The sequence below is a fragment of the Tenrec ecaudatus genome, chromosome 18, assembly GCF_050624435.1.
Source record: "Tenrec ecaudatus isolate mTenEca1 chromosome 18, mTenEca1.hap1, whole genome shotgun sequence".
Classification (NCBI taxonomy): domain Eukaryota; kingdom Metazoa; phylum Chordata; class Mammalia; order Afrosoricida; family Tenrecidae; genus Tenrec; species Tenrec ecaudatus.
The window spans coordinates 33,868,904-34,157,261 of NC_134547.1; the positions used below are offsets into that span (position 1 = coordinate 33,868,904).

The following is a 288,358-nucleotide window of genomic DNA, read 5'->3' on the forward strand; positions in this document are numbered from 1 at the left end:
AAAGCCATATTGCATCAGATAAATCTGCTGCATTAGATAAATCTTCTGCATTAGACCTCTGTAGAGTATTGAAGAGCAAGGATGTTCCTTCATGGCCTAAGATGTGCCTGACTCAAGCCATGGTGTTCTCTATTGCATCATATCCGTGTAAAAGTTGGGCACTGAATAAGGAAAACAGTAGAGACAAATGTGTGCATAATAAGCAAATGTGGCGAAGAAAGCTGATGGTGCCCGGCTATCAAAAGATATAGTGTCTGGGGTCTTAAAGGCTTGAAGGTAAACAAGCGGCCATCTAGCTCAGGAGCAACAAAGCCCACATGGAAGAAGCACACCAGCCAGTGTGATCACAAGGTGTCAAAGGGATCAGGTATCAGGCATCATCAGAACAAAAAATCTTACCATAGTGAATGAGGCGGGGAGTGCGGAGTGGAGACTCAAAGCCTATTTGTAGGCCACTGGATATCCCCTTACAGAAAGGTCTCAGGGAGGAGAAGAGCCAGTTAGGGCGCAATGTTGCCATGATGAAAAATACAACTTTTCCTCTAGTTCCTAAATGCTTCCTCCCCTCCTTCCTGCTATCATGATCCGAATTCTACCTTACAAATCTGGCTAGACCAGAGGATGTACACTGGTACAGATAGGAACTGGAAACACAGGGAATCCAGGGCGGACGATCCCTTCAGGACCAGTGGTGTGAGTGACGATACTAGGATGGTAGAGGGAGGGTGGGTTGGAAAGGAGGAACCAATTACAAGGATCTATATGTGACCTCCTCCCTGGGGGATGGACAACAGGAAAGTGGGTGAAGGGAGACGTCGGACAGGGCAAGATATGACAAAATAATAATTTTTAAATGATCAAGGGTTCATGAGGGAGGCGGGAGTGGGGAGGGAGAGGGAAAATGAGGAGCTGATGCCAGGGGCTTAAGTGGAGAGCAGATGTTTTGAGAATGATGAGGGCAATGAATGTACAGATGTGCTTTACACAATTGATGTCTGTATGGATTATGATAAGAGTTGTATGAACCCCTAATAAAGTGATTGAAAAAAGAAAAGATATTGTTATAAATTGAAAAAATGTTTTGGAAATGTTGAGGGGAACATTGTATAAGTGTGCTTAATACAGTGGAATTATGGATTGTTATAAAATCTGTTAGAGCCCCCAATAAAATTATTATTAATTTAAAAATTTTTAAAGAATTGATGTATTTTAATTGTTCCGGAGAAGAATATTCAAATTACCATGGGCTGCTACAAGGACAAACAGATTTTTGTTAGAAGTAAGGCAAGAGTGCTCCTTAAAGTCAAGGATAGCAAGACTTCCTTTTTGATAGTTTGGATATATTGTCAGGAGAGACCTTGGAGAAGGATCTCATGTTGGTTAAAGTGGAAGGGTAGCAGAAGGGAGGGTGGTCCTCAACGAGATGGATTGACACAGTGGCTGTATCAGTGGTCTCAGACATAGAACAATTGTGAAGTTGGCGCAGGACTGTGCAGTGTTTTGTTCTGTTGGCATAGGGTTGCTATGGGTCAGAGCCAACTTGATGTCACCCAACAACAACAACTATGAATTCTCCCACCATTTTGTATAGTGTATGACTATATACATGGGATCGTATGGCATATACATTTGTGTGTGTGGCTTTTGTTATCCTCAGCATAATTTTTTTGAGATTTGTGTTGTATTATAAATAGTTTATTGTTTTTCAGTGGTGAATAACATTCTGTTGTATGAACATATTCTTTTATCTATCCTCATGTTGATGGACATCTGGCTTTTAATTAATTTTTTTAGCCATTATGAATAAAGTTGTTTTTAACATTGTATAGGACTTTTATTAACACCTATTTTTATTGATCTTTGATAACCACATAGGAATTAATTTCCTAGGTCATAAGTTAAATATATATTTCACATTAAAAAAGGAAACCAAAGCTTTAATACAGTTTTCTAAATACTAACCCCCCAATTAGACATACCCTCAATTAGACATGTGAGAGTCATCTTGATCAGAAGAACTCTTTCTTGTGCATTATATTTTTGCCAATTCTATTGCATATGTAGGAATCCATATGTTGCTATGGGCTAGGCATTGGGCTGGGAACCCCAAAGTTGGAGATCCAAACCAAATGCTATGTGGGAGACGGATGAAGCTGTCTGTTCCTATAAAGATTTATGGCCTCAATAACCCTATGGAGGGCAGCTATGAGTCAGAATCAATTCAATGGCACCAGATTTTTTTAAAAATATTGTTTTATTGGCATATAATTCACATGTCATACAATGAAATCATTCAATTATATTAACAAGAGTCAATACCACAATCAATCTCAGAACATTTTCTTCTCATATTCATTGTTGTTAGTTCCTCTTCCCCTCACCCCAACCTACTCATCATGCCCCCCAGGTAACTACTATTTTTTACTGTGCCCATAGATCCACCCATCCAGGATTTCATGCACAGAAAAACATGCCACAACAAACAAACAAAAACCAAGAAACAAAATACGACAAAAATCCCCAACAATAATGACAGAGAAAAACCTCAGTGAAAAAGAAAGCAGATTAAATCTTAAAAATTGAAATAATTTTAAAATATGTCAAAAGAAAGATCAAATGATAAGGTGTTACATTTTAATCTAACTACATCGTCCATAATTCAGTTTACAACGTTCTCTGTCTGATAGCAAAGCCATTCCCATCCCTGGACTGTGGTCAGAGGGTATTTACCAGACGCTTAAACCATGTGGGGACCTGCAAGTGATTTGGTCTTCTACCACCATCCATAGCCTTTTGCAAACAAGATGTTCCAAGTTTAAGCTCAGATATTGTTCTCTCCTTTGGATATAGATTTCACTATTTGCAACCCTGAGATCCCACAGGCTGGTATACTTCTTCCATGTGGACTCTAAGACCCAGGAGTTAGTCTTTCTGATAGCATGGCACCATCTGAGTTTTTCATCATACTTTGCGGTAACACCCATATCTTTAGTGATGTCTTCATGAGGAGAAGTATTGGGTAGGCCTTGTCATAAGAACAAATTGTTCTGAGATTAGCGTTAGAATTAAACATGAGCCCCCAATCCATTGATATATCTATGTTATATATGTCTCTTGTTCATTTTCTAGACATCATTATTTTATGCTTGAGATCATTATAAATCTCCTCCCTGGGGCATCAGGTAATTTTATTGAGAGTGCCATTAATTTACTCGCTGGTATAGAGTTCAAAACACTAGGTGGCACTGGATTTTGTTTTATTTGATTTTTTTTAATGGACAAGTAATGGTATTACATAGAGTGACTTTTAGAATGTTCATTTTGTTTTTTTTCCTTCGAAGAGCTATATTGAGATATAATTCACACATCATAAAATTACCCAATTTAAAATGTATTCTCCAATTATTATGTAGAACATGCATTTTAAAATATTTATATAACATTATTTACAAAATTTATTCTAAGAATTATAAATATATAAAGTTTCCATTTGAGCCAAACTGAAATCACTTGATTAATAGTAGTTTCCTAACTTTCAAGGATAACTTCTTCAAGCTTTGATAAAAGGTAAGAAATCTTAAGTTTTTGTTATGGTTCTATATGTTCGTCAATAGGTCATTTAAACTCTGAAAACCAATTCTGAAGGCAACTTTAGTATTATTTGCAGCATGGAGGAATGGTAAGCTGAAAGCTAGTGTATTGGAGAAGAAAATGAGTAAATCCCTTAGAAAATTAATAGTCTTATTGTTAATGAAAGACATAGTATGCTAGAAAAATCCAATAGAAAAAATATCTTTGGAGGTTCATGGATATTGGGCGTTCCATACTTCTGGAAGAACAAGAGGACAAGAAGGACCTTGTCATGTCTTCAGCAAAAAAGAGTTTTGGAACTGGGGAAGAGTTTTGAACAGGAAGAATAAGTCTAGAAGCAAAAGTTAGATCAAGAGAGAGGTGACTGCTCTAAGGTGATGGGTATCCTTTGGAGAAGAGCCAGGTGGTACAGGCTCACTCTGTCAGATGATATATTTGGAAAAGTTACTGATGAATTTAAAAATTATGGTTCATGTTATATCGCCATTCACTTCTTGGTAAACAGCCCTCGACTTATCTAGTTGTATATTTTTTTCTCATTTTTTTCATTTTCTTATCTATAAAAATTATTTTGCCTAGAGTTATAGCATTGGGTGTGGGTAAACTTGTCACCACTGTCTTTATATATTCTGTTCATGATTGCTTTCTATATAACTGACCTCTCTTGAACATAAATCTAGGCCCTCATATCTTTTTCAATGAATTTGAAAGTTAAAAAGAAAATAATGTATTATTTTTTTGAGGTGGGGGGGTCATAGCCACTTTATTCCAGAGCTACTCCATCGAGCCTTTCCTTCACTTGGGTTTTGGAAAGTTTGGTTATCATATGTCATGGTGATTTTCTTTTAGGGTCTATCTTGTTTGGGATTTCCTCAGTATCTTGAACTCCTTATCTTCTTATCTATTGTGATATTAGGGAAGTTTTCTTCTGACAACTCTTCAACAATTTTCCCGTGTGTTTTATTGTTTCTTCCTGCTTTGTAGATTACCAGTAAGCTATTCTTATTGATGATGTCTGACATAATTCTTAGGTTTTCTTGAAAAAAATTTATTTTTTCCTGATAGTTTTGCTAGCATGTTAATATCGAGTGATCTGTCTTCAATCTCATTAATTCATTTATTCAATACTTCTGTTTTATTCTTTCAAATGCATTGACTATTTCTGAGATCTTATTATTAATCATTTAGATTTATATTTGCAGTTCAGTCTGGTTTTTAATTTTGCTGGATCTTTCTTATAGTGTTTTCCTGAATTCCCCTAAAGTTTTTCCCCTGTGTTTTTCTTGCTTTCACCTACAGCTTTATTGATTTTTCTCTCATATGTTGAGGAGGTCTAAATACTATTCTTTTGAGTTCCTTATCAGTTAGCTCCAATGCTATTTATTTCTGAAGGAAGTCTTCTGACACTATATTTGGGTCATTTGCTCGAGTCACTCTGTTTTGCTTCTTTATGTGAACTGAAGTCATCTGTTGCCTCTGGGATAGTGTGTTGCATTTCTATTGCGTTGAGTTTTACATGTTGGGGGGAGTTTAGGTGCTCACCGCCTGTCTCCCTGTGGTTCTGTGAGAGAAGGTGATTGCTAGTACACTTCCTTGCTTACTGTTTGCACTGCGTAGTTGAGAGTGGGTTAGGTGGTGTTTGTTGCTCTTTACTGATGATAAGGTGATACATGAGTGCGTAATGACCCTTACTCAGTAAGTGCGGCTACAATAGGTTTGGGTGTTTCTGGGCTATATTTTCAAAGTTGCTATTTCCCATTAGGTGGGACAATGGGAAAAGAAAATAAAGAAAGAAACCAAACAAAACAAAGGGAGGTTGGCAAACAGAAAAAAATTTAATAACTAAATACACACACAAATGGAAAAGAAAGTCCTACCAGTTATTCATCTGGAGAAAGATGAGGCTGTGTATGCCTGTAAAGATTTACAACTTCAGAAATCCTGTATAGGATCACAATGAGTCAGAATGGACTTGATGGTGATGTGTTTGTATTTTTGAATGTGCTTGACATTGCTTGACTTTTTGATGTTAAAGAAACTTTACTTTCCTGAATTGCATACTGATTGTTCATATTTTATCTTTCTAATATGTTTCTGAATTTAGTTTTAAAAATTATGTTAATTATATTTGTATCTATGCTCCTGAAAGATACTAATCTGTCATTTTTTCCTCTTGAAATGTTCTTTTCTAGTTTTATTATCAGGGAAAGCTGGTGTCATATAATTAGTGGAGAACCATTCTCTTCTGCTCTCTGAAAGAGTTTTGGTTATAGATTGAACTATGTCTCTTTGCCCCCATTCCCCAAATATATGTTGCAAATCACAACCTTGATTCCATGACAACAGATTTCTTTTATACTTCTTGTCATAATCACATTTGGGCATGGGTTGTCTTTACTATGCTAATGAGGCAGGATTGTGTATAATGTATTGAGTCAATATCTTTTGAGCTATAAAAGCAATTACACAAAATATTGAGCAAGCACAGATGGAAGAAGATAGCTCCCGTGTCACATGAAGATCACCACCGAGTCCAGGACCAGAGAAGCCCCTTAGAATCAAGAGGGCAAAGACAGGAAGATTGCCCTAGACCTGGTGCCCTGAATTCAGACCACTGTCTCCCTAAACTGTAGGAAAATACATATCTGTTTGTTAACACCACTCACTTAAGGTATTTATATTATAACAGAACTAGATAACTAAGACAGTTTTGTAGAATTGGCATGGTTTATTTCATAAATATTATGTAGAATTTACTAAATATTAATTTAGGCAGAATTTACTAAATATTAGGTAGAATTTACTAATTTTTCCTTAAATGTTAGGTAGAATTTTATAGCAATGAAGCTAAGTGTACCTGCAATTTTCTTTAGAAAAAAATTAATTTCAGTGATGTTTCTTCTTATATGTACTTTGGTAGTTGTAGTATTTTGATAGTCGTGTCTCTCAGAAATTTTCCATCTTATATGTATTGTGCAATTAATTGACAGTGTTTTTGCAACCCCTCCCAATTGTGCAAAGCATACCTAAAGTCAAGAAACAACTCTAACTTGACAGAGAGGGGTGTTCAGAGTTCTTGGGGGCTACCAAGAAGGAGGGAACATCTCACTTGACCCTACGGCCCAGAAACCTTGAACAATACTTTCAGAAAGCTGCATTTGTCATAAAGTAAAGAAGCATTCTCTGAGTTTTGCATGGTTTGACAGAAGGGATAGAAGAGGTGGTTAGTTCTTCATCACTGAAGGCAATCAAATATAATTCATAGTACCCATTTTTTGTGGTGACTTAGGCTGGGGCATAAGATACCCTCAGTGGTCATTTCCAATCTTTGGATAAAGTAATATTGGGAGCCCAACAGCTGATGCAACAGCGGTACAGATCATGAAAAGGAGGAGTTAATAATTTTTTGAATATTTGCTATGTGTTGGGCACTTTGCATATGTATACATTGGTTTCATCTACAGAACAACTCTAAAGGTAGACAATCTTGTCCGGTTTACAGATCAGGAAATTAAAGCATGGGTATTGAAATCTGTTGTTTACTTTCTTCTATTCATCCTTTCCCCACAAATATTCATTCTACTTCTCTATGTATCTCAGGAGTCTGAGCCCCTTGAACTACACCATCCTTAACTTGGATTATGATTGGGCTCAGCAATGAAAACCACTGCCAGGGATTTGGAGGACAGACAGGGAGAGAGGTCACAGTATTTAGTCTGTTTCCTCCCTCTTCTGCACCACGTCACTAGTACTTCCAATGCTCACTGGGTTCTCCTTCCTTTGTCCCTTGGGCCCAACAAGAGGAATGCCTCCCCATAATTATGAGGTCCTTGCTGCCTCCACCTAGAGCTAACCGTGTTTCTCTGGTTACCTCAACCTTGTTCACATCCCTCATCTTGCTAAACAGTTACAGTTTTGGAGTCTATTCAGGTAAATCTTCTGAGCGGAAATCGGTTTCTTGTCAGATTTCCTGAGTGATCTGAAAAGCAACGTGTCTGGGAGTAGTTAACGAAATCTAATTATGGCTGAGCAACTCTGTCCCTATGGGCAAGTTTGGGTGAACAAGCACGTCCAAGGGAAGGTCAGGGCGGCTCTCCTGATTCCAGCCTGCAGAGAAGCTCCTGTCCTGCTGCAATGCGCCCTGCATCTGGTGAGGGACAAAGCAGGCTGGATGGCTAGATCAGAGGTCTGAGCCTCTGGTTCTTGTCCTCACTCTGATGGCACATTGCTGGGAAGACGTGTGCTCTTCCTTTTCCAGGGCGGTCAGCACTCAAATGTCAAGGTAGACTCTTCTCACATCTTGGGGTTTCAATGAGTATTTAAGGAGGAGGTGAGTTTTAAAACTACAAAATAGAGAGGGTATATAAAGTAGTTTTGTTTTAATTATTATCACACCCGAGTCTGCAGGCGGGGAGGTAACTTGTTCTGCCCATTTCAGGTCTGAGCATGCACTAGGATGAGAACAATGGGGGCGTCTTTTCTGTCTCCCTAACCCTCATGTTGCCTACTTCTCTCTCTGCCATGCTGGGCATCGATGGACACCAGGAAAAGCAACCTGGGGTGCTGCACACGGCCCTCATTTGAGGCTTGTTCAGGTCCTGCTGGGCTGAGAAAGATTTTTAGCTTTAAGAGCAGGAGGGATTGAATTTGCAGCAGCAACGAGCTCACCTTCACATTTTTCATGACTTCTGCAGAGTTGAAAACTTTTGCCAATGTTTGCATTTAATAGCGTTTGCTTTGGCGAAATTATCGAGGTTTCCAACTGTGATTTCAATGGTTCTTGGAAGAGTGGGGCATTTGTAAATTGCTGCTGGAAATTAATAGCAGACTATGAGAAAGAGAGTAAAAAAAAAAACCAAAATGAAACAAAACCAAACCAGGAGCCAGCGAGGACTTAAGAAAGAAAAAGGGGGAAAGGATGGGTGGATCGAGGGACTGTGGTGTGGATGGGTAGGTAGGTAGAGAGATCATATGTGTATGTCTAGTTCTTACTTTGATTTTTTTTCCTTTTCTTTTTTTACATTTTATTAGGGGCTCATACAACTCTTATCACAATCCACGCATATACATACATCAATTGTATAAAGCACATCCATACATTCTTTGCCCTAATCACTCTCAAAGCATTTGCTCTCCACTTAAGCCCTCTGCATCAGGTACTCTTTTTTACACCACCCCCCCCATGATCCCTTGATAGTCCACAGATTGTTATTTTGTCATATCTTGCCCTATCCAGAGTGTCCCTCCCCCCCCTTCTCTGCTGTCCATCTCCCAGGGAGGAGGTCACATGTGGATCCTTATAATCAGTAGCATAAAAACCTGATAAAATTAACTGTCTTATTTTCTATTGCAGTGATTACTTTATAAAGGAATGAAAGGGTCCCATCTCCCCATATACCTCTCACTTGCAAAATGCTTCTAGAAATGAGCCCCACCATCTTATTGAAGCTGAGAATTCTTGTAGCCCAGAGGTCAGCCAAAACTTTTGTACTTGAGTGTCTGTCTCAAACAGTTGACTTCCAACAAATTCTGACTCATGGAAACCCCAAGTGTGTCAGAGGAGAACCGTGCTCCATAGGAGTTTCAATGGCTGAATGTGCAGTATATGGCCAGGCCTTCCTTCTGATGCACACTTGGGTATATTCAAGCCTCCACCCTTTTAGACAGCAGCTAAGCTGGTCAGACATGGGCAGCATCCAGGGTCTCCAATGCCTAAGTTAGAGACGTTCAAATGCCTACAACTTCAGATCAAATCAACCCCTTCCCATACACTCAGGTTTCTGGTTGTTTTCAGAGGAGCCAGAAATCCATAACTGTATATAAAACCTCCCATTTGAAAGGCCATCAAAAGCACACATCATGCTGACAAACCCAGCCAACAATGCTGTACAGCTCCTCTGAGACTGCTATTTTGTGTGGCCAGATGCTGACTCTTTACGACCAGGGGTCCAAGTCCATGAATTCACTCCTGGGGTTGGGGGAGTGGCGGTTATTTCACATTTTAAAATTAATTTACAGTAATGTGTGTGTAGTATGCTAATACTGAGTGTGCAATTTGACAAATCTCGTATCTGTACACATCCCTGTGTGTAATCACCACCCAGCTCAGCTCAGTAGAACAGTTCAGCGCTCATGTGGAATAAGCATGAAAGAATTCTTAAAGGAGGAAAAGGCTTAAGGGGATGAGGGAGAGTGTGCTTCTCCGAGGGGAGGGAGGTGAGAGAAGCTCTAGAAATGTCTGTGGTTATCTAGAAGTGTTGTTGTCTCCTGTATATGCTGTGGGAGGGAATATTTATATGGCATTACTAGATTTTCCACAGCATCACTGGGAAAAAGCTAAGTATCCTAGGACAGACCTGGTATGGAAAGGCTGTGGCAATGAATGTGCAAGTCAACCCCGGAGGGAGAGGGGCAGAGCTGGGAAAGTGGTAGCTCCAGGGCCTGGAACTTCTCAGAGTGTGGCCTGTAGAAGCATCTGGCATGCCTGTGGACCCCGAAGGCCAGGAGAGGCCTCAAGGTGAAACAGGGGACCCATCTTCAGCCCATCACCCACAGTTCGTGAGCGGGCTGGATAGGTAGGTAGTGAATAAGCCAGATTTCGTTATTTAGAAAAATGCAGGTGTTTAAGTATTTCTATTTGTTGTGCTTCATATCAGAGAATAAAATCATGTGATTATATTCTATTTATGTTTTTAATCGGCAGAATCCATCGGCAAATTGGACATGGATGTCAGGTTTCATTTGTTGAAGTTCTGGTCCAGGCCTGGCGAAGGGTTGCAGAAATAAGGCAGAAGGTTTGCTGCCTCTCAGTACATGGGATTCAGGGCATTTGCTTCGGGATTGTATTGTTTCCCAAAGGCTTTAGTGGTCTTTGTGCAGTATGTATAGTCTAATATGCAAGCGGGGCGGGGTATTCAAGCCCATCAGGGAAAAGAGACTAAGAGTTGCAACCAAGGTTTTTTCTAGTCCTGGGGGGCTTGGTTGGCACCCCTCTGGGGTGATAAGAGATGCAAATGTCTTTTCCTTTGTGAAGTCAGAGGTGGCAGCAAAGGCTCAATTTTCACCTGGGAACTTGTTGCACTGTTTTAATGATGTGTTTGATCTGCCTTCTGAAGTTTCTCTGGCTATGCATTGGCCTCTGACAGCCACCAGATAAAAGGGGGCTTTGTTTCTGCAAGTATTCCTGGAGTCCACTGCAACTCTTGCTGCTCTGCTCTTCACTGCAGGGACGTGTCCTTTCCCTCAAGGTGACTGGGCAGAGTGTGTTTGGGGACCATTCATCCATGTGTTCACAGCCCTCTGTCCGTGCATTACCCGGGTCCCAGAGATGCACCCACAGCTCTGCTGATCTGGCAACTCACACAGGGACCCCCTTGCCCAGCTCCCAGGAGTCTCCTTTCTCTCCTTCTCCTCTGACATCTAGGGAACATAGATGCTACCCTGTTCACATGACGGTGGTGACTGAGATTATTCAACCTAGATCCACTAGGCACATACATTCTTCCGTCTGCAGTTTGACTCTTGGTCACTTTAAGCAAGTGTGGTGGGCACCTCAGAGAATGTGAATTTTATCAACCATGGTCATAATTGTTCTGTGCCCATTGGTACACGGGGCTGGTTTGTGCCTTTTGTGCCACATCCATACTCACTAACTCTGTGAGACAGGTCATTTTATTTCTTTAAACATATGAGGAAACAGAATGCTGTTGTTAGATGTTGTTGATGCATTGGTTCCGACTCATAATGACCCCTGGGTACAACCAAATGAAACACTGCCAAATCTTGTGCCATCCACACTTGTTCTTATGTCGGAGTCCATTGTTGCAGCCACTGTGTCCATCCATCTTGTCCAGGGGCTTCCTCTTTCTTGCTGCAGTTTCACATTACCAAGCACGGTGTCCTTTTCCGGGGACTCATCTCTCCTGACAACATGGCTAAAGTACATGAGAGGAGGTCTCACCATCCTTGCCTCTAAGGAGCATTCTAACTGTACCATTTCCCAGAGAGATTTGTTTGCTCCTTTGGCAGTCCATGGTTCTTTCAAGATTCTTCTCCAACATCATCATAAGGAAATAGATTTGACGATGCTACATAACTTGTCTAAGAACCTATCTGGTTCCAGAGTTGGTCTGGTTCCTATTCCCTAGGAGCCTGGTTGTGTAGTGGTTAAGCACTCAGCTGAGAGGTGGAAAGTGGGTCGTTCAATCCCACTAGCCACTCACTCTGCGGGAGGAAGAGGTAACTTGGAAACCCCGTGCATCAGCATTGACGGAGGGACCATGGGCACAAATGCACAGAAGGGAGGCCAGGATCAGCTACATAATTTGTGGGATCCACTGGAAAATTAAATGTGGGGATTTTTATTCAAGAGCGTAGTGATAACAAAGCATTGACGTGGTTACTGTGCCTGTTTAAGTGTGAGGCCCAAGTCCCATATACCCCTTCCAAGAGGTCTACCTAGTGACAGCACAGGCCTCCTACGTGAAGCTGGCCCTCGAGGAGAGGCAGACCAGGTGTAATATTAAAAAAAACACAAAAAACCAAGAACCTTCTGTGTGTCAGAGGAGAGCCATGCTCCACAGGCTAACTTTCCAGAATCATGGCTGACTTTCCAGCAGTAGATACCAGGTTTTGCTTCTGAGACAGCTCGAGGTGAGTTTAAACCACCAAACTTTGGGTTCCTGGCCAATATGTCCCCTGTGTGTGCCACTCAGGGGCTCCATGCGAAATGTGCATCCATTCCCACAAACAGGCAAACAGGAACGAGGAAGGGCATGAGCACACCTTTGAAGGGGAGCTGTCTCAGCTCGCCTAACGTCCACGTTGGCATTGAAAAACGCATGCCCTTCCGACCGGTCAGGTCTTCCTGCTTTCCATGAGAACACAAGAGAAATCTGGGCATTTTATGAGAAGCTGTTTAATGTTTGCATGCTATTTTGCCTGCCTTAAAAATATACATTCTCTAATTGACCCAAATTGACCCAATTAGGGTGCAAGGTAGTACCGATGAAGAACACAGCTTTCCCCCAGATCCTGGATGCTTCCTCCCCCCAACTACCATGGTCCGAATTCTACCTTGCAGGGCTGGATAGGGCAGAGGTTGTACACTGGTACATATGAGGGCTGGAGGCACAGGGAATCTAGGGTGGATGATACCTTCAGGACCAAGGGTGTGAGGGGCGATGCTGGGAGAGTGGAGGGTGAGTGGGTTGGAAAGGGGGAACTGATTACAAGGACCCACATGTGACCTCCTTCCTGGGAGAGGGACGGCAGGAAAGGGGGGGAAGGGAGATTCCGGATAGGGCAAGATATGACAAAATAATGATGTATAAATTACCAAGGGCACATGAGGGAGGGGGGAGTGGGGAGGAAGGGAAAAAAAAGAGGACCTGATGCAAAGGGCTTAAGTGGAGAGCAAATGCTTTGAGAATGATTGGGGCAGGGAATGTATGGATGTGCTTTATACAATTGATGTATGTATGTGTATGGATTGTGATAAGAGTTGTATGAGCCCCTAATAAAATGTTAAAAAAATATATATATATACATTCTCTTGTTCTTCCTTGATACAGGAAGTATGATTTCTTTGAGGCAAAAATGCTTGTTGTTATTGTTAGGCACCATCTAGGCAAGTCCAACTCGGAGCTGTCATCTTTGCGGAAGCCAGTTTTCTGGTCATTCTTCCCTGGAGACTCTGCGTGGGTCCAAAGGGCCAACCACTCAGTCAGCGGCCAGTGCTTAACTGTTTCACCAGTAGAACTCTGCTAAAACTGTACCTTCCAGGCTCCATGTGGTGGTACAGATGATCATGGGACCTGATCCTGGAAAGCCAGGAATAAGCAGAGGTCTGCTAGTGACTATAGGACAAGGTGTTTTTCTGAGGCAGGTGTCGCCCCTTGCCTCTAAATGTTTCTCTTCTGTCTTCTGGGCTGCAGCGCAATGGCCGAGAAGCACCTGTGGTGATGAGATGAGGCTGGCTTGAGGACGAAAACCCGAGTTGGGCAGTGGGACAGAAAATCAAGGAGCTGGGGACTGGGCAACATCTTGAAGTCACAATTCCATCTTGATTGACCTCCATGGAACTTCCATAGAAAAATAAACTCCCCCAACTCTCACTCACTCACTCACTCACTCACTCACTCACTCACTCACTCTCTTACTATCTCACTCACTCACTCTCTCACTCACACTTTCACTCACTGACTTACTCTCACTCTCTCACTCACTCACTCTCTCACTCATTCACTCACTCACTCACTCACTCTCTTACTATCTCACTCACTCTCACTCACACTCTCATTCACTCTCACTCACTGACTTACTCTCACTCTCTCAATCACTCACTCACTCTCACTCACTGACTCACTCTCTCACTAATTGACTCTCTCACTCATTCATTCACTCACTCTCTCACTCTCTTACTCACTCACTCACTTACTCATTCACTCACTCACTCACTCACTCTCTCATTCTCTCCTCACTAACTCACTCTCTCACTCACTAACTATCTTACTCACTCACTCTCTCACTCACAAAAAAAAGCAAAAGAAACCCCTAACTGCACAAGACTGGGCACCATGTTGTTCTGTTTTACATATGTAACGAATCAGAGTTGACTCAATAGTCACTAGCTGCAACAACAAGGGGCTGTTTTGTTTCCTAAGACTGCTGGACCAAAACACTATGTAAAAGGGGACTTTAGGGAACAGTATGGAGACTGGAAATCCAGAGTCTGGATTCCAAATCTCCATCTGCTGCAGGAGAAGGTTCTTCCTTTTATGTCTGGGCATTCCTTGGCTTGTAAGCATATCTGCACACGGTGCATTCCGCCTGGTTGTGCTTTTGTTCCCAGGTCTGTCCTTCTCTTTTATAAGATGTCCCTCAAAAAGGACCGAGATTAGCACCCACTTTATGAACTCACATCATTTACGAGGAAAAATCCTTCCCCCAAGAAGGTCATGTTCACTGGTGCAGAGGTCAGGACTTCAACATACCTTTTTGGTTGGCAGAATTTAATCCATAACAAGGTTAAACCATATCCGTTGGGTTTCTGATATCTGCAACAGTAATCCCAACAAGTAGAGTGTCTGGTGGAAAACATTTCAAAACCATAGTGAGAGGCTAAACACAGTGAACCCAGCCATGGGCTGCCTTTGTTCCATGGCTGTGCACCAGGGGCTCTGAGCGGGAATTAGGGAGACATGTCCCTCCCCTTTGAGCTTCTTGCTCTCCCCGACTTTCTTCTAGCCAGGCTGGCTCTAGAGAATCACATTTTATTCCCATAACTGCTCTGGTTGACACTACCCCTACATTTCCCCACCTCACCCCACCCCATTTGATCTCTTCTCCTAGTCACCCCACTCCATTTGATCTCTTCTCCTAAGACACATTCTTAGTTCCTGGCAGGTAGGCAGGCTCTTGTTATGATTCTAGTCAATGAGTGGTGCATGCCATGGGCTCTTCATAGGTCTTGTCTTTCCTGAAGCTCAAAGTGGGTGGGAGAATTCCATATGAGGAATTGTTTCCCTTGATGGAGAATTAAGGAGGTCTGGTATTGAGTTGGTGGATTCACATCCTTAGAACAGCCTGGATCATGGAATTACTGTGGGGAGGATAATGACCCCCAGAGAGTTACCTAGATTACTCACAGCAACTTTGAAGAGGTAACCAATAAATGTGTTTTTAGCCATTGACATTTTGGGATTATTAACTATCTCAAGTTTAGCCTGGCTTAACCTATCTCATTCACCTCTTTCTCCTGTTGTAAAATTTACGATATGGTGAATGAAGGGTTTAGGAGTTTAAGCTAGGATGTTTACTCTTGGGAGCTAATCTTCCATTTGAAGTGCTTTCACTGACTTCTGAGATGTGGGGCAGCATGGTGTGGAAATTCCTGACTTAAGAGTATGAATCAGAGCCAATTAGATAGCAACTAACAAGAGCCAAAATAATTCTTCAGGTATTTTTCATCATTAAGTATCTCTTCTAGGTTAAAGGCAAAACAAATATACAAACAAAAAACTGGCTCAGAGTTGAATGAGCTGGGGGCTAGTTTCCCACTTGTGACAGCACATAGGTCTTTGCCTCCAATTACTGTCTCATCTCTCCATAGTCACTGAAGTGACAGGGCCCTGCTTAAACAAGCTGATGCTAAAAAGGGAATGAATTGGCTCAGCCATCAGGAACCTCCAGGTGTCAGAAGTGGCATCACTGTCAACAGTGATGTCAACATTGTCAACAGTGATTGTCAACAGCAAGACAGGGTATCCTCCGCCTCGTCATGATCGCGGTTGAATCCCGGTGCTCAAAATGATGTTATAATCACTGCCTCGGTCTTCACTCCTCGTGGTCCAGCTCCGTTTCATTTGGGTGGCATCACTCTTAAGCAGGGTTTCTTGTTGATACAGCAGCTCCCAGGAGCTGTGAACTTTTATCTGATCAATTTGAGTCAGCAAGAAGAGAAATTACCTTTCTTAGGTGTTCCAGTAAAAGCCTTCACGCTAGATTGTATTGGCTTGCCTTCGGTCACTCGGGCCTCTCTGAGCAATGCCATGACAGTGGGGATGGATACTCCAATTTTCTAGCCTGGATTCAGTATCCATCATTATAGTTAGAGCTTGGAGGTGATCACCCAAACAAGGTGGGAAAGATTGCAGAAGGAATGGTTCCTCTGGGAAAATCAGACAATGGTCACTTCTATCTCCGTCATTAATTTTACCTGTCTTAGTTCACAGTGACGAAATGTGGCTGGAATCGAGTGAAGAAGAGGAGATAACTTCTGGAGCACCAAATGCAGTAGATGCACACCATTCTCCCGCCAAAGTGTAACCAGATGAAAGGATCAAGTGGAACTCTGAATGTGACTCATCTGCTCAAGACTCCTCTACGGTTCTCTAGCACCTATTAGAAAAAGTCGTGAACCATGACTCTTGGCCCAGGTGTCCAGAATCATCTCTGACCTGGGCTTCAGGATGGAAGGCTGCTCTGTGGTCTGCCCAAGAAGCCCCCACTTCTCTGATTCTGTGCCTGAAGCCCCTGTCATGGTTCTTGCTTCATAGCTCAGCTTCGCTTCCACTTCCTCTGCAAAAGAAAGCCCTTTTAACCCCCCTCTTGGGAGACTGCCTATTTCTTTCTCTTGGAATGGTGTGGTTAAGATCATAAGCTGAGAGTCAACTAGTTCTAGTTTGGAATCATGCCTCCATAGCCTTTTTTCTGTGTGGTTAGCCTGTAACCTTCTTTGAGCCCTGGTAAAATGAAATGGGTGAGGAGAGAATTAATTGATTTGCAGATTGATATAATATCTGTAAGAGTCCGCAGTAGCATGATTTTTTAAAAAGAAAGAAAATACCCAACTGCCAGAATTGTGGTCAGGATTTGAAATTACATGTAAGGAATTTATGAGCACAGTGTCTGGCACAGAGTAATTATTCAATAATGGTAGTTACTACTATTCATAAATTAAACAAATTTTATACTTGTTTTATCTCTTAGTTACACTGAGAGTCTCTTTGGGGGGCTAATTTTTCATCAATATCTCATAAGGGAAACTGTTGGCATTGTTTCCAGTGAAAGAATTCCAGAAGCTATGTATCCCATTCCTCTGAGGTTGAGTCCTGCGTCTATGCCAGGTTCTACCAGCTGGGTCTTCAAAGGCCATCCAAATCCTTGCTTACACAGCATTGATGACTTCACTACACACTTGCACATAAGGAGTCTTCCCAGCAGAGCAGTATCTCTCCAGACCCTCTGATCCCCACACTCAGACAGGCTTAGGTTGCTCTGAGCAACTAGCGCATGGAAAACCACGGGAGGCTATTGATGTTCTTAAGCCTTAGTGGGGTCTTTCTCTCCTTTAAATTTCCACCAAATTTCCCTGTGGCTCCTCTATCTCTCACCATATAAGGTCTTGATAAATTAAGGTGAATATAAGTTTGATGTGAAGGGGATTATAGGTACTTGGTAAATGTGTTAGGGTACTAGAGAAACAAATTCATAGATATATTCATGTGTATAAGAAAGAGGTTTATAGACAAGAGCAGTTGAATATTGATAAAAACATCCCAGCCCAGTCCAGATCAAGTCCATAAATCTGATATTAGCCCATATGTCCGATACCAATCTATAAAGTCCTCTTCAGACTCACGAAACACATGCATGGACACTGAATGCAGGAAGATCATATGCCGGTGGGTGCAAAGTCTTGTGGATCCAGTGGCGGTAGAAGCACCTCAGCACTGGCAGTTGTCTCCCAGTTCCCCTCCTCGAGTTAGTTCCCAGGACACTGGCCCCTCCCAGGTCCCCTCCTCCAGTTCCCAGGGCATGGGGTATATTAGTGTGGTGCCACGTGGTTTGTCAGTAGAACGTCTCTCAGGGAGTAAGCAGAGAATGAGAGTGTCTCCCACCTCCAAAGAGGAAATACACGAATTCCCAGAATCCTCAGGGGAAGGCCATGCCCATGCAGAGGCCTCATTGGCTATAACCGGATGGACAGACTAGACCCCACCCCTTCACTCTTAATTATCTCAAGTCTCAAATTGACACCAGATTATGTAACTGCCACAATAAAGGTAGAAAAAGGAAAAGGGCAGCAAAAAAGAAGGCCCCTGACATGATGGGTTGCCAGTGGCTGCAGCAATGGGCTTAAACTAGAGAACAATAGTGCAGCTGGTGCAGGACTGGGCAGTGTCTTGTTCTGTTGTCTATGGGTTGCTACGAGAAGGAATAGACTCAATGGCCGCTCACAGACACAACAAACAAATAGGTTGGATGGGTGACTAGGCCGCTCGCTTATGGCTGCACATGGAAGCTGTCCTCATTGGTGCCTGTAAAGCAGCCCTGGACCATTCAGTTCTGTGCTTGGGACGACTTTCTTAATGTCATTGAGCAATAGGTTCTTGGACAAGGGGATACCCAGGAGAAACTGCAATTTTTTCCAAAGCTATGTATTAATTTTTGACAAAGCAACCTTATCACCTTCCAAGGACTCTCCATTACACTTAATACATTTGTCAAATCTGCGATTCCATTCTTGGAAACTTTTGCCCAACTCATCTGTTTGCGTGGCTGACAGCACCTCCCTTGTTTTTCTTCACCTCGCCTCTTCTATGTCGACAAATCACTGTCCTTTCATTTTCCTCTTCATTTGTGCAAGCAAAAAGAAATTGCACAGAGCAAGGTCGGGTGAGTAAGGTGCATGGGGCCAGAGAGGCGTGATGTTTTTGCCCCAAACTGGCACACTGAGATATCTGTGAGCAGGTGCATTGTTGTAGAGGCAAAATCAATCCCCTGTCTGGCTCAAATCAGTTGCACAGGGTTATGCAATCTTTTAGAACCTCTAAGTAGAAAGCTTGATAAACAGTCTGACCTGGTGGAATGAACTCCAATGCACTATCACCCTCACATGAAACAAACAAATGAGCACCTTCATGATCTTGGATTTCACTAGACCAGCTTTGGGGGGTTAGGTAATGATGGCGTTTCCCACTGGCTTCATTGATGTTTGCTATCAAGGTTGTAAGAATAGCACCACATCTTGTCACCAGTCACCTTGGAAACAAGGTCTGGGTTTCTTTGGAGCTGTTCTTTCAAAGCACAGCAGGTTTCCACTGGACTCACTTTTTCCTGGTTAGTCAAAACCCAAGACAAAATTCCCAGCAAACCTTCTCATCCCCAAATCTTCTTTTAAAATTTGCTGAACCTATAGAACTACAGGCATGTATATATAAATATATTAATATTTAATGACAGGGTTATAGGTCTATGTGCATATATTTATATGTTAAGTATTAAGGTAGCAGATGGACATTGGGTCTCTACTCAAGTACTCCCTCAATGCAAGAACACTTTGTTCTAATAACCTGGCATTCCATGATGCTCATCTTTCTGACATGATCACTGAAGACAAAATGGGTGCATACGCAAATGTGGTGAAGAAATCTGATAGTGCCCCACTATTAGAAGATATAGCATCTGGGATCTTAAAGTCTTGAAGATAAACAAGTGGCCATCAAGCCGACATAGAAAAAGCACACCAGCCTATGTGATCATGAGGTGTCAACAGGATCAGGTATCAGGCGTCAGAAAACCCGAAACAAATAATCATGCCAATTTGAATGGGGGGGGGGTTGAGTGGAGACCCATAGCCCATCTGTAGACAATTGGACATCCCCTCACAGAAGGGTCACAATGAAGGGGCAAGTCAGCCACGGTGCAGTATTGCACTGACAAAACATACAATATTCCTCTACTTCTTTAATACTTCCTCCCCCCTACTATCACGACCCCAGTTCTGCCTTACAAATCTGGCTAGAATGGAGCATATGCACTGGTACTGGAAGGAGCTCTTGAAACACGGAATCCAGGACAGATAAACCCCTCAGGAACAGTAATAGGGGTAGCAATACTAGGAGGGTAAGGAAAAGGAGGAAATAGGGGAAACTGATTACAATGACTGATATATAACAACCCCTCCCCCAAGGGGGATGAACAACAGAAATGTGGGTAAAGGGAGGCAGTAAGATATGAAAAAAAATGTATCAAGGGTTCACGAGGGTGAGAAGGTGGGGGAGGGAGGGGAAAAAAGAGGAGCCGATACCAAGGGCTCAATTAGGTCTTCCAGCACAAGTGCATGGCTTTTGTCGACATTTTCATCTACCCAGGAAGTTGATGGATGTCCAGAACGAGGTTTATCATCAATTGAGATTTCACATTTTTTGAAACGAGAAAACCACCCATATACTTGAGTTTTGCTAGTAGCGCTCTCCTTGTAAGCTGTGTTCAACATCACAACAGTTTCTGTGGCTGTTTTCCCAAGCAGGAAACAAAATTTCACAATCGCATGCTGTTCTCTTAAAGCGCCTATCCCCAAAAAAGATTTAAATGAAACTGCTTTCACGAAAAAAATTTCACTGTGACCAGAGAGAACCTTCCCAGGCGACCCCACTGGGAAGTTGCTCAATGCTCGCCTAATGGGATAAAATGCATACTAGGAAAGCTCCGCCCAGTGGAGATTTTTTCCATTTTTTGGGGGGGGGGAGTACCCCCGCATATTAACTTTATAGGAATTGTTTCTCCCCGACAAGACAGAGGAGAACACATGCACCCACAGAGCGAGGGGAAGGGCAGGGAGGACGATTGATCATTATTGGGAGAGACAGAGGGGCGGGCTTCAGCGACTGTTAGCTATCCCCTCTGTCTTGTCGGTGTGTGAGTGTGGGCACTCAGGAGGATGCGCCGACCACTGCTTGAACCCTCTGTGAGGCTCCCTGCTCCACACCCCACATGTTTGAGGTTGGGTTCCAAACACAAATCCGGAGAATGACCCCCTCAGGAAAATCCCGTAGGGAAGTGGGGCTGGGAAGGAAGAGGTCAAGCAAGGATGAAGTTTCAAGAGGATAGCTTTTGGCTCAACCTTTCAGGGGACCTCTGGCTCCCAAGGGCAAAAGGTCCTGCCAGGCCTTGGCTGGGGAGAGGCACAAAGGCTTCCTTTTCCAGGTATCTGGGGAGTGCTTCTTCCTCCTTCGCAGCCTGAGGACATGACACAGCCTGGCCTGAGGTCAGTGAAGGGAAGGGAGACTGGAACTGGGACCAAGGGAACGCAGACAGAGAAGGACAGCATCTGTCCATGGCTTTCTTTAATCTTTAGAAAACGCCTTTCAGATAGGTTCTATTGTTACTCTATTTAATAACTCGTGACTCAGAGCTCTTTGAAGAATTGCCCTAGTCTGAGTTACTACACAGGAAGCTTGTGGTGCCATGTGTAGTGTATCTGCTAACCACAAGGTCAGCAGTTCAAAATCACCAGACTGCTCCTAGGGAGAAAAAAAGATCTCATAGTTTCATAAAGAGTTATATAGTCTGAGAAACTCAGTGCTACCCTGTCCTATAGGGTGGCTATGAATTCACTTGATGGCAGTGAGTTTGGTTTTTGGTTTAAGATACTGCACTTTCTTTTGGGGCTAGCTGAGCACCGGCTGGGGTCCACAGACAGCGTGCCTCGGTTGTTGAACTGCCCGAAAAGCAAAGTTTGAAAAACAGTCAGCTCTGTGTTCGTAACTTTACTCCATAGTGAAACCGAAAATCGGACTTGGAAAAACCTGGACAGGCTGAGAGTGGCATCTGGCCGTGGACACAGCGGGGCGATGTTTCAGTCTGCGTGCCACTGTAGCTCCGACCACGTAGAGTGGTTGTTTGTGTTCGTGTATTAAAACATTCGTCATTCAACAGAAAAGTGGCTGAAAGGAGACCTCGGCCAGTCAAAGATATGGCAAAATAATAATTTGTAAATTATCAAGGGTTCTTGAGGAAGGAGGGAGTGGGGAGGGAAGGGAAAATGAGGAGCTGATGCCAGGGGCTTGAGTGGAGAGTGGATGTTTTGTGAATGATGAGGGCAATGAATGTACAGATGTGCTTTACACAATGGATGGATGTATGGATTGTGATAAGAGTTGTATGAGCCCCTAATACAATGATGTAAAAATATTGCCATTGTGCTTATTTTTGGCCGTTTATTTCTGTAAAATATCATAACCTTGGCTCTAAAGAAAGTTAGTGTCACTAGCAGTAAAGCTGAGAGGAGGAGTCTGAGAACCACGATAGAGTTAAAGAAAGAAGACATTGTGACGTTTGAATCAGGTGGCCGCTTCTCTGATTCGTGGACTGACTACAATGTGGCTAACTGGCATTATGATCAACACTTTGTGTGTGTGTGGTGGGTGTGGTGGGTGAAGTAATTAAAGCGGCTCATGCAGAGAAGGGTGTGAATTCCTTAACTACAAACAAAGAACCCAGACCATCAGAGGGTGAAAGTGGCTGTTAATGTGGATGAATCTGAAACAACTCAATGGTGATGGGACATGCAAGACAGCACTTGGACAGAAGGCTAGCGGCCTCTATGGCGATTGAGTTAAATGAATTTATATCACTGGAAAAAGGAAGTTGTAAGTGCTATTTTAGGGCTTAGGACCAATGATTGGCTTTTCCATTATTTCTTATGGGAAAAGTATGTTAAGTTCTCAAACTTTTCTGTGTTCAAACACAAATTTAGAATGAATTGATTTCACCAACAGAGGCATCACTTTATAAAGGTCAACATCTTGCTTCAAGGTGGAATAAAGTAGCGCTATCCATCCTCCTGGTTCAATGTGGCAAATCAGACTGAGGCCAGGCAAGCACTAAATACCCTCATTCCCCAAGCCTTCCTTCCTGGCGTCTTTCCGCTTCCTCCCACTTCTTCAGATTTCACTGAGAGTTCTCCACTCTTATGACCTGCATAAGAACCCCCCTCTCAGGGTCAAGGGAAAGAAGCGTAACCCAGAAATCAAGCAGGGCTTCTAGTTTAGATGAAGTTCTCTCCTCAGTCCGATCCCGTGGAGCACTCTGGAGCAGAAGGGTGTGTTCTGCTTGGAGGCAAAGGAGCAGCTTTGCGGTCTCACACCAGCCATCTGGCCTCGGGCCACTGAAGGTGGGGAGTAGGGGGTGAGGGGTGGGCTCAAAGGGACACCTAAACTCCTCAGGTACTCCTGACACTTTTTATAAGTAAAATGATTGGAAACGTTCAAAGGAAAGTGACCTAAGACAGTTAGAGTTAAGAGCCTTTAGTATTAAACTCGGTAAAAAGAGATTTCATTGGCTTTTTTGAGTGGGTTACCAACAGAGACTGCCTCATGGTGGGGAGGGAGTGGACCAGGCTGTAGAAACTTTGAGATCGGAGGTCTTCTAAATTGGTACCAGCTGAACTCCTGGAAGCCATAAGGGTGCTCTAATTAGCTGATTAGAGGTTGCTGTTTATCAATTAGTTGCTACTTATATAACAAGGAGTACTAAGTACAGCACTTAGAAATCCTTGTAATGAAATATTTTTCCTTTACTGAGGTTTTGTTTACATAGATGCACATTAGTTTAAACTTTCTGACCTCATTTGCTTCTAAAAATTACAACACCATAATTTCCTTTCCCCAAATGCATTGACTCTTAATTAATCCTAACCACTCTTGAGTGTTTCTGATTTCTATTATCACTATTTAAGGTTGAGATGACTTTTAATGGATCTAAATCACATATTCAAATTAGTTTCTTTTCCTAAAGTTATAATGACTCAATATCTTATTTGATTTAGGCCCAAAGTGTTACCTGAAAGGTAATTTGATTGTTTTACAATTTAAATCATCTGTGTGGAATAAAATTCATTAACCTTATTTACATGTGTGCAAAATTTTGACACTCTTACCAATTAGCATTTAAAGAATTATGCAATATTTTACAACATAAAATGTTGTCTTGTGCTGCAGTTCTGTCATCTGCATTTCTGAACCTGCTTTGCTGCAGAAATGGGGTAGGTGTTGATTTTGAACTTTGTTTAAAACTTTGGTAATTCAGCTGTCCAACTAGACTAGGACTTGGCAAACTGGGGCTTGACAGCTATATTTAGCTCTTTTGGTACCTATGTGTGGCCCGAAGTAAAACTGAAAAAAAAATTAAAGGCTATTGTTCAGATAATGGTGATTTAATATCTTTGTAAAAATATATTTATGGCTCTCAGATATTTTTTTCAATTGCTGTGAGGGACAGGATTGACTCTTCCATCTCAAGACTGTCTACCTCTGGTCTAGACAGTCTAACAGGTATAACATTGTCTACTCCAGGGACTGAATTTTAGCATAATCCTGCTAGGTTGATGGGGAGAGCTGACTCCCCAGAGCTTCTGGTTGGGAACTTCTAATGAGTGTTTGAGACCATAGGTTGTAAGTGTCTAATCCTGGTCATAGACTCTTCTTCCAAAAGCTATTCTAGAAAAGCCTTCACCCTGAGTTCCATAGTGCCTTGCTGGACACAGTTGATGGAGAGCGTTTCTAAAGCAAGCTTTAAGGAATAGATGAGGCAGCTCACAGAGAAGTTGGTCCAAAGCACCCATAAGGCTTAATGTAGTGAATGCTTCTCAGGCTGTGATTTGAGTTCAGGCTTTGCCACTTACTACCTGTGCGATACTATGTCACCTGTCACCTCAATTATGGACACAGCCTCTTTGAAGCACGAAGTATAAAGCACTGCATCAATCCTTACTCAAGAAGCTTTCTGTGACTATCTACTACTACCTGACTAGACAAAATCTCTTACCAGGACCAATAAAGTCTTCCTTCTCTTGGCTTCTAGCCACTGTATCTTTCATTGAAATTTGAATTTAGCATTTTTCCTCATGCTCCCAAGCCTTTGCATGTGTTGCTCCTCTGCAGGAAATGCCTCTCACTTCCTTTTTGGCTAAGTCATCTCTTCATTATAATTCTGGATTCTCCTTGTGACCAGACTTCCTGGATGGGGGAAAACTCTCTGAGTGGGTTCCCATGGTGCTCCTACAGATAAGTTAGTTGCTGGTCCTCTTTCCTTTGTGTCCCTAACCACAACTGCGGTGTCTATTTTCTACGGTGGTTATCATTTCTCTGCTAATTGAAGGTTCTATGAAGGCAAGGGGCAGTTGGCATTTCTTTATTCTTCTTACTTATTACCTAGTTCAGTGTTTGGCTCCTTATTTAAAATCTACTAAATTAACAATGAATTACTAAGACTTTACAGATCTCTTAAGATCAAACTCACTGTCACTGAGTTCATTTTGTACATAGTAATCCCATGGACTAAGTAGAACTGCCTTTGTGTGTTTCTAAAATTCTAAATCTTTACAGGAATAGAAAGCCTTATAAGACAAGAAAATCTAAATATCATAATGTCCCAGCGAGGTAGATCTCGAGGGAAAATATTTAAGCTAGGCGCCTAGCACAATCCTGAGCCCTTGGGGGATATTTAGACTCGTAAGAAGGAAGCCAGCAGTGGTGAGGGTAGGACTGGAGCTTAATCAGTGGGCCAGTTGTACACAGCTGCTCTCAGCTGCAGAGAAAGAAAATCACACCACAGCTAACTGCCTCATAACACCATGTCTCACATTTTCTCTTTTAAATGTAGTGAGCAGTAAATCAAGGACCTCTGGTGGTGCTGTAGGGTAAGGGTTGGAGTGCAAACCACAAGGTCAGTGGTTCAAACCCACTAGTCACTCTCAGGAGAACGATTAGGCTACTTGCCCCTATTAAGACTTTCAGATTCTCAAAACCCATTGCCATTGTGTTGAATCCGACTGAGCAGAACTGCCCATGTCGGTTTTCAAGAGTATAACTGTTACAGGAGCAGAGAGCCTCATCTCTCTCTTATGGAGTATCTAGTGGATTCGAACAGCTGACCTTGTGGTTAAAAGCCCAACATGTAACCCACTATGCCACAAGGGCTTCATTGTTAAGACTTACAGCCTTGCAAACTGTGTTAGGCTGAGTTGACCAGAGAAACAAACCCAATGACACTCATACATGTGTAAGAAAGAGCTTTATATGAAGAAGGAATTCTAAATGTCCCAGCCCAGTCCAACTCAAGTCCATAAGTCTGATACTAGCCCGTCAGTCCCTCTTCAGACTCACACATCACATGCAATGATGCAGAATGCAGGAAGATCACTGGCTGGTGGGTGCAAAGTCTTGTGGCTCCAATGGCAGTGGATGCATGTCCGTGGCTCTGGCAGTGACCAGAGTCCTCCAGCAGGAAGGTGAAGCAGAGAGACCAGGGGAGGTCCCCAGGCTCCTCCGTTTGAGAAGGCCACACCCCAAGGAGGCACCATCAAGCTGTGTCCTGATTGATAGATTGACTACCCGCCCTTTACACTTGTATATATCTTCAAGTTGACATGGAAGTATGGAAAAGCACAGAAACTCTGAGTGTTAGAATTGACTAATTGGCAATGAGTTGGGGGCAGTGACTCACAGTAACTTTGAATTCTACACGTCTGTTTATTCAGCCAGGGCTCTGGTGCTGCGATAATTAAATGCTCAGCTGCTAATTGAAAAGTTGGCAGTTCAAACCCCCCAGCTGCTCTGTGGGATAAACATGAGGCAGTCTCTTTCTATAAGGATTCCAGACTTATAAAACCGATGAGGAGTTTTAGCCTTTCCTATCAGGTCACTGTGAGTCATAATTGATGCAGTGGTAACTGGGTATTTGGGGTTTTAGTTGATTGAAACATTATTCAAAATAGCCAACAGGCGAATCAGCAGCCCAAATGCCTGTCAACATGCTGTTGTTGTTTGGCGCCATCAAATTGGTTCTGATTCCTAGCCCGGTACAACAAAGTGAAACACTGCCAGGTCCCACACCATCCTCACAATCATTCTTATATTTGAGCCCTTTGTTGCAGCCACTGTGTCAGTCCATCTTATCGAGTATGTCCTATTTCTCTCGCTGCCTTTCAGCTTTATCAAGCATCATGTCCTTCTCCAGGAACTTCTCTCTCCCGATAAATGTTCAGAGCCCGAGAGAAAGTCCCACCATCCTTGCTTTTCAGGAGCATGTTGGTTGTACTTCTTCTAAGGCAGATTTGCTAGTTCTTTTGGTAGTCCACGGCACTTTCAAGATCCTTGGGTAGCACTATAATTCAAAACAATGAATTATTTTGTGGTCTTTTTTATTCAACGCCCTACTTTCTATCAGCATATGGGTGGATAAATAAAATGCACTAACTTTGTACAATGCAATACGATATGGGCATGCAGAGAAATGTGAGAGAAAGTCCTCGCCTGGAATGCCCTGAATAGATGATGCCTTCAATCAGCCCCCAAAGGAGTGTGGAGCTCAGTTCTACCAAAACCTGGGAAAAGAACCAGGACTTGAAAAATGAATTTCCTATGCATAATACAACATGTAACCTGGAAAATACTATGTCAAGTAAAATATGCCATACATAAGAGGGCAAATGCTCTATGATCCCACTTTAAGAAATATCTAGACTAGGCAAATGTACAGAAACAAGAGTGAACTAGTGGGGAGTTATTGCTTAAGAGGCACTGAGTTTCTATTTAGGGTGCAAGAAATGGTTAGAGGTAGATAAATATTGATGGTGCATTGCCTTGTGAATACAATTAATGTCACTAAATTTTATGCTTAAATTGGTTTGAAATCAAGTGCAATCCATTGCTTTTGACTTGATTTTGACTCTTAATGACATTATATGACAGAGTGGCACTGCCCTATGGGGTTTCCAAGCACCATCTTTACAGAAGCAGACTGGCACATCTTTCTCCACTGAGGACTGGCTGGTGAGTTTGAACCACTGTTGGTGTATCTTAACCACTATGCCACCAAGGATCCTTGGAATGGTTAAAATGACCAAAACATTTGTGGTATACATTTTACCATCACAGACATGATTTTTAAAAGAATAATTAATAATGGAAATGAAAATAGTTCCTTGATCATGGAAGCTTTGCTTTGAATGTCAAATGCCTCCCAAGTTCATAATCATTCATTTCTAAAGAGAACACCTGTTGAGACTGTATCACTTGCCAGGTTCTGGTCTGTAAGGCCCAGTCTTTCCCTGGGTCCCTGTGTCTCTGGGAGCTGGGTGGATAGACATCTTCTACTCAGGTGCATACGTGGTAAAGACTTTCTGCCACGATTTTTGTGACTTCTCAGTTTTATTGAACGTGAATTTTGCCCATGAAGGCCATGGAGAGAGAGAGTTAATCTGTGAGTAAATCTCCCAAGTTTCCATGGCCCAACTCACCATAGATCATAGGGCTAGAGCTATGCTTGGCTTATGCCTTCAGGGCACTCATGAGGCTTTTGGGGGGTAATTTCTATAGGAAAACTGAACTCCAAGGATTGTTGCCCATTCCAAGAAATATGCAGCACTGGGGTATACACCCTTTCCTTGCAGTGGGAAATAGCTGCCCAATTGGAGGCATGTGCTCCAGGTTCATGCAGAGAAGGGAACACTCGATCTTGGATCTGCCACGGGTTTGATGGCCTTGGTTAGGCACCTCCTCTTTTCAGCCCTTGACTCTCCTTCTGCAAGATTAACATGTTCAGATTAGGTTAGAGATTCTGCATCTCTTAGCCAAATAGCATTCTCCAATACCTTCTGACCCTGGCCATGTCTACAGTTATTCAGCCAATCCACTGCTAGATTGTACAGGGCTTTCACTTGCGGTCTTGAAGCAAGACGTCTTTATTTCTGCTAAGATGCAAACTATTATTTTTTAAAAAGCAAAACCAAAATCCCTTTTATGTCAGTACACCCAAGGCAGAGCTGGTTTATGGCCAGTAGCTGGGAGGTTGAGGAGCTTTGCCCACTGCAGTCCCACACAGTGCCCAGTATATGTGAATTCCTGCTGGCTCACTGGGAATGATATGCATAGCAACCCTTTCTGATTTTTATCTGCTGTTAAGTCTCTGCTCATGCCTCAAGGCCCTGCTCCTTTGAAGTTTACTATTCTGTGTGACTGAGCAGAAATTATGACCCTTGAATCTCCCTGGCATTTCCAGGTCTTCAATAGTCCTGAAAACATGTCTGCTTTGTGACTCAGTTGAGCAGTAACTTCAGCTTCTCCAAGCCTCACAGCCCTCGGGGTAGAGCAGGGTTGCTAAACAATCATAATTCTGACATCACAGGGCTGTGCACAGGACCTTAGCCCCCTGAAAACTCTCTTTCTGAGTGACTCAGAAAATATTGACAGTGTGCTTTAAAATGACCCGGAAACAGCCAGCCATGTTCGAAATGGGCTGTCATGTCCTGACCTCTCCAAATTGACCCAGAACCTCAGACATGATCTTATTTGGAATTAAGAGTCTTTGACCTACTAATTCTTAAATTCATATATGATCAGAGGACTAGAATGGCCCTACATTTTTTTAAAAAGGTGGTGATATGAAGACAGACGCAGAGATTAGAATTATGCTGCCACAAGCCAAGAAGCCACCTGAGGCCACCAGGAGCCGGAAGAGATGCAGAAGTATTCTCCTTGAAAGCCTTCAGAGGGAGCGTGGCTCTGCATGGCTCTGCAGCTGACCGTGGCTGTCAGTGTTCTGTTGTTCAAAGCTACCTGGTTTGCGGTGGTTTGTTGGGACAGCCCTGGAACACGAGTATCATATTCTTGTGCACCAGGCCCGCATTGATGCTCTCCTTCCACAAACCACGTTGAGGGTGAGAGCTCCTGAGGCCACTCTTGTTGCCCCCTTCCTTGTCAGCCACACTTTTCTGCTCTGCACCGAAGTTTTGGGTTTCAAGTAAAATTTCCCAAAGTGACATTGGCTGAATACTTGGGATTTCATATTCTGTTGCTCTGAGAAGGTTTGCTTTTATTTTTGTTTCTTCAACCATCATAATAAGGCGTTCTAGCATATTTTCGGCAGCCCAGTGGCCTCTGGCTGTCTGCATGGTTCACTTGGTCTTCCCCTCACAGTTGCATAACGATGACAGGCATTCTAACCATCGTGCCCTAATACAAGGAAGGCATAAGGGATTTTCCACTTGTCTCTCTTATTCTAATCAGAGAAGGAAGTATTTTCCACAAGCCCTTAGAACTTCCTAAAATCTCATTGGCCAGAATAAGGTTACAGGCACTTGCTATTCTTGCAAGGAAGACTTGGAAAGTGAGCCTATGAGATGGAAGTCCATTCTTGTGGAACATGGAGTAATTAAGAGGGAGGGAGTGGGGGGCTGGGTAGAAAACCGGTTGTTGGGTGGTGATGAGCATGCTCACCTTGGTTTTCCTCCCGGGACCAGGCTGTGGGCATCTCGGCGCTCAGCACTGCTGTGCCTCAAATCTATCCGAGAATGAGCTTTTCTTTTACTCTCCGAAGGGACCCCTGGTAGCAGAGTGAGTTACCAGTTGGGACTGCTAATTTCAAGGTCAGTCGATCGAAACTACAGCTGCTCCCTGGGAGAAAGATGAGGCTTTTTAGTCCTGTAAAGGTTCATAGTCTCAACAACCCATTGAGACTTTTCTCCTTTGTCCCATAGGGTCACTCTGAGTTGGACTTGACTTGATGGCAGTGAGTGAGTTGTTTGGCTGAAAAAAACATGGTACCCTAGACCAATGTTGTGGGATGAGTAATGACTCCAGAGATGTCTGTGGCCCAGACTCCAGAGCCTCTCACTATATTCCCTTACACAGCAAAAGGAATTTTCAGATGTCATCATATTTACGATCTTGGGATGGAGAGAGTATTCTGGATTTTCAAGGTGGAGAGGGAGCAACAGAGTCAGAGAAAATGATATTTAGATGGAAACAGAGGACATAGCCTGTGGCTCTGAGTCTCTAGATAGGCGGGCAGTAAAAGCTGGAAAAGGCCAGGGGCACAATGTCCTGAAGAAACAGCTCTGCCAACACCTCGCTTTTAGCTCTGTAAAACCCAAGGAGCCTTGGTGGGATTTTAAAGCACTTGGCAGCTAAGGATAAGGTCGGTGATTTGCACCATCTGAAGGTTCAAGAAAAGAAGCAAAAATGAAGGAAATCCTTAACGAGATGAATTGGCACTTATGAGCTCAAACAGCACTGACCATGACAATGGCACAGGCCTGGCAAGGTGTGGGTACCTTATACACAAGGACATTATGAGTTGGAGTCAACAATTAACAGCCAGACCCGTTTTGGACTTCTAACTCATAGAAAGATAAGATAACAAATGTGTGCTAAGTCCCCACATATGTGGCAAATTATTAGAGCCCCTTCATTGTCTTCTAGAGGCCTTTTCTCCCTAGAGCCTTCCCTGTGTCCTTGGGCCTCCCCCTGCACATCCCCACCCCCACCCCATTTCCATACGCAGAGCCTTGCTAAAAACCCACATGCTAATGGTCTCCTGGTATCCTCCTCAGTCAGTCTGAAGTCCTTCACGATCTTGCTGGGGATTTTGTTTGGCCAATGTCCCTCATCTGTTGGGAGTGTGAATCTCTGTCTCAAATAATCTCAGTAAAAGTTTCTCATCAATGCCCACTAGATCACCTTTGACCTGAGAACACTGGCACTCAGTCCCCATGATTAGTGACGGGTATAGTGATGGGTAAAGCAGCAAGGTTCGCAGGCCTTGGATCACCTCTGAGCAATGGTACCAAGGAGCAGGACGTTGCTTCCCAGTGAGACCGGGGGTGAACAGAACCAACTAGAAGATGAATGCTGGCATGGCAGCCATGCAGCTCCTGGCACGTCTCCAGCCCAGTGAACGGTGCTCTCATGCAGCAATGCTGGTGCTGAGTATGAGTATTCACATCGTGGTGAACGTCACAGCTCTGCAGGTGAGACCTGGCTCTGACTTGAGACGGTGTTTTCGGACAGAGGATAGGCATGTGCAACAGTGTATTGATGGAAAATAGCACTTGTGGTGACTCACTGTAAACACCCCTACCTTTTCAGCAGGTGAGGAAAACTAAAATAGTAGATCACTCTTTGATACCCCTACTTAAGACACCTGGTATATCCTACCATCTACCTTAGATACGTTTGTGGGCCTGCGGGATCAGGTCTTCCTGGTTGTAAGAGGCTGACACTGACTCTGAATGGCCTGCCTTCTAGTGTGTTCAGCAACACAGAATCATCGGAATCTGGGAAACTGCTGAGTCAGCAGCTGTACTTGCTCATACTTCATCTCCCACATCCTCATTCTCTGCCCCAGATCTCTTCTTTGAACTTGTTTGTCTCCTCTGTTTGCTCTGTTCCTCACACGAAGTGGTGGCCTATCCTGGGTCCTTTCTGTATCTTAGCTGCTTTGCTTCATGTTCCATTGCCAATCAACCCAACCTTCCTTGGCTCCATAAAGGCTGCAGAAGAGAGATGGGACTGAAACCATCACCAGTGGAGGAGGTGATGCTGCCCACCTTATGCTGCTTGTCCTCAGCTCATACACTGAGCAGGGCAGGGGGAGGGACCCATTATCTGAGAATAAGTTATGTGTATGGGTTTAAGCCCTAAAATATGTCCAATGCAAAACCTTTACCCCAAAGGTGAAAGGTCAAGGAAATGGGCCAGTTTCACTCCAAGGTGAAAGGTCAAGGAAATGGGCCAGTTTCCTCCTAGAGGATTAGAGATGATCTATCTTACTGTTAATCAGGCACATAAAAACAAACAAACATTGTACATGCATTCAATGGTGCATTAAAGATGTTTTTATAAGTTTTATTATTTTAAAGAAATCTTCATAGATTATATGGAGGAGATGAACCTTGAAAACATTATGCTGAGTGAAATAAGTCAGGCATAAAAGGAAAAATATTGTATGATCCTAATAACGTGAAATATATGGACTAGCCAACTGTCTAGAGACAAAAGTCTATAGGATGGCAGGGGATAAGAAAGAGGCATTGCCTGAGAGCTCTTAAATTTTTTGCAGGTGATGGAAATCTTTGGAAATAATAGTGGTGATGATTGCATAAGATGATGAAAATAATGACTGAATTATATGTGTAAAATGAGGAGCTGATATCAAGGGTTCAAGTAGAAAGAAAATGTTTTCAAAATGATGATGGCAACATATGCACAAATGTGCTTGACACAATGAATTAATGTATGGATTGTGATGGGAGGTGTAAGAGCCCCCAAGAAAAGTATTTAATAATTAAAAAAGTAAAAGGAAGCTGTTGAAATTAATTTTAATAATATATTTAATCCCCCCCCCAAAGAAAACAAAACAGATCCTCAGCTGTCAGGCCTCCTTGAGGATGTTATTGACTTGGAAACCCATACTATTCGGGGCACACATCTTTCTCAGTCTAGTTCACATCCAATTATGAACCCATGAGGGGTATAAACCCCAGCCCTCACTGACTAAAACACCTCTGCAGGGCTACTACAGGACCCAGACTCCCGGGGTGTTGCCTGGGGTCTTTGTTGGTCGTATATTACAATACAATTTTCCCTCTGCCCAAGATTCCACCTTGCCCTCTATTCCACATTCCTGCCTGGGAGCTGCTGCTCCGGGAACCCGCTCCCTGGTGGAATATCCTGAGCTTTAGCCAGTCTGGGTGCAATGAAGTTAAGTCTGTGCTCAGAGCAGTCCAGCTTCATCACAGCAGGGTTGCCTTTTGTCCTGTCCTCCTGTGACACTTCCAGGAAGCTCTGAAGCAGAGCAGAGAAAAGCCAGCGGGCTGGCTGCACAAGTCCCAGAGACAGGGACCTTGAGGAGAAACACATGGTTGTGCTGTAATGTCCCATAGCATAAATGTGCAAAGGAAAACGGCGGTCATGGTCAGTCGGCTTCACACAGAGCCCATGTGAGGGGGCTTTGCTCTCCCCCACAGGATAAAACCTGGGCCAATTTGTGGACCTTCAATATGTCTTGAGATCACAAGACAAGTAACTGCTCAAGAACATAGTGGTGAGTGTTGTTTTGTTGTTGATCACAAAGAACTAAACTTCCTGTTTGCCTACTCCCATGCACAAGAAAATCAAAGCAAAAACCCAAGGAGTTGATAAAAGCCCAGGGAAATTTCTCTACACTCATCTTGCATGATTTACAAAATTGAGGTAAGGGCCACCACAGATTTTTATTATTTGTATGTGGTACCAATAAACTAGTTTGGTCTGCCTGCAGTCACCTCCCAACCTCACAGCCATTCAGAGTTTTGCAGAGAAGCAACCTTCCTGAGCTCCATTCCTGTGTTATAAACAAAAATATTGAATGACTCCCAGCTGGCACCGGTCTTAAATGAGAACCCTCAGTTTTCCAGCTCTTCCCGAAGCTTCCCTCCTTTTCTCTTGTGTCTAGTTGACGCCATCAGGGAATGTTGCACTAGAAATGGAATCTTAACTGACCGGGTTTTTTTTCTTAAGGATTTTCATCTTAATAATTCCCCAAGCAGTAGAGATATGAGACCTTATGAGAATGGAAAAAGATGCACTGATAGGTCTGAGTCCTCACTGAGATTTGAAGACAAGACCCTTCAAATGCTGGGCTCTGGGTGGAAACTCCGCTCTGACTGCTGCTGGCCTTGAGACCAACCACACCGTTCTCTTTCTGACCTGGGTTTTTGTCTTGGGAGGAAGATGTTGGTCATAGAATGAATAATTCCAAGCTGCCCCCTGATTTGCAAGTCCTTTGTTCATATTTGGGCGCAGAGTAGCAAAGAGCTCTGTGTGTGAGGGAAACGCTGGTGTTAGGGTTCTCGTCAGTGCTTCTCGGTCCTTTTGGTGGGAAAAACTCTAAGGCCATGTGTCATATCGCCAGGCTAGATGAGCCAATTCTCAGACCCTGGAGGCTCCCTAGTCAGGGTGAGATTGACACATGTCCCAGATTCTCCCTGTCCCTAGAGAAAATGGAAGGGAAATTTTTCATTTGCGGGAAAAGAGGGCTCCCAAGTAGACTGTGGTGGTGATTACACAACCCTTCTTGATAGGACTGAACTACTGCATTGAGTGATACATTAATAATAGCTCAATAAGGTTAAAAAGAAAAGCCAAGTCATTATTTTGAAGTGTAGTGTACATCTATGTGAATCACAATTTGCACTCCCTTCCTGGGGTTCAGTGGGACTTACATCTGTTTAGAAGTCTAGAAGCAACCATAGATGTTGGAGTGTTTCCAGGGAACATTCACCAATGACTTGTAACCATCTGCCCCAGGCCATCCCCTAGGCACTGTCCCAAGGATATCTCAAGGACTCATGAAGGATGCTTGGGTTAATCTCATCACTTGAGCATTAGAGAGTTGGTTTTGTTAGCATATGGGATTCAATGGAATGTAGGGACTTAATGTCCCTAGATTATTATCTGCCAACATATCCCCTTTCCAAATTTCAGGATCCCATGTATGCCCTGGTAATGTCCCTCCCTTAAACATTAGGCACCTTTTGAGGCTGGGAACCCAGTTGGCATTGAAATCTACTTACTTTTGATAAAACTCATATAAGTGGGGGGGAAATCGATGTATTTGAATTGTGGTACTGACAGACTACTGGAAGAATCATGGACTGCTAAAAGAGAAAACACATATGTCTTAGAAGTATGACTAGAATGCTCCTTACAGGCAAGGATGGCTAGACTTTGCCTCATGTACCTTGGGTATGTTATCAGGAGAGGCCCATCCGTGGAGAAGGACATCATATCTGGTAGAGTGGGAGGGGGCAGAGAGAAGAGGAAGCCCCTCTATGACATCTTAACTCCAAAAATGACCTGAAGCATAACAATTGCGAGGAAGGCTCAGGACCAGGCAGTGTTTTATCTTATTGTACAAAGAGTCATTCTTCTTTAGAGCTGACTCGACAGCACCTAACAATAACAGTAACATGACAAAACTATGGTTTGGGTTTGCAGTGACATCCGATGTGTTACCAAAAGAAATAGGCTTTTGTTTCCAGGTACACCTGAAACTTTGAGGTTTGTTTTGAATGCAGTGCTGAATTATGACTCTGAAAGCCTGAACATGTCTTTCTTTTACCACTTTATTAATTGTAAGTGGGAGCAACCCTTTATAATCTACACCAAGAAAATGGTGGACACGGTTATAGAGGCTGGACAGTTCCAAGTCTGTGAGTCAGATGTCAGGCTGGAGGCTTTTCCTGAATCATACAGCTGCAAGGGCTGATAAAAACAAGATTCGCTGCTGAATCAAGTCTGAAGAATTGTAGGTAAAAATGACAAGCCAGACCAAGATTCAGAGCCAAAATCAACGTAGCTTTTCAAGACCATGTTCATGTATTAGACGCAGCTTATATTCCCTAAGAAACTTTCCTTCATTTGAATTGCTGATCATGGAAGATTTCATCGTACACACGATTCCATCATGGAGGATGACTGCATCTTAACTGCTATCCCACTGAGACTCCTGGCCCTGCCAGGTTGACACACAACCTTTATTATCGGTACTAAGGACGGTCCTATGAGAATTTCATTGGGAAACTTTATCCCGTTCAGCACTGGTCTTGTTTGCTCAGATTTCTTTTTGTTCCCGAAACACAAAGAACTTTATCAAGAAAGAAGTTTTGAGTCCATCAAGAAAGGCAGCACTGGTGCTTTGCTGTGTCAGAAATGGAAGAGGGCAGACGTCACTGGGAAGGTTAGGGAGTAGAGCACATAAGCTTTGGAAGGCTCTAGACCTAGATGAAGGACCTACCAAGAACCAATAGCGTCACTTTTGATAGCTTTAATTAATAAAGTGTTCCTTTGATCTTATAGCAATACTTTTTGACCCACCCTCATAAATACAGCTAGCAGGCTTGCCTTCCTTGAGGGAGGGACACAAATCACGGTCCTTTAAAGCTTACTCTGAGTTTTGGACACAAACGGAATCTGTAGGGAAATGTCAGGGCTACAGGATGGATGGGTGACAGTTTCTCCATGAAATTCCCTAATATCGCCCTTGCTACCCTCAAGAATGAGCCAATGCATTGTCCTGATGGGTAAAAAAACATTCCCAGCACAACTTTCCTGAACTTTTTCTCACCAATGCTGTTTTCAATTTTTTGGTAACTTTTCTATAATAAACCCCTATGATTAACTAACAAGTTTACTCCCTTGAGAATTGTATAATACTGTGACCATCACCTTGGGAGCTGACCTTTATACCTTAAGTTTAACTGGATCAACGGAACCTTTAGAAACCACTGGATTGATTGGAACTGTTTAAAAACAACAACAAGACATTTTTTAAATTGTGAACTGTGTGAACGTTTACAGAGCAGACTATCATCTTATATTTAATGATTCGTATACATACGGTTTCATCTCTTTAATTGCAATCCCCTTCATGTAAGTCACCCATCCTACCTCCTCTCTGTTTCCTAACCCCTTTCACAACTCTTCGGGACTTTGTCCTTGGGCAAAGGATGCCACCTTGATTATAAATGATTAATTATTCTAAGGTAGGCACACCCCACTAGCATTATTATTCTGCTTATAGACCTGTCTATTGTTTGGCTGACAACTGAGCCACTTCACTCTAGACCCAAAGAGTGACCAAGGGATATGACCTTGGGAGATCTACCAGTTTCTGTTTGACCAACAAACTTAGTCCCTTTCATGATTTTGGATTTTGTTTCCCATTTTTCTCCCATTCTATCCAAGATTTTCTGATAGAATCCCTTTCAGAGCAGTTGGCAGTGCTAACCAAGCACCAGCTAGTTCTTCTTGTCTCGGGGTTGTGGAGACTCCTCTTTGCATTGACCCTTTTATTTAAAGGCGTCCCAAGGAGGCGGAGATAAATACAGTGCTGAGAGAATTTGTCTGTGGCTCTATTGTACTGATCAAAGAGATATTTCAATACATTTTGTTTGGAAATAAGCCTATGTATGTATCAGCTGGATCTCATAATAGTCATCATTTTTTACTTGTCCTTTTGTTTTGGTTTTTCTCACATTAAATTTTTTTACTCCTACTTACAGGCACAGGAAGATAGACAGAGCATTTACCATTTCAGTGTGGATCCCAAGTGTAAACAGGTATGCACACATATCCACACACAGGACTTTCCAGAAGTGCTAGTATATTTTAATTTCTTTGTTTTCTATGAAATTTTTTGGAGGGCCCTTTATGTGTATGTCTGTGTGTGTATGTGTGTGTGCATGTGTGTGTGTGTACTGCTTCAGTGGTTTTTGCTTCTCTGGAGAACCTAGTTCAAGACAACAATTCCCTCTTTTCTAAGAACTTGAAAAGGGAGTTCTGTTTTTCTGGTGAGATCAGATTTATAAGCCTACTTTTCTCCTCACACTGCCATCTCCTCCCTCTGTGGCACACAGGAAGTGAAAACTATTATTTCCTGCACATTTCCAGGTCAATGAAAGCCAGATGGTGACAGCTCTCTTCTTGGGGTCACATATTTTCCCCAAATGATTTCTCCATTGTTTCTGGGAGCCATCAAATTGACCTCCCACCACTTGTTTTTCAGTTTGCCTTACTGAGGTGGCTTGTGTGTTGCTGTAATGCTCAGCTATGTCACTGGTATTACAAATGCTAGCAGGGTCACTCAGGTTTCAGCAGAGTTTCCAGACTTAGGACAGAAAAGAAAGAAGGAATTGGGTGCTCAATTTAGAAGAATTAGCCGCTGAAAACCTTATGCAAAGCTTGGAAACATTGTCAGATACTGAAGGCCTGCTGAATGGAAGTAGAACATTGTTGGAGACAGTGCCAGAGATGGGCCCTCAGGTTGGAGGGTGCTTTAAATGTGACTGAGGAGGAGCTGCTTCTCAGAGTGGAGTCGAACATGGTGACTTGAGTGGGGGGAAGTCTGTGGGAGTGGAGCTTTTGCTGACGAGGCACAATTCAACGTAAAGAGAAAGAGTTGCAAAAATCTATTAATGATTGAAACTTGGAATGTGTGACGTATGAATCTAGGAGAATTGGATGTTGGAAAAAATGAAATGGAATGCCTAAAGATCAATATTCTAGGCATTCATATGCTGAAGTAGACTAGACTTAGCTATTTTGAATCAGAAAATCACATAATTTATTATGCTGGGAATAACACAGTCAAGAGGAATGGCGTTTTATTCATTGTCAAAAATGACTTTTCAAAATCAATCTTGAAGCACAATTTTGTCCGTGGTGGAATTATATCCATCCCCCTTCAAGGCAATCAAACCAACACCAGCTATTATTCAAATTTATGCATCAAACTCAAAAGCTAGTGATGGACAATTGAAAAATACTACTAATGACTTCAATCAGAAATTGATCAAATGTGCAATCAAAATGCATTGATTGATAATTACTGGTGAATACAATGCAAAAGTTAGAGACAAACAATAGTTGGGAAAATATGGTTTGGTGATAGAAATGAAGCTGGAGATCTCATGATAGAATGTGGCAAGACCAATGATTTGTTCATAGCAAAAACTTCTCCTGATGGGATACACAGATATCAAATTGACTGCATCTCTGGGAAGAGATGCCCGAGAAGCTCAATATCCACAGCTAAAACAAGGCCAGGGCCTGATGGTGGAACAGACCATTAATTGCTCATATGTAAGTTCAGGTTGATGCCGAAGAAATCCAAACAAGTCTGTGAGAATCAAAGTATGGCCTTAAATCTATTGCATTTGACTTTTAAGAACAGATTTGGCACATTGAACACTAATGATGGAAGACCTGAGGAGCTGTGGGAGGACATCAAAAGCCTTCATAAAGAAAGCAAAGCGTTATTGAAAAGACAGGAAAGAAAGGCGAGATCAATATGGCTATCAGAACACTCTGAAACTTGCTCTTAAATGTAGATTAGGTAAATCAAATGGAAGAAATGATGATGTCAACAAGCTGAGACAACGTCCAATATTATATTATAGTGAAATATGCAAAGGGAAGAACACTCTCAGCATATCTTAAATGGAAAGAACTCCCAAAAAATCAAACCATGAGTTGCAATATTGAATTATCTATGGGCAAAATATTGCATAATGCAGGAAGCATTGTAGAACATGGAAAGAATGCACAGAGTCATTGTACCAAGAAGTAGTCAACATTCCACCATTTCAGGAGAAAGAGCCAGTGGTGTTGAAGGAAGAAGTTCAAGCTGCACTGAAAGTAGTAGTCAAAATCAAGGCTCCAGAAATTGATGGGCTACCAATTGAAGTGTTTCAAGAAGATGATGAAGCATGGGCAGTACTTATTCATCTATTTCAGGAAATTAGGAAGATAACTACTTGTCTACCTTACTGGAGAAGATCTATATTTGTGCCCATTTAAAGGACAGACAATCCAACAGAATGCTCAAACTATAGACCAGCATCATTGGTATCACATGCAAGTAAAATTATGTTGCAGATCATTCAAGAATGGTTGCAGTTGTACATTAACAGGAAACTGCCGAGATTCAGGCTGGATTCAGAAGAGGAAATAAACAAGGGATATCACTTCACTGCTGATGGAGGTGGATCTTAGCTCAAAGCAGAGAATATAAAAAAGATATTTACTTCTGTTTTCTTGACTAAAGCCAAGGCATTTAACTATGTGGGCCATAATGAAACATGGGTGACCTGGAGAATAATGGTAATTCCAGAATACGCAAATACTCCCATGTAGAATCTATACATTGATCAAGAGACAGTAGTGTGAGCAGAACAAGGGAATATTGCATGGTTTAAAATCAGGTCAGGTATGTGTCAGAGCTGTATCTTCTCATCATACTCATTCAATCTGTATGTTGAGCAAATAATTAGAGAAGCCGGATTATATGAAGAAGAATATGGCACCAGGTTTGGAGGAAGGATTATTAATAACTTGTGGTCTGCAGATGACACAACCTTGCTTGCTGGAATAGAGGAGAATGTCAAGCACTTGCTGATCAAGATCAAGGATTGCAGCCTTCCCTATGGATTACAACTCAATGTAAAAAAGACCAAAATCCTCACAACTGGACCAACAGGTAAGTAATATCATAATACATGGAGAAAAGAATAAAACTGTCAAGGATTTGATCTTGCTTAGATCCATAATCAATGCTCATGGAATCAGCAGTCAAGAGAACAAAAGAGGCACTGCATTGAGTAAACCTACTGCACGAGACCAGTTAGCAGTATCGTAAGGCATGGATGCTACCTTGAGGATTAAGGTACACCTGGCACAAGCCGTGGCATTCTCAATCGCCTCATATGCATGTGAAAGTTGAACATCGAGTAAGGAAGACTGAAGAAGACCTGATGAACCTGAACAGTGGAACTAACAATGAATATCGAAAGTTCCATGGCCAGCTGAAAGCACCAATTGATCTGTCTTGAAAGTACAACCAGAGTGCTGTTTATAGGCAAGGATAGCAAGATTTCATCTTAAACACTTGAGAGAGTTTCAGGTAAGCCCCTGGAGAAGAAATCAGAGTCCTTGGAGAATGACGTCACAGGTGGTAAAGTACAGGTTTGACACACAGGCTACAACAAGGCATAGAAACAATCATGAGGATGGTGCTGAAGTGGCAGGGCAGTGTTTCATTCTTTTGTGCTGGGGTTACTATGGGTCAGAACCGACTCGATGACACCCATCAACAAGGTGATCCTAAACATGATCCAAAGGGTTTTATGGCTGACTTTTCAGAAGTAAATCACCAGGACATTTTCCCTACTCTGTCTTAGTCTGGATGCTCTGTTGACACCTGTTTATCATCACAGCTAACAGACCAGTGGTGGCTGTGAATGAATCTATTGGCCAGGAATTAAACCCAGCTCTTCTGCAAGGCAGGCAAGAATTCTGTCCCTGGCCACCTTTACTATATCTCTACAGGCATCATTGATATCTTCTATAGATTGTCTTAAAGAAATTGCAAATACAATGCCAACAACAAAAAATGAAACTCCTGGACATTAGCTTCACAAAAATGAAACTCTGGTTACCCGCCTCTCAGTAAAATTAAGTCACTCTCTCTTCAGTTGCTTAAGCTCAGAATCGAGGGACCACCTAAGATTCTTCCTGTTTTTCAGCAGCCACATTCAAACTGGCAACAACTCTGCCCAATTCAAAGTGGGAGGAGGCCTCAAAAAGTCCCAGACAAAATTTCATTATCATTTAATCAATTGTTTTCATGAACTTTTGAAGCTTCCTTTGGCATCTGTCTACATTTGTCCATAGTAACTGTTCTGTTTTTCTTAGTCTGGATTCCCCAGAAGCAGATTCCACTACAGGTCTTAAAATGCAATTAGGTGGTCTTGGAGGTACATGACACACTAATGGAGGAGGGGAAAAGAACACAGGGAACAAAAGTGACACACACAAAAAAGAGGCATGATAATTATACAATCCGATCTGCGACAGTAGAGTAGATAGAACGTAATGCTGCAGGAAATCTCTGAGAACTGTTATAGAACACACCTTGGGCTTATTCCCCTAGAGGGGCCTGGCTATACTACCAGTGGAGTGTTGCCTCTGGGAGCTATTCATTTTTTACTCTTTCAGGCTGTCCTGCAGGGAGGCAGAGAAACTTCACGGGATTTTGAAGAAATACTTCCAGTAGACATGGATCTTGGTGATTTGAAGTCAGTTGGCTCACCAAGGTGATTGTGGTAGTTGGATGATATTATGTCAAACAGATACTTGTGACTAGGGGTGAAGTCACACCTGTCAATCAAATGGTAGCTTGATGACACCTTTGGGGGGTGTGTGGCTTTTGTATGACAGTGAGGGACTCCTAAGTAGGGTTGGGCCTGGTTAGTACTTGGATGGGAGAATGTGGAGCTCTGGGAACTGCCTCTGTCTCTGCCCCCTCACCTTCCTGCCTGCCCCAAGGGATAGCTCCATGTGGGTTGCCCAACCCTGAGAGCTGTCGGCACCCTGCCGTGTTTCCACCAACCTTGGATCCACACAACTCTGCACCCACTGGGCTATGATCTTCCTGATTTCTAGTTTACCTTTTGACATCACATACATGTGGCTGCATGAGTCTGAAGGGGGCCTTATGGACTAGCATTGGACTTATGGACTAACATTGGACTGATCTGGGATGCCTTCATGACACATAATTAATTCTTCATACGAAGATCTTCCATATATATATATATATATGTTATATATATAGTTGGATTTATTTCTCTAAACAATGTGGCCTAATTCAGTGAGGCTGTTGGATTATGTGTGTGTGTGTGTTGACGGGATTGGGGTGGGGGTGTTGGGTGGAGGTGGTATCTGCTCAGGCCCATCTCTCTTCAGATCTACTTGTGACCCACATTCAGTTCATCTTATAAGTGAATGAAAAAGTGCTCACAACAGGCAAGTCCATGGGAGAAGCTGCTCCTGAGGGTGAGTCCTGTTACTCATTATTTGACTCACCGATCACCACTCCTAGGTTCCCTCACTTGGACCGGCACTGCAGCTAGTCTAGATGTTCGTTGTAGGTGGTAACTTGGATCTGAGCATCTTGTCTTATGCTTTTGTCAAATCATGGTTCTGAAGTTATCCGTGTGCAGTTCCCAACCAGCAACAAATCACTAAGATTTGCCCCAGTAATGTCCCTAAGTTTCAGACACATTCCCCGTGCTTTCCATTATGAATCAGTCACTCCATGACTCACGATGTTGTCATTTACTGTGAAGTCAGCCCTAACTCACTATGATCATACACATACAATGGTATGAAACGCTGCCTGCTCCTGGGATCGAATGTGAATCCACTGTGGAGAGACAGCGGTTTATCACTGGCTTGTTTGGGGAGCAGATCTCCAAGGCTTCCTTTCTGGTCGTAGTCTGGAAGCTTTGCTGAAATCCATTGAGCATCATGGTAACACACTAGGTTTCACTAACAAACAGGTGGTGCCTATACATGAGGTAGGCAGCCTTGAACAGGAATTGAACCCAGGACTCTGGCATGGAAGGTGACAATCCTACCACTGAGTCACATTGTCCCACCATTGATGATAAACACAGCTAATTACCCTAGCAAGTGAGTCATTTCTTTTTTTCTTTGTAGGTCTATGGGTACACAACAAGGGAGCATTTATAGCTAAAGACAGTAGAATCCTTTCTGTGTCTTCTGGAAGATGGTCTGGAAGGTACTTCTAGAATGTCTCGTTCAGCAGAGCCTGAAGAGGTGGGGATGGGGAGCACAAATTCGTTCCTGAGGCAGGTGCCCTTCTATTCCTGGCTCCTGGACCAATGTATCTGTTTTGTTCACAGCACCACATATTGCACTTGGGTCCTAGCATGGGTCCCATCTTGAAGAACAGCACCTCAAAACCACAACACACCCGCCCTTGTCTAGTGGGCTCCTTGTCTCTTGAAGTGGCCATTCCAACATTCTTTTGGGCAGAGAACGCAGGTGCTTTGGTAGGTTGGCACTCTTGCACACCATGCTGTGTTGGTGAAATTGCCATTTATGGGGAGATAGGAGATGTGGAGAGGCACTCTGATTTGTAGAATTTTGAAATTTATAAAGCAAATCCTTTCACTATGGCCAATTTCAAGGTATTAATTGGGTTGCCAACTGTCTTTCAAAGTTCCTGAATATTTAACAACATCTCCTGATTCAGTAAGAGCCATTCCGACGTACTGATTGAAACCTTGGGTCCTTTGCCACTGCTGCACCTCTTTTATTATAAATTTGAAGATTTGGTGGGAGGCAATGTAATGTGGGACTCTCCTGACAAGAAATCAGACACTGTGAGACACTACAGCAGGAGAAGGCACATTCTTAACACCATCAACTGAACACCATCTGGCTAGTTGGGTCTGTGGCAGCCGTCCAGGAGCCCTGCCCAGAACTCCCTTCAAGAAACTGCCACAGGAATACAGTCAACTGACAATACTTTCTCATCCTGGGTGCCTCAGAATTTGTTTTTGGTTTGGGGCTGAGGCCACACATCCTAATATAAAGTACGATTCTTGACCAGTCTGGGGACAAGCTGACCATCATCTTTTTACCCAAGCTACCATGGGTGGAGTTATAATTTGTGGTAGTTGTATTAATTTCTTAGGCCACTATTGTTATTAGCCCAAACTTGATGGCTTCAACAATTCCATCTATTCTCTTACAGTTCTAGAAATCAGAAATCCAAAATTAATTTTATCGGGCCTAACTGTATTCTTTCTAGATTTCTCTAGGGGTGAATCTGCTCCCTTGCCTTTTCTAGTTTCTAGAGCTACATTCCGTTCATTCTTTGGCTCTTGGTCCTTCCTCCACCCTCAAAGCCAGCAGCAAAGCATCTTGCTTTAGTTGTCACATTGTTTTCTTCTTCTGTGATCAGATCTCCCTCTGTTTCCCTCTTCTAAGGATGCCTATGAACCCTTGTGATCGTTTGGGAAGATCTCCCCCTCTAAAGAATGCTGCGGTTAGATTTCATGGATCCAGTTCTGATGCATCTGCTCATATATGTACCATGGAATGAAAAACTGCCTGGTCCTGTTCCATCCTCACAATCTTTTCTATATTTGAGTTAAATATTGAAGCCACTGTCAACCCACCTTATTGAGGGTCTTTCTCTTTGTCATTGACCAAGCATGACGTCCTTCTCCAGGACTGGTCTCTCCTAATTACACATCCAAAGTCTATGAGATGGAGTCTCTCTAGCCTCACTCTTAGGAGCATCTGACTCTCTCAAGATCTGTTCATTCTTCAGGCAGTTCATGGCAATCTCAACACCATCGCTTGGGTTAAGCACACCTCAGTCCTGCCTGAAACTATCTTTCCTTGTGAACACTTTACAGAAGTCCTCTGCAGCACGTCTGCCCCATGCAGTGTGTTGTTTGATTTTCTGACTGCTGCGTCTATGGGCACTGGCTATGGATGGATCCAAGCAACATGAAGAGGGTCTTGTGCCAGGCACATCGCCTGACCTCCAGTTCAGTTCCCACGTGGGCTCAGGTAAACTCATTTAAGAAACACTACTCACTCACAGGGATCCATCCCATAGCTTCGCCACGAAACCCTATTTCCATTCACAGATTTAATTTAGATGAACATGGAAAACGTCATGGACTGACTTTCTGCAGGCTGAGTGAATACATTAAAAACTGACAAGACTGCTTAATTTGAAGGAGAGCTAAATGGGCACAGGGTGGGAATGAGGTGGGTTTCATCATCACGTGTAATCTAAGGAAGGTCACTGAGGCTCGGAGGTGAGTTCTGGAGGTGCTGCCCCACACTCTTAAGCATCAGGCTCCAGGAGTGCTGGTAGGCAGGGTCAGAGACTGAGAAGTCATGGAACTAGGAGAATATTCTCTCTGTGTAAGGTCCAAACAACATATAAACTTGTCTCTGAAGGTTCATTGTTCAGCCACCCCCTAACTTTACAACCACTGGCGTGTACATTAGGTTTTGAATCACACAATGGCAGAGCAAAGGGACTTGTGAAATTGTGGTAGTGAGGTTTTTAGCTCCCAGAAGTCACAGCACTGGAGACCCAGCTGATTGGTATGGGGACCTTCTCTCTGTAAAAGTTTGCAAGGTCCTCAGAAGTTTGCCTTCAGACGGGCAACCAGGGACTCCAGCCTTGAGTCTCCCTGGGCTCTTTGGATGACTTGCCAACACCTAAGGTCTTGGTTTTCGGTGTTATGAAGTTATATCTCCTCCCCTTTACAAAGGGGCTGCTTTAAAGTGAAGTAAGGCTTATAGGAGGACAGGCTTCACAAAGCCTCCCCAAACATTGTCATTCTGATCAGTGTAATTTTGAAATGCAGTTGGTTTTTCACTTTCATCCTGTAATCTTTCCCCCTCCCAGATTCAATTTAGATTACGAAGAAGAAGAAAGGCAGAGGATGTTTGCCCTCTGCTCGGTTAATGGTGCCCGTAGCTCAGCTGTCAGCCTGCCCCTCCTGTGCAGGTTCTCTCAGCATTTCCTGGTTGGAAGGAAGTAACAAAGGAGAGGGTCTCCCAGATGGATGGGACAGGAGGCTCCGGAAACCATCACACCCTCGAAGCTCAATTCTTCTTGCTCTATGGGTTGCTGAATGTTTCTGCCAAGACTCAAGGGCTCAGGATGTTAAAATGTCCTCAGGGACTCAGTCCCATCCCGAGAGGCTGTCCCATGGCAGGCCTGCCACATCAATTGCTGATCCCTCAATTGGGATGAGTTGACAGGGAAACTCTCAGGAGAACTCTGCTGCAGAAAGGAACAGGGGCAGATGGGAAGCCAGACAGCACTTCTTCCTCATCCTTCTGGGAGAGATTCTGGGTAAAATGGAACACTGTCCTACCACCTGGTCCAGCTGCTCAATGCTAAGCCCTCTGGGAGGTGTCTTGGGTCACTTGTAGTGCCCTTAATGCATGCTGGCTATTTCCAACTGGGTTGGGATAGGTGACCTGGATCCTCCTCCGCAGCCTTGATGTGGCTGCAACCCGGCCTGAGTCACTTTTGAGCACCCCCTTCCCCACAGCAAGAGTGGAGAATGGACTGTGTCATGGAGTCACCCACCTGCACTGAGCATGTGTGACTGGAGCTTGTCCCAGAGAGTCTTTTCTCCCAGACAGGCTTAGGTTCTCCCAACTCAATAGAGAGAAGGCTGTCATGTGGGCAGGGGCACAGGCAAGCCTTACTGCTTGGTTTGGGGGCCTCCTATTCAGGACAGGACATAGAGGAGTTGGACCCACGGACCAAATGGCAGATCTTTGTTATTCCCATAGAATTGTCTCCCCCAGAGTGCGGACTGGTGACAGGGGCCCCCTCTCCAGTGTGGCATTAGGGGAATGGAATTGTCTTCTATGTGAGATCTGCAACACTCTTGACTGCACATAGCTAAATTGTGAGCCTTTGTTGGCCTTGAGGTACCCAATACTTTCATGATCACAACTGGTCCAAAGGGCATGGGATTATTCATAACCTATTCCTTGTAGGATGAGGCTTTTCTTTCCCACCCTCGGCCCCTTCACTTGCTGTGGAAGGCTGGGCAAGGCCCTGTTAATCATCTGCTTTGACGGTCCTGCCTGCTCCATAGGCACAGGAATGAATATATTGCTCAGAAAACACATGAGGGATTGTTACAACACAGACTCGATGGGAGCATTATTTTCATTGTCAGGTTGCTTGATGGTTTCATAATTTTAATAAAGGAACTCGGTTTTATGCTCAAAGGAGCAATTAATAAAGAAGTCCACAGATGCACGGTGACGGCTGGAGAGCTCTCACACAAAGCAGGGGGCGCTTTCAATGGGTCTGAGCATGACAGCCCTCACTCTCACCTGACTCTCCAAGGGAGAGAGATGTTTGCTCATAGCCCAGCCTCACATCACTCCTCCCCTGCCACATGCCCGCCCGCCACTGCTGCTGGATCTCCTAAAGTAAAATGTGTGTGCCTCTACAGAGGGTGAAAACCCAAGAAATAAGGTTTTAACTACTTGGGCTAGTTAGGACGCTCTGAAACTCAAGTCTAAAAAGGAAAACAAAACAGAGTTGGGTAGGGAGATGTATAGATGCTCCTCCAGGAAGGTTCCATCCAGAGACATAATGAAATGTCATGACCCAACCTGTCCTTTCCAATCTCAGTTCAGCCCTCCGTGTACAAGTGCACTCTCAGGCTGTCCCGGCAGCTCCGACCAGCCGACCTTGAGCCCTGTCCTCCTCTAGCCCTTTCTCTGCTTTGCTTTTCTTCTTAACCCCATTCTTCCCCTCCTTTGCTTGATATCTGTTACCTCCGGGGGTTATTGCTGGACTTTCAGAGCCTGGAACACTGTCTGACACAGACAAGGCTGTCCAACATTTGCTGCAAAAATGAATGTTCCCTATGAAGTAAACAGTACCTAGGTTTTTTAGATAGAGAAGGTGCTCTCCAGAGGGGAAAAGTATATTTCCCTCAGTCACTCACCGTGAAAGTGGTGGAACTGAGATTTGAACCCACATTGTTTGACTTCAGACTCCTGACTGTGTAGGCTGCATGATGGAGGCCTGGTACTCATGACCCTCACGGCTGGGACTAGAAGGGTCTTTGTTCTAGCGATGAAGAATGATATGCAGAGAATGGATGGGGAGAAAGAGAGGGAGCCAAATGCCGAACTCATCGCCATGATTTATCTGAGTCATCCGAGTCCTGGAGGCCGACATAGAGTAGCTCCATGGAGCTTCCAAGACTGCAATCAAAACTTGTCACGAATCTCTCACTCGGGGTATTTCATATGCTTGAACCTGGGATTTTTCTATTCACAGTTGAGTGCTTAGCCACTGAGCCACCAGAGAGACGTAAAAGTCATTTACTTCCATCAAGCCATTTCTGACTCACAGCAGCCTGACGTATAGCCCATGACGCTCAAAGGGGGAGACATAGAGGGTGGTCTAGAGAGAGGTGGAGGGAGAGAGAGCCCGAGAGAGAATGAGAATTTAAGGGCAGGACATAATAAGAAAGAGAGAGAGCTTGAAAGAATAACGAGAGAGCGGGGCGCAGAGCACACCAGCACCACCACTGAGCTTGCTGCGCTGCTTGCTTCTCCATCGGGAGAGGGAAGGCGATACGGTGGTGGCTTGGTTTCCCCGCATCCCTACTGGGATTCACTCCTTTGGAAGGGCCACAGAAGGCACCATTGAAAACCATTAGTTAAATCCAGTTATTAAAAATGGTCCTTTTCTAAGAGTCTTGCCCAAACCTGAAAGCATTGCTTCATGTCCTTAAGCAGTGGAGTCCTGTGTCCCCAACCAGCCCACCCTCTAACGTTAACCCAGGGCCATCAGAGGGTGAGGGCTGGGGAGTTGGGCAGCTGAATTCAGAGATGCTCAATCTGCCTTCAGTCTGCTCTGCCCGACCCTGCTTGCTGGCAAGCCAAGGCTCAGTCTCACGCCGCCATCCATAACGCTGGCTCTTTCGGCAAATCGCTTAGCCTCGCTGTGCGCCCGTTTCTTCCTCGGCAGGGTTGCTGAAGAACAAATGCAATGATGTAGGGAGCTCGGAGCACTGGTCTTACAAGCAGAGCCCCCATGCACTTTGTGATTAAACGGAGCAGCTGTGCATTTCAGGCGCATGTCAGATGCGCAAGGCCTTCAACTTGTTCCTGCTGCTAGGGATATGGATCCTTTGCCGCCAGAGGTGACCCAATCCATCCTCTGCATTCATTAGCTCTCCTTCCCTGCCACAACATAGCCACAGAGTAGGCAATCTCATTATGTAGCCATTAGACACACATAAAAGTGGCTGCTGTAAAGCATATTAGTTAATTATAAAGTAATAGCAAACACACCAAAAGGAACATCTGCCTGATTCATTCTAATTGCTTAGATCATCTAAGTTTCCCATATTGGAATGCAGGCCTTAGGAGGGCCATAGCAATGGCAGCTTTCAAGTCCAGGGCCCCAACCCTGAACTGAGATGGTCGCTCGCGGGCCACCAGCAAGGCCCTGACTTCCAAAGTTCAGCTCTCACAGGGCTCCTCTGGGGCTCACGGATGGAGCCTTCTTTGGGCCTATTGGAGCCTCTATTTGAGCTGTTGAATAGGCAGCCGAGGGTAACAAGTGGAACCTGTGGAGGAAAAAGGGACCCAGAGGCAAGACAGTCTCTGCTGTGCCCGCAGAAAAAGCAGCAACCTGCTTCTGCCTGCTCCCCAGCCCCATTCACAACCCCCCAGGATTCATATTTGCTGTAGCACAAACATCTCAGACCCCTTAGAGGAAAACAAACAAACAAGAGGGCGGGGGTGTTGTTCATTGGTGCCTAGATTATGCTGCAGGAACCTTCTTGTATGAGATATGACACATCGTTTTCTTCTCTCTACCCTGGCTATGCCTTTAGCTGCAATGTGAAGGGACTGAGAGGCCAATGCACAGAGTCTGCTTCAAGGGACCCTTTGTCCCAACTGCCCTGCCCAGGATGCGGTGGGTCAGTGGGGAGTGTGGGGTCTGCTGAACTCTTCTCTCTGCATGTGACTTCCTTTCAGCCTCCCTATACTGGCCTGCGCTGACTCCCCTACTCTGGAAGGGCCCTGAGCCGGCTGCGATGGAGAGCAACAATGCGCCCTGTTCCTGGTGAAGTCTTTTCCATCTTTGCCCGCGTCCTATGCGTGCTGTCCGAGTGAATTAGAAGAGGAAGACTTTCCTGAAGGTGGCCCCAGTAGAGGGGTGCTACAAGGCAGGCCAGAAAAGTAAGTCCTGCCCAAGAGCTTTCAGGTTCAAGATCAAGGGTGTTATTTTCCAGGAAGGGTGATCCTTCCATTAAAATTGCCTCTGTGTCTTTTCTTTTTTTCTGTCTCCATGGCTTGCTTTGAAGAACAGAATAAGAGCATTTTAACTCCTGACAAATTAGCTGTGATTTGTATTTCCTCATTGATTTTTATTGCCAAATCAGAGATGTGTTCCCTAACCACCTATGCAGACCTAGAAAAATTCCACTTTGGCCTCTTTCTCTATCCAGCTCAGGTCCATGGTCATTGTTGTTGGCTCACAGTTTGTTCAGTGCAGCAGCCTTTGAGTAGGCACCCCCATCCCCCTCACTCTGGGCTCCCCAAGTGGCTTCTCTCCTGTCTTGCATTCACTGGGTTGGCTGTCGTTAGCTACCATGCAGGTTGCATAGCAGAACCAAACGCCTTCTCGTCCTGGGCTGTCTTCATGATTGTCTCGATGTCTCTGTCCATCATTCTAGGCATTGCACCAAGTCACCTCACTGAGACCCTTTGCTAATCATTCCTCTTTCCCACCCAGGATGCCCCTCCCCACTGACTCTCTTTCTTGACTATGTGACCAAAGCTTGTGAGCTGAAATACCACCATCTTTGTATTTCTTCTAAATCTACATTCATCCGGCACACCATGGTACATTCTCTATTGTGCACCAACACTGCAATTAGTATGCACCGATTCTACTGACTTCTTTCTTCATTTCCCAGCTTTTGAATGCACATGAGATCATTGAAAATGGCACTTTACTTGGGTAAAGTGCACTTTAGCCAACAGAGTAGATATGGGCAGTAAATATGCACTGGAGTAAACAAGAACGTCTTTGGGCCCACATCCACAGTGTGACTTTCCTTCCCCAGAAAGCCTACTTCCTTGAAAGTATCCAGTTTTAGAAGTGGGAGTCAAATGCCATTCTTCCTCAAACCATGCTTCATGCAGTGTGGTCTCGGTGTTGGCAATACCCATATCTCCTGGAAGCTTGTTAGAAAAGCAAAACTTCAGGCCCCTCCTGAGAATCTCTGAGGATATAACGTGCTTTTAACAAACTCTTCAACCATTCTTAGTGCAGAATAGTTTGAGGAAACCAATTTGGAAAATGATTCAATCGTTACAAACTGCATCAAAATAGCAAGCATCCCTGATGTGGCCACAGTAGCTGGAGTGCCTTTTCCCACACCTCCTCAGTAGCTTGGGGGCTCAGCTCTAGTCAAGGCCATCTGTTCCCTCTACTTCCCTCTTGCCCCAAACCCATGTGCCTACTCTCTGCTTGTCTGAGCTTGCCCTTCTAAGAAACCTTGTCCCCAAAATCCAAGGGAGAAGAGGTGTACGTGTTTGCTGGCGACTGCGTTTTGGATGCCGACGGAGAAGGAGCTGTGATTACAGAATGTATCAGTCAGATCTCAGTCCTATGGGTCAACACACGTTCCAGGAAACCCCATCAGAAAGCCTCATGTGTCAGCAGAGTTTGATGCCTGTAACAGACATGAGAATATGTCTGTCCCATCTCCCACTACAGGGAGAGTAGGGGCTGCGCTTTGAGCAGTAGCTGTACCAAAGCCACACTTCCCAGACCTGGGCGAGTCCCAGGAACTAAGACTGCTAGGTCCTGCTCAAAATTGGACCCTCTCTGATGGTCAACTTTGGCTGCAGGATTCTCTGATGACCTTGCAATACAGTCCCGGGGTACGCTGTGCTCTCGAGAGCTTCAAGAGGCCTTCTTCCCCATTTCCTTTCCCGGGGACACTTTCATGGCTGTCGGACCACTCTCCCAGCTTTTTCTGCCTTTCATTCGATTTTTTTTCTCACTAGTGTCTTCTCTCCCCCAAATTCTAGTAATCCCATTTTAGCATAGATCTTATTAAGGACATGCACCAACAATTTCAATGTTTGTGTGTGTGTTTGTGTGTGTGTAGTGTGTGTAGAGAAAGAGAGACAGGGAACAAGCTGAACCCCTGCATAGTGGGCAAGGAAATAGATGAACTGAGCTTAAGACACAGTCCTTCCTGGAGGTATAGATTGGGGGCCATTGGCATATTTAAAGCCTTGGAGGAGAATTCGCTCACCAGAAAGAGTGTGATAAGAACCAAAGAGGCTGGGGTGGAGCATCACCAGGTTTTAGGAATGGTCACTGGAGAATGAAGTTTTAAGGCTCCTGGATAGAAAGACAGAGTGAAGCCAGCAAAGCAGGCGATGATGTGACAGGAAACCCTGGAGCAGAGAAAGTCTGGCACAGAAGACCCAGCCCCGTGCTGCGGGGCATGGCTGAAAGAGCAGGGAGGTGTCTGAAGGCACGCTGGGAGAGACATTCTGGTGGTGTAGTGGAGAAGGCAGGCAGGATGTGATGAGATAGGAACCAGATAAGACTGGAATTCTTCAAGTTTGAAAGGGGTGTGCCTGTGAGGTGGAGTAAGGGCTCTCAGAGTGGAAGCACTTGAAACCCATTGAAGCCCCCCAAAAAGCCAGGGTGGGAGCAGGCAGGAGGAATGATCCTTGCTCAGGACAGGGTGCTCTGTCCTGAGATAACATCCAAGGGGGAAGAAGTGTACCTGCTCACAGGTGACTTTGAGGGTTGAAGGCAGAACGTTGAAGTGACTCCCATCTGGAGCCTCTACTCTGCTCCATGTTGCCTGTGGATTGGAAGTTGAGGTGACCCACTGAGTGTTATGGGGCAGTAAAAATTGCCTGGGAAGATGCAGGGAGGATGAATCAGTGGCCACAGAGAACAGTGCTCCGTCATCTCAGGGAGCTCAGACCTGAGGCTCAGCCAACATCACACGGCAGGTCTGGCTGAAGTAACGTTAGGGTGTGGCAGAGTGGATGTGACAGGAGACAGGGGTCAAGGAACGGGAATGCCTTAGTAAGAGATAGTTGGTGTGGCGGACCACAGACTCCGGGAAGGACGGGAAGGGAGAAAGTATCAGGGACTGCCGGGGGGATGAGTGGCGAGGGTGGGAGACGATAGTCTGAGAATGGCAAATCTGACGGAATGTTCCCGGGGAGGGGACCCCGCTGTTGCAGAGAGGGTCTGTTCACTGTAGCACAAAGACAGAGGTGTCAGGTGGGGATGGCGGGCCACCCTCTGGGAGGACATGGTCACCCCGTGAGTGCTCAGAGCCTTCAGGAAGCTCTTCCTCTTCGGCTTGGGTGTCTGTGGTGTTTCTGACATGAACAGGCTCAGCTCCCCAGGACGAGCACTAGCAGGGTTTTCATGAACTGTCGCCTCAGGTGGAGTGTGCAGTACTTATTTTCTTATGACTGTTTGTAGATATAATTATGTCCTCACTATTCAGGAATTTATGTTCAGAAAATAATTACTATTGGATTAACGACATTGACGATTGTTTAATTCTACAATCAACAGCGTTTGCACTTAAGCTGAGTTTCCTCCTTGTCGATCTGATGTGTCTATTACAATAAGCATTTCAACTCAATTAGCATCTCAGTAACAATCAAATTATCTTTAATATGATGTAATTACTTTTTTTTTATTAGGCTAAACTAGAGATCCGGAGCTGTGGAAGTCTAGTGTAGCTTTGAGAAGTGATTAAAACAAACCCACAGGTCTTTGTAAATTCTGGATACATTTTCCAAAAGGCCTGCTGGTCCCAAAGAAAAACACATGTGCTTAATTCACTTCCTGCAGAAACCCCCTGACCATAGTCACCCTGCACTGTCCACTCTTCCCTTGCCACCTCCAGCCCTTACCTCTCCAGTGCCAGCTGCTTGGCTTCATGACATCCGCAAGCCAATCATGAGCAGACCTCACCGCTAGGCTGAACCACGAGGCTTGTCAATTCAAAGGTACATTCCTATGACGATCACTTGCAATAGTGAGTAAAATGCAGCATTAGATTTAGGGGGTCCAAGTCTGATTCCCAGAACATTACTTAGGAGCAATAGGTAATTGAATCACGTGCCTCAGTTTTCCCATCCTTGAAATGGGGATAGAAATTGTATCTGCCCTTATAGGGGTATTGTGATTTATATAAAGAGCTTAATGCACTGACTGAGATCTAGCCAGTGGATTTTCCATTCTTACTTTCCTGGTTGCTACTCCTTGATTCAAACTCCTGGTGACCCCATGTGTGTCGGGATAGAAATGGGCTCCCTCCATTCTCCATGGCAGAGTCTCCAGAATCTCAGTGGCAGAGGAAATCACCAGGCCTCTCTCCTGAGCTGCCTCAGGGTGGACTTGAGCCTCCAATATTACAATTATTGTCTGTTAACTGTTCTCATGACCCAAGGACCCCAGTCAGTTTTTAATACATGCTAATGTTTACTCTGCATCAGGCATGATAGTCATGTTTTATACACAATCACTTAACGCCCCCTGCGATCCCAGGATCTTCTGAGTCAGAGATAGGCTGCTGCTTGGAACCTCTCTGAACCACCAACTGTACCTTCTCCTCCGTGATGTCTAGGCAGCACAAGTGTGGTCATGGGGCTGCCATTTTATCAAACTACCCATTGGCTTAGTTTGACTTTGGAAAGTTACTTTTCATTCAAGCAACACATGAATAACAAATCCAAACAGCACAGACAAGGAGGACATGGTGTTTTCCCTGCTTGGCTCCTCAAGTCCCTGTGTTTAAGAGCTCGGCCCCATCAGGGTCAAAGCAAAACAAAACTGAGATTATCTTCATGCGACTCTGGATTTCCTAGGCTGAGTTCCAGGCTAAGGAAGGCAAATGATGGCGACACAGATGCCTTCTGCCTCTGGGTGCCTGAGTGAAGCAGGTAGGGTGGGAGTGAGGACACCCGGGTTTTGAGCTAAGCCCTTCTCTGCACACTGCTCAGAACTGTCTCCTCCCTTCCCAGGTGGATTTTGTCTTCTCTTGCTTTGAGGCTGACCGCCATTTGCAAGAGTTATTGCCGCTCCTTTCCTTTTAGATTTGTGTGGTAGTTTTAGAATTGTCCATCTGAGAAGATTAAGAGTGAAGGGGTGGAGTCTAGTCTGTCAATTGGATCATAGCCAATGAGGCTTCGATGTGGGCATGGCCTTCTCCTGAGAATTCTGGGAAATCTGGTATTTCCTCCTTGGAGGTGGGAGACTCTCTGCTCACACCCTGGGAAACATAGCAGCTGACAAGACACATAGACCCACCCCGATGCAGAGACCCTTGCTAGCGCTGAGATGTTTCCAATGCCACTGGATCCGAAGACTTTCTGCCCACTGGCCTGTGATCTTCTACATTCGGCGTCATTGCATGTGTTTCATGAGTCTGAAGAGGACTTTATAGACTGGTATCAGACATATGGGCTAATATCGGACTTATGGACTTGATCTGGCCTAGGCTGGGATGTTTTCTCAATGTTCAATTGCTCTTGTATATAAATCTTTCTTATACACATATGAGTATCTCTATGAATTTGTTTCTCTAGTCTACCCTGACTAACATAATTTGCTTCAAGCTTCCTCCCCAAGAAAGGGCTAACCCTTCTGATAAGAGACTATCTACCCACATGCTCCACTTCCGGTGGGCACACAGTCGACTTTCCAGAAGGATGTGCCTGTTGGTTTGTTACCCCTTAGCTGTCCAGTCAGCTAACCATTGGGCATGTCATTATTCAAAGTTAAATTTAAATGAACTGAAAGTAAATAAGGTAAAAAAATCATCTTCTCGGTGGCACTGGCTACATTTCACGTGGTCAATCTACACATACACGTAGCTAGTGCTGCCATATTGGATATCATGGGTATGGCCCCTTCCCATCATCTTAGAAAGCTCTATGAGACAGAGGAGACCTACAGAGGCCTGGCCAAGGATGTCCCACATCTTTGTCATGGGTTAGTCAGTTTCCTATCCTAAAAGACTACTCCTTTTTTGCATTACAACCACTAAGAGTCTCTTTTGGGTCTATTATTTCAAGACATGAGAAATCTGTTGAGGTTCATGGAATTGTTTGATATTTTTCTTCATACTGACAATGGTTTACATCTTTTAATTATTTGAACCAATCAATGTCATGTCAAATCATTACATTTTACGTTTTGAGTAGATGTGGTTTATTATATGCAAATCATGGTTCAAATACACTCTTTCCTCCCATCCCCACTTCCAAAAGTAAGACAATCCTTCCATTGGCGTATAGCACTACCTAAGCTATTGCCCACTAGAATTGACCCTGAAAATTCCAAATCAGGTGGTGTGACTAACAGTAGTTCGTAACCTCTGGAAAGGGAAGGAGGGCATGTCCTCTGTTCTCTAATCAAAGCAAGGAGAGGGAAGCACTGCACCAACACCCCACACCCATCAGCACTGGCCAAACCTTGCCATTGGGGGACACAGTGCTGGGCACAGCAGAGACCTCAGGGCTGATCCAGGCCTGCGATCCAGAGCTTCCTTGTCAGAATTGGTGCTGGCATATTAATTCCAGGGGACAAGCTGTACAGTCCCTTGGAAGGCAGAACTGAATGTTGGGGAAGCTTCACAGAGAAAAGAATATGTAAGATGAGATTGAAGTATATTTCAAAAGGTAAGAGGGCATCAAGGCAAGAAGATAGCACAGAAACAGCAGTGTGGGAGTTGATGGGTGTGTGTGGAGAGAAATGGAAGGAAGAGTGGGTTACCAGTTTAAAAAAAACCCAAACTCAAACTCACTGCCAGTAAGTTCATTTGGGCTCACAGGAACCCCATAGGCCGAGGTACAAGTGCTCCTGTGAGTTTCCGTCACTCTAACTCTTTACAGGAGTAAAAAACCAGTCGTTCTCCCAGGTGGGTATATTTCTTGCCTTCCATGACACAGAACTGGGGGTTTGATTCCTGCCCAAGGAACCTCGTGTGCAGCCATGTCTGTAGAGGCTTTTGTGAATCTGTGATGCTAAACAGATTTCAGCAGCGCTTCAGACTAAGACAGAGTAGGAATAAATTCTGGCAATCTGCTGCCCCCCCCCCCCAAAAATAATCAGCCAATAAAAATCCTGTGGATTTTAATGGTCCAATCCCATAGTGTAGGAGTTCTCCGTGAGTCAGAAGCCAGCAGCTAACAACACCAACAACATATGTGTGGATTTATGTATGTGTGCAAGAGAGAAATTTAAACTAGAATATGTGTATGGGTATATGTGTGTCAAAGTGTATGCATATGTGCGAGCGAGTGAGTGTATGTGTGTCTGTGTATTCACTGTGTGTATTAGGTGAGTATTTCTGTGTGTATGTATTTGTATCAGTGTAAGGTCGTACGTGTGTGTGTATGTGCTAGGAAATAGGAGAAGTAGGAGAACAAAGTTACTTGGGTATCAAGCAAATTTCCCATAGGGGAGCCCCAATGTGAACTATAAGTTGTATAAATTCACCAACCAGAAAATAACTGTGGTATTTTCAGGAAGAGACATCACCAATTACCATAATGCCCCACATTTGTGAGGTATTTAGCACCTGTGCGAAGTGCTGGGTAAACTGTAAAGAAATCACCCCCCTGAACAGCCCTGCCAGGCAAATATCACTGCCGCATCCTTAGACTAGACAACTGGGGGTCCAGAGGGGAACGGGGCTGCCTAAGACCTCAAAGGCAGCCGTGAAGGGAGCGGGCCAGGTCTTTGACCCGAGCCTGCTGACTCCCAGCTCCTCCCAGCGCTTAGCCCAGACATTAGACGCTGACTCTACTCAGCAGCTGCACCGCTCAGTCTTGGCTCTCAAAGAACATGCCCCCCCCCCCGCCTAGTCTGAATTCCCAACAGTTTTCAGCATTTGGTGTACAAAAAATCCACTAGAAGAGTGGTTCTCAACCTTCCTCAGCCCCAACCATAAAATTATTTTCATTGCTACTTTATAACTGTCATTTTGCCACTGTTATGAATTGGGTGATCCCCGTGAAAGGGTCATTTGACCCCCCAAAGGGGTCGGGACCCACAAGTTGAGAACCAAATGAAATGGAAGGTAATTAAGTAACAGTTACCAGGCCCTTTCCTAAACAATTCTTTTTGTCAAATTAGGCTCTGGAATCTGGAAATCTGCATTTTAAATGGCCCTGAGGTGATGGCACTGAGCTAGTCCTTGAACTTGACTTGTAAGAACACCAGTCTCTACTGCCATCAGTTTGACTTTTGCCAAAAAATGTACTGGGTAGGACTCCCTGACTACTGTTTATAGAATAGATCTTATGATATATAAACTCAGTTAATATGACCCTTCTAGCTAAAATTCTTTTTTGATATAATTCTGTATTCTATATCTGTAAATAGCTATAATCCTATTTTGGAGGGAGTGCTCTGCTATACTGTTGGACAGGATTAAGGTGGAGTTAAATTCTGACTTTAGTAGATGGTGGGGACCAAGTCACACCCTCTGTTTCTTTGAGAGTACCTTTAAGAGTATTTAACTAGACGGTGTGATTTAAGACACCATCCTTTGGTTTCCTGGGGGTTTGGACTGATACCAGAGGGGAAAAACTACATCTCTATCAACGCCATTCCTCTGTGTCTAGAGTCATTTTAGACATGGGGCGAGTGCCCTGGATTATTGGAAGAGCACATTCTAGATCTCTGTCTGAAGTGGCAGAGGCCGAGATCAGAGCAGGGAGACCAGGGGTCAGAGCAAGAGTGTCATGCAAGCAAAGGCCAAGGCCCAGTGGCTGAGAGGTTGAGGAAAGGAGAGCGTCTTGGTTGCTGGTTGAGGAGAGTTGCCGCTGCGGACCAATAACTGTGTCCTTACTGTTTGCTGATCTAGTCTCACGGTAGGCAATTAAATTTGCTACAGACCAGATTTAGTTGTAAGTATTTTTTTGAGTGCCGTGTGGTCATTGCAATAGATGACCACAGGCACAGAGTGTCCCGGGAGGAATAGTTTGTGTCAGAATAGGCACAGAAGGAAGGAGTGTGGAGGTCAGTCTGACACCTGCCCTGGGGGCATAGAAGAGCCAGAGAAGGTCAGATACAACCCTGTGCCATTTACTGCTCCCTATGGCCACAGGAGTGCAACATCGGTCACTAAAATAAGCACCTGAGCAAACTGGAACAGATCATCAATTGCCCATATGCAAGTGCAGGTTGAAGCCGAGGAAAGTTCAAACAAGTCCACACGAACCAAACTACAACTTTGAATATAAACTCAACTAAAACTCACTGCCATTGAGTCAGTGCTGGGTGAGAGACCGCTCTGTGGGTCTGAGACAGAAATCCCAGTCTTTGTCCCTCAGAGCTACTGATGATCTTGAACTACTGACCACATAGGTCGCAGCCCAACTTGTAACCACTACCCCACCAGGACTCCATAACTTTTGAGTCTATCCCACCCAACTTTGGAGAACATCTCAAGAACAGCTTTGCTGCATCGAACCTTAATGACAGAGAGCCTGATGAGCTGTGGGAGGACATCAAGAGCATCTCACATGAAAAAGGAAACGGTCATTGAAAGTACAGGAAAGAATGAAAATATCAAAGTGGACAGAAATCAAGAAAAGACTCTGACATTTGCTCTTCATTGTAGAGTAGCTCAGGCCCATGGAAATAAGGATGAAGTCAAGGAAATGAACAAAAAATGTCAAAGGGAAGCTCAAGAAGACCAAGCATAATATGATAATGAAATGTGCCAAAAACATATAGAGAGTTAGGAAATCACAAAAGGAGAGCACACTCAGCACATTGTAAACTGAAGGAACGCAAGAGAAAATCCAAGCCTCGAGTTGCACTATTGAAAAGTTCTTGGGAAACAATGGATGGCACAAAAAGCATCGAAGGAAGATGGAAAGAGCACACACAGAATCACTGTACCCAAAACCAGCCAACATTCGACCATTTCAAGGGGTAGCATATGAGCAAGAACAAATGGTATTAAAGGAGAAGTCCAAGCCTCACTGAAAGCGTTAGCGAAAAAGCAGGGGTCCAAGAACTGATGGGATACCAAGTGAAACGTCTCCACACGCTGATGAAGCACTGAGAGCATGCACTTGTCGGGGCCAGAACATTTGGAAGACACCTACTAGGCCAACTGACTGGAAAAGTTCCATGTCTGTACCCATTCCAAATAAAGGTGACACAACAGAACACAAATCATACAACAATATCATTGATAGTGTATGTGAGTAAAAATGTGCTTAAGATCGTCTGCCAATGGTTGCAGCAGTGCAGTGCCAGGGAGCTGCCAGTGATTCAGGCCGGATTCAGAAGAGGATGTGGAACGAGGGATATCATTGCTGATGCCAGGTGGTTCTTACCTTAAAGCAGAGAACACCAGAAAGATGTTTGCTTTGTTTTAATGACTATGCACGGCAGTTGGCTGTGTGAATTATAGCAAACTATAGATACCCTTGAGAAGAGTGGGAAGGCCAGTCACTTCATTGCACTCATGCAGCACCTGCGCATGAAGTCCAGCGACAGTGTATGCGCAGATCGAAGCGATAGTGCATGGTTTCAGTTCAGGAGAGGTATGTGTCAGGCGTCCATCTTCTCACCACACTTGCTCAATCTGTATGCTGAGCAAGTAGTTAGAGAGATTGGACTACATGAAGCAGGATGCAGCATTGGGATTGGAAGAAGGCTTATTAATCACCTGTGACATGCGGATGATACCACCTTGCTTGATGAAAGTGAGAAAGACTTGAAGCATTCACTAATGAAGGTCAAGGATTTCAGCCTTCAATAGCGATAATGATTCAATGTAAAGAAGACCAAATATTCTCAAATTGGACTGGTAGGAAATACCATGATAAATGGAGAAAAGGTTGAAGTTGTCAAGATTTTTGTGTTGCTTGGATCCACAATCAAAGCTCATGGAAGTAGAGGTCAAGGGATCAAAGGACAAGTTGAATTAGGTATGTGTGTTGCCAACACCCCTTTAAGGTACTAGAAAGCAAGGATATGATTTTGAGAACTAATTTACACGTGACCCAAGCCAGGGAATTTTCCATTGCCTCATATAAATGTGAAAGTTGAACTATGGACTGCTGAAAGGACAAACCAATCCGTCTCGGAAGAAGTATGGCCAGAGTGCTCCTTAAAGGCAAGGATGGCAAGACTTTGACATACTTTGGCTGTGTTGTCAAGAGAGACTGGTCCCTGGAGAATGGCAGCATGTTTAGTAAAGTAGAGGGACGGCCTCAAATAAGAAAGCCCTCAAGGAGATGGAATGACTCAGTAGCTCAGACATAGGAATGACGATGAAGATGGCGCTGGGCTGTGCAGTTCTGTTGTGCATAAGGCTGCTCTGGGTGGAACCAACCTGATGGCACCTAACAACAATAACAACAACAACACTGGGTTAGTAATTGTGACACTCACTGTGATAGGATGTGCCTAGGTGGCGTGGTCTTGCTGACAGGACAGCAGAATTGTAGCTAAAGAGAAAAATGCAAGCAGCTTAAATGCAAGGGCACAACAAACGAGATGGAATAAATATCTCAGTGCGGATTCAGGCATTACTGTACAGTAAATAAGATGGGCTAGGGGTCCTAACTACTAGAGTCCTGACTCATCCTTCCTCAGCGTCTTGGTCCTAGGTTCTTTGGGTCCTCCAAACTTGGATTTTCCCGACTGGAAAGCAACCTAATGCGTGTACTGTGGCTCCACCAGAGCTGCTATGAAAATCCACCGTCAAGGAAATTAAATGCTCAGGTAGAATGAATGCTATCATTTGTTGCGATACAATGGGAGCAGTGAAGGGGGCTTGAATTTGAAGTGTGAAGTCCTGTTTACAAATTCATTCTGTCTTGTATCCACTGTGTGACCTTCAGCCACTTCTTTGAACTTGGGTCCCTTATTTGACTTCTTTAGAGCTTCTGGATCTTCATTAATGCAATGGGAAAAATGCTAACCATACTGAAATTAGTTAAGGCCTTGGATTTAGGAAACTGAAACCTATTGAGACTCACTGAAGTAAAAAAATACATTAGAATAAACAGATGTATTCCACTGCATGCACTGGAAAGTAACCACCTGAGGACTCTGCGATGATCTTGGGCCTAGATCAGGAGCTGGCACAGGGTTGTGAGCTGCTATCGATTCAGCGTCAACTCATAATAACCTTAAAAATGACAGAATGAAATGTTGCCTAGTCCTGTGATATCTTCATGATTGCTGGCATGCTTGAGTCCATTGTGGAAGCTTTTGTGTCGATCCAACGCATGTAAATGTTCTTTAATTTTCACTGACCAAAAAGGATGTTATTTTCCAGCAATTGGCCTTTCTGAATGACATCTACAGAGTAAGTGAACTATGTAATCTTTCTATCCTCGCTTCTAAGGAACATGCTGATGGCATTATCCTATGACTGATATGTCCGTTCTCCTGGCAGTCTGTAGAATGTTCAAAATTATTTGCCCACATTGTGCTTCAAATGCATCAGTCCTATTCTCTCTCCCCTTTTCCTCGTCTAGTTTTTGAAGGCATATAAGAGCACATGGTCGAGCCTGATAATATTGATTGAATAAATATTCCCCCAAGAAGAAAGTGGGGCCCATGAGACACGGGAGATGGGATTGAGAAAATAAGCAGAGAGCCTCTGTATCCAACTACTCCATCTCTTTCTCTTCAGCCTGTCTCATGGCTCATGACGTTTAAAGTACTCTATTTTTCCTATCCTCCGTTCTTTAAAGGCGAGCTTTTATGAGGTGTTTAACTGTTTCAGCAGGTTGTGGTCCTGTGGCTGGAGGAGAAGCTAGGTAGGCTGTAGGTGAAGAAGTGGTAGGTGGGTAGTCCCCAGAATACCATGCTCAAGGGGAGTCCTGACTATATGATGTTCACCTTATCTTCTGACATTAATATGTAATGCCATGGTAGATGTAATGCTGCTCATATTTTCTTTTCCTGATTCTCAGAGACATGGGAATGAGAACTGGGTTCAAAGCTTAGAGTTATATATACTTGTAAGAATTTTGCAGTAGGGCAGTGGGATCCAGGGACCTGAGTCATCTCTCTTGGGAATTGCTGAAAAATATGCCCTTCTGTGCTCCTTGACTCATAGAAAGTCATATTGAAAGGGTCTCCAAACCTGTGTTAGTCTGGGTAGACTAGAAAAACAAATTCCTGGACACACATAGGTGCATAGAAAGTTTTATATAAAATAGGAATTTAATATTGAGAAAACGTCCCAGCCCAGTCCAGATCACGTCTGATACTAGCCCATATGTCTGATACCAATCTATAAAGTCCTCGTCAGACTCATGAAACACATGCAATGAAGTCCAATGCAGGACAATCACAAGTCAGTGGGTAGAAAGTCTTTGGGTCCAGTGGTGGTGTAAGCATCTCAGTGGGTCTCTCTGTGGCTTCTCCAGCTTCCAAGGTCTGGTTGCATCCATGTGGCTTGTCTTCTGCAATGCCTCCCAGGGAGTAGCAAAGAGAGGTGTCTTCTGCCTCCAAGGAGGAAGTACCAGATTTCCCAGAATTCTCAGGAGAAGGCCCTGCCCACACAGAAGTCTCATTGGCTATCACCAAATTGACAGCCTAGACTCCACCCCTACACTCTTAATCCTTAAATTGACACCAGATTAGGTGACTGCCTAATAAAGTCCTCTTCAGGTGTTTATACAAACGCCTCTGGTCATTTAGGTGGGCAAGCTGAGGCCCCAGTGCTGGGGAGGACATTCCCAGGCTCTAGTTTACTCGCTGAGAAAGTTGAGATGAAAGCTCCCATTACTGGTTCGTGCCTGTTAAACAAATTCACATGCATTTTTCCTGCCGGACAATTTTAACGAGAGGTTCTGACTAAAAATAGTGACCCAGTTAGGGCAGTCGCAGCGAAACTCAATCGCGGGCTTTAGGCCTTTGGCAGCTGTGCTACCTTGACCTCCCTCTGAGGGTGCCATTATCATGAGCAGGGCTCCCGTCTGCCTGCGCGTGCCAAGATGATTGAAAACAAGAGGAGAGAGTGTTGAGGCATGCTTGCTTGATCAAAGGATTCAGAGGGTCTTCCTCCAGCCCGAGGTGTCTGTTCGGTGGTTAATTGCCAGTTTGTCAGTAGCTCTGAAGACTTCAGTTTCAGAGCCTCGGTCAGGAGTGGACTCACGACTGCCTGGAAACAAGTCATACGTGTGACGGCTGCTGCTCAGAGAGGAGCCTCCTGTGTGGAGGGGCCAGGCTGAGAATCCTGAGATAGGAAAGCTAGGGAATTCCACTGAAACAGCCTGGATCAGACTTTTTATGGACTGGGCATCTGGTAGCTTAACAAAAGCGGATGGACACACAGAGCGGAACCCTGAACTTTTCATTCAAGATGCAAGAGTGTCATCGGAATTATAAGTCACGTAACATTTTAGGAATTCCAGAAGGTGGCACTCAGAGTTCCCAATCCTTCCCTGAGTATGCCCGATCCACAGCTTTCCGTAAGCATCTCAGTCAGTGTTTACATCCAGGACCCCATGAAGGCTGGACTATGGGGCTTGGTTTACGCTACATATCCAGGTCTAGCAAATTGTCTATGTCTCAGCCACTTGCTTCGATATTAGGTGTTATCGAGCTGGATTCTGAAACTATGTAGAACTTCCCAGTAGGATTTTTCTAGATAGCAATCTCTATAGAAGCAGTGTCCCAAGTCTTTCTCCTATAGAGTTGTTAGGTGGGCTTGAACCATCAACTTTTCAGGTAACTGTTCAGCGCTAAACCATTTGTAACACTAGGACCCCTAAAGCAAAGTGCTTTCTCCCATTACAATTCCAACTGACATCCTTTTGACACATTCTCAGGTCTTGCCTAGAAAATGGGGCTGGGTGGGAGAAAGTTCAGCAAGAAATCCGAGAGAGCCCCGGTGCCCTCATTTGCCCTCCCAATGAGCAATCTGGGGATTCACTTTCTCCACACCTTTGAGTTAGTGAAGAAGCATTGGTTTAGTCCACATTAGCTTTGTTTAGACAACATTTCCTTCCAGAAAAGTGCATTTTCCATGGAGACCTGGGTTGATCATCTGGAAAAAGCTTTCCTCTATTTCCACCAGTGAAGCAGAAACAAAGATTCATTCCTGCAGGGAATAAATTATTCACCTGGAGGCCAAGACTCTGGAGGAAGCAATTTCAAAGGTTCACCCGCGTGTCTGACCTTTTAGCACACTCTCATTCTCTGCAGTGTTGGGAACCGGCAAGGCCTTTGATGAAGCCCAAACCAAGTTGATGATCCATCCACCGTTCAAAATGTTTACTGCTGGACTCAGTCTCTTAAATCTGGGGAGATGCCCTTGCACTTCAAAGAAAGGCTGGGGAAGAAGGGAAGGAATCACCGAATTAGATCCCAATCTGCTGCTTGACACTGTGGCTGCACATTGAGCGTACACAGCAACAATTGGCAGGAATGCCAGGTCCGGGCAGTATTTCACTCTGCCGGACAGGAGTTCAGCATAAGTCAGAAGTGACTCCATAGCAACTGCCACTCAAGAGCACAGGAATGTTGAACAATAGCCTTTCTGTCGCCACGGTTTAGCATCCTCTTCAGTAAAATAGACACACCTTGTTTTCTGGAGTTGCAGAAACATGGTGTGCGGGGGTGACATAGTTTAATCTTCTTTATAATGGTTCCTCTACTCTCAATGTGCCAGCCAGCCACTGAACTGGCTCTTCCTGTAAGGTGGCTGGTGTGGGAAGAGATGGGCCCATGTTTGGCAGAAGGAGAGAGCCGGGGCCAGGCTGGCTGGGGCAACAACTTCGAGCTGCCCGTTGGCTGGCTGCTGAGGCAGTTCTCCGAGGCCACAGCCTGAGTCCCAAAGGCTCATGGGTCCTAGCATGGCTGCACCCCCTGATACCTGAGCATCTCTGGGGCTCTGCGGTGTTGTCTGTAGGTGCACTGGTGATGTCGTGGATGATGTGCTGGGTGGCTACCTTGATGTTAGCGGTTTGAAACAACTAGCTTCTTCGGGGGAGAAAGATGGAGCTGTCTACTCCCACAAGGAGCTACCGTCTCGGAACCCCACAGAGGCCCGTCCACACTGTCCTGCTGGGCTGCCATGAATCAGAGTGCACTGCATGGCAGGGAGGATTTTGTTTGGGGTTTTTTTAGTGGCATCCTCCCCCCAAACCACGGTCAGGGGCGGAGTGTGAACTGTCCCCAGAAAGTACATATGTGCTTTGTCTCCTGCTCAGGCAAGCTGCACCCCTAGATCGCAAGATAGGCTTCCTCCTACAGCTCCCTTTAGCTTCTCACCCCCAGCTGTCCCTTATATTTTGAGTCTGCACATTCCCATTCTGAATCCACAAGCATCTCACCCCACCCACGCCAAGAATGGCTGGTGCACGAATGAGGATGTGTTTATGGATGCAATGATCTAGTGCCTTCCAAAGCGTATGGGCAAAGCATGGGTGAAAACGGAAAGGCGAGCTGGTGAAAATTGTTGGCAATGAATGACGGGAGCTTTTGGTGCTTTCTTTACTTTGGGTAAGGTCTGAACATTTTAAAATAAAAAGCAAAGTAAATCAATAGGACTGCAGAACTGAATGGCTGCCAGTCGAGGTGTACCTTATTGATATTAATACACTGCTTTTGCTCAAAGCACCGTGGGAAGGGCTAGAACTGTTTTTCTGGACTTCCTGATTCCTTAACCTAATCGTGCCGCTAAGTTTGTGTGCACAAAACCAGGAAAGGTGCCTGTCCAGGGACAGCCCTCTCCAGAGATGCATGAGCTCTCTGCGCTTCATCCTTCAACCTCCTGTGGTGTCCCAGGGCCTGAATAGAACGGAGCCCCTGCTGGGAGTCATCTTCTCTAAGCTGTAGCCCAGGAGCGTGATGGTGATGATGATGACATTACTAATGAGAACACCTGACATCTACTGAGGACGAGACTGGATTACGCCTTGGGCCACTAACTGCAAGGTCAGTGGTTTCAAACCACCAGCTGCTCCATGAGATTAAGAGGAGGCTTGCTATTCCCATAAAGTTTTACAGTCTTGGCAACCCACAGGGGCAGTTTGACTCTGTCCTACAGGGTCACTGTGAGCCAGACACCACTCAGTGGCATTGATTTTTTTTCTTGCCATTAAGTCAGCTTTGATTGACAGCCACTCCACGCAAGGCAGAACAATACACTTCCCCGTCCTGCTCCATCCCCAGGATAAATTGCAGAACACAGTAGAGTTTCCATTGGTGAAATTCAGAAGTAGATGGTAAGGTCTTTCTTAAAATGAATCCATTTTAAAATGGAAGCTCCACTGAAACTTGCTTATACCATATCAACACCCGAGCCTCCATTGAAAGGTGAGTGGTTTTATGTAAGGTGCTTTGAAAGGATATTAAACCTCGGCTTCCCGCAAGAAAGGCAAAAATCTACCATTGAATCATCTGTGTTCAAAACTCTGGGTATTGAATTACCATCAGGCCAGCAGGGTGGTCGTAAGCACTTGCCGGGGAGATGGCTGTGGCCTGGAGGGACAGGTTCATTTCCTTCCGCTTCTCTGCCCAGTCTGAGGCAGCTCCTGAGCTCTTGGCCTGTCTCCTCGGGAGGAGTTCTGTGTAGGAGGCATTAGCCTGAGGGACAGAGGCAGACTCTGAGGGCCCTGGGGTTCCACCAGAGCCGTGTCTCTGCTTCTGACAGAGCAATGCATACCTTACAAGCCACCCTGAGGCTACAAGGTGCTGGTGAAGGTCCCAGGCTTGGCTCCCTCCGCTCTGGTCCCTGGGGCGATGTGCACTGTCTGCATGTACCTGCCAGGGGCTGACGTTCAGTTACCTTCAGAGACGCTCTGACAGCGAGGGCTGGAATGTGTGCCAGGCGTGCCCTGGCTAAGTGTGCCATGTCTGACTGCCTCAAGCGAGGCTGCTAAGGTCCAACGTTACAGGGTATTACATCTGACCTGACATCCATTAGGAGCGAGTCATAAAAATCTCTGCTCTGTCAACAGCCCCAGCCACATCCTGATCGCCCTCCAATGCCACAGGCTGCTATTTTACAGTTGCCACAGGGCATTCTCTATTTACAAAACCAAGGCAGGAAAGATTAGGCTCCTCTGCCTCCTCTTGTTTGTTAGGTGGTCAGCCCCTCCCTGGAAGAGGGGTCAGTAAGTCCTGAGGGTGCAGCGTGGTGGTACAGAAAGATGGCTAGGGTGGAGCCAGTCCCACCAGCTTTAAGTTCTACTACTGGCACTTAATGGCTATGAGACCTTAGCCAGTCACTTGACCTCTCCCACCCATAAACGGGTAACTGACTTTCACACCCCACAGCAGTTTTGCTTTTGGAAGATAAATGACCTAATTTATGAGCGGTAATGTGCTAAGGCCTGTGTATTATTTTCCCGTTAGATGTGGGCAAATGCTCTTTATGTCAATGAACTGATAAACATGTGTCCTGTCCTCTGGGAATATAAAGTGCAGTGAGAGAAACAAGACATAAACATGTAATGGCTTCTATTAATTGCAAAGAATTTATATTTCAAGGTAGACTAGAACATCGACCCTGGAGTAATGGACCTCATGAGCCAAGGCTTAAATTACAGGGAAGCAAATGGTATAATTGGGTGGGAGTGAGGGGGCTGTTTCCTTAATTAAAATACAAAACAGCAATTCCGTGGTTAAAGCAGCTATTTGCTGAAAGATTGGTGGTTTGAACCTACCAGCCGCTCCATGGTAGAAAGATATGGTTGTCTGCTTCCCTAAGGATTCCCTTGGGAACCCTGTGGTGCAGTTTGATGCCGTCCTAAAGGATCCTGGGCGTCTTTTGTGTCTGTGTATACTTTGCCATGTAAACCAGTTGCTGTTAGGGACTCAGTGGGGAGCTTTCCATATTCAGGGGGCACACTCGGTAATCAATGCCAGGCAATAGATGTAGATGGAACTGACATGGCACACTTGGGGAACAGGACGCGGAGGACAGTCTAGACTGCTTTCTACATGGGATAGAGTCTTTAGCATGGATGGATGTGTGTCTAACACATCCTGGGGTCATCTGCCTGTGTGGCACATACATGTTTCTCGCATGTGCTAGAGTAGATGTGTCCACACGGAAGCTTGCACATGTAACAGGATGCTCTCTGAAGAGCTTGTTTTCTGAAACTTTTCGGTGTTCAGAAGCTTCGTACATGGAATAGAGCCTAAAACGCTTATCATGGTATAATCCCTTACCATGTCTGTCCCTAACTGCCTCCTGGCCTCAAATGTTACCTTTCACTCGGTTTCAGTTTCCTCCATTCTCCCAAGTGAAACCATTGATGTTGCCTTTCTTCCTGCCGGGGATGATGTCCCCAGGATGCTCAAGGCCCTTTACACCATGTCTTACTTCATGTCTCAGCTTCAATGACACTCCAGTGGGCTCCTAATTTTAACTAGCGTTCCCATCCTCTGTCTAACTTGTGTCACTGTCTTCAAACATTCAACACAGACAATATACAATTTGCTTTAAAGACAAACCTGTCTCTGTTACTCAATTCAGGTCTCTCATAACAGAACCAGAACTGTTGTTGCTTCTTTGGACATCTCCACACCATGGATTGGCCTGGCCCATCCGAAAACTTGCTAATTGAACAGTCGGTTCAATGGCATGTGTGGGGAACTATGAATAGATGGACCAGCATTTCTTTGGGGAGAGTCCTTATTGCCCATAATATTGAATCAAGTGAGTAGAGGCTAAGAGATAAAAGAAGAGACACTCTGAGGAGAAGTTGTAATAAGTGGAAGGAGCTCTTCGAAAGGACAGACATACTAGGAGCTCAATATTCTTGTCCCCAATTTGCTACTGTGTGCTCGTGAGCTTTGGCAAGACATTTCACTGTAAAATGTGGAGAAAGAGGTTAGGCGAAGAGAGGGGTCAGCAAACTATTTCTGCGAAGGTCCAGCTCATAAATAATTTAAGTTTCGAGGTCTCTTCAGTCTCTGTCACATGTACTCAGCTTTGCTGCTGAGGTATACCGGCAGCAGAACACCTGTCAAGGAATAGGAACAACTGTGTTTCATGAAACAAAGAGATAGCGAGCCACATTCGGTTCATGGGTCCTAGCTGCCAACCCCTTGATTAGAATAGCAATTTCCAGCTTGCCAACTCCCTGTCTAAAACAGCGATTTCCAAGCTTCTTTTCTATTAAAGAGGTTCAAATATATTTGGCGAATATGGAGCTCAATATTAGTTTAGAACTTCTCAGAACTTTTAATGGACATTGAGGCTTTCTGTGAGTTGTTAAACTATTTTAACAACATTCATTTATTTTCACGATGTCATTAGTTGGTTTTTCCCAAATAAGTTGGCCCCTGACCTTAGTTCCTAAGAGATCATCTCTAAAACCTTGGTATTTTCCCTAGTGATTAAAGACTCTATGTTATCTAAGAGGGACCAGACCTGAAGTGACTCTGGTTGAGACTGTTCACACCAAGAAGACCCACCATGTAGTAATAACAACCATTGAAAGTGCAAGGAAGCATAATTCTATTCTGACATACATGGGGTTGTCCAGTCAAACAGCAATTGGTTTTATACTATAGAAGGTAAGTAATATTTAAAATTGATAGTAATTTTATCTCTATTTTCTAAATATGGTATATATGAGGAAGTCCATCACCCTCAAATAAACAGATTTTTTTCTCCAAAGTGGTGTATTTATGTTTTACAAAACAACCTTATCACCTTAAAGTACTCTCCATTACACTTAATACATTTGTCAAATCTCAAAAATCCATTCTTCTAAACATTTTTCAAAGTCATCCAGTTGGATAGCTGATACCACCTTCCTCATTTTTTCTTCACCTAAGTTTTCAAATTGCTGTCCTTTCATGTCCCTCTGCATTCGTGGAAACAAAATGTTGCATGGAACGAGGTCAGGTGAGATGGCTATGTGAGCAGGCTCATTGTTGTGGTGGCAAAACCACTCCGCCATCTGCCACAAATCAGGTAGTTTTTAGATGCACACAGTTACGCTATCTTTTTAGAACCTCTAAACAGAAAGCATGATGAATAGTTTTACCTGGTGGAACTACCTCCAAATGCACTACAAGCCTACATTTTTATCCATTTGGGAAGTTGACAGACGTCCAAACGAGGTTTGTCATCAATTGACATTTCATATTTTTAGAGACGAGAAAACCACTCATGCACTTGAGGTTTTTCCCACAGTGCTGTCATTGTAAGATGTGTTCAACATCACAACCATTTCTGTGGCATTTTACTAGAGCAGGAAACAAAATTTCATAGCTGTACACTGTTCTCTTAAATCATCCATTACAGTAAACAAAGTTGAATGAAGCTGCTTCTATGAAAAATGCACTGTGACCAGAGAGAACCTCCCCAGGTGATGCCACTGGGTGCACTAACTCAGAGCTTGTTCCTTGATGCTCACCTAGCGGGAAAAATGAGTACTATGAAAGCTATGACCAGCGGAGCTTTTTTCCAGTTTTTTGGGGGGGATACCCCCTTATATACACATACATGCATGCACACACACATTTACTACAAACTAGAGAATTCAGATCAGGAAGAGAACGTTATAAGTTATCAAGATCTGATTTGTCATAGAAAATAACTGAAAGTGGCTTATTTTCCATTGTCTAAATATATAATTCTTTCAATTCTGAGAGAAAACCCAATCCAAAGTGGTATATAAATTCACATTCATGTAAAGGATAAATCCAGAAGTTGACCTACCTTCAAGTGCAGTTTGATCTTGAGAGCCAGACTGTCATTTGGATTCCAACTCTATTCTCTGAGATCATCTTCTCTGGGTGTCATATTGTCTCCACTCTGGCTTGTCTTATGGTGACAATGATTTCAGCAGTCATGACATCCTCTTAGCAGCTAGAACAATAGAAAGAGGGACAGTGTCCCAGAATTCCCAGAGGGAAAATTGGGCTTGCTCTCATCTACTGAGCTTGGATCACATGGTCACTCATGGACCAATCACTATGGCCTTGGGAATGAGATTAATGAGGTGAGAGCCAATTAAGGGCTCGGTAGTAGAGGTAAACTATGGGGACATCATAGTCCCCAGAATTCTCTTTGAACTTTAGAATTACAGTCTCTCATCCTTATCCCTATTTTCTGGAAAAAGAGGAAAGAGATGATGGGCAATAAGCAACAAATGGCCATTGTACATATTTTTCCAGTTCTTTCCAAAATATGTTTCCTACTATGAATGGCCTTCAGTCTTCATACTCCTTCTTGATTAGGAAGTACTCTACTTTTGCCCCATTCTGTGTAATCAGTGGGCTTTGAAGGAAGTCTCTCAGGATTCACCTCATAGAGAGGAAACATCACATGCCAACGACAAATTCTGCGGCCAGGGATGTTCTTTCCACTGACAAAACTGCTCAGGAGATGCCCTTGGCTGGAGGGCCTCAGGAAAGAACATGCTTTCTTTCCACTAATAGGCTGTCATATGCCTATCAACCTGCTTTCTTCCCCGGCACACATCCAAGTTTTACAGCTGATGTGCACATGGTTTGTCCAGGAACCAGCTGCTGCTGTCACCAGTGCTGTGCCTACAGTAAAACCGACTGGGGCACAAAGAGCGGCCACACCTTTCCCTCCCAAACCATATGGCCAGCTAAGAAGAACAAGCAAACGGCAGGCCAGTTATTCACAGCGATGGCTTTGTCTTCTCCCCGCTGAGGAGCCCCGAGCAGGAGACAGTCCTAACGGTATCTGAGTTTCTGATGCTATTGGAACTGTCACGACCCTGCAGGGTCTCGGTTCTCTTGGACTCTCGCTTGTGTGCCTTGCATCCGCAGAGGAACCACAGAGGAAGCCCTGTGTATGGAAAGCCCATGTGCCTTCAGTTTGCTTTGAGGAATTTCATCACAAGGTAAAGTCTGGTGGACAAAGCGGCACGAATCCTTTGATCTTGAAGGCACTGGAGGCCAGGACTCCAAAGCATGTCTTCTCTGTTCACTGCAGCTTCTGTCTCAATAGCGATACTTGACAATGCACGGCCTTCCTGGTTCTCAGAGGATCCTAGCCAAAAACAGAGGTGGGTCTTTAGGAAACTGCTTCCCTGGGGGTGGCATATAGCTTATGGTCGCTGGATGGCACATATGGTTTGTGCTTCACCTCTATTGGAAAGGTTGGCAGTTCAAATACACTTAGCATGGCTCAAAAGAAAGGCCTGACAATCTACTTCTGTAAAATTAGTCATTAAAAGGAAAATCCCTGTGGCACACAGTTCTGTGCGGAAATAGGTGGAGTCACCCTAAGGCAGAATTGAGTTGGTAGCATTGTTTTGTTGCTTTTGTTTGGTAAATGACTGAGAAGCCCAGATATGTGAGTGGAGGAGAGGCAAGCATGGACCAGAGAACAGAGGAACCAAGTGAAGCCTATTTGGCATATTAGTGATTTCCATAATCACTTTCTCAGCTGAGGTCCAGAGATAGGCAGGGAAGAGGCAAGATTGTGTCTTACACTGCGATGAGGATCTGACCTCAGTGTGGGAGACATTGGTCAAAGTTGCTTGTAAATTCTTTAGGTGAATACCTGCTGGGGACCACGATATACTTCTTAGTCTCTTCAGACAAGCCTATAATATTTCTTCTTGTGATTAGACTCTGCTATTCCATAGAGGCTCCGTATCAAACAAAAAGCTTGCATTTCAGTGCCACATTGTGTAAGGCATTCACACTACAAGAGAACACGGAACACAGATTTGTGTCTTCTACCATTTGCTCTCCAAATGGGATAAACTCCAAACTCACTGGCATTGAATCAATTCTAACTAATGGTAACCCTATGGAACAAAGCAGAGCTACCCCTGTGAGTTTTGAGACTGTAAATCTTATCAGAAGAAAGCCTCATCTTTCTCCCGTGGAGCAGCAGGTGGTTTTGAACTGCTGACCTTTCAGTTAGCAGTCCAGCTCAATACCCACTCTACCACCAGTGCTCTTTCTAAGCAGGACAGCAGGCATATTTGTTCACATTTACATTACTTTCCTTTCCTGCTCCCTTATTCTTATTTTTGAACAGTTATTTTGACAATTTAATAAAATTTTAAACTTGCTAAAGAGTTACTTAAGTACTATATAGAGTTCCTTTATATCCTTCACCCAATTTCCCCAACTGCTAACATTTTAGAAGACCATAGAACATTTATCAAAATGAAGGCATTAATTGTGCTACAATACTATTAACTAAAGTACAAGATTTATTTGAACTTCATAAGTTTTTCATATAATGATCTTTTTATGTTCTAGGATCTAAATCAAGCTCTCACGTTGCCTTTAATTAGTATTTCCCCTATTCACCTCCTATCTTAATCTGCATTCTCTAGTGGAGGAAAACCAGTGAAATGTACATGAGGGCTTCAAAAGTTTTTAAAAAAATAATCATCTTTTCATTCCCCCCAAACTTTATGAAGTCCCTTCATATATATAAAGAGATTTATTTAAAGGAAATAACTCACTCAGGTGTGGAGATTGATAAATTCTAACTCTGGTTTAGGTGGTAGACTAGAAACCTTTCCTGTCTTACAGGGTTACAGGATTGGTGGATTGAAAATCTACAGAGAAGACTAGATACCTTCTTCAGGTTTATGTCCTAGGAATTGGAGGTCAGGCAATGAGAAGTGTGTATAGCATCCATTTACGTGTGGGAGGAAGACCATCTTAGTATATATTGCATCTCCCTGCACTCAAAATATGTCTACTCTCTAGGGAGGAATTGAACTTTAAGGATGTCACTGGCCAGTTTGAGCCACTTGTTTTTCTCATTTAATAGGCCAACAAAATGTGATGCAGGCAGGGGAGAAAATGGAGAGTTGGATCCCCTGGTAGAAGCATTTCTTCCTTTGGAGTTAAGCCCTCAACCCAGAGCTCAGAGTTATTGGGACAGGAAGGAAAACATTGGCAAGTGACTTACTAGGGGGAATAGTGAGTGATACTACTCTCGTTACGACCTTTTGATCCCCGAATCCACGGATATGGAGAAACCAGTGCTATATATTGGACATGAATTTAAAGCATATAAAGCCACCCGGAGAATATTACCCCAGTCCTGCGAGGTATTCCCACCTAGTTGGCATCATAATTGGGTCAGGCCAGCTCCTTCAGGATAAGGGAAAACGCGTTGTGAAGTGAGTTTCTTAAGCTGAGGCAGTCTGTAAGGGATATCATGGTGGTGGAGAAGGCATTCTGAAAGGCCGTGGGGGTAGTTTAGCAGGAACTACCGAACTAGCGTTGTATGCACGAAGACAAATCCATCCTTACAGTAGACACTCCCGTAAGAACAACATCCTGCACTTTCCATGATGGCCGTGGTCCAGTGCCACCAACTGCTGTCTGATCATCCCAAGGAATGATGCTACCACAGAAGTGCAGTGATGGTCCCTGCTTCTGGCACATTGGGCATTGAGCAATGGCTGTAGGCAAGTCATCATTGGTGAATGGAGCCCATGTTGCTAAGCCTCCATCCCTGCCACCATGGCAATATTGCTCTTGAGGCCATTGGGTGACAATAGGAATGATTGGATTGTTAAAAAAAAATCTTCATTTGCCAGGAACCTTAGATCAGGCAACAAAAAGAATACAGGATGGAGAGAGAGAGAGAGAGAGAGAGAGAGAGAGAGAGAGAGAGAGAGAGAGAGAGAGAGAGCGCAAGCTTTGCCAGAATATCTATTTCTATATTGGAAGCAGGTCACACCCCTAAATAACATTCCCCTTGCAAATAATTGTCTGATGGCATCAGATCACAAAAATGGGAAATGATTACATTATAGAAGATTATATGCCAGACCATTGAGAAGCCTAGCCTAGCCAAATTGACACATAATATTAACCAACATACCACCAATCTGTCAGTTTCTTGTTGTTTTCTTGGCATCTATGACTTTGGGGCTACCAACTCAAACCTCTGAGAAGGAAATCTCAGAGAGCTGATACGTGTGTTTAGTTCAGGATCTCTTTCTTCACATGGAAGCTGCATCCAAGAATCCCTGAAATTGTCTCCAAATGGGGTGTGAGAGAGGAATGCTGCCGCTCTAGAGCTAACTATCCCGCTGTGTCCACATACAAAGAGGACCAAGCATTGAACTGCAGCCTAGCCATGAGCCGGGTAAGAACCTTGTGTGATAAGCCTTGGCTACTATTGGTGTACAGATTCCTCTGTCTTTGCCTGTAAACTGATCATACAGAGATTTGAAAGGCTGATATCCAAGTGCTTGGTTTCGGGAGTTCAGTTCAGGGAACAGGAGTGGGGCTAAGGATAGGAGGGAAAGATTCTACAAGGGTGGTTTGTGAATCAATCACCAGGATGGGAAGCTGGGCTTACTGAGATTCTCATAGAATTCACCTTACATACAGTCACCAACCTGAGGATTGTTTGAGAATCTCAGTAAGCCCAGCTTCCCATCCTGGTGATTGATTCACAAACCACCCTTGTAGAATCTTTCCCTCCTATCCTTTGCCCCACTCCTGTTCCCTGAACTGAACTCCCGAAACCACTCTTGCTTGGAAAAAAAGAGATCCAGGATCCAGGCCCTATTGGGAGGTTGTTGCTGTCAGATAGCGTCTAGTTGACACCCAATTCAGCGGATCTGATGTAGAACAAATGAACCAATGCTGAGACCTGCGCCGTCATCCTGGTGTTTGGTGTTTTGAGAACATTAGGAATGTAGCTCCCTGCTATTGAAGAATGACTGGAATCCCTTACCTTTCAGGAGTAGTTTCCCAAGAATCTCAGGATGGTGCAGTGTTCAGTCTGATAAAGACGAGAAGAAACCCTGAAATATCACCCTAAGATAACCTTCTAACTTGGAAATGAAGACATTCCTGTGCTACTTTTCAGCCAGCTAATAGGCCCTTAAAATAAAGAATAACCTTAGGAAAATGTGCTCCCTAGAACAATCAAGTATACAAAACCAAAATTCAACATTTGCCTAAAACCAGAGACGAGACGGCAATAAGGTGTAGGGAAAAGGACAAAGGAAGGAACCCGTGGAGAGCAGGAGGAGAATGTTGACATATTTAGGGAATTCCAACTAAAGTTACAGCAAATTTATGTGTGAATTATTAGTTCGAAAAACAGTTGCCATGCAAGCTTACACCTCAAACATAATACAGTGTTGAAGGAGGAGGAGCAAAAGAGTTCTAGATAGTATCATAAATATCTCTAAGCCCTGAAGGTTCAGGGCTTTGTGAGCTGAGCTCAACTGAGAGGTCACAACCATTGCCCTTTAGCAAAAGCGGCTGCATACAGGGAAAACCTGGGACCCAAAGAGCAGAATACTTGGCCCTGGCTAGAGTGTGTGTGCCTTGAATGAGTTGAGCTTGCTCCTCCATGGAGACTTCGTACTCACTGTACCTTGCCTGTAATGCTCCCCCCACCAGGTTTTTCTTCTCTAGTCTCTTAATTTGCCTCTTCAAGGTAGCCTTCCTTTCGCATCCAGCCTCATGTTGTTACACCATTGTGTTTCACAGAGTTCTCTAGAAAGAAAAAGACAGAACGCTAATAATTATATATATATTTATACAGATAGATAGAAATATAACATAAGAAACAAACGGTTAATTAAATTGTAAAGCAGTACAAATGGTTCAGTGCAACTCACTCCTGTGAGACAGTGAGAAACAGGCAGTCTTTCAAGTCTTGAGGGCCACCGGGTAGTCCTCTGTAGAGCAATTCAAGCTATCCAGGCACAGGCAGCAAACAGCAAGGCAGGTCACCAACAGTCAGCCCAATGACAGGCTCCGACAGTCACCAGCTCAAGAGATGTAAATTCTAATAGTGTGGCAAAGCAGGTCTTGAAGGACCCTCAAATTACAGCAACACAGTCCACGGGTTAGGTGTCCCACAGGTAGTGTAGCTTGCAAATTGAGGCACAGAACAAGCAAGGCAGCTGCACACTGGTCCGATGAGCAAAGACCAAGAGACAAGAAAAGCGAGGCTCACCAAACCATTTATCTCTCCGCCCTTCAATTAATCCCGCATGTGTTTCTCAGCCAGGTTGGCACAATAAAGTAACTACCTCAACCATCTTCACTGTAAACTTCACCACACATCCTTGTTTATATCTTCTTCAGTAACATGCCACTCTATGAATTTATCTAGATGATATATTTATTTACCTTATTTTTGTCTTCTCCCAACCTAGAGGGTAGTCCTGGAGGGCAAGTAACTCAGCTGTACACAGAGCTCTACCACAAAGGGATGCTCAGTAACTGCTCTACCTGTGGGCTGCAGGCCAGCATCCTCAGCATCACCTGGAAGCTGGTTAGAAAACCAGTATATTAGGGCCCAGCCCACACCTACTATTTGAGAATCTGTAGTTTAGCATATCTCCAGGTGATCTGTAGGCACATTGAAATGTTGGAAGTGCGGTCTTGTATTCCCTTTAAGATAGCTTATTATAGAGAATCCTGGGTTATGTGTGGATAAGGCACTGACTCTCTCCCTGGATCACACACACTATCAGACCTGTCAGCTTGTCTCTGTTTGAGCTTCCACGAATTCGTTGCATCCTCTTTAAGCCACAAAGGATCATACGTGCCTAATACAGATAGCTGGGCTAGCCATCAACCATGAGAAATTGCCCAATCCCCAGTTCCAGAGGACACAAACCCTGACATGCCTGAGACTGCCGTATTTCTTAATGGAGCTCTTGAGAATTGCAGAGCAAGGACTGGCCCATCTGAGATACAGTGATATAAAGGGAAATCAAAGCTTAAGAAATAGAAACATCTTTCTTACCGAGTCTTCTACACACCAAGTGCTGTGATTGAACAAAGCCTGGTGTGAAGTTGTAGGTTTGTCACCTTGAGCAAAGTCCAGCCTGGCCACTGGCCTTTGGAACAAACCCTCTGGATATGGATCCGTGGCTTTCAGGATAACAATTTCTTCATTGTCTACATTTCTGCTTTCATGTGTTAGCTGCCACTGAGTCGGATCTGACTCATGGCTAACCCATGCACAGAAACATAAAACATTGTCCAGTGTTGCACCAACTTCACGATCACCAGTAGTTCAAGTCTATTTGTAACAGCGATTGTGTAATGCCTTTCCATCTAGGGTCTCACCTTCCAGCACTATATTGCGCAATATCTTGTGATCCACATTTTTTTTCATTTGCTAATTTTTGGAAGTAGATTTCCAAGCCTTTCTTTCTAGTCTATCTTTGTCTGGAAATTATATTGAAACTCGTCCATCCTCGGTGAACCTGCTGATATTTGAAAAACCTGTGTCTTATGTAAGCAAGTACATACAATAAAGACCTCTTTACATAAAGACCTCTTAGGTTAAAAATCAAATAAAAAGTCCTTGAGGACTAAGGTCCACTGGACCCACGCCATGATGTTTCTAATTGCCTCAAATGCATGCAAAAGCGGGACAATGAATAAAGAATAACAGAAAAATGGAGGTGCTTGCAATATAATGTCACAGAACACACAGTAGATTGCCAGAAGACAGAACAAATCTGTCTTGGAAAAGTACAGCCAGCATGCTCCCTAGCAACGAGGGTGGTGAGATTTCATTTCATGTACATTGGATATGTTGTCAGGAGAGATCAATCTCTGGAAAAGCATCACATGACTGGCGAAGTAGAGGGTTAGTAGAAAAAGATGAAGAGCCTCAGCTACATGGATTGACACCATGGCTGGAACAATGGGTTCAAATATAGCAATGATTGTGAGAACAGTGTGCGACCAAGAAGTGCCTTTTTTCTGTTGTACATGGGGTCACTGTGAGTCTGAATGGATTCTACAGCACACGATAATCACAACCATCCAATAACCCAACAGATGGGTGCAGAGTATTCATCTAGGGGTGCTTGGTTTGGGAAGCCTCCATAGGCTGACTAGAAAGCCCCCCCCCCACAAGTGTTTCCACCCTAGCAATTACAGCTCTGCTAAGACTTCGCCTATGTCTGCCTATCTTTCGGTGGGTTTTGTGAGGCCTCTTAGAGCACTGATGGGGGATAGTGGCAGACACTTTGTGCTCGGGCCCATGATGAACCCATGGTGTAAAATGTCCTTTCCATCTGTCCTCGTGGAAAATGTATTTTTCCTTTAAGACTCAGTATAGAAAATAGGTCTTTTGGAGAATGCTCCCCCTTCTCTGTGACGGTTGACCATCCTTCATGTGGCTGTGGTTCTTCTGATGACGTTTATTTGCTGGTTGTTCGCCTCCACGGGTCTCTGGTTGCTTGAGGACTTTCATGTTCACCTTCTCAGTGTGGAGCTCAGCAACAGAAATGTCTCACGACCACGAGCACAAGACGTGACAACTTACAGAACACGTAGAAAGAAACTGTGTCATCGGCTCAGCTAATCCTTTCAACAGTCCTTGGGAGGTAAGCAGTTTGAATCTCCACTTTACTGGATAGGACACTGAGGCTCAGGGAGATGACAAATTGGCCTGAGTAACGCACCTCAGGTTCCCCCTTAGGTCCGTGGCACTCCACGGACCAAACAGCCTCAAATAAGCACTGGCCACATGTCTACTCTGTTCCTAAATGGCAGTCAGCCCCAGGTGGCTTCTCCTGTTCTGGGGCTTACAGAGGGCCATTTGCTCCAGAAGAGAGAGCTTGGCTTTCTGCTTCACAGCAGGCTCAGTAAATGAGTGGCCATTGTGCTCAGCATGACTCAGCCTTTCAGCCAGGCATCTATTTTAGCTCCCTTGGAAAGCAGGAAGGAATGGGTGATACCGTTTCAAGTGACCTCAGATCTGTCCAGTCCTTCAAAAGGAAGCCATTCACTCTCTTCTTCCACAGGAGCAGCATGGCGAGAGAGCACACACTTGACCTTCTTTGGGAACTATGTGACTGCCCACCCTGACATAGGGGGCCCTGCCCACTTCACACTTACTGACAAGTCAGACCAAGGGCTGCAGCTCTTGACTGGCCACCTTGGGCTTTGGGCAGGGTTGCTTTGTGTGAAATCGTGCTGTGTGGGATTTGTTTGGGATTCTACCAATGCACAAGCCTCCTAACAATAGGTAGTGGATGTACGTGAGGTACATTGGCTGGGAATTGAACACAGGTCTCCTACGGAGAAAACAAGACACCTGAAAACAAGACATCCACAGCAGATCTCCCGCTGCCCTCTGTGTGGTTCACATGCCCTGCGCAATGCACTACCCCAATGCCTTGTCTTGCTTTATCCCTTTGTATCAAATGCTCCCCACTCTTGGCAAGGTCCACTGAGAAGGGGTCCCATAGTCCCTCATAATGTAGAATAACCGTGTTGGTCAGGACTTCTCCTTTCACTGAAGCGGCAGAAGGAGGTGTCTAATGAGAACCCCATCAAAGCATGCCTACCATGCCTACCTCTGCACTACTCCCTCATGCCAGCCTTCCTTTCTGGGGCATCTGGGTGGCTGCCCAGCTGTCCTGTGGACTTTCCCTGATTCTAATACTGCTCCATTTCCATGGCCTCCCCAGCAGCCTGCAGAGGGAGGCACTGCCTTGCAGAGAAGGCAGGAGCTGCTGTGTGACCTTGCCAAAAGATCTCTCCACTCAGGGCCCTGCTTCCTGCTCTCAGGAAGGTGAATGGGCTCTAGTGGAATCCAGAAGCTTGCTGTGGGGTCTGGCGGGCCCTGAGGGCCAGGTCTTGCAGATTCAGGAAGCAATCCTAACCTTTCACTAATTCCCTACAGGGCTGCAGAAGGACAAGGGGAATGAGCTGTCTCCCACCCAGCCTGTTCTGCTCCAATAACCGCCGCAGCAATTGTCTCTAGAAAGAGGACGTTATGCATATTCATGAATTCTTTCCTTTGGTACATACTACCGGGGGCGGCCTGTGTTTCTGTCAAACAGCCTTTCAGCAAAGCAGCAAGCTCAGCTGTCGGGGTGCTTTCCAAAACCAGAGCTGGAAGGGTTGGTGTCTTGGGATAATGACTTTGAGGTGTCTGCACAGAGCAACTTCCAAATAGAGGTCTTCTATGGCAAGGTTTGGGCCAAGTCTGCAGAGCATTCTCTAAACTAGAGGCCTCACCCAACCATCCATAGACACAAATGCTCCAGCCCTTCAAGCTGTGCAGATTGACAAGGCATCCCACCATGAGAGACCATGACTACCCAACCCTGCCCCGCCTCTGACATGCATAGAAAACACTGAAATCTTTATAACCCATTTCTGTGCAATGCACACGTTCCACCCCCTTCGTTCTGTGCACACTTGTTGTCTTTGTATATTGTCAGATGCTGACTCAATCCCCCACAGCTATGTGACTCATCTTTCCTATGCAGAACCATAGTTCTCTCATCTACAAAATGGATTAGAATTCCCATCCACCCTGTACTCAAGCTTGCAGAAAGGATGCTAACACTGCAGGACTTTGCTCATGCAGGTGCCGGTGGTTCTAGGAGCTGGGGAAGCACGTGGCTTCCTATTGCTGCTTGAACAGAAGTACCATAAATGGGTGGCTTCAACAAGCAAGCATTTATTTCTTACAGGTTACAAGGCTAGAAGCCTGAGTTTAGGATGTGGCTGGGGGGGGGGGGCGGGGGACGGGGGTTCTTCCTCATCTATTTCAAGCTTATAATAAATAGCTGGCAATTCTTGGCTTTCCTGGGTTTGTAGATTCCACGGCTTCTGTCACCATCAAATCGTATTTCTCTTGTGCCTACTTGCTCCTGTACTTAATCTTCTCTTTTCCTAGCTCCAAAGTGGTTATGTCAGGACACACAATACACTGTCATGGTCCATTAACACAGCACATGGGTGGTGATGGCACAAAGGTAAAGCGCTCAGCAGCTAAACACAATGCTGGTGGTAGTTCTAACTCCCCACATGGCTCCCAGAAAGATCTACTCCCACAGAGACCCTGGTTACTGTTGTTTATAGGTTGGCATCTTTCCACGTCTCACTCAACACTTTCTCCTCTCCTTGCTGTCCCACACAGCACCCTCTACTGTTCTCTAGAATGTGTTGCAGTGACCGCACATAACTCACAGATGATGCTTAAGAAGATCATGAGTTTGTGAGAGAAGTTAGTAGGTTACAATGAGCTGAGAAATGCTCAGGATGCCGTTGTTCGGTCAGTGCATGTTACAAAGCAATCTCAGGGCTGCTGATACATGTGCAAAGGGCATGCCACTCCATCGTCAGTCTCAGCCTAAAAGCACTCAGCTTCAGCTCTGGGGGTCAGTGCGCCCGGTTCCGTAAATTGCCCAGAAGCAGCCCACAAGCCAACCACCTGCTGCCCCAAAGCACTCAACTTTACTTGCTCCAGTGGCTTGGGAGCTAACCGCCTTGTCCCATGCCCTTGCTCCTGGTTCTGCCGTAGCTCTGTTCCGCCTCTGGCATCACAACTGTCTCCTAGACCAAAAAGGGTCACTGAGCAGGGATCTCAGGGTCCCGAGGACACACTCTGCACCCGACTTTTGCTGGTAGTGCGATGTTTACCCTCCTGCTTCTGCGATGGCTCATCAAACATGAGGCAGGAGGGCAATCACAGTGAAGCATGCAAACAAAACTGAGTCCTATCAGTATCTTCCCCCCACCTTCTCTTACCCAGACTTATCAGGAAAAGTCGTTTGCTGGGCAAATATGACTAGAAGAGCCACATTGAATAATTCACTAGCTTGCATTAAGGGAACAGATTGTCAAGGCTTTCCCAGGCAATGGAGGGTTAGTGACGTGTAGGAATCACATGGGACATGGGGGTGCGCTGGTTAACTGCTCACTGCTAACTAGAAAGTCTGCAGTTTAAAACGACCAGCTGCTTCATTGGAGAAAGGTGTGACAATCAGCTTCCGGAATGATTGAAAGCCTCGGAAAACCTACGTGGCCGCCTAGTCCATCCTACAGGATCGTTATGGGTCAAAATCTACCTGACCTTCTCACTCATTCACTGTCAAGTTTATTCCAGCTCACAGACACCCTGTAAGGCGTCTTTCTCTCCGGAGGAGTTTTGCACTGTTGACCTTGTCGTTAGCTACGCCATGTATAGCCCACTACACCACCGGGGCTCCACGATCGACCTGACAGAACCTAACTACAAACAAGAGTCATTCCCAATGATATCTTTCTTTAAGTTAGATTTGTAGATAAGTCACAACTCTTATCTAGCCTTAGAAAGGGGGTGAGAGTGCTGGTGGCACAGTAGGTCAGCAGTTTAAAACCACCAATTAATCAAAAGGAGAAAAAAGAGGTTTTCTGTCCCCATAGAGAGCAGCCTCAGAAACAGACAGGGGCAGTTTTAGCATGGCCCATGGGGTTGCTGAGTCTCAGACTCAATGGCAGTAAATTGTTTTGTTTTGTTTTTATTAAAACATTTTATTGGGGGTTCTTACAGATCTTATAACCCTCCATGCACCAATTGTATCAAGTACATTTGCACACATGTTGCCATCAATTCGAAAATATTTTCTACTTGAGCTCTTGGCATAAGCTCCTCCTCTGTCCCCTCCCACCCTCATGAATCCTTGATCAATTATATATTGTTATTAATATTGCACATCTTACACTGTCCATTATCTCTCTTCACCCACATCTCTGTTATTTGTTCCATTTGGGGGGGGGTGATGCTATAGATCCAACCTTGTGATGGGTTCTCCCTGTCACCCCTTCCCCCTCCAAGACCATCCCCTTACCCTCATAATATCGCTACTCCCACTACTATTCCTGAATTCCATGTGTCTGTACCAATGTGTGTTCTCTGGTCTAGTCATATTTGTAAGCGGGATCTGGGTCAATGTAGTGGGGGCGAGGAACCATTTGGGGACTAGAGAAATGTTGTGTGATTCGTTGGTGCTATACTGCACCTTGGTTGAATCATCCCTTCCTTACAATCATTCCGTGGGAGGATATCCTGTTTCTACCAATGGGCTTTGGATCTCCACTTCAAGCCCCCCTTGTATAAAGAGAGTGAGAGAGAGAGAGAGGACCTCATCATGGCCCACCAAGCCCTGGGGACAACATCCCTGCTTAGAGCAGCCAATGCACACAGAGGACTATAGGGCCGGCCCCACCATGAGACATGACGTTCCTTCACTGACCCATAGTGTTAGGGGGGCCAGTACTAGAGACGCTGTGTGGAAAGTGTGCTCTGTCTGCCCCACGTTCAGAAAGAAGTGCAACAGGGCAGCAAGGGGATTAAAGAAACCAAGTCCCCAAGGAATCCTGAAAAGACTTCTGATTTGGGAACAGGACTTGGGACCGCATCAGACTTGATCGGAAAACATACATAAGGGCTAGCAGACAGACCTGGAACTATGTATTGGTCTTTTTCTTGTTTTGTTTTTTCTTTTACCCTCTGTTTATCTATATAAGAGAAGCAGGATGAGCAATCCTGAGGAGAAAACAACGGGCTCAGCAGGTCTGGGGGACATGGGAGAGGAGGGGCTAGGGAGGGGGGGTGGGGAGTCAACAAACTCATGGAAAGGGGAACAATAAGAGATCTAAAATGTATGGTGAGGAGGGCATACAATGCCTGGTGGGGTTATTGAAGTACAATGTATCCCAGAGGAATTACTGAGAGCTGAATGGAGGGTGAGCAGGATAGTGGGATAGGAGGAAGGTGAAAAGAAATAGAGGAAAGAAACAGGAGGCAAAAGCTATGTATATAGCTTTAGCTATAGGCATGTATATATGTAAATATGGAAATTATAATGACAGAGAGGCCAATGAGCAAATATTTATATGTTAAGTATTAAGATAGCAGACAGACTTTGAACCTCTATTCAAGGCCACCATTAACACAAGAACACTTTGTTCTGATAACCTGGCACTCTGATACTCACCTTCCTGACAGGATTGCTGAAGACAAAATGGGTGCATAAGCAAATGTGATGAAGATTGTGGTTGCTGCCCTGTTATCCAAAGATATACAGCCTCTTGGGTCTTAAAGGCTTGAAGTTAAACAAGCAGACATCTAGCAAGGAAGCAAATAAGTCCTCATGGAAGAAGCACACCAGCCTGTGTGATCATGAGATGTCAAGGAGATCAGCTATCAGCTATCAAAAGATCCAAAACAATTATATCTAGTTGGTTTGCTTTTATTTTAATTTTTAGTAAGAAAAAAAGGTTCAAAGCCTGTTTTGATTTATTATAATTTATTGGTAGCATTTTATTGTTAATTGGGTGAAGCCTTACAGAGAAAATCCGTTTCATTCAATAATTCATGTACATTTTGTTTCATGTCAATGATTATAGTTCCCACTTCTACCCCATTTTCTGTTACCATTCTTCATTTGTTTTTAATTTTATCCTTTCTGTCTTCTTTTCCTTTTTTCTAGGGCAAATGCTGCCCTTTTGATTATTCTGAGGGTGCGCAATCTCCGCAGAGTTATAGTTCACCGTATAGACCAACGTATGAGTTTAGAGACCTGAAGAGGGACTCAGGATCATATTTTAGGGGTTCCACCAGTTTCCATTCAAAAAATATGACTAGACTTTTTATTTTTTGAGTTTTGTTCCACATTTTACTTCGACTGTGACCAGGACCTTCTAATGTGATCCCTTTCAAAGTAATTAGTGTGGTAGCTGGGCACCATCTAGTTCTTCTGGTCTCCAGGATTATTGAGTCTGGGCTTTACATGATCCATTTGTCCTTTCGAATAATGTTTTCCTTCTGTCTTTGATTTAATTCACTCTTCTTTGTTCTAGACAGGGAAAGGGCATTAGTTACACTTTAGATGGCTGCTCACAAGCTTTTACTCACCAAATCTGGTGTAGATGTGATATGATCTATTTTGTGTCAAATGACTTCATGTCCCTGGAAATTATGGTCTGACCCCACAGGCCCACAGACTCACGCTCTTAAAGTGTTTGGTTATGCCTGAGAAGGTCTCATAACTTTGTGCTCTGTAAGCTCTACTATATTAATGGATGTATTTTCAGCATAAGTAAAGACATATGACAAAATATCTTCTGTCAAATCTATTTACAAGGGAGCTCCAAAAAGTGCCTGAAAAATCCTTTATTGAAATTTTTTAATTAAAATTTTCTATGAATCTTTCCAAACCCCTTTATATATTCATGAATTTAGTACCATTCTCCTCCTACTACTCGTTCAGCTTTGATGTCTATGTATCTACTCCTAGATTATTGCTTCTGGTGCCTCTAACTCTTATATGAAAGCTCCTCCCAGTGAGTCTTTGTTTTGACCATGTTTCGCCTTCCCCTCTAGGAGCCTACCTTTAGTTAGTGATTTAGCCTCCTTTCTTGTCCCACTCCGGATGCTTCATTTTGTGAAAACTGCTTCTCAACTCCTTAGAATAGCGATATCATACAGTATTTGTCCATTTTTTAAGTCGTTTTGTTAGAGGCTCCTGCAACTCTTATTACAATCCATACATACATCAATTGTGTAAAGCCCATCTGTACATTAATTGCCCTCATCATTCTCGAAGCATATGCTCTCTACTTAAGCCCTTGGCATCAGCTCCTCATTTTTCCCCTCCCTCCCCACTCCCCCTCCCTCATGAACCCTTGATAATTTATAAATGATTATTTTGTCATATCTTTCCCTGTCTGACGCCTCCCTTCACCCACTTTTCTGTTGTCCATCCCCCAGGGAGGAGATCACATGTAGATCCTTGTAATCGGTTCCCTCTTTCCCACCCACTCTCCCTCTACCTTCCCAGTACTGCCACTCACACTGCTGGTCCTGAAGGTATCAACCACCCTAGATTCCCTGTGTTTCCAGTTCCTATCTGTACCAGTATATATCTTCTGGTCTAGAGCCAGACTTGCAAGATAGAATTAGAATTGTCTGTTTTTAAAAACTAACTTTACTCAGCATGATGTCATCCATGTCTATCCATGTTAAAAAGTTCTTCACATATTCACAATTATTTTTTACTCTTATGTAGTAGTCCATTGAGTATATTTACCATAGTTTATTTATTCATTGATGAATATTTTGATTATTTGTATCATTTGGCTACTCTGAATAGTGCTATGATGAACAGCAGTGTACCTATAACACTTCATGTCATGACTCTTATTTCTCTATGATATATAGTTATAAATTGCTGAATAATATGCTGAAAATATTTTCTCTGCAGCTTTCTAAGGAAGCCCCATAATTTTCCCAAAGTAGTTGTACCACTTTACAATCTCATGGGTAGCATATGAAGATTCAAGACTCTCTACACCCTTGCAAGCATTGGTTTTCCATGTTTATTTGTTTGTTTGTGAACCTTTATTATTAGTGCTAAGTGAGATGATCATTCACTGTTCTGCTTTGCATAGTATAGTGGGTTATGCTTTCACTTCTAGCTACAGAGTCAGCAGTTTGAAACCACTAGATGCTTGAGGGAGAAGGTGAGGCTTTCTATTCCCACAAAGAATTACAGTCTTGGAAACCTGGATGGGGCTGTTCTGCGCTGTCCTGTCAGGTGTCTGAGTTAGAATGGATGTGATGGCAAGGAGAATGGCTACAGTATTTCGTCATGTGCTTTTTGGGGAGTTCAAGTGTTCTTTGGTGAAGTGTTTGTTCATGTCCTCTGCATATTTTTAATTGGAAGCCTGATATTTGGTTGTCAAAATATTGGCATTTCCTATTAATTTTAGGGGGAAATGCCTTTCTCTGTATGTCACTACCAAAAATATCTTCCCTGTCTGTGGGTTTTCTCTTTACTCTTTTGGTTAAATATTTTATGCACCTTAGTATCTAATTGTTTCCAAGTCCCTACTATCTAATTTGTCTTCTGATGCCTCTATATGGTTTTAGTTCGGTTTAATAGTATATTATTTCACATGTTATGGCCCTAGAATTTGTACCAATTTTTTGTTTGATGGCCTTTATAATTTTAAGTTTTACATTTAGGTCTTTGGTCCATCTTGAGTAATGTTTTGCATAGGACACGGGTCTTATTTCACTCTTTTGTAAACGGATATCTAGTTTTGCCAGAACCATTTGTTAAAGAGACCATCTTTTTCCCATTTCATGCATTTTTGGCCCTTTATGTAAACATCCATCAGAGGAGGTGTTTACTTCTAGGTTCTCAATTCTGCCCCATTAGTTTAGGTTTCTGTCATTGAACCATTATTACCAGGCTATTTTGACTGCCTTCACTGTGTAATAGGTGAAGATCAGGAAATGTAAAGCTTCCTATTTTATTCTTCATTTCTCTTTACTTATGAAGGGTCTTTCTCCTTTCCATATAAAGTTGGTTATGATTTTATTCCATTTTAAAAAAGGATAGTGTTAAAATCTAGATTAGAACAGAATTATGTCTGTAGATTTGTTTGGGTAGTATTGACATTTCACAATGTTAACTCTCCCTATCCAAGAATATGATATAGTCTTTTGGTTTCTTTGTATAGTACGTTTTTTAGATTTATTCCTAAGTATTTGATCTTTGGGGTGGCTATGGTAAATGGTATTGCTTTCTTGATTTCTTTTTCCTATTTCCTTTTTGTTATTATAGAAGAATTAGAATGATTTTTGTATATTGATCTTATACCACCAGCTGGCTGGAAACACAGGGAATCCAGGGCAGATGATCTTTTCAGGACCAGTGGTGTGAGTGGTGATACTGGAGGGTGGAGGGAGGGTGGGTTGGAAAGGGGGAACTGATTACAAGGATCTACATGTGACCTCTTCCCTGGGGGACAGACAACAGAAAAGTGGGTGAAGGGAGACATCGGACAGGGCAAGATATGACAAAATAATAACTTATAAATTGTCAAGCATTCATGAGGGAGGGGGGAGCGGGGAAGGAGAGAAAAATGAGGAGCTGATGCCAGGGGCTTAGGTGGATAGCAAATGTTTTGAGAATGATGAGGGCAATGAATTACAACTGTGCTTTACACAATTGATGTATGTATGGATTGTGATAAGAGTAGTATGAACTCCTAATAAAATGATTTTTAAAAAGAAAAAATAAATGAAAAAGAAAGAAAGCAAGCAAATGAAAACAGAAAAGAGATAAAACAGCAATCACTTTATAAAAATTTCTAAGAAAAAAGACCAAGAAAGAAAAACAGATTTAAAAGAAAAGAAAAAACATAAATAAAAGAAAGAAGAAGAGAATTTAGTGGAGGAAAAGAACGAGTAAAAGAATCAAACGGAGATTAGTAGAATTGACAGCTAACAAGAACAGAGGAAACAAGGAAAGAAGAGATGGAAAACGGGGACAGCACATCTGATGAGCGCCTGCCGGACAAAGCAGCAGTTGTAGTGGGACCATCATCAGTCAGCATGCTGCATGACCAAGGAGGACATGACCAAGGAGGACATGGGGAAGGATACTTGGCTCTAGAAAAAGTTCCTAGTGACTCATAGGGCACCTGGAGGCTGTGTACACTCTGCTGGCCAGGCAAGGTCAAGAACGAGTGCCTCCACACACATTTCTGTTTTCCAGTGACCCGTGTGGGTGCTGGTTTGGGCCTGAAATCACAGTGCTGGTTCTCAGACTCCTACCCCAATCTGAGTGCTGCTTGTAAACATTCTAAATAATAATGTGTGTCAAGGCAATTGACAATCCACTATTCCACTGGTCTCCATGTTCTCTGTTTCCATTAGTTTCACTTCTTCCAGAATGATCATCCTGATCTGTTTAATTTGTTTTTTAATTGTACTTGTGGTGACGGATATACAAATCTTCCTGGTTTGCTGCCTTGCTGGAAGCCCTCACAGACTTTTTACTGACTTGGAATATGCACTTGTAATAAGTCAAAGGGTTTGTGATGAAGAATTTATGGCAAGTAGGGGTTGGCTCAACCCTTTCAAACCTAGAGCAAAAGTTCATACTATTAAAAGACACTGTGTTAGGATCACATGCAAGTAAGGTTTTGATGAGAATCATCCAGCAGCAGTGCTTTGACAGGGAGCTGCTGGAGGTTCAGGCCAGACTCAGAAGAGGATGTGGAATGAGGTACATCATTGTCAGATGATCTTGATGGAGAGAAAATAATACCAAAAAGATGTTTACTTGTGTTTTCTTGGCTATGCTGATACATTTGACTATGTGGATCGCATCAAATTATAAATAAGGATGAGAAGAATGGGAATCCAAGAACACAATATTATGCTCAATTTGCAAACAGAACAATGGCATCTATATACTTTAAAATCAGAAAAGGTGTGTGTGTCAGGGTTGCATTTATCAATCTACATGTTGAACAAATCATCAGGAAACCTGGATTATATGAAGAAGAATGTGGCCTCAGGATTGGAGGAAGCCTTAATTAACAAGCTCTGGTATGCAGATGACACAACTGTGCTTGCTCAAGGTAAGGAGGACTTGAAGAACTCGACGATGAAGATCAAAGGTTGCAGCCTTCAGTATAAATTACAACTCAATGTAAAGAAGACAAAAATCCTCGCACCTGGGGCATCAGGTAACATTATGATAAATGAAAAGATTGAGGTTGTCAAGGGAGTTTTCTTACTTGGATCCATAATCAAGTGTCATGAAAGTAGCAGTCAAGAAATTGAAGGATGCATTGCATTGGACAAATCTGCTGCATAAGACCTGTTTAAAATGCTGAAAAGCCAGGAGGTTACTTTGATGATTAAGGTGTGCCTTACCCAAGCCATGGTGTTTTCTATTGCCTCACATGTATGGAGAGTTGGACACTGACTAAGGAAGGCAGAGGAAGAATTGATGTATTCGAATTGCAGGGCTGGCAAAGAATCTGGAAAATATCATGGATTGCCAAAAGAACGAACAGACCTGCCATGGAAGAAGTACATTCTTCATGCTCCTTGGAGTGAGGTATCGTGAGAATTCACTGCCCATGCACTGCACATGTTATAAGGAGAGACTGGTCCCCGGAAAAGGACATCATGTGAGCAGAAAGTGAAAAAGGTGAAGATCTTCACCCAGATGATTGCATTGTGGGCTCAAACACAGGAACAATTGTGAGGATGGCGGAAGGACAGAGCAGTGCTTTATTTTGTTGGCTATAAGGTCACTGTCAGAACTGACTCAATGACACCTAACAACAACAACAACGAGTTGTCCATAGTTTGACATTCATAACCCAAGGACTGCCTGTAACAATATAATACAGAACATTCCATTTCCAAATATAACTACATCTACAGGTATAAACCCCAAACCCTTATGGTAACTCCATGCTCTGCGTAGTAGAACTAGTCCATAGGGCATTCAAGAACACATTCTCTTTTGGAAATAGCTCCTTTGTCTGATACTTCTCTGGAGGTGGGGTATTTGAACCAGCAGCCTTTCTGCTAGTAGTAAAAGAGTTAAAACATTTTATTACCCAGTATTGACTCTGATAGGTATAACCTTAAAAAAAATAAATCCACCTTAGTGCCTTCTGATAGATTCCAACTCACTGAGGCCCTATAGGAGAATAGAATGACCCCACAGGGCTCCCAAAGCTATAGCACCTTCTGCAAGCAGACTACACATCTCTCACCTGTTGACCAGGTGGGACATTCAAACGATTCACATGGCTAGAGGCACAGCACTGTGCCACTAGAGCTTCTCTCTGCACTCTGTCATTGTTAGGGGCCATGCCATCAGTTCCGATGCACAGCGATGTGTGCATAACTAAAGGAAACTGCCCTGCTCTGCACGCGCCCCAGAATTGCTGTTATGTTGATTTCATTGTCATTCCATCATGTCAAAAGACTTCCTCTTTCCCCTGGCCCTTTGGTGACACAGGGTTAGATTTCAGCACATATTTCGTCAGGGTATACAAGTCCATCTAAAACACATGCCGGTAAATACTACTCCTTCTGTAGCTAGTTTCTGTCTCTTAGCCATGTCTCCATATGTGAGTTGTCCTCCTTGTTTTTCTTAAAGCAGTACTATGCTAGTTTGTTTTGTGAATAGTCTTCTCACTCCTACTTTCCATTTTTCACCTTTTTTCTTTCCTTATATCTTTCCTATTCATTCTTAACATATTACACCCGAACAAAAATGGACCAGCAGTAAATGAAGCAAAGGAATCCAGTGCTGTATGCTTCAGCCACTCCTTTATCCTGGTCTTCCAACTTCCCTCGGCCTTTTGAATTAGTCAATAGCTTCCGTCCGTCCTAATTTCTCATCCCTCTGCAGACCCCGCTGCCCCTCTCCTTTAAGCATAGAGTTTTGCTTTGTCTTAATTTGTTCAGATTCTAGGATCCTCCCCATGGATCAGTGTTCAGGATTCTAGTTCCCACATATGGCCTAAGCCCCTCCTTTACCTCCTCCTGAAGGTGCCTATGTGACATAAAAAGCTTGTTTTCCCAGCTCTAGTCTTCCTCTATTTTTAACTGCAAGGGGGTTGGCTCAGCAAAGGTCACAGTCATCTGTAGCCTCTTTGTGAACAGGAATTTGCGCAAATGCTGATTGTGAGGCACAGGGAGGTCAGCCCTAATGGGACCAAGGCACAGGCTTGCATTTGCTGGATTCTGCTCCTACTTGTTTTCTAAGCTGTCATCCATCACAGGCTAGAGGAAACTCACCTTTTATTATTTCATGGAAACATGCATTTGCCAAGTACCAATGATTGTTTCTTCTGTTCCAATTCACCCTTTGAAAAGGCAGTGCCATCTTTCAGGGTTCTAATTCAGAGCGAGAGTTCTGGAAGCTCTTTGTGTGAGAGGTAAGCCCAAAGCTTTCCTTCCTCACTTCCCTTAGCTTTGGCAAAGCATCAATCTTGTAATGAAATCTCAAACATCCAAAGGTATAAATGAAAAAATAAAAAGTGATTTGTTATTTTATTTAAGCAGATAAAAATCATCATACCCTTTCATTTTTAAATATCCTGCTGGGTAGTTAATTTTATATAATTGAGATCATCAACATATGTGATTTTTTTCAATGTGTTTTTTTTCCACTTTGCATTATTTATAAATCAGTGAAACTTTTTCTTTTCTTCAAACTTTAATTTTAATGTTCTCATGATTATTTCACCATATTAAAGGTTGTACTACTTTTAGGTATTAAAATAATTTGAACTTTCCACTATTCTTGATTTCATTCAACAAGTATTTCCACTCTCCACTCTGCAGGGTACTGGGGCCAGCAGCGAGAAAGACTGGTGTGTTCCATGCTCGTGTTGCTAAGGGCAACAACAAAAGGATCTTATTGACTTCCAGGGAACATGGCCGCCAGATAACAAGCACAGGAAGATCTGCTCAGCAACTTCTGGAGAGGTTCCATTAGGAGCAACATCCTGAATAGCATGGAAGTGAGAAAATCAACTTAAAATTTTCTTCAAGTGGGAGATCAGCAGTGCTTGATGATGGTTTCCCCATTATCACTGACTCTTGGCCTGAGCTGCTTCTCTGTGCCCTAGCCCCTCCCCTGCATAAGATATCCTTCCTGGCCCCTGAGTCAGCCCAGACAACCAAAATTCTTGTCTTGCTGCTTCCGGGGGCCCAGTGTGTATAGCGGACCATGTGGGCAGCTTGGTGCAAACCTTCTCCATACCTAAGCAGGACTCTTCTCCACGTTTTCCCTTTCTTCTTTTCCCTTTCCTCGCTGGCCCTTTCCCATCTATAAGCTCCTCTTCCCCCAAGTTATAGCATCCGCATATGCACCCCAAGTTTTCATTTTTACTTTAATTTATCGTATTTGGTTTTTGTATATTTGATCTATTATACTACTTCTATTATTTTTCTCTAGTTCTCTCCAATTTCCTCTTCCTGGGTGACAGCACCCCTCTGAGAATGTACGTGCCTGCAGTACAAAAGCAGGCGTGCATGCAGATCTGGGCACTCCTATCCAAAGAAAGCCACCCCCCTTTTATTTCATACATCTGCTCACATTCATGGCAGCAGAAATACAGCGCTCACACCCAAGCCACACCCGTCTTTTATCTCTTCTCTGTACATCTAAACTTTTTTATTCTTTTCTTTCTCCTTTGACCTCCTCCTCTCTTTTTCCTTCCTTCTCTCTTTTCTCAGGGTTTCCTGTAATTCTAATTAATTTAGAAGTAGAATATATATATTATATATATATATATATTATATATATATATATATATCCTACTAGAAATATATACTGGATGTAAATATAAACATATTTACATCCAGTATTTCCCATGCTCTAATCACATCCTCTTTCTGCTCTTTCTCTCGCTCTCTCTCTCTCCTTTACTCTGTTAAATCTATTTCCATTAACCTCTCAATTCTGATTACCCCTCTTAACTGATATTTTAGCAAACACTCTGGCTTATTCAGGTGGGCACATACTATTATTATCATTAGCTGTATTTTATTCTCTCTCTTCTTTCCTGTCATTTATGTCAATTACCCATCCTTCTCCCTTTCCTCTGTTTCACCACTGAACATTTCGATCTCTATTAGACCTCTCCTATATCACTAGACACAGCCCTCTCCCCACACAGCTCAGAAGCGCACACACCCCTGATAGCTGCACTATGATGCTGGGAAAGCAACAGTCAACTATAGTAAACCCGAATCAGGAAAAACAAAGTAAACAACTGAAACTCACCCAAACTAATGGAGCACTCTGAAAAATGAAAAAGATCCTGGGAGTAATAGAAATAGGATACAAAAGCGTGATATTGAGGGTCCCTTCAAAAGATGTGGGAAACTCTCAACAGAAGAAATTATAAAAACTAAAATCTTTAAACAATTTTCTTGGTTATATAAGGGGATAAGCAATGAGATAACAGAAGTAGGCAACATAGTAAAGGACCTGATAAATAGAATCAAAGAAAAGGAAAATCAAACAGTGAACTGGAAGATAATCACCCTGACAGCAACTGATGAGATTGACAATCATCCAAAAAAAGTAAACGGATCTGAAGAAAAGCTAAGAATGCTGTGTGGGATACTATCAAGAGAAATAATCTAGTCTCTTTGGGATCTCAGAGCAAGAAGAAACAATAAATATATACATAGAAAATAGTGTGAAAAATCATGGAAGAAAATTTCCTGAATATCACAAAGGAAGAGAAAATAATTCTTAAAGAAGATGAGAGAATCACAATAGGATCCATCCCAAAAGAAAAACATTGCAATATATCCTAGTCAAACTCTCTGGTTTCAAGGAAATGGAGAAAATCCTGAGGCCAGTTAGGGAATAAAGGTCACCGACAGAGGAAAATCAGTAAGTATAAGCTCAATATTCTAAGCAGAAACTATGCAGGAATAAGGATACATATGTATATATATACTGTGAAAGAAATACAACTAAGAATCCTATATAAGAAAAAGTATTCCTCACATATGAGGGATAACTAAAAGAACTCATGAAAATAAGATAAAATAAAAGGAATTCATAGAAAAAGGGAAAACTAAAGTAATTTGTAAAAACACTACCAGTATTACAAAAAATATTAAGAGAATCAACAACAATAACGGACAAATTGAGAGCATCATCAAATAGAGGATGCAGAGACAAAACAATTAAACAAAAAAGAAAATAAGTCCAACACAAAGCAAATGACAGCAACAAACCTGCCTGTATCAATAATAATACTGAGGGTCAATGCGTTAATCCACCAATTAAAAGACGGAGAATAGCAGACTGTGTGAACATAGACCCTTCTAAATGTTGCCTATGAGAGACACACATTAAACTCAAACAAAAAATAGACTAAATGATCAAAGGATGGCATATGACAACCATAAACATGCATGAGTGACAATATTAATGTTTGATAAAACAGACTTCAAGATAAATACTAATAGATACAAAAATTGTCAACAAAGTTCTGGCCAAGAGACTCCAGAAACATGAAGAAAATAATTCATCAGGACCAAGTAAGATTCCTACCAAGGATAGCTCCGTACTTAAAAACGATCAATGCATTCAATCACATAGACAAGACAAAGGGTAAGAACCACACAATCATGTCAATAAATTCAGAAAAATAAATAGAAAATATCTAATATCAATTTCTGATAAAACAGTAAAATAGAAACAGAAAGGAAAAATTCCTCAGTGAGATAAAAGCCAGATACAAATATTTAATGACTATTATTATGCTCAATAGGGAAAACCTGGGGGAAAAATTACCCCTGAGAATGGGAACTAGACAAAGACGCCCCCTATCACTACTCTTATTCAGCATCATGTTGGAATTTATATCCAGAACCATTAGAAACAGAAAGAAATCAAGGGAGGAAAATTGGACAAAGAAGAGGTGGGACTCTCTTTGTGGACTTTATGATTTTATATACAGAGAACCCCAAGGAATCCACAGACTACTCGAAAGAATTGAAGGACTTAGTAAAGTTGTTAGGTCCCATCAAGTGAGTCGCAACCCAAAGCAACCCCAATGCATAACAGAGTGCAACACTGCTGGGTTCTGCACCACCCTCAAAATTGATCCTATGCCCGAGCCCATTGATGTACCCTCTGCATCAATCCACTTCGTTGGGGCCTTCCTCTTTTTGTCAGCCTCCACTTTTCCTAACGTGTTGTCCCTCCCCAGGCCCTGGTGTCACCTGACAGCATGTCCAAAGTACGTAAGACAAACTTGCCATCTTGCCTCTGAGAAGCACTCTGGCCGTACTTCTTCCAATACAGATCTGTCTGTCCTTTTAGCAGTCCATGGTACTTTCAATATTCTTCTCCAGTACCACAGTTCAAATGCATCTAGTAGTAAAATAGCAGGATACAAGATCAACAAATAGAGATCGGATAAAGACAGCATCATTTACAATAGCTACATAAAATATTAATTACATCCCCCTGGTCCAGGGGGAAGTGGGGAGCGGGGAGGGAGGGGGGGCAGGAAACCGAGCTGATTCCAGGAACCCAAATGGAAGGCAAATTTTGAGAATGATGTGTGCAACGAATGTATAAGGGTGTTTTGCTCAATTGATATATATATATATATATATGGATTGTGATAAGAGTTGTATGAGCCCCAATAAAAAGATTTATTAATTAAAAAAATATTAATTACTTATAAACTTAACCAAAAAAACAAAAGACCTGTTCAAAGAAAACTACAGAACCTTATTACAAGAAACCAAGAGACCTTTGTAAAAAGAATATGCTGCGTTCAGATGGTGAAAATGTCAACACTGTCTAAGGCAAGCTACAAATAGGATGCAATTTTGATTCAAATAGCAACTTAATTATTTAAACAAATAGAAAAATGAACTACCAACCTCATATGGACAGGGAAGAGGCTCAAGGTAAGCAAAGAACTCCTCCAAAAGAGTTAGCTTATATTAGGTTACTCCAAATCACAGACACTCCTACAAGAGTGATCAACAAACCTTAATGGGAATTCAAGTCAAGTGGTGTGGGGAGCATCTCTGTCTCAGAAAAGGTGATTACATTTCTGTTGGTAGGTAAACAAGGTGCCAACGTGAAAGACTCAACAAAACTTATATAGAACGCTAGGGGAGACTATGCATTGTATTACGTTCCTAATTTAATATGGTTGACTTGGTCCTCAGTGATCCCAAGGTTTGTTCTAGAGACAGCTGGGAATTTAGACTCCGATCTATCGAGCCATAGACCGCACCCGAAGGACTTGATATGTAAACCCCACTATGTGAACTGGCCTTTACTTAAACCAACCAGTAGTAGATTTAAGATATCAACAAACTCCCTTAGATTGTGACTCAAATCCCCTAGTGTGAGAGGAAGCAGATGGCCTTTATGCTAAGGTTATGGAATTGGTGGTTGGTGCACTTTGATTCAGATCTCTTGCTTTGAGGGTGACCAATGAATAATAGACTGCGACTACCATATATTTACTACTGTAATGCTTTCTTTGCTTTGTTTTATGACACGTATTAATCTGGTAGGCATTGTTCTGTTTTGTGAATGAGTTTTATTGAGTGCTTTGCCCTATCCCTAACCTTCATTGTTCATGTAAATAGTGCCCAGTCACTTCAGAGTTTAAACTGTAAAAGTCAACAAATCTTGTGTTGCTGTCTGGAAAGCTAGAATATACATGTATAATTTCCATCTCTCCAGGATCTTTAAAATTCTATACCACTGGCTAAATTAATGACACTATCAATGTAATTACCTTATGCCCCAGGGGGATGATTTATAACATTCTCTATTATAAAATGAGAATGATATCCCTAAGGTACCGCGTGTGTGTGTGTGTGTGTGTGTGTGTGTGTGTGTAATAGATATATGAATAGATTTGGGGCTCGCACTTAATCAAAGTCCTAACCTAAGAACAATGAATTCCTATGACATAACCGCTACTTGATACTTACCTTCATAAGTAGCTCACTGGAGATATGGGTGCTATATCAGAGTGTGGAGAAGAAATCAGATGGTGCCCAGTTATCCAAAAAAAAAAAAACTAGTGTCTTGGTTTTAAAGGTTTTTCTTCAAATAAGCAGCCATCTAAGTGAGGTTTCAGCAAAGTCCACAGGGAAGAACTCTGCATAATCAAGAATTGTAAATAAGAAATTCTATGTTTGAAGAGGAAACATGATCAGATCTTGAATTGTAAACATGAGGTTTCAGAAGACTCTGGATGACAGTAGAAACCCAAACTACATTTTCAGGGCCCCCCAGACAAAGCCTCCAATGAATCTCTGTTAAACTGAAGATGCTTACTAGCTATTCAAGTAGACGTCATTAGGGAGATTAGCCTAGAAGCTGGATACATAAAATTGGAAGTCACCAGGGTGTGAATGGCCTACAAACAGTAAAGCGGCAAAATATTCTTTAGGGAGGGAGTGGAGACAAAAAGTTCTCAAAATCCCAACACTAGAGTTGAAGAATAAGAAGAGGAGGCATCTGGAAGACAGGAGCGTCTAGAGGAGAAGCCGGAGGAGATGGGCTGTGCCAGGGAAGTGCTTCTCAGAGACATGCATTTTACTGTTGTCTTTGATCATTCTTTAGCAGAGATTCCTAGCAATGTAGCCACTAGCTCAAAGGCACTAGGCTATGGCCTCTATGAAGGAGCCCAAGGGTGCAGTATTTAATCTGCTAACCTAAAGGCTGGTGGTTAGAACCCTGTGTTAGTCTGGGTACATTAGAGAAACAAATCCACAGAAACTCACGTATAAGAAAGTTTTATATAAAGGTTAAGTGCATATCAAGAAAACATCCCAACCCAGTGCTGCCCAAGCCCATAAGTCCAACATTAACACATATGTCCGCCACCAATCCACAAAGTCCTCCTCCATCTCACAAAACACATGCAATGATGCTGACTGCAGGAGGAAAGCCAAGTCAGTGAATGTGTCAGCATCTCAGCGCTGGCAGGGGTCTCCACACGGCTGCTCCAGCACCCAGGGCTGCATCGGGGTAGGTCCATGTGGCTTCTCCTTGGGGGTGTCTGACAGGAAGTGAGCCTTGTCAACTGAAGCAGGGAACAAGCTCAGGCAGCTGCACCCTGGTCCGACCATCAGAAAGCAAGAAACCCGAGCACTAGAAGGGCGAGGCTCACCGAGCCATTTATCGCTCTGCCCTTCAATTAACCCCACGTGTGTTTATCAGCCAGGTTGGCACCATAAACTAACAACCTCAAACCCTCATCAGCTCAACCACGGAAAGATGTGGAAGTCTGTTTAAAGCTATGGCTCATATCAAATTATTTTCTAAAAACATTGCATCAATTACTGTTTCCATTTTAAGTGCGTTATTTTGTATATGCCAGAGAACCCTTCCATTTTTGCCAACTTAATGAGCAACTAATATGACATCCTTAAAAAACCTTAAGGGTTTTCTTTTTTTTTTTCTTTCTGGTGAGCTTGAAACCGTTTTTATTTCCTGTACTTTATTACCCATTTGTGTTTCTTGTTTAGATGATCCCCTTTGTGCTTTTCTCCTATGGTTATATAATATTTTCCCTTTTATTCAAAACCATTTTAGTAGGAGTTAATACGGATATATCATTCCATAGCTCAGTCACATCAAGCAGTATTGTACAATTGCTACCACAATCAGTTTCAAAACATTCTTTCCCTTCTTGAAGTCCCTAACATAGATCCCTTTTATCCCTCTCCCCCCACTCTACCTCAAGAAACCCTTATTTTACTTGATGTCTTATAGTTCAACAATCCTGGCTTCCATATACTGAAAAACAGAAAAAATATAGAAAAAATTCAAGAAGGAAACACCCAATGACATTAAATATCTGAGATAAACACCAATATGAACAAACAAAAATAACAATAAATGTTGAAACTCAGATCAAGCCTAACGTGCATCCGAGGGGGAATCAACTGGCACGGTGTTAACCATTCAAGTCAGGTTTCTCCTTTCGATCTTCTGTAGGCATCTCTCTCTCAAATGCACTCTGTTGGGTAACCAGTTTCTCCCCATCCCTCTATTAGGGACAGAGGGTGCTCACTGGAGGCTTGTTGCATAGGTAGATCCCACAAATATATCTTGGGCTCTCACTGTCATCCATAGCCTTCTGCAAACCAGATTCTCACAATTTAGTCTCTGATACATTTCCCTCATTCAGCTTCAGATCACATGCTTTACAATCCTTCAGTCACCGATGTTGGTGTGCTTTTTCCATGTGGACTTAGTTGACCTCTTGCTTAGATGGCTGCTTGTTTGGAAACAAACCTTTAAGACCCTAGATGCTCTTTTATCTGATAGCCGGGCACCACCTAATTTCTTTACCACATTTTGCTATAGCACCCATATCTACTTCCTGAGGGTTAGTTTCAAGCAGAGCCATGATATAAGAACTAATTTTCCTTAAATTGGGCTAGGATTTCCTATGAGCCCCAAAGACCTTCCTGGATCTATATCTATCTATCTATCTATCTATCTATCTATCTATCTATCTATCTATCTGTCTGTCTATCTATCTATCTGTCATCTATCATCTATCTATCATCAAATCCGCCTTTGGCTCCTTTCAAAACCTCTTTGTTAAATTTTCTAAGTGTTAGTATCTTCTTGTATCAAAAATTAAGTCCTTTGTTATATTTTTTGCAAATATTTTGGGGGTTGCTATTTCCTATTCTCATCTAGCCATGGTGTTTTCTCACAGGAGGTTTCATACTTTCACTTAGATCTGTCTATCCATGGTGTGCTTTTTTATTTATTGATTTGCCATTAGCTTAGAAAAGTCTCCCCACCATTATACTTTGTCAGAAGCTGACAAATCAATTCTGTGCAAATTTTGTAAAGTCTTAAATATAATTTCTTCATAAATATACTGAGTAGCCTTCCATCTTCTTCTATATTCTGTTGTAGAGTTATAGTATAGAAATTATCTCTTTAGCAAAATTTAGGGAATGTACAGTTTTTTAAAATCTAGAAGTCATGCAGTTCTGAGTCATTTCCAGTGGTATATTAGCAGTGTTTTGTAATAATAAAAATCTCCACAATTGGACCACTAAATAATATCATGATAAATGGAGAAAATATTGAACTTAAACAAAGGTTTAAGTTTAGTTGGGCCCACAATCAATGCCCGTAGAAGCAGCAGTCTATAAGCAAAAGATGTATTGAATTGGGAAATCTGCTGCAAATGAACTCATTAAAGTACTAAAAAGCAAAGTTGTCTCAAAATATTCTCTTCTTCTTGAACTCCTTGATCTATCTATTTTACCCCTTCCTCCACTGTACCCAGAGGGACCCTTATTCTACTTTCTTTCTCTACAGGTTCATTAATCCTGGCTTTCATATAAAGAAAACCATAGCAAAAATTCATGAAGGATGACCCAATGACAAAATACATCAGAGATAAACCTCAATATGCAACAACAACAAAAGGACAGAAAATGTTAAAATCCTGATCAGGCCCAATGTGTATCAGAGAGGGGAACAAGGGTTTACCATTCACAATAAGTTGATCATTTTGACCTCCTACAGTCATCTCTCCAATGCACTGTTTGGTAGCCAGTTTATTCCCATCCCTCCGTTATGGATAAACAGAAATCCTTAGAGCTTATTTTCTGTGCAGGTCTCTCAAATATATTTTAGTTTCCACTGTCATCCCTAGCTTTCTGCAAACCAGAATCTCACAATTTAGGTTGTAATACTATTCCCTCCTTTGACTTCAGATGATATGCTTTACAATCCTTAGCTCCCTAATGTTGATGTGCTTCTCGTAACAGTAATTGTACAGTACTGCTTGGTGAGACTGAACTATGGAATGATATCGGTATTAGGTACCAATAGAATGGTTTTGAAGAAGAAAGAAGAAGACACATAAAGACAGCAATGGTATTTAATTTTTCTGGTAGGTGCTGTCAAGTTAATCTCAACTTATATTGACCTTATGTACAATAGAACTAAATTAAAAAAAATAACGATATTGATAAAAATACTTATTTTGACTTGGTAAAAAAAAGCAAAGATGTCATTCTGAAGACTAAGATGTTTCTAACCCAGGTCAAGGTACTTTCGATCACCTCATTCACAAGAAAAAGCTGGAGAGTGAGCAAGTAGGACTGAAGAAGAATTGATGCATCTGAATTAGGATGTTGGCAGAGACTCAAGAGTGTACTGTGTATTTCCAGGAGAATGAACAAAGCTATCTTGTAGGTTGTACAGCCAGGTGTTGAGACTTTCATGTAATTTCTGATATGTTATTAAAAGAGACCAGTCCCTGGAGAAGGACATCATGCTTAGCAAAATAAAGAATCGGCACAAAGGAGTAACAAGGTGGATTGGCATGACAGTTGCCATCACGAACTCAAACACAGCAGTGACTGAGAGAACAACAGTACAGGACCAGGACCAGGACCACAGCAGTGATTGTGAGCATGGTGCAGAATGTAGCCCAACAGCAACAAATGCTGATGAGCATTTTCATTTTCCTTGTATTGTAAAACTTCATTTGGCTCAGAATGATGTATGTTCGCAGCTGATGTTGGCTGACATCTTCATGCGACAGTATGCTGATCAAGTGTTCACACAAAGAAGCCAGGCTCCACATTTCCAGCCCCTACCCAGGAGAGGTAGCCCCGGAGAAGGTCTCATTGTCTCTGCTACTTCCAGGGGGAAATCTTTTCTCACCCCTTTAATGCCAACCCTTTCTATTAGTGGGCTCAAGCTCTGCTTTAACGCAACATGTCGTTTTAAATTTAAATATTGTTCTCCATCATCTATTCTTTTCAGCTTTCCAAGTTTCTTTTATATGAGGATTGGGTCTCCTAGATTCATTCTTGATATTAAAAATCCTTTTAATGTCCTCATTTTTATTGTATTAACAAAAGGAGAAATAACATTCAAAGAGCAACTCTCAAGTAAGACATGCCTTGTTAAGGCAAGCCCCTCTCCTTTGTTTTTTCCCTCCTAGAACACCTCACTTAAATGTGGTATTACCGCTCTTGAACCCGGCTGTACCCTCGGACACAGGGAAAGGGAATGACCTCAAGTTCTTTGTGGTTATGGCTCATGTACCATCCAGTCAATAAACGTTTATGGAGCTTTATTTTCTGTGAATAGACTGGTGATTATTTTTGAAGTAGTTTACATGTTTACTGTTGGTAAATCACTGTAAGAAATGCTTTGTTTGCTTTCTTTCCTTTAACACAGAGATTTTATGAGGTAAGAATGGTTATTATCCCTATTTTATGTGTGAAAAAACAGAGTGGTGAAGTAATGCAAGCAAGATCACACAGGCAGTCCATGGGGAAGTCATGATTTGATTCCACCAAGTGTTTGGGCTTTGCTTTCAATGGCTGTTTTATTGCCTCTCCTGAGCATCGCTTCGTGGCATGGATTTGCATTTTTCTGATTAATAGTTTTGTTAAGAATCTTTTCATATATTCATGGCCATTTAGGTAGGCTCCTCCCAACTTACATACTTCACTTACTTTAATTTATTCCTTATTGTTTGTTCCAAGATCTTACAGTAATAATCCTTTATTTGCTGCGTGGGTTGCAAATGCCTTCTCTAGTTTGTGGCTTGTCTCTTATCTGTCTTTATCTGCCTTCCAGTGAACAGAAGTTCTTAATAACAAAGTCCTAATAGGTATCAGTAGTTATGGTTAGTGATTTTTGTGTCTTATTTAAGAAATCCTTCCCTACGCCAAGGTCATAAATATATGCTAATTAACTTTTCACATTTTGGCCTTTGACAATGATGTCTTTAATCCATCAGGAATTGATTTTCATGTATGGTCTAGGGATCCAATGTCCCATTTCTTTATGTAGATAATCAATTGCCCCAGCATTATTTATTGAAGAGTTCATATACCTTAGTTTGGGTCCCCCAAAAGGAAGAGTTTCAGAAACTGTCTTGGGCTTTTAATTGGAAGGTGATTGCAGGAAGCAACATGAGAGTGTGAGCAGAGGATGAAATCACACACGGACAAGGTTTCTACTGGTTTAGTTCTATGAAGAAATGCCAGGATGTGACTGGAGCATCCTCTGGAATTGCTCACCTGAAAGACGATAAGCAGCACAGTGTGAACACTATGTCCCTTTCCCCTCGTCGCTGGAGTTGTTATCTAATTAGCTCCAACTCGCGAAGACGTGATGTATAACAGAATAAAACATTGCCGAGTTTTGTACCATCGTGTGATTGCTGGTATGTTGGAGGCCAGTGAAGCAAAAACCCTTTCCTATTGTTTAAGGCTTATTCTTCGCACCTAAGTGGGAACCTAGAAGTGAACCCAGAAGTGTACCATAGAAACCAGCACAATCTTGGGCAGAGAGTGGAAGAAGCTTGAGGGGGTGGAAACACCGATGACTGTCGGGTGAACAGTGGCCCTGGAGCTTTCCATTTCAAGTGCTGCTGTAATTACAGGTGAGCTGAGGAAGGGAGCCCAGGGCATAAAAAGTATCTCCTATGCCTGCCTTAGACCTGGTTTCTTCACCTTAAAGGGAGACCCAAGAGGGTATCCTAACAGGAAGACGAGATGGTGCTGAGAGGGAGCAGTGATTACCTTGCCCAGCAGATCCATCAGCATAAGGGCACTGCTCCTCTCAAGGCAGGCTCTGAGACCTCCTACTCTGAGAGCTAGAGTTATTTGTCCCCCTCATCCCTTCAGGCCTGTGTGGTAACAACTCTGCCTAAATCTTTGTAAAATGTCACTTTATAAATACCCATGATGTTGATGTGTCCTCTGCTTGCTTCAGGGACAGATCTATGAAGCTCAATCCATCTCTGAGGGAGCTAGACACTCCTGTCGCATTAGAATGGTGTTTCATGTAGGTGCTGGATTTTATCTCACAGCCCTAAGGCACTAGTGTGTGCGTGTGCACCTGTATATAAATTTACACAACCTTTATCCTTTGGGCTGGAAAAATTTGAGGAGGTCTACGTCTGTAAAGATTTACGGTCTTAGAGACCTCAGGGAAAGTCTTACCTTGTCCTACAGGCTTGCCATAAGTCTTGAAGTTGATTTAGTAGCTGTGAGATCTTGTGTTTTATCATTGGGAAGATTATAAAATTGAGTGAGCAAATTGAACAAAGAGAGGAATGAGACACTGTTGAGGGACAGAAGGGAGTGCTCAGAGGGGATTTGAGCCCAGAATTCTCCAACATGAGAGTCAGATGCCTTCCTCTGATCTCAATCCCACCAAAACCTAGTAAAGTTGTCATCGAATAGACACCAACTCATGGTGCCTTCATGGATGTTAGAGTAGAACTTTGTGCCATAGGGTTTCAATAGCTGATTTTTCAGAAGTACATTACCAGGTCTTTTCTCTGGTGGACTTAACCCACCAACTTTGTGGTTAGCAACCAAGTGCATTAAATATTTAAAGTACCCCAGGATGCTACATCACACACCTTCTAAAATCTGAACTCTCTGGCTTTCTGGGGCAGTGTGTTGCATTTAGCCTTTCTCTCTCTCTCTCTCTCTCTCTCTCTCTCTCTCTCTCTCTCTCTCTCTCTCTCTCCATTTTGGTTTGAGTTGAGCTTTTCTCATATTTTATTTCATGGTTGCAGTTCCAGAGGTTTCTGCTGACTGATATCTCTTTTATAGATATTCATATGACTAAAACATAGGCTTCAGATGCATAAATATCATATTGACAAGCGAGTGAAAGAGAAGAATGGGGGAATTCATGGTCTTTTAACCAAGCACAGGGATTTTGTGGTTGCATTTCCCCTTCTGGAATCGGCAGAAGCTGTTACACTAATAGCTGTGATTTGCATAATTTCTGGAGTGCAGCAGGATAAAAAGCCAGGCTGCAGACAGACAGTCTGACTCTGCTGGTGTGGGGCAGGGCCTTGTATTAGGAAAACGATAAATACAGGTGTCAATCTCCAAAACCGTGGGAGGGTCAGGCGAGGTGGAGAGAATGAGCCCAGTGAGAGAGAGGGTACCTTATAAGACCCTCTCTATGATAAGGTGGCTAAATCGGATGCTGCAGACAGCTCTCTGCCTTCCACTGAAGGACTCTTGGCCATGGCCAAGCCATAGTTGAGGCTTCTCAGGAGTTAGATAGATATGGACTGTCCTGGTTTAGAGCAAGGTCTCTCTGAACTGTGATTCATCTCTTGATGGAGTACTTTGGATAAATTGAACATTGTCAAGTCCATGGTGTAATTCATAGCTGTCTCGCAGACTGATGGAAGTCTGTCTTAAATAGGTTAAATGTTAACTCATGATGAGCAATCAAGAAGGATGTATTGGGCAGAGGAAAACAAAAGGGCTTTAGAGTTGGTAAGAGCAAGGATTAACATCAAGCTTCCCACACCCAGAACACTAAGTAAATTATTTCTGCCAAAAAGTAAAGATGTGTCTTTATGAGGATCCTGCAGCAATTTGTATCAGAAAGGAAATCAATCTGGCATAGCATTCATACCAGTTGCTATGGTTTCCTTGAATTTTAACAGCAACCCCTTAATTTAGATTTGGTGATAAAGGTTGGGGTAAAACTCATCAGTATTTTCTCAAACACAAGATGTTGTTACAGATATTTTCTGGCAATTCCAAATTTTATTAACTCCCCACTAGAAAGTCTTACTGTACGGACCACCTGCCCTCTCCTTCTGTGGCCACCCACTTTTGAGGATTAAAGAGATCTTGGAGGCAGCAGCTTTGTCTGTAGTAGCTCTCAAGGACACAGGGGACTGGGAAAGATTCAGTAGCAGCCAGAAGTGTTCTGGAGAGCAACTAGCCTCAGCTCCAATGTGGAAGCCCGAAGAGGTGGGACACGAGTGTGGAAGGACATTTTCTCCTTTCCCTACACTGTGTTGGCTTTTCTCCATTCCTTCCTGGGTTGCAACTGTTATTAACGTTCAGATTTTGGAGATAATGGTTTTAATTAAACTACATTGCTGTTTACTACTCTTTGGGGAATTTGCTAATTAATCTTTATGTAATTGTTTTGAAATGGTTGTGCAGCAAAAGTTCTTAAATAAGAAGTTGAATCTCTCACAGAAAATCTAATTTCTAATCAGAGTCCCATGTTTGTAAGCCACAATGGAGACAGACCATTAACCATTTTACTATCTCCTGACATGGAGTGTTATCTATTATCAGCTTTGCAAATTGACCATGTTACGGAGATTCTTATGCTTGCTTCTGCATTTTAATGATGCTCAAAAACTGCTAGTTTCTATGCATTAAAATGCTATTTCTGATGCTATATTTATAGAGGTTATCAATAAATAAGTTACTCCTCTGAGATGCCTAAAACCATCCTCTAGAATATTCTTGATCCCTAGTTTATTGGAGCCAATGTCAAGGTAAGTCTATGTGGATCACATTTTATGAATGTTCAGAAGTGGTAACATATCTCAAGGCATCCCCTAAGATGTGATCTGTATGGGCATAGAAATATCAGATGACTCAGCTATACCTTTACTGGGCATCTACCCCAAAGAAATAAGAAATAGATTATGGACAGATGTATGCTCCATCATGTTTATTGCAGCACAATTCATGATAGTAATAAGTTGGAAATAGTCTAAATTCCAATCAGTAGAAGATTGGATTAAAAAAAACAACAACCTAGTATATAAGACAATGAAATACTAGGAATCTCTGATAAACAACAATGAAACCATGAAACACCTCAAGATATGGAGGGATCTGGAAGACATTATGCTGAGTGAAGTCAGTCAATCACAAGAGGACAACTACTGTCTGAGTCCACTGCTGTAGAAACAAACAGCTGGCCAGGGACAAGCTCGGCCTCACAGGGCACCTAGTCTGTGGGCCAGGGTGGCCTGACCGCCTGGTGGAAAACCTGACTGGTGTCCTTGAACCATTCACCATCCTTTCTAGATATGTATCTTGAAGGTCACTTTGTCAAAGGTACCTCATATCAGTTGAGATCAAGTGGTTAAGGGAGAGTAAGGCGATATTGTTTATTTAGTGGCTGCCATGCAAAGCTATGACGAGGTTCCCCCAGACAGGTAGACAGCCTCTCAGAAGGACAAGGGACATTGATGGGAAGGTGAAGGCAGGAGAAAGGAAGCAAAGACATCTGGGGGAGCACAAACGCATGACTGTCAACAGGGAAAGTGGAAGGACTGACTCTCAGGTGTGGAAAGAATGATTGAAAATGCTTCTGGAGATCCTGGGTGGAGTGTTCTGGTTGTATGCACCTAAATGGATACATTGCCCTGGACTTCTGGGCACATCCTGGGGACCCAGGCTGGGTATTGTGGAAGGCGGGGGCTCCAGAGGCTGCATCAGTGAAATCTGACGCAGAAAATCCACTGGGTGAGATAGACTCTACCTCAGACAAACTTGTAAACTGAGGCCTTAAGACTGAAAATTCATGGTATCTTCCATGGTGTTGGAAGACAGATGTCCCAAGATTGTTGAACTATTGGTAGGCTGACAATCATGGTTTTGTTACATCTATGCCCTGTATGCTGGGTTAGGTATATTTTATTCTGGCAAACCTGTGACTGACATTTGCCATGAATGTTATTGTAAATTTCCCCTTAAAACCAACTCCCATTGTTTGTGCAAATAGCTTCCAGGCACTAAAGGATTGATTTTGTACATGTGAATAATTCAGGTACTGAGATAAGGAATTAACCTACCTTGGCCCAATATCCTTCTCTCAACAGTGCTTTAAAAATTAGTAGCAGGGGCTAATCAAAGACAATATTAATGGGAGATCTTTATGCCCCCAGGGAATGATCGATAAGACTCTCTACCATAAATTAACAAGGAGGCCTTGAAAGGAAGCCAAAGGCAGATAAATAAGCATAGATCCTGGAACGGGTTTTGGGCTCACAGGAAATCTTAGCCCAATTTAAGAAAAATTAGTTCTTATACCATTGCCCTGCTTGAAACTAACCGTCAGGAAGGGAACACAGAAGATAGGGGTGCGATAGCAAAATGTGGTAAAGAAATTAGATGGTGCCCGGCTATCAGATAAAATAGCATCTAGGATCTTAAAGACTTGTTTCCAAACAAGCAGTCATCTAAGTGAGAGGACAACTAGGTTCACATGGAAGAAGCACACCAACATCAGTGACCAAAGGATTGTAAAGCACATGATCTGAAGCTGAAGGAGGGAAAAGTATGAGAGCTTAAATTGTGAGAATCTGGATGGCAGAAGGCTGTGGAGGACACTGGGAGCCCGAGATATGTTTGTGGGATCTACCTATGCAACGAGCCTCCAGGGAGCTCCCTCCGTCCCTAATAGAGGGATGGGGAGAAACTGGTTACCCAACAGAGTGCATTTGAGAGAGAGATGCCTACAGAAGATCGAAAGGAGAAACCTGACTTGAATGGTTAACACCATGCCAGTTGATTCCCCCTCGGATGCACGTTAGGCTTGATCTGAGTTCCAACATTTATTGTATTTGCTTGCTTGTTAATGTTGGGTTTTATCTCAGATTGTTATGTCTGAACTGTGATTGGGTGTTGTCCTCTTGAATTTCTGTTCTATGTTTTCAGTATACGAAACCCAGGATTGTTAAACCTACAGGAAAGCAAGTAGAATAATCATATCTGGGGGTACAGTGGGAGGTGGGGGTAGTAAAAGGGAAGTGATGTCAAAGAGTTCAAGAAGGAAAAGACTGTTTGGAAACTGATTGTGGAAGCCATTGTACAATGCTGCTAGATGTGTTTGAACTATGGAATGATATGACATCTGTATTAACTCCCAATAAAATGGTTTTTGGAGAAAAAAAAAAGGTGGGATCTGTAGTAGAGGAGCATTTCTCCTGGACAGAGGAGGAAATTGTTCTTTACTTTCTAAAACAAGAATAATAACAGCCCTCAAGTAAGCCTAGAGCTGTTTCTTCACCTGCCTTCCTTTTCTGTCTCCAGAAGGATGGTCTTGACCCTCTCATGGCCATTGTTCCCTAAGAAGCAGCAAACAATCTGACCAATGCTTGTGTGTGTTGGTAAATCTGCTAGCAAAGAGCCCCACTAAGCTGTACAGCGAAGGGGTCAGGATTTGTTTTGAGTCCAGGATCAAAGCAAGCCTTTGCTACTTCCTAACTGTGCAATCGTTGGATAGTTATTCAGCCTTTCTGGATCTTTTTCCTTTTTTCATCAGAATAAAGAAGTTTGATAAGCATGAATGTCATATCATATGATTTTCACTAAATGAGATGAGATGTTTGAAGATCTTAGTACAATATTATACAGTCCATAACCGTTGAAAAACTATAATCTAGTAAGTGATTTCATCCATGAGATTTGTTTTCAGCCTCTGTCACCCTGGATGATAGGTCCCATAGGTGACTGCCCTCTATGAAGCTAATATCTGACTTTCTCACAACCAGGATCTTTCCAACCTATTTTTTGTTGTACTTTTCACTTCAGGGACATTTCTGTTCATCTGTACTCCCAAGTGTTTTTCAGTATTGCTGGTATTGAAGATATTTTTATGATAGCAATTACTGGACACCATTTCTCCCACTCATGACAGGCCTCATTCATTGATTGCAGTACTCCCTATTTACCAGGTCTCCGCTCCTCTCCCACACCTGATCCATCAGGTTGTCTTACTGTAGTGGTTTGCAAGTTGCTGCGATACTGACGGCAAGGTCACCAATATTTCACATGTCAGCTGGGTCACCCAGTTGAACAGGTTTCAGCACAGCTTCTAGACTAAGAAGAGACTAGCAAGAAGAAATAGGCTTCTGGAGGATTAGCCAACAAAAACTTTATAAATAACAGCAGAACATTGTCAGCGATGGTGCCAGAAGATGAGCTCCTTAGGTCAGACTCCAAGACCCAAATTCACTGGCATCAAGTTGACTCTGACACATAGCAACCCTATAGAGAAGGTTAGAACTGCCCCCTGTAAATTCTGAGACTGTAATTCTTGACAGTAGAGAGCCTCGTCTTTCTCCTAATAAATGGCTGGTGGCTGAAACTGCCATTCTTGTAGTAAGTCGCTCCATATGTAACCACTATGTCCCAGGGATTCTGTCTTAGCATCAGAAGACACTGAAAGTATGACCGAGGAAGCTGCCTTCTCAGAGTAGAGTCAACTGTAATGATGTGATTGGAAAAATGATTTTGGCATCTTCATTTGCTGATGAGGAAGACTCAAAAGGAGAAGATCCATCTGCAAACAACTGTTAATTATCAGAACATGGAATGTATGGAGTATGAATCTAGGAAAATAGGAAGTAGCCCAAATTAAGTGTAATGCATAAAAATCGATAGTGAGCTTAAATGGACTGCTATTGGCCATTTTGAATCAGACAATCGTATGGTTTTCTATGCCTAGGATTATGAATTCAAGAAGACAAGTGTCACTTCCATCATCAAAAAGAACATTTCAAGATCTACCTTAAAGTATAATGCTGTTGTTATAGGATAATATTTATATGTATGTGAATACTGGTCATTGAATAAAGACCAAAGAAGAATCAATGCATTTGAATTATGGTGCTGACAAAGAATATTGAAAGTATCATGGACTGACAAACAAATTTGTCTTGGAAAATATATGAGTGCTCTTAGAGGCAAGGATGGTGAAAATTTATCTTACATTGGATATGTTATCAGAAGAGACTACTTACTACCTGGAGAAAGGTATCATACTTGGTAACGAGAGGGGCAGCAAAACCGAGGAAGACCCTCGACCAGAAACACTGATACAGGGCCTACAGTAATTGGCTCCAACATATGATCGATTGTGAGGGTGGCACTGGACTGGGCAGTGTTTTGTTCTATTGTGTGTAGGACCAACTATGGGTCAGAACCAACTTGATGGCCCCTAACAACAACAACCAGGAAGATCAGTGCAAGATGAAGAAATGGAAGAATTCCACCTACTTCTCCGATCTGAAATAGAGTAATCATTCAGTCAAGATACACTGACAATTATTGGTGATTGGAATGTAGAAATTGACAGTGAAATTGGTTTTGGGAGTCTATAGTGGACAATGTTCTGACAAAGAGCTCACAAAGAAGAAGGAAAGTAGCTGGAAAATCTGGCCTTGGTGACAGAAATAAAATGGGATATTTCATTATGGAGTTTTCCAAGACCAATGATTTCTTCATTGCAAGTAGTTTTTTTTCAACAACATAAATGGCAGCTGTATCCGTAGACTTCAGCAACTGGAATATGCAGGAATCAAATTGACTACATCAGTGGGAACAAGCTGTGGGGAAGCTCAGTATCCTTAGTCAAAATGAGACCAGGGGTTGACCGGGGAACACCCCGGGGATGACTCATATGCGTATTCAGTGTGAAGTTGAAGAAAAGTGTTAAAGCTTTCAGAAACCAATATATGACCTTGAACATATCCCACCTGAATTTCCAGATCACCTGAAGAATAAATGTGAGTCATTAAACACTAATGACAGAAAACCTGATGAACTGCATGATGGCATCAAGAACATCATATGCGAAGTAAACAAAAGGTCATTAAAAAAGAAATGAAAGAAAAGATCAAAGTGGCTTCAGAGGGGACTCTGAAATATGCCCTTGAGTATACAGTAGTAAAAGCAATAGAAAGAAATGATGAAGCAAAAGAGCTGACTAAAAAATTTCCAAAGGCAGCTCAAGAAGACAACGTAATGCATTATAATGAAACGAGCTGAGACCTAGAGATAGAAAACTAAAAATGAAAGCACACTCATCATCTCTTCAGCTGAAAAAAAATTCAAGTCCAGAGTTGCCACATTGAAAGCTTCTATGGGCAAAATACTGAATGATGTGGGAGGCATCGAAAGAAGATGGACTCACCAGCCTGTGTGACCACGAAGTGTCGAAGGGATCAGGCATCAAAAAACAAAATATCATATCATTGTAAATGAAGGTGAGTACAGAGTGGGGACTCAAAGCCCATCGGTAGGCAACTGGACATCTCCTCCCCAACTTACTGAAGGGTTGTGGGAGGAGATGAGCCAGTCAGGGTGCAGTGTAGCAACGATGAAACATATAATTTTCCTCTAGTTCTTAAATGCTTCCTCACTCCACTATCATGATCCCAATTCTACCTTACAAATCTGGCTAGACAAGAGGATGTACATTGGTACAGATAGGAATTGGAAACACAGGGAATCCAGAACAGATGACGCCTTCAGGAACAGTGGTGAGAGTGGCAATACTGGGAAGGTGGAGGGTGGGTGGGGTGGAAAGGGGGAACCGATTACAAGAATCTACGTATAACCTCCTCCCTGGGTGATGGACAACAGAGAAGTAGACAGTGGGGTGGGGGAGGAGACGTCGGACAGTGTAATATATGACAAAATAATTATGAATTTTGAAGGGTTCATGAGGGGGGAGTGGGGAGGGAGGGGGAAAATGAGGCGCTGATATTAAGGGTTCAAGTAGAAGACAAATGTTTTGAGAATGATGATGGCAACAAATGTACAAATGTGCTTGACACAATGGAGATATGTATGGATTGTGATAAGAATGTACGAGCCCCCAATAAAATGATTTTTTTAAAAAGAAGACACTCTGTTTCCTAAAGAATTGGCGACATTCAACCATTGCAAGAGGTAGCACATAATCAAGAACCAATGGTGCAGAAGGAAGAAGTCCAAGCTGCCCTGAAGGCATTCGCCACAGGAACTGAGAGCTCACCAATTGAACTATTTCTACCGGTCCCACTCACTAGTCTATGGCAAGACATGTGGAAGACAAGGTCATGTTTGATTGGGGAGTACAAACGCAGCTGGTAAGAACGAGGTCTAAAGGGAAGAAAATTAGGGAAAGAGAGAAAGCAAATATCCATCCATGGTGATTTGTGACCCAAACTGACATGGTTTCTCAAGAGAGCCAGCTTGTCGCTCAGTTTCAGTGTGAAGACACGGCTCTCCTCACCGCCCATCCTCGGAGAGGAAGTTTGGGAGGTTTATATTCCGGCTTCTTTTCATCTCCTGTTTTTCACTTGTCAAAGTTCTTTGGATGGATCATTAGTATCTCCTGTGTCCAGGTCGTGTTACCTGGTCCCTAGTCTGAGTGAGCATTGACGAAGTGAACATCTTCAAGATCCAGTGGAGATAAACTATTGCACCAGAGTTGATGCAGCACGGCATGGCTGAGGTCATGAGGTGGGTGGGGGGGGGGGTGTGTTTTAAGTGTTAGAAGAGAGGATGGTTGAAGGTCACTGGGCCATGGTAAGTGGCCAAAGTGTGGGAAGCTGACATTGGTAAGTGGAAATGTACGCGGTATAAAACCTATTTGGACAGCCAGACTTTTGTTGAGAAACATCTTAGAATCTTTAGTTTTCAAGTCTATGTGTCATTTCTTTCTCATTTTTCTTTTTCTTTCCCAGACTACCAATGTAAATGAAAAAAAAAAAACCTAATGAGATGGACTGATGCAATAACCACTAGAACATACTGAAACCTGCTAATGATCATAAAGAATGGAGTCGAACTAGACAACGTTCTGCGTTGTTTAACATAGGGTATCTACGGAGCTGACGCAAAGGCAGCTAGCACTTCCTACTTCTGTAGTGTGAGCTAACGTGCAGAGACCACACTGGTCCACAGTATGCAGTACACTCTAGTCCCAGCTCCATGCCCTGCCTACATAAAAAATGTATCAGTGTGGCTAGTCATTTCAGAATGGAAATACCTTATGTCCACTTCCATGCCCTCTGTGTGGCTCCATATCCCCTCACTTAACCATATTCCTTCACTTAGCTGATCGTTAGATCTTATCCTCAATGACCTGTCTGCTGGACTACTGTCCTCTGTTCAAGTCTGAATGCATGCGTGTCTCCATCTTTCCTAAGGGTCGTTTGTCCAATTGGCTTCTTGTTAACTCTCATCACAAAGACCGGTTTGTGTAAAGGCAGCCATCTCTCCCTGTGTGGCTCCTGCTTCTCCTGCTTAACTGAGTTTAAAGTAGATCTTTCTGGGACTCACAATCTAAAACTGGTCTAGTTTGTCCTGTCTCATTGCATCGCACACATTTTTTCAATTGCATAGTTTACACGTATTTATCATTATCACTATTAAATTTACATTCTTCTTCACTAAGCTGTAAGACCCATAAAAATAAATGCCTCTTACTTTCTGGCTCATAGATTACATAACATCCACATCCACACACAGACACAAATGAAAGAATAAGCGAATGAATAAATGAACAACCGAATACCTCTATCTTTTTTGATCTTTTGTCCCCATGAACCTTGAGAGAGACAAGCTAATAATTCCAACAGCATGAGCGGGACCTGCTATCATTTTCTATAATGATTGTCATGGTAGCCTTTCAGAAAGTAATTGACTTAATTATGCCCTAAACTGACCCTTTAGATGGTACAGAAGGATACTGGAGAGAGAGAAATGATTTGTAATGGTCCTGTTGGGTCCAATTATCAGTACAGAAAGTGATTGAGAATTAGGTCTGGGGAAACCCAGGCTCCCAGCATGAACTACACTGTCTACTCATGGTATCTGACCTATAATTATCTGGGCTTCTGGGAAACTGGTCTGCTCAATATTCATGCACATTTATATAACCTGAAAGGGGTTTAAGAAAAAGACTCAGAGTTGTGGAGTCACAGTGGGGATTTGGGGAGCTCTAGATCAAGTTACAACATGACTCGCAATCCTTTCAGTGACAAGAGCTACACTTTTCCTTTGGGGGGAGGGTGTGTAACAAAGTAGCATTGACACAACAGGGATGGTCAAACTAGTAATTGCCAATTTTTCTCCCTTTGATCTGCAGATAAATGTGGGGCTGCATGAAAAGAAAAAAGGTCATCCTGGTCTCCGACTGACCTAGGGGACAAAACCAGATGTGGAACTAGATCCTTAATTGGTTAGATGGCTATAAGAGTACCTACCTTGTGGATATATAACTGGTTTCTTGAGACAGGTATAGCTATGTCTCTTGGTAAATCAATAGTCAGGTGATTCCAAATGCAGACATTGATGAAGTTACTCCTGCCCTCTACTTACAAAAGATAACACAACTGTCTGAAATTTCTGGTTGTTAAAACCATCTCGACTCCCTGCCCAGTGGAGCTCCATGAACCCATATCAGGCTATTTTGAAAGAAACTATATTCTTTCTTCCAAATCTTATGGAATGTTATGGTAAGCTTCTAATATCCCTCCCTTGCCTTTCAGTTCAAGGAAGCCTTAAAGGTTGACACAGGTATTGTGATCCCTTGGCTATGAGCAAGATGGACCATTCTATTTATCCCCTGTCCCCTAACCTTGACTCCAGGGCAACGTTCAGAAATTTGGAAGCTGTTCACAACCTCTTGTCTGACACGAACTCTGTATGGATTCATTTTTTAAAATGTTGTTCATTTGTTTTTGTTTCTTTGATGCTGAAAAAAGAGATACTTCCTTTTTGTCTCCCGTTAGGTGAGCTGTTCCTTGCTGATGAGCTGTGGGATGACATCAAAAACACTTATGAAGAAAGTGAAAGGTAAAAAGGAATGCAGGGAAAAAAGAAAAGATGAATGTGGATGTCAGGAGCGACTCTGAAACTTGCTCTTAATGAAAGAAATGAGAATTCGAGGAGATGACTAGAAAGTTTCAAAGGGCAACTCAGGAAGACAAAATCAAATATTATAATGAAATTTGCAAAATTTTTAGGAAACAAAAAAAGAACACACTCAGCATGTCTGAAACAGAAAGACTCAAGAAAAAAATCTTGAAAGATCCTATGGGCAAAATATTGAATGATGCAGGAAGATGAATTATGAAGATTCTATGGGCAAAATATTGAATGATGCAGGAAGCATCAAGAGGGGATGGAAAGAATGTTGAGTCACTGTATCAAAAACAATTTATCAGGAGTCAACCATTTCAAGAGGTATTATATAAGCAAAAATCAGTGGTGCCGAAGGAAGACATTCAAGATTCACTGAAAGCTTCAGTCAAATACAAGAACCCAGTGTTGAGATGTTTCAACAAGCTAATGAAACACTGAAAGCACTAACTCATCTGTGCCAGGGAATTTGGAAAGATAGCTACTGAGCCAACTGACTGGAAGAGATCCAAATTTGTACTTAATCCAAAGAAAGATGACCCAACAGATGGCTCAAATTGGAGAACAATATCATTGTTGTCATATGCAAGTAAAATTTTGCTGAGTATAGTCCAACAATGGTTGCTGCCATGCATCAACAGGGAGCTGACATAAATCAGGCTGGATTCAGAAAAGGAAAAATGGATATCATTTCTGATGTCAGATGGATCTTAGCTCTAAGCAGACAATGTCAGACAGATGTTTATTTGTGTTTTATTGGCTATGCCAAGGTTTCATATGTGTGGATCATAACAAACTGGACAGCCTTGATAAGAATGGGAAAACTGGGTCACACCATTGTGTTCATCTGGCACTTGTACATGTATCAGAGGCAAGTGTGGGAATAAGATGGAATATGGCATGGTTTAAAACCAGGAAAGGTGTGTGTCAGGGTTGTATTCTCTCACTGTATTTTTTCAATCTGTATGTAGAGTAAATAACCAGAGAAACTGAATTATATGAAGAGGAATGGGACATCAGGATTGGTGGAAGTCTTATTGACAACCTGAAATATGCAGATGACACAAACTTGCTTGCTGAAAGTGAAAAGAGGACACAGCATCCTTCAGTATCAATTACAACTCAATGAAAAGATGACTAAAATCCGTACAACTGGCCCAATAAGTAACATGATGATAAATGGAGAAAAGATTGAAGTTGTCAAGGATTTTGTCTTGCTTGGATCCACAATCAATGCTCATGAAAGCAGCAGTCAAGAGATCCAAAGATGATCTGCTGCAGGACCGGGCAGAGTTTCAGTCTGTTGTACACAGGGTCCCTCTGGCTCGGAGCTGTTTAGATCACACTTCACAATAACAGTAACAATAACATATGCATGAGCATGTTGGATAATGAATAAGAAATCCTGGAGAAGAATTGATACATTTGAATCATTGTTTGGTGAAGAATATCGAAAGTACTAGGAGATGCCCTGGTGGAGCTACCGTGTTAGACTACTAGTCGTAAAGTCAGTAGTTCAAACCCACTCGTCACTCCACAGAAGAACGATGATACCATGTGCTCTCATAGAGACACATTTTCTCAGAAATGAAGTAGCAGTGAGTCAGAATCTATTCGATGGCAGTGGGTTTGGACTTCTAGAAGAAGGAACAGATGCTTTGTGGAGGGAGGCGGCTGCTCTTCAGAAGGTAGATGTCTCATGGAGTTCCCACAGACTACCAGGAGAGACCTGTCTGTGGAAAAGAACGTCGTTCTTGGTCAATTAGAGAGTCAGTAAAGAGAGGAAACCTCAAGGAGAGGAACGGACACCAGGGTTGCAACAATGGGCTCAAAGATTACGACTGTGAAGATTGCTCAGAATTGGCAGTATTTTGTTTTGTACATAAAGTGTCAAGAATCAGAACAAACGGGAGGGCAGCTAACAACAGTAACAGCTGAGTGATACATTACCAGTACAATTTTTTATTCTTCCTTTTTTATACATTGAAAAATATATCACTACAAAATCCTAAAACTCAAAGGCACTTACCTCACCTTAGTCAACTTTATAGGACAGAATACAACTGCTTTTGGATCTCCAAGCCTGTAAATCTGTACAGGTACAGAAAGCTTCATCTACTTCCCATGCATCTGCTTGTGGACTTGAACTTTTGACTTTGAGGTTAGCAACCTATTGCATAACCCACTACACCATCAGGGCTTCTACACCCCCAATTACAAAATTATAAAACCTTTATTAAACAAAACTTTAAAAATATATCCACTATGCAAGCCTTTCCACTGCCAAAAGCAGTGCTTCCAACCCTCGAACCCTTTCCTGAAGGGATCTTTGGGCTTCAATTTACACCGTGTCAAACAGCAATTTGGCATCCTTGAATGAATCCAATCATGTTTCATTTAAATGTTCTTTGAATTTGGGGGGACAAAAATAAGTCTGAAGGGGCAAGATTGGGGTGGAAGGGGAAAGGTTTCCCACAAAATCTAATAAGGTAGCCCTTACTACTTTAAAGAATGAGCAGGTATATTATTGTTATGGGAAAATTTTTCTCAGCACAATATTTCTGGCCTTTTCCTAAACAATACAGTTCTCCATTTTCATAAATCTTCTTCATACATAACAGGCTCCTGAGATCATCCTGTGTCCTTCTAGGAAATCTATCAAGATTACCCATTTGGAATCTTGGAAATGATTGTCATCGTCTTCAGTATTGTGCTCTCTGCCTTGAATAGAAGTAGTCCAGCAAATCGACTCTGAAGTCACTGTTTTATTTGAGACCTTTTGTCTTCCAGAAGGCGCCCTTCCAAAAGAAGACTGGAGGTGTCCTGGTGGTGTCGTGCATTGTGTGTTGGGCTACGAACCACACGTTTGCAGTCTGAACCAACCGGCTGCTCTGCAGGACAAACATGGGACTTGCTGCTTCCATAAACATTTACAGCCTCAGAAACCCAAAGAGGCAGTTGTTTTCTGTCCGGTAGGATTGCTGTGAGTTGGAATTGACTCAAGGCAGTGAGTGAGCAATGAACAAGATGAAGAAAAGTGTATTTATTACTGAGAGAATCTGTCTACAGCCATATAGTGAATCACAGACATGATCTGATTAAACATGCTTTGTGGGAAACAGAAAGATTTTGTTAGGTAGTTTAGCTTAGGGACTGGGGCGTCCATTACACATGCCCACAGGTCCAAGCTCCTGGCCCGGCCTGAGAAGGAGTGGTATACTGCGCATGCTCAGAGGCTCAGGTTTCAGGCCAGAAAGGCCAGGTACACCTGGGTGGGTGCTGGGCCTGGATTGGCCCACCTAGGCCAGGTAAATTCAATTCAGCCAAAGGGGTCAACTAGGGTCATCCACCACACCTCCTGCGGAATAATTGAAAAGGCAGGAGCCAGGAACCTATCACGTGACTTTCCGGGCAGCTTGTAGAGAGGCTGCACAGGTGAGCGGCCCTCTGGGTGCCTGTGTAAACCTGAAACTTCTTCTAACTCTCATAAAACTCACTTGGATCACGAACCAGGCTTTGGCATGAATTCTTTCGAGTGCAAAGCCAAGGACCGAGGTATGTCTTTCCCCTGAGAGGTCAAACAATTTCTCCCAAGTTGACTACCCCAAATATATGCCAAACTTAGCTGCTTGCTACACAGGGCAAATGACTACACTTGGAGAGCAGCAGAAGTAGGTCAGGGGTTATTCTCCCTGAGCCGGTTATCAGCCATCTAGAGCAATCAGACTGTATAATCTGCCCCACCCTAAGTGGGCCTCCTCCCATCTGATAAGGATAGTAGTAGATTGTTTCCCTGAAGAAGAGCCCAGGGAGGTCAGGCCCACTCAAGGGTGCCATCATGAATCAAGAGTCCACCCATCTTGCCACATATATATCCTCCCCTTCCTATCATGTGCACATCCCTAGCTCATCCCCTTCCTGTCCTCCTTATGCCTATTGTACATCCCCTTTCTGTGATGTGTGTGGTTTTCTATAATCATGTCCCCAAAGTAGATATAAGCCTTGGCTGGCAATAAATCTCTCTCCTGCTCGCTTCTCCTGTTCTCTCTCTGGCTCTTGCCCTGAATGGACCTGGCTATTGAGATCATGGCCATCCAGGAGATGAGCATGTTACTATGAAATGTGTCTGACTCCATTATTTCAATCTCTCTTCTATCCTCCTTATTCTCTATGACTTTATTATAATCCTTATATATCTCATCCGTACAATTGTGCTTATTGAACCCATGGTTAACTGGGTGGGGACTGGCCTTTCCCACAATGTTTCTTCTGAAATAAACCCATACATGTGGAAACTGGAAGCATAGTAACAATGGTTTTTTACTCCTGTGTGTGTGTGACCTTCAAAAATGTGAAGATATTTCTTTTATTCATATGGTACCAACTATATTACCTGTTAGCGAGTGAGACCCTCACCCAGACCATTCACTGAAACAGAGATGGAAACAGTAAAGCTTTATTCAGACAGATTCAAATCTGGGTTCTCACCAGCAACTGAGGCAGGCTCAGTCAGTAAGGCGAGAGCCCCGAACAGCATCAAAAGAGAAGTTATTATACTTCCTTGTGGGGCGTCTTGCCAAGCAAGGGGAGGGGGAAGGCAAGTTCTTGTGTGAAACTGGCAAAGCATTCTCAGAAAAGTGAAACAAAACAGTTTTTAAGTCTAACAAAGTAAGTTCTACATTTAAGGTCAGTTTGTCCCCAGTGGTCTGCCAGCCGATACTGTAGGTAGGCTAGGCTGCTTCTTGGAGCGTAAACATCCTGGGCTGGGCTACACCTGTTTCAGGCTGCAATTTTAAAATTTTCCATTTCTGAACGGGGGTGGGGGGTGGTAGTGGGGGTGAGCTGCCTGTTATTGTTACAGGGCACCCATTCCTGACTGGGCGGGAGGGTGAGCTGCCTGTGATTGTAACAGGGAACCCATTCCTGACCAGGCGGGGGGTGACCTGCCTGTTACTGTTACAGGGCACAGTGTCACATTACCAAGGATCTCAGGTGGCTCAACAGTAAAGGGCTTGGTTGTTAACTGAAAGGTTGACAGATCAAACTCACCTGGTAGCTTCATGGGATAAAGATGTAGAAAACTGCTTTAGTATAGAGTGTACTCTAGAAAACATGATAGGGGTAGATCTACTGTCATTCAAAGTCCCCTATGAGGTGTAAGTGACTTGGCACCACTCTGGCGGTGTAGTAGTTACGGAGTGGGCTGCAGGCTCCAGGATAAGCAGTCGGAAACTACCATTGGCTCCTCAGGAGAAAGAGAACATTTCCTCCTCCCTTAAAGAGTCTCAGAAAACCACGGAGACAACCTATCCTGTCCTGTGGTATTGCTGTGAATTGCAATCCATGTGATGGTAGTGAGTTGTTTTGTTTCTAACCACAACAGCACAACAACCATACTAATATTAAAAAAAACAACCTCTTGAAGATGTCTCAGAGATCGTGGTATATAGTGTATGTCTAACTACAGCAGCTGCACGTTACTCCATGTTCACTATAATTTGTTTAACCAGCTCCTTACTGAGCAGGGTATGGTTTGCTATTACTGAGAGTGCTGCGTGGGCATGTCATGGGCTGACTTGACACAACAAACACAGACTTGCAGTGAATGGACGCTTACGATGGCTTTTCATATTTTTGCCAGTGCACCCGTAAATTAAATCTCTAGAAAGGGGATTGTTGACTGAAAGGATAAAGGCATTCATGATTTTGCTTCACCTACAATGTTGTTATCCTATGTTAATGTCACGTGTCATTATTGTTTCCCAAAGAATCACCAAAAGAGCATCTTTTTAAGCGTTTCTATGTTTGTTCTTTTTTTTGGTCTGATATGTGAGAAAAGTCAGTTCATTTTTACTTTCCTTAACCTTTTTCTTGTTTGTGTATTTATTTTTATTATCATTTGAATTTCTTTAAAAGATATTTGTATTTACTTTTCTGTGAAATTGGTTCATATTTCTGGCTTTCCTTCCCATTTAAAAATGGTACTAATATAAGACATATGAATCCAATATCTTCCTAGTAAAAATACAAATATTGTATTCTATTTAACATTTGGCTATTTGGTTAGGCTCTATTTTCTGTCATGCTCACATTTTTTGTTGAATTTATGTGTTTAGATATAGAAAACATGTTTTCTTTGTTTCTGGATTTTATATATTAAAATGCAAATAACTTTTGTTCTCTTTTACTTTAAAATTATAATTTAGTAAACTATTAGCTTTTAAACACTAAAAAACTTAAAACCTATTTGGAATATTATGATATTCAGTGTAAGGATCCAATTTTATATATTTTAAAATATGACTATATAGCTTTTTCTATATCATAAATAATTTCATTTTTTCTTAATAATATCCACATTTCTGCTGTATTTATTATATACTAAAGGCTATTCATAGTTTTCTGGAGTTTGGGTTCTGTGACTGTATTCTTTTTGAAATGTGATGTATGCTACATACATTGACATGCTGTTAAGGGAGACAAGTCCCTGAAGCCAGGTTCTTGGTGAAGTAGCGGGGCTGCCAAACAGAGGAAGGCCTGCAGCAGATGGATCGACAGAGTGGCTGCAGCAATGGGCTCAGGCAGAGGAAACCTTGTGAGGCTGCCACAAGAGTGCGTAGTGTTTCCTTCTCTTATAAATAGGGTCGCTATGAGTTGGAACTGACCGGATGGTGCCCAACAACAACAAGATGCATTGAAATACATTTGGATCCATATCACAATGGGTTTGATTATCCAAAGGAGGGGGGGAAAACTGGATGTATTAACATATGAAAGCCACTCATGTTTAATTGTGTGAAGCAGTTATGTCCCTGTTACACTCAAAGCCTGGAGGTTAGAGAAAAGACCCTTGAATAGCACTTACGCCTGAAGGGCCAGCAGGATACTATACTGCTATCTTTGGGGATCCTCCATTTAATACTCAGGAGAAGTGCTCTGTTAAGAGTCAAGGGATAAGAGCCTTTGGACTTTAGTTCCCTATAGGAAGCTGAAATGTCAACAGCATCTTCCAACCATCTCTCAGCACTACCCTTTGAATAGTACACTAAAAAGGAGGAGTATGACTTTAAATATTTAGTAGCTTATTACATATACTGGACAGATGACCAACCACTTTGGAATAATTAATCTAGGGGTAAAGTCAGGTATTTAAAAGATTGAGTGTGGTTTTCCCTCTCTTGTCATTTCAAGCGGTTATGAATCCATTACCAACTCAAAACCCTAACTTTGCAGAAAGGAATTTTCTGGGCATATTGTATAATATTTCAGTGTTGCCACTCTGGTTTACTCTAAATGTAAATTCTAGAAGCTCTCCTTCTCTTTAATACAAATGACAAACAATTAATCTTGTGGCACTGTTCCACTCCTCTCATGTCCTTCCTTTTTAGATTTGTAAGATATCATTTTATTTTTTATTATCCTCTCCGTTCCCCGCACAACCATAGAGAACACTCACAAATCTCAGTTTGTTGGATTCTTTATAGCTTGGGAGAATATGAATTTCAAGGCTTGAAATGAGGCACTCTGCATCAGACTGCTTGATAGAACCAGCCGTAATTGAAGAGAGTTGAATACTGATAATTACAAAGACGTGGACAAGATTTATGAACGAGGGTTAGCAAGAGCAGGGAGATGCTTCCTTTGGAAGCCTGAGAAGACAATAGATGTAGGGAGAAACCTTTCTGACAGGAGCTATAGTTGTGGACAGAGAGACAGAGCCAGCCCGTAAGTATCTGGAAGGGCATACAGTGAAGGAATAAATATCTTGGATTCATTATCCCTGTCACTTTCCTTCCGGTATCTTTCATTGGTAAATCCCTTGGAAAGCCAAGAGCAAGAATGCATTAAAGGGCCAAACTAGGCACACCCAACTAAAAATAATTTTTCTTTAGAACCTTTAGTTTCTGCTTCTCGTGTCTAGTACTGCCAATGAAAGGTATGTGTCCATTGAATTTGTTGTTTATTTCTAGAAGCTTTGATAAATCTCTCTTAACATTTACTGTGAACTGCCATTGGGTTAGCCACCGACCCAGAGTAACAAGGGAATGAAATATTTTTGGTCGTGAGGCAATACCATGATAGACTGCGAAACGGGCCTCTTGGTGTCCCTAGTGTGTTCACTGGTTTGGGGAAGTGGATTGCCAGCCCATTCTTCCTCATCCACCTTTACCTGAAAACTGAGCTAAAATCTGTTTAGCATCATAGACTATTCAGCACTCCATGGAGAGAATACGTTTGTGTACTTTGGCCAAGAATCAAATCCAGACACCTTCCAAACAAGGTGAGGATTCTGTCACCGAATCATCCAATGCTCCTTTTCACATGTATTGTTTTTAAATGTGTGGGGGACACATGGATATGTAGGTCTTTTTCTATTTATGCCTCCAAAAATCAGTGGACCCTGTTAATCCAAAGGCTCTGGATAGGTTCAGTTTGAGGAAATTTCCTTCTCCTTTTTCTGCGATACCTTTCTGGTCATGTTTTTCAGAGTGCCATCGATCGCTCTCGAGACGGATGGATTATGCCTCTTAAAACTTTCCTCTCTTTTCTACCAGTTTGCTCTATATTTTGAGACATTTTATTAATATTTGTTAAGACTTTAACTTATACTTTTAATTTGACTATCACATTGTAAAATTTTAAATGATTCATTTTGGTTTACTTGTTATTTTTTTCATATAGTACAACCTGTTCTTATTATATGAATGTGAAAAACTCTTCATATTTTTTCCTGAAGAAATAAATTATAGTTCTTCTAAATGCATTTCCTCTCATTTTGCTGTGTCTCCCCCAGAGCTTGTGCGTCATTGTTCACAGGAGACAGAAAGCTACGGTAGCAAAAGCCTTGGCTGTGCTGATGAAGTGAAGTTCACTTGGTATTGCTTTCCAATTCCTATACTTGTAACTCCCCATCACTCAGTGGAATCATGAAAAGAAGATGGAGAGCACTGTCACTCAGAAGTTGGTTGTTTTACCATTAGACTGGGTATAAAAGTAGCCATCTCTAAGGCAGGGAGAAGAGTCATGAGACCGTCGAGAAAGAAAGTCACAAAAGTCACAAGGAGTGCGTGAGATCCCTGCCAGAAGTGGAGGAGGCAACAGAGACTGTAGCACCGAGATCATGAGACCAGCAGAGAAACAGTGCCAAATATGTATGGGCAAGTAGATTCTTATCATATTGAGCATTTTATCATAAAAGGGTTTGGGATCTAGTCAAATGCTTTTGTAAATCACCTGATAGAATCATATGGAGCTCCCCTCCCCCCTGTGTTTATTTATGTTGTGGATAACATTGATTGTCTAATGTTGAACTCTCCTTGCAAATCTGATATGAATCCCTCTGGATTTTTTTTAAAGGTTAATGAAAAAGTACGACATGTTAAAATCACCAGCCCAGTTCCTATTTCTTTCAGAGTTTCCCTATCTTGGGTCCTGCTTACCTAAAATTAAATAATAATAATAAATAAAAGAAATGGTTCAAACTAGAGTGAGTTTGCTTGGTTCATCAGTACTATAGTGCACACCGTATTCACGATTCATTCCAGATAATCCTTTGAAATTAATCGGCCGTCCATCCCACACTGGGTCCTTGTCTCCCCCTCCCTTCTACCCCTCCGCCTCCAGATGGTCTTCATGTACTACTTTCTATCTATGTTTTGGGGTTCTGTTGGATAGGATTTTGTTGAGAATGTTTGTATCTATTTTAATGAGGGATATTGGCATATCATTTTCTTTTTTAGTGATCTCTCTGCTTAGTTTGGATATCAGGACTATGTTCATTCAGAACATGAATTTGGGTGTTGTCTGCCCTTTCTTACATTCTGGGATAGTTTGAGTAAAATTGATGTCATCTCTCCTCCGAATGTTTGGTAGGATTTCTAGTGAAGATCTCTGGGCTGGTACTTTTTGTTGAGAGCTTTTTAATGACCTGATCAATTTTTTCTTCTGTTATTAGTTCAAATATTCTAATAATAATGCAGTATATTTCAGGAAATCCATTTATTTCTTCCAGGTTTTCAAATTCGTTAGAGTACAGTTCTATAGCATATTCTCTATTACATTTAAAAATTTTTTTGTTGGTTCTGTTGTGACATAACAAATGGATCTCACATTCATGTTATTTATATTTTATTTTCTTTTGTTAGATTCGACAGTTTTATTAGTGCTTTCAAATAATCAATTTCTTGTACCACTGATACTTTTATTGCTCTGTTTTGTTTTATTTATTTTACTCTAATCTTTGTTATGTCTTTTCCTCTGGTGATTGTCATATTGTTTTGCTACTTTCTTTTATCTGATTTCTGGAGATGCTGTATTAATATTTTGATTTGTATTTCTTCTATTTTGATGCATGTGTTTAATGTTATAAATGACCCTTTAAGAATTTATTTTCCTTTGTTTTAATGATATTTTATTGTTTTCATTCTCATTACGTTCATTTTTTAATTTCTTTTGTCATCCAGTAGTTTTGAATTATCATATTAATCAGTTTCTATATATCACATTTTTCTTTTGACCTTTCCATTGTTGATATTTAATTGTATAATGTTGCAATCTAGGATGCCTCGTAGTATTTGGATATTTCCAAAACCCTTGAGTCTACTCTGTGGCCTAAGTTATTTTCTATCCTGAAGAGTGTTCAATGTGCACTGAAAAAGAATATGCATTTGCTTGCTGTCATGTAGAACGTTCTGCATACGCCCAGGAGGCCAAATGACTTGATTATGTTATTTAGTTTTTCTGTGTCTTGCCTGAAGAATTTCTGCTGGGAAACCTGATCTTAGCATTACTGGCTCTCCTTTGTAGGTAACTATTTATATTATTTTAAGCTTCTTACCAAATTCTTTCCTTGTCTTTAGTTTGAAAAGCTTTATTTTAAAATATCCTGGTGATTCTCATTTGGAGACTATTCTGTTTGGGTTTTGTTGAACCTCTTCATATCTTCCATAATATTAGAGATAGTTTCTTCCAGCAAATTCTCAACAATTTACTCTGTACATTTTGCTACTTCTTGTTCTTGAATTCAGATTTCATTTCAGTTGATTTTCTGGGTGGTGTCATACATAATTCTTAGGTTTTCCTCATTTTTTCCCCATTGTTCTTTTTTCTGATTGCTCCTCTAGCAGGTGAGTATTGGAAGATTTGTTTTCAAGCACATCAATTCTGCCTTCCATTGATTAAATTATATTCTTTTTGTCCTCGTGAATGCCTTATCTATTATGGAACTTAGTGGTAATCTTCTGGATTTCTACTTGCTGATTTTGTATCATTTTTATTTTTTTACTTATTTTTGTCAGTTTTCCCTGAATTCCCCACCCCCACCCCACCCCCAATCCCCCTGCAATTTTACTTGTGTTGTCTATGATTTTGCCTGGGGTTTCTTAAATCATTCTCTCATTCCTTTCAGCATAATTTTAAAACTGACTAGTTTTAATTACTTATCAGGTCGTTTGAATGCCATTTCTTCCTTAGAAAGGGTTTCAGACTCTCTATATTAGTCACGTGTTTGAGCTATTTTGCCTTGTTTCTTAACAGATCGTTGGTTTTCCCTAGGACACTCTGATGTTGCTTTATTTACATTTAATTGGTGCATATGTAATGGTGTGATTTTGGGTGCTCAACATGTGTCTTCTAGTATGTGTGATAGAGGATAGGATATATATATATATCCCTCTATTTATATAGTGATAGAGGATAGGATATATACATAGACATCCCTCTATTTATATAGTGCAGCTGAGGGTGTTTGAGACTCTTGTTGGAAACTATTTTTGATCACGTGGTGCAAGAGGACATGGTCACTCTTTCCCTATGGGTAGCGTGGACAATGAGTGTTCCAGGAGGCACGGGTATCAGTGGTCAGTGTGGGCGTAGTTGCTGTCCCCCTCTGATGCAACAAGAAAAAAAGAAATAACAATAACAAAACAAAAGGTAAAAAATGAAAAATTACCCAGAATTTTTTTAAAGAAGAAAGGGAGTCAAAACAAATGGCAACAACAAAAACAATACCCGTAAAAAAAGGGGGGGGGGGAAACAAAGAAAGAAAAAGAAAAAATGTGAAAGTAAGGAGGGGAAAAGATAACAACAATGGGGCAAGAACAGATAATAATAATGGAGTGAAATGAATAAACTGAAAGAAAACTGTGGGCAGGGAAAAATAAGAGAGACACTGGGGCAAAGGAAGACCAAAATATACAAATACAGGTGGGAGAAAAAAAAAAAAGTGAGGCACAGCGCTCTGGTGGTGCTCCCAAAGAAGTGGCTAGGGAAAGCGTTCCCAAGGTTGGCCAGCATTCTGCCACTTCAGGAGGCGACAGAAGTCTGGATGTCTGGTCTCAGACTGAATTCTTGCTGGTATAGAAGGTACCTGAGGTCAGTGCACCTGGTTGAAGAATGATTTTCTACCTGCCCAGGGGTGGCTGGAGGCAAGCCAACATTTTGTGGGCCCACGGAGACAGACAGCACATGCTTGAACACCCAGATATGGTAAGTACCAAATGCTTGGTCCTCAAATGCACACCTCTACACTCAGGTAGAACAGTGGCTGTGTGGGGCAGTGATGTCACCAACTTATGGATGGGAGAGGGTGGAGTCAGGATACTCTTCCAGGCACTGTGAGAGGATGGGGACAAAGAGGAGGATCACCTGGTTCTGGGCACCCATGACCTGTGAGGGCATTTGTACAGTCCTGGGCAAGGGGAGCCTCTGAGTGTTGATCTATCAGGACAATTGACAACTCACCCCTACTTGTTTTTCTCTTCACTTTCTGGTTTTGTTCAGCTTCTTCTCACAAGTGAGTTTTATATCCACTTTCTAGCCTTTCCTCTGATGATTGGGATCTCAGGATTGTCATCTGTATGGGCTTAATTTTGTCCCTGGAGTCTGTGCCGATGGTCTGGAGGGTCTATTAGCTAGTCCAACAGTTTTATCAGAAGTGTCTAATAAGATCTTTACAAACGTGCCCAACTCAGAGTATTCAATGGGCTTGCCTATAAATTTATTCATTTTGGTCTTTTTTCGCCCCCTGGTGCTGCTGGTTTCCCTGGAATAGCGGAAGCTCTTTCCTGATGAAGAACTCTTTATGAGCAGAAGACTACTGGTCTCTGCTATTACTAGCCATTAAAAGATAAACAAAGTAAAATGGCTGCTAGGACTGTTCCGAATGGGTTGGGTCGATCTTGGCCACTGATAAAATTTACCCAGGGGATGGAATAGACTAGCCTGTGGTTGTATCAAGCTCACCCTTACAAAGCTCCTATTAAAACAGAAACAACAATGATAAAACCCTTATTGCTTGGTGATTCAAATTAAGCCACCTTATATAGTTTCCAAGGGTATAAACGTGCACAAGGTCAGCTATGTCCCTCTTCCTCTCTCATCGCAGCCTGTGGGTTTGAACTGCAGATCTTTTAGTTAGTCATCCAATGCCTCCCTGACAGCACTCTCTGGGCTCCTCATAATAAGCCCATATGAGGACTTAACTCAGAGCCAGCTCCCCATTCCAAGCAGATAACTCAGTGTTGCAGAGTAAACTCCCTGGTGGTATACATCTGCATTAGGGGAGAGAAACTGCTTAGTCATGCATTTTTCATTTCTTCAAGTGAATGTTTCTATTTCAACCCAGTCTTTTAAAACTCTCTGTATCCGCTGATTCTGGAATTGCATTTTCCTTTAAACACCCGGCAGAGTTCTTTCACCCCCAGAGATTTCCGTGTCATCTCTGAGCGGTATGCCCTCTTCCATGCTCTACCCAGCAGCGGATTATCTGCATTTGGTATTTCATAAAGTCTCTACCATTTTTCTTCTTCTGATAGCCCTCAATATGCCACATATGTGTGTGAATTTATTCTCTTTCATACTATTTATCAGAGTTTTCTAGAAGGAGAAAAGAGTCACACATACTTTCTGCATCAACTGAAGGAGAGGCCTCATTTACTTGTTAGGTAAATGATGTTGTATGGCACAGAGATGCTTTGCCTTGGTATTTCCAATACTCAGCTATGTCCAGGTTCTTCTTCCAGGTCTCCGACGTACCAGATATGAATACTTGCTACAACCACAGTCTCATTCTACACTAAATGTCCCCTTGTCCACATCTTCTATTATGTTGCTTATAGCTGCATGGGGAGAACTGTCTTCCCAGTAATCATTTTTCCTAACACAGTAGCCGGTACTTATCATTCATCAAAACCCTATTCTCTACCTTACCAAATAGACACTTCACAGAAATCACAAATTTACACTGCATATTAACACTCAGTTTTTAAAAACCTTGGACAAAGAAATACTAAAATGTAATAGGGGCAGAGTACCTGTTAAGTAAGTGGGCAATGGGTAAGAGATTACATACAGGCCCTGAAGATTTTCAGTAGCTATGACTCTAAATTTGGCATGTAGCCTCAGCGAGACCACATAAAATAATAAGATGTATTAGAAACAGTCATTTATTTTGTTATGGGTTCTTAAAAATGTACACAAAAGACACTAAAAATAAACTGTAGCATAATGTTTTTATTTTCAGTAGTGTCTGAATGGGTAGTATTTCATTGCTATAAATGAAAATATTCGATAAAGTGTGCAGATAGATCCTGTCTTTTTGACACAAAATATTTCAAATTTCATATCCTCTTAATTTGTAATATAAATCCTCACAAATTAAGTTCAGTTGGTCGATTCTCTGTTGTTTTTAATTATATTACATATACATGGCTGATATTTTGATTAATCACGTCAATGTTTTCATATTCTTTTTTCAAAAAGCATAAGTAGGTAAAAAAAAACCATAAAGAGTTGCACAAACGCCATGGTTCGTCAGACTGAACTCAGAGGGGTAAGCGTGCTATATGCATTAGAACTTCTAACGCCTGTCAACTGAAGTCAAAATGTCCACATCCCGATAATAAATCATTTATGACTGTCAAAATTATAAGTTAAAGAAGCTTATAATTACAAAACCCACATATTCCTGGGATAAAAATTAACTATGGGTTTTCAACCCATGAAGGAAAGCATGATAACATTGGGAATCTTCTTTCAAAGTTGATTCCTCTATTTCAATGTGGGTTGGCACTTTATGACAAGAAGAAGGAAAGAGCCAAACCTGTTGCCATCCAGCCAATTCATGGCCACCCAATAGGACAAAATTGAAGTGCCCTGTGGGGTGGTCAAGACCGTGGTCTTCACAAAGGAGGATTACCACGTCTTTCTCCCACTGAGTACTTGCTGGGGTGGGAATGCAAACTTTCCAGTAGCAGTCAAGTGCTTGATCCACTGTGCCAGGAATGATTCCATAGAAACCACCTGTTTTAGCTGGGGTACCACTTTCACAGTTTTAGAAATATGAAATTTTATGTCATACCTGTCTAATGTAGCCTTTCTCTTCCAAGGTTCCTTTCAACACTGAATTAAAGTTTATTGTGCCAACCTGACAGATAAACACATTAGGGTTAATTGAAAGGCAGAGAGATAAATGGCTCAGTGAGCCTCACCTTTCTAGTTCTCAGGTCTCTTGTTTTTTGATGGTCAGACCAGGTGCAGCTGCCTTGGCCATTTCCCTGCTTTAGCTGGCAAGGCTCACTTCCTGGAAGACATCCTCAAGGAGAAGCTGCATGAACCTACCCCACTGCAGCCCTGGGTGCTGGAGCAGCCCTGTGGAGACCCCTGCCAGTGCTGAGATGCTTACACACTCACTGACTCAGCTTTCCTCCTGTTGTTGGCATCATTGCTCATCTTTTGAGAAATGGAAGAGGACTTTCTGGATTGGTGTCGGACATATGGGCTAACGTTGGATTGTTTGCTTGGGCAGCACTAGGTTGGGATGTTTTCATGATGTGCACTTAGCCTTTATATAAAACTCTCTCTTGTACATATGAGTTTGTGTGGATTTGTTTCTCTAATGCACCCAGAGTACCACAAGCACCATCATCATTGAATTGTAATACTGAAAGGTTCTATGGGCAGAATATTGAACAATGCAGGAAGTACCAAAAAAAGAGTGGAAGGAATACAGAGTCATTGCACCAAGAATAACTGGTTTTCATACAGCATTTCAAGAGGTAACATATGCTTAAGAACCAATAGTAGAGAACGAAGGGGTACAAACATCATTGAAGATTTTAGTGAAAAACCAACTTCCAAGACTGATAGAACACCAATGGAAATGTTTCAACAAGCTGATGAAGCACTTGAAGCAGTCCCTTGTCTTTGCCAAGAAATTTGGGAGACAGCGATTTGGTCAAGTGACTAAAAGAGTTCCATATTTGTGCCTATTCTAAAGAAAGATGACCCAACAGAAAGCAGAAATGATTGAACAATATCATTATTATATAAAATTTTGTTAAAGGTAATTTAACAATGGTTGCAGCAGAACTTCAAGCCAGATTCAGAAAAGGAGATGGTAGAAGGGAGAGATGTCGTTGCTGATATCAGATGATTCTAGGCAGAATGAGAATACCAGAAAGATGTTTGTTTTTGGTTTTTTTATTGACTGTGCAAAGGTATTCAATGTGGTGGATCATAAAAAGAAAACTAGGGATAACATTAAGAAGAGTGGGAATTCCAAAACATTTCAGTATATTTATATGGAACCTGTACATGGATGAAGAGGTAGTTAATTAAACAAGACTAGCCCCTGTGTAGTTTAAAATCAGGAAAGGTGTGCATCAGGGTTATATCATTTCACCATTCTTAATCTGTATTCCAAACAAACAATCCATTAATCTAGACCATATGAAGAAGAATGAGGTATCAGGATTGGAGGAGGATTATTAATAACCTGTGCAATGTAGATGGCACAACCTTGCTAGCTAAAAATAAGGAGGACTTGAAACACTTGTTCATGGAGATGAGGTACTGCAGCCCTCAGCCAATGTAAAGAAGCCCGAATCCTCACAACTGGACCAATGGGCATCATAATAAATGGAGGAAACATGGAAAATGCTAAGGTTTTCATCGTAATTGCATCACAACCCATGCTCAGGGAAGCACTGGGCAAATCTGGTGCACACACCCTCTGAAAGGTGTTGAAGAACAAAGATGTCACCTTGAAGACTAAAATGTGCCTGACCAAAGCCATGGCATTGTTGAGCACCTCATAGGCCTGTGAACGTTGATCAATGCATAAGGAAGATCAAAAAGAATGGAAGCATTTGGCTCACTGTGCTGGGGAAGAATATTGGAAGTTCCATGGACTTTCAGAGGAATAAATCTGTCTTGTCAGAAGCACATTCAGAATGTTCCTTAAAAGCAGCATGGCGAGACTTTGTCTCGCGTACTTTGGATATGTTTTCAGGAGAGGCCAATCCTTAGAAAAGGACATCATGTTTGGGAAAGTAGAAGGTCGGCAAAAAAATAGCAGGTCCCTCAATAAGGTGAACCGACACAGATGCTGCAACAATTACCTTTGTGCGGATGGTCCAGAGCCAGACAGCTTCATTCTGCTGTACACCGTAAGTCATAACCAGTTTGATGGTACCTAACTACCCTACTACACAGGGGTGTTGGGAAGATAAAAGGGCATATGAAATATAAAGGAGCTTTGAAAACTATGGCGTGCAAGTATATGAAGTTAATGACAAACTATTGGCCCTCACAGACATTCATTCTTCACTACCATTTGCATGTCTGCCCTGATTACTGTTTTTGTATGATGTAGATGAAACACTCCTCATTTTCTTAGTATCTTGACTACAGGGGAAAATTATAGTCATTAATGTGCACTATTAAATTATGTCAAACACTAGACTCAACATTTCTGCTGAATACCAAAGAGGTCTTGGTTAAAAGGAAAACCTGATGTAGAGTTAGGGTTATATTTGGAATTCTTCCTCTAGTCTCCTCTTAACTGCCTGCTTCTCAAAAGTCATGTACAGTGTTGATATATCTGAAAGGGAATTAAAATAAAAAATAGATTTGGGCCAGTTGCAAAGTAAGATCTCCTATTTGATAATGCCAGGCTGTGGACAGACAAAATCTCAGGAAAGACAGGAGTGTTCAGACACACAGTGCAACCAGGGTGTGGCAGGCCTCCCATGAGCACCTTGTTTATTCATCTAGCCCCCAAATTCCAGTCCCCTTTGCAAGGTGGTAGCAGTCATGTGTTTGCTGAAGACTTCACAGGGAGACTCATAAGAGGGTATTGTTAGCGTCATAATTGTTCATCTCTGTAGACATTGTAACCACTATCACCCCCCATTCTTTCTATCTACCTCTTCAGTTCCTAAATTCCCCTGGTTCCACCCTCATTCTCATGTTCTCTGCTCTCTTCTGTTTTTAATTGTATTCTCTTACACTTGTGGAGAAATGCAGCTCGGCCTCAGTTCTTCTTATCCCTTGTCATCACATCTATTACTGACCCAACAAAAGTTCCCATGACATGATGCATCTCCCTTGGGGGGCAGCTGGAAATGCTAACTTCTACATGTACAGATCTTTCCCTCCTGATCATATTGTGTGGTGCGGAGTGTGAAACACAACCCCTGCCCGCGACTCCCAATCGCAGGTGCTCTCCTTCCGGTGGGCTGGGCACCCAGATCTTCAAACTGGGGTTTAATTTTCATCATTATTTTAATGTCTATTTTTACGCTCATAAAGGCACTGCCTGAGATTGCAGGCACGGTCCTTTCTAGTTGTCAAGGTCTGCACAGAGATGTGTCTTCTCTGATGGCACAAGTTCACATGTATCAAGAGAAAGGCTTTAGTTTCTGCCCCAGAAAAGCCACACGCCGTGCAAGAGTTTTTCAAAGGCTGGGAATTCGACTCACCAACTTCTTTTCTCCTTTTCCTGTCCTCGATGATGAGGTTGCTCCAGCTTCCCTGCAGCAGACGTCAGGAAAGGTGAGGATGCAAGATGGTGACCCTGCAGCAGGAGCCATGCCCGCATCTGCACCCTGCTGCACTCCAGTCCTTCCGGTAAGGAAGCAACAATGAACTTGCCTTCCCCTGCTCTCACCCCAACCAGGTTCCTTCCTGGGAAACAATACATTCTGTGCTCTGTGTCTGGAATTTGGAACTACCTATGATTGAGGGGAGAGGTAGCCAGCCCTGAAAATACCAAGCTGAGATCCCTCAGCCCGTTTCACAATTTCTTCAGCACCTCTTCCTTGCCGGCAGAGTTGCTGATGGGAGCTAACCACGGCCATCCATCCAGGCAGCTACACAGCTTTAATCAAGGGTCTGCCTGACAGCTCTGGGGCACAGCAAAGCAGCTCCCCCGCTGTGATAAAGAGCTGATCAATGTTCCATTATTCTTTCATTTATTGGTGGCTCTCCCCCACACCCTCCCTTTCTCTGTCTCCCTCCCTCCGCTTGTCCTCTTTCCTCCTCCACGCCTGTGCAACAGACCATCACATTACCAGAGGCCCAGTCAGGGAGATGACTCTTTTTGGGCCTTCTCCAGCCCATTTGCCCAGCTGGGGTGCAGTCTCCATGTGGGCACTCAGAGTGCCAGAGACACTTAGCTCCATCAGGTTAGAGGGAGAGGAGTTCAATAGGATGTCTTCCTCAAGACCTTCTCAATCTCCAGGGACTCCCTTCTTCCTCTTCACTACACATTCCTGTAAACGGCGCCACAGGAATTGAAAAGTGCATGCCAAGTAGCCGGTATGTCAAGGAATCGGCCAGGATTCATGGCAATGTCATTCTTCTAGAGATTAGATATCCCAGCCACGCTGTTCGGTGCTGTTAAGTTGGTTCCAGCTCACAACAACCTCACCATGGTCCTACGCACAACAGAACAAAACACCATCCGGTCCTGCCCCATCCTCACAATTGCTCTTATGCACATTGTCGCTGTTACTCTGTCAGTCCAGCTTGTTGTGGATCTTCCCCTCTTTCATTTCTCTTCTGCTTTATCCACCCACCTCGACCAGGGTTTCTTCTCAGCAATAATGCTATTTGGGACCAAATAGTTCTTTGTTGGGAGAAGCTGCCTGTGAGTCGTGGGTTGCATAGCTCCGTCTCTAATTTTGACTCACTGCATGTCAATAGCCTTCTCACCCCAGGTGACAACCAAAGACGTCTCCAGGCATCTCCAAATATCTGCTCTCACCCACTGTCACCAAATCAACATAGCGACCTTATAAGACAGGGTAGAACTGCCCCTGTGAGTTAATGAGACTGTTACTGGTTACAGGAGTAGAAAGTCCTGCCTTTCTCCCTCGGGGCAGCTGTTTTGAACCACTATACCACCAGGACTCCTAAACAAACACAGCAAATCACTGACCTAGATGGACAGCTCCTGCTAGTTCAAGTTCACCATCTTTTGCTTCACCATCATCTTTTCATCATCCTAACCATCAACAACCATCACCATCAACGCTGTTAGCATCAACAGCAATATTATCATTACACACCATTATTTCCATTTATTCCTGATGATTGAGGACCTAATTAATAACCCCCAAGGTGCCGGACATCTTCCTCATAATCCCAAGAGGTAAGCAATATTAGGACCTCCGTTTTAGAGATGGAAAACTGATGGTCAGGGAGTTTAAGTGACTTTCTGCGAAGTACGCCAGAGCACCACTGCTCCATTGCCCAATGAGCTGCCGCTTTCATTCACTGTCCTCATCTCCCATAAGCTTCTCGTTGGTTCCCAGCACAGGTGATTCCTCCAGTTCCTAGCAAAGGTCAGCCACACGCTTGGCATTCAAATACGTCTTTGTAAAGAACAGACATCAAATCACTCAGCTTAGTTCCAGTATTTCAAATTAATTTGCACCTTGTCATTTGAGGCAATAAAGAATTGTCTTGTGATATAAAGCTAAGCCTAGAATTCTGGCTCCAACCTTGACCAGCTATGTGAGCTTAGACAGGCACCTGACCTTTCTGAGCCTCTGATCCTTCATCTATAATGGGCTAATACATGTAAGGAGATAAAGCCACTCCGGGATACTGTTCTCAGGATAAATAAGTTAGCTGTTTCTATTAGCAGTAGACACTCTTGGTCCCCAAAGTCTTTGTCTCTTTTTGTCTTGCACATGTCCCTCCTACGTACACACCACTCAGGAAATTAAACTCTTCTTTTTTCTTTGCAAAAATTATTGGAAGGTGCTGTGTATATTTAGAGGGGCTTAGAAATCAGGTGATCTAGGCCCGGCAGGAGGACAACTGGCTTCTTCTCTCAACGTCTGTTAGGAGAAATGCCAGTTTTACTTGGACAGAGTCCTGTCTGGGTCTCAAAGACCCTGAAGTTTATCCTGGCTCTGCAAGTAGTTACATTGAGGCTGGCCCCAAATTCCCTTATCTGTGGATTAGGCTAGATAATCTGATGCTGCTAAATCAGCATGTTCTATATCAAACAATTTGGTCCAACATATTATTATAATTGGGGTCATCCATTTCAGCTCTGAATATGTTTTTTCTCTTGTGCTGGCTGGGGCTGCCTGAGGCCAGAGCGGACCAGCTCCCTCCCTGGTGTGAAGTAAGCTCTCTTTTCTGAATGGCTTGCGTGCATGTTGCCCACCTCTATCAACAAAGACCCTGTTATTCTCTTCAGGTAGTGCTGAGTGACCCAAGATTGGCACAAGAATTACAAAGATGTGTAATCCCCCCACTTTCCCAGCAACAAATTCTTCAAATGTGCTGTGACCCCTGTGTGCATACCTGTCAGGAGCAGTTTTCTTAGGCAATAAGCAGGCATTCAATTAGAATTCACAAACAGTGAATGCAACCTTGTGGAAACATCTAAAGAGCTGATTTGGCTGAACATGTTTTCAAATACATGTCTACTTGACAAGCAATCTGAAGATTGATCCTGCTGAGAGAAAGGGCTGAATTGTAGGTCAACATCTCTTTTTCAGAACCCACTGGCTTTAATTAGTTGGCTTCACCAAGGCCTAGATTAGAGCTGAGTACAGGTGATAAGGAATTAATAAAAGTGCAGAGCCTGGGAGAGGCAAGCCACCGGCAAGATGATGGGGACTGCAGGAGCAGAAGGATTTGGGGAATGGCCTGAGAAGTGCTGGCATGGTGCATGTTAGCAACGGACAGATTACCTGCCTGCCTGCCTGATTACCTACCTATCTGTTTGCCTGTATGTCATCCATCAGAATATGTTGGTTTTAGGGCTCTTTACAGTGGAGCTGGAAGCTGCTCACATGATCCCCTTAATTCATAAAGCAAAGTGTTATTGGAAATGCAGGCTTTGGCATCAGACAAACTTACTTCTGATTTCAGGTCTTCCCTTTGTCATCTTGGCTTGCTTCCCTGGCAAGGGAAGCGAATGGTGTCAGATTCATAAGGAGGTTGCTGGGCTGCTCTGTTGCTAGGCTCCATTCCAAGGAAGTATTATGGAAGGCAAAGAAGAAGGCCGGGTGATGTCCCCTGGCCACCCAAAACCTGGCCCATGGCCACCCAAAAAACGATCCCTCTGCTGGGCTGGATGCAGTCAGCCAAGGCTGTGTCAAGTCATGGTGTGGACTTCTCCCACCGCAGCGTACATCGAACCTCATAGTTTTCCATTTGTTTTTTACTTTCCTTCCTTTTGGGTGGTAAAGGGGTTAGAGTTGGGGGCTCTTTGAAATCAGCCAGTTACGATTGAGTTCCGCTTGCTCTCATCATACATTGAGCAGATAAGCACGCGGATAACAGGACCTTTGTGAAGTGGCTCCCAGGAAAATGTAAATGTTATTAGCAACAATGAGCTAGATCATCAGGTGACGGTCTTTGTCTATGAGGAAGTGGCATTCCAGCAAAGACCTGAAATAAGAGGTGGGACTTGACCCGAAGTGAGTGGGGTTTTTCAGGGGGGCATGGAGAAGGGTTCCAAAGAGAAGGGACAGCATATGCCAGGCCTCCCTCCGTGGGGAAGAGCTTAGCATGATAAAGGTATGGAAGGATGGCTCCAGCCAGAGCTTGTCTATCAAGGCTGCGGTGGGGTAGTGTCAAGAAGTGAGGTTGGGGAGGAAGACAGAAGGGAGAACATTCCAGGTTTCATAGACCCCCATTAGAATGCGATATTTTATTTAAATTCTTACAAGAATATGGCCAAAGACATGTGAGATATGCTCTGACTTCGCTTTTGGATGGCATGGCTCCTCCAAGAACTCATGGGGAGATTTACCAACGTTTTCCAAGATTCATACTGTGTACATTCCCCAGTGTGATTACTGTTCACAGTTCTTCTCATTTTGAGCCATGTCATATCACTAACTGAAAGATTATGTTTTTCTTCAATCCATATCATTGAAATGGAAATGACTTTGGGAAAGTAGCTTTTTCAAACATATGGATGTACCATGACCCATTCTGCCCCTGTACTTCCTCTGTCAACTGGCTGTATCTACTCTCTGGTTTAATACTGTTTCTCCTATCTCTGTCAGTCCTAATGATCTCCTTGAATTCAGATTCCACATCAGAATATGGAACAACTGGTATACTCGCTGTACATGTGAACTCTGTTTCACAATAGTTAAAAAGTTTATTCTGCCAAGTAGACCAAGTTCTCTGTGTCCAAATATAAATGAAAGACCCAAACTCATATTCGGTGGTGTTGGGTCAGGACTATCTGCTTGTCATCACGTGATGGCTTGCATTTCGCAGTGATGCTGGAAGCTCTACCACTGATACTTTAAATACCAGCAGGGCCAATCATGAAGAGTTGCATTCAGCAGAGTTTCCAGAATAAGAGAGAGCAGGAAGAAGCTGGTAATCTACTCCTAAAAGAAATTGCCAGGGAAACCTGATTGATTAGCTGCAGAATGTTGTTGGCATAGTGCCAGAGGGTGAGCCCCTTATTCTGAAAGGGACTCAAAATATGATGGAGGAAGTGCTGCTTCCCAAAGTCGTGTCCCTCGCAATGATGTGGATTGAAGAAAGACTTAGTCATTCTCCCGTTAGTGATATAACGTGGCTCAGAATGAGAAGAATATCTGCAAACAATAATTGGAATGGGGAATATACAACGTATGAATCTTGGAAAACTTTTTCCCCCCAAATGAAATGAAATGCATAATTATTAATATCTTAGGCAGTGTTGTGGTTCCAACTCATAGAAACTCCTTGTGCAATGGAATGAAACTGTACCGGGTCCTGCACCATCACGATTGCTGTTATGTTTGAGCCCATTACTACAACCACTATGTCAATCCAGCTCGTTGTGGGTCTTCCTCTTTTTGTTTTTCATGTCACTCTACCAGTATGATGTCCTTTGCAATGAACTGGCCTCTCTTGATAACATATCCAAAGTGTGTGAAACATAGTCTTGCCAGCCATATGTGTGTATGAATCACTGGCTTGGCAGAGAATTCAGCCTAATAAAGTGCCAGAGCAGACTCTTAAACTCACTCTTGAATAGAGAGTAGCAAAAGTGAATTAAAGAAATAATGTAGACAAAGAGCTGAGCAGAAGGGTGTATCAAAAAGACAAAGTATGAACCATCTCCAAAATTATTATTAAATTGAATTGATTGCTTACAAAAAAAAGACAAAGTATGGCACATGCTTTTCATTTATTTTCATTTATGATAATAGTAAATAATCTATCATATCCTTTGGAACACAAATGACATAAATTTGGCAGTAACAAATACAGGTGTTAGGTGAGAGAAGGCTGACTGTGACAATGTTGTGTGTCAATTTGACTGGGTGGTGATTCTTAGGCATGTAATGATGTAATTCATTAGCCATGTAATGATATAATCAACCTCTGTTTTGTGATATATATGAATATATTCCATCGTTACATAATGTTGATTTTCAAATAATAGTCTGGCCCTTGGAAGATAATCATGTCAGTTATCATATAGTGGGTATATTATAATAAAATGTACAAATATTAAGAGTAGGAAAGCTAAAACGGAATAGCAGACTTGGTATTTTTCAAGTTGAAGAGTCTGATGAAAAATTCAAGACTTGAGTTGAAATATTAAGGGAATCTAAAAGCGGACAATTTTTAAATATATATATTTATTCTGGGAAGTTATTCTTTATGCATATATTGAAGTCATTTTAATGAAAACAAAACAAAGTCCATCAAACCAGATAAATACACAAAACCACCAAATAAATCCAAAGAAGCATGAAAATAAAAGAGAAGCAATATAGAGTCACTACACCCATCGAAATCATTGGAGAAAAACAAGGTTCCAGAAATTGATATAATGCCAACTGATATATTTCAACAAAACCAAAGATAACACTGAAAGTGCTCATTTGTTTATGCCAAGAAATTTTCAAGAAAACTATTTGCCCCATAGACTAGAAAAGATCCACAGGTGTTTCTATTCTAATGGAAGATGATCCAACAGAATGCAAAATTATTGAACAATTTTATTAATATCCCACACAACATTTTGATAAAGCTAATTCCAAAGTATTTGTAGCAGTACATTGACAGATAACTGCCATAGAGTCTGGCTAGGTTCAAATGAAAATATGGAAGGAAGAAGATCAGTGCTGATGTTAAATGATTCTTAACTAAGAGCAGAGAATACCAGAAAGATGTGGACATGTGTTATATTGACTATGCAAAGTCATTCATCTATGCGGATCATTGCAATTTATGAATAACATGGTGAAGAAGGGGAATTCCAGAACACATAATAGTGTTCATGAGGAAACTGTACAGAGACAAAGATAGTTATTTAAGTAGAACAAGGGAATAATACATGTTTTCATATCAGAAACGGTATTCATCAGGATTGTATCCTTTCACCATACTTATTCACTCTGCATGCTGAACAAACCATCTGAAAGTTGGGCAATATTGTAAAGAGTACAGCATCAGTACTGGAGGAAGATTCATCAACAACCTGTGATGTACAGATAGCAGAACCTTGTTTGCTAAAAGCAAAGAGGATTTGAAATGCTTTCTGATGAGGGCCAGAGACTATATCATTCAAAATGAATTATACTTCAACAAAGAAAACAAAAATCCTCATAATTTGCCCAATAGACAACACCATGGTAAATGGATAAAACGCTAGCTTTATCAAAGATTTTTTTTAACTTTGATTCATAATCAAAGCCCAGGCAAGCAGCAGTCAAGATATTAAGTGATACATTGTGATTACATTGGGCAAATCTGTTACAAAAGAAGTCTTTATTGTGTTAAAAAACAAAACAAAAACAAAGATGTCACTTTAAGGCTAATGTACCTGACCCAAGTCATTGTGTTTTCAATCGCTTCATATGCATGTGAAAGCTAGACAATGAATAAAGGAGGCTGAAGAAATGGTGATCCTTTTTAGCTATGGTGTTAGTGAAGCCCATTGAGAATAGGATACCTATGGAGTACAGTCCGAATGCTCCCTAGAAGTGAAGATGAGGAGACTTTGCTTCACAAACATCTGTGTTATCAGGAAGGGTAGTCATCACGATTGAGTGGGTAAAGCAGAATCCCTTCAATAAGAGATTGACACAATGGCTGGAACACTGGGCTCAATCCAGAAAGTGTTGTGTTGTACAGAGGGTTGCAAAGAGCCAGAACTGACTCCATGGCATCTTCCACCCATGACGGCATGGTTAGGCCTTGAATGTGGGATTCATTGAGCTAAATAAGACAATTTAGCAAAGGGTTCTGCTTGGTGATGTTGATGATTGATTATTTGTTTCCTAATGTCCTTTGGAGCCCACTTACCTTTCCCAAATATAGTTCACACCATAATGATTGGGGAATTCTGAAGATTTAGACAAGCAATAGTTTCCTTCCTACTGGACCATGGACAGCGACCAAAGGTCTGTCATGCATGGATACCAGGACCAGGAGCTGTCAAGTGGTTTTGATGCAAGGTATCAATTTTGACTCCTAAATATCAGAGTAGAACTGATAGTTTCCTGAGCTACATCAAAGGGTTACCTTATGGTAAAAGTGCCTCAGACTTTAAAAACTTAAAAACTCGAGTTCCTACAAGCCAAAGAACTTGGTTTTCAATGATTGTTCTGAAGTTCAAAAGTCAATTGCCTTCTACTACCCTTGTTCTTCTAGGCATTTTTCCTTGGACCCCAGCGGGTGGAGGTCCTGGCTGCCTGCATTGGTGTGCACAGGGCACTCTCAGGACCCTATTGCCATGTATGGAGGGGAGTGAGAAACATAATGGCTGATGCTGAAAAAATTATCCTCATTGGCTATCAAAGCTTTCTATGTTAATTGAAATCGTAGTACTATTTCACACTGAAGTTTCCCTGCTAAAAGATCTATAGAATTTTAAAGAGCAACCTGAGAAATCTTTTTGGACAGGAGTCACTGAGTAGAAGCAAGTATACCCTTTTGTGTCAGTACCTGCGTCTCAGCAGTCCTTTCAGACACTAATTAAGTCTTGTTTCATTTAAGTAGAGAAAAAGTATCTACTAGTTCTAACCAGGAGATAGCAATGAAAGTCAAAGGGTAATGATGTTTTTCATGCTTGCATAGATGAGATAAGGGCCATTGAACACATGATTTGGCTTCGCTTCTTCAGAGAGATGGCTTTCCCAACATACTGGCTCTTCACAATACACAGCATCAGGATCCTCTGTATAGTCCCATGTATGTTATTAAGGGCAACAACCCAACCAAGCTTGTTTTATCTCAAGTGCCCAGAATAGGACTGGGCCTACATAGTGTATACACTGGAAATCTTTAATATGCTAAGAGCGGATCCTGGTGGGAGTGTGGTGCAAAACAGCGAAGGAAAAGGCATCGTCTTGCAGTCAAAAGTCCTGTTTTCTAGTTCAAGTTCTGTTTCAACTTGCTAGGTCAGCTTTAGGAAATATTTTTATCTCACTAGGAATCATTTTCCTTAACCGAGCTAACTCACTTCTAAATTCTAAATATTCTTTCTTTCCAGCATTTTGTTATTTCCTGACAGACAGAATACTGATACTTTTCAATGGTAGTAAAATATGTTATGAGTGAGTGATTGTTAAACAGGAAGGTGGTATCTTGTCTGATTTTTTTACAGTGAGGCATTAAGGGGCAAGGCCAGTGGGCTCATTCTTAATTTTTGACTAACTTTAAATGGCCCAGGCTTTTAAGGTTTGGAATATACCAGTGGAAGGCCAGCACAGTAGTGATGGTAAATGCCCCATGTCTTATGAACTATCATTTTAGTATTTAATATTTCTTCCAAGTTTTGTCTGAGACCTTGGTGGGATATGGACATACATATGATCCACATGGGAAGGCATTCATATGTGTTATGTACAAAAAGATACACAGTTTTAAAAATCTTTTTCTTTTTTATTCAAAAATCTTTTTCTATAACTAAAATTATTTTCTGAATACTTCAAACAGCTGGAATTTAATTTTAGTCAAATGAAAGTAAAGGCAGTAATTTCATATGTATTCACTGATGTAGGCATGACCTCCTTATTCCCAATGGCTTTTGCTCTAATACACTCTGGAGCCTCTTGGGATATGTATAGGTGAAGACACATGAAACATATATGAGATTTGTAGGGAAGATGGGCTAGGCTCAGGTTTGCTCTGGCACCAAGTCCACAGCCTCCTGGTTCTCAGACTATCTCAGACTATCTTAGACTATTCCGGTTCTCCACTATCTCCACAAATGTGGAGAGCATTCAGCTTTTAAGACTAATCTATGGGTACAGTTCTTCTCTTTAAAGGACTCGGCACTGAGGGTGAGAAATGTTTTCTATGGGACTACATCCTTACCTTAGTATCCCATTGCTTTACCTTCTCCACGTTTCTTCTATCCTAGGCAACAGGGTGGTTTTTTCTGATGGTCCTTATAGACTTTGTTCTCTAAAACCAATATAAAACCAATATAAAAGGGTGTGTCCTGGTTGCTCTTTTTCTGTGCTGCAATGTTTCCTGGCAGGCTACCATATATGAACTTAATCCAGAGGGCTTCTTGCTCTCTGGTTCCAGTGGGATTTGCAAAAGGGGTCACAAGCAACGTATGAATGAAAGGAAGAGCATGGACCAGGTATTTGCTCCTCCAATTCCTTCCTGTCGGGGATTTCCTGGATCTCTTGACTAATGTCTAAGCTCCTACCAGAGAGGATGCTCTTTTCTCTCATGCCTTATTGTTTCGAATGGTAAAGCCATCCTGGCACCACTCCCCACAATCTCCCTACACATACACATTGCTCATACTTCCCAAATAGTCTCTTTATTCAACTTTACCCCAATTGCCCTAGTGTAAGTGCACTGCCTGTCTGCTTCCTGAATAAGTTCCTGAATAGTTTAAACAGTTTGGTTGACAGGTAAGAGGTAAGAATTGACTTTCCTAAGATAATAGGCAATGCTTGTCTGATTTATATCAGTATATGAGTGGGGAAATGAGGTTGGGAAGGCAAGATAATAAAAAATGAAGAATGAACAAAAATTCTATTGTGTAATCCCAGACAAAATTTCTTTCATAAGGCCACTTTACTAATTTTTGAAATCTAAAATTGACAAATATATAATGAATATATGCTTATAATTGCTAGTCAATATAATGTGAAAATTGGGATCAAATAAGCATTGGTGGTTGGAAAATATGACCTGGGTGCTACAAATGATACCAAAGACAATACAATAGAACTCTACAAGGGCAACACCTACTCATCCCAAACACCATTCTTCAACAACACAAACGATGACACATACATAGCCCTAGTGACCAACCTACAAGAAAGAGCATGTTCAGCATGTCTTAAACTGAAAAACTCCAGAAAAAATTCAAGCCTCCAGTTGCAATATAAAAAGATCCAGTGAGGAAAATATTGACTGATTCAGGAAGCGTCAAAAGGTAATTAAAAGAGCACACAGAGTCATTGCATCCCAAAGGACTACTTGATATTCAACCATTTCAAGAGGTAGAATATATGAGAAAGAGGAAGTCCAAGCTGCACTGAAAACATTAGCCCCAAATAAGGCTCCAGGAAGTAATAGAATATCAATTGAGATATGTCAACAAGCTGAAGAACACTGGAAGCACTCACTCATCTATGGCAGGAAACTTGTAAGACTTGGGCAAATGACCGGAAGAGATCCATATTTGTGCCTGTTCAAAAAAAAAAAGCGACCCCAAAGAAAGCGTAACTAATAGAAGAATGTGATTATTATCACATGCAAGTAAAATTTTGCTGAAGATCATCCAATACTGGCTGTCTCCTTACATTAACAGGAAGCTTTCAGGGCTTCTGCCCAGATTCAGAAGGGGACATGGAACAACGGGTATCATTACTGATGTCAGATGGATCTTGGCTGAAATCAGAGAGTACCAGAAAGATGCTCACTTGTTTTTACTGACTACTCTAAGCTATTTGACTGCATGAATCATAATAAACTAGTGATAGCCTCGAGAAGAATGGGAATTCTAGAACCCTTCAATATGTTCGTGTGGAACTTTGGATCAAAAAGCAGTGTGTGAACAGAACAAGGGAATAACTGAAAAGTTTGAAATCAGGAGAGTTGTGTATCACGGTTGAATTCTCTCACCATACGGATTCAGTCTGCATGCTGAGCAAATAATAATAAAGGCTGGATTATATGGAGAATTGGAGGAACTGAAGAAGCTGTGACATGCAGGTGACACAACCTTGCTTGCTGAAAGTGAGGAGGACTTAACACACTTGCTGATGAAGATAAAGAATCGTAGCCTTCAGAAAGAAGACCAACATCCTCATAATGGTCCCAGTAGGTAAAATGATAATAAATGGAGAAAATATTGAAGCTGCCGAGAATTTTATCTTGATTGGATGCACAGTCAATGATTGTGGAAGCAGGAGTGAAGAAAACAAACAGGTAAATCTGATGGACAAGACCTCTTTACAGAGTTGAAAAGCAAGAAGGTTACTTTGCGGATTAAGGCACACCTGACCCTTGCCATGGTATTTTTCAATGGTCTCATATGCAAAAGAAAGTTGGACATTGAATAAGGAAGACCAAAGAAGAATAGTTGTGCTTGAATTATGCTGGTAGTAGCATGGACTGCCAAGACAAACAGATCCGTCTTGGAAGAGATACAGCCAGATGCTCCTTAGAGGCAATGAGGAGGGTGCTTATTCCAGAGAAGGACATCATGTTTGGTAAAGTAGAAGAACGTGATTCAAATGGACGACACACAAATCAAGTTGACCACATCTGTGAAAAGAGAATGATGTGGTCATTCTGAAAAAAGAATGTAAAAATGTGCTTTACACAATTGATGTATGTATGGATTGTGATATGAGTTGTATAAACCCTCAATATCATGATTTAAAAGCCCCCATGTATAAGCCCCAATAGCATGATTTAACAAAGGAAGAAAGAAAAGAGATGATAGACAAGCTCAATACCATTTGCCACAAAAAAAGCCAGGGACTAATTACAGAACATAAAAAGCAGCTTTTCTATTTACACTTCAAGCTGAAGTTGAAGAACATTTTTAAAGTCTCTGAAATCCAAAGTACAACCTTCAACAAGTGCATGAAACACCAAGTTTTAACTTATCTATGCAAAGACATTTGAAAGACTTGACCAACTGACAAAGAAAGCTTTATATATATATATATATGTATATATATATATCCATTTCCTAAATGGGTGATCTAACAAAATATGGAAATTCTTAAACAATATCCTTATTGGAACATGTAAACAAATTTTGTTGAATTATAAAATAACTGCATCCATAAGGGGAAAACAAAACAAAACAAATAAAAAAGCATGACTGCTTAGCCAGAGGTGCTATGAAGTCCTCTTAAACAGAATCAAAAGAAGTGGGAAATATTCAGGAACCACCCCAGAAGAAGAGCAACCTCTACCAGTTACAGTCTGATATTTCAAAAAGAGAATCCAGAGCAAAGTATCCCTCCCCAAAGCCACAGATTCTAGACTCCCTTGACAGGATGCCCGTGGAGCTGTCCCCCACCCCTGTCCTCCAGACTTCAGGGAAGGAGTGGAGACCAAGGTGCACCCACCATGGCACTGAGACCACAGAGAAGGACACTATGATCACCACCACCACCACCCCAAGCATACGTGCTGGTTGAAGTTGAACATGAATTAACGTGGGTGAGAAAATTCATAGGTTCTCCAAACTCTACAGTTGAAAGAGTCAGCCCACTCACTGAATTCCTGACAGATAAGCGTGATTGAAATCAGCTAGAGGCTAACTCCCAATGCGCGGCTAAAACTTATGAGCCTGCACCTGTTTCTGTGGTAGACGGTGATATCACTTCCCTGACATATAGGGGAACAATTCATCCCTGGGGATGTGCCAATTTAGGTGAACCATGTTGGGGGGCGATTAGCATATGAAAGTTTGAGAATTCAGCTCTCTGTGGAGCCAGGGTTCAAAGAGCTATAGCCTGCCTGCCTAATCACCCTCAGAGGGGATTAATTTAAAGAGACCCTAAGTTCTATACTGATATAGAGTCCATGAACACAGTCTGGGTGAGCAAGCAGGCAAAGATTTTTGGTTATTCTCTTCTGCCCCCCTTTGTTTTGGCTGTATTGGTCCTTTGCCTATCCTCCAGGAAATATCAGGAGCTTACTTTCAGGCTGGAATCTTGACAGTGCAGTATTTATCTTGTTCTGGCAATCAACTCTTAAGATAGGCTAGTGCCAAAAGATTTAACCACCGTTGATTCTTGAAGATCTACAACAGGTGTGTGCGAAAAGCTGTTCATCCCAGAGATAAATGAGGGGGGAAATCATGTCTCAAAAGCAGCAGCCAAATCTCTGTGAAAACAAGAAAATCTGGCATAAGTGAATGGAATACATGCAGATATAGATGCAGAGGAGGTCTTGGGAGAAGAGATTATTTTAGATCTTTCTGCAAGAGATCTTTAGTTTATGAGAATAATCAGCTGCTTTAAATTAATGAATGAAAGATTGACGGACATATAGGGGGAAAAAGAAGAAAAGATAGAAGCAGTCAGGAAAACACTACAAGAGAAATCTGGCAAAATAAGTGAAACACTAGGAACAATTCAACAACTCAAAATGTATATTCAAAAAGCAAACACTAAGATACTAGGAAAGACTAAACCCAAAGAATGAAAGCCATGGAAACCAGTGATCTCAAAGACAAATCTTTGAGACCAAATACAAGATCAAAATATTTAAAAATACCAAATAAGCTGAATAAAATGTACTAATTAGATGGGGACTCCAGCAAAGGGAACAACTTACGTTTGATAAATATCACAGAACATGAAGAAAAGTAGATACAGAGAAATAGTTGAAGGAGTATTAAAAGAAAAATTCTGTAACATTATGATGGAAGAGAAAATAACTATCCAAAGATTCCAGAGAGTCCCCAAAAGAATGACCCCCCCAAAAGAAAATCATCATGACACCTTGCACAAATGGAAACTGATGCTATAACACCTCACATTGGCATAACTTTGCAAAGTTAAAAATCAGTAAATAAATGCTGCAGAAGATGTGGAGCGAATGAAATCCTCCTCTGGTGCTTATGGCATTGCAGAGTTGCACAGTCACTAGGAAAGCAGCATGGTGTTTCCTTAAACAACGCAAATACAAACACCACATGATTCTGGAAGCTCTCTATTCAGTATCTGCACCCAAGAAATAAAAAACCAAGCATGAACTTATATATGCACATCCATGTTTATCCCAGCATTAACTTTAATAACAAAAAGATGGAAATAACCAAAAACCCCATCTGTGGATGAATGGATAAGTAAACTCCGGTACATATACACAATAGAATACTATGCATCCCTAAATGATGAGACTATTAAACATTTCATGACTACACACAAATTTTACACATTATGCTCATAAAAGTTCATCAGCCGCATAAAGGTAACTATTTCGAGGCTTCATTATTATAAAGGGAGGCGAGGAAACCCAAGAAAATGTGGTTCTCACGGCAGAGGGAAAGATTTTGAAGACTATGTGATGAGAAAGAGGTTGGGAAGAAGGGGAGAGGGGAGGGTCAAAGGGAAGGTGGACTATGGGTGAGAAAAGAAAAAAAGAAAAAGGAAGAGTCACTGACATGTGACATGTGAGGGGCACTGGGCTATTCTCTCCAGCCTGGTGTGCTGTGTTGTGCAACAAAGTGTACTATGCTTTTCCTCTGTATGTGTAATTGTTCACAAAAAAGGGAAAATATATATACATTTCAAATGGGGCAGGAGAGAGAGAAGGGTCCCGTCATGGACAAGCACTCCGTGTCTGACCCATCATATCTCAACACTGGCCTAAATAGTTATAAAGAGAACATTCAGATTGAAACGGAATTAAATTATTTTGTGACACATGAGCGGTTCTAAAGAAAAAGTCAGCAGTGATACATTGACAAGAAACTGTTAGAAATTCAAGCTGAGTTCAGAACATGTCTTGGGTCTGGGATGTTATTCTTGATAGCAGATGGATCTTGATCAAGAGCAGAAAATACCAGAGAGATGTTTACATGTGTGTCATTGATCACACAGACATTTGTCTATGTGAGCCATAGTAAATTATAGATAACTTTGCAAAGAACAAGAACTGCAGGACATTGAATTATGCGTATGCAGAATGTGTACATGGACTAATAGGCAGTCATTTAAACAGAACAAGAGGATGTTGGTTTCAAATAGGAAAAGGATGCACTAAATTCTATCCTTTCACCACACTTGTTTAATTTTTATACTGAGAAAATAATCTAAGGAAGATGGACTATATCAGGAAGAATACAGCATCAGGGAAGAGAAAAACGCATTAACAACCTGTGAGATTCAGATGGCATAACCTTGTTTGAAGAGAACTGAAACATTTACTGTTGAAAAATCCAAGATTACATTCCTCCATGTGAATTACACATCAATTAAGGGAGAACAACATTTTTCACAATTAAACACTGTGATAAAGAAAGAAAGGTTGTCAAGGTTTCAATTTACTTGACACACAATCAACACCTATGGAAGCCCAGTTGAAACATCAAGTGATATGTTACTGGGCAAATATTATTTAAGACCTTTTAAGAACTCTTTAAAAAGATGTAACTTTAATTACTAAGGTTAGCCTGATCTAAGCCATGATGTTTTTTTTTTCAGGAGTGGTATATGTGTGAGAAAGATGTATAATGAATAAAGAAGACCAAAGATGGATCCATGTATTTGAATAATGGTGTTGGCAGAGAATATTGAAGAGAGTAGGGATTGTCAGAAGAATAGAAAATTTTGTCATGGAAAGGAAAAAAGAAAGTATTGAGAAAGTAACTGCAACAATGAACGTGAGCATCCTAAGTACTAGCTGATATATTATATTGTTTTTCAGCTCGTTGTCCATTTTAAAGCCAAATGAGCAAAGGAGAATTCCCCACGCTAACAAATCTTCTGAAAAAAAAAAAAAACACCCTGGATTTCACTGTATACCAAAGCCCTGTCTCCAATTGGGGAGGGATGTGAATTTTTCCAACCTCATTATAAAAGTTTATGTTACTTCTATAACCAAATAAAAAGATACATAATGACTGGAACTCTGAAGTGTTTTTGTGTCCATTCCTGAATCAGCATGCTTTCAAGACTGCTACTTGTAAACTAGATTTAAAAACATGAGTCGTGATTAGTAAGACTTTCTTTTTCTTTTTAAAAAATACTTTTATTGGGGGCTCTTATATCTCTTATTACAATCCATACATTCCCCCAATGTGTCAAGCACATTTGCACATATGCTGCCATCATCATTTTGAAAGCATTCTCTTCCCACTAGGGTCCCTGATATCAGCTCCCCATTTCTTCCACTTCCCTCCCCCTCTGCCCTAACTCATGAACACTTGATAAGTTATTGATTACTTTTTCCATGTCTTACATCATCCTTCATTGCCCCTCCCCCACTTTTCTGTTATTAATCCCCATGGGAGGGGGTTCTAGTTGATCCTTGTGGTCAATCCCCCCCCCTTTTCCCCTCACCCTCCCTTAATCCTCCTGGTATTTCTACTCTCCTTGTTGGCCCTGAGGGGTTTATCTATCCTGGATTCCCTGTGTTCTGGCTCTTATCTGTAGCAGTGTGCATGCTCTGGTCTAATCGATTTGTAAGGTAGAATTGAGGTCATAATAGTGGGGTGAAGGAAACACCAAAGAGCTAGAGGAAAGTTGTGTGTTTCACCGGTGCGATACTGCACCCTGACTTGTTCACCTCTTCCCTGTAACCCCTCCGTGAGCGGGTGTCCAATTGTCTACAGATGTGCATTGAGTCTCCACTCCATGTGCTCCCCTCTCCATTCACCTTGGATGTGGTTTCAGTGTGGGTCTTAGATGCCTGATACCTGATCCCTTCAACACCTGTGATCACACAGGCTGGTGTGCTTTTTCCATGTGGGCTTTGTTGCTTCTCAGCTAGATGGCCGCTTCTTTAGTTTCAAGCTTTTAAGACCCCAGACATTATATCTTTTGATAGCCGGGCACCATCAGTTTTCTTCACCACATTTGCTTATGCACCCATTTTGTCTTCAGTGATAGTGTCAGAAAGGTGAGCATCATAGAATGCCGGATTGTTAGAACAAAGTGTTCTTGTGTTACGGGAGTACTTGAGTTGAGGCCCAATGTCCATCTGCAACCTTAATTCTTACCATATAAATATGAGTACATAGTTCTATTCCCTTCTCATTGTATATATATTTACATATGTACATGCCTGTATTTAGGCCACTATAATGTCCTTTACCTCCTGGTTCTTTCCTCTATTTCCTTTTTTACTTTGCTCTTGTCCACCATCATGTTCAGCCTTCATTTGGGTTTAATAATTTCTTGCTGCTACATTGCCCTTGACTAAGCCTCACTAGGTATCCTGCGACCTTCTTTCCATTGATTTTAATTCACTTGTTGTTCCCTTGTCCCTGGGTTGGTCCCCTCTGTGCACCTACTCTCAGTGGTTTCCTGATGCCCTTCTTAACAATGCCCTGGTTCTGGGAAATTAAATTAAATATGAAGTCTCTCTGCCACTGAATAGCTCATTGGAACCCTCCTCATAACAATTCACTTGAACGTGCCACTCAGCGGAATTCTGTGTGATTCTAGACAAGGAAAAGTATTTCAGAAATGTGTTTCTGTATTCAGCTGTGTAATGAATACAATTATTCTTTTCACTCAGCACGAAGATTGTGAGTGTAACTGCATGTTAAAGACTGTTTGTTAAAAAGTCACTAGAGATCTTGCCAGCCTACACAGCCACCAATTCACTTGGGACCTGGCTTATCTCTTTTCTGCTGCTCATGTTGTGGGACAGGAAGATAATGAAATATTTTGTTTTGGTTTGGCTTGGTTCTTGCCTGAACATTATAAATGGTAAATAGAAACATAAACCCCCAAGGAAATTTCTCTATTAAGATGATGTCTGGAGACATTGGCACAAAAAGTCCCTCATATTTCCTCTCTGGAACCCCTAGAAAGGGCACATGGGACAGGAACTTGATTAACAAGAAGAAACTTCTTGTCTGAAACTGGAGATGAAATATTCTTCTTGTTATATTCAAGTCACCATTTTCCTCAAATAAATTCAAAGTCAGTACACAGAGTGCCCAGAATATGGGTTGAGGAAGCCAGCGTGATTGCTAGAGTTCAAATTAGTCACAATTTGAGAAGAAATATTATTTTCATTCCACTGGGCTTTAACTACACAGAACAATTAAATGCAATACTAGTGAAGGGAAAGGGGACAAATGAAGTCCTGCTGTGTCTGTGTTAATGAACTGATAAGAATGACTATAATTATAGCAATACTGATTTTCATAATAAGTGTTAAAACTATACATTTTCTTATGTAGGTTAAATATACTTCCTGCATCGCTATTTTCCCATCTCTTTGGAGAGCACACTTTTGGCTCAATCTAGACTGAGCTATTAATGAATGACTGAGCTTTTATATGTATAAATTAATATGTTTTACAGATTCATAAATTCACAGGTTAGAGGGCACACATAGTGTGCCATACTCAATTCACAACTGTACTTGTAACGGCAACTGAGCTCTTTGAATCACCCTTGTCAATCAGGATATTCCAACATACCTGCCTAATATATTATTAGTTGACATCAAGTTGAGTCTGACTTATGGCAAACATATAAACATAACCAAATATTGGCTGGTCCTGGGCCATATGCATGATCATTGACATGTTTGAGTCTATTGTGTGGACATTGTGTAATGCCTTCCAATCCAAAAGGCTAATATTTCAGTCCCACGTTTCACATTGTCAGAGATAGTTCCAGAAGATGAACCGCTCAGGTCAGAAGTACCACAAATATGACTAAGAAAGAGCTGCTTTCTCAAAGTACAGTCAATCATACTATAGTGGAGGAAAGCCTTCTGGAATAAAGCTTTTGGGTCTTTCATTTGCTGATGGTGCATGACTCAAAATGAGAAGAAGGAGTTACAAGCAAATATTAATAATTATAATTTGGAATGCCGAAAATAAAATCTTAGGAAAATTAGTGTCATCAAAAATGAAATGAAGTGTAAAGATTGGTATCCTAGGCATTAGTGAAATGACTAATGTTGAATCAAGTCACATTAGTTGGAAGCATATGGTCTACTATGCTGGGGAATGACAGATTCCAAAAGGATATTGTGAGATCTGTCTTGAAGTATAAGACTGTCTGTGATAGGATAAAATCTATCCACATACAGGGAAATCCAGTCAATGCGACTATAAGTCAAATTTATGCATCAACCACGAAAGTTAATGATGAAAAACAGCTATGAATTTTACTAATGTCTTCAGTTGAAAATTGATGAAACATTGAATTAAGATGTATTGATAATTATTGGCTATTGGAATGCAAAAGTTGGAAACAAAGAAAGGTACAGTAGTTGGAAAATATGGCCTTGGTGATAGAAACAAAACTGGAGATGGTATGCAAGGATGTTGCAAGGCAAACAGCTTCTTCATCACAAGTACCTTTGTCAACAATCCAAAAGGCAACACATAGATTTCTCCAGATGGAATTCACAGAATTAATATTGATTATATCTGTGGAAAGAGACCACAGAGATGCTCAATATAAGCAGCTAAAATCAGGCCAGGGACTGACCCCGTGAAACAAGCCATCAATTGCTCATATGTAAGCTCAGGTTGAAGCAGAAGAAAATTAAAATGAATCTATAGGAGTTAAAATATGACCTGGAACACATCTCACCTGAATTTCGAGAACAAATTTGACACAGTGAACACTAATGAAAGAGGGCCAGATAACACACGTGAGGGCATCAAGTTCATTATCAAGGCAGGAAAGAAAGAAAAAATCAACGTGAATGTCAGAAGAGACAGAAACTTGCTCTTAGTCATAGAGCAGCTAAGGCAACTGGAGGAAATGATGGAGTCAAAGAGGTGAGCAGAACATTTTAAAGGGTAGCTTTGAACACAAAATAAAGTATTATAAAGAAATGTGCAAAAACCTAGACTTAGAAAACCAGAAAGGAAGAACGTGCTCATTGAATCTTAAACTGAAAGCACTCAAGAAAAAAAATCTTTACAAACTAAATAAAATAATAAATAGTGCAATCATATGATCCCACATGTTAGTGCCTTTCCTTCACTCCTTTAACTGCAGGAAGGGGAAGTCTGACTCCCTTAATGTTATCCAAATCTTTCACAATCTATTCCCAACCTGCTACAGATTACCTTTCCTGTTTTCCGCTCTTACCAGCATGACATGTCCTTTCTCCAAAGAGTTTGGCTATCTTTGTACTTTGATGGGAATTATAAGCCCTATGAACATTTAAATCCAGTCATTCTTATTAGAGTCCAGTTATTCCAATTATTAAGACCAATATTACACATTTGTTAAATTAACTCTGGCAACAGACATGAAAATAAAGCCCTGGTACACATATTTACAATTCCTCTTTTCCTATGACAGATGAGTTTGTACCAGGCATGAACCAATTATAGAACTGTGCCCTCTCTTATTCGTATTTTCATGCAGACTTGTATGGTCCTGCAACATGCTATGCATCACAAAATATGCTATTTTTTCTTTATAAATTTAAAATACGATTTTAATCATTTTATTAGGGGCTCATACAACTCTTATCACAATCCATACATACATCAATTATGTAAAGCACATTTGTACATTCATTGCCTTCATCATTCTCAAAATACTTGCTCTCCACTTAAGCCACTGGCATCAGCTCCTTATTTTCCCCCTCCCTCCCTTTCTTCTCATTTTGAGTCATGCCCCATCAGCAACCCTAGATAATTTATAAATTATTATTTTGTCATATCTTGCCTTATCCGATGTCTCCCTTCACCCACTTTTCTGTTGTCCGTCCCCCAGTGAGGAGGTCACAAGTAGATCTTTGTAACCAGTTCTCCCTTTCCAACCCACCCTCCTTCTACCCTCTCAGTGTCACCACTCACACCACTGGTCCTGATGGAATCTTCTTCCCTGGATTCCCTGTGTCTACCCTCTCAGTGTCACCACTCACACCACTGGTCCTGATGGAATCGTCTTCCCTGGATTCCCTGTGTTTAAAATACTAAGCAGATTCTCTGCACATGATTGTTAGGTGCCATGAGGAGGTTCTGACTCTTACAGCCTCTGTGGACAATAGAAGACAATACCTCCCAGTCCTGCACCACCCTCCCAATTGCCATGTTTGAGCCCATTGTTAAAGTCATTATGTCAATCCATCTCATTAAGTTTCTTCCTCATTTCCACTTACCCTTTACCAAGCCTGATGTCGTTTTCCAGGGACTGGTGTGTCCAAAATATATGAGATGAAGTCTCAAGATCTTAGATTCTTTTTTTCGTGCATGAAGAGAATTTTAATTAAAAGTTTAGTGCACATCAAGAAAACATACCTCCCCAGAGCTGCCAAAGCTCACAGCTCCAACATTATACTATGTGCACCAACAATCCAAAAATCTTCCATCATCTCACAAAAGAGACGAAGTGAGACCCAAAGTCGGGCAAAAGCCAAGTCAGTAAAGGGGAAATCATCTCCAGAATGGTGGGGTCTCCACATGGCTTCCGGCAAAAAGTGCCGAGTCATGATAAGCCCACGTGGCTTCTGCTGCGAGATTACTTGGAGGAAGTGAGCATTGGAAGAAAAAGCGTTAAGTGGATCTTTGACTCTAAGGCACATTCTGACTTACTTCTTCCAAGACACACATTTATTCTTCTGGCAGTCAAGGCCACTGTCAATATTTTTCACTGATATCACTATTGAAATGCATAAATTCTTCTCTGTTATTTTTTATTCATTGTTCAACTGTTTCATCTCTATGAGGTGATGGCAATTACCATGCCAGTCACACGATGAAATCCAGAGGTGGGGAAACTTCTTTCTTGCAAAGTCATGTGGCTAAACATAGCGTCATTTCTTGGGCCACACCGGTCAAACATTAAATTAACTCACGTCTAACGTGATGGCAGCAGCCTGGTGGCATCGTGGGTTATGTGTTGGTTGGGCTGCTAATCACAAAGGCCAAATGTTCCCCACCTGTGACTTGGTCCTTGCTTCTCAACACTTTAAAGAGGTTTTGTGCCACAGATGTTCCCATTGCAACATATTTGGATTTCTGGAACATTGGTGCAGTTGGAACCATTGGCTGCTCCTGCTCCATCTTCACGATTGTGCTTATATTTGAGCCCGTTGCTGCAGTCTGTGCGTCACTCCATCTCCTTTAGTGCTTTCCTCTTTTTCACTGCTCCTCTGCTTTACCAAGCATGATGCTCTTCTCCAGGGATTGGTCTCTCCTGACAACATGTCCAGAGTATGTACGGCACAGTCTCATCATCCTTGCCTTTAAAGAGCACCCTGTTGTTTTTTTGTCAATCCATACTACTTCAATATTCTTCACCAGCACCATAAATCAAATGCATAGATTTTCGTTCTGTCTACCTTATTCGATGTCCGACTTTCACATGCATATGAGGTTAGTAAAAGCACCATGGCTTGAGCCAGGTGTTGCTTAGTCCTCAAAGTAACATCCTTGTTTTTCAACAAGCTTGAACATTGTGGAAATTATCAAATGAACATTGCCAGGAATATGTTTGTAGAACTTCAGGCTAACTAGAGATTTAAGGGTGAAAAAAAAAACATTCACTTTCAAATATGTTTGGGAATGCCTTGTTTTAAAAATGGTGTGATTTGTTTTTCTACAGGACTTGTCAGATTCTTTAATTTGTATCACAAATCTTAAGATGCTAGGAGCATTAGGGTATTCAAACTTTCACAAACTCCATATTCTCGGAGTGTGTGTGTGTGTGTGTGTGTGTGTGTGTGTGAGGCAGATTTTATCAGGGCTTATTTTGGAATACACCACCACAGCCCTCTGTTTGGATTCTGATAGATCTCAGAACATGCTGCTGGGAATTCCAACTGCAGAAGGAGTCTGAGGCCACCCAGCAGCACTCACATTTTCTGGTCTCTCATTGTGCTAGACTAGTTTTAAAATATGTGTTTTGATCTTTTGCTGTCCAGAGCTTAAAACCTGGTTCCTAGAAGGTTGAATTTAAGTGATGGGAGTGTCTGGAAAAGCCAAGGAATAGAGAACCTCTGTGCTGGTTCCCCAAGGAGAGAAGGAGCATTTGCCTGTGATGACAGAGGGTGCATGTGGGTGTTAGTAATAAGAAGAATGGGGCCCCAAAGGAGGACGTGGTAAAGGAGTCGTGGGAATGGGAAAGCCTGCACAGGGGCTTAGATGTCCTGTAGTGCTGTATATCTCGGTGGAGGTCATGCCACGTCTTTCATTTAGATTACTTTAATTAATCATCACAATCCCTAAGAGGTAGGTAATAGTATAATGACCATTTTACAAATGAGGATGTTGAGGCCCAGAGAAGTATAATTAATCATTTGCTGAAGGTCACACATTATTAAGAGCTACAGCTGGGATTGAACACAGAAAGCTATACTCCAGTGGCCAGTGGGTGAACTCTCTTCAGTCTGCACAGAATCGGAACCAGGCCCATGCCTTTGTGAATGTCATATTTCTAGGCCTCAGTTTTCCTATCTGCTAACTGAAATTGTGGAAACTTGCGTCCCCCAAGTTGCTGGGCGATTGGAAGATTTTCTACAGACTCAGTAAGAAAAGCTAATGCAATCAAAAAGAGATGAGAAAGGTGATGGTATTCTTCGAAAACACTCCTAGGAGCCCAATCCCCAAGGTTTATGTTCAATTCTAATTTGTTCATTCATTCATTCATCCATCCCTCCATTCATTCAGAACACCTACTTTATATAACAGTTCCAATGATAACAGTTAACATTTGCTGTATCTAATAAAGATCAGGGCATTTCTTTGGTCCTTTCACACATGTTACCCACAAAATTGGTGAATATATTCATGGGGCACAATGAGAAGGAAATTATTTTAAAATCTGCGTGCATAATGCCTCTCAGGGAGACAACTCTGGAGAACTCTCTTTGTCTTAGGAGCACCGCTTGTTAAACATATGAAGGAGCTTCAAATATTTCATGGGAAAAGGGGTTAAAAGATAATAAAAGAGCAAAACTTCTCTGAATAATAGTTGAGTAGGAATTCAGGAGGTTGCGATGAATGTACTATGTACGAAGAAGGAGAAATCTCAAGGAGGGAGGAGGTTTAGCAATAGAGCAGACAACTGGATGAAATATGAAATAGTTGCACCAGTAGAATTAGAATTAGCTAAGGGGATTTAAAAGGCAGAAAAGTCAAGACTAAAACCCGAAGTGTTTTCCATGATGGATTTGGTAAAATTCCTTCCATGGTTCCAAGCCTTCAGGAAAGTCTACCACACAGTTTTGAGGCAGTGGGATTTGGGGAAGTTGAAAAATCAAGGTAGCATCCAGCAAGGCAATTTGGAGTGGAAAAGAAAAAGTACCCACAAAAATTTATTGTAAAGGAAGATATAAAATGCAACACAAACCCGAGAAACCAATAGTTATTATAAAAACTAAAACTTCTCCAAGAATCCTTAGTAATATTGGGAAGGATAATGGAATTTCCATGTATTTGAAGTAGAATTGCCACTTGTATTTGAATGGTAGAAGAATGGGTTGACTTTTAAAGATACTTGGATTATTCTCTGAAATATGTATCCTTTCAAATGAACCCTATGTCAAGAGTAAAATTCAACATGGCTTCAACAACAACAACAAACAGAATTAAAATAATCTATCCATGCTAATATCCAGAATGATTAGAAGACACCCCCCCCCCCAGCACCGCCTCTGCCTGTTAGTTGGAATATGCAGGCTTTATCTTTGTATCTCAAACCAGGAGAGGCATTGAGTGATGGGGATAAAATCTCAGTTTCACAGGCAACCTCACTGGGTACCAGATCTTTGGGAGATACAAAGAAAGCACAGAGATTGTATAATGGAAGCTGGAACAGGGGTGATGAATAGAATGGGGCACTCATAAACCTGGAAAGCACTAAAGAAGGCTTCCCAGCATTGATGTTCTGTTGCCCTTAGGAGAGACTCGAAATCAATGGAGGAGCCAGGCCCACAGAGGATGGATATCACAGTGTTAAATGTGCGTGAGGGAGTGGGGACACTGTTGGTCACATGGAAAAAATCACAAAGTTTAGACAAAAATTTAGGATACTGTGAGAAAACATATAAATGAAGCAATCATATAATAGAAAATTCCCTTGAAAAAGTAGATCCACCAAGGAAAATAATATGCTGCCCTTGGTTCATGTGTTGGAAATGACAGTTGACAGCATATTTCTATGGGTCAGGGTTTCCAAAATAACAAAACAAAGTAGTGAATTATCTACTATTATCATATATACACATCACCTCTTCTCCACTCAGGACACACGTAACACACATACAAGCACACACACACACACACACACAAACACACACTTGGAATTTAATTTTTTTAGCCCACACACATTTTTCAAAGAACTTTAATATCTTTTATCTCAGCTAGACTTTACAGAAATCCTATTAAACAGATACAGATTAGTTTATTATGTTCCATGGACAGATAAGGCCACTGAAAGTCAAAAGAAATTAAGTGAATTTACTGAAATAGCCTCCCCTCTAGGCTCTTCCTATTAACATATCATGGCACTTTGGATTGCAAATCACACAACCCCAGGTCATAACGAGGTAAATAAACAAAGTTACGTAATTGGCTCCTATCACTGAAGTGTACAGGTAGATGTTTCTGACTACATGGATGGCAGGACCTAGGCTTAGGAAAAGGTGTCATGGGAACCTAGAATCTGTGCCTCTCTTGCCTCTAGTTCTGAGCATTGTCTTTATTTTCAGATAGCTGCTCTTCTCTTGGTAGCAAGATGGCTCCCAGAAACTCCAGAATTATCTCCCATTGTCTGAACAACATCAGTAGATGTTGTTCTTGTTCACATAGGAATACTTTCCTTGAGAGAGAAATTTAAAACTGAAGATTATTTCAATTCCCCACCCAGTCAGACTCTTGGTTCATTGATGAGATATTATAATTTCCTTGGCCCATCTTTCAGCACATCATATTTTCCCGGAGCATTCAGGAGTGCTTCACAATCATCTTCAACACAGGGTTACAGGAAGTCATTTCCAACCAGCGGGGTCTGGAATATAAACTAAAAGTTTAAACCTTCGGCAAGCGCAGCCAGTTCAGCTGCTTTTTTCCCCAGAAGGGATCAATATTTTCTAGTAACATTATAAGTATAGTGGAACTGACTCACTGAATAACAACACTCTCCACCTTCTTCCAAGGAGCTCTGGTGGTGTGTTGGGCTATGCATCGAGCAGTTAACCACAAGGTCAACAGTTTGAATCTCCCAGCTTCTCCCAGGGATGAAGATGAGGTGTACTATCCCGTAGTAAGTTACAGCTCAGAAACCCACAGAGGTAGTTCTGCTCTGTCCTACAGGGTTGTTATGAGTCAGCATCAACTTGATGGCAATGAGTGGACACTTTCCTCTCTCATCAAACCAGGAGATTTATCCAGGGAACTTTCTTCAGTTTCAGTCCATCCAGCACAACCTTATTTACTAAAAACATGTTTTCATAACTGTTTTCCATAATAGTGTCTTTTTAAATAGTTGCTGTTGCTGTTATTAGCAGCTGTTAATTCCATCCTTGACTCATGATGCCTCTTGTACAGTGAAAGAAATCATTGCCCCCTCCTGTGCTATCCCTGATTGGTTGGAGATTGGACTATTGTGGTCTATAGGGCTTTTATTGGTGGATTTTCAGAAGTAGATCATCTATCTTGGCCTAGAAGGATCACTGAAACCTGTTTAACATCATAGCAACATGTAAGCTTCAATTGACATGTGATGGCTGTGTTTGAAGTGCATTTTCTGGGAAAGAGATTCATTTGGACGGTAATTCTCCTACTTACCACTCAAATCAGCGTCTGAGTGGTAACCACGATAGTGCATCCATCATAAGTTGCCTAGGGAGGACTGCATTAACTTGCTCTGATTTAGGCATTTTAAAGCAAACACACAGTGGCAGTGTCGCGAGAATCAGGAACTCTCAAGAACAGCTAGTCTTTGGATTGCTACAGAAAAAGGGAAACTACGTACCCTCCCTCACCTCCCCTTCGACTTCCCCCTCCCCCCAACGATTGAGGACAGTCCAGCATAAGCGGCATCAAGAGGGGACCATCACGTCCACTGAGAGCCGACTGCAAATTACTGCTGCATTAATAGGGTGCTGAGTAGTAGTTACGAAAACGGTTTGCAACCATGTGTGAGAATAAAGCTTTCTAAATCTAACAGGGACACACATGCGCGCGCACGTGCGCGCGCGCGCACACACACACACATACACACACACACACTCAGAGGGGAAGGAGGGCTTTTGGGAAAGAAATGGCTTTCCTCTATCTGTTTCATCTAACACATTAAGAATTTGTGTGATCACAAAGGATCTACATATAACCCCCTCCCTGGGAGACAGACAAGGGAAAAGTGGGTGAAGGAAGATGTCGGACAGTGTAAGACATGACAAAATAATAATTTATAAATTATCAGGGGTTTGTAATGGAGTGGAGCCAGGGAGGGAGAGGAAAAAATGAGGAACTGATACAAGGGTTCAAGTAGAAAGAAAATGTTTTGAGAATAATGATGGCAACAAATGTACAAATGCGCTTGATACAATGGGTGGATGTATGATGTATAATGAGAGTTGTACGAGCCCCCAATAAAATGATTTTTTAAAAGAACTAAAATAAAAAAAGAATCTGTGTCCGTGAGAACTCAAACTCCATGGGGCTTTCGTAATTTGGTGAAGGCATTCTCAGTATACTCAGAGTCATAACTGGGGTTATGTGAGGCCAGTCTTTGCCCGCAAGTGGATCATGATCTTGGGACATCTCAGGAGGGAGGCTGGTAAACACAGAGTCCACAGTCAAACAGGTAAACGTGACTGTGGACGCACGTGCAGAGACCATAGAGGCACAGAGGAAGGGAACTATCAGCTTTTGTCTAAGAATTAGGGTTTCTTGGAGCTAAGCCTTGAGAAATTAGTAGGATTTTAAAAAGCCAGGAGGCTCTTTTGGGCAGAGGGAATGGTATTGCCGATGTAGATAAACCTCAGCCTGGGTCAGGCAGTTACAGGGGGATCACAGTAGAGCTAGAGTGCCATATTAAGGCCAGGCTTGATTTCTGTTAGCAAGGGAAGCTACAGAAAGACCTCATCCAAAGCTTGGTGTGTGAACAGAACACTTATGCAATCTCTAAGGCTGGTTAGAGTTGGCCTTTCTTCCCTGTCAATCAGGTCATGGCCGGATGATGCCTCCTTGTGGCTGTGGCCTACTCATGAGGATTCTAGGAACTTCCTCTCTTTCTACCTGGATGCAGAATACACACTCTCTCTGCTTCAACTTCCTGTGGGCAAAACACTCAGAGAGCTGGAGGAGCCAGGTGGAGACCTGCACCTGCCCTGAGATGCTTCCACCAGCATTGGATCCACAAGACTTTTCACCCACTGTGATTTTCCTGCATTCAGCACCATTGCATGCTGAGTCTGAAGAGGAAGTTATGGACTAGTCTCAGACATATGGGCTAATAACAGACTTACAGACTTGGTCTGCATGGGACTGGAAGGTTATATCAATATATAATTGCTCTTTGATATAAAGCTCTCTCTTACACACAATATGAGTATCTCTGGATTTGTTTCCCTAGTCAGTCCAGTCTAACACAGTAGGCTAGCTCAAACCCAAATCCATTCCTGTGGTATCTATTCTTATTCATAGAAACTTCAATGGACAGAGTATAATTGCACCCTTTGGTTTCCAAGACTTTACATCTTTCTAGTAGCTTAACGAGTAACCCTTTACCTAACCAGGTTTCCTTAGCATAGGATAGATACTCAAAAGTATGTCTTGAAGAGATCAACTCATATCACTTTTCCATGAATTATGCACTAATCCCTTATTTACGGATGCAATCCTATTTAGCCTGATAATGCCTGAATATTTATTTTCAGGAAAAAATTGTTTTTATTCTTTACATTCATAGTTATCAATATATATAAATATACATTTAATTAATTGTTATGAAAATATCACGCTCAGCATTATAGTGTTAAGATAGGACATTATTTTATGCTAATAAATAGCATTGGTGTAAGAGGTATCTTCAGAAAATCATTTTTGAGATATAAAGAGCAGCTCAGACACAAGAGAAAGCAAGCACAAACAGAAGGAAAGATAACATGCCACGTGAAGATGGATGACTAAGGATCAGCAGAACATATGAAAACGGGATTTTTCCCATGGTAGAAAGAGCGAGAGAGTCTTCCTTTAAAGCGGGTACCCCGAATTGGTCTCCTACTGTTGTCAAGTGCCAACCCATATAGACCCTTTTTTCCCACGGACCCTGCCTGGTCCTTCACCAGGCTCAGATTGTTCCTTTGCTTGAGCTCATTGTTGCAGTCGCTATGTCAATCCATCTTGTCGAGGCCCTTCTTCCTCTTTACCAAACGTAGCGTCCTTCTCAAGGCACTGGGCTCTCCTGACAACATGTCCAAGGCACGGGAGAGACCTCATCACCCTGGCCTCCGAGAAACACTCTGGCCATACTTCTTTCAAGACAGATTTGTTTGTCCTTTTAGTAGTCTGTGGTACCTTCAGCATTCTTTGCCAGCACCACAATTCAAGAACACCAATTCCCCTTCAGTCGTCCTTATTCAATACACAACTCTCACACGTATACAAGGCAGTGGAAAATGTTATGGGCTGGGTCAGGTACACCTTGGACCTCAAAGTAACATCCTTCCTTTATAATACTCTAAGGAAATATTGCACAGCAGATTGACGTAATACAAGGCATCTTTTGATCACTTGACTGCTGCTTCCATGAGCACGGATTGTGAATCCAAGACAAAAATCCTTTACAACTTCAATATTTTCTCCATTTATCATAATGTTAGCTATTGGTCCAGTTGTGAGAATTTGGGTCTTCTCTACCTTGAGTTGTAATTCATACTAAAGACTGAAATCCTTGACCTTCATCAACAAGTGCCTTTAGTTCTCCTCACTTTCAACAAGCAAGGTTGTTTCAACCACATAGCACAGGCTGTCAATAAGCTTTCCTCCAATCCTGATGCCACATCCTTCATCATATAAGCCATCTTCTCTGAACATTTTCTCAGCAAACAGATTGAATGAGTATGATGAGAGGATAAACACTGACTCATACCTTTCCTGATTTTAAACCATATAGTATTCCCTTGTACTGTTTCTACAAGATCAGTTGTTTTTGGTAGTGTAGATGTTTAGTGTCCAGCTGCGATCTGCATCATTGACAATTCAATACAACCAACAACGGCTCCTCTGAAAAAGACTGTCTCTTTTCCCCAGGTACAATGAAGTGTTCTAGAATACAGAATTTTCTCAAGGATATCCATAGGTTTTTATGATCCACACAGTTGAATACCTTTGCATAGTCAATAAAGCACAAATAGACATCTTTCTCATATTTCTCTGCTTTGAGCCAAGATCCCTCTGACATCAGAAATGAAATCCTTAGTGTTCTAGGTTCTCTTTTGAATCCAGCCTGAACCTCTGGTAGCTCACTGACAATGTGCTGCTGCAACATCTTCAGCAAAATTATACTGGCATGTGCTATCAATGATGTTCTCTAATCTGAGCATTCTGCTGGGTCACCTTTCTTTGGAATGGGCACAAGTATTGACCTTTCCCAATCAATTAACCCAGTAGCCATCTTCCAAATTTCCTGGCATAGATGAGTACGTACTTCCAGTGGTCCATCAGCTTGCTGAAACACTTGAATTGGTTGGTATTCTATCCCTTCTAGAAGACTTGTCGTGTGCTGATGCTTCCAATGCAGCTTGAACTTCTTCCTTCAGCACTCTTGCTAATAAGTTACCACCTGGAATGACGGACTTTTGACTAGTTCGTCGTGGTGCAGTGACTCTGCATTCTTTTAATGCTTCCTGCATCATTCAATATTTTGCCCATAGAATCTTTCAATATTAAAGCTTGGCACTTTCTTTTTCTTGAGTTCTTTCAGTTTAAGATATGCTGAGGATGTTCTCCCTTTTTGATTTTCTAACTCTAGGTCTTACACATTCATGAACATATTTTACTTTGTCTTCTCAAATTGAAGATGTCTATTCAGCTCTTGACTTCATCATTTCTTCCATTTCCTCAACTGCTGTATGATTAAGGGCAGGTTTCAGAGTCTCTTCTGACATCCGCTTTGCGCTATTCTTTCTTTCCTGTCTTTCTGATGATCTTTTGCTTTTTTTCACAAATGATGTTCTTGATGTCCTCCCACACCCATCAGGTATTCTGTCATTAGTGTTCAATGTATCAAATCTGTTCTTGAGATGTTCTTGAAATTCAGGTAGGATAGATTCATAGATTTTTAAATGTTTTCTTATAGTTCAACCTGAACTCAGGAGCCCTGATAGTGTAGTGGTTTAGCATTGGGCTGGAATCTGCATGGTTGGCAGTTCAAAACTACCACCAACAGATCCTGGGAAGAAAGACTGCGCTTTCTACTCTCACAAACACTTACAGTCTTGGAAATCCACAGCGGGGCGTGGGGCGCGAGGGGGCTTGCTAAGAGTCAGCATTGACTGAAGAGCAGTTCATCCTGAACTTACACGAGCACCATCAGGCCATGATCTGATTTTAGCTGCTGATATTGAGCATCTCTATTGCCTATTTCTGAGATAGAGTCACTTTGATTTCTGTGTATTCCATCTGGAGAAGTCCATGTGTCTAGTTGCTGTCTGTGTTGTTAAAGTATTCGCTATGGACAAGGAGTTGGTATTGCAAATTTCTATCGTGAGAGCTCCAGCTTCTTTTCTATCAGCCAGATCATGTTTTCCAACCACTCTTCCTTCTGCTTTGTTGCATTCCAATCACCAATAATTATCAATGCACCTTAATTGATGATTTGATCTATTTTAGACAGAACTGGTGTCCTTGATTCCTAAAGTGTGAGAAAGTAAACGTCTGTTTATTGAAGCCACCCACTGTGGTATCTCTATTACGGCAGTGCTACACAACCAAGACAACACCCCTGGAAGAGGAAGCCTGCAGTCACTGATGGTATCTCCCTGCAGTCCCAGTCTCAAGAAGGTCAACTCACAAAGTCCAAGACAAGGCCTGAAAAGGGGCAAGAAGAAGAACACTTCCCAGACAAGTGATCCTTGAGGCACCACTTACAAGATAACATAAGGATCTTGTTTATTCTTGCCATGGATCTTGAAAAAACTGTCTTCCCCCTAGTCTCAGACAGTATAGTCTAGGACCTGACCTCTTCCTACATCCATCAGCTTGAGCAGTTGACAGCTGATTCAAGTCTAGTCAAATAGATGTGCCATATCTGACCTCTGAAGAATATAGAAATGAGCATGCTAAATAACTTTAATAAAGATAAAGACTGTGGACTTCGCTAGAATTGCTGGAAAGGGGATATTATTTGGTCTTAGGGACCATACACAAGTACTAAGACCTCTGAAAGCCTGTCCACATGTGTGGCCACTCTATGGTAGGAGGGGCCCCTGGTGATCCCTTGGAGTGGAATGTTTGTAGAAGTCACCAGGACACTTGTTGAAAAATGATTAAGAGTGCCATAGGCAGACTTCAGCCCCCAAATGTTACATTGCTGCCTAAAGACATTGGAGACAAAAACCTCCCCCTCGAGGGAGCTCCAAGAACATCAGAGGGGCATTTCTGATGGAAGCACCCTGCAAAATTTTGATCCTGAAATCGCAGAACTGATCGATTTGGAGGGAAATTACTGAAATAACATTAGAGATTTCGAGAATTTAGAATCATTCAGCACTCCATCACCACCCGCCGCTTCCAGCCTGCAGTGTCACGAGTAACGCACACATTCCTCAACTTCCATTAATTCCCAGCTATAATATTTTCTTTACAAGACAATCGGCATTATCTTTTTAAAATGTAAATTATGCTAAATCAATTTCCTACTTTAACTCTTCCAATGGATTTTACTCATATGAGAATAAAATCCAAATTCTTCACCATGACTCACTTGACCCTGTTAAGACCTGTCCCTGACCCTCTGTTCCATTTTAATTCATAGCACTCTAAAATTCAGCTGTAATAGTCTCCATTTTGTTTCATCATTTGAAGAGCTCCTACTTGAAGCTCTGTGTCACCTTTGAGCTGTTTCACCCTGTGTCACCCTGCTGTTTCCTCTGTTTGGAGTACAATGCCCCATGCTCCTCATACCTGGATCATCAACCCGCAGCTCCAGCTAAAATGTAACCCTCCTATCCAAGGAGGTCTTCTCTTATATCTCCCTGACTCCCTCAGTAATTTATAACATATCTAATCAGGATAATTTTCTTTGTGACATTCAAACATAATTACATTTTCTCTATTTTAAAATTGTTGTAAATATATAACAACCTATTTGCCAATTTGACACTTTGTATGTACAGCTCAGGGGCATTGACTGTGTTCATCATAGTGTATAACCTTCACCATTCTCTTTTTCCAAATGACTTTACTGCCATAAACAGAGACTCAGTGTCCTCTAAGCAATGCCTCTCTAACCCTGCTCCCTCTCACCTCAAACGATGAACTTCTACTGAATAAACTTTTATCTCTTTACATTTGCTTATTCATTAAGGAGGATAGCACATCTAACGCCAAATTATTAAAAGTAAGCTGCACAGGGAACATAGGAGTTTTTCTGATTTGTTTCTAACTTCTAGCATGAATGAGCTCCATACTCAGCACTCAATCAGTATTTGTTGGATGGGTGGATGGATGGATGGATGGATGGATGTTAGTTGTCCATGGCAACACAGTTTCTGATTATTGTTGAAGATAGTCAGCTTCACCCTTTAGCACTAAGATGCTTTAGTACCAAATTGCCAGCTTTCAGTGCCACAGAGTAGGTGACAGGAAATAAGTTGTTCAACATAGACTACTATCAAGGGTAGAAGAGGACAATTCAATATTGTTTCATTGTAATCATATTAAGTCTATAGTAAGATCAAATATAATGCACATTAATTATTGAAATATATTCTGATTAGGATACGTGTTAACTCTGAATTGCCATGTCATGCAGGATATCTTACTTTGGAAAAACAATAAAGAACTTTGAAATCAATTAAAACCCAATGAGCAATTTATCTTTGAACACTTGCAGAGTTATATAATTTGGTGTCAATTTGAGGATTACAAGTGAAGGGGTGAATCTGACCTGTCAATCAAGATATAACCAATGAGGCCTCTGTGTGGGCATGGCTTTCTCCTGAGAATTTTGGGCCTGTATTTTCCTCCTTGGAGACAGGAGACACCTCTCTCTCTCTCTCTAACTTCCTGCAAGACATCCCTGAGGAGAAGTCACATGGACCTACCCTGATGCAGCCCTAGGAACTGGAGGAGACACATGGAGACCCCTGCCAGCACTGAGATGCTTCTACCACCACTGGCTTTACAACCACTGGCCTGTGATCTTCCTGCATTCAGTGTCATTGCATGTGCTTTGTGAGTCTGAAAAGGATTTTATCAATTGGTATCAGACATATGAGCTAATATCAGACTTATGGACTTGATCTGAACTGGGTTGGGACGTTTTCTCAATATTCAACTGCTCTTGTATATAAATCTCTTTCTTATTATACATATGTCTCTATGAATTTGTTTCTCTAGTCTACACAGACTAACACACTTAACATCCTCATATCAAGTATGGTGCATTCTTCGATTTATCTGAACACATTCTGCAGTGTGCTTCACCTGACAGATAGATGACCTGGCAGGTAGGGAGTTCAAACTTTTGACAAGAGATGGAAGTGACTCTGATCCTGAATTCTTTCTGGTGGTGACAATCTACAGCATCATCAGTTACTCCTGCCCCAGGGAATGGACAGAGGGCTTTGTGCTGAGGTCCCACAGCAGTCCTTCAACGGATAAATGTCTGTAGGTTCAGAGATGCTTTTTATGTACTTAAAATAATTAATATATTGTATAGTAACAAATCAGAAGGTCAAGAATAAGCTATTAGGAAAGCCAATTTAATACACCCCAATCCATGCCTCAGAGACATAAGCTATTTTCTCTCTTTTGTTCTTTAGGTCTAGTGTTTTAAATAATGGGAACATATGGGAACATTCCTTGATTTCTGCCACCCCAGAAGCTTCCTCATGCTCATTTGTAGTCAATCCTCATTCCTATCCCAAGTCATATTGCTGTTTGCCTCTATGAATTTGCCTTTTCTAGATACTTCCATTCCTAGGATTCTACCTGAAAATGTTGGCTACATAAAGATATGTATACAAATATTAATAATAGCATTATTCATAATATAAAATAGGAATAATTTAACTTTAAATAATATATTTAAACATTATTACGTGTTCCAATAACTAAACCCTTCACTGTGTGGATGAGAATATTCACAATCCTAATTCTTCTTCTGTCTCTTTAATCTATTCCATCTTCATCCCATTCATGTTCTAATTTCTGTGAGTTGCATATGTACTTTTACCTGGGAAGGTTATTATATTTTCATGCATTATTCCACTTCAATTGTCTCCATTATTTTTTGAAACTACCCTCCACTTTACCAAGTGGCTTCTCTAGCAAACTGTTTCTCCTGATGGATTATATTTATTAAAATATATAAATATGGCCATTTATCTAGTGTGATGAATGTAATTTTAATGTTAAATTTATGGGTGAGAATACTAGCAAACCTAATTCCTCTTCTACATTTTTGGTCTATTTCATCCTCAGCCATTCATGTTCTAACTTTGCCAACTACATTTCTGCTTTTACCTGTGAAGGTTATTAAGATTTTAATACATCTTTCCAACTTACTCTAGACTCCCATTCTTTCTGTTTGTTTTTAAATATTATTTATTTGTTTAATTTGTTAACAGTATTATTGGCACTCCATCCACATATCATAAGATTCAATAGTTTAATCATATCAAGAAGAGTTGTACAATCATCACCACAACCAATTTTAGAACATTTTCTTCTTTCCTATATTCATAATTATTAGTTTAATAATTCATTTATTTTTTAATTTGTGGCAAAAATATACACAGCAAAACGTTCTCCAGTTCAACAATGTCTACATGTATAATTCAGTGCCATTATATTCTTAATGTTATGCAACTATTATCGACACCATTTCTAAATTATTCCACTACCTTTAACATAAACTCAATATTTCCTGAACAAAAATTCTTTCACCCATGCTAACCATTGGTCAATTTTGTTTGATTTTCTTTTTTTAGTAGTTTCCTTAATATAAAATTCACACCCATACAATTCCATAGTTAAGTTGCTTTTAAAAGGAGTTGTATATACATATCACAATCTATCTAAGTGCTCTCTCCTTCTTCCCACATTCATGGTTTGTTCCCCAATTCTCTCCACCCTCTCGGCCCACGTCCTTATAAACCATTGGATCAGTTATTGTCGCTAGACATCCACTCCTTCTGTGCTTCACAAACTGGGAAAACTAACAAAAATAATAAAAAATTAAAAGAAAATGAAACAGAAAGAAGAAAAATAGATATGAAGGGTGATAACAAAAAATTACCAACAATATTAAAAAGCCAGAGAAGAAATTGTTATCTTGTAACAAGCAAAAAATATTTAAGCCTAGAGCCAATTCAGGCTGGATCAAGAGAGAGATTGTGTTAGTCCAGATAGACTAGGGAAACAAATCCAGGGAAACTCATATGTGAACAGAAAGAGCTTTATATACAAGAGCGATTGAATATTGAGAAAACACCCAAGCCCAGTCAAGATCAAGTCCCTTATTAGCCCATATGCCTGAAATCAATCAGTAAAGTCCTCTTCAGACTCTCCAAACACATGCAATGACACCGAATGCAGGAAGATTACAGGTCAGTGGTTGGGAAGTCTTGTGGATCCAGTGGCAGTGTGAGCATCTGTGCTGGCAGGAGTTTCCATGTGGATTTTCCAGCTCAGGCACTAGCATAGTTCTATGTATCTTGTCAGTAGAGTATCTCCCAGAGAGTGAGTATAGAGAGAGAATGTCTCCCACCTCCAAGGAGGAAATACAGGAGTTCCCATAATCCTCGGGAGAAGGCCATGCCCACACAGAGAACTCATCGGATATATAACCCGATTGACACACTAGACTCTACCCCTTCACTATCAATCCACTCAATCGTGACACCAGATTATGTAACTACCACAGAGGTCAACTGACCAAGTATCATATTATACCATAGTTCTATCCACCATAACCAAGTTTACAATAATCTCTGTCTGTTTCAGTCCTCTCCTATGACCTGAGGGAATTTGCCAGAGGCGTTATTTGACTAGATAAACTGCAAATGGAGTTTAGGCTCCCATTGTCCTCCATAACCTTCTACAAATTGGGTTTTCACAGTTAAAGCGCTGATCATTTTCCCATTCTCCTATTTGGAACCTGTTATCATCATCTTTGGATCATACAGGCAAGGGTGCTTCTTCCCTGTGGACTTCATGGATGCCTCACTGAGATGACAAGTTTAAAAGCCCAGACAATATTCTAATTGAATAGCCGGGCACCATCTGCTTTCTTCCCACACTTTGCTATAGCACTTTTACCTTCAGTGATCTCTTCATGAAGGGAAGTAGCAGGCAAGTCATGTTATACAAACTAGCTGTTCTTGGATTAGGGGTAGAAATACATGGAAGCCCAGAATTCATCTGCTTGTCCACAGATTGTATATGAATGACACTAGTTTACTTTGGTTTCAGCAGTAAAAGGGTGAACTTATCCTAATTGGTTGGCCTTTATATTTGATTTTCCTTCTTCCCCATGTTTCTCTCAAGACATTTTCCATTTCTTAAATGTTATAAAGTTTGACTTGACGTGTGGGGGTAATTTTCTTTTGAGATTTTGTTTGAAGTTCTCTGGGCTTCGTGAGTTGTTACTTTGTGTTTTGTCATAATATAGGACATTTTTCTTTGAATAACTCTTTATGTTTTCTATAGTTAATATTTATTCTCTATGTTCTGACATGCTTATCAAACATAAATTGTTCACTTTGATAGTATTGTGTAGAATCTGAGTTTCTCTTCCGCTTTTTTGGGTCTTTTTTTACAGAAGAGTACATAAAGGAAATCAGAAAAGCACTAGAAAACCAATCAGGCAAAATATATGAAAAAAACTAGAAACAAGTCAACAACTCCAAATGTAAATTCAAAAGGTAAGTCAGGAAAGCACTACAATGATCTTGGGGGATTCGTCCTCTAGGTCACTGATTATCAATTCTGTTTTAATACTTCTGTTTTCCACTTTCAAAATGGTATCCATTTCTAATATTTATAATTTGAGATTTAGAATAAGTAGATCTTAGAGAGCCAAAAATGTCCAGGCAGTCCAGCACCAGCTTACCCCCAGCAAGAACCAAAGGAAGCAAGCAATTAACTATTGCCCTGGTTTTGAGGCTGGTTCTCAAATTTCCAATGAGTGCTGGGAAACTATCAAAACAACCAATGCTGTTCTCAAGAGCCTTAGCTGGGCATCTTCCCTGTCCACATGGAATGCAATGAGTAGGTCTTGGCCCATCAACCCCAGGTGTGGGCCTGTGAACTTTTCTCCCTGAGTTTGGCTTCAGCCACCCTCATGTATGTAGTGAGAGAAATATTAGTGTGCTCCACATTGTTAGCTTAGGGGAGAGTATTGGAAAGAGGCACCAATACATCATTTCTCTTCTCTGCTGGAGTTTGGAGCACTGGGGGTGGGGAGTCCAGCTCCTCAGACATCCTGCCAGGCAGCACTGGGTCTGTGATGTGGTAGGGGTAGAGAAATACTAGTTTTTCTACGCCAGCATAGAATTACAGTCTCTGAAATCCCCAGGGGGAGTTCTGCCCTGTCCTATAGGGTCACACGAATGACTCAATGACAGAGAGTCTTGAGTTCTCCATGTCAGTTTCTTTCTCTGAATCACCAAGGTTGTGTAAATGGTTATTGATTTAGTACTTGACTATTACCCAGATTGCAGGCTTATCTAGTATTCATTTTATAATTATTCTAATGCATTTCCTCTATTCTATTTTTCTGGAACTCCTATTTGATATTCGGTTATCTGGACTTGATATTCCTATTTGATACTTGGTCATACAGGATTTTTCTTTCCTTTTTGTTCTCCTGGAATGTTATCTTAACATTAATTTCTGTATTTTCTATTTCTTCTCATAATTTGTATTTCATTTCCCATTTAGATAATTGTTTTGTTTTATAGTTAAAATCTTTTCGAATCTTTTTGAGTATATTAAGAAGCTTACATTCTTAATCTTTTAGTATTTCTCTGACCTGTATTCACTAAGGTTATTTTTTCTATCTGTACTCTGTAGTCTTTCCCTGTCACTTTGCTAATGCTCTTCATGTACTTGGTGAGTCTTGGGAGGCCATTTATTTATACTTTTTGAGTAGGAACTCTGTGCTACAGGAAAGAATGTTAGTTGGCTGGCTGCACGTCAATATCCAATTGCCCCCTTATCAGAACAAAGTTGACTTCACTCTAGGGTACCATTAACTAAACAAAACGCCTTCACTTTCCCTACATATTTTGTTAACACATTAGTTTTTACTGGAAGAGTGCAGTTTTACTTGAATGTCCTTTTGTGGAGGTGGTGAGTGGGGATAGACTTTACTGAGGTAGGGTATTATAAGCTGCTGTTTTCAGCTCCTTACTCTCACCTCTGTCATATCCAGGGATTCTGAATCCAGGTTGTAACTTGGTGCAGAAACACAGAATAGCTCCTACCTTCCACGTGCCTCTTTTCCTGCCTTTGTCACTAATTAAATGTTTTATAGAAATATTTGCCTCCTAGAAATTTGTTGATAATTTTGTTTATAGTATTTACCTTCCCTTCTCTTTAGTGTTTATTTCTCTTTGAACTGGTAATCTTTAATTTAACAAAATCACAATGGGATCATAAACACACGAATATTCATATATTGCCACCTTAAACTTGGAACTGGGGAGATATTTCCAAAATAATTCATCAGCTAAACTAGATGTTTATAATTGATCAAATTACATGCATTAACAATCTATATAAAGCTTTGATATTTTACATATGTGTGTATTTTAAAAATAATTTAAATCTGTCTTCTCAGGTGTTGGCATGCTGATATGTTTTCCTTAAGCAATCAGTATAAAAACTTTGAAAAGAAAATCAGAACTTTACAACTAAACCTACTTTTGCTTTTGCCTTTGCTATCATGAAGTGCTCCGTTAAATTTAGTGTACTATTATAGATATGATCCCAACTGTGATTTTAACTTTAATAACATTTTCCGTCTATCTTCAACTGTTTCGCATTTTAGATATACACACATACACTGCATTTTTCAATTACTATAAACTCTTTTTGAAAAATAAATGGAATATAAATTATAAATATATTTGTGTTTAATCTGCCTCTTGCCAGAGTATCTGATTCTAAGCCCAGGAATTGTGTAATATGTACATTTTCCCCTAGGCCCATTCTGTTGTATGAACTTACCTCAGCGGACTCATATTGTGCTTGGCTGATTTTGCTCAACATAATAACCACCAAGTCCTCTAAATGTGGTGTTTCGTAATTTCATCAGTGTTTTTTAGGGATGTGTAGTGATCCATTGTGTGAATAAAGCAGAGTTTTTAATGTATTCATCTACTGCCTGTTTTTATCCGTCCTGGAATTGCTGGGTCATAGGGTAACTCAATTTCCATCTGTTTTAGATATCGCCAAATCACCATCCACAGAGGCTTTATGTACCCCCAAGACCCTGCAACATGGGCTGCTTTCTGTTTCTTGAATTGCTCTATCCTTGAGGGTGTTCGGTGGTATCTCATGTTGTTTTGATGTTCATTTCTTGCATAGCTAATGATGGGCCATATTTTCTCGTATGTTTATTGTTCATTTGGGTTTCTTCCTTTGAGAATCTTCTGTTCAAGTCTTTTGCTACTCCTCAGTTTGCTATTCGTTTTTTTTCTTATTATAAGGTTGTAGGGTTCTATATGTTTTAGTAATGAGACCTTTGTGTGATATGTCATTCCTAAATATATTTTCCCAGTCCATGGGCTCTCTACCCTTTTGATGAAGATTTTTGATGCACATAAATGTTTTATCTTTATTATGTCCCACACTCGATTTTCTCTTCATCCAGCCATGTATCCTTCATGATTGCTGATAGTCCATGCATTCCCTGTACTAAGTTTCTTAGCTTTGTCCCAATTTTTTCATTGATAATCTTGATAGTGGTAGGTTTTACCTCAAGGCCTGGGATCCACCTTGAGTTTGTCCTTGTGTATGGGGTAGGGTAAGGGTCTTGGTTCATTCTTCTGCAGGTTGATATCCAATTTTTCTAGAACCATTTGTTAAAGAGAGCATCTGCTTCCCATGAGATTTTTAGGGGCCCTTATCAAAAGTCAATTGTTTGTATTCTGCTGTTTTATTTCTGGATTGTCTGTTCTTACCCATTGGTCTGAGTTCCTGTCATTATACCAGTGCCAGGCTATTTTGAAAACCATGACTGTATAATAAGTTTTAAAGTCAGGTGATGGAAGACCACCCACTTTATTATTCTTGAGCTCTTTGCAAATTTTGGGTTTCTTCCCTTTCCATAAGAAGTTGGCAGTCAGTTTTCCCATCTCTTTGAAAAATGATGCTGGTATTTGTATCACAATTGCACTGAATCTATATAGTGCCTTAGTTGAACCTATATAGTGTCTGAGGTGGGATTGACAGCTTTACAATATTGAGTCTACTGAGCCACAAGCATGGGATATTTTTCCATTTATGAAGGTCTCTTTTGGTTTCTTGTAATAATGTTCTGTAGTTTTCTTCATGGATCTCTTGTATTTTTGGTTAGGTATATCCCTAGGTGTTTCAATGTATGCTAGGCTACTGTGACGGGTACTATCTTCTTGATCTCCTTTTCTGTAATCCCATCAGTCATATATAGCACTTCAATTGACTTCTGCTTATTGATCTTGTATCCTGTCACTTTACCACTCTACCATATCCCTGTTGTGGAGCCTTTGGGATTCTCAATATATAAAGCCATATCATTTTCAAATAACAATAATTTCACTTCTTTTTTACCCCAGACATATACATTTGACATCCTTCCATTGCGTTATATTATTAGTTAGGACCTCTCGGATGATGGTGAATAAAAGTGGGGACAAGGGGCATCTTTGTCTGGTTCCTTTTTTCCAGTGGAAATGTTTTTGTCTTTTCTCTATTGATTGTAGTGCTGTTGATAGATTTTCATATATAGTTTTAACTATATTGAGGTAATTTCCTTCCGGTCCTATCCTCTTCAGTGTCTTAATTAGGAATGGGCATTGGATATTTTTGAATGCTTTTTCTGCATCTATGACATTTATTACTATCAAGGATCCTCTAATAACTGTATCCCATTGATTTTGGTATGTTGTGTTTTCATTTTTGTTGTTTTCTAGAAACTTCCTAATCTCATCTCTAATTCTGGCCAATACCACTCCTTTTGAAGAAGTAAGTTAATCTTTATCCAAGTATTTATCCTTGTTTTTAAAATCTTTCTGTTGTTGATTTTCAGATTTATAGCAGAGTGATCAGAGAAGGAAGTCTGAGTGAGCTCTATGTTTGATTGCATCCCAACATGTTGTCTATTTTTTAATGCATGCCATATGAACTTGAAAAGAATGTGATTTTTTTGCAGTTGGGTGAAGCGCTCTGAATATGTTTATTGGGTTGAGTTGTCTACTTGTAGAGTTTAGTTCTGTGGCATCACTTTTGAGCTTCTTTTCCACTGATCTATCCTGAGGCGAAGCAGTGTATTGAAATCTCCTACTATGATTGTTGAATTTCTGACTTAGTTTTTCATCATTTGAAGGATTTGATTGACATATTTTGCAAGTCTCTTGTTGGACACATATAAGTTTATTATGCTCACTGGCTCTTGGTTTACTGATCCCTTAATCATTATATAATGCCCCTACTTATCTCTTGTGAGGTCCTGCACTTTGAAATCGATTTTGTCAGACATAAGAATTGCAAATCATGTTTTTTATAGATTGACATTAGCTTGATATATATTCTTCCAGCCTTTGATCCTCAACTTGTTTTAGTCTGTGAGCTTGAGATATGTCTCTTGTAGACAACTGATTGCTGGCTTTTGTTCCCTAATGGAGTCTGCTAGCCTTTGTCTTTTGATGGGGTTGCGGTGAAGGTGGGAAAATACAGACCATTGATATTCAGAGTTATTGCATCCATCTGTGGATTCTTTGTTGTCATCTTGTACATTTTGTGATAGACATTTTCCTCCCTCCCTCTAAGCAGTGTTTTTATATGTGTGTGTGGATTCATTCTTGCCTCCTTCTTTTCACCATTGGATCAAAGACATCTTGGGAATTGCTTTCAGTGTTCTGACTTTTAGATAGTTACACTATGTGGTGGTCTCATGTTTGTGCTCTGTGAGGATGTTGGTCTTCTGGCCAAAGTGAGTTGGAAAGTAATTTTTATAGTGTTTTTTTAAAAAACATATTCTCTAAATTTTTCCTGATCTGGGAAAATTCTTACCTCTCTACCTATTTTGAGGGAGTTCTTGGTGGCATAGAGAATTCTTGGGTTACTACTTTTCTCCTTCAATGTTTGGATGATGCTATTCCATTTTCTCCTATTCTTCATGTTTTTTTGCTGATAAGTCTGAGCATATTTTCTGATTACTCTTATATTTTCTTTTTCCTCAAAATTGGAAAATTTGACTATTATATGCCTTGGTGTGTTCTTGGGGGTCTGTCTACTTGGTGTCCCCTGCTTCTAGATGATGGGCTGATTCTCCTTCATTATATTGGGGAAGTTTTCTTTCAGGAATACCCTCATTGTATTGGCTGTTGATTATTTCGTTATGTCTTACTCTGGTAACTCAATTATTCAAATGCTGTTTCTCTTCATTGCTTCACTCATTATTCTCAGGTTTTTGATTATCATCCTGATTGACTTTCATGTTTGTTGAATTCTACTTAGCTATCTTCTAGGTCGCTGATACAACTCTGCCTCTTCTAGCCTGGTGGTAACTTCTTTTACCATTGTTTTTTGCTTCTGCCGTGCTTTCCCTTAACTATTGTATGCGGACAAGAGTTTCCCTTTCAGTATGCTGACTCTATCCTCTCTATTTTTCATCATTTTTCTGTATGGATTCCCTCATATCTTGTATGACTCTAACAGCATACAAGTTCTTAGAGATTGCATTTTGTTTCTCTTGCTTTCTTGCAGTGGATGCTGATGTGGGTTGTTGTCTGTGTGGTGTTTGGGTGGAGCTTGGCTCCATTTTCCTGGGAGTTCAGAAACCCTGTGAATTCTTTTTCAGCATGTACTAGGAATGATTCTAAGGACTACCTATAGCCAGAATCTGCATTTTTATCTCACTATGGTTGACTTTCTCCCTAGGCAGCTGGAGTTATCTATTCTGAGGGCGACATGGGTGGCTCTCTCATGCAGGGTGGTAGGGCGATCACAGGCAGTAAGGGTGGTGCTGGGCAGGCCTATCACATGTAGCACTCATGCTCTCATTGGCTGTGACAGGGAAAGGACTACTCAAGGGACTTGTGCACAGACTGGTTGCAAGCTCTTATCATGAGCAGCAGTGCCAGGTCCATTGTGAGTACTGAAGATGGCACTGGGCAGGCTGATCTCTCACAGAATGACTGGCATTCTCTGTGGGCCTGGCCACAGAGGATTAGGGGGGATATGTATTTAGTTGGTAAGTATATATTTAGAGAGGATGTTTTCTATTTCTGTCACCACCTAAGTAGTCTAGTAGGGTGGAGTATAGCAATGTCATACTCAGCAGGCCAGTGTCTTATGTGGCCTTTTAACAGCCTTTCAAAGACTCTTTCTCAAGCCTGACACTGGTAAAACCTGTTTTTGACCTAATCCAGGGGACTTTGACTCCTGGGAGGTTTTCTTGGTTTGCTACGTTAAATCTTTTTTAATGAGCCAGGTTTGTGGTGGCTTAGTGTCAACTCAATGTTATGCTAATGAATACAACCTTGGCATAAAACCTTTTCTTAAAGGGGCTTGTAGGATGTCCCTGTGTCACTGAGCTGTTCCCCAGGAAAGGAGGATTAGATTGGGACTCACTGGTCTGAGTTCTCCCAGCTGTCCTTCTGGGTCACTCCCAGTTTATGCCTGCAAGGCTTGGTAGGCTGTGCTCAGAGCTGGGGAGAAGTGAAAAGGAGGTGGCCGATGTGGTCACTCTCTCGAGGAGGGGCCATGTAAGTTCAGTGAATGCATGTACAGAGGGGGGAGCACAGAGGGGACTGCCCTCCTGTCTCCCTCCTGTGTGGCTCCATAGACTGTGCTCTGGAGATCAGTGCTCTGCTGTAGGTAAGTTGCCCAGGGGCTCTCTGATTGCAGCAATTTAGTGTCTAATTATCTATCCTTGCCCATGCTTGCAAGCTATGAAGAGAGCTGGGGAGACGGGAAAGGAGATGGCCAGTATGGTTGCTCTGTTCCTGAGTGGGGAGGGGCATTGCAAACTCTGCAAATGCATGAGCAGAGAGGGGTCAGAGAGCGGAGATCAGAAGTGAGCTCCTATGGCTTGTTTACAGAGACTCTCTGTGGCTCTGGGATTTTGACCACCCTTAGCAGAATTGGAGAATTACTGTACTCTGCTGGGCCTCCATCTCGGGTGCAGAAAGAGGTGGAAGATGTTGTCTCACTGGACCTGGAAAGGGATTAGAAGATCCCACAGGAAGACATGGTGACCTCAGAGCTCCACAGCTCCCTTGATCACTCTGTGGGTGAAAATCGCAAGTGGGGTGGGGGGTGGGGGGTTGATCCACAGACCCTAGTATGCTGGGATTCCTAGCACCTGGCTTCCCAATATTGGCCTCCTTACCTCTGAGTTTTCCAATCTAACCATAGGAGCATGTGGTGGGTGATTCTACCTGGACCTCATCATGATGCCTCCTCCCCTATTATATTTCTTGATTTTCTTTTTTTGAGGGAGTGTAATCTACCCATCTTCCTGGTTTGTTATCATCTCCTGCTTTGTGATATTGGGGAAATTTTCTTCCAAGAATTCCCTTACCATTTTAACTGTAGACTTATTTGTTCCTTCCTGCTTGGGTGTCCCAGTACTTCTAATATTCTCATCATTCGGGATGATGGCATCCCAAATCATCTTCAGGTTTTCTTCAGATTCTTTTGCTCTTTTGTTTGATTGTTTCTCTCATGTGCTCAAGTCTGCTTGGTTGTCTTCAAGTTCACTGATTAGATTATCCTTTTTTTCTCTTCTATTGCTCAGATCTTGTATTTTTGTTTTAATTTCTGCTAACCCATTACTTTATTTCTGAATTCCCTTTGGGTGTGAGCTTTTTAGTAACTCTATTTCTTTTGTTTTCTGGTTTGATTCTCTGATCTTTTGTATGGCCCAAAACATCATTCCCTTTCTGGCGGTTTAAGGGCTTCTTTTTCCGTGTATTCCATTGGGTTTGTGTAATCTTCAGTTGTCGACTTTTGTTTCTCTTGATTTTCTGTGATAGCTGCTGATGGCTGTTGTCTGTGCTGCATGATGGTCCAGCTGTAGATGATGTAGATAATAGGCTTCTGGGTTGTGCAGTGGGTGGGGGCAAGTTAGACAAGAATCGGATTTAAGCTAAAAATCATGTTGTGTGGAGGTGAGGAGGGAGTAATGGTTGGGTGGGTGGAGGAATAAGTGATAGGTGCTCGAGTGTAGGTTTAAAGTGGTGGTATTAATCACAGGAAGCTTTCCTGTTAAATATGGTGATTTTTGATGAGTTGGAAAAGAAGATTCTAAAAGGTGTGCTATTACTTGGTAGGATATGAGAGAATGTGGTTACTAAGGTGGGAGTAACAGGGTCTTGAAATAATGGTGGTTTGGGTATGTGAGTGGACGATGAAGAAATTTACCAGAGTCCCTTATTGACACTGTAGATTACATAGGAAGAGTACAGCCAGTCTGTTATTGTATTGTAGCAGAAGGCTCCATTTCAGCAGCACGCAGTTTCCCTGTTCTTGAGGAAGGAAAGTCCCACATTACAATGTGGAACAGTATTGCGTTTGCACCCTTCAGTACTGTCTGCCTTTCATTCTAGGGTCACAGGGTTGACATTGGCTATTTAATTGCAGGACCAAGGTGGGGTGTGGGCTATTTCCAATCAGGAGGAAGTCCTGTTAACAACAGTAAGTTCTAGTGTCAATCAGATGCCTAGGAAGGAAGGGGGAACCGAGAAAAATATTGGAATACTGAGTTCCAGTTCCTCTGGTGGGAAAAAGAGTTTTGTGGTTTTCTTTCTTGAAAGAGAATATGAAACCATCTAAAATCCTTTTGAAGTCCCATGAGTGTTCAGATTGTGTTTCTGGCTTACTGGGGGAGGGCTCCTTGGTCACATTAGTGGGGAGTCTCTATCTTGTGGCCATTAGAGCTGCCTCCTCTAAGGGGGGTGTGGTGGTAGAAAGGATCAGGCAAGGGAGCAAAAAGCTGAAGACTCTGTCCTGCCAACCCCTGTGAGCTCCAGCTTCCAGTCTCCCAGTGGTCTGAGAGACGGTCCGGCATGGGATATTCACCCACTTGGGTGGACCATATAACCAGTGTAGAGGGGTACAGGGGAGGAGGCTGGGTCTCTCCCCCTAGCTGACCCAGTTGTGCTAGGAGAGGGAGGAGACCACAGTGGGCATAGCGGCATTCTCTAGGGCCAAAAATCAGAGAGGGAGGTCTAAGATATTCCTGGAATACTGAAAATCCACCTCTAAATTCCCAGAATTGGCCTCCTCACTTGTCAATCTCTGGACCATGCAGGAGAATTCTAGGCAGAGACACTCAGCACCATCTTCCCAGGTCTCTGCATGTCTTATTTTTTGGTGAGATTTTATATACGTATATTATATTGTTTTTCCTTTGCTTTCTTTTTTTAATTAATAAATCTTTTTATTGGGGCCCATACAACTCTTATCACAATCCATACATACATCAGTTGAGCAAAGCACCCTTATACATTCGTTGCACTCGTCATTCTCAAATATTTTATTTATTTATATTATACTTCTACCACTTTTCTGTCAGTATATCACACTGCAGTGGCCTGTGCATTGCTATGATGCTGGAAGCTGTGTCATCGGTTTTTCAAATGCCAGCAGGGTCACCCAAAGTGAACAGGATTCAACAGAGCTTGCAGACTAAGTACAAACAACAAAGAAGGATTCAGCTACCCACTTTAGAGGAAGGAGCTACTGAGAACATGATGCATATCTTTCAAACATTGCTAGGTACTGAAAGCCTAAGGAATCAAAACATAGCCTTCTCAGACATAATGCTGGGGGGGGGGGGCATGACTCAAGGTAAAAAGAAACAGTTGGACAAATCTGCTAATGATCAGAACTTGGAATGTGCAAATTATGAATCTAGGAAAATTTGGGAGTTGTCAAAAATTAAATGGAAGCAGCAAAGATTGATGTCTTAGGTATTATTGAACTGAAATGGACTGATACTGTCCACTTTGAACCAGAAAACCATATGACTTACTGTGCTGGGAAGAACATAATCAAAAGGAATGGGGTGGCCTACATTGCCATAGAAGGCATTGCAAAAATAAATTGTGGGGTACAGTGCTGTCTATGATAGGATTATATTTATCCACCGTCAAAGACATCCAGTCAGTACAACCATTGTTCAAATTTATGCACCACCAACAAAAGCTTGTAATACAGTGAAAGTTTATTGTGCCACCCTGGCCAATAAACACATGTGGGGTTAATTTCAGGGTAGAGGGATAAATGGCTCGGTGAGCCTCACCCTTCTAGTTCTTGGGTCTCTTACTGACTGATGGTCAGACCAGGGTGCAGCTGCCTTAGCCAATTCCCTGCTTCACCTGGCAGGGCTCACTTCCTGCAAGACATTCCTGAGGAGAAGCCACATGCACCTACCCTGATGCAACCCTGGGTGCTGAAGCATCCGTGTGGAGACCCCTGCCAGTGCTGAGATGCTTACATGCTCACTGACTCGGCTTTCCTCCTGCAGTCAGCATCATTGCTTGTGTTTTGTGAGATGGAGGAGGATTGGTGTTGGACATATGGGTTAATGGGTTAATGTTGGACTTGTGGGCTTGGGCAGCACTGGGTTAGGATGTTTTCTTGATGTGTACTTAATCTTTATATAAAACCCCCTCTTATAGATGAGTTTCTATGGATTTGTTTCTCTAAAGTACCCAGACTAACACAGCTAGTGATGAACAAATTGAAGAATTCTCTGAATGACTTTAGTCATAAATTAATCAAACATGCAATCAAGATCTATTAATAATTCTTGGCGATTAGAATTAAAAGTTGGAAATAAAAAGGAATAGTACTTGTGAAATATGCTTTTCATGATAGAAACAAAGTTCAAGACCTCATAATAGAATTTTGCAAAATCAACTGTGTTAGTTCAGGTTGACTAGAGAAACAAATTCAGAGGAAACTGATATGTCTCTAAGAGAGAGCTTTATATGGAAGAGTAATAGTGCATTGAGAAAACATACCAGCCCATATCAAGTCCATAAGTTGGACACTAGTCCATATGTCTGATATTAGTCCATAAATTTCTCTTCAGTCTCATGCAGCACATGCAATGATGTCAAATGCAGGAAGATCACAGGCTGGTGGGTGAAAAATCTTATGGATCTAGTGTCAGTGGAAGCATCTTAGCGCCTGTGTGGGTCTCTACATGACTTGGCCAGCTCTCTGGGTGTCTCAGCATCAGGAAAGTGAAGCAGAGAGAAACTGTGTGACCCATTTCCAGGGAGAAAGAGATGAAGATCCCAGAATCCTCAGGAGAAGACAACACCCACAAGGAGGCATCTTCGGGCTCTTTACTGATCGACAGGCTAGATTCCACCCCTGCACTAATTTATCAGGTTGACATGAAATTATGTAACTACCAGACAAACAACTTGGTTATAGCAAATACTGTTTTTCAACAATACAAAAGCTTACTAGATACATGGAATTCTCCAGATGGAGAAGTTAAATTGACTACATCTGTGGCAGGAGACGGTAGAGACGCTCAAGAGGAGAACTTAAAAACAGGCCTGTGGTTGACTATGGTACCGATCATCAATTACCCATAGGTAAGTTAAGGATAGAGTTAAAGAAAATTAAAATGAGTCCACAAGATCCAAAATATGACTTTGTGAATGTCCCAGCTGAATTTCAAGAACATCTCAAGAACAGATTTGATGCATTGAACATTAATAGAAGACCTGATCAGCTGTGGGAGGACATCAAGACCATCCTTCATGAAGAAAGCAAAAGTTATCGCCATATATTTATTATCTTCATGCCTCTCTCACAGTGGCATTCCAGGATTTGATCTGCTGGCTAGGGAAGAATTGATCCAGGAAACCCCCCTTGCCCCACCAACACCAATCCTCATACTTAAAGTAAAAAGAGCACAATCAAATGGGAGCTAGAACTGTGTAGGGCAACAACTCATGGGTTGCAGCTCAAGGTGGAAATGTGCTTGCAGGGACTCATACTGACAGTGTCCAGAGGGCAGTATCATGGGGAAAATTGACGATGTAATCAGTGCAATTGCCTATACTTCAGGTGGGAGATTGACAATGTTGTACTTTTTTGTTTCTATGAGTTTTTGTTTCCTGCCTTCACCTTTATTTTTTTCTCCTTCTTTTTCTGTTTGCTTGTTTCCTGGTTGGCTTATTGATATTATTGGTGTAGTTGGTCTTATGGGATTTTGATTTTGTCATATTACTGAAGCCAAGGAAACCTGAGTTGTGCATATTCCATAGGCATGCAGATGGATTCCAGGCTCCTGCTTAACTCTAGCCCTAATTCAAGGACAGTTAGTTCTGGTAACATGGCCCTGATCAATACTCACCTTCATGAAATGATCACTGAAGTTAAGCGTGCTAGAGAAAAGTGGGGGGAAGGAAGCAGATGGTGCCTGGCTATCAAATGGAATAAAGGCGTGTATTCAAATAAGCAGCTATCTAAGTGAGAAGTCAACTATGTCCACATGGAAGAAGCACATAAGCTTGTATGATGCAAAGATAGCAAAAACAAAATTCAAATACACAAAGGGAAAAATATCAGAGCTAAAATGATGAATACCCAATTTGTAGAAGGCTATGGAAGACAGTGGGAGCCCAAAATCTATCTGCAAAGTAACTGGTTATATTGAGCCTCTGGCAGACCACCATTAGCCACAGGCAAGGGTCTTGAACAGCCTTTCTATCAGACAGAGACCATTGTAATCTTGATTATTCTGGATTGAACTTGATAATTGGTTAGTTGACCTCCCTACTGACCCAACCTGAACTGGTTCTAGGTGCAAACATCGCTTGTGTGTTCCATGACAAAAATATCTTCCCTGGCTTTTAAAATATTGATGGTGGTCTTTTCTTTATTGCTCATTATTTGTATTTTTATCTTTATATTATTATTATTTTATTCTTACCACTTTATTTTGATTGCTTTAATTGGTTTGTGAAGCACGGATTGTATAGCACATAAGGAATGGATGCATAGAGGCAATAATGATGTAAGGGTTTATATGGGATATAGGGGTTGGGTGGGAGATAAGGAGGGTGAGGGTATTGAGGGAGTACACCATGAAGGCAGGATGAGGGAGGGAGCACCAGAACTGACTATGATTGCACAACTCACTTTAAAGGAGGTTTAGCCATGGTGTGTGCGGGTGGTGTTCTAAAGTTGATTGTGATAATGATTGTACAAATCTTCTTGATGTTACTGAACAATTGAACTATTGAATTGTATGATATATGGATTAGGTGCCAATAAAAATATTTAAAAAATAATAGCACACATTTACCATAAAGAAGAAAGAAACAGTTCATTAAAAAACAGTAAAGAAAGAAAAGGTCAAAGTGGATGTCAAAAGAGACTCTTAAACTTGCTCTTAATCATAGAGTAGCTAAGGCAAATGGAATAAATGATGATGTTAATGAGATGAATGGAAAATTTCAAAGGGCAGCTCTTAAGACAAAGATGAACATTATAATGAAATATGCAAAGACCTAGAATAAGGAAGCCCAAAGGGAAGAACACACTCAGCATATCTTAAACTGAAAGAATAGGCTTCACAATGCAATCTTGAAAGATTCCATAGACAAAATATTGGATGATACAGGAAGTATCAAGAGAAGAACGAAAGAATACAGTGCCACTGTACTAAAAAACAAACAAACAACAACAACAGCAAAAAAACAGGCTGACATTTCACAATTTTAGGAGGTAACATGTTAGCAAGAAATAATGAACCCATTACCTACAAACAAGATTCCAGGAATTGATGGAATGCCAATTGAAATGTTCCAACAAGCTGAAGCACTGGAAGCACTCACTTGTCTATGCCAGGAAATTTGGAAGACAGAAACTTGGTCAGTTGACTGGAAAAGATCCATATTTGTGCCCATTCCAAAGAAAGATGACCCAATAGAATGCTCAAACTATAGAATAATATCAGTGTTACCCCATCCAAGTAAAATTTCGCTGAAGGTCATCCAACATACAGACAACGAACTGCCAGAAGTTCAGGCCAGGTTCAGAAGAGGACATGGGACAAAAGATACCATTGCCAATGCCAGGTGGGTATTGGTTCAAAGCAGGGAATACCAGTAAGATGTTTACTTGTGTTTTGTTGATTATGCCAAGGCATTTGACTGCATAGAATCGATAATAAACTATAGATAATCTTGAGAACAATACACTTTACATTTCACTTTATTGTGCTCATGTGCAACTTGTACATGGATCAAGAGGCAGTTATGTGAACAGAGCAAGCGAATATTGCCTGGTTTAAAATCAGAAACGATGTTTGTTAGGGTTGTATCATCTCACTGTTCTTATTTAATTCCTATGCTGAGAAAATGATCAGATATGTTGAATTTAGAAGAAGAATGCAGTTTCAGGGTTTGAAGAAGACTAATTAGCAACCTGTGCTACACAGATGACGCTACCTTGCTTACTGAAAGTGAGGGGAACTTGAGGCACTGACTGATGAAGATCAAGAATCGCAACCATTAATACGGATTACAGCTCAATGTAAATAAGACCAAAATCCTCACAACTAAACCAACAGGTAATATTATCTTGCTTGTAGCCACAATTAATGTTGCAGAAAACAGAGTCAAGAGATTAAAGGATATGTTGCATTTGGTAAATCTATTGTACAAAACCTATTTAGAGTATTGCAAATTAAGGATATCATTTGGAAGACTAAGGTATGCCTGATCTAAACCACGGCATTTTCTATCATCTCATGTGAATAGGAAAGCTGGGCATTGACTAAAGGGGTCTGAAGAAGAATGGATGCATTTGAAACGTGGTGCTGGAGAAGAATAGTCAATGTACCACTGACAGTGCTAAAAGGACAAACACATTAGTATCAGATGAAGTCCAGCAGGAATGCTCCTTAGAGACACGGATGGCAAGACTTCATGTTACATATTGTGGGCATATTTTCAGGAGACTTACCCCTCAAGGCAGACATCATGCTTGGCAAAGTGGAGGGGCAGCCAAAAGAGGAAGACCTTCCATGGGACAGATTGACACATAGGTTCCAAGAAGGGGCTCAGGCATAGAATGAAGATTGCACAGTGTTTCGTTCTGTTTTGCATAGGATCACTGTGGGTGGGAACTGACTCAATGGCATTTAAGAACAACATTACACATTATCCAGCATTATTAGTGGTTTTATTATGGGTCATATCTAATAAGTTAATTTGATCTATAGACATTATAGAATTATACTCAATGAGAACTTTGCCCTGAATATCCATAGAAAGTGTTTTCACTAAGATCACCAATGAACCTCTATTTTTGCTAACCTATAAAATATTCTTTTATCCTAAATCATCATCTTTGCAACTTTTTGACAAAAGAGATCATTTCCTTTTTCTTGAGAAGTTGTGTAGTCTTGCTCACAATATGGGTGTTTTGGTGGCATGGAGTTGTGGGGGAAAGCAGTTCATAGCCTTTAACTGCTTGGTGGTTTAGCTCATCCAGAGGTGCCCCAGATGAGAGGTCTGTAAAGTTACTTCTGAAAGGCCACAGGCTTAAAAAAAAAAACCTATGGAGAAATATACTTTGTACACATGGACTTGAAATAAGCTCTGTGGCAGCTAACAAAAACAAAAGCCCATACGGATTAGGATACAGTATGATGGACTCTCCACACCCTCTACAACAAAAATTTCAGAAATCAAGTGAAGCTGATACAGATGAAAATACTGGCACACAGAGATCAAAAGGAAAGATACAAAACCAGGTAAAATACCAAGAAGAAAAATAAACCAAATGGAAACCATGAACAAGAAGCATTAAACTACAAATGGGCCTGATGATTATTTGGAATCATTTCGAGCACTGCTCTGCTTGCCCAGGACAGCAAAAAACATCCACAGTGCTGACTGACAACCATAGAGGAGTGACATCCCCACTTACCTTGCCCAACTTCTTGATGACCAGCGGTACAACATTGCTCCCTACTTCTACCTGCCTAGCGGTCAGTCAAACCCTTCCTCACTCTCCCATCGCAGTGCTGTGCTACTTAAAAAAATGTTTCTTCTTAGTTATTCCATCTTCTGTGGGTCTCTTTTATTTATTTTCATGTCTTTTTAATTTCCCCTTTTCTTTTGATCATGTGGAGTGGGTGTGTTATCAGCACCTGATTATGCCCCTGCGGAGTTAAAAGTGCAGTCCCATGAAGGAAGCATTGAATTCCTACTCAGTCATGTTTAGTAGCAAACACGTATTGTATTGAGTTTTTCTTTCTTCTTGGTTCTTCTTCCTTCTTTGATTTTCCTTATTTTTCTTTTCCATTTTCCTTGCTGTCCTCCATCCTTTCATTTTTCTTTTCATTCCATGGAATGGGTATTCCCGTTACCCCTCACGGACAGCAGTGCACACTCCCGCCCAGCAGGGATCACGGTGCACGATCTCCCGGAGTGAGCTCTACATTCCCCTGCAGTTGCACTTGATTCTTTAACATTTTTTGTTCTTTCTTTTTATCATCTCTTTCTTCTTCCCACTTCTCTTTTAATTTTACCTCTTTTCTTTTTCTCCCCTACCCCACCATTTTCTGATCTGGCTCAGGAGGTGCCCAGCTTCCATCACTTATGTATTCAGTAGAGCTTACTCAAACCCGCTACATTTAGTAGCACACGATCTTGTAGAGTGAGTACTGCATTTCTGCCCCAGCTGTGTTTTCGGTTAGTGTCAGTGCTATCACACACACACACACACACACATATATATATATATATAATTTTATTTTATTGGGGGCTCATACAATTCTTATCACAATCCATACATGCATCAATTGTATGAAGCACATTTGTACATTCGTTACCCTCATCATTCTCAAAACATTTGATCTCCACATAAGCCCCTGTCATCAGCTCCTCATTTTCCCCTCTCGCTCCCTTTTTTCCCCCTCCCCTCATGTACCCTTGATAATTTATAAATGTGATTGTGTCATATCTTACACTGTCTGGTGTCTCACTTTACCCACTTTTCTGTTGTCTGTCCCCCATGGAGGAGGTTATATGCAGATCCCTGTAATCAGTTCCCCCTCTCTACCGTACCCTCCTTCAACCTCCCAGTATTACCACTCTCACTACTGGTTCTGAAGGATCATCTGTCCTGGATTCCCTGTGTTTCCAGTTCCTATCTGTACCAGTGTACATCCTCTGGTCTAGCTATTTTGTAAGGTAGAATTGGGATCATGATAGTGCGTGTGTGTGTGGGGGGGGTGCATAGGAAGAATCTAGGAACTAGAGGAAAGTTTTATGTTTCATCATTGCTACACTACACCCTGACTGGCTCATTTCCTCCCCACAATCTTTCTGAAAGGGGATGTCCAGTTTCCTACAGATGGGCTTTGGGTCCCCACTCTGCACTCCCCCTCATTCACAATGATATAATCTTTTGTTTTTTGATGCCTGATAACTGATCTCTTCTGCACCTCGTTATCACACAGGCTGATGTGCTTCTTCCATGTGGGCTTTGTTACTTCTCAACTAGATGGCCATTTATCTACCTTCAAGCCTTTAAGACCCCAGATGCTAAATCTTTTGATAATCTGATACCATCACCATTCTTCACCACATTTGCTTATGTACCCATTTGTCTTCAGCAATCTTGTCAGGAAGGTGAGCATCATGGAATACCAGTTTAATAGAACAAAGTATTCTTGAATTGAGGGAGTACTTGAGTGGAGGCCCAATGTCCATCTGCTACCTTAATACTAAACCCATAAATGTATGCACATAAATCTATTCCCCATCATCAAAAATAAATATATTTACATATGTACATGCCTGTATGTACATGCCTGTATGTAGATCTCTATAAATGCCCTTTGCCTCCTAGTTCTTTCCTGTCTTTCCTTTTACTTTCCTCTGTCCAACTATCATGTTCAGCCTTCATTTGGGTTTCAGTAATTCCTCTTGGTTACATTACCCTTGATCACGTCCTACCAGGCCTCCTACACCCTCCTTACTACCGATTTTGATCACTTGTTGTTCCCTTGTCCCTGGTCTTGTTAACACCACTACCTTTACCCACACTTCTTCCTCTCCCATGTCCCCCGAGAACTATTGTTCCCGTGTTTTCTCCTCCAGATTGTTCATCCAGCCTATTTTATTTATACAGACCTGTGGATATAAGCACAAAAGCAAGACATATCAAAACCAAGCAACAAAAGAAAACTAAACAACAACATCAATAAAAAGCCAATGACAAAACAAAACAAAAAACCCACAATACAACAAAAAAGAAAAGTTGGTAATTAGTTCAAGGACCGTTTGTCGCCCTTTAGGAGTGTTTTCTGGTCAAGTCTGATTGGGTGCAAGCCCTGGCCCCAAAGTCTATTTTGGTATTCCCTGGGGACTTCGTTGCTGTGTTCCCCTTGCTGTTCTGTTGCACGCCCTTAGTGTTTTGCCTCTGTGTGGTGGGATCAGATCAGGAACAAATTCTACACTGGGTCTTCATTGTTGTCCCCTGTTGGGCTATGGGTCAGGAGGGATGTTGTGTCTCATATGGGGGGGCCGGCCATATAGTCTCCTCTGTGAATTGGCTGCTCTGAGTGGGAATACCGTCATCAAGGCTTGGTGGACCAGGATGTGTTCCACTCTCCCCCTCCATTTGCTCCATGTGCTCTGATTAGACATGTCCCTTTCCCTGAGATGCAGCTTCAGTGCTGTCCTCTGAAATAAATTCTTCTGGAGGGGAGGGGGGGGGTTCTTTATTTCTTACATCATGTTTTCCTCTCATTAAGTATTCCTTCTAATCTAGTTTTGTTCTCTTTTCTTTCATTTTCCCATCCTTTCCAGCCTTCCTTTTGTCATTCCCCTGCAGTGGTGAGTCAATAATCCTAATCACACCTGTCACCTGCACACTGGGTAAGTTGCACTGCCTGCTCTAGAACCACTGGCTTGATAACTGATTGGTGCCAACAACAATCTTCAACTACTTTTCATGATCAGTAAAGAGAGATTTTCAACCACACACCTACTTGACACCATATCCTCCCAGAAAATGTGATGCAAAACTTGCTACCAGAGAAAACACATACAACTGAAATAGACCTACATAAATGGAAGCATATACAATGTTCATGGATAGAAAAACATCACATTTGGAAAATATTACCCCCCAAAATCTAAAAATATAATGCTGTCCTTATCCAGATTCCATCACACTTAAAAAATAGGTAAGACCAATGACCAACCTTATATGGAAAGCAAATAGGGCCTCAATAAACTAAGCAGTATTAAAGAACAGACTAGGAGCACTCACACATCAGAATCCCCAAATCTATTCTTCTCATTCTGCCATGGTAGTCAAAAACAGCTCAATATTAGTATAATGCTATACATTTATCCCAATGGAACATAAATGAGAAACCAGGAATAAATCCATCACTTATGTACAGTTGATTTTTGACAAAGTACCGACCTTCATTAAATAGTGAAGAGATAATCTCTTTAACAGATGGTGCTGGCAAAACTGGATGTCTACTTGCAGAAAAGTTAAATAAGATCCATTTCTCTCACCAGCTACAAATCTAACTCAAGACGAACCAAAATGTAAGCACAAAATCTATAAAGGTTATCAAAGCAAAACTAAGAGAAAATGTAAATACCCTATATGGATCTTGGCTAAAAGCAGAGAATACTAGAAAGATGTTTACTTGTATTTTATTGACTATGTAAAAACATTCAAACATGTGAGGCTTAGCAAATTATGGATAACAATGTAAAGAAGGGGTATTCCAGAACATTTAATTCTCATGCTGAACCTGTACATAAATTTTTAAAAATTAGTGATTTGTATAGAACCAGAAGATATTTAATGTTTAAAATGTAAAAAATAAGTGTAATTAGGGTTGTATTTTTGTAACTATACTTTTTCACTCTGTATTCAGAGCCAATATTTTGAGTACTTAATGATGTAAAGAAGAACACAGCGTCCATACTCAGGGAACACTTATTAACAACTTGTGATATGTGGATGATAAGTAAACAATTGAAAGATACGTTCCAGTTTATACACACATGGGATTATGGCCAACAAAATCTGTTAAAATATGTATCTGAAATTCATGGATGTCTGTAGACAAGTTCTCTTAGTAATAAAATTGCTTTAACCTTTTTAGGATGCCTTATAAGCATCTTATCAGAACTGGCTTTAAGGAAATCTGATAGACTACATTCAAGGTGAGCACAAAAGTTTAAGATGACTAATTTTTAAGATTACAAAGAGACAGCTGTGGTCGATTTTTCTCAAAGAATACTGGATGATCACGCAAAAAAGTTTTAAGAAAAACTTCTTTGGTGAAAACAAAACCCAGAAAAGTTTTATTGGTGAGTCCCCCCACCCCTCATTCTGCCCATTCTTCAAAGGTAGTAAAGACTATCCAATGAGAATTCTCTTGGGCAAATTCACCTGCTCACCCTGTATTTGAGCTCATTGTTACCACCGCTGTGTCAACCTGTCTCCTTGAAGTTCTTCTTTTTAGCTAACTTTCTGCGTTACCAAGCATGATATACTTTTATAGGGACTGGGCTTTCTTGGTATCATGTCCCAACCAATTAAAACAATGAAGGCTCATCACCCTCACTTCTAAGGAGCATGATGTTTGTATTTCTTTCAAGATAGAACTGTTTGTTCCTCTTGCAGTCCATGGTACTTTCACCAATCATCTCTAAAATCATAATTCAGATGCATCCATTTCCCCCAGTCTTCCTTACTCATTGTCCAGCTTCACTTGCATATGAGACCATTGAAAATATCTCAGGTTGGGTCAGATAGACATTTGTTCTTAAGGTGACATGTTGGTTCTGCAACACTTTAAAGTTCTGTGCAGCAAATTTGCCCAATAAAACATGCCTTTTGGGCCAGACGCGGAGGGAAGGAGCGAAGGCCAGCTGCTGAGAGGCCACAGAGCCAGCGACGACCGCACCAGTCGAGCCCACGTCGCCCTCGCCGCACCCCCTTGGCGGCCACCAAGGATTTGCATGAGGATCGGGACACCACCGAAAATATAGATGAGTCTAACCACGACCCCCAGTTCGAGCCAATTGTTTCCCTACCCGAACAAGAAATTAAGACGCTGGAGGAAGATGAAGAAGAGCTTTTTAAAATGCGAGCAAAGCTGTACCATTTCGCCTCGGAGAACGACCTCCCAGAGTGGAAGGAGCGGGGAACGGGCGACGTGAAGCTCCTGAAGCACAAGGAGAAGGGGAGCATCCGCTTGCTCATGCACAGGGACAAGACCCTGAAGATATGTGCCAACCACTACATCACACCGCTGATGGAGCTGAAGCCGAATGCAGGCAGTGACCGAGTCTGGGTCTGGCACACCCATGCCGACTTTGCCGATGAGTGCCCCAAGCCAGAGCTGCTCGCCATCTGGTTTCTCAATGCTGAAAATGCACAGAAATTCAAAACAAAGTTTGAAGAGTGCAGGAAAGAGATTGAAGAGAGAGAAAAGAAAGCAGGGGCCGCGAAGACGGACACAGAGAAGGTGGCCGAGAAGCTCGAAGCTCTTTCCGTGAAGGCGGACAATGAAGAGGCTTCTGGGACCAAGGCGCCTGAAGGCGAGCCGGCCAAGGAGAAGGTGGAAGAGAAGCAATAAATGGGCTAATATTATCCCTTCTCCCTTTCTTTTCCTTATTTTTTTATCCCACCTCCTTTTGAATCTATTTTTTATTCTGTTTTGTTTATAAGGAACTTTATATGAAGCAGTTTGAACTCCTAACATCCAGACTTTTTTTTGTTTTGTTTTTCTTCGTCCTCTCGAAGACGATTTCAGAAAATGCATTCCCCAGTCATGAAAATGTACTGTGCTCACTTTTTTTCCCATAGTGGAAACACTTATTTATAGTCATCAACAATAGAGAATAAAAATGGCATTTGATAACTGCAAAAAAAAAAAAAAAAGAAACATGCCTTTTGATTTCTTGACTGGTGTTTCCCTAAGCATTTATTGTAGACCCAACCAGGACAAAATCCTTGACAATTTCATTTTTTTTCTCTATTCATCATGATGTTGCCTCGTAGTCTAGTTGTGTGGGTTTTTTTCCCCCCATTGAGTTGCAATCCATACTGAAAGTCACAGTCTTTGATTTTCATTAACAAGTGCTTCGAGTCATTTTGGCCTTCAACAAGCACAACCGTACCATCTGCATGCCGCAGGTTGTTAATAAGCTTTACTCTAGGCCTAGGGCCCCATTATTATTCAAATGGTTCAGCTTTTCACAGTATTTGTTCAGAATATCGACTAGACACATGGTGAAAAGATAAAAGCTTTACACACACCTTTCCTGACCTTAAACTATTCGTTATTTCTTATTAGAGATATGTAAATGGTGTCTTCTGAAGTATATAGATCTATTTAGAGGATATGTTGTGGAAATATAACAATCATAATTTGATATTTTTGTTTACTAAAACAAGTAGTTAACTAAATGAAGTGTCAACTACGTCCACATTGAGAAAGGACAAGGACCGTGTGATTCAGCTAAATGGTAGAACACTATGGTGCGCAATAACATCAAGGACGTATACACTCATTAGGATAATAAACAAAATGGATTTTCAAGTGCAGCATTTTCCCAGGGATAACATTCAGAGACCTAGAAGGGATCATAAGCAAGAACAAAAGACAGGGAGGAAAATGGGAAGAGTGTATTGTGTGGACTGCAGTCAATGTCAGAAAATAAAATGTGTATGGATTATTGAATGGGAAGCCAATTTACTTTGTAAACTTTTATAAACTCACAAAAATAAAAAAAACCCAATAATCTTTAATATTTTCCAATACTTCTTACTTTTATGCTGTCAGCCAAGACCAAGGGTTATCAACTCCAGATTTGCATATCCAACCATCTCTTGGACAATTTCAGCTGGGTGTGTCAAAGACATGGCAAAATAATAACCTTTCTCAAATACTTCTTGATTTCCTAACCCACAGCACCCCAACCTCTTAGAGTTCCCCTGAATTTTTAACATCTTAAAGCATGATGCCCCCAAATCTACCAGTTTCTTAAGCTAGACATTTAAATGCCAGTCATATTTTATTTTCCCTGCTCTTTTGTTTGTTTACTGTCACTTCCAATATACAATAGATTAAGAAGCCCTGTATATATATTAATGTTCATGTTTATTTTTGGAAAACTTCTATGTTTCTCTCGTTCCCTGAAGCAGTGCACCTTCTGCCTGGACATCTGCATTCATCTGCTTTCTATTTCATTTGCTATGCTCACACGTTTCCTTCTGCTGCATATACTCCTTGGAGTAGTCTGGGTGACCTGTTTAAAATGCAAATTGTATCACGTCAGTTGGCACACAGACCTCTCATTGCATTTCATACCAAAATTACACAAGCCGCATGAATCTGTTCTCCACCAGCTTTCTTTCAGCCCTCAAACTGTGTCAAGCCCTTTTCTACTCCAAGATCTTTGCAGTTGATATTCTTGTATGAGTATGCAGCTCTTACAGCTCATACTTCTGGCTTTTCTTCAGTGCTTGGGTCCTATCAAAAAATCTTCTCCTAAGAGAGTCATTACCTGCTCATTGTTAATTCCAGCCCCAATCTGAGAACAATTAGTTCTTCTGATATGGCTCTGCTTGATGCTCATCCTGGAGAAGAGATCATTGAAGATAAGGGTGCTATAGCAAAGTGTAGCTATGAAACTCGATGATGCCCAGTTATTAGAAGGAAATAACATCTGGGGTCTTAAAGGCTTATCATTCAACAGGCAGCCATCTGAGGCATTGACTGGACCAACACAGAAGATGCGCAACAGCCTGTGTGATAAAATCCAAATCAAAAGGAGATTAAATGGTTAACACCTAGTTTGTGGAAGTGGGCGGAGGCCCAAATCCATTCTCCGGATCAACATATGGAATAAGCCTATGGTGAATTCCTTCTGACCATAGACAAGGAATGCACGCAGCCTTGCTATTATGCAGAGCACAGCGGGTTATTTTGGTTTTATTTAGATTTTCTGTATCTTGTTTTAGCTGTATAAGAAACACAGCATGGGCAGAGCTCTAGAGACCTTGACTGCGTGGTTTCCTGGGGAGGATGGCAGGTGAGGTGGGGGCCGGAGGGCATCCGATGACAATGAGCACAGGAAAGGAAGAAATGCTCTAAAATTGATTGGAGAGATGATTGTACAACTCTTTTTAAATGTTATTGAACTGTTGCATTGTACTATATGTAAAATATTTGCCAGTAAAAGTGTCAAAAAACAAACAAACCAAGAAATGTTGGCAAGCACTAAGAACATGTGAATATTGAATTAGCAGAACCACCGTGGGTAAGAGCAGTGGGGCATTCATCTGGTTGGCACTGATTTGGCAGCACCATATCTAATTTTGTTGATTTCAGCGAGTCAGTTATTAGAATGGCATTTAAAACCCAAATTCCCTCTAAGGTGGGTGGCTGGCCCAACGTGGAAATGACAGATTTACATTCCTTACTCTCTTCAATGTTCATTTACACAACAGAGTACTCAGCACCTGTGGAGATGATCATTTCACCAATAGGTATCAAAAGTAGAGGGAATTATGCTTTCATTATTAATTTATTAATTTACTACAACATATTTTTGATGAAATACTACATTTTTATTCCCTTGCCTTTGCGACTTCCGTAAGTAAGCACATAAAGAGGAACAGTCACAAACAACCAGGAGATGACAAGCTGTCTTTCCTTTCAGGTTGGTGTTATGCCACAGATGCCTGAAAGATAGTTTGAGTGTGGTGGTGTTTTCTGGTTGGTAAAACCAATAGGACGCTAGGACACGATGAACTAATAGAAATATATGAGTCTATACAGAAAAAGTGTTGATGAATTAATTACTTCAGAAACCTTCAAATACATACAACTCATAGAAAACCATCAAATTTACCAGACTTCTTCAGGAAAGCCTTTAGAAAACATCATAATGAGTTTGAAAAATGACTACTGGGTTGTGAACTTCTAAGTTGTAGCCATTTTAAGATAGGAATAAATGACAATTTCTCTCTGTTTTGGAGCCAGATTCCTAGAACACTGAGAATACTAGCTCCATGGCAAGCAGCTGAAGAACACTGCTGTATGTAGGCATTTTTAATTACTAAATCGATATGAGTGATGATCAAGATTTGGCAAAATATGTTCTTAAAAATCCCCATAATTAGCACACAGTGGGAACTTCTCTGGGTTCATCTGCTAAGCTGTACTGCACAGCAGATGCTATGGGAGGGGTAGAGCTGGCTTCAGTGATGTTTTATGAGTTCTTGAAAGTTCTACTCTTTGTGGTGTCTCCTATTCCCAGAGACATAACTGAAGAAAATAAATCTCATCAGGATGAAACCACAGCTCAACGATGGAGACTGGCCTGCACCTACTGGATATGAGATTATCAGTTTACCTGTCCAAATACCCAGCACCCTAAAGGCAGGCTCACCTGCCCAAATACACACACAGCACAGCAAAGGCAGAATGTTTGAATCCTGACATGAATTTTAAAGAGGCCCAATAATTAATGTTTCCATATTGGACTGAGAGTGAAAGAGGTAGTACTAAAATTATGCCAGAATAATAGCCAAAAAACTGGAAATAGGCCAGACAAATTGGGCATATCTCAGTATAATCTTCTGATACTTAGAAAGGATTCATGAGCATCAAATCTCAAGAAGAAAATTAGATCACAGAGTGTAAGAGGCTAGATGTCAGGGGACCTGAGTACTTTCCCTGGCTCCCTCACCTGTTCGTTTCTGTGGTCTGTGTACGTCACCTGAGCTCTCCGAGTTTCGCTTTCCTCACTAGAGAGATTACCTGCTATTACCCAGGTAATTAATTAGAAATCATATGATTCAGTGAACTGAAGATAGTAGTAACTGTTCCATAACCTCTTTAGGTTATTGGAAGGCATATTAAAATGGTAGTTTTAGAAATATGTAATTTTATAAAATATATGGACTTTATAGGACAGCTTAGAACTGTCCAAGACTAAATCTTTACAAGAATTGAAAGCCTCATCTTTCTGTCTGGGAGTAGTTGGCGGCTTCAACCGCTGACTTCGTGGTGAGCAATGCAACTCATAGCCCACTACTCATGTTTACCAGTAGATTGCTGTTTCCCGTATCTCAAAGCTATAGAATTTCTCACCTTTAATTGACATTTCTACCCACTGGAATCTCAACATTGTTTGTATAAAGTGGAATCTCCAGAGGTGGAAAGAGTTGACATACACAGCTGCTAAGTGAAAACTTGGAGGCGCGAGTCTAGAAACACACTGGAAAAATCCCTGGCAATCTACTTCCAGACAACCAGCCATAGAAAGCTCTCCGGAGCACAATTCTCTCTGACACACGAATTGGAGCTGACTCAACAATGACTGGGCTATTCTAGGACAGGGAAAGATACAGCACTTAAAACCATCAGACATTTCTTTGGTGTATTTTCTTCTAGCCTTTTTCCAGCATAAAAGTAAATATGCATGTGTCTGTTTACACTTCAATACCTATTTATGAATTTGAGGTTTACTGCTTGTACAGTTTCTTCAGGGACAGGAAAAGGAAAAAAAGACATAAAATAGGCATAGAAAAGAAGGTATTCATTAACTGAAAATGTTGTTAACGAATGGATGAACTATGAACTTTAATAAGCATTCATAAAGTAATTATAGAATTATTCTAAGCAGTGCCAACATCTTCTAAGATGATTAGTTTGAAAATGTCACACTCATCTGGATGTATATATTTGATATTTGTTGAAAATTACGCCTCTATTTACATTCTTTAAATTATGGTGCATATATTTGTAACAAAATATTTGCATTTTTAATGATTCTCCCACGTGCCATTCAGTTACATTAATTGCGTTCATCATAGTAAAATTGAGACCGTCTGGGAAAACATGGAGGCTGGTTATGATGGAGGACAGGCACACAGAGCTACCCTGAGAGCTTTCGGAACTGCAGCCGTCAGGACCCAGCATGCTAACCCGAGGTCCCCTGGGACCTTATCACCTGTGGGTGGATGAGGCATACCTTTTATCAGTTTCTTCCTCAGAGGAGAGACCTCATGGCAGTATCTATTTTGTTTGGGGGAACTTTCTCTCGTGGGTACTTGATCCTGGCCAATCAGCTTATAATTGACCCCAGGAAAACCTAATCAGGACAAATGATGAAGGGAAATGGGTCGACAGAGGTCAAAGTAGAGATCAGTGTCATATAGTGCTGTTCCTCTGAGCCACCAGCATTCAGTGTGAAGGCACTTTCACCTATAAGAGGGAGGGTACTTGGAATGCAACTTGAGTCACCAAATGTAAGCAACTTGGGGAAATGAGTGCTTTCTGTACACACTCTTGCTTTCCGGAAGTAGCTCCATGGACTGCTAGGGGTTGAGCTGTTTTTCACAGCTCCCCTTGGGCCAGAAGGAGCCGGTGCCTCAAAGTTTACTTTCTGAATTATTCATGTGTTATTAATAGCATCCATGATGACAACAGGAAGACAGTAATCATGACGCTGTGACAGGACCATCCCAGGAGGGAGGGCGAGGGAAAGTGGCAGTGGGAGTCTGGCCAGATCAGCAGGCGCTGAGTCATGCTTCCTCTAGTCTCCTCCCCGGTCAGGGCCAAGGGCAGGGTCCACTAGAGCTCATGAAGGAAGAGTCTCCTAGGCCAACTCAAGTTCTGTAGCTTCCAGAAACCTTCCTTCCTGGTAATCCAGCACAGTGGTTAACCGAACTAGGAAGAGCTGCCATGTGACCTTGGGCAGAGGTCTAAGTTATCTAAACCTCATCATATTCCAGAGGGCTAGATGGAAATGAGAGGGTGACTAATTCCTTGGCTGGCTGCTATGACAATTAAATGAGACAGTGTGCTGAGTGAGCACGGTCCTTAGCTTATAGTCAGTTCCCGATAAATGGTAAACACACAAGGATTGCCGCTGCATGCTGCCAGAGCCAATTGTTTGCTGACTTGCACTTATTTTTAATTTCATTGTGGTGCTCAGAAGCCATAAAGATTACAGATTTGGAAACACTATGGGGAAGTCTGTGCTGTCCAGTAGGTTCTCTGTAAGTCAGAATTAACATGACGGTAAATGGTTTGGTTTAATGGTGGTCATTTTAGCACTCATTCAAATTAATCTACTGACTTTGAATAGGCAAGTCTACTTTCTCAAGGTGGATGCACCTACTTCATCTTCTTTTCTGTCCTCACTGGGAGTGGGGGAGCACAGAAGGGACTTATGAACACATAGATTTTTGTGACAGTTGTTTGGGAGGTGAAAGATAGGCTCCTACCCACTCACCAACCAAAGCATCTGCTCCCTTCTTCAACTTAACTCCAGAGGCCAGATATCAGAACCAGCCATTGATTTTCTCCTTCCAAAAGAAACTTGTTAGACTCCCTGGTAAAAAGAATTTTCCAGTTGTAATACCTCCTTTACTGACCTCTCAATGTCCTATGGTAGATACCCAAGTGATCAGATGCCTGTCTCATCTCATCTGTGAATGGCTGGTAGAACCCATTCTCTTTGGGGTTTCAGTGTGGGCAAATGAGGTAGTCCACATATTTAACAGCACTGTGTCTGATCATGGATGGCCTGACTTAAGATTTATTAATATTATTATTCCCTTCATATGTATAATTTCTATCTTGGTCTAAAACTCAGCCCAATTTTTCTGATTGGAATTTTGTCAATGTGGGTGATGAAATATTTTGAGATGCGGTAATTTTGGCAACTCTCCAAAGAGGGGTTGATCATCAGGTTTAAAAATTCATGTCTTTCTTATAATAATTCCATAGAAAAGTTTGAAGACTGAAGAAGATGAGCATAACTCTTTAAAAACTTGCTCAGTATTTGAACTTGAGGCTCAGGCTTCCCCAAAGCTGTCATATGCAAGAAAAGTAATTCTGGAAAATCTCAGGCCTCAAATGGAAGTTTCCGAAGAGGCTTAAATGGAAAGAAACTCTCCTCTTAGAATGGGTTTCCAGACAGGAGTTTTTGAAATGCGGATATTTGTGAATATGATGTGTTTGGTAAAGAAAGTAAAGAAGTGGGACAGGAAAGGATAGGAAAAGTAGGGATGAGGCATCAAGCAAAGGCCCATGAAAAATGTTGGCAGCACTCCAGAGGGAATGGCTGGAAACTCACAATGGAAAGCTATCCAGCTTAGAGGCGAGAGGAGATTTATATTCCCTACCCAATCATTCCACCACTCAGACTGTCATACTGATGTGACTGTATGTGGCTATGATGGTGGAGCATTTCCATGTGCAGTCCGAATATTGTCAGGGTCATCCATGGCGGATAGCTGACAGCCGGGCTTCCAAGTTAAGGTACATTCCGAAGAAAATACTGGTGACCTATTTCTGAAAATTAACCCATGAAAACCTGATGAATTTCCATAGAACATTACCTGATTTTCTTGCTTTCAAAACATCATCAGATGGGGTCGGTTCCCAAAGGAGGACATGATGGTTAGTGAAGCAGGGGGCCAGAAAAGACGTGGGAGACCCCCAGTGAGAGAGAATGTCACGGTAGCTCTGATGATGGACTTGACTATGTGGGAAATTTTGATAATGGTGCCAGACTAGGCACATTTTGTTTTACTGAATGGAGGGTGGACATGAATCAGCGTTGCCCCCCTGACAGCAGCTAGCAACAACAATAAGGGCTGTTCCAGGAGGAATGGATATAAATTCTATTTCTGCTTTGTAGCATGGACAGGGTAAATCATAGCTGACAAAGCTGCAGGGGTCAGGGGTGGGGAGCCAGTGTGCCACCAAGTGGTGACGAAGGCCCGTGAATATGGGTGGAATACCAGCAGTGAGTCTTTCCCCAGAACAAGACATGGCCCCATCAAACAGTCACTCTTGTTAATAGTATGTTGTCGTTGCTGTTGCTAGGTGACAGCAAGTCAGGTCCAAATCATAGGGATCCTGTGTTCAACAGAATGAAGCCCTGCAGCCCGGTCCTGCACTATTATCACAATTGTTATGTTTGAGCCCATTGTTGCAGCCACTGTATCAATTCATCTTGTTGATGGCCTTCCCTTTTACTCAGTTCTTCTACTTTATCAAGCATGATGTCGTTCTCCTGGTATCGGTCTCTTGTGAAAACATGTGCATAGGATGAAGTCTAAGTATAGAATCCATGAGCCTAAGGAGCATTCTGGAAGAACTTTTTCCAGGACAGATTTGTTTGTTCATTTGGCAGTCAATATTTTTGCCAGTATTGTGATTCAAATGCATTGGCTCTTCTTTGGTCTTTCTTATTCAATGTCCAACTTTGACATTGAAGTCATTGCATATGAGGTCATTGAAGATGCCATGGTTTGCATTAGGCAGACCTTAGTCTTCAAAGTAGCATCCTTGCTTTTCAACAATTTAAAGAGGTCTTGGGAAGCACATTTACCTAACACAATGTTATTTGGTTTCTCGACTGCTTCTTTTATGGGCATTGGTTGTAGTTCAAACAAGATGAAATCCTTGATAACTTCAATCTTTTCTCCATTTATCCTGATGTTGCCTACTGGTCCAGTTGTATGGATTTTTTTCTCTTTACAGTGAGTTGAAATCCACAGTGAAGGCTGCAATCCTCGATCTTCATCAGCAAGTATTGATGTTAACAGGATAGACCACAATTTTTTGTTTTGCCTTTGTTTGCCTTTCACTTGGACATTTATTTCCCATCTTCTAGAAATAATATTTGGTTCCAGGTGCTGTGGGAGAAACAACATGCAAAATGAGTTATACAGGTCCTCCCTAACTCACCCTCCTCCTTCTCCCCAAATCAAAACCAAACCAAACCAAACCAACAACAACAACAAAAAAGAGCAAATCTGTTACTATTGAGTGTACTCGGACTCAGTGCCCTATGTATTACAGAGTACAACTGCTCCTGAGGGTTCTCTTGATTGGAATCTCATCTTGCCTCCATCTATTTTGTCTTCTTCTCCAGACAGCTCTTTAGATATTAGACACCTTCATGGTCTGGGTTTACAAAACCCCAAGATCTTCCAACAGAAACTCATATCAATAGGTTTCTAGACTCATCATCCTTATATTTTGGAAGTATCTATGGCAACAAGGGACCTTAAAAGAGAGTGGTAAGTGAGTGGGTTCATGGAGACTCTAGTTGCTCCAGAAGGCCTTCTGGGATCACAGCTGTTCACCCCATCCCTATTACAGACTGCATATTTATCTCAGGCTAATTCTATCCATATGTCTGATTGACGTAGTTCAACATCCCAAACTTACATGGGGCAGAGGCTTTTTTGGTTACTCCTTCATATATTGTTCCTTAGCTTCTGGATACTGTCCTTGGTGCAGGTGGTGGCCTATGGTTGGACAGTGATCTCTTCACCTCTGTGCATGGACATGTGCTATTTCCCCCCAAAGTAAGATTGTAGGTTGGAAGACATGATGATGCTCATGCTTCCCAAGAGGATCCATCTTGTTTCTGTCTCTCTTCAAGATCCACCCTGGAAAATGACTGAGAAGAAGGATGTAATAAAGGTCCTATGATTTTGCTCAATCAGTCTTGTCTTGACACGCTCCTTCCTCTCACACCTATTCCTCTTCTTCTCCACAGAAATCTTCTTTGTTCACCAGTAAAACGGGTTGCCTGAAGGGTGGCCATGGCATGTTCTGACAGCTCTGCTTTTGTAAATGGCTCCAACGTGGTAGGCTTCCCTTAACGAGCAGCTTTGGCCCTGTCAGAATTACTTCCATTGAACCCCAATAATCATCACAAGCTCCTTAGTGCATAAAAGTTTTCAATAAAATATTTACATAATGAATCAATAAGGTGTTCTTATTGTGAATACACACAAACACACACACACACACACACATGCTACAGAAGGGAAAAAGAATCAATGTAGGACAAAGGTATTGTACAGACCCTACGAGATCCGTACAGGTGCAAAATTCAACCGAGAAATCAGCCAAGGAAGCAATTTAACTTGTGAGGATAATCTGACTGGTCAGTCACAGTACCTAGAATAATCACAGAGAAGCATGATGAGGCTATTTCTAAACTTGGGGTTCATCAAAAATGTCTGCCTGGGGGGACAGTAAAGGGAGTAGCTGTGCCTGTGTCACATGTCCCCAACACTTTACCCGTCCTACCTGCTCATCATTTGTGGCATCATTTCAGCACTGGAGTGGGGCCCAGTCTGGTCCTATAGGACATAACCTAATCAGCATCCCCATCCTGTCTGTCTGTAATTGGGAAAGGGTGGAGTTGCCCTGTCAGCTCCACCAAAGTGCTCAGCATATAAAATACCCTGGCAACCCCCAAAGCTGTGTAACTAGTGCCCATTTTCCCAGCATCCTACAGAAACCCCAGCCCATGTGTACCAGAGCTTTGATTCAGTACCTGTTCCCTTGGCCTCTGGAGACCTCACTTCCCTCTGTGGCATTTTCTCCCAAGCAGAGGCAATTGATATATTCCAAGGCCCAGGGCAGGGCTTTGAACTCCCCACTGAAATGCAATCTCGACTTAAGAATCCTGGCGGGAGGTTAGGTTTTTGTTCTCAGGTGAGAGAGCATTTGGCCAGGAGACAGGATGGATTTGTTTCACAAGGAGAGCAAGGAGATTCATGAGCTGCCACCAGCAGCACAGTGGCCCAGCCTCTGCTCAAAACAGCAGCAGCCTTGTTCATTTCACTGGACCTCAGGAGGGTGCTGGGAGGCTTCCAGGTAATCTTTTCCCCCAGATAAGAGAAACTAACCAGTTCCTTGATAAGCCTGGTCAGCCCTTTATACAATGCAGTATTTCCCAAATGAGATAGTTAACATTTATTGCACCAACCTGGCCAATGAACACATGTGGGATTAATTGAAGGGCGGAGAGATAAATGGCTCAGCGAGCCTCACCTCTCTTGTCTTCCTCTTTGTTCATCAGACCAGTGTGCGTTTGCCTTGCTTGTTCTGTGCCTCAATTTGCAAGCTACACTACCTGTGGGACACCTAACCCGTGGACTGTGTTGCTGTAATTTGAGGTTCCTTCAAGACCTGCTTCACCATACCATGGGAATTTATATCTCTTGAGCTAGGGACTTTCGGACCCTGTCATCTGGCTGACTGTTGGTGACCTGCCTTGCTGCTTGCTGTTCGTGCCCAGATAGCCTGAATTGCTCTACAGAGAACTACCTGGCCGCCCTCAAGACTTGAAGGACTGACAGTGTCTCACAACTGTCTCACAGGAGTGAGTTTCACTGAGCCATTTGTACTGCTTTATGAGTTAATTAACTGTTTATTTCTTATGCTGTTATCTATCTATCTATCTATAATTATTAGCGTTCTGGTTTTGTTTCTCTAGAGAACCCTAAGATTCCAAAGTAGGTGAGTTAGTTAAAGTTTATTGTGTCAACCTGGTCGATGAACACATGTGGGGTTAATTGAAGGGCCAAGAGATAAATGCTCAGCGAGCCTCACCTTCTTAGTTCTTGGGTCCCCTGCTCTCTGATAGTCAGACCAAGGTGCAGCTGCTTTAGCCAGTTCCCCACCTCAGCTGACAAGGCTCACTTCCTGCAAGACATCCCTGAGAAGACACACGGACCTACCCCAATGCAGCCCTGGGTGCTGGAGCAGCTGCGTGGAGACCCCTGCCAGCACTGAGATGCTTACACGCTCACCGATTCAGTGTTCCTACAGCAGTTGGCATCGTTGTTTGTGTTTTGTGAGATGGAGAAGGAATTTGTAGAATAGTGTTGGACATATGGACTAATGTTGGACTTGTGGGCTTCGGCCGCACTGGGTTGGGATGGTTTCTTGATGTGCACTTACCTTTTATATAAAACTCTCCTATACATGTGAGTTTCTGTGGAGTTGTTTCTCTAATGTACCTAGACTAATACAGTAGGTAATACTGCCCTGTGAGGTCACTGGACTGATTGGTGGGAAGGGGGGTGGTAATAGTAAGAGTTTTTAACTTCCAGGGAGTAATGAGTAATTATTTTTTATCATTTTATTGGGGCTCATACAACTCTTATCACAATTCACACATACATCAATTGTGTAAAGCACAATTATACCTTCATTGCCCTCATCATTCTCCAAACTTGGTTTCTGCTTGGGTTCCTTGGATCAGTTCCTCATTTTCCTGTTTCCCTTCCCCTCCCTCCTCTTTCCCCCTCCCTCATGAACCCTTGATAATTTATAAATTATTATTTTATCTTATCTTACACTGCCAGGCGTCTCCCTTCACCCACTTTTCTGTTGCCCATCCCCCATGGAGGAGGTTATATGTAGATCCTTGTGATCGGTTCCCCCTTTCTACCCCCGCTTCCCTCCTGATATCGCCACTCTCCCCGCTGCTCCTGAGGGGTTCATCTGTCCTGGATTCTGAGTAATTTTTAAAAATCTTTTTGGAAAGGCAGTGGTTGGCCAAATAAGTTTGGAAACTGGTCTGGAGCAGAGGGTAGCAACTGTGTCTCACTAGCCATACATGGTTCTTTCAACTTGGACATGTGGCTCTGAAGTAAAATTGAAAAATTTTAATGGATATTATCCAGTTAATGGTGGTTTCATTTGCTTGTAAAATATATTTATGGCTCTCAGATAATTTTAAAATTGTGGTGAGGGGCAGGATTAGCCATTCTGTCTAAAAATGATTGGAATTCCAAATAATTTGAGAATGTGAAATAAGCTGGAATTTATTTGTCCTGGTGATGGAATTGTATGTTGAACAACCACTTTGGAAAATCTCCAAAACCCAAACATATGTGTGCATATTACCCACATATTACATTATCTGGTGTGCCTAAAAGAAATACATATATACGTGCACTCAAATTGCTTTAAAGATATTCACAGCAGTACAATTTATAATAGCAAAAAGTGGAAACTACTTAAATGTTCACAAACTGTAAGATAAATGATAGCATATTCAAACCATGGGATAATAGACGACAATGAAAACGAATGATCTAGTGTGCACAGGAAAATACTGATGAATCTCACCAATATTATTTTGGAAAGCCAGACACAAGAGCACTAATGTTTCCATTTACCTGAAGAGCAACATCAGGGCAAACTAATCTGTGGTAATTGAAGTAGCCGAGCAGCTGATGGCTCTGTGAGGCAATGACTACGAGTGAGCACAAGAGAAACTTAGAACTGAACATGTCCACCAAATCAAAAACTAAACTCATTTCCATAGAGCTGATTCCCACTCATCAAGACCCTATAGGACGGGATGGAATTGCCCCAGGGGTTCCTGAGACTTGCAGAATCAGAAAGTGTTTTTCTCCAGAGGAACCGCAGGTGGCTTCAAACTGCTGACTCTGTTGTTAGCAGCTCAGCACACACCACTGTGCCACCAGGGCTGTATGAAAATCCAGCAAAGTTACTGTCATCTGGGCCCTTGTCTACATGTACATGTTTTCAAAAAACAGTTAAAAAGGGACATATTGAAACTAATGTGACATTTTTTGATACTACATATAATGATAAAATTTCTTTTATCAGCATATGAAATGTGAAATATGCTGGTAAAGCAGTAACTTTGATTTTTTTAAAATAATTTTGTGTGTGTGAATTAGATGGGGGGATTACATTTCAGATCATCAGCTCTTACACGTTTCACAATCAAACCACTCATCACTACCACTCACACTGCATTCTCTCCACCATCTTCTCCCTCTTATGGATCTTTATGATCTCTTTCAGATTGGGTATTATTTGAGTGGAAAAACATCCTAGTCTTAACGCACATCACAATGATTGCACCGTCAATGGAATGGAACTGAATCTGAAAAAGTCGGGGTGAGACTGGCAGGTAAAGCAGAGTTGAGAAGCTGTTCCCTGAGCAAGGTGTGGGTAGATAGGTCATCTCTGCCCCACCATCTCGGCACTATGAAGGTATTTCCTCCATCACAGTGGAGTACCAATGACTCGATGCCTCACATCTGCTCCTACCATTGCCCTTCTTCAAGTCAGCTAGCGGCGAGTCCCACAGATGTACTGTTCATGGCTACAGCTTGAAATCAATGCCATTGTTCTTGAGAAGAAAAAAGAGCGGCTTAAAATTCACATCACTTTTTTCCTTGACAATTTCTGAGAAATTGTACAGACCCTTATTTACTTTTCTGAGCATGATCGACTAGAACATTGTGCCCAGATTGTGTGGTTTTGAGCTGACAGTCATGTGGAAGAACAGCTATAGCCTTGACCATGACAAGACACAGTGCCTGGGACGGCTGAGCAGAGAAAGCAGACAGAATAGTGTTAAGCAGGTACTGGACAGCTCACACTTGATGGGCAAGCCACTGTTCCTCATGCTATTTCTTGAACTTATTAAGACAGGCTGGGGCAGGCAGCGTGGCAGTATCAGACTCCTTAAAAAACACCAGGGCTGCCATGTTAGCCTTGTCATTTACCAAGAGGAGTTTGCTGTAGGTGTTAAGTATTGCTATGCTCAAGGTAATTGTTTCACTTCTTTGAACATCAGTTTTTTCATCTTTAAATAGGAGCTACTGATACCTACTATTGATCTGCCACAGAGCAACTAGTGGGTTAGAAGGGCATCTATTTAGGCTAGCAGATAAACACTTTAATCACTGCACACCAACAGGGCTCCTTTTCACAGACCAGGGACCAACAAACGATTTATGTGAAGCTACAAATAATAAATAATTTAGGTCACTACTCACCTCTGCCATTGTAGCTAAAAGCAGCCATAAACAATGTGCAAGTGGATGAATGTGATTGTGTGCCAATAACACTTTATTTGTAAAATCAGGTGGCAGTCGAGAGTAGCTCATAGGTGGTAGTTTACCAACCATGGGAGTTAACCAGAGGATGCTTATTGGCGTAGTGATTGATGTTGTGGGTTGCTAACGGCATGCGAATCAGTAGTTTGAAACCACCAGCTGCTCAGTGGGAGAAAGGTGAGGCTTTCCACTCCTATAAAGATGTACCATCTCAGGAAATCACAGTAGGCAGTTCAGCCTCTCCCATGGGACTACTACGAGTCAGAATCAACTTGATTCCTGGGTTTGGTCTTTAGGTTTGGAGGAGTTAACCACGAAATTAATTTACATGTGGAAGACTGCTTGGGGTGTCACGTATACTCAAAAAATAATGTTCTCCTTCTCCTGTACTGTTGCATTGTTATAAGGGTTCATCAACCAGGAAAAGAGAAATACTTTGCTTAACATCTGACCTTGATCTGGCATTCAACAAATGTTAGATCTTTTGCCTCGTTCTTTGTACTCATTTCTCATTTTAGTAAAATACCATAATATATTTGACCAACGACCTCGTAAGCTGCCCTGAGTGTTTTTCGGCAAAATAGAGTCATCTTAGAGGGTATTAGGTGGAAGGTGTTAGTTGGCAGGAGGAACCTTGGGAAACTACTCATTCTATTTCAAGGCAAAAGATCAATAAAATCACGAGCCGCATCCATGCTGAGTGGTGAGGGCATAGTAGTTAACCTCTCTTTACCTTGGACTTCATACCTATAATCTAAGTATATCAATAATATAAACTTCCATGAGGATTGAGTAAATGAATGCTCATAAAGTGCTTAAAATAGTGCTTTGAATATAGTAAACAGCCAGTAAACGCAAATTCATGAATATTTTTAGAGGTAGCGAACCTAGAAACCAGAGTTCAGCCATGGTTGTGGGTAGGGTACCAGTTGTTACGGACTTGATTGCAATTCATGGCAAACCTGTGCATAGAACAGAAACCAACAGGGTATTTAATGATTGGTTTGTCAAAAGATTAACAGGACCTTTTCTTTTAAAAAAAACTAGCAGTTTTATTGGCACATCAGTTACATAGCATACACTTCAATTGTTCAATCATATCAAGGAGTCTTTTACAGTCATTACCATGTGGATTTTAGAACATCCCACCCCACTCCCATGGTTAAATCACCTTTCAAATTAATTGTGCAATCATAGCCAGTTCTAGTGCTCCCTCCTCACACCAGTCTTCATTTCCCACTCCCTAAATCCTCCTTCTTTCAATATCTCTCTCTCTGTTAATTTCAGTGGGTAATGTGTTTCTAGGTATGTGTCCATTTCTTCTAAATTGTTGGATTTGTTTGAGTACAGTTTTTCATAAGAGTGTGTTATTATTCTTTTTAGTTTGCTCAGATCTGTTGTAATTTCACTATTTTCATTTCTTATTCTGGGTATTTACATCTGTTCTCTCCCCGCCCCCCCTTTGCTAGGTTTGCCAGTGGTCTGGGTTTTGTTTGCCAGTGGTCTATTTTTGTCTGGTTGGTTTTTTCCATTGTGTGTTGTTTGTTTGTTTTCCATATTGTTTATTTTTGGTTGGATCCTTATAATCTCTTTCCTTCCTTTGCTGGAGGGATTGTGTTATTGTTCTTGTTCCCGTGCTTGGAAGTGTTTTGTTAGGGTTTTGATTTTAGCTTGCTTCTTTTTGTATGTGTGTTGAAATCTATAAATTGAGCTCTGATTACTGATTTCACTGTGTCCCTGAAGTTTTGATATGCTGTGTTGTCATTATCACTCATTTCAAGGAATTTTTAAATGTCCTTTATTTGCTTTATTAACCAGTCATTTTTTAGTATTATGTTATTTAAACTCCATGTGTTTGTATTTTTGTTTCTCCTCATTTTATTGTTGATTTCTAATTTTATGGCTTTGTAGTCTGAGAAGATTGACTGTAAGATCTTGATTTTTAAAATGTGTTTAGGCATGATATGTGTCCCAGTATGTGGTCTATTCTTGAGAATGTTCCATGTGTGTTGGAAAAAAACACACATTGTTGTTTTGCTGCATGAAGCATTCTAAATCTGTAATGAGGTAGGTTTTTGTTTTTGTTTTAAATAATTTTATTGGGGGCTCTTACAGCTCTTATCACGATACAAACATGCAACCATTGTATCAAGCACATTTGAACATAGGTTGCCATCATCATTCTCAAAATATTTTCTTTCTACTTGAGCCCTTGGTATCAGCTCTCATTTTTCCCCCGCCCTCCCCAATCTTCCTTCCTTCTTGAACCCTTAATAAATTGTAAATTATTACTATTTTCATATCTTACACCAGCTTCTGTCTCCCTTCATGCACTTTTCTGTTATATGTGGATCATTTTGATTGGTTCCCTCTTTCTCCCCCTACCTTCTCCGTACCCTCCTGGTATCACTATTCTCACTATTCGTCCTAAGGGACATTTATCTGTCCTGAATTCCCTGTGTTTCCAGCTCTTATCTGTAAATTGAGAGCTGTAATCTAGTCTAGCCAGATTTGATGATAGTCAAGGGGAGGTAGTTTTTATTGATTGTGTTGTTGAGCTTTTTGTGTCTTTGGGTTTTTTCTTGATCTTCTGTCTTTCCTTGAGAATGATGTATTAAAGTCTCCTGTTATTGTTCATGTGTTTATAGCCATTTTCATTTCTGTGAGGATTTGAGTGATGCAATTTGAAGGTCTTTCATTAGGTGTATATATGTTTATTCAATTTGTGGTTTCCAGAGCTATTGTTCCCTTTATCATCATGTATTGACTGTTTCTGTCTCTTACTATGTTGTTTGACTTGAAAACTGTCTTCCTGGAGATTAATATTGCTACCCCTGCTTTCTTTAGGTTATGGCTACCTTGGTATGCTTCTGATTTTTGCTCTGTTGATGTCTTTGTGAGGTGTGTTTCTTGTAGGCAACATATTGATAGTCTAATAACATTCAGTGATAATATTGATATGTATGTATGTATCTGTTACTACCATTTTGCTTTATATATATGTGTGTTGTGTGATTTTGTGTTTAATTTCTTTGTTCTTCCTGTGTTATTTCTTTGCTTTAGGTGCTGGTCTGTGTGGAGTACTTTTTGTAAGGGATTGTCTTGTGTGCTAGTTTCAGGTGTGTGTGTGTTGCTGTTGTTTGATTTTTTTCCCCCAAAGTAATTCATCGAATATTTTTTGTAATGGTGGTCTTTTTTTCTGTGTATGAATTCCTTAATTTCTTCTTGTCTTGGAAGAAATTACCCCATCATATTTTATTGATAACTCTGCTGGACATTGAACTAGGTTGAGACTTCCCCCTACAGTACACTGTGTACATCAGTCCATTGTCTTCTTGCCTGCATAGTTTCTGTTGAATAAATCTAACTGCTGACCCTTTGTATGCAATTGATCACTTTTCTCTGGCTGCTCTTTCCTTGTTGTAGTTAGACATTTGACTGCAATATGATGGGGTGGGGTTCCTTTTGGGATCTTTCCTGACTGGGGTTCTCTCAGCTTCCTGAATAACCATCCTTTCCTCATTTAGACATTGAGGAAAGTTGTCTTCAGGAGCTCTTGGGCTGTCCTCTGGGTGGATTTCTTTACTCATTCTTCTGTTAGCATTCATATAAAATTCAGGTTGTTCCTCTTAAATGAGTCCCACAATGTTCTTATGGTTTTCTCATCCTCTTTTACATTTTTTGTTATCTGTTCCTCTTATAAGTTGGAGTCTATAGATTTGTCTTCTAGGTCACTAATTCAGGTTGCCTGCTCTACAACTCTGTTTCTCTCGTCCTTGAGAGTGTCATTTAATTTTTCAACTTTATAATTTGATTTTTGTGTTTCTATTTGAAGTTTTTATGTTATAGCGTGGTTTCACTTTTTCGCTCACACTCTTTCTTCAACTGGTGCATGAGTGTAGTCATCAGTCTTTTAAATTCTTTTTCTGGTAGACCCATAGCCTGTTCAATTTTAGGCATTAAGCTTAGGTCTGGTTAATACTCGGTTATTCATTTCTCTTTCTCTCTCTTTCTTTTTGTGAGTACCAACACCTTCTGTTGTTTCCTTAACATCTGGGTGTCGTGATTGGGGTGTTAGGTTGGTGGTGGTATGTGGGAGTGGTTGACTCTTTTATGGGGTACAGTGAGGGGCTCTGGGAAGTTTATATTAGGTATTTGGGGGGAGTGTTGCATTAAGTATTTGCGGAGTGTTCAGAGAGTGGGGAAGGATAGGTGGAGGGGAGGCAAAAAGAACAACAGATGAAATAAAGATGGTACAGATCAGGTCATGTTATTCGGTATGTAAAAGGAAGGGATTGTAGACCCAAGGTGTTTACTTGCATTGGTGACAGATGGATTTGATAGACAGATGGATTTCTTTTTCATATTTATGTAGAGTTAGTATCAGCTTTTGGCTGTATGAGGGCGAAAAAGGACAGCACAGGTTTGAGTGAGAAAGGTGACATGAAAGGATAGATTGATATGTTTCTGATGTAAAATTTAAGATTTCAGGTCTTTAGACTAAAGAAAGGAAAGTTAAAGGAGAGGTCAAGAGACTGTGTTAGTCTGAGTAGACTAGAGAAATGAATCTACAGACACTCATATGTATATAAGAGAGAGTTTTATATAAAGGGTAGGTGTACATTAAAAAAGCATCTGAACCCAGTGCTATCTAAGCCTGTAAGTTCAGCTTTAGCCCATATGTCCAACACCAATTTACAAACTCTTCCTCAATCACACAAAACACACACAATGATGCTGACTGCAGGAGGAAAGCCCTATCAGTGAACGTGTAAGCATCTCAGTGCTGGCAGGGGTCTCTACACGGCTGCTCCAGCACCCAGGGCTGCATCGGGGTAGATCCATGTGGCTTCTTAGGGATGTCTTCAGGAAGTGAGCAATGCCAGCTGAAGCAGGGAACTGGCTAAGACAGCTGCACCCTGGTTCTACTATCAGAGACAAGAGACCCGAGAGCTAGAAAGGCAAGGCTCACCAAGCCATTTATCTCTCTGCTCTTCAATTTATCCCACATGTGTTTATCAGTCAGGTCAGCACAATAAATCTTAACTATCTCAAGACTAAAGTTTTAAGAATACTAATAGAAAAACAATACTAGTATAAGATGCAGGATAGTTATTAATGTATGTTTGTATTGACTCTAAACTTTACCCAGGAACCTAATCTCTGTTTTAGCTAATCTCTAGATGGAAGGTGTGTTGAGGGACTAGAAAGTAAACTGTTGATTTGGAAAGAAAATGGTAAAGTATATATATCTAAATCTATATCTACACACATTTCCCCCTTTTCTTATGTATACTGACAAATGGGTAAGTCCTGGTTAAGGATGACTTTTAAGAATAAGGTACAGCTTTGTAAATGGGGTGGGGGAGTGTGGAAGTGTTAGAACAAAGATCAACAACAAGGCCAGACAAAGAGCCACCAGGTCCCACACCTTATTCTGGGAGGAGTGGGGCGGTGGGTGCAGGAGGACTGTCTAGAGCAGAGGTCTTTTGCACAGTTGGGTACAGTGTTCAGTGATATGTTGTTTTACTACTTTGTGATCTTGTAGGGTGTCAGAGTGGGGTTGAGATTAATGCTGGGGGGAAGGATTTTGTTGTCTTGTATGGTTGTAAGAGCTGTATTCTTGTTATTTGAGTTAATTTTCTTTGGAGAATGTACCTAGGATTTTTCTTTTGGCACCTCTGGATGAACTTGAAATTCCAGCCTTATGATAAGTACTGAGTGAATTACCTGTTTGCACCACTCGGGGACTCTTAGGGCTGGATAGGCAAAGGCATTGCAAAGATTCTACTTTCCTTCTGGCCTAGCCTTATTGGTATGGCTCTAGTCAAAGTTAGAGAAACAGAATAATAAAAATTACATTAAAGATGAATGTGGAAGTAACAGTGCTTCTTCATTCCCCAAGCCTGGGATGTTCTCCATGATTTCACCCTGCCAGCTGCATTGTTTATATGGGTGATTGTATCAGATGCTATTTCTGACATGGAGGCCTACAGGGTTGCAGTAGCCCCAAGTTGAGCGTGTGTAAGTGAGTGTGTTTGGCGGGGGTGGGGTGAGCATAAGAGCAGATTTCTGTGCCTAAGAATGAAAACCTGTATTTAGAATATCAACTTTCCTCTCCACACTCCAGGCAATTTCAGCAAGGAGGCCAAGTAGGAGATAATACAGAGTTTGAGGTTAGACCCAAGGACACGTTTCCTTTTCTACAGTTAATGTTCCGTTCATTAGACAGTTGTGTATATGCAGTATTCATTTACAGAAAGTTATTGCCTCAGCCAAGAAATGGCCTATGTTTTGCAGTCCGTGAGCAGTAAGCCAGCTGCTCTTTGCTTGAAGGAGTCAAAGGTTCCTAACCTTCCAAGTGAGTCGGTTGGCAACTGGCAAGCAGAGCTCAAAGGAAGGGCGATATCTGGTGAAGGTTTTAGATATAGGTAATACATGGAGTAGTAGAGCAATGCTGGTGGATCCATGAGTCTTTGATCAAGGTCGAACTATGATTCTGCGTGGTATTGGCAAAGGTACATAACCTCTCTAAGTCGTGGATTCTTCACCTGAAAATAGGTAAAATTATGCGTGTTCATTATGGGCATAAATTAAACGAGTTAGTGAAGTTACAACAAGCAAGAGAAAATGAAAGACTCCAGTGTTCCTTTCAGAAGAGGACCACATTTGGGGAAAAGTGAATTCTTTCCTAAGCTACTTGTGAAGCTAGTTTAGGGCAAATGATTTGCCTTGAAGGTAATCCCAAGAAGCTCAGGAGGTCAGAATGTCAAGGTAAAACACTCAGAAGAATTTGAGCATCAAGGTCAATATGAAGAAAAAGAAACTCAACCATCTGAAACTCTGTCAACAGGAGAATGGTTAAATAGAGCCAGAAAAGCTACCTAACTCTGGCATATTGGTAGATTAATGGTTAATTACATATGAAAACAGAATAATTTATTAATAAAATACCATATGATATATGTATAGTTAAGGATAAGAAGGAAAAACATCAAACTATTGACATGACTGGCTTCTGAGAAGTATAATTATGGATGAATTTAATGTTATTTTACATGACAATATGTGATTCCAAATACCCTAGGAAAGTCATATTACTCTTGCACTGCATTAAAACCCAGGAAAAAAAACACATAAATTTTAACAATCACACTAGCAGCAAAAGATAATTAAGTATGATCAGTGATTATGACAACCTTCCAACCTGGAAAACCATTAATACTGACATTTCTTACATTTTAACCTCCATTTATTGGACTTGTCATTTTAAAAATTGTCCACTTGGACAAGGATGAATAAATTCACTGTAAAGTTTAGCATTCATCATGATGTGTTTCTCTATCGACTAGTGTGCGACGTTCGGTGCACATCTTCATACATGTACTGCTTCCCATCAGACAGTGTATGCACCCTACTCATCAGAGAGGTGCTCTAGTCTAATCTGCCACCTTCACGTCTACCAGTGTCACTCATCAATAAAAGACGGGAGCCTTCTCTGGGGATCCACAGACTCGTAGGGAGTCCATGGTGGGTTTTATGGCTATAACCACTTTCTGGTTTGGATGAAAAATAATTGTCTGGTGTAATGCAAATGTCTGAGGAGGTCAACAGAGCTCTTCTCAAATCTCAATGTGACCCCCAAAGTTTGGGATCTGCTGCTAATTGAAGTGATCTAGGCTTCGTAGCTGTAACATAATCAAAGCACACCCATTGCCACATTGACCTCTCTTGGACAAGTCCTGTATCTCAATGTGAGTAAAGGTTAATAACAGTGCTGCATCTCAGCAAATAGATTTCACGCTTATTACGCAACAAATTAGGCTTCTATTTAACGATTGATACATAAATCATTCCGTGGTATTGGTTACATTTGATATAATTTGTGATTTTCAGTTGTTTTATTTTAGTTGTGTCATTTTGAGTACTTTGGCTTCCCTTACCTTTTCATCTTTGATTTACAGTATGTATTTTTTACTTCTTATTCTCATATAGATGCTTTTTAAAAGGAGCTCATTAATCATACATGATATCTTTTGTTTTATTGGCCAAGCTGCTATTTAGCTGAATGGTAATCTCAAGGACTAATTTTAGTCTAAGATATAAAGATTATTTCAGGGCCATAGTCTTGGGAAGTCCTCTTGTCTGGAAAGGTGTGTTAGTCTGGGTAGACTAGAGAAACAAATCCAGGGAGACTCATGTATATAAGAAAGAGCTTTGTATACAAAGCAATGGAATATTGAGAAAACGTCCCAGCCCAGATCAAGTCCGATATTATCTCATATGTCTGATACCAATCTATAAAGTCCTCTTGAGACTCATGAAACACATGCAATGACGCCAAATGATGGAAGATCACAGGCCAGTGGGTTGGAAGTCTTGTGGACCCAGTAGTGTTGTAAGATCTCAGCACTGGCATGGGTCTCCACGTGCTTTCTCCAGCTCCCAGGGCTCTGGATGCATCATAGTAGGTCCATGTGACTTCTCCTCAGGGATCTCTTGCAGGGAATGAACAGAGAGCAAGAGTGTCTCCCACTTCCAAAGAGGAAATACAGGAATTCCCAGAATCTTTAGGAGACAGCCATACCCACACAGAGGCCTCACTGGTTATCACCTGATTGACGGGCTAGTCCCCACCCCTTCACTTTTAATCCTCAAATTTACAAATGATTATATAATGCCCACAACAGGTTAAGTAAGTCTAGACTTATTAAAAATTTGACTACTGTTCAATATACATTTACAAGTGCTGCAAATAGATATATGAATATACTAGAACACATAGGACAAAGTTATTAAAATATCCTATCAATAAAGCAAATACCTTGAGGGAATGGATCCCTGAACTGTTCTCAGAACTGCAGTCTCAGAGAACATCAAGGTCAATTGGCATAGCATAATCCATAATTAAAATGTTCTACATCCTGCTTTGGTGAATAGTCATTGGGATCTTAAAAGTTTATAAATGGCCTTCTAAGGTAGTTTCTCCCCATATAAAACAAATAAGAAGTGAAGAAAATCCATGATGCAATTAAGGATGCAAGGAAATAATTAGTACAAAAGACTAATGGACCACACAAACATCCATCTCCATGACCCTAACACCAGAAGAGCTAGATGATGTCATGGTCAACCACAATGGAAGGGATTGCAATGTTCATACATGGTAAAGGATGTTTCATTCTTCTTTAACATTGGTTATTCTTTCCTTGTATGTGTTTAGCATAGTTGTTGTTTTAAGTCATTCGTCTGTTTATGGACACTTAGATCATTTCCATCCTTTTGCTGTTGAGAGTAGTGCTACAATGAATGTGTGTGTATACCTATTTGTGTCCCAGCTTTTATTTCTGTAGGCTGTATACTTAGGATTGGGATTGATGAACCATGTAGTATTGCTAATTTTTAAGAAGGGATGACACACTTTTCCACAGTGGTTGTACTATTTTACAATCCCACCAGCAATATGAGAACTTTCTTTAATTTCCTCATCAATATTTGTGGTTTTCTATTGTGTTTTTTTTATAATTTTTCTGTCAATGATAGGGTGAGATGATACCGAGTTGTTCTTTTGACTGATATCTCACTTATAGCTAATGATCAATAGCATTTCTTCAAGTAGTTGTTGACCATTTGATTGCTTTCTTTGGTGAAGTGTCTATTCATGTTCTTGGTCCACTTAAAAAAAGTATTGTTAGCCTTTTTGTAATTGAGGTGTTGGAATTTTCTACACATTTTAGAAATTATTCCCTTTTATGATATGCCATGAAATATGAGTTCTCTTTTGCTGAAATATTTTGATATATATAAGTGTTTCATTTTCTGGTGGTTCTTTTCATCCAGTTTGTGTTCAGCTGTTTGCACATTATTAGTTATATTTAATAGTACATCTGTTCCCTTTATTAGGGTTTTTAAATTTTTCCCATTTTTATTTGATAATAGTTAAGATTTATGTTTTACCTTTAGGACTTTGATTAATCTAGAGTTATATTTTGTATATGGTAATAATTGTGGGTCTTGTTCATTTTTGTGCAAATAGATATACTGTTTTGCCAGTACAGTTTGTTAAAGCAACTATCCCACCTTGCTCCGTCCCCTTTAAGGGGTTCAGGTCCTTTGCCTGACTCTAGGTGGTTAAATTCTAGATTCTCAATTATGTCCCAATTCTATCTAGTGTCTTTCATTGTACCAATGCCAAGATGTTTGCACTATTGTGCCTGTACAGTAAGTTTGAAGTCAGGAAGTGTTAGACTCCCCCTTCGTTCTTCATTAGCAGTGCTTTGCTTATTTGAGGTCCTTTTCCTTCTCTTTAGAGTCTTTATACATTTTTTTTGAGGGACACAATTCACCTTGGTCCAGCTGTGTGCACTCCCCCACACTTGATGTTACCGTTCTCATCACTCAAAATCAAGTGTCTCCTATCCTAAAAGTTCTTCCCACTCTGCCCCTCACACATCCCTGGGAATAACCTGGGAATATTGGTCTCTCTCTCTCTCTCTCTCTCTCTCTCTCTCTCTCTCTCTCTCTCTCTCTCTTTGTGTATATCTATTCTTATTTTCTTATTTTTTATTCTTATTTTCTTATGAAAGTAATATTACACAAGATTTGTCCTTTTGTGATCAGCTTATTCCACTCAGCAAAACTAATTGGATTGTTGACTCAAACCCACTGCCGTCAGGTCGATACTGACACATAGTGGCCCTATTGGACAGGATAGAATGGCCATTCATGAGTTTCCAAGACAGTAACTGTTTACAGGCATGGAAAGCCCGGCTTTCAGTGGAGTGGCTGGTGCTTTTAAACCATGGACCTTGCAGATCACAGTCCAATGCATAACCACCACCAGAGACTGAATATACAATTAGGAACGGTGCTACTCACTCCCTTGCCAGCTGCATTTTAGATGGCTTCTTTGTTGTGCAACTTAGGTATTTGGAAAGAAAACACAAGGGAAATGATATAGTCTAAACTCGGCCCTGGGCAACAGGCCTCATTCCCACGGTTACGAGTCCAGTTAGCATTTGGGTTTTCATCATAGTGAAGCCCTCTCCTCCAGGAGCCTGTTTCAGGCCCACACTTAGAGATACTCAATTACTGATGTGCTGCAGCTGCCATAGTCCCAGGATAACATCATGATTCACCCTGTTCCACCTGCCTCCAGAATAAGACATTTATCTTACCCTCGCCAGGTGGCATGGGGATAATGACTTGAGAAGGGATCTATTGTTCAATAATAGTTTACACTAGTCCAGGAAAATATTTCTATCTTGTAAAATAAAGTTCCGCATGAATAGAGGCACATATGAGCTGGAAGGTGGGGACGGGAGGACAGGAAGGGAGAAAATGAAACAGACGACGATTGACATAGAATTAAGTTTAATGCACTCGCCCTAAATTTCTTCCAGCCCTTTCCTGAAGGAACTTCCTGTACATGCACATGTACATTTTTTGTCTTAGTTAAGAAAGGCCCAGAACTAGACTGGAGTATGTACACTGGTACAGACACACGGAATCCAAGTGACATGAACCACTCAGGAACAGAAATGGGGTTAACTATACTAGCACATGACCACCACTACCACCTCACGTAGATGGGGTCAAACAGCAGAAACCATGGGGGGAGAGAGACAGTGGATGTGTAAGATATGAAAATAATAATAATAATTTATAATTTATCAAGGGGTCACTAGAGTGGGAAGGGGGAGGTGGGGGAAGAGGAGCTGATACCAAGGGCTCAAATAGAAAGTAAATGTTGAGAAAATAATGATGACAAGATGTTTACAAATATACTTTGTACAATTGATGTGTAGATTGTTAAAAGAGCTGTAAGAGCCCCCAATAAATGATCTTAAAAAATAGCCCAGAATGAGACTCTGTGATTAATATTTGAGTATAAGTAGTTTATTTTGGATGTGTTATAGGTGAGATTGTATCCTCTCCTGAAAAAAAAAAAAAAGCTTGTTGTAATCCTTGTCCCTAAATCTGGAATATGATTCCCACTAGGGACAGGGTTTCCTTTGTTATGTTAATAACATCATTTCTGTGTGGGGATGGGTCCTAAACCTAATCTCGTCTGAAGTATAAAAAGAGCAGCTTAGATACAGAAGCAAGTACAAACCTGGGGAAAATAGATGTCACATGACAATTACCAAGGAACCTAGGAGAGCCAGGTTTACCAGAAGTCAAGACAAACTCTTCTTCCAGAGTCAACAGAGAAAGAGTCTTTCCTAAGAGCTGGTGACCTGAATTAGAACTTCCAGTCTCTTCAAATATTAGAAAATACATTCTGTTCTTTAAAGCCACTTATTGGAAAATTGGTGTTCTAACAGCTCTAGGAAACTAAGATAAGAGGTGGAGCTATTAAGAATTAACTGAGACTGGCCAAGCGAGCCAGAGATGGGTAAGAAGCCAAGGTAGTTTGTGTAAATGAGAAAGTGGGATTCAGTCTTATTGGTACATTTTGAAGAGGTTTTTAACTCAAATGTCGAGAAAGCTAGAATATTTACCATTTCCTATGATGGCTGCCCCAAGAGGCCATTTCTCCCTGGCCCTTCGGCTATTCTCTGCCTGCATGCTTAGGCATGCTTCTGCTACCAGAAAAGATAAGGCTCATGGGCATTTGCAGTACGAAACCTTTAGATTATACAGAACTAGTGAGTACCAAGCAGACAGGAGCAGAGCCATGACAGTACCAGGGATGGCGCGCTGAAATCTATTTGAGTTACCATACGTGCAGACCGGAACCTCTTGAGTAATTATTATCTCCATCCAGCCCTTGGTTCTTTAATCAAGCAATGAATCTCCTTCCTATAACTCCGTCTTTGTGTCTTCCATGAGGGAGACAACACAGAGAGACGAGGTCATCCCTGGTGTCCAGCAGTCCATCACGTAGCTCTGGTGGCACAGATCTGAAGCACTCAGGATGCAGAGACTGTGCTGCAGAACTGGGAACAGTGCAGCCTCTTCACCACAGGAACTTATGCCCATCTCAAGGACTAGTCATGGTGCAGGGCACTTCCTCAGGCCCCTGTGCTTTTCCCAGTCATGCCAGGGCCAGAAAAGGCGGGGGGGACGTGGATTTCCTAGCGCCCTCTCAAGTGATGCAGCTGTCACTTTAAATAAAGGATACCATCCATCAGCCACACGTAGACTGGCATTTTTCACGAACAGGAACACGTCCCAGGTGAGGGTGCTTGTCAGGAGTAGATACTGACACAAAGACTTGAGAACAAATGACTGGCCTGGGAGAAGATCCCAGGAAGCACTGGGACGTTGTAGCTTCTGGGAAGTGCTAGGGGTCACTCTGTTGGGGTGCTCTGAGTCACACGCATCTTAGAGTCACTGCATTTCAGGGTTGAAGGTTCTAAAGTTATCGCTGGTGGAGGGTGCTGGGCACAGGAATTGATGTGTGAAGAGAATGGGAACAACCAGTGGTATTTGCTGTGCAAGGCAAACGTGTTTTAGTTCCATCTCCATCTGATAGCAACAAAGGCATTTTTCGAATCATTTTACGCAGGACTCATACAGCTCTTATCACAATCCATATATACATCAATTGTATAAAGCACATTTGTACATTCGTTACCCTTATCATTCTCAAAACACCCGCTCTGCATGTAAGCCCCTGGCATCAGCTCCTCATTTCCCCCCTCCTTCCCTACTGGCCTCTCCCTCATGAACTCTTGATAATTTATAAATTATCATTTTGTCATATCTTACACTGTCTGACATCCCCCTTGACCCACTTTTCTGTTGTCCGTCCCCCAGGGAGGAGGTCACATGCAGATCCTTGTAATCAGTTCCCCCTTTCCAACACGCCTTCCCTCTACCCTCCACTATCGCCACTCACATCACTAGTCCTGAAGGGATCATCCACCCTGGATTCCCTGTGTCTCCAGTTCCTATCTGTACCAGTGTACATCCTCTGGTCTAGCCAGACTTGCAAGGTAGAATTGGGATTATGATAGTGGGGGTGGGGTGGGGGGGGAGAAAGCATTTAGGAACTAGAAGAAAGTTGTGTTTTTTATTGTTGCTACATTGCACCCTGACTGGCTCATCTCCTCTCCAAGACCATTCTGTAAGGGGATCTCCAGTGGCCTACAAATGGGCTATAGGTCTCCACTCTGCACTCCCCTCCTCATTCACTATGGTAAGATTTTTTTTTTGTTTTGATGATACCTGATCCCTTTGACACCTCACGATCGCACAGGCTGGTGTGCTTGTTCCATGTGGGCTTTTTTGCTTCTGAGCTATATGGCCACTTGTTTATTTTCAAGCCTTTAAGAACCCAGACACTATATCTTTTGATAGCCGGGCACCATCAGCTTTCTTTGCCACATTTGTTTATGCACCCATTTGTCTTCAGCAATCATATCATGGAGGTGAGTACACAATGATATGATTTTTTGTTCTAATGATGTCTGATAACTGATCCCTTCAACTGCTCATGATCACACAGGCTGGTGTGCTTCTACCATGTGGGCTTTGTTGCTTCTAAGCTAGATGGCTGCTTGTTTACCTTCAAGCATTTAAGAACCCAGATACTATCTCTTTTGATAGCAGGGCACCATCAGCTTCCTTCACCACATTTGCTTATTCACCCATTTGTCTTCAGTGGTTGTGTAGGGAAGGAGAGTATCATAGAATGCCAATTTAATAGAAGAAAGTATTCTTGCATGAGGGAACACTTGAGTGGAGGCCCAATGTCCTTCTGCTACCTTAATACTAAACCTATACATATATGCACATAGATCTATTTCCCCATCATAATATATGAATATATTTACATATGCACGTGTCTTAAAATTCCCAAAGAATCTGAGTTTTTTCCAGTGTTACAGGTTATTGTCTGAGTTAATAGCACTTACAAACTGAATCTCCACACAGCCCTGATGCAGCATGCAAGCATCCTTGAATAGTCTAAGGAAGTCTTCACAAAATGACAGCGGGTTCCACATTGGGAAAAAATGTATCTATATAGCATGATAGAAGACATAAGCAAAAGCACACAATTTACATAATTTAGTTGGATTTTAATGGGGGGAAAAGCAGTTAATCCCAACCTCTCTAGCATAATGAAAATGTGCTTGCATTTTGAAAAAAGAAAAGAGAGAAAGAGAATTTAAACTGTAACTTAAGTAATCTTTTGGACAGCAGACACCCACCCATACTTCAATATATTAAATGTTTTTCAATCATCCACTCGGCTCATTACAGAAAAGTAAATTTGCTTTGCCACTAAATACCAAATGTTCACTTAGAAAACATTAAGGAATGTGATCAAGAGATTTTTCCTTCTTGGGAAATAATTGTCTCAAAGCTGCATAAACACAAAACGCACATTTTCCAGGGAGAGAAGGTAATCAGCCTCATATCTGGCAGGTTGTTGGCCACTTTCGCACATCCTCAGAGATCTGGGCATGAGTGGCCCTCCTAGCGAGATGACATTCATATTCGTTGGGTGGGTGTGACTATGGCATCATGTATATGGGGTTAGATTCAGCAGAGAGTGAGGATACACCTCTCCTCAGCCAGCACCCAGGTCTCTCTCTGGTCCTCAGCTTCGCTGCCCCATAGTACCTTGGCCTCTCCCTTTGTGGTCCAGGATGCCCACCTGTTGATGGGTTACACGGTCCCATAGTCTAAGCCCGGCTCTTCTTGTTCTGTTCAATGGGCTCCATGCCACAGCCTCTGGTGCCTCTAGCCTCACCCTCCACTACTTCAGAGTGATGGGATGTGCTCTGTTGATGGTCTTGGGTTTGTTCTCTCTCCTGCTTCCAGGCTGGCTCATCCTCACAGTCAGGGTGTGTAGTGACAAAAACTGACTGATGTCATCTATTCGTGTTAAACATGCCCTAGTTGCAGCCCGTCTAATCATTTGTTGGGAGTTAGAGACATGGGTAGAAGAGTCATTTTAAGTAATTTAACTCCACTCAAACAGCCCAATCCAAAGAGGGCAGCTTCCCTAATCTTGACCAGAGGAACAAAAATAACCATTCCGAATTACCATAACAATTTAACTTACTGTCTGGATATCCTATCTTCTTTTTGATGAAGGAAACTAAGGGACTTATTTCCCACCCAATGACCTTGGAACAATTGGCAGTTAGTTCCAGGAAGCCTAAGGGTGGAACTATAAAGATGTGGCATCCTAGACAACTTCTGCTGAGGCCAGGATTGGCCCATCTCAGACCTCTGGCTGGACTGTCTGCTAAAGTGCGATTTCCTCAAATATGATGCACTGTATTGGTCGGAAAGACTCTCATTCTTTCAGCTTTTTCACATCCACCATTTGACCTAGGACACTTATCACAAACTTCCTCTGGAAATGCTGATTAGGACCCAGTCAAACCTCCTCCACTGCTACTGCACTCCTTCTCCACTCCTCCAAGTCTTCGCAAGTAAGTTCTTCTAGGACAAACAGAGTGTCTTCACCCTCCCTAGCTGTGAAACACATCCAGGATGGAATCTTAGGCACACTAAAACTTACTGGTCAGTCAACACATGAATAAGTGAGAATGATGAATTAGGGTCTTTGGAGTTGTGAATTAGACTCAGTCAGGTATTGTTGAGTTGATTCTGCATCTGAGTCGGACTCTGTTCCACAGTGTTTGCAGCGGTTAATTTCTCAAAAGCGGATTGCTAGGCGTTTCCTCTAATATACTCTGGGTAGATTCAACCCTTCAACCTTTGGTCAGCAACTGAGTGATTTTAAACATTTGCACCTTCCAAGGACTTCTTAAAACCAAAAGCCAAATCCACTGCCACTGAATCGTTTCTGATTCATGTTGACCCTATAGGACAGAGCAATGTGTCTGACTTAGCCATTGTGCTTGAGAGATGGAGGTCACTGATTTCCATATATGAGCTATTGGGTTCCTCTTGGAACTCAGTGCAGACAGCATTCTGGCAGATCTCAGAAGTAAGAGCAGGGGAGACACCTTTCACCCGAGTACAATGCAGGTGTATTACCAAGTAACCAAGTTAAGCTCCAACCTGTCTCCGTAAGAAAGATCAGACTCAGCCTTGGCACCTAGCAAGTTGTTAAATCCACTAGCTGCTCCAAAGATTTCTATAAAGTAGACACACGAATCTGGCCTGATAGATAGTGGACTTTCCTTTAGCAGTAAGGTTAGGTACCTACCAAACACAAATCCATTGCCTTTGCTAAGTTGTTAACACTGCCTAAGAGAATGAGGGCGCCATGTTTTAAATGCATTTCCAAATTCGGGTGTCTTTAATCTGTTCATCATTTCTGGAAGAAAGAAACTGTCATTTTCCACACTTTGTTCATAAGGACATACAGATTGAAAGGAAGAGTGCCCAAGTAGGAAGTGATGGAAATGAGATTTGAAACTTAGCTCTCCCTGGAGATCCATGGCTGAGATTGGGAGATGGCTGAGGTGTCCTTGGGAGCAGCTCTGATGGCCAAGAAGCCCATGCAGGTGTCCTTCACGAGCTGTGCCTGCATACCAAGCTAGCTGTGGGCTCACATGAGCACGTCCTTTGCTAAAATGTTTCTCTTAGTGTCAGCAAGCAGAGATGGCTTATTTGTCCCCCGATGGCCCATATCAAGGCATTACAGCGTCACTCTCCATTAGCAGACTCAGAGAGCTCAATCAGGGATTGCTTTTAAAAACCAACAGTATAGAAATCCGAATTCGACTAAGACATGTACTGTACCTAACCATTGATAAGCTGTCTGGCCCATTTCTGCTTACATAAGCATTTGAATGTAATATGTGAGTTCAATACCAACATACATATATGTTATGTACATACGTATATAGTTTTGTGTGTCTGTCTTAACTATCTATGGTGTACCTTCACTTTAAATGTGACTATAATATTAGCAATTGAATGCAAAAGTGGCATATGTCATTTTGGTAAAATGAGAACAGAATTATAAAATTCTTTTTTTAAAACATTTTATTAGGGGCTCATACAACTCTTATCACAATCCATACATATACATACATCAATTGTATAAAGCACATCTGTACATTCTTTGCCCTAATCATTTTCTTTTTTTTTCCTCCTCTTTTTTTTTTAAACATTTTATTTGGGGCTCATACAACTCTTATCACAATCCATACATATACATACATCAATTGTATAAAGCACATCTGCACATTCCCTGCTCCAATCATTCTCAAAGCATTTGCTCTCCACTTAAGCCCTTTGCATCAGGTCCTCTTTTTTTTTTGAATTATAAAATTCTTAGACTACATTTTCTACAAAAGAACAGCCCATGTAGTCTACAACAAAGCAAATGAGTCGATGAACTTCGGTGTTTCAACAATCAATGTAAAATTCTATTGATCTTCCATAACAACAAAAAAATTATACTTTAACACAATTTGCTTTAAAGGGTTCAGAATTCAGTTTTGATGCTTGTTCCATAACAAAGCCTGTAATTATAAATGAGCAAGTGAAAACATGTCATAAAGGAAAATTTAATGATCACAAAACAAATATAACAAAAAATTAGTATACTTGTTTACATCATGGCAAAGAATATTGTTGCCCCACTCCTCTCCCAAGCGCCCCCCCCGCCCCCCCTCCTGACTCCCAACTGGAGTGTCAGGATCAGCAGATGCAGATATACAAGGCAGTTCAAAATGGATTAGAGACCTGTTATCTATTAATGTAATCATGATTGCCCAGTAGCCAATCATGTGGGATCTAGGTGAGTGTTGGATGAATGTCAAGAGCTTGGCTTGGCAGCCGACTCCCACCTCTTGCTTATTAGAAAGAAACACTATGCCCCCAAGAGACTCACTGAAGTAAGGCATTTTAATTGCCTGGGAGGGTACTCGAGCACTCAGATATCAATGAGGGCACTGCAGTGAGGAGAGCCGCTCACATTAAACAAGCCGTGCATCAGAGTCTGTGGCCCTGTGTGAGGGTCCCTTCAGGTTGGCCAAGTCTCAGGCACTGAACTTCGTATCAGTTTTACTTAGTTCTCTTCTGGTGTGGAATTCCTGTTTTCTTGTGTCCCCTCTGCTTGACAACTATGGGCCAGTGCTTTGGACAGTGGGTGCAATTGCTTTGTGGATCCCCCAAGCACAGCCTTACCTGGATTCTTGGATAATTTGTCGTGGCAGCAGTCAGAAGGAACCCCTTCTTTCTTGGTATCTCTCCATTGCTCTGTCGACCTCTCTTCTCTAAGGGAAGGCTTTAGTTTGGCGAGCACACGGAGGGTGCTTCCAGCTTACAACGCCAGGCTAGCTTGTCTCCTTCTCCAGTCCCGGGGAGCCCCCTCTGAGGTGGTGGTGGGGAGTCATGTCTCCTCTGTCCCCAGAGCTTCCCAAATCAGTTCAGGTCAGCTCTGCTGTGTATGGAGTATTGATGAGTGCAGAGAAGACACATTTAGGGAAGTGACCCCTTCTGACCTCACCCTCCCCACCCAGCAATGCTACAGGGTCACACAATGAGTCACAAGACGACTAGGCAGTACCCTTGGAAACACTGAACTCTAACACTTCGCATGAGAGGCACATTTCATAGAGTAATAGTGAGTTCAAAATGGCCAGATGTGGAATGCGACAGTGAAAGGATTAGGAAGTTGGTAGTAGCGGAGGCAGCAGCTGAGGGAGGGGAGCGGCTCAACAACACAGTGAGCTGGTCATCTGAAACACTGCTCCGAGGAAGACAGACAGACAAACAGAAGCAGCAGAGCCAAGTTGTGAAGAGCAAGATTGTTACCCGCCATCCCATCTGATGCGACCTTATTTCTAACAGTGCCATGTCATCCAGTTCTGCGCCCTCGCTGCATGTCTGAGTCCAAACATGTTGTGCAAATCCATCTCGTCGAGGGTTTTCTTCATTGTTTTGAGTTCAAATCCTGGCTTTACATAATCCTGTGGAAATCGTAATTTTAGATGGATGCCTTAATAACTTTCTTAACAGGAAGCAGATTGGTCACATTGAGGTCAAGAGCATTCAAGGCTAAATAATTGTTGAAATGGTTCCCTGTAATAGCAGAACAAATGCCAGATCTTAGATTTCATATACCCCATTAAACCCTCTACTGCCACTGAGTCAAGTCTGTTTCATGGGGACACATGGTAGGGTTTCTGAAATGGTCAATCTTTATGGGGGCAGACAGCTTCACCTTCCTCCCACTGGTGGGCTTAAACCAGACCCCTGTGGTTAGCAGCTAGAATCCTACCCACGGAACCACCAGGACTCTGTACACCTTTATTAAAGATAATTATTAGGCCAACCCCTCACAGGGGTCATGGAACAAGATGGTACACTTTTCTTAATGAAACATTTCATCATCTATGTTCCTGTTGGTTCTCATAAATGAGGTAGATGTGTGAATCCTGGTATGTGCCCATCTCCCGGAGTCAGAGGGCAGGAGCTAAGGGCTGTCCTCTCTCAGCAGCAGAACCCTCAGCCTTGAGCACTGTCCCTTCATCCTCTAAGAAGTTTCAGGGTGACACTGGTTGTGCCATGTTACCAGAGCTTCTTATTCAAGAAGATGGGTTGGTTCCAGAGAAACCTTACACAGCTTTGGAAGTTGACCTTATCTAATGAGAAGAAAAATGATAAACATTCAAACACAGTTGAACTATAACTTTTACTCCTGTGAGTTAATTTATGTCAGTTTCTAGAAAAGGTCATAGGCCATGACAGGTGCTTAAATGAAATTCCAACATTTTGGAGTTGACTGTCACCCAGTAAGGCAGGGAGCTCTGAAGGGTCCGCTTCCCATGCTTTTAATCCTCAAATATGCTGTTTTAGAAATTGGATCACCAGGTTGATGGCAGCTTTATATAAATGTGTTTCTCGGGTCAGGCTGATCTAATTTAAATATCGAAGTGTTTGACATTCTCCACTTGACATTGTAAAGACAAATGTAGTGGAACCAAGATTAAAAAATCAGAATGGCAGGGATGATTGTCTCTGGAATGTATTAAAATCACATGTGTTCTGGGATACACTTTTAATTTGAAGCATCTATGTTTTCTGTTCATAGTATTCCTGCAATTGACTTCTTTGCTATATTTAAATTAAGTATGTAAATCAAATAAATCAAAATGCCTTCCTCCTTGGCCTTCAATGTTATTGTTATTATTTTTTTAAGATCCTTTCCACAACAGAGGGAATTTGTATAGGGATCTAGAGGAAATACTTCTTCTCAACTGGGATCTCCACCTCCCATTAGACAGAGACTTCATGTTCCATCAGACCGTATTAAAAACTAAGCAGCAAAGACACAACACACCAAGCCGCCATTGAGTCTATTCTGGCCGATAATAACTCTATATAGAGTTTCTGAGACTGAGTTCTTATGGTAAGTCCCGTCGTTCTCCCTCAGAACTGTTGGTGAACCTCAACTACCACTCTAAACAACAATGCTACTAGAGGTGCATAGAATAGACAACCAGAAAGAGCTGTGCTAAATGCAAGGGCCCAGAGAAGCAGAACAGCCTTTCCACTTGGCCTTGGCCTTGGGATGTTGCAAATTTCAGAGGGGACAGATGAGGATATATGAAATTTAAAATGTGCCATTTGTTGCCATTCTTACTTTGGACCATTTTAATAACTATTCAGGCTTGAGTGGTGTTGACCTTAAACTATTGGAAACCAATCTTCCTCCTGCTAGCAAAGTTGGAAGCAGAATTTCTTCATTAATCCTAAATCCCACCTATGTGACCATCAAAGCCGTTTTTCCAAAGAATCAGGCAGTATTCAGGGTGTAAGATATCTTCTTCTCTTCATTTTGTTAACCAATAGGCAAATGTCACTTGCCTATTAAAAATAGGTAGTAGACACCAACCTCTTTCTTAATTTCTAAAGACTTTCATCAGCTGAAAATCCCTTTCTTTCTTCTTGTTCATCTATCACCAATTGTGCAGTGCCTCAGTCCATTGAGGTCTCTCAGTGTGGAACAGCAAAGTTCCAGGCTAACCTTCTGTCATCAGGGAATAGTCCCATCAAACTAACTCTTGGTGTGGGCCGAGCAACTTGATCCGTGAAGCTGTCCCATTTGCCCAGCTCTGTTTCCCAGAAAAGCCACTTGATCTTTGGCTGGTTCCCAGCATCCCATAAACTGTACAATCCAAACCTTCTGCTGACAACTCTGCTAACACCAAGATGACCCTGGTGACCTGATCACCACCAATAGTCCATGTCATCTGTCACACCTGGCCCCAAAGTCGTTTCTTTCTTCCTCGCTCATTTCTTTGCATAGTGACATTATCTATATCGAAATTTTGTAACATATGCAAATGGGATATTTTCAGGTGTGTCATCTGAGCAGAAAGGGACTTAGACATTTCGGTCTGATAGAATTATTAATGTGCATTGGTATTAAGCACTATACTCTTTGTAATTGGATCATAATCAGAGCTTTGGACAAAGACAAAATTGAAGATAGGATTAAAATAAGATTTTAAACATGCTAAATGTGCATCAGTATTGCATGTCATACGCTTCGAAATTGAATTATAATCAGTGTTTTTTGACAAAGGTAAACGTGAAGACAAGTTTGAGATATTATTTTGAGCATCTTAAAGTCCCCAACTGTGCATATTGTCCAAATATATATTCAACCTTACCAATAATCAAGCATAGATATTAAAAAATCAAGACTTATTTTATACAAAAAAAATCCTCAAACATGGGGCTGCTCATTGGTTATGTTAGCCACAAATACCGAGAAGTAGATAACAACTAGTAATCTCTTAAACTTATTGAGTGCTCACTAATATGCCAAGCTCTCTGCTCCGTATTTATATACATCATCTCGTTTGATCTCTACATCACGTCTATGAAGACGATAGCTTGTTTGCATTTCACAAAGGAAGAAACATAGGCATCACGATCCTTAGCTCTCTCAGCAAGTTAAACAGCCAATAAGCGAGGGAGGTAGAATTGTAGAATTCAAAAGTAAGCTGTGTGATGGTGTAGCCCATGTCATAAACATGACATTCTTTCTGTGTGGAGCATCAAGCTTTGGTGTGTGTTTCCTCAAGTTCTAATTCACTGGACATGGTAGTGCATGGTCTACAGCACAGACTGCTTCCTCGTCACTTTGCCCGGGCTCTGCCTCCCTGTGACAGATGCTCTGTCTGTGAGAACAGGGATGAAGCTTGAATGATGTAGGATCTTGGTTCCACAGCTAACTTGGGCTTCAGTGGAAATCCCCAGGATGCCAGCCTGCATACAGAAAGTAAAATGCCCTGCTGTGCGCACTCCCTGCCCATGTGCCCCGAGCACTTTGATATTCTGACTTCAGAACTCAGGCAGACGAGTTTGAAACCGTCTTTTCCATTTTGTCCTATCTATCTTTGGCCAGGTTACTTTCTGAATTTCATGTTCCCCATCTGGTAGACAAGGTTGTTGTAATCAGATTTTATTGTAATAACGTGGTGTAACAAATATCCCCCCCATATTGCCCAGCTTACAAACACAACTAACTGTTTTATCGATGGGTGTGCAGGCCGGTCACTACTTGCTGACCTGGACCTGAAGTAAGGCCTGCATTTGAGAATGCCCGTATGCTGGTTGAACGGAAGAGGGGAAGAGGATGAGTAGAAACTCCACAAAAATTATTAAAGCTGTTGACATATCACCTGGGCCAAGCAAGTCATGTGGTCAAGTCCAATGCCAGTGGCCCAGAGAAGCATACTGTCAGCGACTAAAACATTTGAATTCACTGTCATGGAGTCCATGCTGGCTCATAGAGGCCTTATAGGACAGGGAAGAACTGTCCCCTGTGCGTTTCTGAGACTGTGATTCTTTACAAAAGCAGAAAACCAAGTCTTTCACCTGAGAATCCATTGGTGCTTTTGTTCTGCTGATCTCGCAGTTGGCAGCCCAGCGCACCACGACACTACCAGGCCTCCCAGCAAGTGCATTGTGAACTTTCAGTGAGGCTGGGGGAGGGTGGGACAGAAGAATTGAACCAACATTAGCCCACTATGAACATTATTTTGGGATTAAGGACTTTGGCTTTGACCTCCCCAATGCCCCACCCCCACCCCAGTTAAAGGAGAGAGCAAAGCTTATGCTGGGAGGCTCACACACAACTGATGACAAAGCAATGTGATGCTTTATAATAGAATCATCCCCTGAAATGGTAACTTTTAGTAACTTCAAGAGACCTATTTTGATGAAAATGAGCCTAGAGAAATATTGATGTATAAATATATCAATTTAAAAAATATTTTAATTGGGGGCTCTTAACTGCTCTTATAACAATCCATACATCCATTGTGTCAAGCACATTTGTACATATGTTGCCATCTTTTTCAAAACATTTTCTTTCTATTTGAGCCCTTGGTATCAGCTCATTTACCTCTTCCCCAACTCCATCATTAATCCTTGGTAATCTATAAATTATTATTATTTTCATATCTTATACCAACTGCTGTCTCCCTTCACCCACATCTCTGTTTTAATCCCCCTTGGGAGAGGGGCAGTTATAATAGATCTCCTCCCATTTTCCCCCTACCCTCAGGTATTGCTAGTTCCATTATTGTTCGTGAGGGGTTTATCTGTCCTGGATTACCTGTATTGCAAACTCTGACCTGTATCAGAGTACATGCTCTGGTCTAGCTGGATTTTTAAGGTAGAATGGGGGTCATGATAGTTTGGATAAGAAGCATTAAAGAATTAGAGCAGTGGTTCTCAACCTTCCTAATGCTGTGACCCTTTTATACAGTTCCTCATATTGTGGTGACCCCCCCCCCCGCAACCATAAAATTATTTTTGTTGCTACCTCATAACTGTAATTTTGCTACTGTTATGAATCAGCTGATCACTGTGAAGGGGTTGTTCTACCCCCAAAGGGGTGGTGACCCACAGATTGAGAACCACTGAACTAGAGGAATGTTGTGTGCTTCATCAGTGCTATACTGCTCCCTGGCTGTCTCCTTCCTTACTTGTGCCCTTCTGTGAGGGGATATCCAATTGTCTACAGATGGGCATTGGGTCTTCACTCCAACCTCTATCATTTGCATCAGTATAATTGTTTGTTTGGGTCTTCTGATGCCTGTTACCTGATCCCATCGACAGCTCATAATTACATAGGCTGGTGTACTTCTTCCATGTGGGCTTTGTTGCTTCCCAGGTAGATGGCTGTTGTTTATCTTCAAGCCTTTAAGGCCTGAGATGCTATATCTTTTGATAGCCAGGCACCATCAGCTTTCTTCACTATATTTGCTTATGTACCCATTTTGTCTTCGGCAATCATGTAGGGAAGCTGAGCATCACAGAATGTCAGGTTATTAGAACAATGTGTTCTTGCATTGGGGGAGTACTTGAGTAGAGGTCCAATGTCTGTCTACCCCTTAATATTTGACATATATGTATATGGATCTATGTCCCTATCATTAATAATATCGATTTTAATAACAACAAAAAAGAATTTTGTGTCTAGAAATAGAGCATTTAAATCCATCTAAGGGTGTGCAAGAGGAGCCCTGGTGGTGCAGTGTGGTCAGTGTTGTGTGGTTCACCATGAGGACGGCGACTGCAACTCACCAGCTAGGCCATGGGTAATAAATAAGACTTTCCACACCCATACACGTTTACAGACTCGGTAACACTCAAGGTTCTTTAGGAGCCACAGTCCATGTAATGGTAGTAGGGAGACAAATTCTCCCTTCAAACAAATTCTCCATTTGTTTGAAGGGAGAATTATAAAAGTAATGTTTAAATAGTCTTTTTCTAAAAAATACTTAATGAGACATGAAAACGTATCTAATGATGGGAAGAAAGTCTTGAAAATATTAGCGCTGGCTAAACATTCATCGACAAAGGCTGGATGAGGGATTCTGCATACTTACTTATTTACTTAAATTTCTCCTTTTCTACTTTTCCAACTTTCCAAGAGGAAAGAATATATAGATGAAAAATTTTAAGTCCTAAACTGGTCCTTGCAATACTGCCACTGTGGCGGATCCCCCCTAAACCCTAAGAGTTTGGAACATTTCTCCTGGCATCACAAGTTCCCTGCAAGCATTAGCACTGCCTCGGCTCACTGCCATTTGTCTCTCTAGCCTCTAATTAGAAACAATCAATACGAATGGTATCCATATCCACTGTTGAATCAACACTTCTATCAGAAAGACACCACTGGCCTATTAGCAGCACTGGCTGTCTTATTAAACTGTCTGAGATTTCATTTCATTTGCTTACTTTCCAGACCACAAAAATGCATTTGAGACAGCAATATAGCTGACCTTGTTATCAAGGTCTTCAGGAACCAGAGTAGCGACACGTCCGATGATGGAAAACTAGAGTTCTCAGTCTGGGTGCATATTTATTATGCAAAGTGATTCATTGGACACCTGCATGACTTAGAAGAATGAGTGGGGCTCAATCTTGTAAGGGGACTTAGCAGTGGATGGTCTTTAGAAACCAAGCTGAATAGACACACACACCCCCCATCAGAAAAATGGGACTTCTGATATTCTTCTAGAGGGAGGGCCCCCTTCTTCCCCATCCCCAAGAGCAGTCTGTCCTGAGGAGTCAGTTCTACTCATGAGCCCATTTCCCCCAAGCTTCCTTCAGGGCTAGCTTTCCTACAGCCCAGACTGAGTGATTCACCCAGCACCGGACCCGTCTGCATATGCCGAGCAGGACCATTTCCCTTTGCAACTCCAAAATTGTTCTGGACCAATCCTCTCAAGCCCTTCTTTCTGGGCAGAGACTTCACATGCCAGCTTCCTGCCTGGAGCATGCTTTCATGTCCAAGTTATCAATTCTGAAAAGTGGTCTCAACTCAAGCAGTCACCAGCTTCATGCTGTCAGAGAATTTGTTGCAATTCCCTCAGATAGCACTAGTTAATAGCTCCGATTTTTATTTTTTATTTGCGTATACATATCAAGGATGTGCAATCTTAGCTGCAGCTGGCTACTTGTGCCGGACAGCCTGTTGCAGGGAGATGAGGTGCTTAGTGTCTAAGCAGTACAGCAGGGCACTCCACACTGTACCCCCTCGGGGAGGGATAAGCCACAGCTGCGGCGCTGAAGCCCAGCTTGTGATGCACAACTTGGAATGTGGTTGCTCTGCGCTCAGGCCTTGCTTACAATGCCCAGCAGGACAAAGCCATTTTCCATCATGGTCATATCCTGGAGGTCACGTGCCCATGGAATCTTCACACGTTTCCTCCCACATTTGCCATCTGGAATTATTTCTATTGCTGCAGTGGATGAAGTTGAAGGCTGCTTCCTGAGATGTAGCTGGAGAGGTCTCTTTCCCACGAGAAGCATCCTTAGAGACTGCTTGGAACAATGTTTGAAAACGCAGTTTAAAAGATATTAACTCAATTCTCCCTTGCCTTGCGGACCTGGTTATACCAGAGGATGTACAGCGGTGCAGTGGGGATCTGGAGGCACAGGGAATCTAGGACAGACGAACCCCTCAACACCAGCGGTGGGAGTGGCGACACCAGGAGGGAAGGGCGTGTAGAAAGGGAGAACCGATCTTGGAGATCTATGTGTAACCTCCTCTCTGGGAGATGGGCAATGGGGAGGCGGGTGAGGGGAGATGCTGGGGAGTGTAAGATAAGATATAATAATTATTTATAAACTATCAAGGGACCAGGGGTGGGAGCGGGGGGGGGGAGGGAGGGGGACGGGGGAAAAAAAGGAAACCGAGCTGATTCCAGGAACCCTAGTGGAAGGTGAATTATGAGAATGACGAGTGCAACGAATGTATAAGGGTGCTTTGCTCAATTGATGTATGTACAGACTGTGATAAGAGCCTTATGAGCCCCAATAAAAAGATTAAAAAAAAGATATTAACTCAAATGCTTCCCAAGTCTTCTCTGCCAACTCCCAGCGCAGATGCACTCTGTCTCAGTTCACGTTGTCGTTCGGTACCATTGAGGCGGTTCCCATTTTCAGTGACTCTGTTCAGCAGAACACCATGCTGCCTGGTCTTGTGCCAGCCTCACTGAGTCCATTGTCGCGGGCAGTTTGTCAGTCCATCTCGTTGGAGGTCTGTCTCTTTTTTTGCTGATCCTCTGCTTTATCAAGCATGATGTGCTTCTCATGGGGCTGGTCCCTCCCTCATGACTCTTCCCTCTCAGGAGCATTCTGGATGCATTTCTTCTAAGACATCTTCCTTCTGGTAGCACAAGGTGAATTCCATATCCATCACCAACACCATGACCCAAACGCATTCATTCTCCTTTGGTCTTCTTTCTTCTCTTGTCCGGCTTGTGCGTGCAGATGAGACGATAGGTTGAGGATGTCATGACTTGGTCAGGTGTACCTTTGTCCTAAAAGTAACATCTTTGGTTTTGAACCTTTGCAACAGATTTGCCCAAGACAGTACATCATTTACTTCTTGAATGATCCTTCCAGAAGGATGGTGCTTATGGATTCAAGCAAAAGGAAATCCTTGACAACTTCCATCTCTTCTCCATTTACCTTGATGTCTATCAGCTAAGGCAAGCTTTGTGCAGACTTACCATGCATTCCTGTGCCCAGAGCCCGGGGAAAGGGCAGAGGGCTGATTAAGCATGCCAGTGCTGGCTTGGAGTTATCCAAGGCATCCTTGGCTCCTGGCATAATCTCTTCTTGGCTCTTGGCATGTAGCTATCAGAGTCCCCTTGGGTTGGAAGCATATCTGAGGCATGTCTCCAGGTTCAGGGCGAGTCGATAGCAGAAGTGCAGAGAACTCTCCTCACAGGCTTCACCATCGCCCGGAAGGAGATCCCTACCCCTCTGTGCTCCCTAGGCAGCAGAAACCCACCACATGGCCAGCTCTTCATTGGCGTTCGGATCCCGAACTGGGTCTCACTGGGCCTCACTGGGCCTGGTAGGAAAACCATAGCCTGCAGTGGCCAGATGGCTCACTCCACAGATCCTATTAGCCTGACAGCTCTGGTGAGACTTCGCACTCTCTCTCCCACCAAATCTCTCTTATGGATGTTCACAGCAAAAACAGCTGCCTCACCTGCCTTTTCTCTTTGCCAATTATAAAGGTGCTCATATTTGTCCCTGATCTCTCAGCACATCTCTTCCCATCCACCTCAACAGTTTCTGCTCTAGCTCCCAGAAAGAATCTGCTGCCAATTAGAGCTCCGGGTCGAAAAGTTCCAGAAGCATCTTGGATGCTCTTCCCAGGGTGAGGGTCACACCTTTGAAGCCACCAGTTAGGCAGCTTGTGTGCACCCACCTCTCTTACAAGAGGCGCTCACTCTTGATGAGGCATCTTCCCTCATGCCTGCGCATCGCCCCTTCTCCAGGGTGCTTGATTCAGACCCTGGATCTGAAATATCCAGTAATTCACCAAATAGCAGGCCGGAGGGACATGCCAGGGAGCCTCTGCGTGCTAAGATTTTGTAAGTAGCAGGCTAAAGCTCACGGCCGCCCAAAGGAAAAATCGAATCAGATCGATTCATAGCTAAGACCCATTAGAGCAACACAATTTATTTTCAGAAGTTGTATAATTTCTCCTCAGAATACCATCAGCAGCTTGCTGCTTCCTCACCTTGACATGTGTGGGCTGTTGAATCAATTTTTAAAAAATATACCCTGGAATTTACATTTTGTTTACTTGTGACCTTTCCTTTAAGGCACTTTGTGGAGCTCAGAGGCCCTTTGAAGAAATCCCCCACCGCCCCTGAAGCAAAAGTACCAGCCAGAGTCCTATTAGATTTCCTTCAAGAAGCAGGTTGAAAGAACACCGAGGCAGGAACCCAACGGCCTGGGTGTGGGTCGTAGCCTTCCGTTTCCATCCACAACGCAGAGCCTCAGTTTTCTTCACCTGTGAAAGGGGGTTGGTTCTCCATATGCATGCGGAATTATAGAATCACACATTTAATGCCTTTAAGTAAACTTTGCCAGTAAAAAGAATTATAGAAGTCTCCTCCGCTCCACCATCTATTCTTAGACATGGAATTATTATTTTAATGACTAGATTGAGTTAAATATTCTGATGTTTGTATTTGGCATTATTTTGTTCCCTTCAATTGTCCAAATTTGAAGAGTCTCATAACTGCAAGGTCAGCAGTTGGAAACTGCCAGCTGCTCCAAGGGGGAAAGATGAGGCTTTCTGCTTCCATAAAAAGCTCTCAGACACCGAGAAAGACGGTTCTACTCATTGCTAGAGGGTCACTATGAGTCAGAATAGACACAATGGCAATGGTTTGGGTTATATTTAAACATCTGCAGGAACCAGTGCCCAAACCCAAGGCCATAGCAATGCAATCTATCGCAGCTCATGGCTTCCCTGTGTGTTTCAGAGGACATGGGGTGCTCTTGGCTGCAAACACTACAGAAAGTCGATATCCAGGCCTTTCCTTCCATAGCACTACTGGGCATATTTGAGCCATCTTTAGATGAACAGTGGACTGCAAGCCCTCTGTGACACCCAGAGGCCCTGGCAGAGGACAATATGTCACGTCAAACTGTGTAGCTACTGAGAGAAGACAGAGGCAAGATGGTGCTTAGAATTGAAGCCAGCTGCTCAGGTTAATGGTAATTAGATTCAGGGTTTTTTTAAGAATACAAACAGACTGACATCTGTGACTAACCTAGCCTAACCTGCAGCCTTCCATTCAATTTTGACTCATACCAACCCTATAGAACCGAATAGAATTCCCCCCCCCCCCCCCCCCCCCGCGCCCCGGTGGTTTCCAAGACTAACACATCTTTTTCCCGTGAAGCTGCTGCAGGGACTCAACTGAAGCTGGGGGCTCGGCCATTGTGCCATGGGGGTTCCTTGTTTGTGACCACCCTCCAGTGATGATTTCTGGATTTTCTGCTTATTCTCAGGGTCGTCTAGTGGTTTGGTTTGGTTTGGTTTGTGGCCCTGACAAGGTCTAAATACCTTCTAACAGGTCAATTTGAGTTACCTGGCAGTGCTCAAAGTGAGTGTTGGCTTTGGATCCAGGACATCGGAGGAAGGGGGGAAACACCCAGAGTCGCCATTTCACCTGGATGTCTGAAGTAAACAAAAGGTCACCGAAGACTCCCTTTCTCGCTGATCTTCACCGAGAGGTAATTTCTGGGGTGTATACACATCCAGGTCAATGCGCGCACCTTGGAGGAGAGATGGAGTATGTGATGGTCTCCTACATGGATATCTTGATGAGATCTTATCTCAGCAGCCCCCTCCCTGGCTTATCTGCCCCCGGGTTGCATACCCTCCATAGACTATAGCTACCTGTGGATCAGGCAGCAATTGGACAGAGAATGCTTTTTTTGTTGTTTATATTGTTGCTGTGGTTTTAAGTCACACCTTCCACTGGGATCAGTTATGAAGTGTGCTACCAAAGCTTGTCATTTTTTGCCCCAACTACCCGCTCCGGGAGCTCAGGTGGTACAGTGCGTAACACATGGGGCTGCTCACCACAAGACGGGAAGTTCAAATCCACCAGCCCCTCCTCCAGGCAGAGATGTAGGTATCTGTTCCCATAAGATTCTACAGCCCGGGGGACCCGCAGGGACAGTTTACTCTGTCCTAAGAGTCAGCATTGGCTCAATAGCAGTGAGTGTGTTTTTTCACTCCTACCACAAAGCCCCCTCAGACTTTACACTCTACCTCCTCGTAATCCAAAAGAGATGTACACTGGGCTTTTCAACCAGAAAGCAGTGGAAAGGGGCTCATGGCTTCAGGAATCACCAGAAGCAAACTCTCTGCTTCTCGGCAAAACAGCCCCTCCTTCCAGGCTGGCTCCCCACCGGAACATGAAAATGTTAGTTGGCAATGCTAGAATTATGTTCTTACCCATAACCACCACTCAACTGCTCCGGGGAGGTTTCTGATTTGCCCTAAATGGATCGTGTGGCCATCGGCGGACCAACTACTGATTACTGACTTGAAGAAGTACAGCCCTATAACTGGAGTTCTCCTAGAAGCACACGGTTGGAAGGTGCCTTTTCCAAGAGGTGGAGATGGTTTCAATCAGCAAAAATTTAATGTTGCATTTATTCACAAAAGTAAACTGATAATCTACCAGAAAATACCCAGGAACCATGAAGCTAATCATCGTCTAATATACAAAATACATATAACACATCAACAACGTAACAACAGAAAGACAACCAACCCAACAGAAAAATGGGCAGAAGACTTGAACAGACATTTCTCCAGTTGCTGGCATATTCAGTCAACATCAAGCACGTGAAACTGTGCTCACCCACAGCCGCAGCCACTGCTGTCGTGTGGCTCCTGACACACAAGGACCCTAACCCACAACCAGAGTGTACCTTTGCCATATGATTTCCGAGGCTGTAACTCTTTACAGAAGCAGTCGTTCGGCTCAGATTTCTCCCTCTGTGGGGCTGGTGGGTTCAAACTGCTGACCTTAAGGTGAACAGGTCAATGTGTACTTAACCCATTGTGCCACCAGGGCCACTTCTTTAGGAGATTCAGATCTAAACCACAATAGGAGAGCCACCACTTCACCCCCATTAGAATGACAAGGAGCATAGGAAGGGTTGGCAAAATTGTAGAGAAACTGGAACTTCCAGCTGCTGCTCGTAGGAATGTCAGTTGGTACAACTACTGTGGAAAACAGTTTGGCACGTTCTCAAAATTTGACTTAGTTGACCCAGAAGAACCGGAAGCAAGGGTGGGAGGACACGCTGGAACATCAGCGATTATTACAGTGCTTTCCATAGTAAGCCAAAGGTGGAAACAACGCAGGTGAACAGACAAGAAGAGAAGTGGTCGATACAAATTGCAGAGTGAGACTCGGCCATCAACAAAAACGCAGCCCTACTATGTGCGGCAACATGGATGAACCAAGAAAGCTTTAAGCTGAGCAAAATAATTCATCACAGAAAGGACAAACAGTGTGCGGGATCCCTTACATCAAAGGAGGGACTATTTAGAAACTGAAGATTACCTGTGCTTACCCGGGGTGAGAGGGAGGTGTAAAGGGGGGTCTTTGCTTAGGAGGCGGGGTTTATGCTAATGGGGGTGGGATACTTTGCAAAAGGTTGGGTAGACATGAAGGATGCCACGGAATTGCACGTGTGCTGACGTTGACTCGGTGAAGGTTTGTGGTGTCTATTTTCACTGCTATACAAAAAGAGAGCGAGGCAAGGCCAACATGGAATGTTTCCCATTGTTCCCAGGGTCCCCCCTGCTGGTTTGGAGGAAAGAGAGCTGTGGGAGTGAGGAGGGCCCCAATGGGCCTGCTAATCTCTGCCCCTGAAGTCGGAGCACTGCACACACCTTTGTCATCCCCCAGGTCACAAATCACAGGGGTGTCGTGTGACTCTAAATGGGCTGCAGATTGAGAGTAGTCCAACGCCCCTCTGACGGGGAGAGTCCCCACCCCTCTCGTCCTTGTGAGGTGGGAAGAGGACGATCTTTTTTTTTTTTAAACAATTTATTAGGGGCTCATACAACTCTTATCACAATCCATACATATACATACATCAATTGTATAAAGCACATCTGTACATTCTTTGCCCTAATCACTTTCTTTTTTTTCTCCTCTTTTCTTTTTTTTTTACATTTTATAGGGACTCATACAACTCTTAACACAATCCATACATATACATACATCAATTGTATAAAGCACATCCATACATTCCCTGCCCCAATCATTCTCAAAGCATTTGCTCTCCACTTAAGCCCCTTGCATCAGGTCCAGGAAGAGGACGATCTTAATCTCACAGATGAGGGACCAGCCCTGGGTTCATGAAGTGTCTTGTGGAAGATCAAAGTGCTAGCCCGAAGGAGTGGGACTTGAGGCAAGGGCCCATGAGTAGTTTGTTTTTTAAAATCCTTTTATTGGGGGCTCATACAATTCTTAAGATCACAATCCATACATCCATCCATTCATCCATTGTGTCGAGCACATTGGTTGCCATCATCTTCTCAAGGTTTGGAGGCAGTAAAGAGGCATGCAAGGCAATACCCGGAAGAACAAGATTGTTCTGAAGGAGTCAGGCTGTTTCTGGTGAAGAGATGGGTGCAGAGATACCTGAATCCACTAGTTAGGTGGACTGGGGAAGGTGCTGCTTTAGGCAGGTGACGGGAGACAGGATGTCACTTTCATTCATCAAGCACACACACAGGCCCCCCATCCTCCCTCTGAGACCCAGAAGCCACAGCACCTTGGATTAGAAAATGGATCCCCAAGAGGACAGGACTTGCCTTCACTCAAGGACCACAGTTACTGGACTCCATCCATTTTCGTGGTGTTTTCTTGCCTTCCAGCAAGTCGCAGGCACCTGCTTAACATGGTGCAAGGGCAGGTGTCAGTGAGAGATGCTCAAACCTGCCACAGCCTGTCTCGTGGGAAAGAGCAAAGAAACTCCAAGCCTTAAAACCAGAGCTGTCCACTGATGACATGCTCTCCTACTGCTGTGACAAAGCATTTAGTCACAGGGGAACAGCGGATTAGCCACACCTGCAGCAAGGTCACAAGGTTTCAGCAGACTAGCAGGCCTCTGCGGGTGCTCGCCTCATGCCAGACCCTTGATGGGTCCCATAAGACGGGGCAGCGGGACTGCCCTGGTGCCAGTCTGCAGCCACAAAGCGTGCACTTACTAGTCATGCCAGGTCTCAGTCTGGCCCTCAAGCCTGCTGCTTACACAGACACCACTCATTCATTCAGACACAAATGAGATCAAGTCTTATCCGACTCACCGGTCAATAGGATTTTGGGAAGCCGCAGAGTTTTACAGATTACATTATTTTAAAGACTGCCACATGAAAGACAACAGAGTCCAAAATCAGGGGATTATTGGACTGTCACACAGATGTCTGCCTCTGGGGGGTAGGGGCTGGCCTCTCTCCTACCTCCTCAGTCTACCCTGCATTATGCCTTCTGCTCAGAGTTTTCCTGCAGCCATGCTTCCCAGCTGCCCCCTTCCCAGAAGACACAAGACCTGCTTCGAAGGGCAATTGTCCTCAGCTGAAGTTCTTCCTGCCCGTCGCAGGGTTTGGCACTTGGGCCCAGTGGGATCCAATGAAGGAAAAGGGGGCGAAAGGAAGAAGGTCATCCTTTGCCAAGAAGAAGCCCCAGGAAATGGTACTTCCCTGCTTCGACTGGAGCCTGGGAAAGAGCCACGGGCCTCGGTACCATTCATTCCCTCCAGAACCAGTTCCTCCAGCAGAACAACACTGCCTCTTCAGCCCATGTGTCTGCCCCGGCTGACATCTCTCCTGGCTTTCAACCCTCTCCTCTTGACAGCCATCCACACCACCACCGCCCGCCTTGGCCCGCCTTCCCGAGGGACAGGGCAGGCGGTGGCAGCAGGCCTAATTAGGCTGCGGGGTGCCTTTCTCCATGAGCAGTGCGTGTGAACAGTGGGTGCAGGCACCCCCACTCTATTTCAAACAGAGGAGTTAGTTTTCCAATGGGAAGAAACTTTGAGGGGAGATTAGGAGGTTGGGAAGGAAGGGGCTACTTTGAAGCAAAATCAAATGACATTCAGAGCAATTAATGATTGCGTTTCCCTGGAGACAAGCCGGGGACTGGGGTGGTGGAGGGAAGCGGAGGAGCAAGGCTGAAATTGTTTCTTTCATTGTTCTTCCTGTACAGAGCACTGGACTGGAACCCTCTGGGCGACTTCTCAGCTCAGCATGTCCTGCTGATCTATTAAGTTGAACATTAATCATTAGCAGAGCTCATCTTTCTTTCCTGGATTTAATTTCATTAGTTATACTTTCTTTCCCTGTTAGGACACTCTTGATGTATTTGCTTAGAAGGCAAATGAGCATCGCTGCTGTCCCTGCATCTCCCCTCTGTTGATTCACCCCTTTCCGTGGTAGAGACAAAAGTACAGACAAAGACAAAGACCTTGTTCAGGTGAGTTAGATTTCCACACAAGACCACACAGACCGTCCCGCACTGACTCCCAGGGATGCTCATTAAGGCAGCTGGGACCTCTGTGCTTTCACACCACAGAGCAGAAAACGGCTTCTGGGGTGCATTTACTATGGAAACACACCTCAAAGGACCTCACCCACCCACAAGCAATAGGACCGCAACTTGGCATCCAATCCATTAGCATTTGTCTTCAAATCCAGGCACAATCACACCCACTTCCACTGTGCGTTGTGTTTCAGACTCTTCATGGTGCCCCTGGCTGAACTGCTCGCCCTGTATCGGGAGTCACTGCCCCCCGCCCCCAAGGGAGAATGCAGCTCCTTCAGTTGCAGGGACAGTATTTATTCATCTTGCTATTTGCGTCCCCTTCTCCGACGTAAGGCTTCTGTCAGGTAAATGTTTGTTTAATAAGAAAATCGGAAAACAACATTAAACATAAAACGAATGGTAGAAACCAGACTGTGATTGCTCAGACTTGGGTAGTAGGTTGGACAGCCTGGGGAGACAATGGTGCTAGAGATCAACAAAGTCTGAAAAGATCTGAAAAGTCTAGAAGGCCGGGGACAGGGTCATTCCATCGTCAGTTATGTGTTGGCACACTATTGCTCCTTCCCTTTAAACAGTATTTGATCACCTGCTGTAGTCCAGGCCCCGTGCCAGGTGCTTGGTATCCAGTGATCATGTTAAAACAACAAACAGCCAGGTCCTTACCCTCAGGAATTGTCACCAAAGGGAGCCTAATAATACGAGGTCTATGGCTCCTACAGAGACTTCTGCATTGAATGTTTTCATGGGGGAAAAAATGAGAAAGAAGTCAAGAAAAAAAACCCCAAAACCTTAGGTTTGGAAAAGAATAACATTCAGTCTGAGAAAGGAGGGGAAGGGTCTTTAGCACAAGTTGGTGGGGGCTGGGGGGACGGGGAGGCAGATGTAGCCTCAGAGAACATAAAAGCCTTAGAGGGAATAGGATGTCACCATAAGAGAGGTGGAACCATGCCACTTCAGGCCCCTCTAAACTAGTTCACACCGGATCAGCTCAACTTGTGGACGCTTGTTTCAGATTGAATGGTGTCCCTCCCCCCCCAACCCATGTGTGGTAAATAATTAGCCCTCTGCCTCAGGCTATCCTCAGATGTGGGAATGAGTTTTCTTTGTTGCGTGAATGCGGACATGCTAGTGTAGAGTGTGTCTCCATCCATTCATTCCTTTTTGAAACATGAAAAGAGCCGAACAAAGCAAGCAGAGATGAGGGATGAGAGATACCAGGGCATAGGAAGGCCACTGCCAAGCAGAAACTCCACGAGACAGGGCTCTCTGCTTCAGAGAGAACACACAGACACTTTCTCCTAGAGCCGATCCTCTGAGTTCAGACTTCCAGCCTCCAAAACGGTCAGAAAATACACTTCTGTTTGTGACAGAGGATGAGCCCAGGACACTTCTCATGTCAGAGAAGAGCCAGGCACCTTGGGGTTCTCAGAAGGAGCTCACCAAGTCTTTCTTCCAAAATGCCTCTAGACAGACTTGAACAGCCAACCTCTTGGTTAGCAGTCAAGCACGTTAGCCACTTATATGGAGCTGGGAATGCTCAGGCTCTTCTCTTGGTGATATGGCTCACCGCCATCAAGTTGGCCCCAACACACCCCAGGATCAGAGCATCAGTGCCTCAGAAGGTGTTCATTGGTTGATTTTCAGAAGATTGTCAGGACTTTCTTCCTAGTCTGCCTTCAGCTGGTAGCTCCAAACTCTGATCAGTAACATAACAACGCGGTATAGCAGCCACCACGGACTGATAGGCAATGACTGCTTGAAATGCATTGGGCTAGAAATCCAACCCAGATCTGCAGTGTCAAAGGCAAAACCATTCAACCACCACTGCCCCACCCCAGAGCTTCCTAACCATGCAATAAGAATCCAGCACAAAGGTCCACCAGAGGGCGCCGCAGGATAGGTTATTCAGTGCTAGTGCACCTGTGTCCATGATTTGCATAATTAATGGAGGATTGCGAATTCTGGGAGATGTGCAAAATCCTTTCATACAGGGTACCCAGGACAGTCCAATGCTAATCCTAAATAATACCTGGAAGGGGCTGGGCTAGAGGCCTTAGGAGAGTGATTCGAATCGCAGTTCAGCACTTACATGTTTGTGTTTCCTTCAGGAGCCTGGGTTCCAAACCGAAGGTGTCCTTGTGTTTTTCTTGTGCAAGACCGTGCTTGGTTCTGGAAATGTAACCATGTCCGTGGGCAGGAGAGAGATGAGGGATCCCTGTTCTGTGTCTTCAGAGACGTTTGCTCCAGTGCGGACCAGAGCGATGTGGGGCTTTAGGGCCCATGCCTTTGCTCAGGCCTCAGCAAGGCTACCTTGTCCTCTCCCTCCCCACCCTGTCTGCTCCCGCTCCAGTCAGCCCTGTGGCCGCATGTGGAGTGGGTCAAGCGCTGCTCAGGAATCAGGAGCCTGCAGTTCGGACCCTAGCTTTGCCAGGGACCCGGTTGCCCAAGGAGCCGCCCCACAGGACTCCAAATTCCCTTGTGAAATCAGCAAGGCGGAGTCTCCAACCCAACCTCTGGACAGGGCAGCTTCCCTCAGGTGGCTCATCCCCAGCCCGAGTTCTCCCCACTTTTCCTGAGCCATGAGGAGGCCCTTCGCGAGGAGACCTGGTGGTGTAATGGTTATGCATTGGCTGCGAATGTCAAGATCAGCAATTCCAAATGGCCAGCTGCTCAGAGGGGGAAGGACAGGTCTTTGCTCCTGTAACAAGTCACAGTCTCAGAAACACACTGGGGCAGCTCTAGTCCATCTAGGAGTTGACATCGACTCTCTGGCAGTGAGTTTGGTTCTGTTTGAAGAATCCATTTTAGAGTGAACCTACCCCCAGCTACAATCATGCAGCTGCCTGAAAGCTGGAGCCAATGTTTTCTGGGCAGACGATTGTCATCATTCAAATGAGAGTTAATAGGGAAAAGAGGTTATTTTCTGTAGAGCGTGTTCCCCCACAGAAGGTTGGCCACCGGTCACTTAGCCATCTGATTGACAAATGTCTTTTGGATTCCAGGACTGTTGATTTCATTTATGAGAGAGAATGAACTCATGTTGGGGGCCTGTTTCAGAGAGACATTTTGACAAACGTGTCTGTCTCCCCTTTGGGGCACCGTTCGCAGCTGCTCAGCATGACCATGGGAGCTGAAAGATTGCAGTTGGGGGAATCGGCCCTGGCCTAGTCTGCAGGTTCATCCACAGGTCCTGGGGACTCCAGTGTTCAGGCAGGAACGTCTCGGCGGGAAAACTGCACAGCAGTTTGATGTGAGAACACAGGAAGTGCCCGCGCTGGAGACGTGCAGAGAGGGCTGAGGACTGTGTGACCCGAGCAGAGGAATTCACCCCCTTTCTGCATGCAGACACTAGGCAGTTGTGAGAACTGGCCAGGAGACATGCACTCTGCCATCGCCTGGCGTTCGGAAGGCAAGTGTGAACCTGTGTCCTAGTGAGGCAAGAACGTGATGGTGGCAAAGCGTCTAAGGCTAACAGGAAAACACATTGATACCGATGGAAGGCCAAGCAAAACAAGAAGGTCTTGGTGCACAAAGCTGCAAGTGCATAAGATGTGCAGGTATGACAGATGCGAGTGTTTCGAAGTGCCAGGAATTTGTCTCCATGTCCCCCTCAGCTTCCTTCAAAGTTGACTGTGTTCGTGGGCAGACTTCCTCACTTTAGCACTCAGTGAGGCTAACTTTCCCAATAGTTTAAGCGAGAGTCTGATAGGCCAATCTTCCTCGGACCAATTGATAGCACATGCCCACTTGTGAACCCATGGTTGGCCAACCCATCTTGGTAGGGGTATCAGGCCAGTTCCCTCCAAACTTCATGGATTAGCTTTGAGGAAAGCCCAGTTTGGACAAGTAGCGGGTCGGTTAAAAAGCAGCAAGACACTTGCTGAGGTGGATTTACACAGTGGCTCCAAGAATGGATTCGAACATAGCGTTACGGCGAGGATGGAACAGGGCTGGGCACCATCTCATTCTGTTCCACAGAGAGTTGTTAAGAGTCAGAGCCTGCTTGACAGTGCTGGACCACAACCACGTGGCTCAACATAAAGCCGTTATGCTATGCTACCATTTCTAAAGATTTCGACTGAAGATTCTTTAGAAGAATCCCTATCAAAAGAGAGCAAACGGGGCACAGAATTTTAAATTATCATGGAATTCCCACTTCCTGGGGCTATCGAGACAGGATGGATATCCCAAACCATTGCTGTTACTCTGAGATAACCATTGAATTTTCAACCAAACATATCCCCTGAAGACTTCTTTAAATCAAACACTAGTTTATTTTAATTAGTCACGACAGTCTATCTTGAGATGGCTGTTTCGTTAAAGGACCATCTGTGGTGGGTGAGTGCCATCTCATTAGCATCTACACAGGGCAACCCGTGAGCAACAGAAGAAACGCGGACCGGTCCTTGGCCATGCTGACAATTGCTACCATTCTTGAGTCCATGGTTGCTGCCACTGCGTGAATGCATTTCATAAGGGTCTTCCCACACGGTCCTTCTTGAGGGGCTGGTTCTCCTGACAACGTGTGTCCCAAATAATTGAGATGAAGGCTTTCCATCCGGGCTTCTCGGGAGTATTCTGGCTGTACTTCTTCCAAGAAAAATTGTATTTGTTCTTCTGTTAGTCCAAGAAATGGTCTACGTTCTTTGTCAAGGCTATAATTCAAATGTATCCAGGCTTTCTCATGCATATGAAGTGGTTGAAAATATGATGGCTTGGATCATGCGCACCTGAGTCCTCAAATTGACCCCCTTGCTTTTTAATACTTTAAATTGGATGTATGTATCATATCTTCCCAGTGCAAATACATAATTTCATTTATTAACTACTGCTTCCATGAACACTGCTTGTAAATACAAGTAAAATGAAGCCCTTGATGGTTTCCCTCTTTCCCCATTTATCACGATGTTGTCTATTGGTCCAGTTTGGAGGCTTATGATTTTTTTCATACTGAGCTGTAATCTATATAAAATCTACCGTCTTGATTTTCATCAGAAAGTACTTCAAGTCTCCATGTTTTTAGCAAGCATGGTTTTGTCATCTGCATATCACAGGTTGTTAATAAGCCTTCCTTCCTGCCTGATGCTACATTCTTCTTCAAATAGTTCAGTTTCTTGTATTATTTCCTCAGCATACAGATTAGAAAGGCACAGTGAAGGGCTACAAACCTTACCCTCACTTTGCTGGATTTCAAACTATTTAGAATCCCATTGTTCTGGTCAAAAGTCTGCCTCTTGGTCTGTATACAGGTTCTAGAATATAGTTAGATGTTCTGAAAGTCCTATTATTTATAATGATATCCATAGCTTTTTCATCATCCACCCAGTTGAATGCCTTTGTATAGTCAATGGAACACAAACATCTCTCCGGTATTCTCTGATTTCAGCCAAAGTTGACATGATGTTAATGTGCCATTTCCTTTTATGTATCTGGCTTGGATTTCTGGCAGCTCCCAGGTAATATACTGCTGCATTCACTTTTGAATTATCTTCAGTAAAATTTTACTTATATGTAATATGATATTGTTAGATAATTTCCACATTTGTGCCTGTTTTTTTTTTGTTTTGTTTTGAATGGACACAGTGTGAATTTCTTACCGGTCATGGATATGTTTTCCAATTCTCTTGGCATAAACAAGTGAGTGCTTCCAGTGTTTCACCAACTTGTTGAAACTTTTTTATTGGTAGTCTTGCAATTCCTGGAGGCTTGCTGTCTGCTAATGGCTTTAATGTAACGTGGCCTTCTTCCTTCATTACCATTGGCTCTTGATCTCATGCTGCCTCTTGAAATGTCTTAATGTCAACTAAACTCTTCTTGATACAGTGACTCTGTATTCCTTTCATCTCGGTTAGATGATTCCTGCATCATTCAACATTTTGCCAATATAAATCAAAGTGTGGATCTACCGTGTTGTCTGTTCTGCTTGGGGTATGTGAAGCCTGTGCTCCCTTTTGGATTTATCACTCCAGGCCTTTGCACATCTCATCTAGACTCATTGGTGTCTATTTGATCCTGACTCATGGTGATCATACAGGACAGGGTAAAACGGCTCCTCTGGGTTCATGAGACCACAACTCTTTATTGAAGTGGAAAGCCTCGTTTTCCTTCTGCAGAGCAAGTGATTGTTTCGAAATGATGACCTTGCGGTTAGCAGCCCCGTGCGTAACTGTGATGCCCCCATGGGATGCTTAGTTTGTCTTTGGAAATTTCTGTTTAGCTTTCCGTTCACCATTCTTTCGATTTGCTTTAGCCACCTGACATTCAAAGGCAAGTTTCAAAGCCTCTGTCATCCATTTACATCTTCTATTTCTTTTCTTTCTTTTTAAATGATCTCTCTTTGTGTGTTATGTCATCCCACACACAGCTCATCTGGTCTTCTGTCAATGAGTCATGTCCCTTTAGCAGGCGAAAGTGCTGAGCGTTTCCCTCAACGCTGCCATTAAGGTTGACTCTCCTTTAGGAGGCAGTCCTTCATCATTGCATTTTGGATGCATTCCATCTTGAGTTATTAATATTCCTGCACTATATTAGACAACATCCTGCTTCTCGTCATAAGGCTTCCATTTCTGATATCTCACAAGTGGACAACTTTTTTCTTCTTCTTAGTCTGCAAGCTCCGCTGAAACCTATTCGAGACAGAGGACCCTGTGGTATTTGAAATACTGATGGTATAACTTGAAGTATCACAGCAACATGCAAGTCACTACAGTGCAATACATTGACAGAGAAGTGGTGAAATACAACCTTCTATATATGATGAACTTGACACCAGCAGCTCAAAAGGAGACAGGAGAGAGTAATTTATACTAATGTGTGAGGAACAATTTGGAGAAGGAGGGTGAGAATAGTTGCATAACTTGACGAATGTAACCAATGTCATTTGAATTGTTGTGATTGTTGAAATGGTTTGTGCTCTGTTGTATTTATTTTTTATTATTCGTCATTTTATTGGGAGCTCTTACAGATATTATAACTATCCATAATTCTGTTAGATAAAGCATAATTTTCCAATTGGTACCACCATCAGTTTCAAACCGTTTTCTTTCTTCTTGAACTCTGTGATATCAGCTCTCCTTTATCCTCTCCAACCCCCCCCACCCTGCCCCCAGGAACCCTTAGCATTATATTATATACTATTATTTGCCATCTCATATACCATCCAATGTATCCATTCACCTGCAATTCTTGTTATTCGTTCCCCTCGAGTGGGGTTAAAACTCATTATTGCTATCAGCTCCCCCTTCCCCCTCCCCCTCTTCTCCCACTCTCTTCCCGTACCCTCAGGGAATCATTACTCCTGTTACTGTTTCTGAAGGGTTATCTATCTTAGCTTTCATGCATCAAATGGTCTTAATTATACAAATAAACATACACAGGTCTAAGAAGATTAATGAGGTAAAACAAAGGCCGTAATAGTAAGGGGAGGAAATATTAAAGAACTAAAGGCTGGTTATATGTTTCATCAGTGCTATACCATTGCCTAGATTTATCGTGCCTTCCATGTGGCCCTTCTGTGAGAGAATGTCCAATTAGCTTACAGGTGGGTTTGGGGTCTCCACTGTGTCCAAGCACCTGCCAATTTGATTGCTTGTTTTTTAACTTCTAACACCTATCCCCGTCAATACCTCATGATCACATAGTCTGGTGTGCTTCTTCAATGTGGACTTTGTTACTTCCCTGCTAGATGGCTGCTTGTTTAACTTCAAACCGTTAAGATCTCAGTTGCTATATCTTTTATCACCATCAGCTTTCTTTACCACATTTGCTATGCACCCATTTTGTCTTCAGAGATCACACCAGGAAGGTGAATGGGCCTTTGATGAAATCTTACACAAGAGTGGTTTGTTTTAATAATGTTGTGATGTATGCTACAGTCCGAGTGCTTCCTTGTTCTATTTACACACACACACACACACACACACACAAATACACCTATCTTTATATGTTTATATATAACTTTTACACCCTTGTTCTTTTCTTTTCTCCTGCCCCACTATCATGTTTACCCAGAATTCACCTCTCAGTAATTCCTCTCAGATACATCTATTTTTAACCACAACAAACATAAAATTAATTTGTAAAAGATCACCATGTCTTATGAGCAGGAAAAGAGTGAGTGGGTGGATTCTAGACTAGCCAAAACAACTGTTACTCTAGACATGCAAACACATGACTTCAGGCCAAGGTGGAAGCTCAATGGTTAAGTACCAGGAGGGAAGAAGATCAGGGTTCGGAGGTGAGCAGGAGCATTATATTTGAGTTAAAATGTGAAAGATGAGTATGGGTCCATGTGGAAGAAGGAGAAGAATGACTGCAGAGGGGTGATGATGTGAGCACAGACTATGCACACGGAGAGCAAATATTAACGAAAGAGGTGCAGGCTTTCAACTTGATATTTTATTCACTTTGTTTCATTAACATGCCACAATAACTCAATGGGATAGTTTTGGGCTATCAAAAGAGAACTCAAATTGTAGCATAAAGCTATTAGTTTGGGCAGACCAGGTCAGTTGCATCCAACTTCTTCAATACCTCCACCAACCTGCTTTCCACACCCCTTCCTGTTCTTTAGAGTTCAGTATCTCTCCAACTCCACAGAACCTACCTTCTACATCAGACTATGCTTTGCCAGGATGACACACTGTGGAAGGCAGAAAGGAACTCACTGGTTGGATGCTTTGCAGCTTATAGACAAGGAGGATTCACTTGACGTACTTACTGAAAACTAGTTTAATGGCACCATGCTAGGGATTCAGGTTTTGTAGGTCTTGGGTGGGGCTGAAGAGTTTTTGTGTTTGACAGTTTCCTATATTACATTGACGTCACTGGTTCAAGGACCCTGCTTTCAGAACCCCCACTCTGAAGTACAGGAGAATGCCCTGACAGGGAGATTGAATGTGTATTACGTCAGTCACTGTATCTGCACCGTCTTTATACTATTGGGGACCTTGTGGGAGGTTGAACACAAATGGAAACTCAGTAAACAACATCAGGGCCCAAACTACACCATGCAAACACAACACCCTACCAGTGACCTCAGGTAAGAGTGTACCTGAGAAGACACAGAAGGCTCTGTCTAAATCTATATGCTCATAAGATCATTGGCTTTATACCAGTGGTTCTAAGTTAGGACATTTGAGTACCCAGTTGGGTAATCAGAGTAAACAATAATTTATCTCCAGCTCTGCCAACTCACTCCCCTGCAACAACAACAAAATGGAATAAATCGGTCTTTAAGCTATTGCAGTAGATAATGCACACTCAACTACAGTCTGTTTCACAATCCTAAGGAAGCTCTCTCTGAAAGTGATCAATGTTCACCACATCATTCTCTCTCTTTCAGCTCAATCTATTTATCTTCCTTGCATTCTACTCTCTCTCACCCTCCTTTCTTCAGCCCAGAACTGGATCATCTGGGAGCCACACATCACAAAAACTGCCAAACCACCATACTTTGGAATTTCAGGCGGTAGCAACCAGTCTCGTGTCACTCCATCATATTTTGATGCTATCTATACATATTGTCTTTGTAGGTCACAAAGAAGTCGGGATGTCCAAAGGCAGTATTTCTGATTTGTCAAGCATGGCTCAGTTGCTAGAATCCACTCTATGAATTTCAAGCAGAAAGAGGTTTAATACTGTGTACTTAGAAAATCAGAGAAGTGTCAGAAGAGCAGACTCTAGAGGGTTGGCCCTAGAACTTCTCCACAGAACTGATCCGCCAAGGGGATTACTTATTTCTTTTACCACAGTCAGATGGCAGGGTCAGCGGGAAGGGGTGTAGCCATGGTCAGCATGCTCTGTCCTAAGTCCTAGCTCCAGCTCATGCTATCCTGCAGTGCATGGGGATCAAGGAACATCCCTACATCATCCTCATCTCTTTGCCCACTTAAGTTGTCTGCAAATCAAGTTTCAACAACATGTATTTGATGGATAGAATTTCAATTACATTCAGAGCCCTAGCTATGAAAAATGGAATTTCAGCTCTGAGCTTTCAGTCTCTGCAGCAAAGGACCACCAACTAGAAAGACACTAAGTGCGAGGATCTGGTGTACTCCCACACCTGCCATCACAAAGCTCACAGTGTTGCAATCAAAAGGAAATTTGCCTCAAAATGGCTAAGAATAGAGAAAAGTACATTGCTTGATGTCTAGGCTGAGCTCACTGTAGAAACAAAACTGGTGAAGCTTGTATATGTACATAGATATGAATGCCAAGAGAATGGCTCACACAATTGTAGAAGCAGGCATGGCCAAGTTCAGGCAGGTCTCAAGTCCATGGGTCAGATGTTAGGTGGGAGGCTTTTCTTAACTCACAGTGTTATGAGGGCCAATGAACCCACGGTCATCAGAAAGACCATAGGCTTGTGGCTGCAGAGGCAAATGAATCAAAAGTCAGCAGGTCAGGTCCGGGATCAGAAGGAAGTGTGTCAATGAACCAGGTGCAGGATTCAAAGCCAACAAAGAGCAAGTAAGCTTTTCCATAACATCTAGTTATGTTAAAAAAAATAAAGGCCACACCCCTGAGGAAACTTCCTTTTAATTGCATCAGGGCTATGACCTGAATAAGGCTGTGAATTCCCACCCTAGCCTTCTTCCAACTGACTGAGTGCTCACAGCAGAACCCATTATGGAATTGATTACATTAAGTTCAGTCACATCATGGGGGATTACTGTGTCATAACTAGCAAACCATGGAGAATTCTGGCCCAGCCAAGTTGGCACAGAACCTAAGTATCATACCCAACATACCTGAAAATTCCAATAGTGGGCTATTTTCAGGTATAGTCTGGTCCAGGGACTAAAACAACATCCTGTCTCTTGGCTCCTTTTTCCTAGGTGGTATTTCTTCTCGGGTGCCACGTATCGGTTAGATGACTTTCAGATCCTCCACATTCCCAGACTCTGGAATCCTGGTGATGTAGTGACTATAATGTGGGCTGTCTTCTGCATGGTCAGTAGTTTGAAATCGCCATCAATTACTTGGAAGAATGGCTGGGCTTTCTACTCCAGTAAATAGTTACAGTCTCGGAAACCCACAGGGGATCACTGTGTGTCAGTGTCGCCTAGATGGCAGTGAGAGAAGCAACACGTCTAAAGGAGGGAAAGAAATGCGTGCACCTTCTAGCTCCGGCGCTCATGCTGGGTGTCACTCTGATTAGATCAAAATCAGTGTCATGAGGAGCCAGGCTGTCATCACCATCTGTATGGGCAATGCGTTTGGTCAAGTCTAGGTCACATACCTTGCCCTGGAAAGCAAAGGATCCTGGCACCTAAGTGGGGTATGTAGACAAAATATGGAAGTGGGAGTATGACTCTCTCCTAGAAGATAAGAAAATACAACACAACTCCAAATGAAAACCAAACAAACAACTGTTTCTCTCTTTTAGGATTTGTGGGAAGCTTGGGCTCTGACTTGTTCTTAAGCAAATTCTTCCGCACTGCTAACTACCTCTTGTCTTACATGTACACTGAGAGGACTGACCACCAGACAGCTCAAGATTTCCTGAGCAATCTATCTGACTTACTCTAGTCTGTGATTTTTTTTCCCTAGCCTTCCTCCCAAACCGTTCTGCCTTACCACTTCTTAGAAAATGTGAGGTCTCAACTCAATTCTGTCCCTCTTCCCCTTAAGTAGAAACGATCCCCTGTTATTTACAAGCTGTTTCCACCTTCTTGCCCCCAATTCTCGCTCCTCTACTGTCTGATGCATTTTCTTTGTTTTGCTTTGCATTGCTTTAATTTTAATTACACCTTCCAGGGAAGCATCAACCGGTGGATTAGGATCGATAAGAAAGTTAAATGATGACACAGATGACTAACCTCCTTAGAGTTCGGGGAGCTATAATCCCACTCCCCGAGGCGGAACAACTTGAGTTCCATTTGCAACTATTTATTTCTGAAATGGATTATAATAGCCACCATTAATTAATTGCCTGCTCCATACCAGAGGATGTGGTGAATGCTCCATGTACATTTTCTTTTATCCTCCCAACAAGCCTAAAGGGTGTGCATGCATTACTGTTGCTACACAGAGAGTGAAATTGGGGGACTTGCGGAGGCACTGTCAAACACGTGACTGCTGAGAACCGACTGCATGCCAACCGCTGCTAACTGCCGCCGGACTGAGCCAAAGAACGTGAGCCCAGCTCTGACTTCTCCACGAACAAGCTGGAGAGACCCACGGCAAGAGCACGGATGGTCCTAGATAAGGCAGCAGATCACGCAGCCTGGTGCTCCATCAGCTGAACCTCAGAGAATGCTTCCTGGAGAAAATGAGACTTGAATCAGGGCTCAAATAGCCTTTTGAAGCTCAACTGCAGTTCATGCAAAATGCTCATTCTGCCACAATGTGATTATTATGTCAGGAACACAGCCACAATGCGGGTTTGACTCGTTCTGGAGCCCTCCTTCCACAGTCCCAGCTGACCATCTATCTTTGTCTTAAAAGACCCTGCACAATCGGTTCCTGCTACAAAGCTCTGGGTCAGCAACTTTCCCACATTAGACGTACTTAGAAAAAGTAATAAAATGGTTTCCCCGTAGGCTTTGCCAACTGCATGTGCAATTTCAAATTAAAAACAGAAGCAGAAAACAAAACAAGAAAGGAGGAAAAATTGCCCACTTGTGGGAAGGGCGGCACACAAATCTTCCACAGGCTTCCCTTCTGCCTGCTCACCTCCTGCCCCTCATCCGGAGCGGAACCTTGGAGCCCCGTGACTCCCTGGCGTTGCTGAAGAGTGAGGCATTCCTGGCTACAATCTACCGGCTGCACAGTGCAAAGGCTTCGGAACCACAAAAACCTGCGTTCAAAGGCTAGTCTTGATCCTTAGCAGCCCTGTTGCTGGGCAATTCACTTAACCTCTCTCCACCTCTCTTACTCACTGGTAAAGTGAAAAAGATGATAGCACCGGCCTCGTTGTGTTAAGATGAAGAGAGAGAATGTGTTGTGGGGCCTGGCACGTACTACGAGCTTTGTAAATAGTGGTGGTGATTACTGGTGATTGCTCTGCTAGCTAATTGATCTCCCCGGCTACCACTGTTTCACAAGGCAGCGATCTACTGTCCCTGCCCAAATACGGAAAAGAGACGGACAGCGAGAGAAGCACTCAGTATGAGAGAACCATCCTGGTGGAAAGAGGCAGGGGGTGTCAAGTTCCAAATCCCACATGTTGCTCACTCAACAGATCACGCTAAGGAGGCTCGATTGGGGCAGGGAGGTGGACTTAGGCAGATGGTTATGATTTACCTTTGGCTTCTGAAGGCTAAAATGTCCAGGTTAGTGTGGCCCCCATGATGTTGGGTAGATGCGAAAGGCTGATGGATCCCAGAAAGAGGTGGAAGATAGGCTATTTTCATTCCTCAATATGCAGGTGTGCATGAGGAGGTAAACATATTTTCCATCAGGCAGTCTTTGTAGACATGACTTTCATCATTGATTCCAGGTAGTCTTCTTTCATATCCACTGACATCGAGTCAATGCTGACTCAGAGCAACCCCATACAAAGTCTGAGAGACTGCACGTCTTCACGGGACCAGACAGCCTCAGCTGTCTCCCTCAGAGAGCTTGGTGGGTTCCAAGTGTCCACCTTGAAGTTCGCAGCCCAACACTTAGCAGACAGCCCCACCAGGGCTCCTCTTGGCCCATCGCAATATCTCAGGGATGGAAGCACCACAGGACATCCAGACATTAGTTTGGGGACAGGGTTTCTTATCCATGGCTGCCTCCATCCATGTTGACGTCTTCTGTGCTGTCTGGTTCTCAGTGCCCTTCAGTCATTGCTCATGCGTCACAAAGGGCCATGGCTCTGATCAAGGTCTCTCCCTGTCACATGATGCCGGCTTCAGGGCTGATTTGAGTTGAGGTCTGAGTTGTGAGATAGTACCGTGTCTTCCTAGCCCTAAGGGGTCAGAGTGTTACCTTGACCTTGACTGCAGGAGACTGGAGTAGCTGCCCAGTGCTGGGCTACAGGAAAGGACAAACACTGCCCAGTCCTAGGCTAGGAGAATGGCACCTGCCCAACCTGGGGATGTGAGATGTGACATTTTTAATCTGCACAGACCCAAGCTCGGAGGGACTGCAGTGTGCCCAGCCTAGCATGTGACAGACTACTGTGTCACGCTAGCCTGATTGATAGAGAGCTATTGTGTCTGTTATGTACTTCCCTGTGAGAAACAAACATGTCTATCCCATCCTGGTCTGTGGTGGACTGATACAGTGGCACTGCCCGGGGCTGAGGTGGACCATGGTGATTGCACCATAAGTGAATAAGGATATGCATAATCCTGAGCTGACGGTGACCTAACTTTCTGCCCAGTTTTAAGTTTGAGACCTGGTGTCCATCCTGTGGTGGACTGTGAGGACTTGTAGTCTGAGCAGGGTCTTTAGGGATGAGTGTCAGTCGACTGCTTGCTTGAGGAACTGAAGTGTCTGCCCAGTCCGGGTTCATAGCACAACACCATCTTCTCAGTCCTGAGCTGTAAGGCACAAATAAGCCTGCTCAGATGTGCACCCTGAGGAGTACAGTGTGTGATAGTGTCTGTCCTACCCGGGGTAGGCTGGGACTGACAGGGTCTTCCTCCATCTTGGTGTATCCAGGGATATCGTTTTGTCCAATAGAATAGACTAGAATGATTGCCAAGTGCTGAGCTGTAAGGGAATATGGCCATCGGCTCTTAGAGACTAATGTTCCTTTCTCTGGGTCCCTGAAGATGTCTATATCTCATCTTTCCCTCAGCTCCTTCAGCCCCGCCAGCTCAACCCTGAGCAGAATATTCTGTAGTAAGGGCAATAAATTCTAACATTATTTTGAATGGGAAGAAATATCAAAAGGTTAAAAAATTGAGCGAGTGTAAAACTCAGTTCAAATAATAGAAAAAAATGAGGAGCTGTGGCTCAAATAGGAAGAAAATGTTTTGAAAATGATGGCAACAAATGTATAACTGTGCTTGACCCAAAGGATGGATGTATGGATTATGTAGGAGCCCCAATTAAATGAATTAAAACAAACAAACTCAGTATCAGCACTGGATGCCTTCTTTTCTCTTTATATGTCAGTAGAAGAGGGCTTCACTTGTGGGTGAAAGTGGGTTCAGGGTAGAAGTGTTCCCAGGGCAGCGCTGGGTCCATGGACAGAAGGGGAGCCAAAGCTCTGGTTTCCCTTTCGCTGCCTGTCCTCAGCTGTGTCTTGTGGAACCAGGAGATTTTCTATTCATGACAAGAGCTTCTCCCCCTTTTCCGAGGTTATCAGCTATTCCCACTGGTGAATTCCATGGGAAAGGCCCACGGCTGGGAGAACCAATCAATCACAGAGGAGGCGACTGTGCCAAATGACCACAGGCTGGGGCTGGGGTGGGAGAGGGGTGCTCTAAGGGAAGCCACATAGTCGACTGTAACAGTTGCCTGATTCAAATGATGTTCATGCCTCTTGGTTTTCACAGAAAAATGGTACCCTTGGTGGTGAAATGAGAGTGATGGAGGCAAATAATTTGGAAGGAGATAAGATATGAGACTAGTCTAAGGAAAAGCAGAGGATGGAAAAGGCTACAAGGTTTGGGAAAGTAGGAGGGATGGGTGTATTGGAAGAGAAGAGGTTGTTAGTGAGGCTGTGGAAGGGGCTGGGAGGGGCCATTGGACTGGGAGGGTGATTTATTTGCTCTTTTGGAGATTCCCCAAGAGACAAACTTCAAGAATACTTAGAAGACACCTCAAAGAAAGCATCCTAGTGAGTAGACTGTTATCTAAGAGTAACTGGGAGAGAGGAGGCTGTCTGCTCCTGTACAGACTTAGTCTTGAGAATGCTCCCAGCCTCAGAAATCCTGTGTAGACGCAGTATGAGTCAGGATTGACAGAATGGCATTAGGTTGAGGTAACACAGCACTCAAGGACTTGCTGATGAATTAAGAGGTTGGTAGTTTGGAGTCACCCCGCTACTCAGTGGGAGAAAGATGGGGCTTTCTGCTCCCATAAATAGTGGCAGCCTTGGACCCGCAGATACAGCTCTCATCTAGTCTATAGGGTCGCTATGAGTCAGAATCAACTAATTGTTAGTGAGTTCGGTCTTTGATTTGATTGCATTGTAGAATATTTGCCATTTTTAATCAATCACTTTTTATTGAGTGCTAATTATATTCTTGGAGTTCTTGGGTGGTGTGGAGGGTTAAAGTTCTTGCTTGCTAACCCCAAAATGTAGGTTCAAGTTCATCCAGGGGTTCCTTGGTAGAAAGATCTAGTGCTGTCCTGTGAAAAGTCAGCTGGTGGAGAGCACACAGAGCATCGTTTTAATAGGAGGCTGAGTCGACGAGACGCTATTATTTTCTTTTATCTTGCTTTCAGTTCAAAGTTCTCATGAAAATCGGAAAGCAGGTGTCTGCTTGTCAGGAGTTTCTAATCAGATGTACCCTTTAGTTTATTTGGCCACTCTCTTCGCAAATACAGCCAGTCTCCGCCTTCCTTGACTGCATTCTTAGTATTCTTAGTACTGTCTTCTCTGTGTCCTGTATCATCCCCTTCTCCTCGCCAGGTCTATGCCCAGTGCCTGGCACAGAGTCAGGACACAGGAGGCACGGGTGGAGAGGATGGAGAGAAGCATTGAACAGATGCCTCTCCCTAGAACACAGCACCACACACCTGGGCACACTGCTCCAGATGAATCCTGCAGAAGCTCCCAACCCTAGTATCCCATGCTGTCCCTAACCTGTTTGGGAAGCAGCCATGTTCCCCTCCCCCTCTCCTTGATCACTCAGAGGGAGAAAACACATCCTTGTCTAATCCTCTCCTTTCAAAATTAGCTCTATTCAAGTCAGCATTGTGTGTCGACAGCAAAAAATTGGGCAGAAATGCTTATCACTCAGAGCTGTTTTTCAGACCGAAGGACACATCCAAATAGCATTGTCAGAGCTGGCAGTTCACTGTTAACAGAGCCAGCTTGGCCTGGCGCCTCCGGGCTCGCACAGTGACTGGCCAAGGCCCACTCCTTTGTGTGAGGCAGGAGGCTGGGACTACCCAAGGTCCTGGAAATGCCCTTTGGGTTCTCCTACTGGGTCCCAGACAGGCCAGTGGCCATCTCAAGACGTATGCAGTCATCGCAAGCCTGTGAGAAGTCACGGCACACTGTTAGTCTTTCATCCACACATAAGCTGAGAGATCCCCAGAGGTGATCTGATCAATCCATACCAACAGCTAACACCGAATGTATTTGCTCCACCTATGTGGAGACTATGAACTCTATGACCAGCTTTGCCTGGTCCAGGGTCATCCTCAGGATTACCTGCATGTTCAATCCATCACTGAAGCTTTTGTACCAATCCAGCTCCCCAGTCTCCCTCTCTCTTGATGGCTCTCCCTTTCACCACACGCAACATGCTCCTTTTGTGGTTAATCCCTGCTGATGGTTGAATTAAGTGAGTTGAACTGTGTCGGTTGTGATCCATCCCTGCTTCCACTGGCTAATTTTCATGAACATATCACCAAGTCCTTCCTAGTCTGTCTTAGTCAGGAAGCTCTACTCAAATCTATCCACAGTGGGGAGGAGATGGGGTGGGGTTCTGCTTTTTAAATACTCATAACACAGCTTCCAGCATCATAGTAACATACAGGCCACTGTAATGTGATAGACTGCCAACACCTGTACCTGCAGGTCCACATTCAGGACTAGGGAAATGCAAGGCAGGAGTTCTGTGTAGGGTATACACATCATGAAGACATTCTCAGGGTCCTTCAAGTACACGGTCAGTGTCTACAAAGTTTGTGCTTTAGGCATACCTCTTGATTCACCATAGTATCTTCCTTGCCAGGTGAAGCAGCCCTGCAAAGGAGGGGTGATTTTGCGCCTTTTGTGGATGAAAAAAAGTGTACTAGCAGGGAAGAGTTCACCCAAGGAGAGAGTTGGAATGTTGCAAAGCTGGGGTTCGATCCCCAGACCTGTATTTCTAACAACTGTTCAGCCAGGGTTATGTGGGTATAAAAGAGAACTAGGGAACCCCGGGATTCCCCTTATTGGTACCCGGGGTACTGATACAGTAGAATGAGGCCCTGCTCCCCCTCAACCCCAGAGGAGGCCTGAATGTCCAAGTTGGGATTGCCCTCCATTTATAAGCTGCTCCTACCCCAGCCATCCCTTGGTCAGCCAGCTCTGGTCTTCAGGCTGGTGTGCCCGGCAGCATGATGGAAGCACACAGAATCCTGTGAATACCCTTACAACGGCCAGGCAGGCTGCCCGCACCAGGCCTGCTGACCGCATATCCAACCTTCCTTCACACCTCACTGTTTTAGGTTATTTACAAGGTCTCTTTAGGTAAGGTACTGCATCTCTGCCCTTCAGGTTTGCCTCCAGAAAATGAGGGTGAAAAAAGTACCTGTCCTTGACGAAGAGAGCCTGGCACTCAGTGATTGTCTTTGCTATTATTATTTCACTAAATTAAAAAAATTGAATTAATGCTGACCATTACAAATCAGAGAAGCTCACACAATAATATGGATTCCTTCTTGTGAAAAAATTGGAGACTTGTGGCAATGCTGGATTGGCATGGCATGTCTGAATTGCCATCTCTTGGCAGGTGTCTCTTCAAGTCTGCCCTAGGTCCCTCCTGGGCTTATCGCTGCTGCTCACCTGGTTCATGCAGGCATTTCAGTCTGAACCCTCTCATTCCATGCATGTCCATTGTGCACCTGGTATAGGTGCTGTGTGCAAACAGCTTCCGCTTCTGAGGTCCATGTCATTCCGATGGCAGGTTGGAGAACAAAGCAAAAGCATGGAAGCAGGGATGCGAGGCCACTGGGTCCTCAGACTTAGGCTGGGACAGTGACATTCTGTCTGCGGCTGGGGGGCAGGGGTTCTCTTGAGGGTGAAAGCTATAGTTCTCAGCCCAGAGCTCTAGCTGAGGATGTGAAGGGAGTAGCTGATCCTTTGACATGCCCTCACCAGCTTTGAGCACACACCCTGGTACCTCAAAGAAAGTTCATGCAGGAAACTTTGAAAAAGAGCGAGAAAGAAATAGAGCCCAACACGATTATCTGGCAAATGGCCTCATTCACTGGATCATTTGAAACCAACTCTATCTTATCTTCCCCTGGCCACAGTCTGGGCCCAGCCCAGGCCTTATTTCTTGCTAGTCAATAACCTGTGCATTATATTTTAACCATGCTGCTCTTCTTCCCATTGCAAAAACATTCTAGCTCAATTTGTCACCCCTCTCTCCAGGTCTCTCTTCCTTTCCACCCTCTCCTTTCTGGCTTCTTCCCAGTTAAGAGGTCTCCTCCTCTACCTGACCGTGAACACCCGCCTCCCCAACCTGCTACTCACAACCACCTTGTTTCACTTCTTTCCTCACGCAGTGTCCTTCACGGTTGTCATCAGCACCAGGGATGATTTCATACACTGACCCTCTCCCGGCGTACTCTGCGCTCCAGTGCCTTGTCCTTGTAGTCCTGTCCATCTCACACCGCTGGGGGTTAGCAGAACCCACACTAGCCACCCAATAAGCAGAGTCACATGCATAGGAGAATTATCAGCGCAGTGAAGATGCTCAGTAACTGGCTATTGAGGGCATGAATGAATTGAAGAGAATTTCATTTGAGACGCATCTGTACTTAGGTAGTTAATGTGAGGACATAAATGCTGTGCACAGGAGCAGATAAGGGAGGAGCATGGCAGGGGCAGTCAGTCAGCCTGCCTGGGAGAGCAGGAGCTTCCAGGCAAAGCTTGCACTGGGCTAGATCAAGGGAAATCAACAGACAGGCAGCAGTACAAACTGCCTGGAATCAACGTCTCTCAGGGAGCCTTACGTCAACTCCACGTACCCTGTCAAGATTTCTGGAAAGCCACCCTTCCAAATGTTTCCCAACTTCCCTGATTCTGAAGACTGAGTTACTTCTATCTCATGGCAATGGCCACTAAGCCGACAAAAACGTAAGCAACGTTGTAGATTTTGCTTTCAATACAATTTTACGCACCTGGTTATTACATTGCTCTGCTCAAGTGATTTATATTCCACTTTCAGAAGCTCCCTAATTCTGTTTTCTGTGCAGGTGAGCCTTTCCTGTTTGATTAAAGTTGGATGGCATGTGGCATTTGTGGCCAGTTCTGGAAAGTCAGGCAAGTCATTCCTGCGCAGGGGAACGATTCCCTGTGTCAATCAAATGTTATCGTAATGCCACACGGCTCCTTCCTCAGGACTGTCACCGACTGCTAGCAGGAGAGCCGTGTTTCACATTCAGCATGCACGCGCGCACGCGCGCGTTTTCTCTCTCTCTCCCCCTCATTGATGAAGAAACCATGGTAAATCTCTCTGCCTTTCAAACCGTGGTTGGCCGTAGCTGCTCTTGACCCGGTGTGTGATCTGATGCCCAGCTCTTTTTCTTGGGTTCAGAACCATTTTCCCACAGTTACAGAGCCAAACATTGGAGCGTATGGGATTTCTGAGGAACTGCACTCTGGAGAAGCCCAATGGAAATGGGGGAGGGGAGCAGAACCTTAAAGGGAAAAAGGCTTCCAGAAGAAGCTTCCAGAGAAGTCTTAACTTGAGCCCTGATCCTAAGGAGGGATTGGAAATATGCATTACACTCGGGAAGGTGTGGCTGTGCTAGAAAATTGCCCTTTAACACCATTTATCTCTCATTCTGATTTTTCTTTTCTTTTTTTTTTTTCAATTTCAAGGACTAGGCAGGGGAATGCCACCAACCTTCAGTTAGTTTATATTGCTTTGGATGCCTACAGATGACAATATGCCCATTGTACTGATGTAGACTCTGAGGCACAAAAGAGCAAAACCTTGACTTAGACCATGGGCTCTGTGGGTGGCCATATGGTCAAGGCTCCCAGTGCCCTGTCCCGTGTGACCTCTTTACCACGCTCAGCACAGCACTCCATGAACTCAGACAACCGAGAGGAAGCTGCGCCAGCTCCTCAGACAAATGGAAAGTCTACCCCCAATATGCACGCTGTAACCCAAACCCACTTATGACTGCCTTCATGATGTCATACCCTTACATGCTGCCCCTGAGACAGCCCTCACCCTGGTCCAAACGGAGCAGTAGATCCTGTGATCTGACAGCTTCACTTTAATATATCCAATAAAATTAAATGGAATCATATAAAATTAAAGCCATAATTAAAAATTGATTAACATGTACTGTCTGCCGGCCTCAGTATCTGCTGCAGTATCTGAAACACTAGTTATATAGCTTTATTGATTGGGAAAAAGATAAAGTGCAAAATCAAACCAGCAAGTGAGCTGCCTGTGGACGAAAGCAACAAGGCTGTCAAGTTGCAGATGCTACCACCAAGTGTCAGATGTGATTTTTCAGAAGTGTATTTTGGCAAGGGAAAGTCAGGGCGGGAGGTATTGACCTCAACACTAAACATGCCTCTGGGAGTCTTTCATGAGAGAACAAATGTTTGCTTTAGATATGGAGATGTTAGTGGGGCTTTACCCCCTTGGGGATACAAATCCAATTGTGAGTACTGGACAAAAGAATACTTAGGGTTTTTTCATTCCATCTGAAGGGCGGGGGAGGGGATTGATCAATAGTCCTGCCTCACCTGGCCACCTCTTCTCACAGGTTTACCTTTGTTAACAGGGAACTGCACACTGGCAAAAGCGGCACACTTTAGTTTCAGATAAATTAACAAGGACATCTCACCCAAAGTTTCCAGAAACTTCTTCATTTATTTTCTAAGTTTGAAAACTTTCTGTAGGATTGATTTTTAATGTTAATTTTTTTCTCTATAAAAAAACAGGAAAGGAAAAAAATCCTTCACTGCCATCGAGTTGAGTGCAACTTATAGCAACTCTGTAGGACAGGGTAAAACTGCCCGTATAAGTTTCCCAGACTGGTGGCCTAGTGATTACACATTCAAGGTCAGCAGTTCGAACTCACCAGTTGCTCCTCAGGAGAAAGCTTCTGTAGAGAGGTTTCTGTATAGACAGGATTTTGCTGTTTGTCATCATCAGTTCTATTAAGGCAGAAAAATAAGGAAATGGTTGATGTCTGCTCTTTTAGTTGTTGATGATGTTCTTTCAAAATAACCATTGTATTGGGTTTAGGCAAATAAGGAGCCCAGGAGTTTTGGAAGATGTTGCATTTGGATTTCTTTCCTCCCTCTGATTTGGTACACAATGGGAACCCATCAAATGAAAGTACCCATACAAACTCGACCTCAATAAAGGAAGAGCCATTGGATTTCACATTTGAGGGATAACTCCCATGTGCTGACTGTTGCCAGAGCCAGCCCTGGTGGGAAACGCTGTCTGCAAAGCAGCTGGAAGGTTGGCACTGGCATTATCCCCAGGACAGGAATGAAGGGACCAAGCTTCAGAGTGCAGTGATTTTCACAGGGTGCATTGTTCGTGAAGGCAGGGCACAGACACAAACCTTGCTAGCTCGATTCCCAAATCTGAATCTTCCCCTCTACATTATGCCTTCTTATCAAGCCTTTTGAATGATGCCCTTCCTTCAACTTCTGATTTTTCTTCAACCCAGCGTTCTGAACAATGGATAGTCCAACAATCTCTGAGGTAAGAGATACTGGTGGTGAAGAAAGAATCAGGAATGTTTCCTAGCCTGGATCAACTGAGGCAGGAATGGGGCCAAACTTTATACCAATCTCTTGATATCTGATGTTGACAAAGCATGGAGGGCTTTCTCACTTGGACTTGGGTGCTTCTGTGGAGCATTCAACACACTTCCCATCTTCATTAGCCACTCAGTGTTTGGCAGCTGAGAAAAAGTGAGGTTCAGAGGAGGACAACCACAAGGCCACAGCACTCAGCATGTCAGTGGCAAGTACTTCTGATGACAAATGCAGAATTCGTATCCAAGTGTTTCTAAAAGAAGATGGACAGGCATGGTGACCAATAATTATATGCTCTCAACCCCACACAATGCCTTGTTTTTCATTGTCTGTATGAAACCCCCAGGTAGAGATGACATGAGTATGAGACTTAGTATCTACACTCAAGGAGATTTCAGTCTCATGGGAAGAAAACCAACCTTGCTCAGCCACCCCTACATCAGTGAAATCACGGAGTCCATTTTGCTGTATTAGGATTCTGATGCATGGGACAGAGTTGACATGGTTCCACAGGATTCCCTAGGCTGCAATAATTATATCAGACGATGACCATATTTTATTAAAGCAGAGCCTCTGGGTTGTTTTGAACCACCAACCTTATGGCTAGCACCCAAGTGCTTAACCACTATGCTTGTAAGGTGTGAAGCATTCTCGGGAATGCAGCACTGCTGCTACAGAGGCAATCTTTACTCTTGGAGTGCTCCATAGAGTTCTCAATGGCTGGCTATTTTTAAGAAGTAAATCACCAGGCCTTTCTTCCAAGGTGCTTCTGGATAGGCTGACCAGCTAACCTTTTTGGGTGGCAGTCAAGCACATTCACTGTCTGCAACACCCGGAGACTCCTCATGAGGCTTATACATCATGAAATAATTACTTGGCATTTTGTAACTGGGCAAGTGCTTTCTCAAAATGATTTGAAAAAGGTGGATAAAAGGTTTCTATCTGGGGTTCCAGTGCAGTTATTACTTGTCTCTTGACAGCTGCCAAAAGAAATACTCCAACATGTCTCATGGCAAAACGTTGCGTGGTGGGAAACCCCACAATATTGAGATGTTCTTTATTGATAAAGTAGGCATCAAGCTCACTCAATATGATGAAAAGAAGATGGACTTTCACATCAGGCAACTAAACACGAGGCTCTGCCTTACTGGAGGCAAGCGGACTGTTCTAAGCCTCACTTGTTCTATGTGTGGGTCTCCTTTCCGACATGGGAAAGGAGCAATCCGAGCTGTAAGAGTGAGGAAATGTGAGGGCGCATTAATTGCTGTAGGAGGCTCCTGCCCTGCTGCTGCCAACCAATAACCCAAATGTTTGCAGGCCCGGCCTTTCTCCAGTTCATCCCAGATAAGGAAGAGGTGATTAATGTCCGTGTAAAAACAATGGCACAGAACTGGCTTGTCTGCTCCGTGTTTATTCATGTGTTTGTTGTTGGTGTTGAAATGTGGTAGAAAGGGTAGACATATTGCACCTGAACAACTGGATTCCATTCCACTCTTGGCCATTTCCTCTGTAACTGTGAAACGGTCACTTAACACTCAGTCTCAGTCTCTTCAATTGGGCAATGGGATTTCAGAAGTACTTCCTAGTCAGTAGGATGATCATCCTAGGTACATTCCGTGTGCTTGGGAACTTGTTGGAAATTCAGACTCCTGGGCCCCAGCCCAGGGGAATGTCAGGATCTCTACCGACATGTCAACAACACTATTAGGTGCTTCATAAGCACGTTACAGTATAGAAGCGCACCAGGTTCACTTTCCCTTTGCGACAGTCAGAAGTTATCAGAAACTCAGCGGCTTCAAACAACAAACATTTATGGCAGTTATGGAGGCCAGAAGTCCCAAACTGGTATTATTGTAGAAAATCAAGGTGTCAGCAGAGCTGGTTCCTTGGGCAGGCTTTAGAGGAGACCCTGCTACCTTGCCTTCACCAGCTTCTCCAAGCCACTTACCTGACTCACTGTTGCTGTCTTCAAAACCAAGCCTGTTGGGTCACCATTTCTCTTTCACAGACTCTACACTCTTCATTACATCATCATCTTCTTTGACTCTGACCTTCCTGCCTTTGTCTTAGAAGGACCACCATCCTCATAAGGACACTGGGCCCACCGGCAGAATACAAGCTTTTCCCCCTCCTCTCAAGATTCTTACATCTACAAAAGTATTTATTCATTTCTATTTGCCATTGACTAAGGTACCTAGTACAGGTTCTAGCCATTAGGATATGCCATCTTCTTAAAAAATAGTCTGAATGCCATCCAGCACACAGCAACTTTGTAGTGGGTTTCCAAGGTTGTAGTTCATTACAGGAACAAATGGCCTCATCTTTCTGCCAAGGGGTAGCTGCTGGGTTTGAACTGCTCATCTTGTGGCTAGCAGCCCAATTCATAACCTACTACACCACCAGGTCTCCTATGGACATTGTGAGGGTCATTATTCAACCCTATAGATAATCACAGGAGTTTTCTATTATGCTTATTAGTAGTAGTCTTTTCCTCCAGTTCTTCAAACAAAGTCTTCACTAACCAGACTGCCTATCTGTGCCCAAGTCTGTCCATAATAACTGCAAGCACTTCATCCATTAGGAGAAGACTGCCTTGTTCATGAGTAATAACTAGACTGTAACGTAAGTCAAACATAGTAGCTGTTCTTTTCAGGATTTGGCCTGCGTTAAAATGCATCTGTTTAGTTTCAAACTTATCCCGTCACCACAACCAAGCTACAGGTTTTTCCTTTGTAAAACAGAAATGCTTCGCTTGTAACATAATTTAAAGAGGTCAAACCCAAACTCATTGCCATCAAGCCTGTAGCAATCCTAAAGGACAGTGTAAGACTGCCCCTATGGGTTTCCAAGATGTGAATATTGACAAGAATAGAAAGACTCATCTTTATACCATGAAGCAACTGATCCTTTTGAACTTCTGACTTTGTGGCGAGCAGCCCAACTATGCCACCAGGGTTCTTAATTTAAGGAAGCAGGTGGATATTAAATATACAAAAAATACTTGGTACCTAATAGTGTCCAAAATGGAATCTATTTTGTTGTTTCTCTGACTTCTCATCAGCCATCTCTCCTGAGTGCAGACCATGATGAAGGTCGGGGGTCAGTGTGAAATTGCTTGTGATTCTCTGATTTCAACTTCAACATGCTACTAAGTTCCTGATGACTTTTGATTTTTTTGGATTTCAGGAACAATGAGTAAGGGCACTTGTACTGAAAATGAATATTTATGGTTTGGGGGAAATGTTGCACCCTGGGATTCCTGTGGAGACTCATCGAGCTAAGATGATTCTTTCAATTTGGCAACTTCAGTGATGTTATATTGGAAAGCATTAGAGTAAATATATAACATCATGAACTAGGAAAAGCTGGGATTCTGAGTTCATTGTAAGAGGTTGGGGGTGTGCTGTGGGTGGAGTCATGGACCAAGAATTAAACAAAGGGCAGAGGTGTCCAGATACTATGCTAATGGGTTGCCAAATGATTTGTGGCCAGGATATCTTCTAAGATCATCTGGGAAAGTGCCCTTTAAAGCCATCACATCTTGGAAACAGATTCTTAATCATCTCAAAAGTGCATCTCTCTACCCATTTACCTCCCATCTCTTTCCTAAGACAGCCCCCCCCCCATACACACATTATTGACTGCATTGTATATTTTTGGAAAATATCCAGGTTGATTTCTTAAAAGCTGGCATTGTCTGTTTCAGTAGAATGGATTCTTTTAAAGCAGTTGCCCAACCTTTAAAGCTACCAATAACTTAAATGCATAAAAATACAAGCGTTAGAGAGATTCGCTGCCCTGGAAACTACTGGATGACCAGTTAAGGACAAAAATGATTGATATCGAACTAAGAATATGTAGCTGGCGAAGGTCATTCAAACATGACCTTGGGCACATGCTAAGGGTAACTTTTTTGTTGACAAGGACCAAAGTGAGACTGCTATTGGCCTTATCTCTCTCTGGCAACACGATTGTCAGCATGGTGGCAGAAGAAATATTATCCTGCCTCACATTGCTTTCAATTCCCTGACCTCCAGAATTGAATTCTGAGTCTTTGTGCTATGCAGATAGAGGGGCTTGAAGTTTTAGACACAGTCCCAGTGGGCAGAGGCTATTCACTCAACAAAGTGTTGTGGCCAAGTCATTGCATCTCATGGTGAATCTTTCCATTAGACTCATTGACTCATGTTTGGGTTCAGGTCAGTGTTGTTTCAAGGACAATTCCATCTTGCAGGTGCTGGAAGTCAAGTAAGGCAGAGAGATTGAAATGGGTGGTGGATATCTGTGACTTTTCCTTTGTGTCCCACAAACTTTCCTTCTGGAAGCTGTTTTTACAGCATAGTAGGATACTCCACCCAAAGGCCCCTACTCCCTGAATATATATTTGGGAAAAATACTCTGCTTTCCCATTAAAGACTCCAATACTTGTAACATAAAGGTTCTCTCTCTCTCTCTCTCTCTCTCTCTCTCTCTCTCTCTCTCTCTCTCTCTCTCTCTCTCTCTCTCTCAAATGAAAGAGATACTTGGAAAGATGCCTTGGGTGTTAGGAAAAAAGTCACTCTTCTCCTTCTGAGAGACTTTACTATTAGAGGAATTATGCCCAGAACTTCCTGGAATCAATTTTGCATCATAGCAAGAAAATCTTACAGAGAATAAACCCAATAAAGAAGAAAAGACCTAAGAGATGGAAAGAAACTGAATCATGATGGTTTTGAGTTTCTAAAAATCACTGGATTTATACTTACAGAGATTGATCGAGGCCCTTTCCTTAAGCCATGTAGTTTAGTTTCAAATGACAGAGAACAAACTTGCATCCAAGGTAGATACAGTCAATTTCTCTCATCTCTCCTACTTTCTGGAAGTTCTCCCAACTTAATTCCTTCAAAGAACAGCTCAAACTTCATCTCTTCCAGGAAGTCTTTCCTGACAAATTTAACTTCTGGGTTTCCTTATTTCTGCTGAACTTAGGCTGAGTGTCATTCAGGTTGTGTCTCGTCAGACAGTGGACTAAAACTCAGAGTTCAAATGAAGACAGTTTAGCATCAACAGAACTAAAGGAGCCAATTGGGGATATTGAAACACCCACAGTCTACAGCCACAAGCAGGTCATTTCCTGGCGAGACATGAAGGTCTTAGCGAGCACTGTAGTCACAAGGCGGAACGTCCTAATAGGAGCTGCGGTCGAGGCTGGGTCTGGTTATTTAAGGCACTTTGCAGGAGTAGGAAAAAGATAACCTTGACCTCTCTCATCCTATTCTTGCATGTTCTGGCAGTGCCTTCCATTGATAAAAACCAAATAGGGAGCCAGAAGAAAGACAAAGGGAGGGAAAGAAAGAAAGAAAGAAAGAAAGAAAGAAAGAGAAAGAAAGAAAGGTGGTGTAATGAGCTTCAGAACACAAAGCATGTCGATCAGACGGGGATGGAGATTTGATTTGGGTGGAGGGAGTGAATGGGTCACAGAGGGCTTCATGAAGCATTGGTGATGGAGCAGTAGATCTCACCTTCTCTGTTGGGGACCTGAGTTTGATTTCTGGCCACACACACAGCTTGTGTATTGCTAGGATGCTGATATGTTTCTGCAGAGCTTCTAGACAGTGGTTCTCAACCTGTGGGTCGTGACCCCTTTCAGGGTGGGGTGGGGTGGGGCCAGTGTCAAACAACCCTTTCACAGGGTTCGCTCAATTCATAACAGTAGCAAAATTACAGTTATGAAGTAGCAAAAAAATAATTTTATGTTTGGGAGTCACCATAACATGAGAAACGGTATTAAAGGGTCACAGCATCAGGAAGGTTGAGAACCACTGTCCTAGACAAGTCAGACTGGAAAGAACTCTCTGGCAATCTAGTTTGAAAATCAGCCAGTGAATACAGTGTGGATTACCAGGCGGACAGTAACACCAGTGTGCATGCTATTACCCAGAGCCAGGGCAGAATTCCCTGAAGCTAACTACAACCTCAGAGCGCCTCATTCCAAGTTTGTAGCCGACCACGTGTGGCTCTTCACTGAGTCAGTGGTTCTTTCACTATATTTAAGGGTAGCAACATTAGGAAGGTTGAGAACCACTGCGCTGGGAGAGCTTTGTTAGGCACCTAGTACTTGAGTTTTCCTTACTCGTGTATGGGAAGCGTTGAGCAAAAAAGCAAACCAAAGTGATCAGTGACACCTTTAACAGTTTTATGTGAATGTGTGCAGGCCGACTGTTTTGTCAGAAGTGAGCAAGGAGTCTATGGGCAAGTATCTTGAATCATTTACAGTACTGCTAATGGTCTTGAATGTAATCCTGAAATCAACTGAGCCAGGCGAGAGAGAGAATGGGATGCTGAGACCAGAGAAACAGAGCACAAGCGATTTCCAGAAGTGGTGTGAGAAATGGGTCCCGTTTCAGTGTGATTTCCAGGCAAATTCGCACACTCCTTCATCTTGTGGTTGGCGCCTTCTGATTCAATAATGTTGTTTTTTTATAAGCAGCGGCCCTCCCTTCCATCTTCTCTTGGCAGCCTGCGCATGCCATTTTTTCTCCCCCAGCTGTTTCCTCTCCTCCTCCTGGCCAGGCAATGCCTTGTCCTTTGTGAGAAAGGCCCACTTTGGACCAAACTGGGCAGTGTCATTCTGTTACAGCCTGTACTGAAGAGTAAAGGGTGGAGAGGCACAAGGCAGAGAGCGTCACCCTATTTTAAAAATCATTTTATTAGGGGCTCATACAACTCTTATCACAATCTATACATACATCAATTGTGTAACGCACATTTGTACGGTCATTGCCCTCATCATTCTCAAAACATTTGCTCTCCCTCCCTCCCCCCTCCCCTCTCCCTCATGAACCCTTGATAATTTATAAATTATTATTTTGTCATATCTTACACTGCCCGATGTCTCCCTTCACCCACTTTTCTGTTGTCTGTCCCCTAGGGAGAAGGTTATATCTAGATCACCATAATCAATCGGTCCTCCCGTTCCACCCCACCCTCCCTCCACCCTCCTGGTATGGTCACTCTCACCACTGGTCCTGATAGAAACTGGTTTAGCCAGATTTGTAAGGTAGAATTGGGATCATGATACTGGGGGGTGGGGAGGAAGCATTTAAGAACTAGAGGAAAGTTGTATGTTTCATCGTTGCCTAGCTTAATTTTGTGGTTGTTCTGCAGCCCCATCAAGCAATATTCACATAAAGTGACAAGTGGAAATTAGCCTCTATTGATTTTATTTCCATAACATCTGAAAAACAATCCTTTCCAAAGATGTCTTTCAAACATCTCTCTGGCAGAAAATACAGGGTTCTGTCTCAGAGAAAATATGTTTCTGAATACATAGCTAAAACAATTTCTAAGGAAAGCAGAACCCAAATCAATATTTCCACACTTTATGCCATTCCCTGCCTTCGTGAAGATATGCGACTTAATTTCCAAGTGCTTTGCCCTACAAGGGAAATTGCCTGTGATGCTGACTGGATCAGAACCACTCATTTCAGACTCATTATACATTACACAATATCCCAAATGTCAACCCACACCCACCAAGCCGGCAGAGCAGTGGCGCTTTCAATAATAAATCACTTTCATTTACTTCAATACAGTGGGAAAAGAACTCAAAGCATTAGGAATTCTTTTGCACCTGAAGGTAATTACAAGCAACTGCACTGAGCCCAGGATTGCAGATAACTTCACTTAGCTAGGCTGAAGACATTGAAGGGATTTTAGAGAAAAAAGATGATAAGGTTCTTGCTAGAGTTTTACAATGATAAATATATAACTACACAGTGAGAGAGAAGGTTCCAAACATTTTCACAGTATCTTCTGCCTGGAAAGCAGTGGCACTGCCTTTCTATTAAGACAATTAAAATGCTCAGCAAAGGGTGCTTGGAGTCAAATAGGAGAGAGGAAGAACATGCTTTTGTAGTGGAAATTCATTAAGCAGTTAGAGAAAGTAGAGGTCTCTTATTCATATAAAGAGACTTTCAATTCAATTAACTTAATTGGAAAATATACAATAAAAATCTGACATATGACTGACAAGCTCAAATAGTCTTGGAAATGTTCCCATCTGCTGCAAAGGAGGGGTGGAGGTGGTTGCCAGGCAGACAAGATCCACAGACAAAAGGGTCCAGAGGATGAATATGAGGAATATTTGTTTCTCTAAGCCTGGGTGCTAGGTGAAGGAAAATAGGACTGGGAAAGGCTATGGATTTCTCTTCCCAAGTTACCCACCAAGGAAATGGATGCAAGAACCAGTTGCTATCATGCACGGCCTTTTAGAGGAACTGAGAAATCAGAGGAAGACACACTTTATAGGGAACACAAGAAAATCCATGATTAAGATATTTACTCAGCGCATGCCATGTTATTCTGGAGTAATAGATAATGTCCCTCCTTCAATCTCAGTGGCTTAGTGTATCATAAGAATCCCAAATAGTGCAGTGGGTTAAGCATTGGGGTGCTAACCAAAAGGTCAATGGTTTGAATCCACTAGTCCCCCCCTGGGAGAAAGATGAGGCTATGTCCTTCCATAAACATGTATGGTCTCAGAAATCCCATGAAACAGTACTACTCAGTCCTATAAGGTCCCTGTGGATCAGGATTGAATTGATTACAATGAGTTTCAGTTTTATTTCTGGCTCATATTATACTATAGAATAGATTGAATGGTATCCTCCCAAATTTCCTGTCTATAGGGATGGGCCATTTTTCTTAGTATTATGTAATTATCCTCCATTTTTGGTTATCTTATGTGATTATCCTATATATTGAAAATCCTTACTAGTATGATTTTCATGAAATAGGATTAGAGGCAATTCATGAGTCAGGATGCAATCTGCAGCATTAGGATATATCTTGAACCAATTTCTTCTGAGATATAAAAGGGGTTAAAGAAGCTAGCATAAATCCAGGAGTGGAGTATGTCCTTTGGATCCGGAGTCTTTGTGCTGATAAAGGGTATACCCAGGGAAAGACTGAAGACAAGGATGTTCCCTTCGAACTGCACAGAGAAAGCTTTCCCCTGTAGCTAGCACCCTAAATTAGGACGTCAAGCCTATTCAACTGTGAGAGGATCCATGTATGTTTGCTATAGGCATCGATTTGGAATATTTTTGTTCTGGCAGCACTACATACCTAAGAGAAAAATGGTACAGGTGGTGCTCAATCAGGTACCTATGGGGTAGCAGTTTGGGTATTGGGCAATGAGTAGAGACTGGAATAGTTTTAAGGTGTCTAATAGTAAAACCCTAGTTTTCCTTGAAGGGACCCTTGATAGAATTGTGCATATAAAGGACATTTCTGTTGAGGACTCAGAAGAAGTGATGCGCTGTAACACCGGAGATGACATGGTTGAAGAGAAGCAGCGGAGGAGGGAAATCCATCAGCCGTAGATTTGGGAGACTGATTTGAGGCAGAATGCGAACTGGCTTATATCGCAAAGAAGCTGAGTGCTATCAGGCAGGAGGCTCCTTGAAGGAGTGGGGTGCCACGGGGCTCTCAGCGAAGGTATATGGGCAGATTCGTGAAACAAGTGAGAGCTGGGTGCCTTTAGGTGGAGAGATACTAGCAAAGTAGGGTGTTTCTGGGCGGTAGAGCTAATGAGCTTTGAAACACTTGTCCAAGCAGGATGGCCTATTTGACAGACCAGAGCCAGGAATCAGAGCTGAAGAGACAAGGAGAACTAGAAACCGAAATGCTAAGTCCAATATGGCACGGACATGCCTTCTGGTGTCTCAAAGTGTGAGGCATGGTTTATGGGACTTCTAAGGGTAGAGCGACTGCTCCCTAGATTTCAAGGGTCTTTCATTATCAGAAGCTTATTTCTGGAGTGCTGAGTTAGCATTTTCCAGGAGGATGAGTCAGCTCCACTGCCTAAAATGGAAGGAGAGGGGCTGATGGCCAAGGGCCAGAGATTAGGGTCTGCTGACCTGAGGTGGTGATGTTGCTACTGAGACCACCTAGGAGAACAGGGGCACCCAAAGTTGAGGAAGCCGTCCTTGGCATCCCAGAGCCATGGTGGTGTAGTGTATGGTGAGTCTGGCTGCTAATCACTAGGTCAGCATTTAGACCCCACCAGTTGCGACACAGAAGAACAAATGACTTTCTGCTCCCACAAAGAACTATAGACTTTCAAACACACAGGGGGCACTTCTGCCCTGCTCTATCAGTCCTGATATGTCAGAACTTACTGGGCGGCGGTGAAGTTGATTTGAGTGTTTGAGGTGCCATCCCAGTGGGCCTGGAAGGTGGAATTAAAGCTCAGGATAAGGGATTTACACCCAGAATCCAGAGAGTGTGGCCAATTCCCAGAGTCTGGAGGGCCCTGGTCGTCCCAGGGAAAATTTCTTGCTGGGTTTTATACTCACTTGGTGCCTATTACTTCCCTCCCCCCTTATTGCCAGCATTGTTGTGTTGGAAACAGATAGCTTGTATTCTAAATTTTGCAGGTTCATAGATGAAGGGGAATTTGCTCTGGATTTTGGATTTGGAGTTGACTTAAGGTTTGGGGGATGATACGATGGAATGCATATGTTTTGTCTGTGGCAAGGGCATGCATTTGGGGGCAAGCTTTTTATGTCCCCCAAATATATGTTAACTTGGCTAGCCCATTATTCTAAGTATTAATAGCTTACCCTTAATTTTGTGATTTGATGTGATTATCACATGCATTGTATATAAACCTTTATCTTTATGGTGTTAATGAGACAGAATGGAATCCTTAGGTTTACACTGTGCCTTGAGTCAATGCCCTTTGAGAGGTAGAAAGAATTTACAGAGCTAGCAGAGATGACAAGGTCCCACTACCACCAACCAAAGAGGTGTGCGATCTCCGAATGTGGGGTCCTGGGAGGGAGGACTCCTAGCCCCTCAGGGAGATGCGTGATAAGGATTTCCCTCCAGATAAAACCTTTCCCTGCTACCAGCCCCCTGAACGTAGACTTCGAGCTTCTGAAACGCTGAGAGAACCCATCCACATCTGGTGCTTCTGTTAGAACAAGATCACTGAGGCACACTACGTGTCGGAGCACAGGTGGGACGTATTGGAGCTTTTGCAGCCCAGTCTCCACCTTCATGCTGGTCTCCATAATCAGCACTATTTGTCAAGCCAGACATTGACTCTAATTTCTTATCATCACGAGGATAAGATTAAATACCACATATAAAGCAAGAGGGCGAGGCAACTCAAGAAGATTTGCATATGAGATTGTAGGGCATGGGTGGGAGACAGCTGCACACCATGTGCATGGGAGTGGTTCAGAGAATGAAGGAGATCCCTGCTGAAATGGTTAGGTAAGTAACACGTAATTTTCGCTACTACTCACTGGCTACAGAATTCCACCTGCAATATCTACTTTAAATAGGGATGCAAAAATACAACCCTACCATGCTTTCTAAAGGAGAGGAGAATCATATTGTATTCAGTAAGACGTTTCAGCCAAACAAAATTAAGACCAGCCCTGTCCACCAAAATAAAAATTTAAAAACATACGCAACAGCAACAGGATCTATCTCTTTAAGGACTTTATTCTTTAATTTGTACAAAGGTAAGAAGCATATATTAAACATTAGTGCAAGACAACTAGATAAGCTTTGTTCATAAGAGTTTAGGGAGCAGTGAGGAGGCAGCTCCCCGCCCCCACCACCAGCACGAGAGCGGCTCAAAGAGTGAGAGAGAGCATGGCTGGAAAGGTGAGGCCACGGGTCCTGCAGAAGGGCTTCTGAGCTTTGAAAGTGGGACTCTGCCCAATGCTTCTGGTAGATTACTTAACCCTGCAGCAGCATAGGGGGAAGAATATCATTATGATTTTTCCCAATAGAAAAGTGAGTTTCTGAGAGATCAAATTCCTTTCCCAGGAAGACTTACACAGCCTACATAGGGGAAGGATGGTTAAAAATGAAATATGGTGGTCTACAAAGCAGGCAAAGTTTCAACGTGACTGCATATGCAAGGTACTCCAAACGCTAATGAAAAAAGCACATTAGGTTTCAAGTCCATTTGTCCATGAACATTTTGAAGTTCTCATTCTATAACCCCAAGGGGCAGTGGAGAAAAGACTATAAAGTAGCAGCAAGGGTTACAAACCATGGTAGCTTGTGCCTCATTAGCATGGGTGCCAATGGCTCTCGTGCCACAAAGAGCCAACTTGGACAGTGCCTAACAGTTCAGCAGAGTCCTGGTAGCACAGTGGGGTGAGCACTGAACTTCCAACTGCAAGGTTAGCAGTTCAAATCCACCAGTCACAAGATTGACACCATTAGAACCATATGGAGAAGAAGATCTACTCTGTCCTATTGGGTCATTATGAGTTGGAATCGACTTGCCGGCAATGAAGGTGAGAACGAGTGTAAGGTCCATTCCATCATCAGGAAAGAATGGAACGAAAATCTTAGAAATACCTCCAAGTTGCCTTAATTCCAGTGCATAAGAAGGCAAGGAGATCCGTAAAACATAGCAAGCTGCTTTATATCCAAAATGGTTCATGTGTTTGGGGGAATTTTATGTCAAGGAAACAAGTTATCACTGACCTGTAAAACATGATTATTCAGAATGACATATCTGAGTGGTCCAGATTCCGCAACATGAACTATGCCGAGCACCTTCCTCAAGCTGCCGAGATGATCTCTCTGTCCCTTACCCTGCATTTACCGTCTCATCCACATTTCCTGCATACGATGATTTTATTATTTTTTTATTTCAGGATAATTTTATGATTAATGGTTTCTTCTGCTGGTCAGTCCTGATTTGTATGTGAGGCTGTGCTCCCAGCAGAACGAAGCTAGGTAGGAAGGGTGACAACTCTTTGCCCCACTGCTGGATCTCTGCAGATATTATCTCATCCAGGCTGCACGCACACAGCCCAAACATGCTCATGTACACATTTGCTTATAGTCTCCAGGGTTGTCCACTGAACATTTTCACGATTAACGTCTCTTGCTTGGCTCTTAAAAGACCAGAAGAGTCTGAGTTTCCTCCTTGCATCTCCCTTTCCTCCTCTGCGCATCCGTGTCTGCACCCTGCTTTCTTTGCCTACCTGCTTCCCCAGCTTTCAAAGTAAGGGAATTACTTCAAGTCTGGAAATCCTGAATTCTGTCCTCACCGCAGGATCTTGGAAATCATCAATACTGTCCACATAACAACAACAAATAAAAACACTCAAGGGATTGGAAAGCAACCGTTCTTTTATATGTGCACCTGCTGTAGATTATGTAAAGTGGCCTCTCTGGCCATGGTCTTTGTACCGCCTATTACGCGACTTTGCGCCTCCAGTATCCGTGTAAGGGAAGATGAGAGGAGATGCTGAGAGGTGTACATGATGCACAGGTGACTCTTCTTGTGGCTGCAAAAACTTGAACACGTGAAGAGGCCATGGTCAGCTTTGCCATCCAGCTGGCTCTACGTGAGCCACATCAGCAGAAGCACATGGAAATGTCACTATCAGCAAGCAAGAAGAGTCACGAGTGGAGCATGTCCTGCAGACACAAGATCCCCTCTACACGGAACCTCCTGGATTTAGGGATAGAACGTTGTGGCATCGGAGAAGCAACAGCAGAACCCAAACGAGACCACGAGACAAACCGGTGACGAGCAGTGAACACAACTGAGAGAGCTTTCAGGCAGTGGACTTGCTTGTGGACTGAGATGCCTGCGGGCATTTCCTTGAAGGAGCCAGTGTGCTGACTTACAGAGCCAGAGGAGCACCTGGAGACCGAGGCTGGAATAAGAGTGGAATGCCCTTTTGTGGTGACTCGCCACACCAATAGAGTTTTGTAGTCTTGCCCAAGAGTCTATAGCTCAAGGACCTGAGAGTGAGGCCTGCCTGAAAGGCTGGCTGGAAATTGCACCCTGTCATATTTCCTAATAACGTCCATCATCGGGAATGTACCCTATGAGTTCTGGGTGGCCCTTGCAATGAATGTGCAACCGCATTTGAGAAAGAGAGTGCGGTGGCGTACGGATTGGTGCGGAAGTCTGGAGGGTGGAGGCCTGTGAGTGCCTTTCAGGTGCTTCAGCCTTGGCCCGTGTTCTCTTTCCCCTGTGTAGTCGGGGGAGTCAGATACCATCCTCCTGCTCTTTTTGAAGATTAATTAGAAAACTGAGGCCACAGGGAAAATTGCTCCCTTGAAAGTGAGAACAGGTAGATGGATAACTTACCAGAAGCAAACATTCCACAGCAAAAGCTGGCCTAAGTGTGGATTATTGGTGCTAGGTGTTGCTAAATTGGCTCTGACTAACAGTGACCCTGGGTTTCACAGTGAGGAACACTGCCTAGTCGTGTACCAGCCTCATGATGCTTGCTATGCAGCCACTGTGTCAATCCATCTTCCTGAGGGCCCTTCTCATTTTCTCTGAGACTATGCAAGCCTAATGTCCTCCTCCAGAGCCTGGTCCCTTCTGATAACATGTCTGAGATATGTGAGAGGAAGTCTTATTACCTTCACTTCCATGTGGCACTTTGGTTGTGCTACTTTCAAGGCATATTTATTTGCTCTTCTGGATGTTCGTGGTATAGTTGTTATACTTTTTACGACCAAAATTCAAACACTCCCGTTTTTCTTCAGGTTTCCTTTTGTCCAGGTTTTCCATGCATAAGAGAGAACCTCGTGCCATGGCTCAGATCAGCTGCATCTTCATCCTCAAGGAAACATCTTTGATTTCCAGCTCTGTAAAGAGGGTTTTGGTTTTTCTTCAGCAGATATGCCAAGTGCAATGCATCCTTGGATTTCTGGGTTGCTGCTTTCGGCAGCATTGCTTATGGATCCAAGGAAATGAAACTCCTGACAACGTCCCTATTTTCTCTGTTTATTGTGTTGTTACTTATTGGTACAGGTGTGAGGATGTTTGCGTTTTTATGTTAAAGTGTAATCCATATAAAAGGCTTTGGGCATCACTAAGTGCTCAAAATGTTTGCTTTCAGCAAGGCTGCGTCATGTGTAACCTTGGATCTGTCTGCAATCAGTGTAGATAGAAACGTAATAAAATGTAGTGACTACTTGGATGCCCACTGCAGACTCGTGTAAGAGTTTAGAAAAACTCCAGGGACTTCAGACTTGGGGACATGGTTCCACACTCTTGTGAGCTTTGCCTCCAACTCAGAAAACTGAAATTACTTGATACAAACTGGAAAAAGTCCCTGAAGCGCCCAAGAAGAGGAAAGCACTATTTTGAAACACGTATGCCCAGAGCGCTCTGTCTTCCCTAAGAAGCCTGTCCCAAAGGAGAATTATTTTTCAAGAGACTTATCAATTTGGATTTTAACAAAGCCTAACAGAACTTAGAGGTTTGAAATACTAGACGTTATGCCTCTCTGGGCTCCCAGGGTCATATAAAAAGGATAGGCAAAGATAGCAGCATTCATGATCACCATTGCCCAGTGACAGGACTCACTAAAAGCATCAGACATAATCATAGGACTATCAAACACAACATCTCTTCCCACACTTTCCCACAATGTCCACATAGCTAAAAGAACTTCGGATCTTAAACCATATTCAAATAGCAACCAGTAAGGAATCACACAGGCAGTAGGCTTCTGGTAGCCTCCTTGACTAAGAGTTGAGAAGAATGGGCATGTCCTTTGGGAGAAAAGTCCCTTATGGGAAACTCTCCAAGATGGACAAAACAGTTGTGAGTGATGGACGTGGTTGCCGCACAGAGGATGAGCGGGCCTGGAGGCTGGGGGCAGACTATATAAATCGAGAGCTCCAGCGTTTTCCTAGAGTTGTTGGGGCTGTGCCAAGTTGAGCTATGGTTGACAACATGGATCATCTACTGGGTGAAAAATTTCTTAATGTGATAATGAGCATCTGTTCTCAGGAGGGGAGCACAGCCCCTCGGGACTTCATAACTTCAAGCTGGGACCCTGGCTCAGTCTTACCCTATCCACTCCCATATTTTACTGATGCTCGACCTCATATTTTGGCTTTTGTAGGCTTGTTTTAATTTCCATCATTTTCAATTTATTCAATCCATACACTGAACAAATAATCAGAAAAGCTGGATTATATGAAAACTGCAGTTTCAGGCTTGGAGGAAATCTTATTAACAATATGCTACACTAAAATGATGCAACCTTGCTTGCTGAAAGTGAGGAGAACTTGAAGGACTAGCTGATGAAGATCAAGGTTTGCAGCCTTCAGCATGAATTACAACTCAATACAGGGAAGAAAAAAATCTTCACATTAGGTAACATTATGATAGAGAAAATATTTTAGTTGCTAAGGATTTTATCTTGCTTGGATCCACAATCAATGCTGATGGACGTAACCATCGAGAGATCAAATGATTCACTGCATTGGACAAAGCTACTGCACAAGACCTCTCTAAAGAGTTGAAAACAAAGCAAGGAAGTTCTTGTGAGGACTGTGTGCCTGACCCAAGTCATGGTATTTTCAATGGCCTCATCTGCAAATGAAACTTGGGCCTTGAATAAGGAAGACTGAAGAAAAGTGGTTGTAGTTGAATTATGAGGCTGGTAAAGAATATTGAAAGTAACGTGGACTGGCCAAAGAACAAAGATATCTGTCCTGGACAAAGCACAGCTAATGCTTCTTAGAAGGAAAGATGGCAGGATTTCATTTCACACACTTTGGACGTGTTGTGAGGAGAGACCCATCTCTTGAGAAAGACATCGTGTTTGGTAAAGTAGAGGGGCAGCAAAGAAGAGTAAAGCCCACAAGGAGACGCACTGACCCAGCGGCTGCCCTAATGGCTAAACTAACGATTGTGAGGATGGTGCAAGGCCAGGCAATGCTTCCTTCTGTTGTACATAGCTAGGGTGACTATGAGTCAGAACTGACTTAATGGCATCTAACAACAACAACATACTTTTTCTGGTATAGTAAACACTGTTATAATAGACATAGTGTTTCTGTGAATTCTATGAACCAATACAATGCAATTTTAAATTCACTGGAAAAAAATATTTCCATGGGTGATGGAAGAGAGACTTGTGTCAGAATAATGGATAAATGAAAAGTGGAGATATTTTAACTTCAATCTCATAGGGACAATCTTTGTGCTGATTCGTATAGTTTATATTATCCCTTTAAGTCCCTATAAAATCTCCATAGTCTACTTTTCAAGAATGGAAAAGCTATTCCTTCAAGTCATATAGAAGGGCCAGATTCCCCAAATAGCAAAAACAATCTTGGAAATGAAGAATAAAATAGGAGAACTCATATTTTCTCATATCAAAACATGTTGTAAAATTACTGTAATCAAAACAGCCTGGCATTGATATGATGAC

General features: G+C 42.4%; 1 protein-coding gene across 1 annotated transcript; it reads left to right on the forward strand.

Moving 5' to 3' along the window:
* Positions 1-31,564: 31,564 nt before the first annotated feature.
* On the forward strand, positions 31,565-197,921 carry LOC142431689 (ran-specific GTPase-activating protein-like). The gene is made up of 5 exons (XM_075536692.1): positions 31,565-31,690; positions 37,766-37,822; positions 117,850-117,877; positions 118,093-118,156; positions 196,920-197,921. Exons 1-5 carry the CDS (start codon positions 31,565-31,567, stop codon positions 197,653-197,655), a joined length of 1,011 nt encoding a protein of 336 aa, XP_075392807.1. The 3' UTR covers positions 197,656-197,921.
* Positions 197,922-288,358: the final 90,437 nt, after the last annotated feature.

Bases quoted from the DNA above. Each gene is read 5' to 3' on its own strand.
- LOC142431689 (XM_075536692.1), top strand. From the start codon at position 31,565: ATGAATGCTGGCATGGCAGCCATGCAGCTCCTGGCACGTCTCCAGCCC. The intron at 31,691-37,765 runs GTGAGACCTGGC...TCCTACTTACAG, and splicing joins TGAACGTCACAGCTCTGCAG to GCACAGGAAGATAGACAGAG. The intron at 118,157-196,919 runs GTAAAAAGGAAT...CTTTTGGGCCAG, and splicing joins ACTTATGAAGAAAGTGAAAG to ACGCGGAGGGAAGGAGCGAA.